Source organism: Hippopotamus amphibius, chromosome 6, assembly GCF_030028045.1.
Source record: "Hippopotamus amphibius kiboko isolate mHipAmp2 chromosome 6, mHipAmp2.hap2, whole genome shotgun sequence".
NCBI classification, from domain to species: Eukaryota; Metazoa; Chordata; class Mammalia; order Artiodactyla; family Hippopotamidae; genus Hippopotamus; species Hippopotamus amphibius.
The window spans coordinates 46,024,123-46,312,480 of NC_080191.1; positions in this window are offsets into that span (position 1 = coordinate 46,024,123).

A 288,358-nucleotide genomic window follows, 5' to 3' on the forward strand; every position below is an offset into this window, starting at 1 on the left:
TGACTGTCTACCCACGTTATCCTTTCCATATCAGGAATGTTGCAGCGATCTCTATGCAAAGATCTGATTGGGTAGATATGGAGAGATAGAAGGGATGATCCTGTATTTTGATAACCTCCTTTCCAGTGTAAAGACAAGATGACTTTTTATTCTTTCTCAATCATCCACAAAATGTTATAATGCAATCAACTATGAATTAGAATAGAAACTTGAATTATTTGTTTTTGGGGGTTTTTTGGTTTTGTTTTGTTTTGTTGCAAAGTTAGAATAAATGACTTGGGACTTCCCTGGTTGTCTAGTGGTTAAAACTCTGTGCTTCCACTGCAAGGAGCATGAGTTCAAACCCTGGTTGGGCCACAGGGTGCGGCCAAAAAGAAAAATATATATAACTAAAATCAATTTCACATAAAAAAAAGACTGTTTAATTCTAACTTTTTAGTATTAATCTGTAGCTAGTATGAACACTATAATAATCAGTCATTAAATTTAGCTTTTTCTGAATATCAAACTCTGAGCAACTAAATATATTTGAAGATAAAAATTAAAAATGTGGTGGTTATGAAGGGCTGAGGGGAGGGGGAAATGGGGAGTTACAAATCAACGGGCATAAAGTTTCAGTTAAGATGAGGAAGTTGGTAAGGTCTGCTGTACCACGTTATATCTAAGTTGACCATAACACAGGGTACACTTAAAAATTTAAGAGGGTTGATTTCATGTTAATTGTTCTTACCACAATAAAGTAAAATTTAAAAACAAGGCTAGGTTTACTTTTTTCTTATTGTATACTTATCACCTAAAGCTTAAACATTATTTATCAAATATCAGATTTTGTTTCTGTCATGAGGAAAATGTTTCCTTAGCCTCTAAAGATACTAGACACACAGACTCGTTTGATTTTTTTTCTTATGGAAAATAAACACACATATATATTTGTTGTCCATCAACAGATGGATGGAAGATGTGGTACATATATACAATGGAATATTACTCAGCTGTGAAAAGCAATGGAACTGGGACATTTGTAGAGACATGGATGGACCTAGAAACTGTCATACAGAGTGAAGTGAGTCAGAAAGAGAAAAACAAATATCGTATATTAACACATATATGTGGACTATAGAAAAATGGTACAAATCAACTGGTTTGCAGGGGAGAAATAGAGACACAGATGTAGAGAACAAACGTGAACACCAAGTGGGGAAAGCGGGGAGGGTTGGGGGGGAATGAATTGGGATACTGGGATACCAAATTGTACACTCTAAATATATGCAGTTTATTGTATGTTAACTGTATCTCAATAAAATTTCTTTAAAAAGAACAAAAAAAAGAAAATATATATATATATATTTGCTGTTGATTTCCTTGATAACAATCAAGGAAAATATCAGTAATTTAGAGACACTGAGAGTAAGTCAGTCTGAATTAGAGAGAGAGAATACCAATTATTTGTAAGCCTAGTCAGAACCGCCATAAATGAGTAGACATGGGTCTGGAATCCTTAAAAATGAGTACATTATATTTTTCAGGTTAACTATCTTTTTGACTCTGTAAGGTGTTGTTGATTAGCTTAGTAACCTTTCTTTTCTTCTTAGATCATAGAAAGGTGAACATTCTAGCACAGGTTAAATAAATAATCACAAATTCTGAATTTTTAAAATTTCATGTTAGTTCTCAATCAAATATACTTTGTAGTGTTCACCTTTGTTTGGCTAGCATTGAATTGGGATTCCTTAGTTCAAATTTTAACACATGTCTATAAACTGCTTCAGCACAGTAGGAGGGAAATTGTGTTTTATTATATCCCTCTTGACTTCATGTCTTAGATGCCTCTCCTCCTCTCAATAAATATTAGTTGATGGTAATTCCACCGTTAAAGACCTCTCAAATGGAAACACTCTTTATCCGGTAGTATTAATGGGGCACATCAGAACTATGACACATAACTCAGACTTTTTATTTCAGCAATTTTCTATTCTATTTACTTTAACTGGCACCCCTAGAGTTACAGTGCTTTATTGGCTTAGTTTAAATGTGCTATTGTTACTTATGGGTTAAGCAGGTAGGCTGATTGCATTAATAAAAATTGATAAGTAGGCAGGTTATCCTTCCTAATTTATTTCCATGGCAACAGACAAGCAACTGTGCCTTGTTTCTCAGGAGCAGAATGCTAATAACCAAATGTGCTTTACCCAGATGAATATATAACACAGTTTACTAATATAAATGTCTTAACATTGGGTATATTACTGAAGAGAAATACACATTAATTCTGCATCTAAGTTACATGATAGATGTGCTCAGGAGAATAAAAACCTGAGAAAGTTCCTCTGAAACATCAAAATTGTTCATTAAAGTAATGTATTTTAAATAGCATGTACATTGAACAATTTAATTCTCTGACACTCCTACTGTTTATTTTGGGAGGTGCTTATATAACAGAAAAATGTAGTAATGCATAGTTATTTTGACATCTCAGAAAATAATGGGTCCTGCACAAGAGTTCAATTAAGTAATAATCCCTGGGAAAAATGGTCATTACTAACAGTTAATGATTGGTTTGTTAGTTAATGGCCCAAGGCAAAGCTGAGGGCGGTTAAGACTCTAACAAACGAGTTGTGAATTGTAGCAATGGCTTGTGAATTGTAGCAGTGAGGAATTTTAAAGGATTTTTCCCCCTGGTTATAAACCACCTTTAATGGTTTATGATAGCAATAATGTGCTTTTTAAAACTGATTATAACATAGGACAGTCTCTGAAACAACTGATATTTCTAGTAAATTGACAATTGATTTTCTTCTGATACTTCCTGAAACTATAAATGTGCAGATGTGATATTTTGGGTTTGGAATATTGACAACTATATTATACACATATATTGTTCATTTGTTCAAAATAGATGCAATGCTCGCCAAGCTGTAAATAGCATTCTCCTTTCCTGGTTTTCTTGGTTAAAAATATTGTGTGGATTCTTGTTAGTGATAATTATGTATTTTTCTTAGGTGTCTTGCCTGGCAAGTTTTGACCTGTGATATTAGTTTAGCTTTATCTTGAAATGAGATCACCCACAGAGTTTTTACAGAAAAGGCTGTCTAAGGCTATAGAATAGGCTCTTGAATCCCTATACCTCACAGCTCCCATTGGAGGAAAATGCCACTGGCTCCTACTGCCCACAACCACGTCCTCATGTATTCACAAGTAATTTATATATGAATAAATGTGCTTTATTGAGAATTTCTTTACCTAACATAAGCGATATCTTACTGCTTCTTTTTTTTTAAGTCCATAGAAAATTAGACTTCATTAGCCCGAGTACTTGCCTCACAAAACTACTTATAATGAAACTATAATAGCTTCTGGGATACAGGAAGTCTTCAACTGCTCTTAGAAATAAGACTTTGACTTACAGGGCTATGTTAGGGTGGGTGGGAGGGAGACGTAGGAAGGAGGGCATATGTGGATATATGTATAAATACAGCTTATTCACTTTGGTGTACAGAAAAAAACTGGCACAACAGTGTAAAGCAATTATATTCCAATAAAGAGCTTAAAAAAAAACCTGTCATCTGTTTTCGTAAATAAAGGTTTATTGGAACACACACGCAAAAAAGATATAAGACTCTGTACTCAGCTTCAATTAAGCCTGGGTCTGCATAACTGACAACCACAACTGATCAACTGGTGAAATGATGTGGGATATCAGTGAAATCAATAATTTGGCTCTCAAGATATATTTTTGAAAAATAATAATTGATTTATTTTTTTTAATTTTATTTATTTATTTATTATTTTTTTGGGGGTACACAAAGTTCAATCATCTCTTTTTATACACATATTCCCGTATTCCCTCCCTCCCTGGACTCCCCCCCCCACCCTCCCTCGAGTTCCCCCCAACCTCCCCATCCCAGTCTTCTAAGGCATCTTCCATCCTTGAGTTGAACTCCCTTTGTTATACAACAACTTCCCACTGGCTATCTATTTTACAGTTGGTAGTATATATATATGTTTGTGCTACTCTCTCGCTTTGTCTCAGTTTCCCCTTCACCCCCCACCCCTCCAAACCTCGAGTTCTCCAATCCATTCTCTGCATCTGCATCCTTTTTCTTTTCTTCTCACTGAGTTCATCAGTACCATTTTTAGATTCCGTATATGTGAGTTAGCATACAATATTTGTCTTTCTCTTTCTGACTTACTTCACTCTGTATGACAGACTCTAGGTCTATCCACCTCATTACATATAGCTCCATCTCATCCCTTTTTATAGCTGAGTAATATTCCATTGTATATATATGCCACATCTTCTGTATCCATTCATTTGTTGATGGGCATTTCGGTTGCTTCCATGTCCTGGCTATTGTAAATAGTGCTGTAATAAACATGATGGTACATGTTTCTTTTGGGATTATGGTTTTCTTTGGGTATATGCCCAGGAGTGGGATTACTGGATCTTATGGTAGTTCTATTTGTAGTTTTTTAAGGAACCTCCAAATTGTTTTCCATAGTGGCTGTACCAACTTACATTCCCACCAACAGTGCAGGAGAGTTCCCTTTTCTCCACACCCTCTCCAACATTTGTTGTTTCCAGATTTTGTGATGATGGCCATTCTGATCGGTGTGAGGTGATACCTCATTGTGGCTTTGACTTGCATTTCTCTGATGATGAGTGATGTTGAGCATCTTTTCATGTATTTGTTGGCCATCTGTATGTCTTCTTTGGAGAAATGTCTATTTAGGTCTTCCACCCATTTGTGGATTGGGTTATTTGCTTTTTGGTATTAAGATGCATGAACTGCTTGTATATTTTGGAGGTTAATCCTTTGTCCGTTGTTTCATAGGTAACTATTTTTTCCCATTCTGAGGGTTGCCTTCTAGTCTTGTTTATGGTTTCTTTCACTGTGCAAAAGCTTTTAAGTTTCATGAGGTCCCATTTGTTTATTCTTGATTTGATTTCCATGATTCTAGGAGGTGGGTCCAAAAGGATCTTGCTTTGATGTATTTCATAGAGTGTTCTGCCTATGTTTTTCTCTAGGAGTTTTAGTGTGTGGCCTTACATGTAGGTCTTTAATCCATTTTGAGTTTATTTTTGTGTATGGTGTTAGGAAGTGTTCTAATTTCATTCTTTTACATGTTGCTGTCCAATTTTCCCAGCACCATGTATTGAAGAGGCTGTCTGATATGAGTATTGCTACTCCAGCTTTCTTTTGACTTCCAATTGCATGGAATATCTTTTTCCATCCCTTTACTTTCAGTCTATATCCCTTGGTTTGAAGTGGGTTTCTTGTAGGCAGCATATAGAAGGGTCTTGTTTTTGTATCCATTCAGCCAGTTTGTGTCTTTTGGTTGCAGCATTTAATCCATTTACATTTAAGGTGATTATTGACATGTGTGTTCCAATTACCATTTTCTTCATTGTTTTGGGTTTGTATTTGTAGATCTTTTCCTTTTCTTGTGTTTCCTACATAGAGAAGTTGCTTTAGCACTTGTTGTAAGGCTGGTTTGGTGGTGCTGAATTCTCTTCACTTTTGCTTGTCTGGAAAGCTTTTGATTTCTCCCTCAAATCTGAATAAGATTCTTGCTGGGTAGAGTATTCTTGGCTGTAGGTTTCTCTCTTTCAGGACTTTCAGTATATCCTGCCATTCCCTTCTGGCCTGCAGAGTTTCTGTAGAAAGGTCAGCTGTTATCCTTATAGGTTTTCCTTTATATCTTATTTTTTGCTTTTCTCTTGCTGCTTTTAATATTTTTTTCTATGTGTTTAATTGTCATTAGTTTGATTAATATGTGCCTTGGTGTATTTCTCCTTGGGTTTATTCTGTATGGGACTCTCTGTGCTTCTTGGACTTGGTTCACTATTTCCTTTCCCATGTTGGGGAAGTTTTCCACTATAACCTCTTCAAATATTTTCTCAGACCCTTTCTTGTTTTCTTCTTCTTCTGGGATGCCTATAATTCGAATGTTGTTATGCTTAATGTTATCACTGAGGTCTCTGAGACTGTCTTCTATTCTTTTTATTCTTTTTTCTTTTTCCTGCTCTGTGGCAGTTATTTTCCCCATTCTATCTTCCAACTCACTTATTCATTCTTCTGCCTCAGTCATTCTGCTGGTTATAGCATCTAGAGTATTTTTAATTTCAGTTATTTTGTTATCCATTGCTGTTTGTTTTTCTGAGTTCTCATGAACTGTTTCTTGTACTTTATTTCGTTATTGACATTTTGTATCATTTTTACTATCATTACTCTGAATTCTTTTTCAGGCATTTTTCCTATTTCCTCCTCATTTATTTGGTCTTGTGTGTTTTTTTCCTGCTCCTTTGCCTGCATGGTGTTTCTTTCTTTCCTCATGGTTGTCCAAACTTTTGGGGTTGCTTGTCCTGGTGATAGATGTGTTTATAGAAGACTGTCCAAGCCTCAGACTAATGTCCAAGTGTTGGCTTAAACAAATATTAAGTCTAGGAAACACATACACGTATAAGACACACAATTACTGAATCCAGTAGGACATAAGGCTCTGGAAAGACCTGACAGAACCCCAGTGTGCTATCAGATATTCAAAGAGAAAGCCACCAGAAATTGACAACTGAAACAGAACAAATCAGAGAGAAAAGCAAAAGCAAACGAACAAACAAATAACACCTTACACATACAAACACTAATCCAGGGAGATTTTGTAAGCTAGGATCAAATATAAAAAAGAGCTAGAGTACCACCAGACAGAATGGAGATTCTCAGAATGTAATTAGACAATTGTACTAAGAACTAAGATAAAGACAAAAACCTAATATTAAACACCAAGGCAGTGCATCATCTGGAGAATAGAGCAAGGAGTCTGAGCAGATCGATAGTGTTGTTTAAGATAAACTAAAAATGGATGGAAGAAAGGGGAACAGAAGAGCATAGTGTGATTGGAAATATGCAAATAAAAAGGAATAGAAATGTATAAAAGGGATGAAAGGAAAGTATGAGAGATGTATTGTCCATACTACCAAAAACTTAGCTAGAAATAGAAGTATATAAAAAGGCAAAAAAAAAAAAAGAATAAAAAATAGCATTAAAAATTATGTTATAAAACTTGTAGATCCCTTAGGACTAAGATCATAATTAATAAAGGAAAAAAAAAATCCAGAAGTGATCCCAGAAAGGACCAGTTCAATAGGATTGATACTAATATTTCTGTTTCCTTAGAGTCTCAGCTGTAAGTTTCCTTCTACTTGCCTTGGGCTTTTTTGCCTTATTCTGTGGCCAGCAGAGCTTCCTTTATTGTCTGTAAGCGTTGGTGTGTGGGGAGGGAGAGGGTACAATAGTGGCTCCTTCCCCTGGGAGTGAGTGAGCAGTGGCACACTGTTGTTTCAGTTGGGCTTGGAGGTGCCTGTTGCAGAGGGATGCTGGTGGCTCAGTTGTAAACAGAAAGTCTCAGAGTTGGGCCTCTCTCATTTTTTTTTTTTTTCTCGGCAGTCTCCTTGCTGCTGGAGTTCCAAGGGGTTTTAATCTAGCCCCATCTGAGGGCCTGAGGGTACTTGTTATCCCTGAGCACCTTAGGTGGCCCACGGGACGTCTCTCCACTACTTGTTGCAGAGGCACCGAAAGAGAGAGAGAGGCTATGTGCGCGGCTCCTCCCCTACCCCGCCCGTGAGCCCGCAGCCTCCAGCCGCCATCATGGCCGGGCAGCTCTCAGGGGCTGGCACTCTTCGCCGTGGACCTCTTCCCTCCTGGCCTCTCGGTCCTTCCCCTTACTGGCAACAATTTTTCTCACCATGAACCAGCTCTCCGCTTCCCACGCTCCTGCTCCCAGACCCTCTGTTCAGCTGTGGATCGACCTCTCAGTACGGGAACACTGAGCTGCGGTTCCGACCCTCCATATGTTTCTCACTCCCTCCCATCTGCCATGGCTCCGCCGCTTCACCCTCTTTGAACCATCGTAGATGTCTCCCTACCGGTTATGTCAGGCTCCTTGCAGTCCTTTCTGGTGTCCGAGGTCGTCTGCTGGTGTTCAGTTTGTTCTCTGTGGGATTTATTTCGTCTTTTTGTGCATTCCCAATGCATCTGTGGAGAGGGATGCATTCCACGTCCCTCTACTTCACCGCCATCTTTTTCTCTCCATAATTGATTTATTTTAAAATGAGCTTTGCAATTCATTGAATTAACATTTTGTAGGTATCAGCTAGAATTTAGAGTTGACTTCAATCAGAGAAGTCATGAGGAAGAGGGATTGGTCTAATTCTATGTACATATTACCAAAATTAAATTATTTGATTAAAATTGTCCTATCGAACCACTGTATGTTATTAAATTGTTCTGCAACTTACATATGGGGATTTGCTTTTGTCCAGGGAACACCCCATGGATACATTTATTGTGATCTAAAAAACAAAAAATGGAACAATAACATTTCTCTCTTTCTCTCTGTCTCTCTCATTCAACTAACACTTGAAGAGCGAGAGAGAGATTAACTTTACACATGAGTAAAATGAGAATCGCACATGATAAATGAGCTATGCAATGTCACACAGGTATAATTAGCAGGTCTGAGATTCAAGACAATTAGGTCTGGGTGTTGTGAATTCAAATCATATGTTTATTTGTTTGTAGGACATAAAATATCAGAAGAAAAAAGTATATAGCATACATGATCCTAAACACAATAAAAAATCTTGTTAAAATATTATAAGTTTGAAGCAAACCTTTTTAAAATTCAGAATAAATGATAATATGGCTAAAAGAATATCACCATTCTGAAATGTCAGTATTAAAGCTTTTTAACCCTTGAGAATAATTTTATTTTATGAATATTCTAAACACAGTAAGAATATCTACATGCTCCATGGTACATTTTAACTTCAGTACCAAACAGAGAGCAATTAAAATAAAATAAATTTTGGTTTTATTTTAGGTCAGAGTGAGCTCCAGAGGATCATCCAGTTCGTATGTAGTGTTGACATTCAATTCATAGAAACATACAGGTGTGAAACTTTGGGTATTTGAGAATGCATCAATTTATGCTATATGTTCAAATCTTATTCCTATTTACTAAACCAATCGATTATTCATTGGTATTTTTGTTTCTTAAGAATGGATATTTGTGTTCAGAAGAAACAAAATACTTGACATTAGATAAAGAAATTATGATACGTAAATAATGACTATTAGCCCAATAAAGACATGATGTCAGCAGAATATCTTCTATCTCTTTCCAACTTAATTGGGAATGCAGTGCAGTGTGTACATTATGTTGCTCCAATTAATTCAAATCATTCCTAATTGGGATCTCTTAAATAACTCCCTCCTGGGTCTAGAGAGGAAATTGAATCAAGCATTAAATCAGGAAGTAATCTCTATCTTTAAATACATTGTTATTCATAATCAAATATGCTTATGTTGATATTACTAAAGATTAAGAAAATATTCTTTACTTGTGCTTTATAAGTAAGGTCGTACCAGTTAGTTAAAATTAGGGTTAACTAATACTGGTAAAAACTAATGAAATATTAAATTCATATTCATTTCTGTGGACAACTAGAATTACTTACTTGAAGTACTTGTGATAGAGAATCAGTGATTCAAATACAAACCTAGAGAGAGCAGAAGCTGATTTAACTATGTGAGTTAGAAAAGAACTCATTACTGTGAATGATGGTGCAGAGATAGTGTTTAGAAGGAGACAATTTTAGTGGCAAAATATATAATGGGAAAGGAGGTTTAATGTTGAAATAGTAATAATAATCACAGAAACAAAAAGAGCAATAGTTTTTCATGGGCAACCAAAATGGAAGAAAAAGAAATAAAGGAGCTTGTACAACCCAGGATGGGGAGCATTGTTAATCTATTGTTCAGAGCAAGCTGGGGAAATTAAATTACCTTCTAAATACCATATTTCCAGAAGGTATTAAGGAAAGTGCTTCTCCTATCGTAATCTATATTTTACGCTAAGCCTGGGGTACTGAGAGCTTGTCCTGTTAGAATGGAAGTTTTGAAAAGTCTTGAGCCAGCTTGGAGAATTTTAACCTGAGACAATACAGAATGACTATTATTCCAGCATAACTGTTGAAGTCTAGTCAGAGGCTGAGATTACCCCATTATCCTTAGGTGAGGAGGGAGGGGGCTAAACCAAGGCAGAGTATATAACCCTTCAACTAATTACAGTTTTGAACACAGTCAAGGAACTTCCACTTCTGTTAGTTAAACTTTGATTTTTGCTAGTCACTTCACCTCTTTAGGCTCCATTTCTTCAGTATTTATGTCATGTCTATTTGAATTGGCTTGCGGGTATCAGATGAGATATTGGTAAAAAGACTGAAGCTGACAGACTAAACATGTGACTTTACATTTACACACCTGAAGGTGAACAGAACTTGCTAGGTCTTCATCAGAATTGTATTCTATTCCAACTATGCACAGGAATAATCTCTATTTCCCAGAATCCCTTGAAGCTAGATCTGATATGTAACTGAGTTCTAGTCAACAGAAAGGCAGCAAAAGTGATGTATGCCAGGTTACTAAGCCAGGACCATGGATTCTTAGCATGTAACCACCTTTGCTTTTTTTTACACTCTGGATGGATATAATAGAAAAATGATTCCTAGGAAAATTTGGAAACCAAGTATCAAAAATGGTTGAGAATCAAGATGAAAGGAGTCATTTTGAGAACAGCTTGTTTATGATCAATGCCAACTTATAAATTTATGTGAGCAAGAATTGAAGTTTTAATTTATTGTCATTGATATTTCAGGGTTTATTATTACTATAGCTAATGTTATTCTAAGTAATATGGAGATCAGAAAGAATGTGGTATTGCTAATTCAAATCTAAATTATAATATTGACCTAATTGTTGGGATGCAGATTACACAGGACTTGGAAGATGGAAAGATTAAGATTCACATTACATGGTGGCAAAATATTTGTTAAATGTGTGTCCTTTGATAACTTTTACATCAGACCATATGCAGGTTGAACCTTTAGGTCTTAGCACTAAATTCAGAGTTAGGAAGAGTCAGGCTGAAATGTGCATGCTCCTCAATTTGATAGAATTTCTACCATATTAAAAGTTAATAACCTTTAGAACATAGATAAAAGTAAAATGCAGTAAAATGATTAGTATGAGACAAGTTTGATTATTAATTACCCTTGTTTTTAATATACTAGTTTATTTAATTGTAAGTGTATAATTTATTATTTAATAGTGGCTGATTAAAAATTGGTTCATACAATTTCTGACAATTTACTGGTTGACACTTGTGATCTGCTATGAACCAATACTAAATACATAACTATCAATTTTGGACTTCTTAAGAAAAATAAATGTTTCATGTGTTTTAAACTATTGACATTTGGGGCTTTATCTGTGACCACAAATAGCACTGACCTAACTAATGTGCAGGGCTACTTTCTTTCTTTAGAAATGACATATGCCTTCAACTTATTCACTGCTCCACTGGGTGATAAGGAGCTCCTTTATAATGCTTATACATGTGAGATCCAAGGATCTTGTCTGGTGGGTCGTGTTTCCCTGGGCTCCAGTAGGAACTTTATCACCTAAGGCAATAGGCTATGTGTTTTGAAGGTAGAAGTGTGATTGTCAAAATACAACTCTAGTAGTAAAACCAACAATCAGAAGTGCAGAGTTATAAGGTTTTTATTATTTCAAGGCAACAAGACCATAGTGCTTACATTATTTGAATACTAGGCACCTACATAAATCAAGGGCAGCTAGAATAACCTCAGAGCAACTAGAAAGCAGACAAGACTGCTAGTATGTACACCGTATATATGTCCCTTAATTATTCATGTTATAAATAGATGTACTATTAAATTGAACAATTCACTTTGATGTAATCATTGAAAATTTCAGTAATATTAAATTTTGAGTCTAGGATCAAAGAATTTTCAGTTGAAAATTGTCCTTCTGGCCCTGGACCTTAAAATCCTGACAAGTAATCCACTTATCTGTGAAACACAGCAAGACAGATCATAAAACCAAGTAAACACATAGGAGCAGACATTCTAGATTGTTTTCCTTGTCCAGTTAATTTTCTTCTGGTTTCTGTCTCCCTTTGCTTTAAAAATCCTCATCTTCCTCACTTTACCCAAAATAGATGAATAGAATCCATTTTCTTTGTCTATCCCTCCTCATGTAACTATCTGTTGGAGAAGGGCAGCCTAAGAATGGAGATCTCACCTTCTGCCCACCCTCCCATAAGATTGGTTCCCAGGACTATTATCATTGGAAGCCCACACTTCTCCCATTGCATTAAGCAAGGGACAACTCTTGCTGACATTTTCCCCAGAAGGGGGATAGAAGGGAGGTGGGAATCTAATATGCTGGTCTTGGTGATAGTCCCCTTCTCTCTTCTACTTGAAGTTTCAATGTTCCTGTAATAGGGAAGAACAAATCTGATTCAATATTGGATCTGTTTGTTTTACTTTAACCTTTGTATTCTATTGCTTTTGCTACAAGTTAATCACTAAAAAGAAGTTGCCTATAAGATTAAATTATGCACAATGGCCCATCTTTGAGAACCCTGCCTCCCACATGAGCATAACCCTGCCTCCCTACCTTTCTTCAGCTCACACAAAATATCATGACCAAACCCACCTGTGAATAGCAGCAGGAAGGAAGAAATTAACACATCCCTTTCAGAGTCTGACCAGAACCAGGACTTTACCCTCTCTCCTTTCAGTATAAAAAATCCTGAATTATAACTCAGAGAAGATGATTCTTTGGGACACTATTCCACTGTCTTCTCAGTCTGCTGGCTTTTCAAATAAAGTTGCTATTCTTTGCCCCAACAACTCGTCTCTCAATTTATTGGCCTGTCATGCTGCCAGCAGTACGAGCTTGGACACAGTAATATTTCCAGCACCAACATGCACATCCTGAATGTTTCTTCTGCTTTCTGGTGGATGTTCAGTCATTTAATATGCAAATCTATGTTACCAAATGTTTGCCCAATTGCTTTTAAGCACATAGCCACCCACTGAGACATTAATACGAGCCTTGCATAACCTCACGGGCAGTATTTTCAATGTTCTCCTTAAACTCTTTCATGGAGATGGACCATTCTTAAAAGAATCCTATAATTTTGTTCAATCCCATGTTCAAGTCCTTAGAGGGGCATCTAAACTTTTGAAAATATTTGTAGTTTTTTTTTAAGCTCTTTATTGGAATATAATTGCTTTACACTCTGTACCAGCTTATGAGGGACACCAAAGTCAATCAGCTGTATTTATACACATATCCCCATATCCCCTCTCTTCCACGACTCCCCCCACCCTCCCTGTCCTGGCCCTCTAAGGCATCACCCATCTTCGAGTTGATATCCCTTTGTTATACAGCAACTTCCCACTGGTTATCAATTTCACAGTTGGTAGTATATATATGTTTATGCTACTCTCTAACTTCATCCCAGCTTCCTCTTTGCCCCCCGTCCCCCCAACCCCGTGTCCTCCAGTCCATTCTCTGCATCTGTATCCTTATTCTTGTCTTATCGCTGGGTTCATCAGTACCAATTTTGTTTGTTTGTTTGTTTGTTTGTTTTAGATTCCGTATATATGCGTTAGTATACAATATTTGTTTTTCTCTTTCTGGCTTACTTCACTCTGTATGACAGACTCTAGGTCTATCCACCTCATTACATATAGCTCCATCTCATTCCTTTTTATAGCTGAGTAATATTCCATTGTATATATATGCCACATCTTCTTTATCCATTCATTCGTTTATGGGCATTTCGGTTGCTTCCATGTCCTGGCTATTGTAAGTAGTGCTGCAATGAACACTATGGTACATGTTTTTTTTTTTTTTTGGATTATGGTTTTCTTTGGGTATATGCCCAGTATTGGGATTACTGGATCATATAGTAGTTCTATTGTTAGTTTTTTAAGGAACCTCCAAACTGTTTTCCATAATGGCTGTACCAACTTACATTCCCACCAAGAGAGCAAGAGAGTTCCCTTTTCTCCACACCCTCCCCAACAGTTGTAGTTTTTGATATACATCGTATCTAGCATGAGCTTTAGAAGTTACACAATTGTCTCTCACAAAGAATTTATTGCTACTTTTGGCATTTCATGTAGAGATCTGGGCAGCTGGATAAAACATTTTAACTACCCAATCAAGCCTGCCATAAATGCCTCATCAAGTTTGAGAAAGACCTCTCCAGCCCCAAGGTTTTTGTTTCTTTGTTCTTGTGAATTTTACTTATTTATTTACTTATTTTTAAGCTGGTTTCTGTAAGTAGGTACTAACACAATCTTTAATACCAAAGAACATTTCCCAAAGAAATTATTACAATTTATCCAGTTGTAGACAGATTATATAAAATTGTGTGTCTCAATTCCTGCATGCTATATAGAATACATATCCCCTCCAGAATCTCTAAGCCACTAGGAATATATTTTTTGATAAATTTTGCCTGACTTTATCTCACATTTCTCAATTCAGCTGGCAAATTAGCTGTCATAGGCATGGTCCTCTTTTGGAGTGGAGAGAACTGAGCCATGGGAAGACCATCCTAATAAGCATGAATGTTTACAATTATAGACTGTAAAGGTCCTCTCCTCTGCTCCGCCTAAATAATTATGTAGCCTTCATATACAACCATAATAGCAGATAATGGAAAAACTCATTATTTCCTGGAGATAACAACTCATATATTCTTAGGTCTGGATTCACTGGGGTTGTACCACTGCTTCTGAGTATACACAGTCAAACAAAACTGCTACAAAGATTTAGGCATTAAGTCCTTCCTGGAGCATCTTGAGAGCTATTCATGTCCTGAAAAATTATGCTTCCTTATCAGCATCAGAGCTCTTTTTGTTAATAATAGAGCCTCTCTGGAGCTGGGCCCATGCCAGGATCTCTGAGTCAAGGTACTGCTCTACTGGACTGCTAAGGTGATGACTCTGTACAAGGCTACCTTCCACAGCCTTCCTCATTTTTACTTCTGTTCCTCAGATGTGGACATCAGAGAAGGATTTCCCTAGTAACCATTCTCTCCACCCCTTCTATCTCCCAGAGGCCAATCCTCTTCATCACTCTAACATTTTCTAATCAGCTACTTCCATCCAGATTCCCCAAAACAGATTCAACTTATGTCTTGTGTTCCCTAATGAAACTTGAAATACGAAAGAAAGAACTGAAATCGTCAGTGGGTCAAGCTGAAGAATTCAATTCTTTTTAATTGGATTCTGATGTTTTTTTGAGGTAGCTGTAACTCAGTGATTGAAAACCAAGCTTTATTTTGAATATGCCTTTTGTTTAAAGCTACAGAATTGCATTTTCAATGACGGCGAGAGGTTTATAGTGAAAAGAACCATGTCTAATGGGTATTGAAATGCAATTTTACAGACATTCTTGGAACAGTTCCTCTAATAATATTACTTTGCACTTAACTAATTTATTTGCTTAATGTGAAGTTAGCAAGAAAACCAAAATCAGAGAAATAAAAAATACCATGGCCGTTTTCTTATGTAAAACATCAACAAAAAATAAACGCACACAGACACACGAAAACTGTCTTGCATCTTTTGACCGAAATAGATTTTATCCACATGATTGCCATACAAAGAAAATCAGGGCTGTTATTTGATAGATTATTTTTGAAAGGTGGGTCAGCATCACAACGTTTCCTGTAAGGACTTGTTTCATTATGTCAGTGATTGCAAGAGAGACTAAACCGTAAGAGACCACTTCCAACTATAAATAGGTCACATATTCATATACATAACCTTTTTCTCACAATTGGGAACTTAAGCAAATAATTTGGCATATTTTTATCACAAGGAAAATATTCAAGCAGAAGCAGAGGGAAATAAATATCTTCTAGAATTCCAAACCTAAAATGGAAAAACAACCCCAAACTTTCCTATGAGTATTTAAGTGAAATCTTCTCAATATTGCCCACTAGGTGCTTGGGGTGATTATATTACTTTGAGTCAGGGAAAATACTGGGATGATATCTAGACCTGAAGAATAATAGAACCTTCCTTTTTTTCTTCTCTAATGATCCCAGTTAACTACACTGGAACAGTAAAAGAATAATATTATTGAAAAATAAATTAGAGAAGTAAAGTTATTCTCACTTCAGCTAAATGTGTTCCACAAAACGTGTAGAGGGGAGTTGAAAAATCAGGCCACTTATTACTATGAGTTCAACGAGTGTGTTGTGTTCTAACTCAGCCATGTCCCCTCATGGCCTGGGTACTATATAAAAAAATGAATGTTCTGCACTACACAATATGCATATGAAGGGCAATTTTATTTTTATTATCTCAGATTCTGTAAGTATTGATCTTCAGATCCAACTTGCATAGAATCAGATTTGGAAGAATTTCATTGGTCTTCTAGTCCATCTTTTTGTTTACTTAACTTTTTTCCTCAGCCATTGCTAATGGTGTTATAACATTTCACCTTGAATCTTATGATCAACTACTTCAGGAGGTAATGTATTTCATTAAATGAAAATGTAAATAAGTAAAAAGTTTGGCATGGTGTTGAGCTAAATTCCATCACTATTTCTGTATTTTTTGTAACACTTACCACCTACTGCTCCAGTTCTTTTAAGTTCCTCTGTATGTCACAGACACTTAAAGGTAAACATTCTTTAGAAATTGTCTATTTAGCTCAGAGAAAAAGGGCTCTATTGGTTACATTAACCCAGATATTATACTCGCAAGTGCACCTTAAGCCAGTGTTTGCTCTTTTTAAACTTGCCACACTGTTAATGAGTATTGAACTTGTCTACTAAAATCTCTAGCCCTTTTTCATATCAGCTTCTGTGATCTAGGTGTTCCTTATTCCACACTTAGAAATTTATCATTGATTACTCATGATACTTTTCAATTATAGTTTTGATAGAGTTCACATAGAATCTTATTTCTAATATGTTTTAGGTTAATCATCTGTCAAAGTTTTTTCTTTGCTACTTTTATAAATATTTTTGTATGTCTTCCTCCAAAAAACAGAACAAATATCAATCATTTAATCTAGAAGTTTTGATCAACTGTTCAAGAATCAACTAAATTGTATTATAATGCAAGCTGAATTTCAGTCTGCAAAGAGACCCAGTGTTTATTAAAGGGAGAAGACAGCTAGAGACCATTTAAGCAAACATCATCTCCTTTTAAGTTTATCTCAGACAATGAAATGGCTATCTTTATATGGCTAAGCATTTGTTAAAAGCATGCTATATCTTTTTATTTGTAGTACCCTATTTCAGGGGAAAATTCCCATATTTTTATATCAGATTTATCTCAAATTATGATTACTTATTAAATTATATTAACTTACCTAGATTATAAACAATAGAGCTAATAAGAATTCTATTGCTTTCATAGTCTCTTTGAAAGAAGAAATGAGTGATACAAACACCTTATTTTTCCCCTCCTAATTACCATAATGTTTCTTGATGGAAAAATGCATCATCTCCTGATATCCAGTGTTAGGAGAGAGTGCAAAAATATCAATTATAATATTTTTCTCACTTAGTACTTGTAAATAAATACATGGACTCTGGGGTCCATGTATTTCAGAACAATTTCAGAACATTCTAACCTCAGAAACAGCTTTATCACAGTATTGGCTGCTAACTTAGTTGTTGGAATAATTGTTTAGTTAAAGTTGAGAGAAGAAGCAAAGAAAAGTTCATGATTTATTGATCTGTTTTTCTGGCTGGCTTGAAATAAGTGAACTGGTATCAATTCTCTATGCATATATTGAGTATTATATAAAAGGACCTGTAAGAGGGCAGTTGAATACTGTTGAAAGTGGCTAAAAATGTTTCCTGATATACCTTATGAGAGTTCCATGGGGTAAATTTTATTTGAGCACTACATTTTTGTTTCTGTTATTCTCAAATAAAAGAGAAAGCTAATTTAAGTCAGGTATAACTCTTTTTACTTGTGAATCCAAAGGGATCAATGATTCTAATGGTTTGACAGCAAAGCTGTAAATTGAACACTACATTGGCCAATTCAAGTTTCATAACTAGTATCTAATTCTCATAAATCCTTAAAGTTCATTTATTGAATTTTTAATGAATGTTGTTCCACTAAGAAAAATTGGAACCTCCATGCTGATGTTTCCTTCATCTGAATCTTTCTTCCCACTGCTTTAAAAGCAAGTCTTGCAAGCACTTCCAGTACACACATGTGGGTAACTAGAATGATCTTTATCTAATATTATATATGCCTAAAACATAGTAGGCATTTTCAGAAACCACTTTTAGGAAACATTCCTGACAAGTACAATAGAAACAAATGGAATTCACATTTTCATTTCCACTTCAAATTTTTTAAAAACCTTGATTGATTTACAGGCAAACCTGATTTTATAGTGCTCTTGTTTTATTTATTTATTTATTCACAAATATTGCATATTTTATGTATTGAAGGTTTGTGACAACCCTGCCTTGTTAGAAGACAGCATTTTTTTAGCAATAATTTTAATTAAACTCCATACATTATTTCTTTAAGACATAATGCTGTTTCACATTTGAGAGACTGCAATATAGTGTAGGCATAACTTTTATATGCACTGGGAAACCAAAAAATTTGTATGACATTATTGTGATATTCATATTATTGCTGTTGTGGTCTAGAACCAAATCTGCACTATCTGTGAGGTATGCCGGTACAAATTTTAAAAGCATAGAAATATATGAAGTATAATGGAGTGGTCAGAAGATCACACTGATACAAAAAATGAATGTGAATCTGCCAATGACAAATACAGTCTAGTACATCCTCAACTATGAGAGGTGCTATGACTATGCTATTGTTGTCTATAATATGATTTTTGGGCGGTAAACTTTCAAACAACAAAGTACAATTTTCCTTAAATTTACCTAACAGTTTTTTTCAGACAATTTAGTGTATATTAAGACAGTGCAGACACTATTTTTATTTACATATAAAATATAGTTGGTTCCAGATTCAAATAATGTAGTCTCCTCACACCATCTTGCATGAATAATTGGCAAGAATAAAAGGTCTTGTGGGAGCGGGAATTTTTTCCTTCATTTTGCAGGAAAGTCCTATGCATTGTGGATATCTTTTATTGCAGGAACTCTCCAATGAAATGCCTGTGATATCACCCCAAACATTTTCACAACCAAAGATATCCACATACACTTCTAAAGTACTCACTTGGTATGATTCTACTCTTCATGAAAACTATTGCTTATGTTTTATGCTATATATTAGATACTGTATATTATATAAGAGTAAGTGTATGTAGTCACTGCTGTAGTATCAATACGAACAGAACTAAGAACTGAGACCTTGGAACAAAACACACAAAGAGGAAGCTTTTAGCTTAAGATAGACTGAGCACTTCCAGAATGTAATATGCTCCTGGGTAAGTGACAAGTTCAGCAAAAATGAATTACCCAATAGCAATTTGGCAAAAAGTAATTCTTCTGATGATTAATTAATTGAATGGTCAAATTTCTAAGACAATTAGCAGAATAGCATTTTCTGAATTTAGTGGGTTTTTTCAGTTACTAATGTACAAAATATTATTTCTATAGTAATTTATATTTTTCTGATATTGCTCAATTGTCATTTTATTTCAACAAAGAAAATTTCTTGTGAATTTTGAATTCTGGGTGTTGTTCATCACAAGGTCAAAGATTTTATAAATGATTGGGTGTGTTTTATTTCCATAATATTTTCATTCTCACCTACATTTATTTTCTTGCATTGATTTGCAAATATCTAAGCACATGTTCAATGATCATCTGTCTAGTCTATTTTAGATGGAACTTTTGCATTTACCTGTAAACTGACTACAAGACCAATAATATTTCAACTAAATTTATCTTGTATTATGGGTTCTTCCTTTTAGTGTTTTTTGTAATTATTTATAAGCATTTGCTTGTCTTATCCTTTTGAATGATGACTGAGAAGCATGGCCATGTTTAATTCATTGAATATTTATATTTTCTAAAATTTTTAGTTCCTTGTCACAGCACACTATAAGTGCTCAAAAAATAGCTCTTGTTTTACTCACTAACATCTGAAACTTCAGCCTGAAACAGATTTGACAGACTATGTCTGTGTCTACCTGTTGGGAAAATAACCAGCTGGTCTGGTCATTCAGGTCAGGGAGTGACAAACTAAACTTCAAGTTCAATGATCACCATCAAATATATATATATATATATATACACATATATATATATATATATATACACATACACACACACACAAAATAAGCAGCCAGTTTCTTTTTTTCTTTAATTTTCCCACTAGTTGTATGATTGCCATGTCAATGGACTACTCAGTGGATCATTTTTAATGAATTGGTGAATTTGAGAAAATATCTGATTCAAAGTCTTTTTTAAAAAAATTTTTTTCACACAGAATCTAATGCTTGCTGGAACTCATCACATCATCAGATAAATTTATGCTGAACTTGACAACCTGTGTTTCTCATGTCAGACCACTGAGATAAGAAAGGTGAATTAGAAGAATCATGATCCCTGATAGAGTGGTCACTGGTACCTTTCTGTTTTTCTTTGCTAATTCCTCCTTTTTTTTCTATGTTTTTTCTATATTCAGGAGATTGAGAGACAAATCTCTTTAATTCTATATTCATAGAATATGGGGAAAATAAGGTGCATTATTGTGAACTATTCTCATTGCTGCTGCATCAGATACACAACATGAGGACAAGCAAGTATCAGAAGAATATAGTGACTGTGTGTAAGGGTGACCATTTGCCTATACATAAAGCACCTCAGCTATACTTAAGAAGAAACTGAAGTATTCCCTCTAAGATCAGGAACAAGACAAGGAGAAAAAAAGAATCCAAATTGGAAAAGAAGTAAAACTATCACTCTTCGCAGATGACATGATACCATACATAGAAAATCGTAAAGATGCCACCAGAAAACTACTTGAGCTAATCAATGAATTTGGTAAAGTTGCAGGTTACAAAATTAACACACAGAAATCTCTTGCATTTCTATACACTAACAATGAAAGATGAGAAAGAAAAATTAAGGAAACAATCCCGTTTACCATTGTAACAAAAAGAACAAAATATCTAGGAATAAACCTAACTAAGGAGGTAAAAGACCTGTAGTCAGAAAACTATAAGACACTAATGAAAGAAATCAAAGTTGACACAAACAGATGGGGAGATATACCATGTTCTTCGATTGGAAGAATCACATTGTGAAAATGACTATACTACCCAAAGCAATCTACAGATTCAATGAAATCCCTATCAAATTACCAGTGGCAGTTTTCACAGAGCTAGAACAAAAAATCCTAAAATTTGTATGGAGACACAAAAGACCTCAAATAGCCAAAGCAATCTTGAGGGAAAAAACAGAGCTGAAGGAATCAGACTCCCTAACTTCAGACTATACTACAAAGCTACAGTAATCAAGACAATATGGTCCTGGCACAAAAACAGAAATACAGATCAATGGAACAGGATACAAAGCCCAGAGATAAACTATGGTCAACTAATCTATGATGAAGGAGTCAAGGATATACAATGGAGAAAAGACAGCCTCTTCATTAAGTAGTGCTGGGAAAATTGGACAGCTACATATAAAAGAATGAAGTTAGAACACTCTCTAACACTATACACACACAAAAAAAAACTCAAAATGGATTAAAGACATGAATATAAGGGCAGATACTATTAAACTCTTAGAGGAAAACAGGAAGAACACTCTTGGACATAAATCACAGCAAGATCTTTTTGAACCACCTCCTAGAATAATGGAAATAAAAACAAAAATAAATAAGTGGGACATAAGGAAACTTAAAAGCTTGTGCACAGTAAAGGAAACTATAAGCAAGATGAAAAGACAACCCTGAGAATGGGAGAAAATATTTGCAAATGAATCGACAGATAAAGGATTAATCTCCAACATATATAAACAGTTCATGCAGCTCAATATCAAAAACAAACAAACAAACAAACAACCCTATCAAAAAATGGGCAGAAAACCTAAATAGGCATTTCTCCAAAGAAGACATATGGATGGCCAACAGGGGTATGAAATCTGCTCAACATCACTAATGATTAGAGAAATGCAAATGAAAACTACAATGAGGTATCACCTCACACCGGTTAGAATGGGCATCATCAGAAAATCTACAAACAGTAAATGCTGGAGAGGGTGTGGAGAAAAGGGAACCCTCTGGCACTGTTGGTGGGAATGTAAACTGATACAGCCACTATGGAGAACAGAATGGACGCTCTCCTTGCAAAATTAAAAATAGAGTTACCACATGACCCAGCAATTCCACTACTGGGCATATACCCAGAGAACACCATGATTCAAAAAGACACATGCACCCCAATGTTCATTGCAACACTATTTACAATAGCCAGGACATAGAAGCAACCTAAATGTCCATCAACAGATGAATTGATAAAAAAGAGGTGGTACATATATACAATGGAATATTACTCAGCCATAAAAAGGAATGAAATTGGGACATTTGTAGAGACATGGGTAGACCTAGAGACTGTCATACAGAGTGAAGTAAGTCAGAAAGAGAAAAACAAATGTTGTATATTAACGTATATATGCGGAATCTAAAAAATGGTACAGATCAACCAGTTTGCAACACAGAAATAGAGACATAGATGTAGAGAACAATCATATGGACACCAAGTAGGAAAAGCAGGGGGAGGGGTAGTTGGGGTGGGATGAATTGGGAGATTGGGATTGCCATATATACATTATTAATAAGAAAAAAATCAAATTGTACAATTTAAATACATGCAGTTTATTGTATGTCAATTATATTTCAATAAAAGTTCTTTTAAAAAAATGAAGAAACTGAAATATTTTATTTAGTAACATTGGAAAAAATCCCTTTTTCATCTTCATAAGATTCCATCATTTGAGGAAGTAAACTATTGAGCTATTAAGATTTATTGAGCTTTTTAGATTAAAATTATTCTCCTCCTCAAAAAACATTAAAGAAGGGGAAAAAAGTACTGTATTAAGATTGGAAGGAGCCCACGGAGGGCAATGAAAACACTTTTTTTTTTATGTTTGCTTTTTTTTGGTCAGTTAAGATGTCCAAATAAAGCAATTTTAGTGTCTTTCCTGATGTGGAAATAATGATCAAGCCATTTTACTTTAGCCACTTGCGTCTCTTGCCTATGATTCCTGGAATTTTATACATTCTAAATATAAGTAAAAAATTGAAGTACTTATTGAAAAAATGTGCCTTCAAGATGTAGTTCATCTACACAGTATGTTAGAACACATATATTTGCAAAACAATGATAAATTGACAAATTTTTATAATTTCATTTTTAATAATAAACAAAAAAGCAATCTTTGAAAAACAGAGCAATATAATTTTAATTCATATTGCCTTAATGGCTGAAGACCAGAGTCAAGATAAACCAAACATGATGAGAAAATAGTATATATGGGTAATGTGACTTGGAAGATATTACTAAGGAACTTTTGACTTTAATAACTTTAATATGATTCAATTTTCAATTTTAACACTATAATGACTCACATTACTAATTATCACGTTTTTCTGCATATCACATTCCTTATTCTTGGAATTGTTGCTAGTACTATTTCTTGGTTAACACATTTATTTTATTTTTGTCTCAAAAACATTCACATTTCAGTGTAATAATTTTCCAGCTGCATTTTGCATTATTCCCTTAAAAAATTGTTTTTAGAAAGAATGTTAAAACTCCCAGACATTTCATAACTTAAAAATGCTTAGAGAACTGTATTTCCTAACTTTTATTCATATGCATTTACAATTTAATTTAAATGGGCAACAAAAATCAAGATTATTAAACATATTAAAGAATCTTTCTCTCCTAGTTTGTTTTTCTCAAATTTCTACATTGTATGTACAGAAATACAAACTTTGATTTATCTGTGCCATATGAAGTAATCATATGGAATATTTGAAGCCAGAAATAATTGTGTAATCTGTTTTAAAAATTATCTCTGAAGTATATTAAATAATGCTTCTGCTTCTCATTTTCCTTCTTAAAAAATCCTTAAGGCAGATGTGTTAAAACATTTTTATTTAAGTGACAGAAATATCTATTATATCAAAATCTTACACAAGACTCCATTTATGAAAAAGATCAAAGTATAATTCCTTTGGATGAATCAGAATGCTATATCCTACTATATAATTTCTACTTTTCTCTGTAGCAGCTTGTAAATCCAAAATTAACCCAAGGTTACACAAAATACTGTTGGAAAATCAGAGTCTCTTGTCAAGCTTAAAAAGAAAATTGGATTCCTAGCTTATAAATCAAGAAAAGAAGCATTGTTTTCCACTCTTGCCCCTCATCTGCTTCCCAATTCATTTGATCCATCCTAGGCTTTGACAAGACTTTGTACTTAACCATTCACTACTCTCTCATTATATTTCAGATTTTATTATTTATGATTCTTTCCAGCCAGTTTGGCTTCTTCATAAATTTGGAGGTAGTAGCCATCAAGGTTTTTAAACCCCCATTTGCTAACACCATGCTGGACACACACTAAAGTACTCAAGAAATATTTGCTAAATGAATGAAATGATGAATCATAATTGATAAACACATAAAGAATAAAATATATATTGATCAATAGAATAATTGGTGTAAGAGAATGTTCAGTAATACTAATTTGCTACTAATAATCCATTTGTATACAATCAAACCTACCAACATTCTAGCTTCTGTGTCTGTAACCTCAATAAAAAGTCTTCTTTCCACATGTGTAAACAAATCCCTTCCCCTATAATTTGGATTTGCCATCTTTCTATGCAATAACTTGTTTGTTATAGAATATTATAGCTTTCTCTATTTTTAACCTTTCCTCCCCTAATCATTTCCCTTCATAAAATAAATACACTCAAGTTTGTCTAAAGTAAATGCATAAACACACATGAGCACGTACACACACACACACACACAGAAACACATTCCTCCAATCCATTACCACTTCCTTTCATCCATTCACAGTCAAGCATGTAACAGCATCGTCCATTCTATTTCCACCAACCCACTTTTCATATATTTAACCCACTGCCTGTGTCTTACCCATTATCACTACAATGCATCTTTTGGGAGGTGGAGATATTGAAAAATATCCTCCAAGCTAAGAAGGAACTGTAAGACTAAAAACCAAAGCAGGCAACTCCACACAGTACAATTCTGAAGTTTATTTTGAGTAACTTACATACAGGCAGGATCAGTGGGACAATGGTGATACAGAAGCATTCTCAGCTGCGCTCCACACACTCATAGGACTTTTGTACAAAATGAAGAAAAAACTCCTGCCTCTATAAGACCTTTCATCTTGCCAATCTTTCTTGCAAGACAGGATGAGGAGACTATTATTTGAGTTCTGCTAGTATGGAACTCTTTTTATGCTAATGAAGGAATACTACTCCCCAGCTACATAATGCCAGTTCCATTGAGTTGGAAGATGAGACTTCCATCTTGCCATTTTGTGTTTCTTATGAAACCAAGCCAACATATTAAAAAAAGGGGGGGGGTTTACTCTTCTGGCTTGGCTGATTGGTCAAGATTATGAAATAGATTTGCAGTTTTATGATGGGGGTAAAGAGGAATACATATGGGACCTATGGGAATATCTGAAGTATTTCTTAGTACTTTTAGATTTAATAGTAAAGATTAATGATAGGATAAGCAAAAAAAAAAAAAGTAGTCCTTTTGATGACATTTCTTTCAGAATGACCATTTAGTAACCGTACCTACTAAAGTCTTTACCAGCTGATATTTATTTTTTCCAGAGAGCAAGGGAATTGGGAAAACATGTAGAAGAAATAAGTCAAAAATATTAACAATGGACATGACCATTTACTGAAATATGAACTATGGTTATTTTATAAAGTTTCCCTTTGCATATTATACATATGGTTATTAGTACATATTATATTTTCTCTTTCCTTTTCTTTTAATTCTATACACAATATGCCAGTGGTTAATTTTAAAATGTAGTCTTCAGATAACAGAATATTCGGTGGAACTGACTGAATTTGATTAGTGATTAATACATCCAGTAATGGCTCTTGGGACTGTGAGTCTTATCATTTCAGTGAGAGGAAAGGACTTCACACTATATAAAGGATAACTTTCTTTATTAGATGGAATCATAGAGTTGTTTGTTTTATGGAATTTCACAGTATATGAAGAGTGTGTTTCAAAACTGAAGAGTCAAAAGTGTTGACTGTGCCCATTAACAAAAATGCCTCTCATCTCATAATTCATCCTTCTTCTTTGTGGTACTAGAGCTAGACCTCATAGATATTTCACCTTTGTCCATTTTCTTTAAGAGAGGGTCCTTGAAAGACACTGAAAATCAGAGAAGTGGAAAGGCACTTCCTTTCTGTATCTGATGTGCTGTTTTTCAACCTGACAGCCAATATAGTGGCATCTGGGAAGCCTGGTAGCACTCACTTCAGCTGTTTACAAGGAAAAGTTGTGGCCAACATCTAGGATACTTCTTTTTCATCACCAAACAGGAGACTTCTGCAGAACAACTCTGGCCATGCCCTCCTGAAAGATTTTCCACTACCTTTGGCTTTCCTTATGACCTCCAGTACATTTCTTTACTTTTCTTTTCTTTTCTTTTCTTTTCTTTTCTTTTATTTATTTATTTATTTTTGGGGGGGTACACCAAGTTCAATCATCTGTCTTTATACACATATCCCCGTATTCCCTCCCTTCCTTGACTCCCCTCCCCTCGAGTCCCCCCCACCCTCCCCACCCCAGTCCTCTAAGGCATCTTCCATCCTCGAGTTGGACTCCCTTTGTTATACAACAACTTCCCACTGACTATCTATTTTACAGTTGGTAGTATATATATGTCTGTGTTACTCTCTTGCTTCATCTCAGCTTCCCCTTCACCCCCCACCCCCTCCCAAACCTCGAGTTCTCCAGTCCATTCTCTGAATCTGCATCCTTGTTCTTGTCACTGAGTTCATCAGTACCATTTTTAGATTCCGTATATGTGAGTTAGCATACAATATTTGTCTTTCTCTTTCTGACTTACTTCACTCTGTATGACAGACTGTAGTTCTATGCACCTCATTACATATAGCAACCTAAATGCCCATCAACAAATGAATGGATAAAGAAGATGTGGCATATATATACATACAATGGAATATTACTCAGCTATAAAAAAGGATGAGATGGAGCTATATCCAGTACATTTCTTTACCACTGCCATCTGCATGTTCTTCTGGAAGCTATGCCCTTGCCAAAAATACCTGAATCTCTGCATTAGCAAGGGACTTCATCTAAGTTCTTAGTTCTTTTCTTGTTCACTCTGCCTCTCAGCCCTAGAGGTAATAGCTGCTTTCTGCATTTGGTGCTTCAGAACTACTTAATATTCTTCTTTTCTTAACCTCTTTTAGTAATTAACAAATATTTATATTAAATTATTCCTGCTTTACTAGTATGCTTTCTATTTCCTAAGTACAGCCTGACAGATACTAAAGGATTTCCTCAGACAGAAATAAATAGTTGCATAAGGAAGCACAGGAACCAAGAAAGGAAGGAGAATCAATGAGAAGAGTAAATATAATTGCATACTGACTGACTGAACTGCAATGTCTTGTGAAGTTTCCAATATATGATGCAATACAATACATAGCAATAATAGCACAAAAGGTGGAAAGAGGATTAATGCAGTTAAGTGATTTTTTAATGTTGGCATTTTCCAGGAAGAAAGTACTGTTTTTTGCTTTGTTTTGTTTTGTTTCATTTTTAAAAAAATTTTTAAGCTCTTTATTGGAATATAATTGCTTTACACTCTTGTACTAGCTTTTGAGGTATACCAAAGTGAGTCAGCTGTATTTATACATATACCCCCATATCCCCTCCCTCCCATGACTCCCTCCCACTCTCCCTGTCCTGGCCTCTGTAAGGCATCACCCATCATCAAGTTGATCTCCCTTTGTTATACAGCAACTTCCCACTAGCTATCTATTTTACAGTTGGTAGTGTATATATGTCTATACTACTCTCTCACTTCATCCCAGCTTCCCCTTTGTCCCCCACCCCCCCAACCCCATGTCCTCCAGTCCATTCTCTGCATCTGCATCCTTATTCTTGCCCTGTCACTGGGTTCATCAGTATCATTTATTTTTTAGATTCCATATATATGAGTTAGCATACGGTATTTGTTTTTCTCTTTCTGGCTTACTTCACTCTGTATGACAGTGTCTAGGTCTATCCACATCATTCCATATAGCTCCATTTCACTCCTTTTTATGGCTGAGTAATATTCCATTGTATATATGTGCCACATCTTCTTTATCCATGAAAGTACTGTTTTATATAAGATTTTAATAAGAAGGTGCATGTTGTATTACAAAAGAGAAACCCTGAAACAATAGTACAACTGTATAAATGACACTATTACAGAAGAAACACTGAGTGATGATGATAATAATAATAATACCAATAATACTTGGTTATTACAGAAAAAGCTGATCAAGCAGAGAAATAGACAGAAAGAAAAAATTGAGAGGATGTTAGATATAAGCTCAGATAGAAATATTAAAGTAAAATTGCAGTAAAAAAAATAACATTCTATCTCCACTATAAAAAGTACAACAAAGTTTAGTGGATGTTGAAACTTTAATTAAAAGACAAATATCAAATATTATCATACTGGAATAAAGGAAAATCAAACCCCAACTCTATACTGACTCCTTTAAAAATCAGGATAGAGAATTACACAGAAAGTTAAAAAAAAGAAAAGAAAAGAAAAAAGTAAATGAACAACAATGCCATCCAAAGTAAAGCTGAAATATTCAGTCAATAAATGAGACATTTCAAAATAATAAAAAATTTCATCTTCAGATTTAAAATATTACAGATCTATTTACATTCCACTAAAATATATAAAGTAAAATTGATGGAACTGTGAAAGAACTAGGCAAACCCCCTCTCACACTGGAAGAATTTAAAATATCACTTTCAGCATCTGACAGAAAAAAAAAGGCAGAAAAAATATCTACAAGAATAATGCTTGCTGTGTTTTACAGAAATATTTTACTAGTTTAAAGAAGTTCTATCATTAATTATCTAAGAAAATTTTCCTTTTTTAAAATTATAATACATATTTAATTTTACCAAATAAATTTTCTGCATATTTTGACTTGATAATATTATTTTTTCCTTTAGTTTTCTTAATATAGTAAATTCACCTACTGACTTTTCATTAATGTTAATGCAACCTGGAATTCCCCATATGAACCCAACTTGACTATTATAATGCATTACTATTTAACGTACTGATGAATTACTTTGTTAATTTTTATGATTTTGCATCTACATTCATAAGTGGGATTGGCCAATATTTTTCTTTTACTGTCTTTGTCTAATATTAATACCAATAGTCTGTTTCTCCAATAAAATGAGTTTAAAAGTGATTCTTCTCTTTTATTCCTTGGAAGAATTTGGGTGAAATTATGATTGATTCCTTCAGTGTTTGAAACAAGTCCCCTAAAATGCACTCTGGGAGTGATGTTCATTTCCAGAGAAATTTTTAATAACTGATTGAGTTGTTTAAAAGATTATTGAGTGATCCAGTTATTTTTTTTCTTCTTGAATAAATTTTGGTAAATTGTATTTTTCCTGAGGATTTAATTAGTTCTGTTTACTCTTAAAATTAATTGGTACAATGTATTGTAACATCCTATTACATTTACTCTTTGCTGCTTTTAAAATCTATACATCCTTATGAATAGAGAGAATAGCACTGACATATATACACTACCATGTGGAAAATAGATGGATAGTGGGAAGCTGCTGTATAGCATAGGGTGATCAGTTTGGTGCTTTGTGATGACCTAGAGGAGTGGGATGGGGAGGATGGTAGGGAGGTTCAAGAGGGAGGGGACATATGTATGCATATAGTTGATTCACTTTCTTATACAGCAGAAACTAACACAACATTGTAAAGCAATTATAATCCAATAAAGATATAAAAATTATATAAATAAAAATAAAATCTATACAACCTTTTATACTCCTGGTAATATCTTTTGATCTTATTAATTTTGCTAGAGTTTTGAATATATCTTTTTTTATTAAAGAATGAAGATAATATTGCTTTTCTTAATCATTTTTATATGCTTTTCATTCCATTATGTTACTCTTTGCTCTTATCTTTAGTGTCCTACTTAGTTTGAATTACTCTAAAACCTTAATGTTGTTGTTAACTCACTAATTCTGAGCTTTCCTTCATTCTATACGTTTTTACCTAGTATTTTTATTTTGCTAAACTCTCAATATTTTCCAATTTCTTATTATGACTTCTTCTTTGGTCCATGAGCTTATTTTTATTACAGAATGATATTTCTGAAGTGCTCAAGTCTTAAATGGGTGGATATTTACAAATTTAAATGTCCATTTGACTACCACTTAGGTTAATATGTAAACCATCTGCAGTCCCCCAGCATACCCAGATACCTCTCTCCAGTTGCTCAGCTCCAAACCTGTACCCACTGTAACATCTAATTTTTTTGATCTGACCTTATTTGCTTATCATTGCATCAGTTCAATTCATCCAAGTTGTGTGTAACAGTAGTTCACTCTTGTAGCTGTATAGTATCTCATTGTAAGAAGGTGCCATAATTTATTGATCAATTTTATCATTGATAAATATTTGGATTATTTCTAGTTTTTTTGATTCTTAGGTATAAAGCTTTTATGAACATCCTTGTATATGTCTTTGATAAACATGCATTCTTTTTTTCTTGGAAATATAACTCTAATTAGGAAAGAAATTTTGTAATTTTTAACACATATAATGGGAGTGTATATATATTGTGCTCAGAATACACATTCTATATGTTGGCAAAATCACTTGGTATTGTTGATGCTAGCTTTCTAAACTGTTACTTTATCTGGTATCCAGTGTTCCTTGGGTGCTCTTTAATTTTGTACACTCTCTAATTGGTGAATGCTATTAGGTCAGTCTTGATAATTATGCCATTGAAGTCTCCTATATCATTTCTGATTATTTTCATCAATTTCACCAATCATTTTCTAGGATATGTATTTAAAAGTACCCACTAAATTAGTAGATTTAGTGTAATTTCCTTGAATTTCTATCAAATAGTGCTTTAAATATTATCAAGTTATATCATTAGCTGCATCCACATTTAGAACTGTCACACTCACTTGTGAATTAAAACTTTAACCATTACAGAGTGATCCTTTTAATCTTTAGTCATCACAGTTTTACTTGTGTGATTTTTAATCTGATATTGATTTATTTACAGCAGCATCTTTTACTTAGTTTTTGTTTGATATACATCTTTCTAACTTTTGAAATTACATTTTTTTACCCTTTAAGGGTTGTCTTTTGAAATAAAAGTTACATTTAGAGCACATTCAGAGATTACATATTTATATGACTCTGAACTTCTTCATTTTTTAAAAATTTTTACCGGGGTAGAGTTGATTTACAATGTTGTGTTAGTTTTAGGTGTGCATAAGTGAATCTGTAATACAAATACATATATCCACTCTTTTTTAGATTCTCTTCCTATATAGGCCATTACAGAGTATTGAGTAGAATTCCCTGTGCTGCACAGTAGGTCCTTATTAGTTACCTATTTTATATACAGTAGTGTATATGTGTCAATCCCAGTCTTCTAATTTATCCCTTCCTGCCTTACTCCCCAGTAACCAGAAGTTTATTTTCTACATCTGTAACTCTATTTTGGTTTTATAGATAAGTTCATTTGTAGCCGTTTTTAGATTCTACATATAATTGATATTATATGATGTTTGTCTTTCTCTGACTTTCTTCACTCAATATGAGAATCTCTAGGTCCATCCATGTTCCTGCAAATGGCATTATTTTTGAACTTCCTCATTTTTGAAAAATTTATTTCATTTTCATTTATTTGATTACAGATATGTTTGCATTTACATCTATTTTAGCAGCCATTCCCAATCTTTTCAACTAGGAGAGAAACTTGAAAAAGTTTACATGTCCCAAGGGATTCCTGCATAAAAACTATTATATCTGCACATATTATGTAGCATGATTAATAAATTATAGGTATAATAATCCAATAATTTTGCTGTCAATTCTTTTCAAATAGAGAGTCATTTTTTTTTCCTGTAGCTCTGTTTCTTATCATACTATTTTTGTATGTTTTTTGCTCCCTACTACTAAAGAAAATAATGTAGATAGTAGATACTCCAGTTTTTCTTCCTTTTTTAAAAAATTAACTTCTTACTTATTTTTTTAACCCAATCTAAGTTGGCCTAAAAGATTTGCCATAAATTTCTACTATTTAGAATTCTAATAAGGTTATGTACTCGAAGATATGTACAAGAGTTTTCCTTCTTAAAGCTAAAATGACTTTTCAACCAAACTTTGTTGAAAACAAAAAAAGGAAGAGAGAATTAAGCTTAGTATACCTTTTTTGACATTAATTTATTTCCTTTTCAAATATTTTATAACTCACAAAACAAATATTTAAATAACTATTTTAATCTGATATTATTTAATATTACTACAATATGAAATGGGTTGATATAATTGAATGATAAAACTACTAAAATCATAAACCAAAGCCATATGATTTTCCTCATGATGAGAACTCTTAGGATTACTCTCTTTAATGATGTTCTTCTATAACATATGGCAGTGTTTTCTTTTTCTTTAATTTTGTATCTATATGAGATCCTCGATATTCACTAAAATTACTGTGGTCATCATTCCATGATGTAAGTCAAATCATTATGCCATACGTGTTAAATGTATACAGTGCTGCATGTCAATATAATTCAAAAAAACTTGAAGGAAAAAATACATCAAAATGTTCATTGCTTTCTTCTTACATGAAGGATCTTCAGCTTTCACACATATATAGAATCTGTCTAGAGGCAGATTAATAACTCTAATCTTGAGTGTCTGATCAGACTGCAGCTCACAAAATACTTCCTCTTCTTCAAAGTCAAGTTCTCAGGCTGAACAGAAGTGACGGTGAAAGGGTCTGTTGCTCTGTCATATATTTGAGTTAAGAGGAAGAAAAAATCCTGCTCAGTGTTGCTCTGTAGTTCTCCAGATATTTTTCAATAAGCTTTTGGCCTGACTCCTATTCTTTTTCACTCCAAATCCAAGCAGCAGTGGAAATATTTCAAAATTTCCTTTTGTAACATTATTTTGTAAGTATAAGATTTTTCTAAATATATGTTTTCCAATTTTAAATGCAAAATTTTATCATTTGAAGTAAAAGGATTTGTTCCAGAAATTGTTAAACTGGATCATGTGGTGAAAAATGTCTGGCAATTAGGCTCATTTATGCATCCATTTTTCATCTTCAAAGGACTCAGCAAAGTCTGGCCTACAATTTTCTTGAAAGTGCTCCTATAATTTCCCTTTCAGCTCAGACATCCTGTTGGGAACTCCGTCTCCATTAAACCACAAAATTCATTTGTGTAACAGGAGGTGTATGTGTATGCTTTTTGCCAAGGTTTTTTTGTTTTGTTTTGTTTTTTTTTTGTTTTATAAAGTTTTTTTAATGATTTTTGAGTGAGTTGTTCTTGGTTTAATAAGACTGGTTGTTTTTTGGTGGCATCATTCTACTTATTATTTCATTTTCATGAGTTTTCCTTTTTTAAGCCTCAGAATGTTTCTGTGAACAAGCATTGTTTTTTGACAATTCTGAGACTCTGGTTTTATTAGGGAGATGAAATCTTCCAGCAACCAGTCATCGACGGGGTACCTCAGTGCATAATGCCAATGCAATTCCTCCAAGACCGAACTTCTGTTCAAGGTGTGAAGATCAAACATCAAGTACACATAGCCCTTGGCTTGTTTCAGACCATGCTTTGCACAGGGAAAGTTGCTATAAAATTCATCACCATTTACAAACATTACAAATGCTACAGAATGCCATTTATTGATGAAATCTGTTGACTCACCAACCTGAATAGTGAAGCTCTTGTTTTCTAGTTTATTATAGAAAACCTTTTTCAATGTCCTGTGACATATTATCAATATGTTGATGATCACAGTCCTTGAGAATAGATTCTTTTCAAATTTTCATTCAGCATCTTGTCTTAGTTTCCTCACTATAATTTTATATGCTCTCATTATTGGGTTTTTGCATTCTGGACAATATTCTCTGATACTAAATAACTTGGTTCCTTTTTACAGGATGAACTTTTTAACCAAAATGTTATTTTCAGACCCTAAACACCATATATAGTTGACCCTTGAACAACACGGGTTTGAAATGTGTGGGTCCACTTATATGCGGATTTTTTTTTCAATAAGTATAGTACCTATATTTTCATTTTACAGATGAAAATGTAAAACCCACTGATACAAAGCTTTCATGGTAAGACAGATGTTATATGTCCCTTTCCACACTGGTGTATGATTCTGAAGTTTGTAATTCCTTATTGCTAACCTTATCAGAATTGTCCACTGGTCCAGGCCTTGAATCCTCCTCTCCACTTCATATCTCATCTTCACAGATCACCACATTGGATCATCAGACACATTTGTAAAACAAAAGAGCTAATAAAAACAACATAAAATAGCATGATACATGGCTAAAGAAATGAAAACACTGGGAGAAAATAAAGCACAATATAATTTACTTCTAACTTATAAGTGATGTTTTGTAATAGCCTTCAGGAGAGGATTTGCATTTGTTTCAACCAATTGAATATCTTATTTATCTGAGACCACTTGAATTTAAATTGTCCCTTCAAAGATTTTTTGACACATAGGTGGTGTTCCAGTTAATTCTGTTATTTGTGGCATACTATACTTTCTAAAGATGGTCACAACTTCATAATGCACTTTCTTGTGATAACTAGCTGATAATTATGATTATGTGGTTTGTTCCCTTTACCCAATGCCAACAATGAGAAAGGTAAATTTCCTTGCTGTTACTTCTGAAAAGTAGGGGTTTGTTTTCTATTCCATCATTGCTCTTTGAGGCCTAATCTTTGTGAAGATGTCTCTTCTCTTATGCTTCTCATCAATCTGTCATATGCTATGTTGTATGCAGTCTGCAAAGAGGAAGAATTTGATCTCCAACTTTCCATAAAAACAGCTGAAGACAAAAAATGTTCTTCTCTTCATTTTTGAAGTTTTAAAATAGTTTTGATATTTATGGATTTCTTGCTTTCTCATTACCTCAGTGATGCATTAAAAGCTTGTTTTAGTTTGTTTTGTTTTTTCAACATTTCTGTTATTTTAGACCAGAGTAATCTCCATCTTGCTTCTAGAAATGTTAATTCAAAATCGTCCTTCTACAGAGCAAAACCTTCGTGTCACTTCCATGCTCAAAACTGTTCTGTTGATTACACTGCTCTTAAATTACAAACTCTGTTACATGCATCACAATATCTGCTATGATCTGGTGCCTGCTCATCTCTCTTGTCTCAGTATTTCCTCCCCCATCTCCCTTCACCACCACTTATTCTGCTTCAGCTTTTTAGACATTTTTTAAAGTGTGGCTTTCACTACCTTATTTCTCTTTTCCTTAGTCCTTAATTGACTCACTTCTACATAAACTCCAAGTGCTTGCGGCACATAATTTTGATTAGAAACCCTTGTCTAGTAGCTCGCCTTCATCCTTCCTTACCCCTTTCTGTCCACTTGTCCTCCTATAAACTTTCCCTCTTAGAGAAAACAGCCAAACTGCATCATGTCTGCCTTGTTATTTAACTGTCTCCCCAAGCAGAAAATACACCCCTTGTGGATGAAGTCATTGCATATTTATTCAGTATTTCCCCCTAGATTCCAGCACAAGGCCATAAATATAGAAGGAACTGTGGGTATGTGGCATAAAGTATGTTAATAGTTTATTACTCATTATGGTCCAAAGAATAGGCATGTGTGTGTATGTGGATGTGTGTGTGGGTGTGTTTGTATCTATGTGTGTGATGTTTCAGCTAAAATTGTTGCTCATGTAAAATAATTTAAAAAACATTTCCCTGTTATTATGATTCATATTTAAATTCTTTAAATTCTTTTTTTCTGACATGTCATTTAAATGCTTTATTTGTTTGCTGATATAAGCATATAATTATCATTACTTGTAATCTACTTGCTCTATATCAGACTTTTATCAGATATAAACTTTCACTTATTATAATTGTATCAGATATAAACTTAGCATTATCATTACTTATAATCTGCTTGCTCTATACCAGATTTTTACAGTAATCCAATTACTGTTATTAATTTAGCTTATATATGTTTTTATGTATCTTATTCCATGTTGTAGGCCTGTTACTTTTAATCTTTAGGTCCAACAATTGTAGTGTGTCCATGTTCATATTATACAGCCATAATTGTCACATTGAACAAACATAACTCATTCAGATACAATCATCAAATTGTTTTTCTCACTATTGCCTGGAAATCTAGTATGTCACTTCTCTCTCCTCTGGGAGAAATTTTAGACAGTCTTTGTAACATTTTCTGATTGTTCTGAGACAAGTCTTACAAACTTCTTCTCTTTAGGCAAATTCTCATTTTGGTAATTAAACTGCCTTTTACTTGTTGTGTATTCTCCCCTCCCTGGACAGGGACTTTGCCAAGCTAGAAACTTAGTGAGAAAAAGAGATGCTGTCAGTTTCCTCTCCTTTTCCTAATCTTGTGCTAATATTGCTGTTGCTACTGCTGCACTTCTTTGTCCTCAGTCCCCAGCACCCATACCAACCACCAACGTTGCCCAGGGTCCTCCAAGAGACAAGAGACAGAACAGGGGTGGGGGAAGACAAGTCTGAGATGCCATAGTAAATGTGCTTTGAACATCAAGAACATTAAATCTCTATGTCCATTAGGATATGTGGTGGTGTAGAGAGTAAGAACAGTGTAGAGATATGGGAAAGAGATTTTCTTGTGGAAAACTGTATTTACATCTGTTGTATCTTTTGCCTAATATTGGCAGAAAAAGGTTTTCATTAAAAATCACTCTCCTTTAATTTCATTAAAAATCTCTATCCTTCTCTTATCTCTGCTTTGCTGTGACTATTGGCTTCATTGTCAGAAAAGGTGTTCCCCTGTGCAACTCCTATATTTCACAACAAAAATATTTACCATCAAAGATAGAATCAGACATGCTCTACTTGGTCTCAAGTCCAAAACTTATAGCCTAGTTGCATTTGTATTGTACTAGATATAAATTCCAGGAGCAATAAGCCATAAAGAGGGAAATATATTTGAACTGTTGCTTCCATTTCAACCACATATTTGGAGAGAACTGTTTCTGCACAAGAGAATTGGATGGGTGTGTCAGGAGTTTTTGGCAAACAAGTTAATATCTAACCACTACATGGAGATGGAAGTGAAAAGAAAAAGATTTCTCTTGGAAAAAACTACCACATTTTTGGGTAGAAGTTTGTTGTTTTTATTTGCTTCAGATGAACCTTATAGAAAAAAATACAATATGCAATGCCTCTCAGAGGACTAAATCTTTACAAAGCATGATTATATTGAAAGAAGTAACAGATCTTAGTCACTGGAAAGGAACATTTTGATTTTAAAAAGTACTAAGATGAGTTTGACTGAAACCTTCATAAATCCCTAAGTAGTGCCTAAACAATAGGCTATTTGTATTTGTTTAGAGTTTGTGCAGCTTCCAGCATCAGTGGACTTAGTGGCTTAATATTTCATTAAGGGCAGGTTTTCCCCTCTGCTTGCTCCAGCCTTGACATTGGCTCTTTCTCAAGGTGGTGACAATTCAGATGCAGCCATTCAAGTTATTTCATAAAATGCAGCAGTGATTTGGAGGAAGCTAAGGGATTATTTTTACTATGGTTTCCACATAGATATGAGAAATAATTTTCAGGAAAATCTCTTACATGCCTTTGGCCAGAATTTGTTTCTATGCCTATTTCTGATCATGCAGTAGCAAAAGGGATACTATTGCCATGTTGCCCAAACCCTTACTGTTTAAGGTTAAAGGGCATTGATGAATCAAATTTAAGATACAATATTAAAATTAGATCTTTGGACTTCAGGCTATGAATCTTATTTTTTAAGTTCTTGTTTGAAAGAGAAAAAAATAATTGATTAAATGCATAATAGAATGACATTTCTAAAAAGTCTTCTCATTATTGTTCTCACTGATTTCATTATGAGATTTTACTTCTGTTAGGAAATAATAGAGTTGCCTGTAATGCTGCTGTAACAATAATTAACTACCCTTCCCAAAATTTTACAAACTTGATGTTGCTTTATGGGGTTTAGTTACTCTTAAAGATCTTTCTTGTAACAAGCATAGTAAATATTCCAAAAACTATCAAAAATAAATTAGGCATCTACATAAAGTTAAATTCATAAAATTCATAAAATCATAAAAAGCCAGAGGCAATTCTGAAATTAAAATGTAAATCATCTAAAATTCTAATTGAGTATTTAATCTATGAACCCCTTACAAATATCCAAAATTATAAAATGTTTCCTCTTTACCATTAAAAAGATTTCACCTATAATTCACAGGCAAATTTATGTCTAAATAAACTAAAATGAAAATACCACACGTTTCATGGGTGGGCTATCTAAACTGCTTTGCTGTCCATAGGATATTTGTGAGAAGGAAAAAAGCTGGTATTTGTTGATTCACACTTGAACATTTTATATGGAAACTTGGTTATCATTATAAAGCTGAATGATTAACAAACATGAGTTTTTACCATATCACAACCATGTAAGTAAATAGTGGAAACTGTGTCTATTATCCTGGTGATTTGCTTTTGTTAATTCAAAATTTATAATTTCAAGTGAATAAACATATTGGCTATTTTAGTTCTTCTGCCCACCTTTATATTCACCTTAAGCTGATAACAGACACATCCAAATGAAACAAATTAAACTCAAGAAGCCCCTCAAGGATTAAACTGTAAAAAGCACTTACATTTAACAGTAAATAAGAAAACAATTCAAAAACACATCGCTTATATAGAGTCCTATAATACATTCTGCTTCTTACTATTTTATATTACCTAATGGAGACAAATAATCCACAGGTATAAAAATAGCCAGGAGACGGTCATTGGCCTGCATCTAAAATTCAGGAAGGTGAAAATGTGTCTTGAGCTTAGATGTTTTTGCAGAATCTACTTTTCTACCAATCTGTTTCCTTAACATTTTTAGCTTTAAATTTTCCAATATAGTTGAAGCATATTTGAATAGAGTAGACTGCATCTGTTCCATGTGCCTCAAGGATCAGCATTAGAATATGTTCCTCTTTATCAAATAATAGAAATGTGTTTGGATGCTTTTGGAGTGAAAGATTTTTTGAACATGAAACTTGTCCTGAATTATACAATCACCAGAGGAAAAAGAAAACAGGATTTGAACAAGCCATTAAGGATTGTCCTGGAAGCAACTGAAACTCAGACATTAACTCAATCTTTTTTTTTTTTTTTCTAACTCAATCTTAAAATGAGTTGGGAAGTACAAGATTAAGTCAACAGCAAACAAAACACTATTAAAGCAACATTAGATGGAGATGTTATTTTTGCAAGGTGGTAGGGAACTGAGAATGTGACACCATATACAGTTGATTCTTATTATTCAAGGCACTTTTGTTCTATAAAGTCATAAACAATGAATTAGTGAATAATGAACCATTGCTCAAGGGAAAATACAAGGTTAGTTTCCTGGAACCTCTGGTCACAACACTTTCATCAACCAATAAGTACATGATTTTGTTTCATGAATGTTTCTGTTTAAAGACACCCTACTGGATTAGTCTTCAAAATTTACAAACAGCTCATGAAGCTTAATATCATCAAAACAATCAACCCAATAAAAAAATGGGCAGAAGACCTAAACAGACATTTCTCCAAAAGAAGACATACAGATGGCCAAGACGTATATGAAAAGATGCCCAACATTACTAATTATTAGAGAAATGCATATCAAAACTATGAGATATCACCTCACACCAGTCAAAATGGCTTTCAACAAAAAATCCACAAAAAACAAATGCTGGAGAGGGTGTGGAGGAAAAGGAACCCTCCCGCACTGTTAGTGGGAATGTAAATTGGTACAGCCACTATGGAGAACAGTATGGAGATTTCTTAGAGAACAAAAAAAAAAAAAGCTACCATATGATCTTGCAATCCCACTCCTGGGCAGATATCCAGAGAAAAACATGGTCCAAAAGAATACATGCACCCCAGTGTTCATTGCAGCACTGTCTACAATAACCAAGACATGGAAGCAACCTAAATTTCCATCAACAGAAGAATGTATAAATAAAATGTGGTACATGTATACAATGGAATATTACTCAGCCATTAAAAAGAATGAAATAATGCCATTTGCAGCAACATGGATGGACCTAGAGACTGTCATACTAAGTGAAGTAAGTCAGACAGAGGAGAAATATTGTATGATATCACTTATGTGTGGAATCTAAAAATAAATGATACAAATGAACTCATTTACAAAACACAAACAGATTCACAGACTTACAGAATGAATTTATTTATGGTTACTGGGGCAAGGGTGGGAGGAAGGGATAGCTGGAGAGTTTGGGATTGCATATACACACTACTAAATATAAAATAGATAGCTATAAATAAAGACCACTGTACAGCACAGGGAACTCTGCTCAATATTATGTAACAACCTAAATGGGAAAAGAATTTGAAAAAGAATAGATACATGTATATGTGTAACTGAATCACCTTGCTGTACACCTGAAACTATCACAACATTGTTAATGAACCCTACTCCAATATAAAATAAAAAGTTAAAAAAAAGACACCCTACTTAATGTATATTGCTGATTCATTAGCATTGAACTCACAGTCAACATTACTAAAAGTCATACGTGAATGAAGCTTACTGAACACACATATTTTCTCCATAAGTCATATTCTTTCTTGCCTTCCTTTGCTTAGGAACAAAATACAGCACTTTAGCACTATGATTAGGGACCATTTAAGCAGGAAAATCACCAAAAAAAAAAAACCCCAAATGCAAAAAAAAAAACAAAAAAAAAAACAAAAAACACATCACCAAATAGACTGTGAAAGTACACTTGTTTATAGTATGAAAGCTACAAGAAGAAGAGAAGGCAGAATACATGGGATTTATGTTGTTGGAAGGTGGTCTTATTTTACACCTGATTCATGGTGGTGCCAAGAAAAATTCCTAAAAGGAAAAGGAAAGGAAATTGCAAAGTGGCTTAACAGTGGGAAATCAAAGCTAAAGAAAAAACAAAATTAATATGCCCATGGACTCAAGAGATGTTATTCTTAAACACAATGACATTTCTAATCCTAAATATCCTAACACCATGTTCTCACCTTTATTTTTTTTTTAGGTAGTGGGGAGAGTGGATGGAACTGAAGGAGCAGTTCTCAAAATCAAGTAAACAAAAGGGTACAAAATTTATTAATTATATTGTCTAATTTTAGCTTGGAAAAATCAATAGGTTATTTAAAAATATTCCTACAAAGAACCCATAAGAGAAGATAATATCTATACTGAAATTTTAAGGGAACAAGAAAATGGTATAAGTAACACCTCTTCTTGTGGTATGAGTCATTGCCAGCTATATAATTAGATAAAAATGATGATTTTCTAGTAAGATTCTGTCTATGAAGCAAAATCAAGTTTTCAGCTTATCAATAAAAGCATTTGATAATATGGCTACAAATCTAATATGAACAGACAAAATTGTTCTACAGGTATTTTGTCCTTTGAGCTTTGCAACCATCACAACTAGCAAGATATTTTAAAATTAAGCTTTAAGAACATACAGATTTTTAAAAACTAATACTTAAAAGCTAATGGTGAGATAAGATCAAGATGGCAGAGTAGGAGGACGTGCGCTCATTCCCTCTTGCAAGAGCACCGGAATTACAACTAAATGCTGAACAATCATCAAAAGAAGGACACTGGAATTCACCAAAAAAGTCACCCCACATCCAGGGACAAAGGAGAATCCGCAATGAGATGGTAGGAGGGGCACAATCACGTTAAAACCAAATCCCATAAATGCTGGGTGGGTGACTCACAAGCTGGAGAACAGTTATACTGCAGAAGTACACCCACTAAAGTGAGGGTTCTGAGCCCTACATCAGGCTTCCCAACCCGGGAGTCCAGCAACGGGAGAAGGAATCCCCAGAGGATCAGACTTTGAAAGCCAGCAGAATTTGATTGCAGGACCTCCACAGGACTGGGGGAAACAGAAACTCCACTCTTGGAGGGCACACAAAAAAGTGTGCTTACCAGAACCAAGGGGGAAGGAGTAGTGACCCCATAAGAGAACCTGACCTACCTGCTGGTGCTGAAGGGTTGCTGCAGAGGTGGGGGGCAGCTGTGGCTCACTGAGAAGACAGCGGCACTGGCAGCAGGGGTTCTGGGAAGTACGCATTGGTGTGAGCCCTCCCAGAGTCCACCATTAGCCCCACCAAAGAGCCTGTAAGCTCCAGTGCTAACTAGCCTCAGACCAAACAACCAACAAGGTGAGAACATAGCCCCACCCATTGGCAGACAAGCAGATTAAAGTGTCACTGAGTCCCATACACCAAATCAGATTAAAGTCTTACTGAGCTCTGCCCACCCAGCCCTACCCACCATCAGTCCCTCCCATCAGGAAGCACACAAGAGCTTCCTAGATAGCTTCCTCCACAAGAGGGCATACAGCAGTATCAAGCAGTATCAGCAGTATTTCATCTTGTGGAACTGAAAACCACAGCCACAGAAAGATAGAGAAAATGAAAAAGCAGAGGACTTTGTACCAGATGAAGGGACAGAATAAAACCCCAGAAAAACAACTAAAGGAAGAGGAGATAGGCACGCTTCCAGAAAAAGAATTCAGAAAAATGATGGTGAAGATGACCCAGGACTTTGAAAAAAGACTGGATGCAAAGATCAAATAGTTTACCAAAGACCTAGAAGAAGTAAAGAGCAAACAAACAGAGATATGCAACACAATCACTGAAATGAAAAATACACTAGAAGGAACCAATAGCAGATTAACTGAGGCAGAAGGGCAAATAAGTGAGCTGGAAGAGAGAATGGTGATAATCACTGAGGCAGAAAAGAATAAAGAAAAAAGAATGAAAAGAACTGAAGACAGCCTAAGAGAACTCTGGGACAACATTAAACGCACCAACATTCACATTATAGGGGTCCCAGAAGGAGGAGAGAGAGAAGGACCCGAGAAAATATTGGAAGAGATTATAGTTGAAAACTTCCACAACATGGGAAAGGAAAGAGCTACTCAAGTCCAGGAAGTGCAGAGAGTTCCAGGCAGGATAAACCCAAGGAGAAACACACCAAGACATACAGTAGTCAAATGGACAAAAATTAAAGACAGAGGAAAGGTATTAAAAGCAACAAGGGAAAAATGACAAATAACATACAAGGGAACTCCCATCAGGTTAACAGCTGATTTCTCAGCAGAAACTCTGCAAGCCAGAAGGGAGTGGCACAATATATTTAAAGTGATGACAGGGAAGAACCTACAACCAAGAATACTCTACCCAGCAAGGATCTCATTTAGATTTGATGGAGAAATCAAAAGCTTTACAGACAAGCAAGAGCTAAGAGAATTCAGCACCACCAAACCAGCCCTACAACAAATGCTAAAGGAACTTCTCTAAGCGGGAAACATAAGAGAAGAAAAGGACCTACAGAAACAACCACAAAACAATTAAGAAAATGGTAATAGGAACATACATATCGATAATTACCTTGAATGTAAATGGACTAAATGCACCAACCAAAAGACACAGACTGGCTGAATGGATACAAAAACAAGACCCATATATATGCTGTCTACAAGAGACCCACTTCAGACCTAGGGACACATACAGACTGAAAGTGAGGGGATGGAAAAAGCTATTCCATGCAAATGGAAATCAAAAGAAAGCTGGAGTAGCAGTACTCATATCAGATAAAATAGACTTTAAAATAAAAATTGTTGCAGGATACAAGAAATGACATTACGTAAAGATCAAGGGATCTATCCAAGAAGAGGAGATAACACTTATAAATATCTATGCACCCAATATAGGAGCACCTCAATACATAAGGCAAATCCTAACAACTATGAAAGAGGAAATGCAAGGCAGAAATAGAGACACAGATGTAGAGAACAAACACATGGACACCAAGTGGGGAAAGCAGGGAGGGTTGGGGGGGAATGAATTGGGAAACTGGGATACCAAATTGTGCACTCTAAATATATGCTGTTTATTGTCTGTTAACTGTATCTCAATAAAAGTTCTCAAAAAAAAAAAAAAAAAAAGCTAATGGTAAAAAAAAAAAAACTGACTAAAAAATGGCAAAGGATTTTAATAGATATTTCTCCAAACAAGACATATAAATGGCCAATAAGCCCATGAAAACACGCTCAACATTACTAATCATTGGGGAAATGCAAATCAAATCAAATCCACAATGAAATATCACCTCACTACCATTAGGAGAGCAGGTATTAAACAAACAAACATACAGAAAAACAGAATATAACAAGTATGGACAAAACGATGGAAATATGGAATTCTTGTGTTCTATTGGGAATGTAAATAGTGCAGCCACTATGGAAAACAGTACAATTGTTCCTCAAATAATTAAAAATAGAATTACCATATTCCATTTCTGGTTATATATGCAAGAGAATCGAAGGCAGGATATCAAAGAGATGCTTACACACCATGTTAATAGTAGCATTATTTGCAATAGCCAAAAAGTGCAAGCAATCCAAATGTCCACTGATGGATGAATGGATAAACAAAATTGGTAATATATATGCAATGGAATATTATTCAGCCTTAAAGAAAAAAAAGGACATTCTGAAACATGCTATAACAGCCAATCACAAATAGACAAATACTGCATGAGACTATTTACATAATGTACCTAGAATAGTCAAATTCTTGAGACAGAAAGCAGAATAGTGGTTGGCAGGAGCTGGGAAGCAGAGGAAATGGGAAGTTATTGTTTTGAGTATAGGATTTCAGTATTTCAAGATGAAAAAAAGTCTGAAGATTGGTTGCACAGCAATATAAATGTACTTAAAACTACTGAATTATACACTTAAAAATTAAGTTGATAATTTTATGTTGTGTGTGTATTTTACAATTAAAAAGAAATAAAAATCTAATGGTAATGCAGTATTTGCAGGATGTCACTAAATATAATGATGTGTTTAAAGGTCTCTTTTGTGGATTTTTTTTCTGAAATAGTGATAGGCAAAAAGACATATACCATTCAAGAAACACTTGCTCCTCTTTCCCGATAAAAATGGCTGCTACAATACAGAGCAAACAATTTGGTCACAGATGGAAATTAACTCTCATGCTAGCATAGATTATTGAAATTCACATGAAAAGCAATGCTGACGATTGGAAAAAAAAGATACAGTATGATTAAAGTATAGATTTTTAAATATTTCAGTTTGATATAAAATACCTTTTCCTTCAATTATGAAACATACAAGCATAGCTTTTCTTTGTTGACCAATTAAGTAAAGATGTACCAAAGAAAATATATTCTCAACATATTCTCAATGTATGCTGTCTATATATTAGAGTAAAAAATGTGTATGTGTAACCCTTGATGGAATGTGTATTTGACTTTATTTTTTTATTTGAGATACGATTAGCCACATAGCACCATATATAAAATTTTTTCATAGTGTATTTTATAAGGAAGCATTGGCAATAAAAACTCGAAGCCAGAAGTTTACAAAGTGCTACTTGATTTTATCAAGGTAGTAAATTCTTTAAAAAATAGATCCTCAACATATAATTGAATCATTATACTTTATGATGAAATGGAGAGACATCAAGAAACTCTTTTAAAGAGATTCTCTGTTTATCCTGTCAAAGCACTTAAAAGAGTTGTCAAACTTAAAGATTTTCTAAATTTTTTTGCGTGTTTCAAATAGACTAAAATTTTTGGAATTGACAAGTGACCAAATGTTTATTGTAACCCATAATCATTGTAATCATTTGGCCATCACTGTCACTGTCCTAGAGTCTTGAGTTTGTTTCCAACAACAAATTCTGGGAATTGAGGAACAGATAAATATATACCCAAAGGGAAATGGAGATCTCAAGGTGTGGTTTCGATTAGCTGATTCTGGTGAATTTTCTTGAGCTGTTTTCCCATCAGACCAGGCTGAAGTATTTCATACAAGCCTTCTATTAGAGTTAAGAACATAGAATCTGAAAGATCATGCATTTAGGTACCACCTCTGACACATATATGATGTATTTCAGGCAAGTTAAATTACATGCTTGTATCTCAGTTTCTTCACCTGCAAATTGTGGGTAATAAATTTTACTGTTTAATGATTAGAAGCATGCTTGGTGCAGAATAACATTCAATAGCTAATGGAAGCTTTATTTTACATTGTCACAAATTGATGAATATTTCCTTTTTCCTGATTTTCAAATATTTCAACTTTAGATAAAAACCAATCTCTATTTACAAAATAATGGTGTGGATGATTGCCATTAAAGAGGGAGGAAAAATCCATTCATGCCATATATTTTTGCTTCAATTGCACCTTTGGATTTTCTCTGTGAGACTAGGGAAGTTGCTTTTCTTGATAACACTGTCATAGAAATCATTTATTGTGCTACTAGGAATCTGGAATTACAAGTCACCATAGCTACAATGGAGTACCTGCAAAACCCTTTGTCTGTTTAACTATCGGGGTTCTCTCTATCCATCAACTGCAATAAAATATAGATCATTTCATAATTATGTGAATAAAAATAAAGCTTTTGTTATCATCAGAGCCAATTTGACAAGGATAGTTTTGTCTATGGCAGGTTTTTGCATCCAATCTTAACCCACCATACAAGAATGCTGCCGTTCTGATGGAAGTTAATACCTTGCCTCCTATCTCCAACTTCAAGTGGTGCTTTGGTAACAAATTCACTCAAGAATATGTGTATAACAATACTTGACATGAAAATACTGCAAAACAAGGAAAAGGGAATATAATGTAGAAGATTTAGAAGAAGATAAATGGTTTCCTAGGTGATTTTTATAAGAATCTTTAAAAATATGATAAACTGACATCATAAATAAATTGTGTAATTATACAAAGACTATGAAACAGAAGGAGCAATCCATACATAATCAAATTTAGGTGAAAAGGCAACTAGTTAAGTTTAAATGAGAATGTAAAAACATGGAAAGATTGAAAGGAACTTGAAATGCAATATCTCATTTAAAATGCATATGGGGTTTTGGTGGTGCTAATGGCAGACTCTGGGAGGGCTCACACCAATGAGCACATCCCAGAACTCATGTTGCCAGTGCCCCTGTCTCCTGGGTGAGCCACAGCTGCCCCCCACCTCTGCACGCAACCCTCCAACACCAGCAGTTCTACATAAAGACAAAACACTATAACAAGAAAAAAAATTCAACAAGTTGAGCACTTCTGAATTCAGTGGCAGATTTCATTTCTGAAGAGAAAAATTTAATTCAAATCACAAAGTCTAATAAGTGCTGATGGTGAATTCAGAAGTGGGGAATTAACCTGTGAGGCCTGTTTTCAATAGCAAAATAATGTTAACACTTTGGGTTTTCAGATGTTCCAAGCTATCTTCAAAGTATTCTGACTGTTACTCCCAGGACATCTGCTAGAGAACATCCAGGCACAGGGATCTCACCATGTTATAAACCTGATTGCTTCTCAGCCAATAAGAAAAGTTAAAAACTCTGCCTTAAGTATTAAAACAATATATATATTCTTTTACAACTATTGATTCTGGTTCTTCACATTGTTGATAGATACATTAAATTTAATTCATCCTACTTTTTCATTTAAAAGCAACCTAAATAAATCTAAGAGACAGGTCTAAAAAATAAAAAATAAAATAAAATAAAATGCATGTGGGAAGCAAAAAATAAAATAACACATTGCCAAAAATCTTATTAGTAATGTAAGGCAGAGAAAATAGATACATATTAAAATAATAAAATTATTAAAAGATAATTATGGACAACAGAGCACAGAGATGTACACTAAAGCAATACAGGTATCCCTGAGGGGGAAAATTATTTGAAAAAAGAAACATCTTAAAATCTCTAATAAGTAGCCAATTATAAATATTTGTTTGAAATTGTTTTGTATTATCTCTAGTTTAGATATATTGTGTCAAAAGTTTGAATTATGTATTTCTATGTTATTTTACTTTCAAGGTTCAATTTTCATCCTAAAATATGAGCAATTTATGGAAATTTTACAAGAAGTGAAAAGACGGTAGTAGCCAACCTTTACGCAGTACTTGCCATGTGCTAGACGTTGTTCGACATGCTTTACATGTATTGACATATTTAATTTCAAAACAGCCTTAATCCTCAAAATAACCTACATTTCAGATGAGGAAATTAAAGAAAAGAGATGATGAACCTGAATAAGGTCTACCTAGCTAATAAGTGCAGGAAGCTTGGGCTTGCTTCTGGCCTCTTTGTCATCAACATCCATCTTCCTAAATAGAATACACACATGAAGCCACGAGGGCATGAATTTTTCTGTTCTGTCTCCCACATACGAAAAGTGTCTGATACATGGTAAACATTCAATAAGTTTTTAAATGCATAGATATTTTTACTTCAGCCTCATTAATCATATTTTAAACAATACTTATTTGCTTAATCAGTTATGAACATTAAAACATTTCAAAATTGTACCTGTGACACATTCTCTATAACTTTGAACAGATTTTATTTTGTATATCTGGCACTCTGTTGACAAAGGCTAAAAATCTATGACTGTGAATTGTTCCACAAATTACTTTTTTCACCAAAGAGATTGCTGTCTAAAATTTTAATTTTAGAAATATAAATTGGCCCTTGGCTTTTCATTTATCTATATCCTAATTTATCTTAGTTTATGTTTTCATTGTCAACTCTTTTTTCTCATTTGCTTGCACATTTCTTGTAAGAAATACATCTTTGGACTTCGATTTTTAAGCTCAATCGTGTAGCCTTAGATTTCACCATCAGTCCTAACAAATGTGCATTTGTTGTCATGTTGGTATATTTCAAAACACTTACTCATGTTTATCTTTTTCAAGATATTGTTTTCACTATTTGCTGTTTCCTTTTTTACTTTTTGCCATTTCCTTTTTTTACTTTTGACATGAGTTTTAATTTTAATAATAATTATCTTAAAAAATACAAATAAAGACATTTCTGTAATTACTATAGTTAAAAAACAAAAGTATAGTTACTTTCTTTTTCCCAAAAGGAATTTAATATAAATGAACTATTTCTCATTATCTAACTCAAATCTATGTTAAAGTACTTAGGTTATATCTTGAAAGATTAATATTATGTTTGCTTTCAGCCCATAAATTCATAATTCATAAGGCTTTTCTTTTAGGCTTATATATTGCTCTAGAGGTATGTATCTACTATAGCAGGGTTTCAAAAAGGAAGTCAATATTGACACACACACACACATTTCTAAACTGGGTCATGACACTGAATTTCTGAGTCCATCAAAAAAGAAACCTACCACAAGTCAAAAGAGTCACCACGAAAGCAACAGGATTATGTTAAATTAAAAGTTAGGAAAAAAGAAACATAAGGAGAAGTATGGTTCCTTGCCTCTGCTCAGTGAAGACCAGATGAAGGTTAGTTACTTTGCAAGCAAGAAGACTACTGCCACATGACTTTGAAGAAAGATAAATGTTAAAGACTCAAGCGCCAATCTGTAGAAGTCTGAAACAGGAAAATAATTTTTTTATTTTTTTAAGGAATTTCCCTCTAGTTTATAAATATGACTATTTTCCTGTTTGCCTACCTTTTAACTCTTCTATAATTATGTTGTTTTTTTACACAGTATCCTTACTTTCTCCCTCATTTTCAACTTCCTTTATTCCTTTTGCAGTTTTCAATTTAAAAAAAGTTTGTCTCTCAAGTTGTCATTTCAGAAATGAAACAAGCAGTAGCAAATTGAATAAAATCTAGAAGTGAAAAAAGTATTTGCAAGCTGTGTTCAAATAGAAAGTATTGGGTTGGCCAAAACGTTTGTTCAGATTTTTCCAAAAAACCCGAATGAATGTTTTAGCCAACCCAATATCATCCACCCAGATCAAGCATTAAAAGATAAAAGCAATTATAAAACAGTTGGTTAAAAAATAATAGTTGGTTAAGGTTAAAACTTGAAATATGTCCATGGAATGCTGGACACTGGATTTTGAAAGTCAGTGAAAGGCTTGAGATGATAGTCCAACATGAACATAGCAGACAAAGCTAAAATTTAAGAAGCAGTTCAATGTGTTCAGTAGGGTCATGAACAGAATATTTCTGCAAGTATCTAGCATCTGGCTTCCAATTTGTAGACAGAAATTTCATCTGATTCATGCACAGTTTTTGGTATATAGAAAGATATATATTAAAGCCTATAATAAATAGCATATAATAAGACATAGCACACATACATGTATATGTCCATTCCATAGTATTAATTATATTCAATTATATTTAGCAACAGATTGTGTAATTATTAATAAATGCAAGTTTTTATATTTTAAACATCTCTAATATTTTTAAAAAGATCATGTGCATTAAATTTTATGTCCTAGCATGTATACTTTTTTCCACTTTAAATTCATAATAAAGTTTAGACAAGAGGTTTTAATTTGAAGTATATAAGAGAATATGATTTAATTTTAAACACTTTTACACTAATTAAGAAAATTTACTACATGTATACACTTTTAGTAAATATATGTGACTATTCTGTTTGTGAGAATTGTATATGTTGCCATGTCAGAATGTTAACTGCTTGAAATAATCAAATACATTGAATTTACAATTATAGTTAACAAGAGTTTGTCATTTATCACTTCACTTTTGCTTGCTCACAAATATCATTAAAATAATTCTCTTATTTCTCACAGTTTATTTTTTAAAATTTTCCTCTTTTTTTCCCCCATCCTAAAATATTCTCTTCCTCCTCATTGTAAAGCTTTCCTTATTTGGTTTCTAGGTATGGTACTTGCTTGTTTTTTCTCCTAGACTTGTAACCTTTAAACTTTGGTATACTCCAGTACAGAATTCTCCTTTTTTCTATTTATGCTTACTCCTTGATAATCTCTGTGTGGTTCAAGGACAGGTTTGTAACTTTTTTGTGTCTTTGTTTCCCATCTGTAAGTTGAGATAATAATACCAACCTTATAGAATTATGTGGACTAAGGGAATTAATGCATATTTAGAAATAATACCTAGAATATATTCTAAAAATACTTAGAATAGGTTTGCTAACTATCAGACATATATGCTATGTTATTATTAGTAATGACTCATTAGTCACCCACCCAGTCTCATGGCTTTAAATAACTTTTATAGACCAATCACTCCCAGACTTGTGTTTCCAACTCAGACATTCCCCTAAATCCAGACTAATATTTGTAACTTCATTGTCAATATTTCCATTTGGGTATCCTCTTAGTCTGTTCAGGCTGCTATAACAAAATGCCACAAACTGGGTAATTTACGAACGACAGAAATTTATTTCTCACAGTTATGGAGGCTGATAATCTATCGAGACTTACCATGTATTAATACTATATTTTTATAGTATTAATATTAAGTGTTATCATTTGTTGTAGGAATGACTTTTGTGATTGACACACTGTAATATTTTTGTTTGATTAGCTTCTTTTAATCTGGAATAGCTTCCTCCATTCCCCTGCCCCTCTTCACCACACAGAACTTTTGTAAAACAGTAACTTGATTACCATAAAAAGTCAAAATTAAAGGGAAAATGTGATATATCACCCCTGAAATTCTGGATAAAGAGATCCAAATTGGAGGTTATCTTGCTATGAGAGTCTGGGATTCTATTTTTTAATTCTTAATGTTTTCTACATTAGTAAAATGGGATGACCTTAATATAAATGTGTTGTGTCCAATCGCAATGATAAATCTGTAGAAATGCCTTTTCAAATGTGTATAGGCTGTTAAACTCTTTGATTGTATCCCATTGCTTTAAATCTTATATATTACTACAAATTCTTCTGCTTAATGCATTTTCTTCACACCTTTACATCTTAGAAGTAGTGTAATTCTCCACTGCTTTTATGAAAACCCACATAAATATGAGAAGTCACGTAGATGACAGATAAGAGGTGTTCACATCTAGGAACAGACAATTTATGCATCCAAAAGTTCTTCAACCATTCTTTCAAATTTTATTCTAAAATTATTATAAATGTAGTACATAACAGGCAAATACTCATTTATCATTTTAAAGGTAGATGGACTTCAGAACATTAGTTCATCCTCCTTATTTTAGTCATGCTGTATTGAAAACATGTAAAATATTCCCAGAAAATCAGTTTTATTCTATACTTGGTATTACTCTTCATTTTTATTGATTATGACATATGCATTTTAAAAGATCTATCAATATGAACATGATGGTTTATTTTTTTCCCTCATAGAAAAAAATGTATAGAGTACCTGAAGCATTTTGCCTTGTGCATATCCCTACAGATACAGATGAAGTTGAGAAGAATATAAATGAAAAAGAGAGAAACAAAGAAATACATTTTTCTGAATTAAACTAGGGAAATACAACAAATGTCTCTATATCATATAAACCTTTACATGTTTTTGAATAACTCATGTCCCAAAATAATCCTGCAGATATTCAAGAAATTTGTTTACCCATTTGGTCACTCACATATTTTTAAAGAGGAATATAATCCCAGTGTTTTTAGATCACTTACATTTAGAATTTCTCATCATTTCCACATGCCTTCTGAATGAGAAACTTTTAATTCCAAAGACTGTTGACAGAACTGACTCAAGAACATTGGCTCATGCATGAAATGTTGTCCCTTCTTTGGAACTGTACATATTGTTTTTCTTCCTCTTGTGGATGTTTATTTGAAGGATGAATAGGTCACTCTTAGCAGGAGAGCTGTTCACGTGACTGCCGGATACTGAAGACATATGAGTCAGTTCCACACAGACTACAAATTATGCATGCTGGATAAATCTATATTCATATTTGCACTTGACCTAAGCTTCAACTTTAAAAATAGATTTAAGAGAAATTATATGGAAATTCAAAAATTGTTTGGCTAGGAAGCAAACAAGTTATGCAACACAATTTTATAAAGGAATGTTCTCTCTACTAGAAAGAGATCACATTAGCAATGAAATACTATATGTCAGACTGAGCTTCAGCCCAAATTCAAGAACATATTGTACACAAAACTTCTGAAATCTATTTATCTGCTGTGTGATTGATAGCTACTGCTGCAGTTTGGAGACCTCAGGACGGCACTGCCTTTCCATCGTTTGTCATTATAGAATATTATTTGAATGGAAAGCAATAGCCCTTTCAGGGCCAGTGGAAAATAGCCCAGGTTTCTGGGTGCTAGTTAGATTATAAGAACGTGGACTCAATAGGCAAGGGGCTGCTTTCAAGTCCTAGCTCAGCTACTGACTTGATCACATGTAGAAATTATAACAACTACCTTAGTTTACTCATTTGTTAAACATGGATAATCATGACACCTACTTCACCAGCAGAGTTCAGGTGTGCCTTATGTGACACAATCTTTTAAAAGACTGTCTGGTATATACCTACTTAAGGCATCCTTGCTGTGTTTTTAATTATGTTTCTTTAATGTACTATTGCACAATAAGACTATAGTGTACAGATTGTGATTTGTGCAAAATGTTATCATGCATTCCAAGACCTCAGAAATATTTGTCTTGCCTTTTTCCCCAGTATACACCATTTAAAAAAATTAACCTTCTTTTAACAAGGAGCTGCATCAAATTAAAAAAAAAAAAAAACTAAATCTGCAGCAAACACAGATACAATGCTGAATTCCACATCAGATCTGAGTTCCTTCTTCCTTGTTGGAGCAATGGGAGTTGCTAGAGTAGGCAGAGAAAATGTCTCAGTTTGGAATTGCCACTTTGTGCTTTTTTAACTAGCAGTATGCATTAGTTTCTTCTGAAATCTTAGATTTCAGAGGATAGGCTAATTTGAGCTTCAGAAAGAACAGAAGATCTATAGAAGTGCTGACTTCGGAGAGAATACATACATTTCTTAAGAGTTATTAATAGTAACCAGTATTTTAAAGAATTGTATATATTAATTCTCACAGTAGTTTTGTGAATTAAGTATTATAGTTTAGTTTCACAAATTAAAAAAAAAAAAAAAACCCTGATACGCAATAGTTCAATGATTTCTTCAGGATTTCATAGCTTGTAGGTGAAACATTCAGAATTAAAACCCAGATGTGACCAACTAACCAACTGACCAAACAATATTGTTTCATGGCAGAAAAAAAAATGTTTTAATCAAAATGCAGAGCCTGACTTTTCTCTATGGGGTTCTATAGGCACTTCTGAGCAGGCACTAAGGCTGTTTACTCGTTCCCTCTTTTCTGCGATGCTATTAAATAAGCAGAAAACTTACCCAAATGTGTTCATATTCCAGTAAAGATGTCTGGCTTAACATATGTCATTCACACATTATCTTCTGAACTGTCCCCTAGAGATATGGAGGCCAGTACCCTTGAAGAGACAGGCCTTTCTGATGTCAATGCTCAGGAAAGACCAAAAACAAACAAAAAACCTACTTCACAGATCATCATTCCCAGAACTTTCTGTTCCTGAATGTCGACAGTGAGGATACTCATAGGTAGTAGAGGGGAGTTGGGGATGGCTACGCAGGGAGGGACTTTATAAGAGACATCAAACTGTTCTAGAACAAAATAAATATTTTTAATCAGATTATCTTGTTATATGCTATTTCTGTCTGTTATCTAGTAGAAGTGCTGTCTAACCCTTCATGTTGCTTTCTGTTACCTGTTATAAGTTCTGTCATTTAAATACCAGAAACCAGATTCAGCTGGGCTATAGAAAGACATTTTTTATATGTCATTATTTCATGCTTAGGTTCATAAAAGTGGCAAATAATTCCTTGCATAATGAAAAGTGGAAAATCTGAAGTTGACTTTCAAAATAAATGACAAATTACTTCAATTGTGCCAGAAGGCATATAGAATCAAATAATCCACACCATGTAACCACTCCTCAGCTTATGAAACAAGACATTATGAATGGCTATGAAAACCTCAGTGTCTGCCATTCCATCACCCCATTTCCCTATTACAAGGATACCATTACACTGAATTTGATATTTATTATTTTTATGCAAATATTTTTTAATCTTACTACAGGTACTTATTTTTTTAAACAGATATAATCCTTTTCTGCTAGATTGCATAATTTTAAACTTTATAGAAATAATATTATTCCCTTCATATCCTACTTTTTTTGCTCAAATTTATGTTTTTGAGATTTATCCATGTTGATACATGTAGCTCTAGTTCATTCATTGTCTGTTATATAACACTGTAAGGATACAAAATATATTTCTCCTTCTTCAATGAGCATTTAGATATTTTCCAATTTCTTGCTTTACAAATGTTGCTGCTTTGAACATTTTACGCATCTCAGTATGTAGAAGATCTGGAGTATATTCAAGTGGGATAGAAGGGGTATTACTATCTTCAAGTGCTCTAGGTATTCCTTAAATTTGTCTTTCCAAATGATTACAGCATTTAACATTCTCATTAATAGAAAAGTTTTCAGTAAAACTAGACTTAATTTCATGAGTATGAAAAGTACCTCATTGTTATTGTGGTTTGTATTTTCCTGATTATTACTGAAATTTCATTTCATATTTTTATTGGTTTTTGAGGTTTCATTTGCTATGAATTATCCTTTAATATGATTTGCTTACCTTGCTATTTATAGACTGAATAATTGGCTTAATGATTTTAAAGTGTCTCTGATATAATCTATACTTAAGTGTCTTAAGAGTTACGTACATTGCAAGTATCCTAGCCACCTGTAACTCACAGTTTATTTTTCTTTTGTTGTATAAGCATTTTAAATTTTAATACAGTCCAGCATCATTTTATATTGTCCACAAAAATCTTTATCTATCAATGGCCATAACAAGATTTTCTTATACTCGCACATTGATCTTTATGTGTTGGGTAAATTGGGCGTTCAAATTTATTTTATTTCTCAGAGAGAATCATTTGTTTGGGTTTTTTTGTTTATCATTTCCTCATCTCTCTCTTATGTCATTTTTTTCATAGACAATAAGCCTGTGTCTAGGCTTATTTAGTTCCACTGGTCTCTTTATCTATCTAAGAGCCAACCAGACAATGTCTTGCTTCTATTGTCTGTGTTAGAAATACTCTGAAATTTTTTTTTTTAATTTTTGGTGAAACATTATCTACAAAACTATCTGGGGCAATTTTTTTTTGGCCTCCTCTCTCTCTCTCCCTCTTTCTGTAGATTCATGTACTGATTTAATTCCCTCAATATACTTGTAGATATATGGATGTTAATTCTCCTTAAGCCAGGTTTACTCACTTATATTTTACTAAGAAACAGTCTATTTTGTCATATTTCCATATTTTCCTAAAGTAAGTTAATATATTCACTTTTTTAGTTTCTTAGTCTCTAATTATAGTTCTGTCTCCATCCTAATTTCTAATATTTTTGTTATTTCTACATCGTTTCTCATTTTCTTGAATCGTCTCACCAGGGTTTTATAAATTTTAAGACCCTTTTCAATTCAAACAGTGACTTTTTTAAACTCCTCTGTAGCATCTTTGTTTGTCTTATCTAATTAATTTCTGCTCTACACTATTACCTGTTGTCATATTTTTGTGGATTATTCTATAATCTCTTTTTTCAAACTTTTAAATAAGGTATAGTAAATTTTTTTGTTCTTACATTTAAACATTCAATGCCATAATGTCACTCAATTTATTTCTTCTAAATCCTGTTGGTTGAGCTCTGCACCATTTTCATTAATATTTATATCTGAGTATTTTCTAATTTCCATCATGATTCCTTCTTTGATCCATGATTTATTCAAGGGGCTATCTTTACTATATTTTCATTAATTAAGTTATTTTTATTTTTCATATCTTAATTACACCATTGTCAGATAAAACACTTCTCACAATAATTATTCTTTAAAGTTTGAAACATGGCTTTTGGGCTAGCATATGTTAAATTATTTTAAAATTCCATGTGCTCTTGAGAAGCATGTGGATTTCTAAATTACTAGATTCAGGATCCTATACATAGCCTTTAAGTCAAGCTTATTACTATTGTTATTTAAGGCATCTGTATCCTCAAGAGGCATGATCAACCTGTTACTTGCAGAGGGGTGTTAAAATCTCCCACAATATTGGTGAATTTTAAAACTCTCAGTAATTATATTCATTTTTGTTTTATATGTGTTTAAGGCTATGTTATTTTGTAATGACAAATTTAAAATTGTTGTTTCTTCCCAATGAATTATATTTTGTAATATATATATAGTAACCTTTATATTTAGTAATAGTTTTGCCACCTAGTCTATTTTTCCTGATCTTTCTTTTATTTAATATTATTTGTCATTTATTACTATTGTTGTTTTATTGTGATATAGAATATATATCCTATATGTATTATTTTCTCAGAATTTCTGTAAATAACAGATTTTAAAAATTTGTGTCTACAATTTTTCTTTAACAGGCAAATTAAGTACACTTGCATTTCCTATAATTATTGATATATTTGGATTTTTGCTATTATCTTTTTTGGTTCTTGCTTTTTACTCTGCATTTCTATATTCTTTCCCATATCTCATTGCATTTCTTCCTCATTTAGGGCTTATCATTCTTCTCCCTCTAGTGCTTTGGACAACATATTTTATATTTCAATTATTTTAACTGTTAGCAATTACTAAATATACATATTATTTTAGCAAAGTTTACAGCTAATATATTTTTATTATTCTTTTGAATAATTCTAGAGCATTAGATTCTTAACATCAGTTAATCTCATCTGACTTGCATACTAATATAAGCCAATATTTTAGTTCTACCTTATTTTTACTTACCAAAGTGACCATTTTGATTTTTGTTTTATTCAGTCAAATTTTGTTTAGTTTTACTCATATGTTTACAATTTTGTTGTTGTTGTTAACTGATCATGTTACATCTTAGTCCTTCCTCTGGCTTTCATTTCCTCCATCCAAAGTACACACTTTGGAAATTCCTACATAGGGTCTTTTAGTAATAAATCTGTTTTTGTTTGCCTAAAAAACTTTTTGTTTTGACTACATTCTTAAATTATTTTGTACATGATTATGAAATACAATGTTGACAGATATTTCTGTGTCATCACTTTCAGTATATTATTTTACACTCTGCCTATTACTTACTGTTATTTTAAAAATAATGTTGTATTTTTAAAATGCTTGAAACTCTTCAATTTTTCCTATGTTTACTGAGTAACTTATTTAATTATCTATCATAAGCACATTTGGACATGCAGGTTTTGAATGAAAAGCACACAATTTCAAAACATTTTTGTCACTGAAATCATATTTTTGTCATTTTCATGGTTCATTTTTTAAAGAATAAAGGAGACACTGAAATTTTCAGGTCTTAGTCATAAGTTATGAGACTGGGCAAACACTAGCATGAAGAATATTTTAGAATATTAAGAGTAATGTCCATTCTTATAATGAGGTCAAAGTTTTTAATTTTCTGCAAAGAAATTTATATACATATAATTAAAATCTCAGATCAATGATAATTATATTATCATATTATATAAGATAATATATATCCTATTACACTAGTACAGAATTTAGTAACCTGGAGAGATGGTGACATTTTTTGAGTTTCTACAAAGTCTCCCACAAATGACTGAACAACTCAGATAATGAAACCAAAATATCCATTGACAATAACAATAACAAAATGAGTAGCAAAGTATATAAGAATGGGAAAAAACCTAGGAAGATCACCAAGACCTTTGTGGTATCAACTACTTTATAGGACAAAGTGGAATGTAGAAAAAGAAGTTTCTAGTGACTTGAGAGCTACAAGATCCACACATCATTCAAAGGTACTCACTGGGTGATTTAGTAACCCAATCTCAGAAGAAGGTTAAATGGGATTTTCCAGGTTCAATTTGCAGTTGAGTGCAAGAAAGAAGTGCAAATGAGTGCACGTCAAGTTTATATGTTGTCCATAATTTTAGGTTCTATGAACTCACACAACTGACCAAATAAAGTTTCCTTCCAGGCAAAGATATACGGTGAAGAATCACTTAAAGTAGAAACCATATTGACAAGACTAGAAACAACCCAAATGTCCACCTATAGGCACTAGTTGAATAAAGTATGTTTTGTTCACATAATGAGAATTATGCAGCTATACAGGGAATAAGGAATAGTTATATAGACTACTACCAAATCTTCAGGGTCAAATTATGTGAAAACTCAAGAAAGAGACAATGTATACAGTTTGGTAATTCTCATCTAAGAAAGTTATAGATAGAATTAAACATGTTTGTATTCTCTTTTTTTTTTTTTTAAACATACAATGAATGATACTGTTCTTTATGTGGGAGAGGAGAGTGTAGGATGAGTCAGGGACAATATCTAGACTTTTCTGCTAGATCTGGTTTTTTAGATTTTATGCAGGAATCATGTAAATTTTTTACATGACTACAAAAAAAATTTAAATTAACCATGAAAAGATATAAAAGCAAATGAATGTAAATTTGCATTGAGTTGATAGCTTAGATAAGCAGAAAGAAATTACGCCAAGAGACCTAAACACATAGTAAATACCTAATAGGAAATGTAAATTAAGGACAAAAAAAGAACTGCAAAAAAATTCTAGAACTATGTTCAGGAAAAACATATTTGGGGTCATAGTTTTGGTATTGTTATTCATAAACTATTATATGTATATAATATATAAACTAAGGTATCACTTAAAGTCTTTAAGAACCAGTATCTTTAACCAAGGAGAAAAGAAAAATAAATATAAAATAAAAAAAGCTGGGTAAAATACTAAAATATTATATTTGAATCAAAAATATCAGTATGAGTCAGTGAGGCAACTTCTGTTAAAGAAACATTATCGCACTCCAACCACTGAGAAGGCCAAAAAATAGGGAACAATTCAGTAATTGTCAGGAACCCGGAACAAAGGCTGTGTCTCTATTCTCTACATACCACAGGAACTCATGCTTTTTGGAGATTTGGCTGATTTCAGTTCTGCAACAGGAAGTAGAAAATATGAGCCTGGACTTCATGTTATATCTTAAAACTAGGAATTCACCTTTAAAAGCTACTCCAGTCTTGTCAAAAATGCTCAATAACAACCTGAAGAGACTTGCATTGATAATACAGAGGACAGACTGAACTCTAATAAGATTATAAGAGTAATGGATTGAAGAGCATTAAATATGTTATAATTTTTTATTTCAAAAATGATAGTACTAGAGAATACAAACAAAATATTTGGAAGATGTTACAGAGCTTCCATTGTTCTGAAAACTGGTAAATACAGGGAAAGAATCAAGCATCTCCCTGCCTTCCCTTTAGGAACTGTACCTCATGTTAACCAAGTAGGCAATGAGGAGAATTCCCTACTACAGAAGGAACCCAGCTAATAAAAAGAGAAATGATTGAACAAGAATATCACCATTTTACAAACATCTGTTTTTTATAAAAAGATATTGGCAAGTTTCCTCAGTAGCCACTATAATCTCACAAAAATAGGAACGACCAGATCTCCTGTGACTCTTGATGACAGTATGCACCACCACTTACAACGAATCTTTACAAAAACCCTTCCCTGAATCAGATCAAACCTCCAGAGCTATCTACTAGTGTTCAGGAAATACAGACAGAGAAATGTTTCTGAGTTTGCTTTTGTTTTCCTTTAAGAGCCAGAAAAACTCAATCAACAAAAAAGCAGAACGTGAGAAATTATAAAACCACTATAGAACCCACTGTAGTTTCTTCAAAACAATACTTTGAAAGAAAACAAATAAGAGAGAAGGATAAATTACATATTAAAGACTTTTTTTAAAGAAGACATTTAAGAACACATTTACTAAACACAATATTTGAATCTTAATCCGTTGGATAAAAAATGAAATAGGAAAAATTTGAATATTGTCTATTGGAGACTTTTAAGGTAGGTATTGTGGGTTGTTAGGGATTATGAATTAATCATGGATATCTGTGCTTCAAAGTGTACTTATCTTTTGCAGAAGCTTATTGAAATAGTTATGAATTAAATGATATTATGTTTGGCATTTGTTTTCCATAGGGTAACAGTGAACATGAGTAGAAACATAGATGTATGAAAAAAAGTGATGTTGAATATTATAGCTGGGTAATGGCTTCTGAGGATTCATTTTACCATTTACCGTATGTTTTAAATTTTCCACTGAAAAAGCTAATGCATATGTTTGCATATGTTTGAAATTTTCCACAGGAAAAGCTAAACTGAAACCTTAGAAATCCTCATCCCATTCCATAGCACATCATAATAATCTCACTCCATTTTACTAACCTTCACATTTCTTTTCACTGCATTATTTCCCTAAGCCTAAAGATAGTCCAAAAGAAGTCATCAAGTTGATTGGTGATATGAACTGATCAAATTTAGGAACCAAAATCAGAACTTAATCTTTACTGTCATGTCTGTCTGTTGTTCCGCTTAGAATGAGAACTTGACAAGGATAAAACCACATCTTATTTTTTATGATAACATCAAGGCTTACTATAGTATCTGGAAATTTTAGCTATTCAATCAGTGTTTTAACTAAACAAGAAAATGTATTAAGATATATGCACAATTGTTTTCAAAAATATGTTTTGTTTAGTTTAACACACTTTTATTATGATTAAACTAGAGACCCCAAATTTGACCAGTCACTCTAAACACTTTTACATATTTTGGAAGATTCAAATCACAAATTAACTGAACTCACAATTTGTTTTTGTTGTTTTAATAACATCAGATTTGTTTTGAGAGAAACTATTTAACAACCTTGGCAACATATGTTGGTTGCCATAAGACTCACTTAGTCTTCTCTGGAAAAATTGAAGAGTCCTCAGGCAATGTCTTATTTCCTTCTGACCAGTAAAATAATAAAATCTTTAACTATTTGATGATTGGATAATGATAAGAAATTCAAGAGCTTATTTATAAACTTGTGGCTGAGACACTTAGGGGGCATTCATGACCAGTAAAGGTGAATACATTATGATCTCAAACAGAGTTGGGTTGTAATTATAACTGAGAAAACTGAACTCTAATAAAATGGAGGGTATTATGTTTGATGGAAACATATTAACCAATCATAGGCAGTAAGCTGTATTCAATCATAAAAACAGGTATGGGTCAGTGTCTATAGCACTGAGCAGATGAGACCCCTAAAGAATAAAAGTGCTTACTTGACAGGTATATCCCCAGAATAAAAATCTGGGTTTCATAATTCAGTGACAGTGATCAATATCAGCCAACAAAATAAGTGAGAGCAAAAGAGAGAGAGAAAGACAAGAGAGAGATTTGCTGATCTGCTGATGTAAGAATTCAGGTTCCCTCCACAGTTATTTTTTATTGTGATTAATAAATTGATAGTCTTCTTAAATGAATATGCTTCCTTGTGTGTTTGATGAGTATGTCAGGACCTAAGGAATGAATAATTTCTGTGTAGCACACTGACAATAGTCACATTTCTAAAACTGCCTTAGTAACCTCATCAAAACTCTGAGAGAGAGGTTTTCAATGTTTTCTAACACGATCTCTTAAATCACAGTATGTGTTACAGGGGTTAGTAAAAAGAGCAAAGAATCCTCATTTTATATTTTGACAAATAATTATTCTAATGTTAAACAATTATAGCTTATAATTATGACTACTATGCCTTATTCTGTTTCTATTAACATGTGTCTACATTATATTCATTCTTATTCCTGATATTAAAACACCTGAATACAGTGAAGTCATGCTAGAATGGCCTGTTTAATGTTTCAGATAACCAATCATAATCATTTAATGTGTAAACCCTGGAGGCATATTCCCTGGGTTCTAATTCTACCTCTATGACTTACTAGCTGTGTGGTTTTGTTTGATAACCCCTGTCTTATTTTGACCATTTATAAACTGGACTTATTAATAAAACTTACTTCATGAATTGTCCTTCATTACACTATTATTTTTCCTTTTACAGCTGTAACACCCATCACTTATCACCACTCATGATGCACTGAAGCCAACACACACACACACACACATGCAAACTTTTAAGATTTTTCCTACATATATTTTCTTATATATATCATTATCAATCATAATTGCAAAAAGAATATGCATATTTTAAATATCTTTTTTCCAAAAAGATTTTTAAAGTTTGTAAAGACCAAAGTATGGGTAAAAATGTCTTGGGAAATTAGCTTTCAAAATGCTGCCATCTAAAGAAAAATATTTTAAGGGAATTTTAAGGAAAATATATTTTAAGGAAAATTTAATTTCATAAAGTTTGTTATTATTTCATGCTTATTGTACAAATCAGTCAGAAACTTTTTAGGGTAGATACCATCATTATTACCCTTGTTTTGCAAATAAAAAACAGACTTTGAGAATGACTGGCCTAAGGTAGTTTAATTAGTAGATCAGTTAGTGGCAGCTGGGACTTGGGGCAGGTTTGATATGTCCACTAAAATTGGCACTTGCCATTGGCATGCCATCTACCTCTACAAAGATTAAATCACGTGTTGCTGCAGCTGCTGACTTACAACACCCCCTGAAAGGTGTCCAGGGTGGAGGGCTGAAATGAGGCACTCTGTGCTCTGGAAAAACTGGCAGAACACATCTTTAGATAGTTAGATATTTTCAGAAGCCAACTTTATGAGCCCAATTCTTGTATCTCCTCATATCTAGAAAAACACTAAAATCCTTCATGGTGATGTCTGCTCCTCGTGACTAGCTGTAACCTTCAGAAGTCTAGCAGAAATATTCTGTAAAAAATATGTGCTTGATTGCATGTTTTTCCCTTTCACCAAAATCACTTATATACTGATCTTCCCTCCTACCTCTTTGGAACAGTTTCTCAGAGCTATCTGGGATGCTGTCTCCTCAGCTGCAGTCCTCATTTTGCCCCAAATAAAACTTAACTTGTAAATCTCACATTGTGCATTTTTTAAGTAGACAGATACTTGGTGGTGGTCAGAGCTCTGTCCACCAAGTTGTCCACGATGTATCACAAAGCAATTCCAGAAGAAAAAGTACAGTTATTAAAATGTACAGCCATTCACATGTTGAAGCCCTAAGCCCCAATATGACTGTATTTGTAAACAGTGCCTTTAGGATATAATTAAGATTAAATGAGGTCATAAATATGGGCCTTGATCTGGTAGGATTAGTGTCTTCTTAAGAAGAGACACAAGTGTTCACTTGTTCCACCCACCCAGCAACCACCTTGTGGGACACAGCAAGAAGAAACCCACTGCAAGCCATGAAGAGAAGCCTCACCAGGATCTGCTGCTGCCAGAGCTGGAGCTGGGGCTTCTAGCCTACAGAACTGTGAGAAAGTAAGTTTCTGTTGTTTAAGCCACCCAGTCTGGTATTTTGTTATGGCAGCCTGAGCTGATTAATTCTGAGCTTTGCTCTGATTCTCAGAAGTATCAACTGTATTTGTATAAAATATGATGAAAACCATGCAAATTTCACACTTCAACTTTCTGTCCTATACCAGTACTTTCTTTAATCTTGAATCTCTTGTCTTACATTCCCTGGGCCATGAATTATTAGTTTCTGGGTACAATTTAACACAGGCTATTCCACAGGTCTAGGATAGTTCATTTTTCCAACCTTACATTTCCTAGTGACTATGGCTATGCTCACCTTAAGTTTCAGTTTTTTGGAAAAGCCTTCTGTTTTTATCATTTGGACATAGTGCTTGGTGATAATAGACAGGCTATGATTTTTTGTCTTTCCTCTCGACTAGAATTCAAATGACGGATGTGCTAAACACAGCTGTTGCTGTGTATAATGACATTCAGTATGTGGATGCGGCATCCAGATTCCCTTTTAGGGCAGCCATCTGTCCGTTAGCTGGCAAAATAATGGAAGATTTATACCTTAATAAAACCACATGCATAAGTTCAACCTACACTCCTTCATGTGCCCTCCAAGCAGCTTCACGTTCGCTAGTGACTTTTCTTTAAGCTTTTTACTAACTTTAAGGCTATATGGTAGTGAGATTTTAGACTTGTTAGGACTGAATACGGAGATTTTAGCATAATATATTTCTCACTCGGTAGGGTTTTCAGTAAATCTTCATAGATTGACATGAAATTTAAAAGATTAAGAAATAGTCTCTATTTTTCCAGGCCTATATAAACTAATATTTGTTTAGCACTGCAGAGCTTATAAACCCTTTTCCCTTCTTTTTAAATTTAATATCCAGAGCAACCTGTGGGGTTGCTCAAGGTCACACAATCCATTAGCAAAGAAACCAAGACTCAAAAGAAAATATTCTTTCTCCAAATACTGTGCCCTTTTCCTCACCCCTCATAGTTACCTATTTATCTATGCACTGAATTATCATACATTATTTTAGTTAATTGTAGCAATCAATAATAATGATAATTTATTGAACTCATCATACACTAGGAACTTCACTTATTGCTCTAAGTAAATAGTTCCATTTGATGGTTACTATATACTGATGATGTAGACACTTCTTAAAAATATAGCATGTAAGAACTTACAAAAAGCAATTGTCTACATACATACAGAAACATACACACATTCTCCCTAAAGTATAAATAAATATATATTGTGTGTGTTGGGGGGGGGTAGAGTCTAATACTTCTTCACCCCTAAATTCTTTACCTTCTTTTTCCTGGCTGAATTTAGTTAGATTTGTTCATATTTTAAAAATGTTATAATCTCAGAGGTCCTGTTTATTTATTAGTTGTTTTTTACACATTGTTAAAAGTCTGTCCTATTCTTTCAGCCTCCTATTAATTCTAATATATATTTGATTTTATTTGTTTTCCTTCATTTTGAAGCACAAAGATGTACATTCCTGTCTTTCACATGATAATCCACTTCAATCAATTAACCACTTCTCAAAACATTATTATAGAATGTCTACCATGTGCTAAGCACTGTTATGAGCATCAGAATCACAGTGGAAACAAGACAGACAAAAACCCCTTCCCTCATGGAGTGTATACCCTGGTGTAGGGGTCTACTCTATTTATACATTTCTATTATCTTGTCTTTGTATAAAAAGCTTGGATATCTTTCTGTCCATGTTCTGGAGGCTGATTTGGGGTATTTATACACGTATATGCTGCAGCAATGCTCAAACTGTGGCCGGAGCACCACCAGCGTTGCCACAGTTTGGGTAAAGATGACAAGCTGCTGGCCCACAACAGGTCTGCTGAATAGATCCCAAGGTCATTTGCATTCACATTGAAATTTAAGAAGCACTGCTTTATATGTATTCAGCAGAAACCATATTCACCTGAGATACCTCTTCCTCTAGGTGGTCTTCCCCTTCTTTGTGCTTAAAAAGCAAGAACATTTCCCTATAGATGAAGGTTCCATTGTGTTTTCAACTTGAGTGCAATGTATGTGAAGTCAGAATCTCTTGGCAAATGCAAAAAGCTAGCAATTGACAAATGTTTTATTGAATGAATAAATGAATGATACTTTAAAATGTATATTTTTGAGAAAATAACTTCAATTTAACATTTCTCTATTACATAATATATTGAAATAGGGAACAATATAGTCTGTGTCTATAAAAATCTTTATCTATATACCAGTGGAGCCTAAAATATAATGTATTGGTAAAACTGAAAAAGCTAAGTATTTTCCTAGACTTTAAAAAAATATATATATGTATAAAATATGCATGTACCTGTCTACATGTATTTTTTGACATTGTTAAATAAAGGACAGACTTTTTCCAAACTAATATATTATTACTTTGCAGAAATTGACACAATCAAGAGAAATATATTCACAATTTGCCTTAGTTTTCACACTCCACATACCAAGCAAACAAAAATTGCACATATTTGCACTAATGGCTTTGCATCTATCTATTTTTAGGACAGACGGCTACATCATTCTCTCCGCACTGCAGGGAAACTAAACATTTGTGGGAAAGTGCAGTTCATTAATCCTGCTCAGTACTAAAGGATCCACACATAATTGTTGTTGTATATTAAGATGGCAGGCAGGAAAATTTTTCTTCTTCAAAACACAGTGAATTACTTAGCTTAATTGTATATTTCTAACATACTACTGCAAGATCTCCTTCAAAAATGAAATTGTAAAAATGACCAATTTTTGAATTTCACTTTCTTTCCTTATCACATTTTCCCTCTGTGCATAAACTGCTTATTGTAATCAACATCCATAAGTTGAAAAAACTTGCAACAAAATAGATGAGCAATATATACTCTGATTCTGCATCCACTTCCAATAAACACTTGATTTTATACATTAAATAGGTACGTCTATGGCAATGATTCTCTGATGATATAGTTTATGTTTTCTAAGGTATTATTCTGCAATTCTTCTTTTAAGTGTAAAATCTGCTTTTAATTTTTTTTATTTTGATACAAATTTAGACTTAGAGAAGATAGCAAAGAGAGTAAAGATAGTCCTACACATCCTTCACCTAGTCGCACATTAGCTACCCCTACTACTAATACCTTGCATAACCATAATATAATAGTCCAAACTAAGAAATTAACAGTGATACAATACTGTTAATCAAACTAAAGATATTTATTTAGATTTTCCCAGTTTTTCCATTTCTCTGTTTTCTATTTTAACGTTTCAGGATCAAATCTGGAATATCACATTGTATATAGTTGTTATGTATTCCCGTCTCCTGGAATCTGTGACATTTCCTTTATTTTTCTTTGTTTTTCATGACCTGACTTTTTTGTAAAGTACTCAAGTTTTAAAATAAAATGCCTTCAATTTGACTTTGTATGATATTTTCTCATGGGTACACTGAGTATATGGATTTGGGGGAAGCACAGCATGGAGATGATGTGTCCCTTTCACAGCTTTGCATCAGAGAATACAAGAATCTGGTCAAAACATTTTGAGTTACTTAAGGCAGCTCTTTTATTTCCCACTTGTTTCACTGTGGTTATGTCACATATTAGTAATATTGTTAGCTATATTAGCCACAGTCTGGATTTCATATTGGGTGTCCCCCTCTTTTTGTCAATCTGGTTGATTTTTTTTTCAAAAGTCTGCATAGAGTAAAATTCACTCTTCGTGGTGTACAGTTCTGTGGGTTTGACAAATGCATTGAGCCATGCATCTATCACCACAGATACCACAGAGAATAATTCCATCACTCCCCAAACTTCCTTCTGTGGCTGCTCTGTAGGGAGCTCTCCCCTTCACACCCATTCCTGGCAATTACTGATGTATTTTCTGTCTCTATAGTTTGCCTTTTCCAGAATATCATATAATTGAAATTACACAACACGTTGCCATTGGTTCTTGTTCCTTACCCCAAATAAAGTGCTATGAAAATTTTCCATATGTTTGTAAATCCATAGTTACTCTTTTAGCTGAGTAACAGTTCACTTTCTGGATGCATCTAAATGTGTTTACCATTCACCCATTGAAGGGCATTTGGGTTGTTTCCAGTTTTTTTCAGTTATGAATAAAACTGCTATAAACATTTGTATGCAGATCTAGGGGTGAATATTAGTTTTAAATTCACTTTAATAAATACCTAGTAGTGGAATTACTAAATCTAATGGTAAGTGTAAGTTTAACTTTATTTGAAAAACAAAAAACAAAAACTGCCAAACTATATTTCAAGGTGGCTGTATCATTCTTGCCTTTCTCCCAGCAATGCATGAGTTCCAATTTTGCAACATCTTCAAGAGCTCTTGTTATTTCCAAGTTTGTTTTTGTTTCATTTTGTTTTTAGCTATTATAATGTATGTGCAGTTGTATCTCATTTTTGTTTTAATTCACATTTTCATAAAATTAATGTCATTAAGCATCCTTTCATGTGCTTGTTTGCTACTCATATATATTGTTTTGTGAAGTGTCTGTTCAGATCTTGACATATATAATTTTGGTGGGAATTGTTTGTTTTAGGATAGTGAGTTTTAATAATTCTTTACATATTCTAGATAGAATTCCTTTATAACATGTAAGGGTTGCAAAAACTTCATTCCAGACTTTGGCTTGTCTTTTCATTCTTTTACCCTTTGGTAACCATAAGTTTGTTTTCTATGTCTGTGAGTCTGTTTCTATTTTGTGGATAAGTTCATTTGTATATCATTTTTTTAAGATATTCCATGTATAAGTGATACACAATATTTGTCTTTCTCTCTCTGATTTACTTCACTTAGTATGATAATCTCTAGGTCCACCCATGTTGCTGCAAATGGCATTTGGGATTAACAGATTCACATTAGTATTTATAAAATAGATAAACAATAGGACCTATTGTATAGCACAAGGAACTATATTCAATATCTTGCAATAACTGATAATGGAAAAGAATATATACATTCTTTTGCAGAATCATTTTGCTGATTCTGACAGTAACTACACCTGCCACTAACACAACATTGTAAATCAGGTATACTTCAATTAAAAAACATGTATCTTTCTATCAGCTTATATGGTGTTCAAAGATTTCTGTTCAAAATAAAATCCTAGAATCCTTGTTTTCTTTGCAGTCAAGTACCTGTTCTTACCCAGGTTTTGTGCTATTTGATTACCTTTAATGATTAGTTTTCTGATGAGTCCAAAAAAGTAATTACTTTGAAGTTTCTTCTGCTCTTTCTTTGATATAAGGATGGAACTTCTTACAGCTCTCTACATTTCAAAGTTGAGACAAGAAGTCTGCCATATATATATTTTTAGCAATATTATCCACTAGTGGAATTCTTGAGATTAAATTCCTCTATTTTTTTATAAACAGAAAATATAGATAATTTAGGAAACCACATAACTTCACTTCAATTCCAGTTACATATAATAATGTGTTTTATTCCAAAATGAATCAAATATATATGCAAACCTCTTATTTTTCTTTTATAAAAGATGTAAGAAAAATATCTATGTCAGTTTATAAAATGTGTTTCTGAGTGATATATTTTGTACTATTGGGTATGTTTATGAAGTAGTTATGGAATTTTGTACTTATCCTTAAGATATCTGAAACAATCAGATTAAACAATGCACTTTGGTAAAACAGAGTACCAAAAGTTTCACTGTTCTGTTATACTTTATTATAGTAGGTCATCTGGCTGCTTCCAATCCATGTCCTAAAAAAAAAAAAAATAAGTACAAAAAATATTCTAAAATATATGTCTGTAATACACAAAACATCCTTTAATTCACTTAAAATAAGTAATATTTTATTTTATTTTGCTGTCCTAGATAATAGCCTATGTCTGTTATATGCTTTTAAAAAAATACTGTTTTCTTTAAAATATATATTTTACCCTTTGGAGAACACAATATCTCACTTGTATCTTTAGATATAAAAACTTATCTTTATTTAATAACTATTATTGAATGTTTCCTAGGAGTGTTGTTACACAGTAAGGAGAATTAAAAACAAATAATCCTTTGGGGCAGAATATTCAGCGAAATAACAGCATACTTTATATTTTAATTTTTCCTGTTAAATGTTGGTGATTAGTGCCACTGAATCTGAATCTAGGTCACAGTCTAAAAGATTTTAGGATATAATAGACAAAGTGGAAAATAATTGAACTAACACTTATTTAGATGTCCCAGACACTCAGTTTCTGTATATAATAAATGTATTATCCAAAATGGAGCGATTAAAGATGTAAAGAGAATAAAACCTGGTTTACATTCTCCTTTATCACCAAGAATTTCCACCACAAACTCACTATGCCCTATATTTTGAATTGCCTTTTTTAAAAAAGGCTTAATATTACTACATTATGTTTTCACACTAACTATCTAGTTTTGGCTGATTGGCAGGTATGGTAATGCAAATGAAAATATTCTGCACAATCCATAGAACGTTTCTCTACAAAGTGCTCTAACTACTTTTTGAAGCAACAGATCTAGGCTAAATTTTTCCAAGTTAAAGTTTGTTTTCAATTCTTTTACTCTCCTGGTTGCACTTAAATAATAAAATACTTATAATAATAATACTCAATTTTAATAATCCTCAGATTGAAAACAATTCCCCAGATAACCTTCACTGATGGAACTGCATATACCTCACCAGGCAAGAATATCTGAAGGAGGAATCTCTACAGAGCCTAATACCACAGATGATGGATCTATTTCTAGTCAGTGTCACTGGAACTGTAGTAACATTGTAGTGCTATTGAACACCTGTGAAATCACTTCAAATTAGCTTAAAACACAGAAGTTGAGGCCATCAAAACAATCCCTGTTTTAATACTATGTAGATATCTGCATACACACAAAACCATTTATTTAAACACAAACATATGTGTTGACAGTCATACTATTGACAAAATAAATCAAAATAAATATTTTGGCCAAAGCTTTTGGCTTAGGGTAAATGTTTGATATAAATTGCAGCTCAAAATGTTTACTATCAATAATGAATTTTAAAAGACTGAGAAAACTAGGCATATTTGAGTTTTATTTAATTTTATTGAATGACACAAATGAGGGTCTTAGCTCCACTGAAGTAAGAATGAAGTAAGAATGCAAAATAAGATACAATTGCAAATAATTCAGCTTTGGTTTCTATCATAAGTAGTTGCTATACATGTACAGTTTGAGTCATAACAGATGAAAACCATAGTATAGAAGTAAGTCCCTTGGTTACATTTTAGGGTTTTAAAAAACCAGTATCAGAATGATAACTTTTTTGAGAAGGCAATTTTTTTCAGCAAAAATGAATACTAATTATAATTAACGTGTCATATTTGTCAAAATTGCAGGTAAGATTGAGCTGATCTATGAATAAAAAAACCAGCAGACAAACAAACATACAAACACACAAAAAACTGGACTTCATAGATAAATAATACACAGAAAAGAATGATGGTGCTAATACTGTAGGGCACACCATTGTAAATCCACAGGATACATGTCCTTCTGAATGCGGAGATCAGAACAGTGCCATGGTCAACCAAACACATGAAGAAAATACCATTTATCAAAAATAACAGTTCTTGTGTGTGCAAATGTAAGTGGTATTATTTTTTTAATATTCAGATTTCACTTGTTTATTGTTGGAATATGAAACACAGATTGACTTTTGTATATTAATCTGGTATTCTATAACCTTGCTATAATCTCTTATTAGTTCCAGTTCCAGGAGAGTTTGTTTTTTTGTTGTTGTTGTTTGTTTGTTTTTGTTTTTTGATTGTTTTGGATTATCTACATAGATGATCATGTCACCTGCAAAGACAGTTTTATTTCTCCTTTCCCAATCTGTACACCTTTCATTTCCTTGTCTTGTCTTATTGCATTAGCTGGAACTTTCAGTATAATGTTGAAAAGGAGTGTTGAAGGGGTTACATCCTTACTTTGAACCTGATCTTAGTAAAATAGCTTTGAGTTTCTCACTAGTTTTTCTCAAATTAATTGTAGGTATTTTGTAGGTATTCTTTATTAAGTTGAGGAAGTTCCTCTGGTTTACCAAGAGTTTTCATCATGAATTTGTGCTGGGTTTTGTCAAATACTTTTTCTGCCTCTATTGATCTATCTATACAATCTAGATAATCATATGCTTCTTTTTTTAGCCAGTTGTTATGATGGGTTATATTGATTGATATTTTGAAAGTTGAACCAGGCTTGCATATCTGGGGTAAATCCCACTTATTTGTGGTTTTTAATTCTTTTAATATATTGCTTGATTAGATTAATATTTTCTTGAGAATTTTTGCATCTATGTTCATGAAAGATATTGGTCTGTAGTTTTCTTATATTGTCTTTGTCTGGTTTTGATAATAGCATAATGCTGGCCTTACAGAGTGAGTTAGGAAGTATTTCTTGTTTCTATCTGAAAGAGGTTGTCGAGAATAGATATGATTTCTTCCTTAAATGTATGGTATTGATATGTATTTCTATTATTTGGAATCATTACAAGAGGCACAAGTATGTCACAAGGTAGAAAATAAAGGCATTTTTGTACTAGCATAATCCTATAAGAATGGTAATGTCAAAAAATGTTGCTTATGTCAACAAAAATGTTAATTGTATTCAATTGTTTTTAATAGTAGACCTTTTTAAATTCAACTTTCCAGTTGGTAATTCTCTTTATGTGACATTAACTGACTTTAATTAACATCTGAATTACATACTATACATACCTAACAATGAAATGTGAATTGGCTCTTTTTGAGGTGAAATGTTCTGTATAAAATTCACAACATAAAAATCAGCAGAAAGACTAAATTAAGATGTTGCTTTTAACAGTTTAAGCTTTTTTTTCCTTATTAGCAAATTATTTGGGAAGGAATGAAAGTATTTCAATTATTTCCTAAAGGGAAGATTTTGCTTCATGGTGTCTAAAAATATGTGAGTTTAGAAGACTGACTCACAGGCAATTAGAAGAATCTTTATTTTAATAATATGTAATTTCTAATTATGAGGAAATTGCATTAAATTACCACATTATATTATGCAAGTTTATTATGTATATATATATAAAGTGACTACAATGACCACTTTCAATATAATAAGTACTCTATTTCTGACCTTATTTCTCATCAGAGACTGAGGATTCTCTACAGGAAACTCAGCAGATCAATTAGTTGCATGTGTGCTCTGGAATATTAATGAGGCTTTAAGGTCTGTTGAAAGTGAAACTGATATAGTAGAAGGAACAGAGGAAAGGGGGCAGCATTTTTCTATATTATAGAAGTAAATTAAGTTTAATGTTAAGTATATGCCTCTTTTTCTCACTTCTAGAAAACATGCAGCATTTAAAGTTAACTATTGGTATATTTCAATTAAAAACAGAAATCTGAATACATTATTATTATTGCTGTTGTTTTTGTTACTATTATAGTAGTGGGAGAAATAAATTTATGCAGAGTATTTTGTCTCACAAGAAATTAAACTTTTCTTAAAAACTATACTCTTGCTTAATAACAAAAACAATAACCTTAAAAAAGAAATTTAGGGCTTCCCTGGTGGCGCAGTGGTTAAGAATCTGCCTGCCAATGCAGGGGACATGGGTTTGAACCCTGGTCCAGGAAGATCCCACATGCTGTGGAGCAACTAAGCCCATGTCCCACAACTACTGAGCCTGCACTCTAGACCCTGCACTCTAGACTGCAAGCCACAACTACTGAGCCCACCTGCCTCAACTACTGAAGCCTGCATGCCTAGAGCCCATGCTCCACAACAAGAGAAGCCACCACAATGTGAAGCCCAAGCAGCACAATGAAAAGTAACACCCAATTTCCACAACTAAAGTCTGAGTGCAGCAATGAAGACCTAAGGCAGCCAATAAAATAAGTAAATAAATAATTTTAAAAAATAATAAAAAAATAAAAAAGAGATTTAAAATTTCTGCATGCATTGCTCTCTGAAGCAAGAACACATGTTCAAGCACATTTACAAAATGATCCATGGTGTTACCATCTCCCTGCATTCACCTCTACCACTGCTAGAACGCCTGCAACATTTCTGAATCTTTTCATGCTGAGTCCTTGGTTTTTCAGGCCTACCTGTACTTATCAGCTAATAAATTTAAATATTAATTATTTTTCTTGCCAAAACAGTAATGATTTTCTTCTTCAAACTACTAAATTGAAATATAAGCAAACTACCATTAAAAAAAAAAATGAGGGATAGGGAAAAGATGTTAGTCTTCCCCCAAATCCAGTCAGGCTTCTTTGGACAGAATAAACAGAAATATCTGCAGGATATAATTCATTAACTGACAGGGAACATATAAACTGTTATTTCTCGCCTACATCAGTGAATAGATGGTATTTAAATGGCGTTTTCCATTGAAATGATAGTAGAATTTTCAGAAGAAACTATGTGGGTGAAGATATCATGGCTGGCGTTTGGGAGCTTGAGAAAATAAAGAGAATTTTTAAAATCTTTCTCTGGATAATAAAAAATTTAGACAGTTAAGTCTGAAAGAGAGAGAGGATTTTTCTTATTAGCTATGTGAAGTAATACAAAGAAAATTTTAGTTCTTTAAAAAATTCTCAACCCAATAGTGAACATAAATCTTTCATTTACACAGATTTCCAATAGTAAACAAATGCATGATGTGCCTTAGGTGTACATGTCTGTGACAAACAGCCGCTATGTTCCTTCCCCAAATGTCTTGTTAGCCTAAAATTTGTCGTACTGTGGAGGAAGCCTCTGAGGAATGTGAAGCAGCCACATGCTCTGACTTTGGGTCATGGTCCTTTCCCTGTACTTCTAGGATGGGAAGGACTGATTCCTACTCACTGTCCAGCTTATCAGAGTCAGTGATTATGTTACAGTTTGGGTCAGCTCTGTTTGTCTGTGGATGGATAGCTAGTCACCCTGACCAGTAAAGATTGGGAGTTGAAGAAATTCAGCACAGCCACTAATATGTTTATTATTGTTTTTACTATAAAATGAAACAAGGGAAATTTGCTTAAAAATATCAAGAGAAAATATTATCCATTTTTAATAGGATTGAAGTTCCCTCTATGCAGTCAATAGGCAACCAATTAACCAGGTTTTAAAGATAAATATTAATAGTAACCTGTAACTCTTGTGAATACAGATATTTGGGAAACCTGCAGATATTTGGGAAATACAGATATTTGAAAACATCATTTAAATGGAAAATGAATCAACAATACGAAAAACTTGCTTATCTTTCAGAGTGCAGGGAATAAATGATATCAATGCCATTTTTAAAGCCCTTCTGCTTTTTGGCATATGACTGAAATTTATCTTAAATACTGTCATGGCTAAATCTAGTTAGATAATACATAATGACATGAAGAAAGAAAAAGAAAGAACTTTTGGGATTCTGTTACTTAACTGGTAGGTTAAAATAAGAGAAGAAAGAAAATGTAAGGAGAACAATTTAAATAATTTCATTCAAAATATAAGTGGGATAGAAAGTAGTATACATCCCCAGTGGCCTTGATAGAAGTGTGGAATAAATCCTGCAGGAAAACAAGGGACTACAAAATACAGAATTGAGTTTCTGTTTCTTTCTTTGATCCTTTCCTTGTTAATATTGTATGCTGTGCATTTTAAGGAAATGACAGAAAGTCAGATTATATTTTCTACATGTAACATAGAATAAATTTCATTGTAATAGACTTCACAATAGTGACCGCATAATTTAATGGCATTTAGATGTTTTCCTTTTTCCCTCCCTCCTTTTCTTTCTGTCATTTATCTAATATTTAACACCAACCAATTCAAATATTGTGTTGAGTCAAAAAATATGGATAGGTTACCATGCTCATTCTTTTTTATTTATAATAAGCATGAATTTTTACACACTTTCAAATCCAAGAGTCAGCTTCCTCTAAGGTATTTTGGAAAGGGGAAGTTTTAGTATGTGTTTTCTTGAGTTATCAACATCACAGTTTCTCTTTATTTTGGATCCCAACTCATCCAGGGGAGGAGTAAACAACATCACTTCCCCACCTGTAACTCTTCGGGAACAATAGACCTTGTGTAATAGGTTTATCCCTGTGTTATTCAGCTTAAAATAGTAACACAGCATAATCCAAGGTGTGCTCTGTTACTCCAGGTCCTGTCTCCTTCCAGTGATCCCTGGCAGCTTGGAGAGAGAAATCTATTAATTACTGTCGGTTGGCTAATAAGTAACATTTGCATGAAACGTAAGAGCAAGAACAAGTACACACACACACACAAACACACACACACACATACACATACGCATCCCAAGGACAATGGCAAGTTAGATAACAAAGTCTAAACCTACATTGTAGATGAAAATTGGGATCTAACTGCATCAAAATCAGCACTGATGTACTGGCTGGGGAGGGCATGACATCACCATGCACAGCAGCAGCTATTCATGAGTGACCTTTTACTTTTTTAATTAATTTTTATTGGAATATAGTTGATTTACAATGTTGTATTAGTTTCTGCTCTACAGCAGCGGATCAGTTATACATATATATTTATCCACTCTTTTTAAAATTCTTTTCCCATATATATCATTACAGAGTATTGAGTAGAGTTCCCTGTGCTATACAGTAAGTTCTCATTTGTTATCTATTTTATATACAGTAATGTGTATGTGTCAATCCCTAACTCCCAATTTATCCCTCCCCCGCTTTTCCCCTTGGTAATTATAAGTTTGTTCTCTACATCTGTGGCTCTATTTCTGTTTTGTAAATAAGTTCATTGGTACCATATTTTTAGATTCCACATACAAGTGATATCATATGATATTTGTCTTTCTCTGTCTGACTGACTTCACTCAGTATGACAATCCCTAGGTCCACCCATGTTGCTACAAATGGCATTATTTCATTCTTTGACATGGCTGAGTCATGGGTGATCTTTTATGCTTTCACATTCTGTTTTTGGTCCTATTATGGACCCACAGAAAGCCCCACAATACCTGGATGGTTACTTTATAACTTAGAGGCAAGAGAAGATTTAAAATTAAAGCTTATCTTTATTTTTCATGCCAGATATTTCATATATCCTAATCATGTATATATATATATATATATATATAAATTCATATATACTAATTATATATGCAGTGCTATAAAAGCAGAGAACAGCGTCCTTTCCTTCAAAGAGGAGAGAATAATGAATTCTGCCTAAGACAGACTTTTCAGAGATCACACATAAGCCTTGAAAGAATGGTAGAATTGAAATGCCAATAAAATGGGAGAGAAGAGCATATCACAGTGAAGAGAACGAATGAAGACAGAGATGTGAGATAGCCTCTGTGGGGATAAGCATAGAGTCTGGAGTGGCTGGGATTTAAATGTAGGGCCGGGGAGTAGTAACAGCACTAAGGAGAGATGAAGTTGGAAAGATAGAGACTGACCTCTTCCAACTGATGAGTTTTCTCTTTCAATTATTAGAATTATCATTGCTCAAAATAAATACTTTATCAGCTATAGCTTTCAAATGTTAGTTATAGAGAGTTTGATGTTTTTGCAAATGATGATGTAAAGGTATAACTACATTTTTCTGACACTAAAAATGACTCATTAGCAAGTTTCACCTTTTTTTTTTCTTTTTACTTCTTATACCTTCATGTGCCTTCACTTTTTAAAAATTCTCATTTCCAAAGAAATAAACAATTTACTCAGCTGAAGTTAAATTCCATAACAGGCTACCTCAAAGGAATTTCTCTTATTACACAAAATTGCTTTGGGTAAAGTGGTGCAAAGGTCTCATTCTTTTCAATGAGATTTTGCTTATTAAAAATAATAAGCATTTATAATATGAGTGTTTGGCTTTTTAACATGGGAACACTTTTTAACTTTAAAATTTTCCAAAAATCATAACTCTTACTTGCAAATTACATTCGCTATTCTTAAACAATCTTAGCTTCTCTTTAACGTCAAATGTTACTGAGAATTGTTGACTATATTTGCTCCAGTGATAAGGTGTAATGAAGAGGGTTGATAAACTACCTGTATATTATGTCACAGTTCTTTCGGAAACAGATTGTCCAGATCAGTGCCAAATCAGGAGTGTATGAGCAGGACCAAGGGAGTAGTTTCATCTTATCTGTAGGCAATAAAGGGGTGCATTTTAGAAAGAAAAATTTCAAATGGTAATAGAACTTATTAAAAGTCAGTCTGCTTTATATTAACACACTGTACTGCCAACTAAATACTATCACTGATAGAAATACTACTCCTTAAAAAAAAAAACTCTTATTGTTCTAAGTTAATATATTTTTTATGATCACTGCAAGTTTTAATAAAATACATATGTATGTATATGTGAATTTCAAAAAGAATTGGAAGATAGGAAACACTTGAAGAAATAATTGAAAATTTCTGAAAATTGGAAAAATATACCCATCCTTAGGTTGTATGTAAGATTCTACATAGAAAAGATTGGTGAGGGATTAACAGATTTATATAGCATAGTGAAATTTAAGAACATCAAAGGCAAAGAGAACTTTCTAAGTCTCTAAAGAGGTAGAAGCAGAACACCTTCAAAAATAAATACCTGATCGAACAAAATCAGAGTTCCCAATTGCAACAATAAGGCATAAAAATTACATATTTTATATCGCATGGAATAGATTATAAATTCTATATCAAGAAAAGGTATGCTTAAAAATAATGATGCAGAAATATTTTAAAAAAAGGATAGAAAAAGTTATACAATGCATGTGCACACTAACAAGTGCTAGGCCAGCAAACATAACATCAGAGAAAATGATTTTAAAATAAAAATAAATCAATAAAAACTAGGTTGCATATCACCAATGAAACAATAGATAGACTCATTATAATAGTTATAATAGCCATCATAGAGACTTGAAATTGGCAAAGAAAGAAGAAGTGAAAAAAGGAAGAATGGATAAATCAATAACTGAAGTCATAAATTTTAATATATCATTCTTAAAAACTAATAATGAAAATTTACAGGAAAGTCTGAGTTGTGAATAAAGTGATTAATAAACTTGCTATAATATATACGACTTTCCATATCACCGAAAACACTCTTTTTAAGCATACATGTGAAATTTATTTAAAAATCACATCATATCCTAGCTCCCAAGAGAATCATCAATACATTTCAAAGAATTAATTTCTTAGAGACTATGTTCTCTGACCAAATAATTGAACTCAGAAATAACCAAAATAATACTAAGATCCTTATCCATCCCCCAACTTCAAAACATACCAGTGAATACATGAGAACTGGGTAGATGGAAGGGTTTTAGCCCATGGATGAGAGCTATGAGGTAGAATCCACCTCTGGAGAATCAGATTGGCAAAATATAAGCAGAATATCAGCCCCAACTAATTGGACTGGTGTGTAGGATGAAAACACTGTCCTGGGTGAAGGAAAGTAAGGGAACTGGTCAGGTCTAGGGATCTAGGCATTGGATCAACTCTGCACACTGCATCAGCACATTGGGAGATGGGTGCTGGGGCCACAGTCATGTGGCAATCTCAGCAGTATAGAGCCTTCTCAAGAGGCTCTGTATCCTGGGACTCATTAGCTGCAAAATCACTTGTGAAGACATGCCAGAGAACAGGAATCAGTCAACAGGTCTCGGATTTTGAAGAGTCAAAATCTGTCCCTCCCTGAAATGATCTGGGAATTAGAGTATCCTCTGATATCAGAGTATCCCAGAACTGCTGCAGCCTACACGCACAGACTCTCTTCTTCTTACATTCGGCACTTTTCAGACAAAAGGACTCTCTTTTTCACTTTCAATCAATCTTTTTCACTTTTTGTTCAAGTGTCTAAGAGTAGAAGAAACTACTACCCTTACTAAGAAGCGTCTTAGTAAGGGTGTTTGCATGGTTAAGCACCATGTCAGATGGAGAATAATGTAGAGGAAATGTAGAGATTTCAAACCATAAGAATTATCCATTACTAATGTGAAAATGTCCAATAGCCAAAGCTTGCATTTGCTTTTACTGCATAATTTTTATACATTTAAAAATAGACATAAAACCAAGAGAAACTATTTAATTAAAACATTCAAAGAACACCAGAAAAAAATCTCATACGAAAGTTTGATGTTTCCCTATTTAAAAAATAAAATTTAAACATTGCTAGAAAATTAATCATGTAATTATCTGCTATGTGGACCCAGCTTTAAATAAACTTCAACTTTTACTTATATGATCAACATACCACCAGCTGGGGAAAAACATAGCTAGCCAATGCTTAAAAACAACTTTTTCTATGAAAATGTCTAAAATTGTAGTAGTAATTATGGAAAGTTTTTACATCTGTAGTCAGTGAAAAAACAATAGAAGAAAAGATTATATTTTCAATTAAAATTCTATATGAGTTACTTTTAAAATGTGACATTTAGGATGTCATTGGTTAAATAATTGAGAGTAAATATGAAAAGTCTGCAGCCACTTAGAGTTGAATGGGGCATCTCCCACCCCATGTGTTGCAAAAGAAAGTAACATGCCCTTCAACTTTGTTCCTCCCTCTATTCTTAAAAAACAATAAGAAAAAACACCTTGTGATTGTTTCTCAGTGAAAAATTCTACATTAGTCATTGTTTATAAACTGTGTAAGAAAAAAATTATTTACAGATTCATACAATTGGATTGTATTTGCTGCACAGACTCATCTATTTATTAAATGCTTTATGAACACAGAGCTTTCTTTTCATTCATAATTGATTAAATTTGTTATTTGGAGACAGATTATTTTGAAGTTATTACTGGCAGTTTATGAAGCTCCAAAGGAGCATTCACATTTCTTTAAAAAAAAATCTATACTTCATGCGAGGTCAACCTTTAAAGGGAAACATAAAGGATTCAAGGGTTATTTTTTCTTGCTTATTTGTCTGAAGACTCTGAATCATATATGAAAATGAATGGGGTCATAAAGCATATCTTTTCCTTACTTCTAACCACCCCTCCAATATCTAACATGCTTTGCAGTGGAAGATGCTGCTTCTGTAAACAGAATATGGGATTCATTTGTGAGTAGTGTTTTTGCTCTGTGTAGTACTAGTGACAGAAACATTTGGTCTGAAGCCAAAAGATACTATTTTCGGCTTAGTATAATTTTCCAGCTGTTGTTAGGGAAAGCATGTTACACTTCCTCACCGATTACACTGACATACTCGTCGTCTATACATCTATATTTTGCTGCTTTTTCAAATCAGTGATGCAGCTGCCACAATATGCCTCCTCCTTCTAGCAGGTGGTAAATTATTCTCTGCATAAAATGACATCATTCCCTATCTTGCAGAAAACATGCCCTCTGAGCTGAGGAAAGGGCAGAACCACTGTGGAAAACAAAATTTAGAGGAATTTACCACATTGTACTTAGTGAAACTATCTCATGTATTTTAGAGAATTAACAACTAAAGCAACAAAATCAGGTTATTAATAACATTTTAAACAGAACCAGTAGAATATAAAATATAAATATTTTAATAATTCAAATGGCAGTAATAATTTGCTTTCTTTGGAATGAATGCTAGAGTACACATAACTTGTTTGTATGGCCCTACTCTTATCCTACTTCCCCAAAGGGAAAAAAATAACCATTTGTATTATACATAAGATAATTCCTCAGATCGTGAAGATATATTTAATTATTTGATGATATATTTTACAAAGTGAAACTACAATAAAAATTTCCATTATAGTTAGACTGGCTCAAAATTTTTTCCTCTCAAACAGAAACCTTTTTTAATAGTAAATAAAAATGGCTTTTGGCTGACATTCAATTTTGAAATGAATAAGAAGCTGTTTTGTGTTGTTTTTTTAAACTGAGATAGAGTAGGAAATGATGTCAGAAAATCAGAAATAATTGGACTATCCAGTAACTTACTATAGAGATGTGAGGCTATAAATAAGCATATGATACCGTAATTCTTAACATGAATTAATAATTCCTTTGATAGATATTTTAAAATATCTGAGGGATGAATCAGCATATTTATACATTTTATTATACATATTTTATACACAAATACCCACAAGTAAATTCATGTTGATGTATACTTACCAGTATTTTCTTTTGTAAACATGTTCATCTCTTAGATATCTTTAAATGTCATTTAAAAAAGTAGAGTAAGAGATCAATAATTCTAGCCTCCACTTTTAGAAAGGATACCTCACAACACTTATGTGGGTTTTAGAAGAAGCTGGACTTTCATAGGGTAATAAACGCCTGTATGCATTACTTAATGTACAATAAAATTATATCTGTGATAGGAAGAAATTTAATTTTTTCGGAGGTAAAAGAGATAAGTTTCAAATTCACACTAGTGTTAGGAGAAACCAAACGTCCCTGGTAATAAACAGCATTGGAAATGATTGGCAAGCCCACTAAAGCTATGAAATACATTTATGTTGAAGGTCTACTGATTACCAGAGTAGAAGGAGAAGAGTTGATGGTATGGTTTTACTGGAAAGCTGTTGACTTATTTATTATATCCTTTCTAGAAGATAATATAACATGTCATGAGGAAAATGTTGCTAATGTCTAATAGTTTTCTGTTCTAACAAGATGGGCCCAAGAAGATGAAAGATAATAGATGGCAGTTATCTAGTACAGGGAAAACCTGTCTCTAATTAGTCTTAGCACAAAGTGGTCCCAGTGAATCTTTGCTGAATGGCTGCAAGAATGAAGAAGCTATGCACCATATTTTTAGAAAAAGTTAAAAAGTCATGCCTCTTTCTGCTAAGCCAATAATTAGCATGTGAAGCCAATGTTGTCAATGCTTTAAAATTTCCAGAAATTCTGTGTAAAGTCTAAGATCAGAATTACATCATATTAGGTAGCAAATCAATAACATATTAGGAGTGATGTTCATATTGTATATAGAAAAAAATTAATGCAATTAGCATTAAAAACAATATATGTATATTCTAATCAGCAATTTTAAAATATTCACATAAATAAAAATAGGAAAATAAGACCTTTCCCTGAGTCCACCAATCAGATGTAAGCATCATTAGCACAGCAGTGTATATTCTTCCAGCCATTTAGATATATGTAATTGGAATCTACAATTACTGGAGTCATATCATTAAATGGTGTTATTTTTCCTAAGAGTTGCAATAATCATTTAAACCAACCCTCACCCTCTCCCCTACTTACACATAACTCACATATGTCTTTCTTTTTTGGGTAGCACCTTCATCACTGGCATCTTGCTCTGATTCCAAAACTTTTAGGTACTTTTAGCTACTAGAATAGATTGTTGGGAAATTATTATACAAAAATTGATCCAAAGCTTTGGTCCTTGTCTTTCAACGTAGTCAGATCAATGACTCTGCTTCCTTGGAGTGGAAGAGAAAGGTCACAGTCTTGCCCTGAAATGCGTCTTAATTTTCCCTATTCTATTTGTTCCTGAGGCTTTATCACCTCTGAGTGATAAAGGTGTCAGATTTCAACTGTTGTCAGTTCATTGTTGGCTATGTGAATTTAGAATGCACGGAGCAACTGTTTGAACTCAGCTTTGCACCTTCTGGCACAATTCTGGGACAATAGATACAGTTTCATTTAGGCGCGGGCGCCGGCGCACGCGGGCGCGTGTGCGCGCGCACACACACACACACACACACACACACACACACACACTGCATCCCTATTTTTTTTTTTAAATGGGAATTACTACACAGATTGCTTTGTGACCTGTTTTTAAAATGTATGATAAACATTGTTTCATATTAATCTTTATCTTTTTCTCATTACAGGCATAATAGATGCTTCGTTCTACTAGTCAATGTACTACAAAATGTATAAAGGCAAAGTTAATTATTGTTATCTTTCTTTGCTTCTCTTTAACATCATTGAGATAGCCAATATTAATGGCCTCACATTTATACTTTCATTCCTTTTCTCTTGCCCATAAATATTTTTATAAGCATATATTCACATATAGGATACACAGTATTTTCTTTGTTGTTAAGGTAGGATTATGTGATATACATAATACTCAGTAACGTTCTTATTCTCTAAAAATAGATTCCCCATAAACTGCAAGATAAATATTTAACAGCTTTTCTAAACAATGTACTATAAAAACAACACACATTGGCAAATATCATTTTGCATAAATTGATTTTATTCGTGGGCACACCATTTTCTATCCCTCTTTTCCCCAGGCAGTTTGTGCTAAAAACCTAGAATATTCTGTTCTTTTTTTTTTGGTAATCTGTACGTTTCTTCACACACACATATACACTCATGCTTGCATGTATATATAAAATAAAGCAATTGATAGCTTCAAACATTCTTTACTATATAAAATCTTTTTAAAAAAATCAACAGTAAGGCCTAAAATGATGGTTGAAAAGTTTTGATTCAAATATATAGCTCCTTTTCAGATTCTGGAGTGCATACCAAGGCTTAGGATACTAATGGTAACTGTATAAATCTTTCCCTCAAGTCCATTAACCCATAGATCTCTGAAGAGCTTGAGTCACCTCCAGGACTTGCAACATTCACACTCTTACTCCTGAACTGTCCCATTGTCCCTCAAGCTTCCAGACTACCTAGATGCTAGAACCAATATTTCTAAAGCAGTGATTCAAAATCATTTGGTTTGGAATCCCTTTATATTCTTAAGTTATTTAAGTTATTTGTTTCTGTGGGTTATATCTCTGAATTTTTATATTAGATATTAAAACTGAGAAATTTGAAAAACATTTATATTTAAAATAAGAATAAATGCATTACATGTGAACATATTTTTCTAAAAGTTACTATAATGTTGAAAAAATATTAAGATATTAATGCACAATAAAACTAAATGTAATATATAGGTGCTGACATTAATTATGGAAAGTTTTATAAAAATCACATGTATGAATAAAATTATCTTCCTATAGTCATAAGCCTATACTATTTTTTTTAATTTGATAATTTAAAGATAGATTCTGTATTTGCAAGTGTTCCCAATCAGAAAATGCTGGTCTTGGCTGTTATGGAAAGAAATAGAAATGACTAAGACCCAGATATTTGATAAGCTACCTACTGTCACCAAAACTTCCTGAGAGAAATATAAAGTTGACCCATCACAAGAAAACCCACACTATGCATTACTATAGAACCTTAATGCCAAACCTTTATGGAGTTTCTCAGACATGCGATCAGAATAAAATAGCTTGTTGTGTCTCCCTCAACTTTTGTTGCACATACGAAACTTGGCATTTCTCGTTCAAGAGAAGAGATACCTAAAGACACTGGAAGCAAGAATCCCAATTCATACCCATCTCTACTCTGTCATTGGGAGCTCCTGCTCATTGTAAAATAGATGGTGTGTTTCCTTACCTTTGACTCACATTAGTTCTGTGACTGTGAGTGGAGTCTGGAGAGTGAGAGAGTAAGTGAGTGAACGAGTAAGTGAATGAATGAACTTGTGTGTTTTGTAGGGAGATTGCTCACAGTGAGCTGCTCTACAGCTTATAGATTGCATCTCCTAATCTATGAAGTTAAAATCGTTTAGATACTAAATACAACATCTGCTTTATGTATGCTCTATTTGTATACAAACAATGTGTATATAGAAAATACTGTCTTCAAAAGTCGTCTCCTCAAACTTCAGGGTCTGTCATAAAGTCAGAGCAGGTTAGAGCCAGGGGAAAATAAAAGTCATCTTGATCAATAATATCATTTTAAAAACAAGAAAAATAATACTGATTATGGAAGACATGGATTTGCAATTTACTGGCTGTCAGAATAAAAAAATGTGGACATATATCTCACAAGCATGATGTTCTGTCTTTGCATTTTTTTTTTTTTTTTTTGGCACACAGGCTTAGTTGTTCCGCGGCATGTGGGATCTTCCTGGAGCTGGGATCAAACTCGTGACCTCTGCATTGGCAGGCGAATTCTTAACCACTGTGCCACCTAGGAAGCCCCTGTCTTTGCATTTTTAGTGTTCATATGTTTTTGAATCAAAGTGCTTTAATTTTTGTATAGTTTTTAGATAAATGTTTTTAGATTTAAGGAATTGTTACAAAGATATTACAGAGAATTCCAGTATATCCCACACCCAGTTTCCCCTATTGTTGACATCTTACATTAACATGGTATATTTTTTACAGTTAATGAACCATTATTTATATATTATTATTAACAAAGTCCATACTTTATTCAAATTTCCTCAGTTTTCCTTAATGTCCTGTCTCTGTCTCAGGATCCCATTCAGGATATCACATGACATTGTTATCCTGTCTGCTTAGTTTACTCTTGTGACAATTTCTCACACTTTCCTTGTTTTTGATGATCTTGACAGTTTTCAGGGTTACTGCTTAGGTATTTTGTAGAATGTCCCATAGTAGTGATTTGTTTGAAGTTTCTCTCATAATTAGAATAGGGTATTGTGTTTTGGGTAGTGTTTTGTTTGGCCTTAATAAAGTAATCACATTAGAATTTGTTGCTTATAGCCAAGTTTCCTAAGAGATGGACTTTAGGGAGAATAACCCATAGCAAAACGTGACCAAGCATGTTTGATGTTTGTAAGTACTCAATGGTGCTTCGACCTTTATTTTCAGGAAGTTTTTATACTCACATAAATATCATATTAGTTCATATTAGGCTATTCAATACTGCATATATGAAAGGACAGTTATCATGAATGTTAACTCACTTACTAACAAATATGATTATAGGGTAAACGTTCATCTCAATTTGGCAAGGACATTGCCAGTTTCTAGCTGTTGTCCCATTTTCACACTCAATAGCCCTTCCTCTTCCTCTTAAAAATGCTGCAGATTGTATGATGAATCATTTGGTCACAGATCCATTTCCCATTGTTACTGTAACAAATTACCACAAACTGAGTAGCTTAAGACAACACAAATGTATTATTCTACAGTTCAGGAGGTTGAAAGTCCAAAATCAGGTTCACTGGGCTACTGGCTTATGTCACCCTTCCAGCAATGACATCATTTTGACCTCTGCTCTGTCATCACTTTCCTTGTCTAACTGTAACCCTCTCACCTTCCTTTTACAGAAACCTCTGTGAATACACTGGGCCCATCTGGATAATCGAGGATAATCCGCTGGTTTCAAGACACTTAATCACATCTTCAAAGTCTCTTTACCGTATAAGGTAATATATTCACAGGTTTCAGAAATCAGGGTATGAACAGCTTTAAGAGGTCATTATTCCGCCTATGATATAAACTAGTTATGAAGAATAAGTAAAAAGTTTTAAAAAAAATCAGTTTAAGCTGGAAAAGTGAAGGTGTTAGATGCAAGGCTTAAGTCTGAGAATGAATTTCAATGTAAACCCCTCACCTATCCATGCATTTCTACCATGTATTTGCTGTTAAGATATAGAAACAGGAATCATGGAATTTATGATACTATTTGGTGGTAATCTGGGATAAGAGAAGAATAGAACATGAATTTATAATTACATTTTGTTTACTAGACTAGACTCCTCTCCTAAATTGGAATGTGGACCTAAGCAAAGCATAGAGTAGGTGAGTTTAGGTGGCAAAATAATAAACTTCCTGAACTAAATTTTTTTGAGAGTTCTCGGGTCTCATATCACTTTATCAGTTTTCACCTTTACTAAACTTGTGACATACTAATAAAGTAAGAAATATATATTCCCAAAGCTAGATGCTTTCAGTGAGACACACCTTGGAGAAAGCTTAGTGGATTTCCTTGGACTAAATTAAGCAGAGTAAGAGTTGCCTAAGGAGCCATTTTTTAAAAACTTAGGACTTTTAAAATTTCTTTAACCTTTGCTTTAAAGAGTATATTACATAGTTAAACTAAGGAGAAAAAATTTTGAATTTCTTTTATTTTCAAAGTATTAGAGGACACAAAAATAACCACATGCCAGTCACTTTTCTAAACACTTGCATTATAATAGTGAACAAAAAGAAACAAAGACCCTGCTCTTATTAAACATAAATTTTGGTGATAAGAAACAATATATACACATAAACAAACAAATAAATACATGATATGTCAGGCTGGGCTGTCTTTTATGGTAGCTACTGGTCACACGTGGCTATTTAAATTTAAATTTGATTAAAATAAAAAAGAATAAAAAGTTCAATTCCCCAGTCATACTAGCCACACTTCAAGTGCTCAATAGCCTTAAGTGGCTAGTGTCTACCCCATTGCACAACAGACTAGAGAACCTTTCCATCTTCCCAGAAGTTCTATTGGCTGGAATAAAAAATTAATGCAATGTAAGGGTAGTTATGATAATTTGAAAACTGAGAGGAGTAAAAACCTTCCTTAGCGTCTTTTTTTAGAACTTATATGGATCTCTTTATTAAGTGCCTCCCAAAGGCCAGAACACTCAAGACCAGATTAATTTATCTTAGAATTGAAAGAAGAAGGTGGATTTGTTTTTCTGCAGCATTCATTAAAAGCACAGTTTAGAATTTTGTTAGTTTTCTATTTAAAAATCCCTCTATAATAAACAAAAGAGTATATTAATAATGGTCTTCCTTCTTCTGTGGTATGACTTATACACAGTTATTAAAGATGCTATTAAAAAAAAGTTCTTTTGCATGTTTATGGCTGATTTTTTAAAAGTTGAGAATATTATAGTAAAAAGTAATGTAATATTGAATCCTAACTCTTAGTCATAATTTGATTCAAATTTGAATTTCTAAGGAAAAACATAACTCATAAAATATTTCAAGAAGCTAGAATTTTAATTCAGTCAAATATTATTGAATAAGATGAATCAAACTTATCCCTTTGGCTAATTTTATTTTTATTGGTTTTCAGTTATCATCTTCTATCCTTGTTTCATCAAGAAGATCTATATCTGCACTCAAATTTTTGTGAGATCATTATTACTTGCATATAAATATTTCTAAATTATGACCATGATATATTACTACTTTAAATGTATTTTAGGTGAAATGTTAATGAGGTGCAAAGGCTTACCACTGTGCCACTGAATTAAAAAACCAAAACATGAAATGCTACATTAGGAATTAGGAAGAACAAAAACATCATTCATAAAATTTGGGAACTATTTGGGTTAGAAACTCATACCAAAGCTGGAATAAAAAGAAGCTTCTTTTACCTGCAGAAAACTCTCAGTAAATTATATGATGTTAAATCAGAAAGAATATAGCAATAAATATTCAGCCTTATGACATTTATTCTACATATTATAAGAGATCTTAACTTCTATATTTACACAAAGAAAAAAAGAGCTCTAATAATTAGAGAGAAAAAAAACTAGCAACATTAATGAATAATGTGATTATCGTCACAGAAAATTAAAAAAATAGCCATCTACTGCTGTATGCAATGACAAAAACAATTTTGGAGATCTTATCTATAATAGAAACAATATTATAAATTGCTTATGAGTAAATGTTTTAAAAAAGATGCCTGAAAGTTTTATGTAAAAAAGATATTAAGAAAGTTCTAAGTACATGAAAGGAAATACCACTCTCAGGGATAAAAACTCATAAAGATTTCTATTCTTTCAAATTAACCTATAGATTCAATAGAATTCCAACTAAAATACCAAAAAGTACAAATGGACAAGAAGATTTTAAAATGGAAATGAGCCAAGAATAGTTGAGAAGAAAGACATGATTGAGGTGGGGAATATCTTCTATGTGGAAACTTATTACAACATAACAATAATTAAGAGGATCTGTTTGGGTTCAGGGATAAATCTATAGAGCAATAAAAAGAATGGTGAGAGGATAAATCTACCCAAATGGGTGTTTGATAAATAACCAATATGCTACTGATTAATAGTAAGAATATTTTGAATGTCTCAACAAATGGTGCTATGAATTTTTGTAATTCACATTCTTTAAAGGGAAATTTTATATGCGTAATGCCTAAAATCAAGCCAGAGTAATTTTAGAATAAAATATAGAGGAATATATGTCTTCCTTCTCTCAGATAGAAATTTCTCAAATGAGATACAAAAAGTAAGTTTTAAAGAAGTTTTATAAATTTGTCAACTAAAATGAAATTAAGACATTTATCTAAAGAACTGATTAAAACATAAGCTAAACAGTAACAGAAGATATTTGTAACATATAGTATGAGAAAGAGATAAATATTTTGTATAAACCAATAAGAAAAAAATACAACCATATAGATAAAAAGGACAAATAGGTAAATAGCAAGAGGAAACATGCAGATCTGTTTTATTTTAGTTCTTCCCTTCTAAGCTCATAATGAGATATCAGATTAAAGAACTAGATTGGCAAAAATTAAAATAGACTGATGATATAAAAATGTTGTCATGGAAACAAAGAAGCAGAAACTCTAATAAGCTGCTGGTGGGTTTGTAAATTATTATAAATATTCTGGAAAACCATTTGGCAATATCTAATAAAAGTAAAAACAGGTATATTTTAAGGAAAAATAATTTTATTCTTTAGAATGTACTATAGATAAAACCTTTCAAATATAGTACAGAATCCATCTATCTTGATAGAACACCTTTTTGGTAATAGTTAAAAACTGGGAGGAATATGAATATCTATTAATAATATAACAAACAGATATATGTTGATATATTTATCAATAAAATATTATAGTGAAAATAAACTATAGTTGTACATATCAAAATAGATGCTTTCCCACAAAATAAAGGGTTAAAAATAATGTCCAGAAGAGTATGCACAGCATGATTTCATCTGTGTAATTTTAAGAAAAAAAGTTGACCAATATATTATTGTGATAACATAGGTAAAATGCATACTTTTTATTTAAGGAAAAAAATGTAGAATTAAGATAAATTTCATATCTGTCAACTGCTTGCTTAGTAACTGATACAAATCTTTCTGGTAATTATAAAACCTATACATTATATTAAAAAATAATTTCCTTAAAAAAATCTAGGAAGTACCAAAATAGCGAAGTTTCTTTGGGCTAAGATATAGAATAGAAAGGGAATCCAGAGAGCTGGGCTGTTATTTGGAGGCATGATTTTTTTTTTCAACTGAAAAAGTTTGCCATTTTCCAGAGAGGTTAATGAGTGCTCTCACTAGCTTTTTGGGGTTAAGGATCCACCAGGGATGAAGATGTTACCTAGTCCAAGCTTGTTCTGCTTGCCACACGACAGGCCAGTGAAGCAGAGATGAGGTGTTGAGGCAAGGAATACGACTTTATTTGGAAAGCTGGCAAACCGTGAAGATGGCAGACTAGTGTCTTTAAAAAAACATTTTATTAGTGTCTGCATGCCAGTTTGTTTTATAGAATCAGAGGGAGACGCTGCAAGGAAGTAAAGTTAAAGGGCCATCAGTCTTGCAAAAGATCTCTGGGAATAACCAGCCTGGGTGAGGTGATATGTTAATTTCAGCCATTGACACAGGTGGACAGGGCAGATTGTCTGCCTGTGTGAGGGGAACGGAGGCACTTTAGTTCAACATTCAGGCAGAGGAGCAGTGTTCCCTGAGGCAGGTCATCATGTATGATTACATAACAAAAGCAACAAAAAGCAAAGGTTAAAGTCAAAGAAATAGATCTAACATGGAGTCCAATTTAGCTCTACATGGTAACAGAGACTCCGGTAATCATCTTCTGCTTTGGGTTGGGAATCCTACAGTGCTGCTGTCAAGTAGGGTAAACAAGAATATAATGTCTCTGCAAGTACTACAGTTTAACTTTGCATTATCTGGGTGCCATAGCACCTAAAGCATTATGTGTCCCAAACCACTATGACCCAAGAACTAGGAGAGACGAATGAAAATTCTCTCTAGTAGGGGAAAACATCATCCTATGTCTGACATTATTGAAACAATTTTGCAAATACAATGAGTAGTACACAATCAAAGATGGCATGCAGTAGGAGACAACTAAGAACCGGTTTGCAAAACAAAAAGACTAGAGAAACATCATAGGAGCACTTGAAAATAACTATACTTACTATGTTTAAGCATATAAAAGCCAAACACAAAATTTGTATAAAGAAATTGACATTACACATTTGAAAAAAAAAGGCATTCTATTCTAGAATTGAAAAACATAATACAATTAGGAACCCAATGGACATGTTTAACAGTAGATTGAGCAAAATTGAACAAAAAATTGATATCTGGAAAATAGGACAGAAAGAATTATCCAAAATGAAGCATTAAGGGAAAAAAAGATGAAAATACAGAAGAAAGTATAAAATGTTTTAAAGATATAGTGAGGAGGACTGACCTACAATTTAACACACATCACAGGGGTAAAGAGAGAGAAAATAGCAAAAGTGATATTTGAAGGAAAAGTAGCTGAGATTGTTCTAAAAGTACTGAAGGACATTAGATTCAAGAAAGCCACCAAATCCAAAGTTGGGCAAAAAATATTATACATTGTCACACTGCATAGTAAAAACCCAAAGAGAAAATCTTAAAGTAGCTATTGTGAAAGTTAAACTTGCTTTAAGAAGACCTAGCTAGGCCAATAGCTGACTTCTTAACATTGGAACAATGGAAACCAGGAAAAGTGGGAAAGCAGGAAATAATGTTTTCACTTGTGGTAGAAAATAATCACAAAACATACTGAGATACCGTTACAAACTTATTAAACAACTAAATTTTAGAAAGCGAAGATATAGAGAAATTGGAACTTTCATACACTGCTCATGGGGATATAAAATGGTATAACCACTTTGGAAAACAATTAGGCAGTTTCTTATAAAGTTAAACATACATCTAATTTCTCAGAATTAAACCTGGATTTCTCCCTTTTCCTGAAAAGAGCCCTAGCTTCATTCATAGAAAAATACATGATATAAAGTTAGATTGTTTACTTTTACCTCTCCTAGAAACATTTTCAAGTACTGTAAGGATTAGATCTGTAACCATTTGTTTTCTCAATGACAGAACTAATATATCTGATTCAAAAAATGACAAAAACTTCTCTTATCTCCCCCAGTCAATGGCTGCATCCAGGGACAGGCCTCTAGGTTAACTGTTGGCAAGCCAGGTGCCCTGAATGTTATCTTCCTACTTATTTACATTTCTAGGAGAAATTTGGCTTCTGACCTTGAAGACATCTAGTTCTTACAATTTGAGGCTATCTGGCTCTAGAAGAGATCCTATTTACACACCAAGGAAATGGAGTAATGAGAAGACCTTTTCAGAAGCCTTAAGGATCACTGCCTCTTTCTCTTCTATAAGTAGAGACAAATCACTTTTTTCTCTCCTGTACCTAGGGAGTGTCTGGCTATTTGTATAGGAAATATTTCCATGGGTTCTCATCACATTGCCTCAGGGATAAGACTAGAATAAGGAAGGGAGGGGCAACACACTTACTAATCACTATGTGAAATTAATAAGAAATCTTTGTCTGATTCAGAACACTTCATATATCCAATGAGGATAAAATGAATAAAAATGAATATTAAAAATTCAATACCCATACAACTCAAGAACTCTACATATAAATATTTTCTCAAAATAAATGAAAACATACATCCTACAAGGATTTCTGAATAATTATTTATAGCAGTTTTATTCATAATAGTCAAAAACTTTTAACAAACCAAATGTCCATCAGCCAGTGAATGGATAAACAAATTATAGTATATCTTTATGATGGAAAACTCAGCAATAAAAAGGAATAAACTGGTGATATGAACAATAATATGGACAGATATCATGGACATTAAAACTGAGCATAAAAAGCCTAACACAATAGAGTGCATTTTGTATAGTTCCTTTTATAAAATATTTTTTAAAAATCTAATATATATATTATATATTTATATATATATTTATAAACCTATAATTACCCAGAGCCACGAGTATGAGGATTCACTGGGAAGGTGTATAGGAAAATTTATGGGGTGATGAAAATGATTTATATCTTGATTGTGATGGTGGTTATGTGGATATACATACTGGGTAAAATCCATTCAACTTTATATTTAAAATGTATACATTTATAGTATGTAAGTTTTACTCAATAGAGTTGATTTAAAAATTCTGTAGGGGTTGTCATAGGGGAGAATTGTGCTGAGATCCTTACTATTCTGGAAGGAGGGTACTGCTTAATAGTAGGTTTTTTATGTTCATTACTGGACTTTATTTTTCTGAGCAGTTTTAGGGTTTCAAAAACACTGAGCACTAAGTGTAGAGAGTACCTTTCATCCTCCTCCCCACAGTTTCCTCTATTATTAATATCTTGCATTAGTGTGGTACATTTGTTACAATGGTGAACCAATATTGATCAATTATTATTAATTAAAGCCCATAGCTCACATTAGGGTTATTCTTTGCATTGTACAGCTCCACTGGTTTTGACAAATGTATAATGTCATGTATCTACTATTACATTAACATAGATACTTTCACTGCCCTATAATTCCCTGTGCTTTACCTATTGATGTCTCCCTCCTATCCCCCAAGCCTGTGGCAACCTCTGATCATCTTGTCTCTAAAGCTTAGCCTTTTCCAAAATGGTATATAGCTGGAACCATATGATATGTTGACATTTCAGACTGACTTTCTTCACTCGGCAATATGCATTTAGGTTTCTTCTATGTCTTTTCATGTCTGTATGGGTCATTAGCTCATTTCTTTTTAGTGCTGAATAATATTCCATATCTGAATGCATCACTTTTGTTCTTCCATTCACCTATTAAAGGAAATCTTTTTTTTCCAAAGTTTTGGCAATTATAGATAAAATTGCTATAAAATTTCATGTGCAGGTTTTTGTGTGGAAGCAAGTTCTCACCTTGTTTAGGTAAATACCAAGGAGCACTACTGCTGAATCATATGGTAGGAGTGTGTTCAGTTTTATAAGAAAGCACCAAATCATCTCCCAAAGTGGCTGTACCATTTTGTACTCCTACCCAGGAAAAGGGAAATATTACTTGAATTCTTGCCAGCATTTGGTTTTGTCAGTATTTTGGATTTTGGCCATTCTAATAAGTATGTAGTAATATCTTTTGGTTGTTTTAATTTGCAATTTTCTAATGGCATACGGTGTTGAATGTCTTTTCATATGTTTATTTATCCTGTGTACATTTTTTAGTATGGTGTCTGAATATCAGATTTTGATCATTCAAGGTTGGAGTTACAATTTCAAGTTTAACTGATAAAGTAACTAAAAAAGAATGTAAAACTGATAGAAAAAAAAAAAAGGAATGATTAAACAATACTCACTTATTCCAAAATAAGGCTACAAAAGATAGTGAAAGGAAAAAAAGATTACTGAATCAAATAGAAGATTAGCTTATTATGATTAAACCTAAAGATATCAGTAAATACAATAAATGTAAAGGTATTAATTACTCCACCTAAAAGAAAAAAATAAAACACAACAAAAGCCAATGATATCCTTTTAGTAAGAGGCACTATAAAATATAAGATTAATGGTAACATAAAGTAGATGATGGAGAAATAACAACCTAAATAAATATGTTTTAGCTATGTTAGTATCAAAAAAGTATACTGAAATTAAAAACCCCTTTACTGGGAAGACATATAGATGTATGTATTCTCAGTAACATAATTTCAGACTATATAGAGGAAATGCTGAAAGAACTAAAAAGAAAACAAATTTGTAACCATGATGGGAAAAATAAGAAAAATATCACAGGAATTATAAAAAATAGACAAAAATCAGTAAGGTTATGTAATGTTAAACAAACAAGAAACACACTACTAACTTGTCCCAATGGACAATTCTTGAAAGTGAAAACAAAACAAAAATGCCTGTTATGATTCTATGGTATTGTATTGAGAGTACTAGTCACTAAAATAAATCAACAAATATAAATATAAGGAATAAGAAAGGAGATTTAAATAAGTGCAGGATACACATTCATGTATGTATTGAAAGATCCAAATTTGTATGTTTGAGTGTGTGTATGTGTGCATGTATGTATGCCAATTTCTCTCTAAATTATTTGTATAATAGATTCAATATAAACTCAACTAAATTTTCAACGGGTGTGTGCATGTGTGTGTTGTCATTTTTAAGTTGATTTGAGAGTTTAAAGATGTGTAACCCTCCAAGAATTACCAATAGACTCAAAGCAGGAGAATATTATTGGAAAACTTACTCTATTGGATGCCAATATTATTAAATTAAGACAGTTTGAATAGATGCAGAAATAAACCAATACAATCAACGGAACTGAAAAAGGAGAGAGAAGAACAAAAAGATGTCAATGCATACTAGGGGAGTAGGAAAGTATTTTCAATAAATGCTGTTAGGATAAAATGGTTGTCCATATGGGGGAAAAAATAAGCCTAGTCCTCAACTTCAAACCACAAACAAAATTTCCTTACAGATAGAATATAGATTTAAATGTGAAAGGGAAAGCAATCAATGATGTAGACCTTAAAATAGGTGACATTCTTAATGAATACATGGTAGGGAGAATTTTCTTAAACAGTACACAAAAAATCATAAATGAAAAAAGTTAAAATATTTGACAAATTAAATACCATCTGTTCATTAAAAAACACTATTAATTGAAAACACTAGATACAAGAAAAAAGATGAATATGTGTAATACATAAACAAAGGGCTCATATTCAGAGCATGTGTGTATATTTGTGTGTGTGTGTGTGTGTGTGTGTGTATTCCACTCTATAACCCAGTAGGTACACACACAGAAAAAAATAACTCATACATCTGTATAAGGGAGACATTTATAATATTTTTAACAGCATCTTTGTTTGAAAGAGTCAAAAGTGAATACAACAGAAGAGATGAAAAATTTATGGCATATTCAAACACTAGATTATCATACAGCAATCAAAATGAAAGAACAATAGTTAGAGGCAACACATCTGACAAATTGTTAAATGATAATATTGTGTGAAAGAAGCCAGTCAACACAAAGCATGAATATTTTTTGAAGGATAATTATGTAATAAAACTACACAGAAATGCAAGAAGTTACACAAGACGTTCAAAGTTATATTTCTTAAGCTTGATGGTGGGTCCACTGATGGTTAATTTATTATTTTATTAGTATTATTAAAACTCTGCATGAGTATTATATACTTCTATACGTCAGAAATATTTTAGAATACAATTTTGTCTTTAAGAATCAATCAAGTTGTTTTGTTCCAAAGCATAAACAGCTTGTAAAGAAGTAACCAGAGATTTAAATTTATGAGAATAAAACTGAAGTTACAATTTGGATCCCAAGTATAAATTTTGTTACTTTACATTTTTCATATACTATAATTGAAACCATACTTGAAAAGGTTTATACCATTCTGGTTATCACTGCTAATGAAATAAATATGCTTATTATGTTCATCTATCACTGCCACAAAGAAAGGGACAGCTAGCCCCCGCTAGTTCTATGAGTGTGAGACAGGAATACTCATTCTCAAAGATAGATTTATAATTTGATACTGAGCAAAGCTAAGTCTGACACTGAGAACCCTCATCTCCCATTAGAGATCTTTAAAAAGTGAGTAACATAATTAGAGTCAGATGAAGGAAAATTCTTGTTCAATATCTTCTGTTTTGCTTTGTGTTATGGAAGAATCAGGCCAGGCCACTGGGATTTGTTCCCTTATCATAACATTTATTTCTGTATTTTCTGTACTACATTTCTATGTGTTTTGGTAAATCTTTCTTTCAAATTATTATTTCTATTTTAGTACAGGAATAATCTAATCTTACAAAACTTATAATTGGGGTTCAAATTATGGATATAGTTCCATTCCTATAAATTTAAATTCTGTGAAGCTTCTTTATTAGTTCTCATATTTGAACATGTGAGCGCTTTCTAGACTAGGTCTTAGTCTAGGAACTTATTTTAGAAAAAATGGATGATTTCTCAATTCCTTTTAGAAGAAGGTAGTATATAAATAATAAATACATAATAAAGTAGTTGAAAGTTACCTTATATAGCCTTGATTTAAAGAACCAAATCAAAAGACTGTATCAGGATAACATCCTATGCTATTAATTTGTGTTTGTGTTCTATTTTCTTAATATTTTTCCTTCCCCTATTAAGTTGGCTGACAGTAGTTGCCAGAGGACAATCTTCCTTCTGGTTTTCATATTAGAAACTTGGGATTTATGGAGCAGAGTTTTCTGGGGAAAAGAGAAAAAAGTAGGTTATTGAGGTTTTTGAAGTTGAGATAACAGTAGAGATTTGCACAAGGCCAGCAGGGAAGTTTAGTTTGGAGTTAGAAGAGTGACTGTGATCTATACTCCACCTCCTGAATCCTGGAGTTAGAGTTAAGATTTCAAAGGAGAATGATTATATTGTTAAATAGGAAGACAGACCCTTGGGTACCAGGGCTTCTAGTCTTGGGAAAGGACACAAAGCCTAACCACTGAATGGATGCCTCAGCTTTTCCTGCCTTCATGGGGCCACAGGGTTAGTATAACATGCGTAGCTGTGGTTACCCACCTGGGTGGAAGACCAAGCCTCCCTGAATGCCCTGCTTTGAGTTGGAGCCTTTCCACTCTGTACCCCAAACTCAGAACCTTGTTCAAATCCTGGTGTGTGTGAAAAAAAATCACAGTAATGGTAAAATTGACTTTCCTTCCAAACTAATGGGGAAACAGGATTTCAAATACAAATTTATATTTGAAAAATAATGAATTATTTCTTGTACAACTGAATTTGAGCATGTGTACCTGGCATTATATTTGTGTGTTTAGAATGATGTTTATTTTACTAAATCACAGTCCTCTATTTGCAATCTATAAATATTTTAATATTTTTTCAAATAATTTGTATTTATTTTCCTTCTCCTGTGTTCACTTAAATGAAGCAAGGTCTACTTGATATTCATATAACATTAAAAAAATAAACAAAAACTGCTAGAAACAGTAATTTGGCATTGTGGGAATAATTGTTGGACTAACTTCAACTTTTTTCCCCTGTTTTACTAAATTCAGTGATTTCAGTCTGTTTCAGACACTGCTTGCAGCTTTTTGGAAAGAAGATACATGTTCTCATATGTTTTATATAATTTTCATTCAGCAAAGATTAAGAAAGTAATTAAGTACAGGTTTATAAAAAAGTTTATGTAAAAAAAGAGTAGTCAGGGAAAGTGGCTCCCTGCTAGTAATTTAGAGAAAAAATCATGTGAATTATGCTTTTAGAACCAAATTTAATGAAACTGTGCTCGGATGTGTTTTATCTGAAGTATTCTGCATAATTTTAAGCCCATGAATACATAAACACAATTATGATTCCAAGTTAAAATGTTCTAGTGTCAAACTTGGTGCTACTGCCAAAATATTAACGAAAAACAGAATATTTGGCACAGAGAACCTATCAGTATTTTTGAATAATGCTAAAAATTATGGGAAATAGACAATATTTTTCATCATGTAGTAATGTTGATATTCAGTTGTTGAAATAACAGAGAACTATAAAATGAAAATGAGTTATAAGCTTTCTTTGCAGGAATTTTAGTGAAAATAACAGAAAGAATTCCGCATATTAAAAATACTCCCAAAGCCTCAGCTCTTTAACACTCTGATTAAGTCAGAACTGAAATGGCTGGTGCAAACAAAGACTTTGACTTTTAGAAGACTTCTTCATTTCTTTTATGGATTCTACTGACTCACATTTAAAACATTAAGCTCACACATTTTACTTTTTGTTTATTCAAAACCAAGCTGATAATTATGGTAGAAGCAGCAGCTTAGAAGGTAGAGTTGGCAGACTTTTTGCTATAAATGTGGACTCTAAATTCAGACTGCAATGAGGAAAGATAAATGACTAACAGCTATGGAGGAAAAAGATCAATAGGAAAACACTGGTATAGAATTACAAATGCTTAATAACAATTGTGATTTAAAGTTAAAAGAGGGAATTTTGCACATTAACACCGTACCTTATAGTAGAGAAAAATACTCTCCATAACCCTAATTTATGTCATATAGAAAATTTTAGGAAAAGTTGACATTTCCAAGGAAAATAACATATGAACCTCCAAAATGACAATTAAAGAACATATGTACTCTTTTAAATCCTGAGAATTATATATTTTTCAGAGTCAAATGTGTTCTATTTACTTATACTACTATGAAAGTGTTTGTAACTTGCATTTATTTCTCATACATCTCATGATAGGGACTTTACAAAATGTTCAGTGTTTTTGGTTTTGTTTTTAAAGGTCATAAACAACAAAGCTTGATAGAGAAGCTGATGCTGGAGAAGAGTCTAGGCTCATTCATATATATATATATGAGTACATATATATACACATATGTTATGGGATATTGCTTAGAAATCAGGAATATATGGAAACTCACTAAACTTTGAAGGATATTAAACAAAAGCCATCTGGTAGGCAGAATGTCCTCCCAATAATGTCCACACTAAATGTTTCAGAATCAGTGAATATATTAGATTATACGGCAAAAGGGATTTGCAGAAATATTGAAATAATGCTTGAATATAATCATCTTTGTTTTTTTTCCAGCTTTCAATTATATAAAACCTCTTAGTCATCATGAAGAAATATTTGTAAGGAAGGAGCTAATAAGTTATTTAATTTTGTAGTTTGTTAATTGATATAAAAATTTAAATATTTAGACATATAGTATGTGGACCTCGATTTTTCCCCCTGTACTGTGCCTATATAGGTCTGAGGTTGAACTGCCAGAGGAATTAAATCACTATTGATGCCAAGGTACCAGAGAGAGTGAGCTGGAAATCTGGGAATTTCAGAAGCATGCTAAGAGATTATTCATACACTGCAGTTTTGGGTGACATTCTGGGGTATGACTATAAACTGTATGTTTGAGGTAGGGTGAAAGGAAAAGCTCACTCAGAAGAATAATTCCAGAATATGATGGACTGATTTCTTGAGAATATCATTTACCAGAATACTGAAATTACCAAGGATTTAAGGCAGGAATATTGAGGAAGAGGATTATATTGAGCTAGAGCAAAAGAAAAGTACATGAAGGGAAAAAAAATAAAGGGACTTGATTTGAGGATCAGTAGACCATACCAAAAATGTAGGATACTCTGTGATATACACTTATAGTAGATTTAAACTTAGATGGCATTACTACAGGACTCAAGACTTACACTCAATATTAGCACTACTTTCCATCATATTTTAACATGATTTCTCACATAATTTAAACAAAGGGTGTGACAGATAAATAGGTAGAAAATTTTTCAATTCAATTCTCCAAAATACATTAACTTTGCTGTTTTAACCAGCTAAATCATTAGGAGAGGCATTTCTTTTCAGTTGGAGGATAAATTTAGTAAATAGTAATTATAATGTTGGAAAGAATAGGAAAAGTGTTTTGGTGAAAAGTGAATTTCTTGAGTCCAAAGTAATAAACAGAAAGAGATGTTACCTGTTATCTTATCTGAATGTTGAAAGAAATATAAGATTTCAGAGTGTTGAGATGAGAAAAGGCAACACAGTAAGGAATACAGTAAGTAAAAGATCAGGAGTAGGAAAGCACAATGTGTTTGTGGAATATTTACAATCTAGCTGAAGCATTTGTTGGAAAGGGATAGGAAATAAAATTAGAATTGTAGGTTGGGATCATACTGTGGAGGGACTTGAATGTCAAGGTGATTCATTGTATAATGTTCTTCCAAGTACCAATGGGCAAAGTAAATATACTTGGAACTCATTAATCAAAATTTATATTTGCTTAAATGTTCATGGAAAAGAAATGCTAATCTCTGCTATTCATGCCAGTGTATAGATACATTATTTTATTGTATAACATGCTCTAATATGTTATATTCCAGATTTACCTTATTTCTAGGTTCAGAAAGATTTATTTTTTAAATAGACTATTTTATCTCCTGATTTGTTGAGATAGCATTTTGATCACAAGCTTCTTTTTTCTTTTTTTTTCCCCCTATATCATGGATTTTACTCATTAAGCCTTTTTCCCCAAAGGAAGGAAGGTAGTAAACAGGGTAAAATAAATTACAACTCAATCCAGCTCTTGAAACTTTCTACAATACTTGTACACCATGAAAATCATGACACTTGAGACTTCTTCTCTTTGAAGTATATATATTAACTTTAGCTGTTCTGCTGCTATCTTACAATATCACTTTCACCCACTACAGTCCTCCTGAAGAGTAAGATCTGAAATACTGTAGGCTTACTTCTTCAAACTAAGGAAAACGTTTTTTCTTTAAATCCACAGAGCCCTCTATTGAATTCTATATTCTTTTTTCTTTTGGTGCATAACTCCAAAATAAAGCAAGAAAATATGTGTCCTATGCTTTCTACAAGAGAATGATTCAGAATCAAAACTGTCTTCTAAGTTATATTTTTTCAAAAATACTGTAAAAATCTTATCTGCTGGAAAATTTTAAGACAATAATTTTAACATAAAGAAAATTGCTAATTTTCTGTAAAAATTTTACATGCAAAATCAAACGTGCTGGAATAGAATAATAAAATAACATCTCTGAAAATAGTTGGTAATCAGAATGACTACTTCTTAACTCTCTATGCCTCAAATATTCTAAGACAGATAGATTTTTCAGATTAGTTACCAGTGTTTAAGAAGTAGACCATCTGGATTGTATACAAGGTGCTTCAGAGAACAGAAAAAGAGAGAAATCTCTCCATATAATTTTTAACAGCTTTATTAAAGTATCAGTGACATAAAATTAACTATACATATTTAAAGCACATGGTATAATATGTTTCAAATTTGTTTATAACCATGAAACAGTCACCATAATCAAGATAACAAACAAATTCATCAGTCCTAAAGCATATTCTGCCATTTTGTAATTCCTATTTGCAACCACTTCCTATCTGTTCTCTAGGCAACCATTGATCTGCTTTCTGACAATGTGGATTAGATTTTGTTTTATAGAGTTTTAAGTAAATGGAATCATGTCTGACTTCTGAAACTCTGGATAATCATTTTTAGATTCATCTATGTCATAGACACTGACAATAGTTGTTGGGTTATTTGTTTTCTGATATGGAGATCTATGAGCTATTTATATATTTTGGATATTAAATTCTTGTCAGTCATATCATTTGCAAACATTTTCTCCCATTCCATAGATTGCCTTTTAGTTTTGTGATGTTTTGTTTGATGTACAAAAGCTTTTAAGTTTAATTAGGTCCCAATTGTTTATTTTTGACTTTATGTTATTGATTTCTAAAATATTTCCCATTGTATTCAGAGAACATATTTTGCATGATTTTATCTTTCCAAGTTTTTTAAGACTTGTTTTATGGCCTAGGATTTGTTCTACCTTAACAAACATTTTCTGTACATATGAAAATAATGTGCATTCTAATGTGTGAAATATTCCATAAATGCCAATTATGTGACATTGGTTAATATTGTTCAAATCTGTATCATTTCTGATTTTTTGCTACTTATTTTATTAATTATTGACAGGGTATATTGAAATGTCCTAATATAATTGTGAGCTGGTCTATTTGTCCTTGAAGTTCTACCAATCTTACTTCCTGTGATTTGAATCTCTGCCTATTGCACCTAAATATTCAGGATCGTTATGTCCTATTCATGAACTGACTCCTTTACCATTGTGAAACAAAATTCTTTATTCTTGGCAATTTTTTCTCTAAAATCTACTTTTGTTATTAATATAGTCACTCAAGTATTATTTTAATTAATGTTGGCATATTATATCTTTTTATATTATTTTATTATAATTTTGTGTTTTCATATTTAAAGTGTGTTTCTTATAGGGCAGCATATAGTTGGTTCTTAGTTTTTAATCCAGTCCAATATTGATTTTTTTCCTTTTGTTATTATCAGTTATATTTCTCTGCTTCTTTGCAAGGCTGATAACTTTGTACTGAATGCCAGATATTTTTAATCTTAACTTGTTGAATGCTGGAAATTTGCTTATTTGTACAATTTTCTTGAGCTTTTGTTCTGTGGTATAGTTTATTCACTTGGAAACAGACACCTTCTGATTCTGCTTTTAAGATTTTTTAAGGGGCCTGAAACAATCTCTGCTTTGGACTAAATATTAACCCACTAAAAGCATTTGTTGTTATGGACTGACTTGTGTTTCCCCCAAATTCAAATGCCTAATCCCTAATCCCCAATTGGATTGTATTTAGAGATAGGACCTTTAAAGAGGTAATAAAAGTTACATGAGGCCATAAGGGTGGATTCCTAATCTAACAGAGCTAGTTTCTGTATAAAAAGAGGAAGAGACATGAGGATTCAGTGCACAGAGAAAAGTCTATGTAAGCACAGGACAAGAAGGTGGCCATCTGCAAGCCAGGCAGAGATATCTCACCAGATACCAATGCTGCTGGCACCTTGATCTTGGACCTATAGCCTTCAGAACTATGAGAAAAATAAATTTATGTTAGTTAAGCCACTTAGTCTGTAGTAGTGTCATGACAGCCCAAGCAGACTAATACCTTGATGGTCTGTAGATATGAGGTTTTCCAGTCTGAGTAGTGGGAATAGGTAATATTATCAACCCCGAGTAAGCCCCAAGTACTGTTACCTCTAACACTTCCAGACGTTTTGTTTTTGTTTTTGTTTGTCCCCCCAGAGATGGGTATTTTCCTTATGTGCATGAACTAAGCTGTACTCAACTGAATACTCATGGAGAACTTCTGCAACTCTCTGGAATTCTCCACTCAACTGTCAATTTTCAGGAATTCTGTTATCCTGTGAACTCTGGCTGCTTTGGTCTCCTGGACCTCAACTCCTTCTCAACTCAAGCAGTACATGTGGCTATACCCTTTCCCTCTCCTTGCACCACAGTGTGGGGACTCTCAAGGCAAGAAGCTGAGTGTGCAATACAGATGTCCTTGTTTGTCTCTTATTTCATTGCCTGATATCCGGTGATTTCAAAAACATTTTTACATAGTTTGTCTATTTTTCAGCTGTGCTAGCCTGGAGCATAATTCTATTCCTTAAAAAGGAATATTTATCACATAAAAGAGTAGGTAACAATCTTTTGAGAGATGTGTTTAAACAAATAACAATAATACTGTAAAAGAAAAGACAAGGAAAATTGATTGAAACTATTTTAAGATTCTTGTATTATCTGGAATTTTTACATTATTTGATATATATTGCAATTATTAATATCATATTGCAATATCAAAGATAATCTTATAATGAGTAACACAAGAAGTTAAAACTAAAAAGCTAAACCAAGAGAAAAAAGCAAAAAAAGAATGGTATTGACTAAGCAAATGAAGCAGAATGGTGGTCTAAGAAACTCTTTAGACCATCTCTCCCCAAAATAACCACTTAACTTATGAAAATTATCTTAAAACACAATCATTTAAAGTCTCCTGAAAGAGCATACATTATATGGAGAAACATATCCAAACACAAATAAATGCTTGTCACCTATTGCCATATACAAGAATGTCCACAGAAGATTTATTTGTGAAATTACATAATCACAGTCAAAATTAGAATGAAAATATATTGCTGTACATTCATATGATGGAACAATATACAACAATAAAAATAAATTACTGTTATATATAATAATGTGGCTGGATCTCACAGAACTGATGTTGAATGAAAGAAATTAGACACAAAAGGATGCATACTGTATGAATTCATTTATATTTAGTTCAAAAACTGGCAAAATCAATCAGACTAGGGAAATTGTTGACCAGAAATGGGAATGAAGGAGTCTTCTGGAATGCAGAACATGTCCTATATGCTGACCTGGATTGTAGCTTGAGATTTACACTTAAGATGTAAGAACTTTACTGTGTGTAAGGTTTTGTATATCTCCCTCTATTCCCTACAGAGATTGTTGGACTTATGTGTTTGAATTTCACATGAGAGTATGGGCTAAAAATTCACACACACACACACACACATGCAAACACACATATATGTATGTATATATAGTGAAAGATTACGAAAAACTGTCAAGAACCAAATTCAGAGAGAGGAGCTTATATACATAGAGGGAAAGGAATCACAAAGGGTGTTGACAGAGAATAGCCAGAAAGGTAAGAGAGAATCCAGGGGTATTTGGTATCACAGAAATCAAAGATGGAGAGGATGGTCTACTGAGAAATTTTTTTAATGAATTTAACTACATGAAGGGCACATAAATCTTTATCAAGAACTGTTTTAGTGCTGTTGTGGGGCAAGATAGATTTGGGGTTGAATGCTTAATTAGAAGTGAAACAATGATGATAAAAAATGTTGAGTAAAACTCTTTTCAGAAATTTTTCTGTGACATGCAGGAGAGAGATAAATAGATAACTTAAGAAAAGTAAACTGTTATTGTTATTATTATTGTTGTAGTTTTATAGAGAGTAGGAGTCTACAACAGATAAAAATATCGGGTAATGAGAGCATAGTTGATTACAGAAGGGTAATATAATTGACAGTGTTAGTGTTCTTAAAATGTGAGAGGACATAATAGCCAAAGGAGTTAGAAAATGTGGTCATTGATAAGCAGGGTGAAACTTCCTGTTTCATAATATGAGAAAAGAAGAAAAGGGTAGTTATGTGAGCAAATAAATTTATGGAATTAGAAAGAATTCTTACCTTGGGAAATATTTCTGCTTTCTCTGTGAATAAAGATTTAAGGTTAGTCCTTGAGTTGCTTGAGCATATTCAGCTGAGGTGAATAATCAGTTTCAGTGAGATTTTTGAGATAGACAATGTACGGAAATATAATACAGAGCTTAAGACCAAATCCTAAGGAAACTCAATATTTAGGGGAAGAATAGTCACCTAATATCAAATGTCTCAGAGATCTGGTAAAGCAAGGGCAGGTGTGTCTTCATCAGATTTGGCAACATGAAAGTCATCACTAAGAGGACTTTTGTGGGCTGGGCGAAACCATACCAGAGTGAGTGGAATGGTGATGTTTTTTAATGTGGTACACTTCTAGGTATACTTTATTTACATATATATTTTATAGTCTATTAGAATAAAATTAAAAATTTCAATACGCTCCTACTTTTAAAAGCATATCTTTAAGAATATTAGCCATTTGAAATATTTAACGGAAATTTACTAAAGATTATGAACTTTACACATATTATTTTTACCCTGTGATGGATCTTTTTGGTATCTATATCTTACAGGTGAGGAATTAAGTCTCAGATATGTAACCCAAAGCCATTCAATTAATAAGTTAGCAAGAAGTGATTCAAACTCCCTCTGTCTAAGAAACACCCTTTAATATCCATATTCATTAAGCCAGTAAAAAGGAACTATCTAACATATCTTATAACTTGAAAAGTTTAGTCAGTTCATGATTCTGCTAGGAGTGCAAGGACAGCATTTGAACCATGGTTACTCTTGACTTCTGAGGGAGCTGAAATTGTCACAGCTTTCAGGCTTCCAGTTATTAAATATAGCACCAAAAATATGTCAGTATTATAGTTTAAACCAAATTTTACAGTGCAAGAAACTGCACCAAATAGTATGTCATGAAGTTCCATCATTTAGCCTCACAAACAATGGTATATTCAGAGAAAATTAAACAAAAATGACAAAGAGAAGTTTACACTGTCAACATGTAGGAATAGATGAATAAGGCAACAGACACTATTAGAAGGAACTACACATTTTGTATGTTATGTATAAAAATTTCCAATGATTTCAGGCTGCAGCTTTTAATGTGACCATAATAGATGTGTTTTGCATATATATTTCTCATAGCAATATGTTTCCTATTTAGGGATGTGAAATATTATGTAATTATTGGAAGAATAACAAAAGTGTGAATATAGACATTGAGTTTTTACCACTTTTTGTTTTACAATTTACTCTGTTCTCAAGTGTTTGGTTATATTCTGTTTACAGATAGTTTTTTCCCCCTGAGAAAGCATACAAAAATAGAGAGACAGCTCTTTATCTGGGATAATGTATTTGACTTTCAGAACAATAGCTTTAGTCACATTGGAAAAAAATAAGGCAAGCCTGTTCAGAAAAGCCATGAAGCAAACCTTATAGAGCTCTAAAAATTAGTCACAATTAACATGCTCATATAAATTTAAAAAATCTAAAGAAAGGTACAAAACAGAATTTTTTCCCTGGGATTAAAGTCTTGGTAGAATCAAATAAGTAAGGTAAACAAGTGTTTCCAACCGAGGTTCAGACTTTCTCTCTTAAAATGTGAGGGGATTAACAAACTGTGGGAGTTGAAGTGGGAGAATAGATAATGTTGGAAAAGTCTGACAGCAGGGATTAGAAATTAGACTTCAGGTAGAAAAAGGTGTTTGGAGTTTGGGGATAAAGTCAAAATTTGACACTGAGAAAAGAAAAAAGATTGTAGGAAAAGAGGTCAAGAAACTGGAAAAGTGCCATAAGACACACTAATTCCATTTCAGTGTATCCAAGCTATGAGGCACAAACTCAGTTCCAAGCATTTTGGGGATGAGGCAACTATCCAAGAACTGGAGACTCCAGATCAGACCAGGACTAGCAGTAAACTGATAACATCAAGAGAATAAGTGACCCTGACTTGTATTTTGTTTGGCTAAAAAGAGAGACAATCCTTCAGGTTCAAGTCAGCACTGATTTCTAGGAAAAAAATAATTGGGACGACTGCAAAATATAAACACTGCAAAGACAAGCCCGATCTGTCCATTATATGCATAGTCCTATCTAGAATAAAAGAGGTTTTAGATATCTCTGGTATCCTCATGCTCAATTATTCACAGATTCAAATTGAAATAATGCAACTATATTGAGATGTTCACCCTGACTCTGGTCTTGCATAAAATCATCTTCATCAACCTAGACACTCAGAAGTTCAATATTTGAAATTATATTGGCATGTCACATCTCTAAGGATCACATTGCTCACACAAATAGAAATCTCCATGAGAGATGTCTGCATTTTATAAGATAACTAAATAATGAAAAGAAATAGATGAGAACCTAGGCTAGGAAATTTCCATTTTAGGTAATAAAATCACATCTGAAAGTCTTGCAGGATTTTTTTTTTCTCATATAGAATACTCAAGGAAGAGAAAAATGGATACAGAGGCCAATGTTTACTGCATGCTTTTTTATGAATCATGTAGTTCAGTATGAAGTTATCTCATTTGTTTCTCACAAAACCCACAGGAAATTTACCACCATTTTACATAGGAGTACACTGACAACAATCTTAAGTATCTCATTACTTAGGTAATGAAGGATACAGTTCGATTTTAAACTATATCTGTATCTTTCCAAAGTTTGGCATCTTTAAAATATATCAGCCATCTTGCCTAATTATAAAATTGAATATAATGGGATCATTTAGCCACTTATATCATTTAAATAACAGGACATAGAATAATGACTTTATATCTCTGAATAATCAGATGGAGCATGTGGTTCTATATTTAGTTAATATGTTTATGCATCTTTAATTTAGTGCTAAAAGTTTCCTTACTACTCAATTCTTTGCTTGGTTTCTTATTAGAGGTTTTAAATACCCTCTAATTTTCTTTGATTAAATATTAAGCTCTTTTATAGTAAGACTGTAGGCAATTTATTAATAGTTTACACAGCACAGGAAATATATTTTCAATTATATTCTACTGAACACATTCCAGTTTCCCTTTTTCAGTATTGTTTCAGCTCTTTTCTGATTTGTGTTATGGAGTAGTATTTCCCTTAATTAATCTTTTTAGATAGACTGGATAATTGGATTTTTCTTGGGTTGACAATGACTTTTATGAATAAGAAATATAATTAAGAAATATAATCAAAACTACAATGAGGTATCACTTTACACCAGTTAGAATGGGCATCATCAGAAAATCAACAAACAGTAAACGCTGGAGAGGGTGTAGAGGAAAGGGAACGCTCTTGCACTGTTGGTGGGAATGTAAATTGATATGGCCACTATGGACAACAGTATGGAGGTTCCTTAAAAAACTAAAAATAGAGTTACCACATGACCCAGCAATTCCACTGTTGGGCCTATACCCAGAGAACACCATAATTCAAAAAGACACATGCACTCCAATGTTCATTGCACCACTATTTACAATAGCCAGGACATGGAAGCAACCTAAATGTCCATCAACAGATGATCGGATAAAAAGATGTGGTACATACATACAATGGAACATTACTCAGCTGTAAAAAGCAATGAAAGTGGGACATTTGTAGAGACATGGATGGACCTGGAGACTGTCATACAGAGTGAAGTGAGTCAGAAAGAGAAAAGCAAATATCGTATATTAACACATATATGTGGAATATAGAAAAATGGTACAAATCAACTGGTTTGCAAGGCAGAAATAGAGACATAGATGTAGAGAACAAATGTACAGTCACCAAGTGGGGAAAGCGGGGAGGGTTGGGGTAGAATGAATTGGGATTGCCATATATATATTACTAATAAGAAAAAAAAAACCCACCAAACTGTACATTCTAAAAAAAAAGTAGAAAAGAAAAGAAAAGAATTAACATTAGCTCTGTATTTCTATATCTTCTGACAACCTTTAATTCATTATTCCATTTATATTTATAGCCACAAACTTAATGTCACACATTCTCATTGACAACAAAAATGACAAAACTCCTGACTATGTCAAGCAGTTTCATTTTATCCAAAAGATTCATTGTTTTTTCAAACATGTTTTTTTGGACAATTTGCATCAGAAACCTAAAGGGCATGTTAAAAATGTACATTCCTAGCTTCTACTCCCAACTTACTAAATTAGAATAACTGGGAGTAGATTACACATCTGAATTTTTAATAGGATATGGAGAAATTCTTATGCATACAAAAGTTTGGAGCAAATGATCAGGTGAAAGTCCCTACAGGGTTAGAGACCTTCCCTGAAGTTAGAAGCTCTAGGTTGCTGGCTTTAAAGAAGAATGCTACTATGAGGTAAGTGGCCATGTTGGAGAAGCCAGCACAGCAAGGAACTACATGTGGATGTTAGTTTCTGAGGACAGAAACCTTCACTTCTGCAGTCACAAATTCTGCCAACAACCTGATGGAGTTTGGAAGTGAATCTTTCCCCAGTCAAGCCTCTGACACCTGGATTGCCCCCTGCTGAGATCCTGAAACACAGAACCTAGGTAAACCATGCTCAACTGCTGACTTACAGAAACTGAAAGATAATAATTGTGTGTTGTTTTAGGCCACTATGGTAAGTTGTTATTCAATGATAGAATACTAATAGAAACATATAGCTAGCTGTATAGTTTATCCTATTAAATATGACTTCTATGAGGTATATAGATGAATATCTCAAGTTTACTATGGAGGAAACAAGAATTAGAAAACTAAATATATTCATGGTCTCATAGCCAATAAGTAGCAGAAGTGGTATTTGATTCAGAAGTGCCTGAGTCCAGAACCCATTCTCTTATAGAAACCCTTAGGGGCTAAATTGACTAAAAGATCAGTATCATCTAAAACACTGATGGGTGAAGACTTCCCACAATTATCATTTTAATACTCTTCATAACAATTTTAATGCTTTTACATTCAAAGACCAAGGACCTTGTGGATTTAGTAGATTTAAGTTAGGAAAAATACAGATGTAACAGTAAGAATTTAACATCTGTGACTGGCATCCACCAGCAGGGTAGTCAAAAGCCACAAATGATATAATCTATGATGGTCTAGGCTGCATGGAAGTAATCTAAGGCTCTTGTAAGATGCAGAGTATCCACTGTACAACATGTAAGACAGAAGTTGCTACTGAGAAGTACTTGTTTTCTAAACCAGCATCTTAGTTCCAAGATAATGTACATGTCTGGATAAAGCAGAAACTCAGAGTATGGATTGAGGTCATAGAGGTAGAATGTATTGACGTCTAACATCCTACCAAGCAACCCATGTTTGCAAGTGGAGACTAGAAGCCATATAGGCTAAGTACCCATTTTGGAAATTGCTGCATGAGACTAAGAACTTACAGGCTATAGACTTGTAGGGCCCATGGGGCTCAAGAATTCCCTCCCCCATACTGAGGCACTAGGCATACTAGCTACTTTAGAATAGGTGTTGACAAACTATGATCCCTGGACCAAATCTGACCCACTTGTTTTTTTTTTGTACAACTCATGAGCTAAGAGTGTTATATATATTTATATTCATACATAAGTGTAAAAATCATTTTTAATATCAAAGAGATGACTATTTTGTGTCATGGTAATTTTATAAAATTCAAATTTCAGTGTCCACAAATAAAGTTTTATTGGAACACATCCACACTTTTTTCTTTATCCATTGTTTATAACTGTTTTCCTGCTACAGTTGCAATGTTGAGTAGTTAAGAGAGACCTGGTCAGAGATCATGGCCACAACATATTTCTAGGCTTAATTTACACTGGTTTAGGAAATGGAAATGGGTTGGTCTAGAAGCTAAAACTTTTTACTTCTAGTTCTGAAGAGTTAGGGTAGAAGGGAAACACACTAATTATGACTTACATGTTGAACAAAATACACAGTTTAAAGTTTTCAGGAAGCTCTCCCTCTTTTATAAACACACACATATTAAGGATTGACCAACTATAAAGTATACTAATTTTGAGTTAAATTCTGAGTAGCAGAAGCCTTTGAATATGAATTTTTGGTGAACTAATGTGAACATTAAATTAACATTACTCTATTTTTCATATTTTTACAGAGCATGCCCTAAACTGAGGAAATTATTTCTGATACATATTTAGACTTGTCTTTGAGACAAAGGCTTTAAATACTTTGCAATAATATTTTCTTCTTCCTTCCTTAGGTTTGGAGAATGTAAATTTCTCAACTTTGGGGGAAGAAATATGTTCATACTTATGTTTGAACATCTATATATTTACATTAGCAACATTTAAAACAGTCACTTGTGTCTATATATTACTAGTGGTAGTTTTTGCAAACTAATGAGAGCTTGCTCGTGAAAATCATAAATATTGTAAATGTGTGGACATGTGTTTTGCCATCTAAAACTATACCAAAATACAACCAAAATTAGTATTTTCAAAGGACACCAAGTAGTTCCTATATACAAAAAACAGCATTCTTTGCATAGTTCTCCAATTATTTATAACTTTCTAAAGTGGCATATAGTTGTTTTTTGTTTTGTTTTTATTTGATTCTTGGTCTCATCTCAGTCCAATTTAAAGCAAAATCTATTGTATGCATGTTTCTGAATCATAAAATTATTATTGAAGTTGTTTTGTCAACCCCTCAAACACTCAAAAATATATCTAAATTCCTCTCTGCCTATAAAGAAGTTGATACCAAAGTCTAAAATGTATACCTTAAAAATGATTATTCTCATTGACAGGCAACATTAAAATGCACTTGGAGTGAGAATTGTTGAATGTATTTTGATATTTCAAAAATATTTTTGGTGAAAAACAGAAATGGAGGTTGAGTTCCTATGTTGATATTCCAGGTAGAGTAAATGTCATGTAACCCCACAAACAGGAATAACTCACTTTATATCTCACACACATCCCCCTATGATACAACAGTTCCTGAAAGACTTAGCATTTAGTCACTTTGCAGAAAATAACTAGTATTGAAGAATTAGCTTGTCTAGATTAGCTTTTGGGTTTTGGTGAAGCTAATTCTATGTAAATGGTAATGAGTGTAGATACGGTGTTTGCTGAAAACAGTGAGAATACAGAGAAAATTCAGGAAGGTTGCAGCATCATCAAAGTTCTGTGGATGCATGGCTTGAACTGCCAACTATTTTATTTAAAGGCCAAGCCAAACTGTGCATATTAAACTCTGCAACACATTCTTTACTGATCTCTGGGGAAATGGTTGAAACTTGCCTCATTTTTTGGATGGCTACTCTTTGCCAGAGAGATGTTCTCCAGGAAAAGGTATATTCTACTAGAAGACAACAATTCACATTAAATCCTTACAAATCAGCAGAAGAGGATCAGATTCAATTCTGAAGTTATAGATATTTTGCTGGAAAAATAATTTAATCTTCTGAAGTTTACCTTGGACATAGAAAATGAAAACAACAACCAACTAGTTGGGTGAACAAAGTTCCTGTGCCTTAAATCCAGAAAGTTTGTGTTCTCAATATGCAAAATCTATTTTCTTTCTTGAGGATTTGAGTAAAGTTATTTGTCATGTATCTCTGTGCATACATGATCCCCGAAAAAGTGAGGCACTGCTCACATCATCTTTTTTTTCTCACTATTACAGTTATTGTTTTAAGCTTCAGTTCATTTTGTCAAACACATTTCTTCACTTACTCAGGTGGATATTACAATCCCAATGCCATCTTTATTTTTCAAATACACACTTGGCACTATGAGAAATGCTTTTAAATAATTTTCTAGATTGATCGATAATTTTATTCTGATGATCCAATCTGTTCTATATAGTTTGCAATGCAGTAGAGTATGGTCTTTGAATTCAATACTGTTTTCCAAGGAAAGTAAGAAAATCTGCTTTGCATTTAAGACTATGATGTAATGTCTCACATTTGCAGATTACTTAAAATGAAAAACAGGTTTTCACCACTTGGAAGCCTATATTTTCATTGGTGTTCATGACAGGCAGAGTATATTTAAGGCAAAAAAAAAAAAATCGTTTTCAAGTGGTGGGCCTGATCAGAGCAGGTGACATTAAATAATTAACAGGTTCTCTTTCCAAACCACACTCCATGCTTTAATTAATATCGTTCCTTAAAATAAGAAGTTGTTTACCAATGCTGCCTTTGCACGCTGATTGCTGCTCACACACACAAAAAATCCTCTGAGACATGACTATGCCCAAGGGATTGCTTTCACTTCATTGTTTATAATAACTACAAACAAAGAGCTGCAAAAGCTCATCTCACCATGAGACATCCTGACAATCTGCCTGTTTAGTCACCAATAATAATGAGACTGGCACCAGCAATCAGCTCAATGCTAATCTAATGAGGGCCTGTTTCATTTGCCCATTGATATTACAGCAGCTGCTAAGCACCCGATGTTTAGGACATACAAACAAGAGGTGTGTCTCCAACCAGTTGAAAGATAATTACCCCCACAATATAGCCTTGATAGCACACAGAAGCAGCAGCATTTTATTTTGCCATGAGATTTCCTAGAGATAGAATATCTTGTCAAGATTACAAAATTAATGAGGTCATCTGCCTATGATGCTAAGCCTGGAAAAGGCTCAATTAGTAGTTATTGTTGCTGGTGGGGTTTAGTGGTTGTTGTTTTGCTCCCTCCCCCACTCCCCCAAATCATCCATGCAGATAAGCATATACATGTGATTTACGGACTTGTGTATATAAGGACCATGTGATGTCACTTCCTTCACTTAGTTCCTAGGGTGAATGCAATTATGAACAGATGGGCAAATGACATGATTCCACTGCTAATGAACTTCCCTACTGAGGAAGAGGACAGTGCATTACCCTTTTGTACTTCAGAATCTTAATTATCACTTTTTTTCCCAGTGTGATTATTACACATGCAAACATCTTTGAATTTAAGTCATGTTGATGGAGCATTATGGACATCATTAACTGCCTCTGTTCTGGCTGGGAAGCAGCACATGCTTATGAATGCTGTAGAATAAGACATCTACCAGAGGCAGAACTGTCACACTGGATTCTAAATTAAACATCTACAAGGGAGGGGAGATCTTAGTAAACATGTCATTTGTTTGTTAGGGAACGAACGCCTGAAAGGCCCTTTTGTTTTCTTTTTTCCTTTTTTGTTTTTTTACAGGAGAAGGAAGGAGGAAACATATAATGAAAAATAATCTGTTCAAAGTAGGAAAATTTTGCGCATGCTTGAAACCATATGTTAGAAGCTAACATACTTTAATTTAACCAGAGGTATAATCTAGCACTGTTATGATTAGAAATAATCCTTAATGTACTGAACATTCCCTTTATCAAGCATAAAACCTTCTCATTTCAAGATATCATAATTACCCTGTCAGTAGGTCTAGAGAAGTTGGTTATTTCCATAGCAATCTGAGATGGGTGTTACAAAAGGACCACATCCTCATCCTAAAAATCCAATGGATCAAGGGAGGGTTGTAAAGCATAAATCTATTCATGAACATTTTTCATATATCTGAGAAAATCAGACTTTGCATCCATTTTAGACAATCTAGACATGAAAGCCATTTGAGGACTGGCCTGGATTGCCTATATTAAAGTAAAATCAACCTCAGATCTAAAGCTTTGAGTATCTAAAGCACTGGGAAGAAATTCTGTAGCCCTACATCTTAGTGACATGCCAAACCTAAGTTTCCCCAGAATTACAGTTGCCATTTATAAATATAATAGAGGACACTCTGTTGAATTTTCATTTCAGATAAGAAACAAACAAATTTTAGTATAAAAATTTCGATAGTAAAATGAAATAGCTTGATTCTATGTGTACATTTTATTTCGTCTAAGATAGTATTTTTTTTAATTATAGTCAATTCACCCAAAAGATATTTCTCCCCGTTTATCCATCAAGATCACAGAAAAAAAAAAACCTAAGAGGGTTTTTTTCAATTGCTTTAATCAGTCAAGTGTTCTTGTGAGCTTTTATTTTCCCAGTATGTGCTGTGGACAATAAGTCATTGATTAGTTTTCCATTGTTTTTGTAACAAAGTACCACAAATTTAGTGGCTTAAGACAACACATATTTATTATCTTATACTTCTAGAAGTCAGAAGTTCAAAATGACTTTTACTAGGCTAAAATCATAGTATCTGAAGGGCTGGGTTCCTTCTGGAGGCTCTAGGGAAAAATCTGTTTCCTTGCCTTTTCCAGTTCCTAGAGGCCACCTGCATTCCTTGTCTTGTGGCTTCATCTTCAAATCTCTCTCATTCTGACACTCCTGCCTCTTCTTCTCTGGACCCTTGTGTTTACATTGGGCTTATCTGGATAATCCAGAATAAATATTCCTATTTGAAAACTTTTAACTTAATCATCTACAAAGTCCCTTTTGCCATATAAGATAATACATTAACAGGTTTCAGAAATCAGAATGTAGTAATCTTGGCAGGCCATTATTCTACCTATCACGAGCTTTATTCACAAATTCAGTCAATCTATCAACTATTTATTTAATTTTAATTATTAAAAACAAGTTGTTTTTTTTCCCCCAAATCATACACTTGATCCCTAAGAGACACAGATAAAACATGGAATCTGTTTCCTCAAGAATCTCAGCAGAAGAGACTGACAAAGAAGCTGACCATTAAATTATAGACAATAAGGGCTAGTTGTCATGTGACAACATTTAAGAGCGCCTAATTCAACCTAAAAAATGGAGTATTTAAGGAAATAATGTCAGAAATATCATCAGAGGAGTATCTGAGATAAGGCATGAAGGATACCTAAGTGGGCTTGGTGAGAAAAGTATGGCAGGTTGATTCCCTAAGAGAGAGAGAAGAATGTGCAAAGGCAAGGAGACGAGGTTTCTTAAGGATAATAGTACGTGATTTGATACTGACTTGTACACTGAGAGGGGTTAGACAGCTGAAGCTAAAGATGAACTGAAGCCTAGACTGTGGAGACTTTGTATTACAAACTACGGAGAAAGTACTATCAGCATTAAGGTATTTTAAAGTGAAGAATTACATGATCAAATATGCATTTAAGGAAGTGATTATTGGTGCAATTATGAATGTTGTATGAGAATGTCAGCCTGATCTACTAGGATACTAGTGATTTAAATATTCTGTAGATCACATAAGAGATTGTCATTAATTTAGGCCATTGTAATGAGTATGGAGAAAAGGTAGGTTTCACTGAGACAGAATAAATCATATTTCAGGAGCAATTGAATGTGAATATTAAAAGTTTTGACTAATAGTTTCCACATTGTTTGCTTAGGTGAAAACAGTTGCCATTCACTGAAATATAAAATACAGAAGGAATGGACTGTGGCACAAGGATGACAGGTTTAGTTTTTGACAAAATTAGGGTGGTACTAGAATTATAAGTCATACTGTTGAATATATGATGTCTAAGGTTCATTGTAGAAGTCAGAATTAGAGATATAGATTTAAAAATTATATAAATACTGGTGATAGAAACCACAACAATAGATATTCCAGGAAACATATCTAGAATAAGAAGTCAAGAAGGTTAAGTAGAGAAATATGCTGAAAACTAGTTATTTAGAAGGACAGACAGAGGGAGAGCCTATAAAGCAGACTGAATAAGACTGGCCAGAGGAGTAGAGGGAAAGCAAATAGAATTCCTGTCATGAAGGCTACAGTAGGAAAGGGTTTCAAAGACTAGATAGTGGTCAAAATTATGTATGATAATAGCTAATAAAGATTTAATTTGATTTAGAATCTAGAGAACATTACTGACCTTATCAAAAATTAGACTTATTTACAATGAGCACATAACATAGTTAAGAAAATGACATAAAACTAGGAGATATTATATACAGGCACGCACACACATACACATAAAATATGTAATCATGGGAATCTGGATCAGCCTATAAATGAAATAGCTGCTTATTTCTTCCTTTTCTGATACCTTTGCCTGATCCTTCCAATTTGAGGTTTCATTTATCAAGTGGCTCAATGCACACAGATTTAACTGAACTGTTTCTTCTCTTCCTCTATCACTTCAGGATATGGTTAATTATTCCCTCATTTCTGGAAATCAATGGTGTATCTTCTACTTGGAAGAACATGAAAAATATGATGCTTTTGCTATTTCAAAAATATTCATTTTGGTTGAAAGCAGTTAGACTGAGGCTAGACATGATGCTTCAGTCAAAATTTTATCACTCTCTTCTGACAGAAGCAATCTCTAAACCTAACACCATTCTAGCATTCTACTCTTTTTTCAGAATAAAAATTTGAAAAGTAAGAAGGAAGGATTTATTTTTGAAGAAGCAGTATGTTTAGGTGTTCCTCAACTGAATCTAGATCTATTTTCTTTAGATGCAGAAAAGTTATAATGTTACAACTTTCCCTAACATATCTGTTCTGTGTGAGCACCACCTTACAAACATCAGTCAGAATTCTCTCACTGTATGGGACAAAACATTTACACCAAATTCTAAAGTAAACTTAGGAGCTCTTAAAAGCCTAATGTCCATTCAAATGACCTATAAAATGTACTGTGTTTTTCTGAGGAACCCTAGGTCTCATTTCATCATAGCTAAAGTTTTCCTGTGTTTTTAGAACTCTATTCTTTCTTTGGGACATTCTGCTAAGAAATTTTTTGTCCTCACAGAATTATTTTTACATTGGGTTTGTTACTTTAATCATTGATAACAGTTCTTTTAAGACATTGTGTTCTGTTAAAAAAAAATTAAAAAAAATAAAACAGTCCATTTGAGCTTCTCAAATCATCATCACACAGTGTTATGATGAGCTAGTGTCTTAGCAGGCAAAAAACTCCCTGCTGATGCAAGAACATGCAGCCAGAATGGACAGTTCTCTTCATGAAGTATGTAGATTTGCCACAGTTCCACTAGAACCTCTGATATTCTGTCAGTATATATATTAGCTGCCTAATGAGTGGATGGACACCATTAGCTCTACTAAGCTGAAGAAGAAAAAGCACTTTAATAGTCCACTCTACGCAATCCTTATTCTTAGTTTCTTCCTGCTTTAGTTTAATCAACACAATAATAATTGAATGGGCTCCCTTTATCTCTCTCTATAATAAAACATATTGTCTTTACTGTGTTATTTAAAGTAGAAAGAGCAGTAGTATGCCTGATAAAAATCTGATTCAGATACATCTATATTTATATCCATCCATATATAGTATAAATGTGCAACACTACATATTCATATAAAGTAAGTTAATTCATGAAAAGGAGTTAGAAGAGTGCTCAGCACATACTAAGATTAAAACTATGTTAGATATTATTGTAATTATTACTATTTATATTTTAAAAGGCTTTGAATTGCCTTATTCTTTGTCTTAGGACATAGGCACTTTGAGGTCTTGGAATATTCCTATGCATATTCACGTCCAGCAAACTGGCCATTATACAAATAGTAGCAGGTAAATATATCTTGAAAAAGGTAAAAATACCCAGGAAAGAATTTATGTAGAAATAGACATATGGATGTAAAGCCAGCATAATTAAGCTCAAGTTAATGTTTTATCGTTTAGCTCTTTATGTCAGGAATCTAATTTTTGACATAGCTTCCATAACTATTTTCTGGTTCTTAGTATGGTAAAATGAGCATTTAAAAAACCCTGAAAATTTACAACAATGCACATGTTGTATAATAGAATACTTTCCCTACTGCTTTCTAAATATCTCAAAGAAAATATTCTAATGAAAAAATACAGATTTCTACAAATCTGTTCTTTTTTAAATATTAGAGTTTGAAATGATTAACAGTGTTTTATGGCAGACACTATGTTTTATTAAATTTAGTATTACTTGCCCCTATTACAGTAAACAGTTATAGAATATGAACTCTATAAAGATTTGCTGAAATGAAAAGAAAATGAAGGATATAAAATAAAATGACTCTTCAATACTCATCAGTAAGTTTTTATTGTGCCATGTGGATTCAACACCTTGCTAAGGATAATGAGGGCTTAAGATTAATTATGTTTAAGAAGACAAATCCTTCTCCCTCAAGGAGATATATGACTAAATAAAAAAAAAATCAGTCACTCCATTTATACAATAAGTATTTACTGAACAACCATGCTGAGAGATGTTTCTATTCTAGTTTTGGGAAATATAGGACAAAGTGCCTTCCCTCTGAGAAATTATATTCTAGGGAGGGAAGACAGAAAATGAAGAAACAAATATATAAATATATAAAATGAGGGCAGAGAGTGGGGATGGATATATTTTATATAACTCAGTCTGGGAATAATAATCTTCTTTTCATTGATAATTTTATATATGAGCAGAGACTTTGGTAACTACAATAACTTGTAGTAAGTGTATGTACAAGCACATATATGTTTGAAAGTTTTCCAAGAAGAGAGAACATCACGTGCACAGCTTTGGGGCAAGAGTGCATGGGTGTGTCAATAGACTGCAAAGAAGGATAATAGGCCTGGAGCACAAAATGGAAGATACATAATTTTAGAAAGATTGCCAGATACCAATATCTATAAAATTTTATATAGCATCAAAAAATACTATAACATTTTATCTAGTGTACGATGCAAAGTCATTGAAAGCTTTGGAGAGGAAGAATTTAACCTATGGACTCCGCAGTAAATTCAACACACCATTTAATTTTCTTTTGGTTCATGTCAAAACATGAACTGTGTGCTATCCTACTAAGGTTTATTATTATACTTTTAAGAGACAAGAAATAATTATAATAATATTTAAATATCACAGTATTTTCCAAATATCATATTTGGAGTTAGAGTGGCTAAATATCTTTATATCATCAATTCTTTACTTGAAAGGTTTCCAAAATCAGTTGATTAATGATGATTGCCATAAATGCATCATTTACTTTATTTTTCAGTGTAAATAAGCTTTAACTTTATATAGCACATAGTTAGCTATATAGCTATCTAGCTGCCTATTTGATTAATTATCATTTACTAAAATTAATATTAAATGACATTTTAAAATACTGGCAATGTTTTCAATAAAGCAGATTTAATTCTGGGTAACTCTGATAATGGGGGCTACTTAAATTAAAATAGTCCAATATTTTCTCTCCCAAAATAGACAAAGCAACAAGAAGAACAAATAAATCCACATGAATCTCATACCTTCAGCCTAACCAAAAACAGTGAATGTTTCAAATTTCAATTACCTGTTAGTAGTAAAATAAAGACCAATTTTAATAAAGCTATTCAATTAAGCTCTACCACAAACCTTTACAAAGAACCAAGAGATTGTCTTTAAGAAAACACCTACAAGCAAGAGGGGAATTAGAGAATGCAATACTGAAGTAGAGTCACCCTGAAAAAGTCCACCTATTAAAAATACTGAGAGTTATATTAGATCTGAGCACATAGTACAGGAAAAGAACTTCAAAAAGAATATAGGATTACCTGAGACAGCCTTGAAAAGGCAATGCTTCTTGGAAAAGCATATTTTTAAAAAAGAGAGAAGCTTTTTGGAAATTAAACAAGAAAGGGAAAATTTTAAAGGACAAGAAGTTAAGATCATACAAGAAAAAAAGAATATATTAAAAATCAAAATTCAAAGGACTAGGTGACCAAGAAAGAACAGATCCCAGTAAATGCTTAAAGGGTATATTAAAGAAAAGTAGAAAAACAATTACATGAATGAAAATGAGAGAAAGAAGGTAAAGTGTCTGAGACAAAAATCATTTAAAAAAGAAAAACAGGCAAAAAAGATCCAATATATGTAAGGTTGAATGCCATGAGGAAGAAAATCTAAACAATGAAAGAATAAGTATTTAATATTATAACCAAGAAAAATTTCCCAAAGCAAAAGACCTGAATTTACATATTAAAAATGTCCACCAGGCACTTGAGAAGATTGTCCCAGAATGGTCAACTCCAGGGCATAACCTAATAAATTATTAGAATTTTAAAACAAAGAAACAATTCTCAGAGGCTCCATGCAAAAAGATTAAGTAACTTACAAGAATATTAGCCTGGTATCAGATTTCTAAGAAGAATCAAAAAGATCAAAGTAACAATGGAGCAGAATTTTCAGAGAATTCAAGGCTCAACATAGCCAATAAATATTATTTGTCTCAGAGAGACATTAAAGAGAATTAGCCATTCTATCTTGTATATAATAAGCGCATCTAAAACAGATCTGAGTAAGGTAGAAACACAGGTTTAAATTTTAATACCAGACAAAGCAAAGTTCAATTCAAAAGGCATTAATGGCTGCTGTTTAATACAAAAATCACATTTCAACATGATGATAAAAGTTGTAAATATCGACACATAAAGCAACAAAGAAATTGCTTTTATCAAGCAAGCAGAAATTACAGAAATTGGAAGGGAAAAGAGAAACACATTAAATATAGAAGATGTTAACATAACACTCATTATAAGACTGATCAAGTAAAAAAAAGATTTAAATAAACAACAGCTTATTTAATGAACTAATCTTACACCCTAATAACAGAGAAAACACCTTTATATCTAGCTCTAATTTCATGGAACAGCAATAATATTGATTAGATTACAAAGAAAGCATGATTAAATGTAATAAAGTAGAAACATTACAAAATTCTCCTTATCACAACAAAATAAAACAAAATTAATGATAAAGTCATGAAAAACCCTTCCATATGGAAATTTAACAACATTCTATTCAATATGCTTATAAAAGTTGAAATAAAATCAAAACTACAAATTTTTAAAATACAATGATAAAAAATTAAAGTGCACTGGATATATTAAAGCTACATCAGAGAAAAATCTACATCTTAAATTTTTTAATCAGTTAAGAAAGGAATGAAAATAAACTCACAATTAACGAACTAGAAAACTCCAAAATAAGCCTCCTAAAGCACAATAGAGTGAATAAGAAAAGTATGACAGAATGAGGTTAACAATTCAAACTACCATATTTTGAAAAAAAAAGTCAAAGTAGACTAGCCACTAGCTACCCTGATTGAGAAAATGTAAACAAAGTATAAAATAATAAATGAGTAGGCAGAAATAATCATAGAGAAAAAATAAATTTTTTAAAATAAAAATTTTCAGATCTTTATGTATATAAATTTTAAAACTTACATGAAAAAGATGTGTTTTAGCAAAAACATTTTACTATAATTTACTCCAGTGAACACTAAAAACAATATTTCAAAGACTAATTTCCCTAGAATAAAGAAACCTATTAAGGAAATAATCTATAAACAAAAGTACCACATCTGGATGATTTCTAGTGGAATTTTATCAAATACTAATGTTAGCCAAAAGCTACATAAATTGTTCTAGAGCATAAGCATTTTGAATAATTTGTGTGGAGTGAGTGTATTATTGTATCTAAACCTGACAAAAATAGCACAAAAAAGAAAACAGACTAAAGTATGATGTTTCAGCATCATAAAATACCAGTTTTCCCTAAGCGGAGTAGTTTGCAAAACCACAAAACCACTATTTCTTTATGGAAATAGGCAAACTGATCATAAAGATTCTATTTAAAGACAGGCATACAAGAAAAACTTAAAAAAGAAAAGCTAAGAGAAGCACTAGCTCTACCACATATTAAAAAATATGTTTATAAAGCCTTTATGATTATATTTGTGTGGTAATGACATGTGAAGAGACAGACCAGTGGAATAGAATAGAAATATAATAAATAGATCCAAGTATATGTGACATAATACTATATGAAAAAGAAGGCATCTCATATCACTTGGGTAAAATAAACTTTTTAATAAATGCTGCTGGAGAAACTGAGTAGATATTGAAAATAGATAAAATTAGATTCATACCTCAGTCTATAAACATTAACTCTAAATGGATCCGAGATCTTAAGTGTAAAAATAATAATAAAGCCATACAGATATAGATTAATGGGCTATGGGGGAAATTTTCCTAAATTTTACTCACAATCTAGATTCAATGAAAGAAAAATTTCATGAGTTTGAAGATATTACAAAAAACTTTTACAGGACCAAAAAAATAGCACATAGGCAAATTTAAAAGACAAATGACAATCAAGGAAAAATATTACAGATAAAGATCTAATACTTGTAGAAATTTAGGTTGAAAAGTCCAAATACTCAATAGAAAAAAATAAACAGACAATTCATAAGCAAAGTGATAAACAAATTACTCTTAAATACAAGAAGAAACGTTCAACTTTACTCATATAAGAGAGTCACAAAGTAAAACAACTCTGGATACCATCGAATTGGCAAAAATTAAAGTTTGACACAGTATTCTTAGACAGGCTATGGGAAAACAGGCCTTCTCCTAATTAGCTAATGGAAACACAAGTAGGCACAGCTCTTGTGGAATGGAAATTGGCAACATCTTACAAAAATTTATGTTTATCTTTGACTCAGCAATTGTGATGCTAAAAATTTACTCTGAAAATACAACCTGAGTTTATGAAAATACTCCAAAATTTTATAATTGCAAAATAGTGCAAACAACATAAATGCATATACATAGGACAATAGGTCAGTTAGGTGTGGTAAATACACAGTGGAGTACTATGTAGCTGTAAGAGAATAAAAAAAGATCTCTCCACATAGGAAATGATTTCTCCACATAGGAAATGATTTCTTCCTATATTTTTTCAGTGGATAAAAAGCTACCTATAAAGAATACTGATAGTATGCTAATTTTATATAAGAAAAAAGATAAATAAAAACATAGAAAATCAATCTATATCTTTTGCAAGAAAAAACCATAGCAAGGATAAGCCATAAATTAATGAAACTGAGAGTGGGAATAGGCTAGAAGGAATGAGGGGAGCAATGATAATCCTCTGAATATACCTTTTTAGACATGTTTACTTTGGAACCATGTTAATATTTGACAGTCTCAAAAAAGAATAATAAATCTGTGGCAAAAAAGGCCTTCAATATTTTCATATAAATAAATATGTTAAATAAACAATTAAATATTTGTGTGTCAGGGAGTAAAGAAATTTTGGAATGATGGCGCATGAGCAAAAGACACAGGAGCTTGCCTGAAGGAGCATTCACTGGCCATGTCTTGGAGAATTTGACCATTAAAATTGATTAGGATATTAATGGATTATAACACATTGAATAAAAGTGGAAGCTATGGGTTCTTAACGATGTAAATTTCTAAGACATATGCAAGCGTAAGGAACAGGAGGAAAACGTATTATGTATAGTAGAATGCCAATTAGCAAATACAAAAGAAATGATAGAATTTGGAAATCACTATTCAAAAACATCATAGTAATAATTGATAGGGATAGGTAGGGATAATCAATGGGTACCAACTGCTGAGTGAAAATTTAATAAGGGACAGGATATTTGCTTACTTTCAAAGTATCTCCCCACAAAATATTTATTAATTAAAAAGGGAAAAATATCAACTTTATTATGGAGAAATCTGGCAGACCTCACTTTAATCAAGTGATCAGAGTTTTTACCAGTAATGGAGCAAAGCAAGATCACTTACATAACAACCTCTATTCAATAAAAAGGAAACATCAGCACAAATTGGGAGAAATTACACAAAATAACTGGCCTGTAATCCTCATTTATCAAGGTCATGGTAGAGAAATAATTACTAAGGAACAGTACTAGATTTTTTTTTAAAAACTAAATAGATATTAAAGCTAAATGTAACACGTAATTTTGAATTGAATTGTGGACTACTTTTTTTTTTGGTAAAGGACATTATTGAGAAAACTGTCATTTAGTTCTGTAAATTAAAGATTGCATCAATTATACAATACTGTACAATTAAGCAATTATACAAATATAATAATTATGTATGGGCATGTTTTTGCTAGTAGGGAATATACACAGGCATCATGTTACAATTTATACTCGAATGGTTCAGAAAGATAGATAGAAATAATATAGATAGAAAATTATAAAGGAAAGTAGGGTAAATGTAAACTTGAGGAATCTGAGTTTAAAGTACACAGTAGACTTACATATTATTTTTGCAACTTTTCTTTACCTGAAATTATTTTAATACAGAAAGTTTTATTTTAAAATAGAAATATTTAACTTTTGACAGCCAACATAAAGGATAGACATCACAGCTTAAAGTTTATAAGCCAAATTGCTCTAGAGTTATAATTCCACTTCTGTCATGTATTAGTTGTAATATCTCTTGCATGTTACTTTACTAGTTTTGTGTCAGTTTCTGTGTATTAAAAATAGAAGTATTTCATATGAGGCTATTATGAAGATTAATTGAATTTCTACATACATGAAGCATTCAGGCAGAGGTTGGCACAAAATGGATGTTTTATAAATCCTTGTTAAATAAAATAAAATTTATTTATTTTACCTTCTACACTAAATTAAGGCAAAAATTCTTCCTTAGACAATATCTGTGATCAATGTGTACAATATAGGAAACATGGTATATGTTGTTGAGAAATGAATTCTTATTGAAGACAGGGCATAATGCATTAATTTTAAAATCAAGAACAAAACTAATGAGAACTAAGACAAATTAAGCAATAGAAACTCAGAGCCAGACCATCTGGTCCAAGCCAGACCCAACATTAGTGTAATTCAAATTAAAAATCTGCATCTTTTAGTTTTCTGATTAAAAAAAAATCTATGTACCAATCTCAATTAGGACCACAGATCTGACACTAGGTAAGGAATGGAGTTCTAAGATAGATTAAAGCAGACAGATGCAATTTTGTCAGGGTAACAGATAAACATAAAACCATCATTCTTATTGAAAATGTCATATAAAAGCTGAAAAAAAGAGGTTCTGGAAAATAAGCATGAAATCTTTGTATTGTGTTGTTTGCTATGTATGTTTTGGACTTGGAATGCATAGTTTAGTCTGGATGTAATTTGTTTATGGATGTTTAGAAACTACTCTGTCTAGCTGTATGTATTAAGAAGCAATACATATATAGGTATATATATATATATATTTATGTATAGGTACTATTTCTGTCTTGGTTTTGTATGGAATCAACAAAATAGACAAATAGAGACCAGACATTACAAAGAGGAAAAGGAAACATTAGCTACAGTAGGGGAAAGTTTAAGCAAAGATGAAAGGAATGCTTTTGAAACTCCATCACTTGAAAGGAAACGAAGAAATAGAAAAGGTATGGAGTGGTTAGAAGGATTCTGGGGAAAGCGCCCAAAAAGTGAATGCTGGAATCTGATCTCAGAGAGCCAGTGGACTAGGGCAGGAGGCAGGCATGTAAATTGCAGTACATCTGCATTCAATCAGTGCTTTTTTTCATGAATGCTCTGTTTCTCTTCCCTTTCTCTGAAATCACCCTTCCAAGAGCCCTGAGGCCCTTGGAACACGTGTGCTTCCTCTTTACAAACTTCTCTTGGCATCAGGAGACCTGTCTCTGTTAATTTAACACAAACCTTAAAGTATGCATAGAAGGTGCTTTCCTCAACTTAGTTCAAGGACTTAATAATATTATCTGAAAGTCTTGTCCTAAATTGCTGGATTTCAAATCTGTCCCAGTCACTAGACTGTTTACCTTCAACTAGTGGAAACGGTAAAACCACAGTAAAATCTATCTGATCTCATTCATGGTTGATGAAACCTCTCTTACACCTTATGCTTCCTGTATTTTTTTCCCACCCATTTTTATGTGGAATCACTAAACTTTCCAACATCAGATTACGTTTAGCTTTTTCATCTTTTATCTCCTACATTTCTGCATTCCTGTCTTTCAAATGTGGGCATGGCATTAATGATAGTGAAGTAATAAATGTTTCATTTTAAATGAAATGTTTAATTTTCTCTTCTATTCCTTCTAGGACTGTGTGTGATACCCCATATCTCATCAGAAATAGCTATTTTCATTAATGTCATAAGTCCTAAAAATAATCATAATTCTTTATTTTTATCATGTCTGATCCCCGTGTTTCTATAGATAAAATTAATATTTTTTCTTATCTATTTTATTTTGGATTTGATTATCACACTTCTGCTTCTCCTACTATCCTTTAAACTGTTCAGCTGGTTTGATATGCATAATTTTTCCCATGATAATATTTCTGTGATATCTTATCACTAGATCTAACTTAACAAGATGATTTCTAACTGATTCATCTCTGTCTTATTTTCTTCTGTATTTGTTGGAAAGTTCCAAAAAAGAAGCAGCCATTTATAACTTTTATATGAATATTTTGTTTCTTATTTATGACCAAATTCTATTCAGGCAACAAATATTCTTTAACATTACCCCCTCATATCTATATTTCAGATAGTGATAGGAGTTTGTGATACAAAAAGGAAAAATACGTCCTAGGATTGCTCTCAAACAGAAAGAAAAATATAAATTAAAATAGTGAAAAATTAAATGAGTGTTATAAGTTTGTGTAAGAAATCCATGTGCCAGAAAAGAAAGAATAATCTACTATGTCTTTGAGCATAAAATTAGTAATCTCTTCACAGACAATACCAAAAAAATAGAGGTAGAAGAGCATTATAGGAAATGAGGATATACAATGGACCAAGTTGTAGATGTGTGAAGTATTACACAAAAGGGACAAACACACCCAAACAGGTATTTTCAGTGTTGCTAGTGTATAGCATGAAAATGGAGAAGATGAGAAGAAATGAGAAACAAAAGATAAAGAGGTTCCCAAATACCCTTGAAAGGGATCTCCACTTTGTCTTGGGGAATTGCAGAGAGACTTTAAGCAAAGAAGTGGCACAATCATTTTCATATTTCAGGAAGATTGCTACAAATTCAATAAAGAAAATTGAACAGAAATAAAATCAAATAATAGGAGGTCAATGTTGAGACCATTGAACTATTAAGACAGACTCGATAAAAACATGAAGAGGTGAGAAGGGGGCAAATGTGAAGTCTAATAAGAAGACAGACAACAGAATTGTGTTGTCAATTGAATACAGATGACAAAATGTAAAATATGATTTCCAAGTCTTTGTATTTGGCAACTAGGTCAATAATTGTTTGAGTAAAGACAAAACAGGGAGAGAAGCAGATAGGTTCTGGGGATTAACAGTTCAAATGTGAGTTTGCATTACTTTTGAGCCTATGGAGTTGTCAAAAAGGCAGCAACTATTGGCAAGGGTCTGAATTAGAGTTAAAGTCTGGGCATTTCTAGCACACCTAAAATAAGTAACGTTCTGGTTATGAATGAGATTGTCCAGGTTAAAAGGCTCATATAGAAAGAACCACTATGAAGTGAGGTGGTGATCTGTGAAACAGGAAGAAGCTCATGAGAGCAGGATGCTGAAGAGCTTCCCGAGAGATGACAGGAGAACAGAATCAAATGAACCAGTGAAGTCAAGAAATACAAGGAATAAAATACGTTTAATGAATCTGGCAAATGAGGTGCTCCTTCATGAGCTCATCAGGGTGATCTTTAGTGGAGTGGAATGGAGGGAGCATAAACCTGATTACAGGGGCATAGGAAGTAGTGAAATGGAGGTAGAGATCTCCATCCAAGAAGCTGAGATTTGAAAGAATAAAGATATTGGGAGTGTGATACAACAAATAAAAGATCAACAGAGAGAAACTGTTAATATTAGAAATACTTGAGGGCCTCCTAGATGGTGCAGTGGTTACAAATCTGCCTGCCAATGCAAGGGACACAGGTTTGAGCCCTGCTCCAGGAAGATCCCACATGCTGAGGAGCAACTAAGCTGTGTGCCACAACTATTGAGCCTGCACTTTAGAGCCCATGAGCCACAACTACTGAGCCAGTGAGCCACAACTATTAAGCCTATTTGACACAACTACTGAAATCCACGTGCCTACAGTCCATGCTCTTCAACAAGAGAAGCCATGGCAATGAGGAGCCTGTGCACCACAATGAAGAGTAGCCTCCACTGGCTGCAACTACAGAAAGCCTGTGTGCAGGAAGAAAGACCCAACTGGCCAAGAAAGAAAGAAAGAAAGAGAGGAAGAGAGGAAGAAAGGAAGAGAGAAGGAAAGAAAGAAAGAAAGAAAGAAAGAAAGAAAGAAAGAAAGAAAGAAAGAAAGAAAGAGAGAGAGAAAGAAAGAAAGAAAGAAAAAGAATAAAAGAAAGAGAGACAGGGAGGGAGGGAGGGAGGAAGGAATATTTGAAGGTTTATTGGTGGAAGGGAATTTACCAGAAGTGAGCAAGAGAATTCAAACATTACTACTCTTGCAAGAGCACCAGAATTACAACTAGCTGCTGAACAATCATTGACAGAAAGATACTGGAACTCACAAAAAGAGACACCCCACATCCAGAGACAAAGGAGAAGCCACAATGAGACAGTAGGAGGGGCACAATCATGTTAAAATCAAATCCTATAACTGCTGGGTGGGTGACTTACAAGCTGGATAACAGTTATACTGCAGAAGTCCACCCACTAAAGTAAGGGTTTTGAGCCCCACGCCAGGCTTCCCAACCTGTGAGTCCAGCAATGGGAGGAAGAAGCCCCAGAGAATCAGACTTTGAAAGCCAGTGGGATTTGATTTCAGGAACTCCACAGCACTGGGGGAAACAGAGACTTCACTCTTGGAGGGCACACAGAAAAGTGTGCTCACCAGGACCCAGGGGGAAGGAGCAGTGATGCCATGGGAGACAGAACCAGACCTACCTGCTGGTGTTAGAGGGTTGCCTGCAGAGGCGGGGGGCAGCTGTAGCTCAAGGAGACAGGGGCACTGGCAACAGGGGTTCTGGGAAGTGTTCATTAGTGTGAGCCCTCCCAGAGTCCACCATTAGCCCCACCAAAGAGCCTATAAGCTCCAGTGCTAGGTAGCCTCAGGCCAAACAACCAACAAGGTGTGAACACAGCCCCACCCACTGGCAGACAAGCAGATTAAAGTTTCACTGAGCTCTGCCCACCAAACTGGATTAAAGTCTTACTGAGCTCCACCCACCCCACCCAGTCCTGCCCACCATCAGTCCCTCCCATCAGGAAGCACGCATGAGCCTCCCAAATAACTTCCTCCACAAGAGGGCAGACAGCAGTATCAAGCAGTATCAGCAGCATTTTGTCTTGTGGAATTGAAAACCACAGCCACAGAAAGATAGAGAAAATGAAAAGGCAAAAGATTTTGCACCAGATGAAGGAACAAGCTAAAATCCCAGAAAAACAACTAAAGGAAGAGGAGATAGGCACCCTTCCAGAAAAAGAATTCAGAATAATGATGGTGAGGATGATCCAGGACTTTGAAAAAAGACTGGAGGCAAAGATCAAAAAGTTGCAAGAAAAGTTTACCAAAGACCTAGAAGAATTAAAGAGCAAACAAACAGAGATATGCAACACAATAACTGAAATGAAAAATACACTAGAAGGAACCAATAGCAGATTAACTAAGGCAGAAGGGCAAATAAGTGACCTGGAAGACAGAATAGTGATAATTACTGATGCAGAAAAGAATAAAGAAAAAAGAATGAAAAGAACTGAAGATAGAAAAAAACTGAACTAAGAGACCTCTAGGACAATGTTAAAAGCACCAACATCTGCATTATAGGGGTCCCAGAAGGAGAAGAGAGAGAGGAAGGACCTGAGAAAATACTGGAAGAGATTATAGTTGAAAACTTCCACAACATGGGAAAGGAAATAGCTACCCAAGTCCAGGAAGTGCAGAGGGTCCCAGGCAGGATAAACCCAAGGAGAAACATGCCAAGACATAGAGCAGTCAAATTGACAACAACTAAGACAGAGAAAAGTTATTAAAAGCAACTAGGGAAAAACGACAAATAACTCCCATAAGTTTAACAGCTGATTTTTCAGCAGCAACTCTGCAAGCCAGAAGGGAGTGGCACAATATATTTCAAGTGATGAAAGGGAAGAACCTACAACCGAGAATACTCTAACCAGCAAGGATCTCATTCAGATTCGATGGAGAAATCAAAAGCTTTACAGACAAGCAACAGCTAAAAGAATTCAGCACCACCAAACCAGCCCTACAACAAATGCTAAAGGAACTTCTCTAAGTGGGAAACATAAGAGATGAAAAGGACCTACAAAAACATAAACAAAACAATTAAGAAAATGGTAATAGGAACATACATATCAACAATGACCTTGAATGTAAATGGACTAAATGCACCAACCAGAAGACACAGACTGGCTGAATGGATACAAAAACAAGACCCATATATATGCTGTCTCCAAGAGACCCACTTCAGACCTAGGGACACATACAGACTGAAAGTGAGGGGATGGAAAAAGATATTTCATGCAAATGCAAATCAAAAGAAAGCTGGAGTAGCAATACTCATATCAGATAAAATAGACTTAAAAAAAAAGTTACAAGAGACAAGAAAGGACACTACATAAAGATCAAGGGATCCATCCAAGAAGAGGAGATAACAATTATAAATATATATGCACCCAATATAGGAGCACCTCAATACATAAGGCAAATGCTAACAACTATGAAAGAGGAAATCGACAGTAACACAGTCATAGTGGGGGACTTTCACACCCCACTTACACCAATGGACAGATCATCCACACAGAAAATTAATAAGGAAACACAAGTTTTAAATGACACAATAAATTAGCTTGATTTAATAGATATCTATAGGACATTACATCCAAAAACAGCAGATTACACTTTCTTCTCAAGTGCACATGGGACATTCTCCAGGAAAGATCACATTTCGGGTCATAAATCAAGCCTTGGTAAATTCAAGAAAATTGAAATTGTATCAAGCATCTTTTCTGACCACAACACTATGAGATTAGAAATCAATTACAGGGAAAAAGCTGTAAAAAACACAAATATATGGAGGCTAAACAATATGCTACAGATCACTGAAGAAGTCAAAGAGGAAATCAAAAAATAGCTCGAGAGAAATGACAATGAAAACACAAGGATCCAAAACCTAAGAGGGAAGTATATAGCAATACAATCCTACCTTAAGAAACAAGAAAAATCCCAAATAAACAATCTATCCTTACACCTAAAGAAACTAGAGAAAGAAGAGCAAACAAAACCCAAAGTTAATAGATGGAGAGAAATCATAAAGATCAGAGCAGAAATAAATGAAATAGAAACAAAGAAAATAATAGCAAAAATCAATAAAACTAAAAGCTGGTTCTTTAAGGAGATAAATAAAATCGATAAACCTCTAGCAAGACTCATCAAGAAAAAGAGGGAGAGGACTCAAATCAATAAAATTAGAAATGAGACAGAAGTTATAACAGACACCACAGAGATAAAAAGCACCATAAGAGACTACTACAAGCAACTATATGCCAATAAAATGGACAACCTGGATGAAATGGACAGATTCTTCAAAAGGTATAATCTTCCAAGACTGAATCAGGAAGACATAGAAAATATGAACAGACCAATCATAAATAATGAAATTGAAACTGTGATTAAAAATCTCCCAACAAACAAAAGTCCAGGACTAGATGGATTCACAGGTGAATTTTATCAAACATTTAGAGAAGAGCTAACACCCATTCTTCTCAAGCTCTTCCAAAAAATTGCAGAGGAAGGAACACTCCCAAACTGATTTTATGAAGCCACCATCACCCTGATACCAAAACCAGACAAAGATACTACAAAAAAAGAAAATTACAGACCAATATCATGGGTGAATTTAGATGCAAAAATCCTCAACAAAATACTAGCCAACAGAATCCAACAACACATTAAAAGGATCATACACCATGATCAAGTGAGGTTTATCTCTGGAATGCAAGGATTCTTCAGTATACACAAATCAATCAATGTGATACACCATATTAACAAATTGAAGGATAAAAACCACATGATCATCTCAATAGATATAGAAAAAGCTTTTGACAAAATTCAACACCCATTTATGATAAAAACTCTCCAGAAGGTGGGCATAGAGGGAACCTACCTCAACATAATAAAGGCCATATCTGACAAACCCTCAGCAAACATCATTCTCAGTGGTGAAAAGCTGAAAGCATTCCCTCTAAGATCAGGAACAAGACAAGGATGTCCATTCTCGCCACTACTATTCAACACAGTTTTGGAAGTTGTAGCCACAGCAATCAGAGAAGAAAAAGAAATAATAGGAATCCAAATTGGAAAAGAAGTAAAACTATCACTCTTCACAGATGACATGATATTATACATAGAAAATCCTAAAGATGCCACCAGAAAACTAGTTTAGGTAATCAATGAATTTGGTATTGTTACAGGATACAAAATTAACACACAGAAATCTCTTGCATATCCATACAGTAACAATGAAAGATCAGAAAGAGAAATTAAGGAAAAAATCCCATTCACCATTGCAATAAAAAGAATAAAATACCTAGGAATAAACCTAACCAAGGAAGTAAAAGACCTGTACTCAGAAAACTATAAGACACTGATGAAAGAAATCAAAGACAACACAGACAGATGGAGGGACATACCATGTTCTTGGATTGGAAGAATCAACATTGTGAAAATGACTATACTACACAAAGCAATATACAGATTCAATGTAATTCATTTCAAATTACCAATGGCATTTTTCAAAGAACTAGAACAAGAAATATTATGATTTGTATGGAAATGCAAAAGACCCCAAATAGCTAAAACAATCTTGAGAAGGAAAGACGGAATTGGTGGAATCAGGCTTCCTGATTTCAGGCTATACTACAAGGCTACAGTGATCAAGGCAGTGTGGCACAAAACAGAAATATAGATCAATGGAACAGGATAGAAACCCAGAGATAAACTATGGTCAACTAATCTATGACAAAGGAGGCAAGGATATACAATGGAGAAAAGGCAGCCTCTTCAATAAGTGGTGCTGGGAAAATTGGTCAGCTACAGTAAAAGAATGAAATTAGAACACTCCTTAACATCATACACAAAAATAAACTCAAGACGGATTAAAGACCTAAATGTAAGGCCAGACACTGTAAAACTCCTAGAGGAAAACATAGGAAGAACACTCTTCGACATGAATAACAGCAAGATCTTTTTTGATCCACCCCCTAGAGTCATGGAAATAAAAACAAAAATAAATAAGTGGGACATAAGGAAACTTCAGAGCTTCTGCACAGCAAAGGAAACTATAAGCAAGATGAAAAAAACAACCCTCAGAATGGGAGAAAATATTTGCAAATGAATCAACAGACAAAGGATTAATCTCCTATATATAAACAGTTCAGGCAGCTCAATATCAAAAAAAAAAACAACCCAATCAAAAAATGGGCAGAAGACCTAAATAGGCATTTCTCCAAAGAAGACATATGGATGGCCAAGAGGCACTTGAAAAGTTGCTCAACATCACTAATGATTAGAGAAATGCAAATCAAAACGACAATGAGGTATCACCTCACACTTGTTAGAATGGGCATCATCAGAAAATCAACAAACAGCAAATGCTGGAGTGGGTGTGGAGAAAAGGGAATGCTCTTGCACTGTTGGTGGGAATGTAAATTGATACAGCCACTATGGAGAACAGTATGGAGGTTCCTTAAAAAACTAAAAATAGAGTTACTATATTGCCCAGCAATCCCCCTGCTGGGCATATACCCAAAGAACACCAGAATTCAAAAAGACATATGCACTCCAATGTTCATTGCAGCACTATTTACAATAGCCAGGGCATGGAAGCAACCTAAATGTCCATCAACAAATGAATGGATAAAAAAGATGTGGTACATAATACAATGGAATATTACTCAGCTGTAAAAAGGAATGAAACTGGGACATTTGTAGAGACATGGATGGACCTGGAGACTGTCATACAGAGTTAAGTGAGTCAGAAAGAGAAAAATAAATATCGTATACTAACACATATATATGGAATATAGAAAAATGGTACAAATCAACTGGTTTGCAAGGCAGAAATAGAGACACAGATGTAGAGAACAAACCCATGGACACCGAGTGGGGAAATCAGGGAGGGTTGGGGGGAATGAACTGGGAGATTGGGATACCAAATTGTACACTCTAGATATATGCAGTTTATTGTTTGTTAACTGTATCTCAATAAAAGTTCTTAAAAATAAAAAAAAATAAAAAAAACATTTCTACTACTGCTGCTACCACTCCTATCAGTAGTAGCAGTTAGAATAGAATTAGCAATTTCCTTGTAGGGGACACCAAGCTTAGAGGTGGGCTGGGGTAGCAGCACTGACTTTGATTTAAGTAAATTAGCACATGCTAAAAAATTGTACATGTGCATGTTTACAGGGAACTTCTGGAGCAATGTCTAAACCAAAATAATAACTGATGGTAAAACATTCAGATGTCATAACTGACAAAAGAAGGAGACTGTTGGCAAGCAAGGTCTACTGATAGTATCAATTATTTTTTATTCAAATAATTCTAAGACACTGATACTTTGTCACAGGAATCAGCATCGTCCTAAGCCTACATTACTTTAACCATCTAACCTCCACTGAATAACTCTCTAAAAGCAAGTCACTTTATTTTTTCTAACTACTTTTTTCTGCATTCCTACATCATTTTTGTTTCTACATCCTTGTACTTTTATCATTATTTCCCATCCTCTTCCTTCTCTGTTCTTTGGAATTTCTTTCCTCTTTTGTCAGTAAGTTCTGCAATTTTACTAAACAAACTCAATTCTATTCCAAATAATTCTGTTTTAAATAATTAGGAAATATTTCTTATAGAATGATTGTATTGTGAATAACTGAGAATGTGTTGTATAGTCATTATTCCTAATTATCTTTTGTAGTCTTTTCAAAATACTGATAGAAGTTTATATTTCCTTTTGAACAACAAGAGGGTCTTAAGTTTCTTTCAGCTAACACTGTATAATATATAACTGAATGTTAGGGATTTAGGAGTCACATAATTAGGTGGTTATTTATTAAAAATGTAATATTTACATTATGCAAATGTTCACATACTTTTCCTACTAATAAAGTCAGGCATTCCTTGTTTATTCCATATCTGTATGGTTCATTCCCTGACCTACATCAACTCTTGGCTCAAATGATACCTTCTTAGTAACATCTCCTTGACCATCCCATGTGTAATCACACCTTCCATGTACATGCTGCCACACTCTTATTCCCTTCTCAACTTTTTTCCTATGATAGAATATACATTTTGCTTACCAGTTTATACCTTGAATTAAAATATTAATTACATGAAGGCCAATATTTTCACCTGTTTTATTCAGTGATGTGTCTTTAAATACCTAGAATGAAGTCCAGCATGTAATAGGAATTCAATAAATATAATTTTTAAAAACTATAAATCTATAATTAAGCTAATTATCTATATTTCTTTCCTCCTTTACAAGTTCTACATTCTTTGTCTCTTTTCATCCCCTATACTCTACATTTTTACAAGTGCTCAAACCACTACCTCAACTTAATGTATATATATAAAATGCTATCATTCTTAAGTATTTTATTAATGCTTTAAAAAATATTTATGAAGTTCACGTAATTTAAACAAATAGTATAAGTCAAATTTAAAACAGAAGTAACCTGAGAAAACATTTCTGGAAACTCTTCTCTTAATGAGCCTTGAAATAAGTTAGGAAACAGTTTTAATTCTTTTGAGCCACTCTGGTTCCATTCAGTGTATTACACTTTCAGTGGTTAAATAGCTCCTTAGTTGAAGGAAGCTGAAACAACTCTATTAGACTAATGACAGGGTGATTGTTTTTTTCCTTTAGAGCTGAGAACAAATTAGGTCATAGTGATGGATTAGATCCAAACATAGTATCTTAGCTTGGCACAGAAGAAAGGTTCTGATCCAGAATTACACAGCATCTATACTTGTAAAGTTAAACTTGTGACTATGTAGATTGAAAGTGATGAAACCTGTGGAAAATTAAAAATGAAAAGCAATTTAAAATGAGCCCCAGAAAAGCTAATCAGAGGAAATATTTTTTCTAGTATTTTCTAGAATAAGTTAGGAATTCTTTGATACCAAAAAGTCACACTTTCTGCAGTCACTGAGCAAGCTGTGACTGAACATGGGCGCATGCCTTATCTAGAGCTTGTACAGGTAAGCACAAAGCTTGTCATACAGAGAAGTATCTGGCTTTCATTAAGCTCCATGGAACCTGACTGGTTGTCCCAGCAAACTGATAGTGTAGCATTCTGAACTGATCGCTAAAATGGATGCTGGCGAACTGCCCTGAGGAGCTGTGTCTTTCGCTTGACTAGTTTCAGACAGACTTCCATAGGTCATGTGTTGTAGAGGGATAGACACAGCAAGGCATGAGGCCTGGTTCTGCCAAGGAACAGGAAACCAGGGAGCTCGTGGGAAGCTGACCTTGAATTTTCTCACTTGAGCAATGAACTCTCAGGAAAACACTGGAGTTGTTTGGAATCAGTTATTTCACCTGGTGAGCAGGCAGGCATGTAGCCAGCATTTCAGAAAAGCTAGCATAATAAAAAAAGGCCAGGACAGTATGAAAAATCCCCAATACTGGCAAACAGTGTTTCTCACACCTGGTAGACACTTATTCTATGAGGGCATTATTTGCAGCTGTGTATCTCCTTGAAGACTTTGGAAATTTGGTAATTTTCCACTACTGATTGAGAGTACACTGTAATGTTTTTTTAGTTCTTGTAGCTGTCTCTAAAACAAAGGTTTCAATATCCTCTGCCATTAAGTGAAATTTAAATTATTTCACTGACAGTTGACATCTTTCTGTTAGATCCTCCTCCAGTGTTTCATGCTCATACACCCAAGAACATACAACATATTAAAAGTGATGTCAAGTATATTATTGAAATTTAGTTTTTTATTAAACTCCAAAATATTTCTTATCCTTCATTATACACTTCTATTCCTGTCTTCTCCAAATCTCAAAACAAACAACAACAAAAAACTTTAAAGTTTAAATATTTTGTAGCTTCAAAGGGGAGCTAACAATTTTACATTTGTTGGACATGTCATTTGGAGACATGAATACCAGCTATGGTAAATAACTGAAGGTCCATAAAGATCTATGTGATCTTAGCAGGATGCAACCTTCCTCAATCAAGCCTGGGATTGTTCATGGCAAGATTGAAACAGAGATATACACAGATCTTTTGGACTCCTACTGAACATTACAGAATGTTTTTTTTGAAAATGAAATTAAATTTGGTTGATAAAAGTAAATAGAAAAGTCATAAATATTTGAAAATTTAGTAATAAATTTTCATAATAGATCTCAAAGTTCACATATCATAAAATCTATCTTTTAAAATATGTATAACAACTTAAATTTAAATAACCTATACATGTAAGAAGAAATCACAAAGGTTACTAAAGTATATTTCAAACTTAATAGCAATGAAAACACAACATATAAAAACTAGAGAAGTACAGCTAAAGAAATGTTCAGAGGAAAATTTATAATTTAGAAGTCTTAAATTGCAAAGAAATTTTTTAGCATTGGTAATCAAGTTTTCATGTTAAGAAGCTAAGAAAACCTAGCAAATTAAACTTACATAAACATAAAAGCACAAATAATCAATATTAGAGAATAAATGGCATAGAAGGTACAAATAATAATGTAATTAAAGCTAAAAGTTGTTTCACTGAAGATATTAATAAAATAGGAGAATGACTAGAGACAGTAATTTGGGGGGGGGGGGAGGGAAGCAGAGAGGATACAAATAACCAGTATCTTAAGTAAGATATTTCTTACTAAACATCCTATGGGTGTTAATGATTATAAGGTATAATTTTAAACAACTTATGTCAATAAAGTAACAATTGTGATGTTGTTAGACCAATCTGCTAAAAAACACAACTTGCCAGAACTGACACAGGAAGAAATTTTTTAAATTCTGTATAATCCTCTACCAGTTAGAGAGATTGGATTATTCATTATAAGATCTTCTGCAAAGGAAACTCTATATTCATATTTTTTAATTGCTGAATTCTATCAAACATTAGGGAAAAACTAACATCATTTATACACAAACACTTTCAGAAAATAAAAGATAGGAAAGACTTTGCAATTTATCCTATGAGTCTAGCATTATTCTGATATAAAACCAGAGATGGTCATTACGAGGAAAGTACAGTGCAATATTATGCATGAACACTGATGCACAAACCCTTTTTTTTAATAGAGTAGAAGCTAGTTGAATTCATCAATATATAAAAAGAAGATAAAACAACACAATCAAGTAGGATTTATCTCAAGAATGCAAAATTGTTTTAACTTTCAAAAATCAATCAGTATAATTCATCCTATGTATAGAAGGAAGGGAAAAACACATATGACCTTAAGAATAGATGCATAAAAGTCAATGACAATTCAAAATGAAAACTATTAGTGAACTAGGAATAGAAGCATACTCCCTGAATTTGATAAAGGCCATCTATAAAAAAATCTAATGCTAACATCATACTTAATGGTAAAGTATTGATTGATTTCCTTCAGAGACTGAAACTCAAGGATATCCACTCTATTTTTATTCACAGGGTACTAGAAGATCTACCCTCTACCATAAAGCAAGGAAAAAAATTAAATATGTAGAAATTTAAGGCAAAATAATATTGTCTTTATTCATAGTTGGTATGACATTATACATAGAAAAATTATATGGAATCTACATAAAAATTATTAGAATAAAGGAATTAGTCAAAGTAACTGGACAAAAGTTAATTATATCAACATCAGTTCTATTTCTAGATGCAAGCAATAAATAATTGGAAAATAAATTATGAAGGTAATTCCATTTGCAGTGGCATTATCAGTTTAATAAATAGAAGTTTAAGTCCTCTACATTAAAAAAATACATTTCTGGGAGGAATTAAATATTTAAATAGTGAGATATAACAAGTGTATTGCCTAGAAACTCCATATTGTTAAAAAGTCAACTTTTACCAAGTTAATTACAGATTTAATGTAATCTCAATCAAAGTCCTAATAGATGTGTGTTGAAATCAATAAGATGAATCTAAAATTATATGGAATCTAAAAGGCCTATAAGCAAAAAATCTTGATGAAAACTGGAGGACTTACTCTACTGACACTGAGGCTCACTATAGAGCTATATTGATCCATAGTGTAATACTGTTATAAGGATAGAGATGTGAAACAGAATATGGGCTGACATATACACTATCAATTGATTTTTGACAAAAGCGCAATGGGGAAAAGAAAGCCTTTTAAACAAATGGTGTAGGGAAAACAAAATAAGTGTATGAGAGGAAAAAAACAAAAAAACTTTGGACTGCTTCTTTACATTATCAACAACTTTTAATTTAATACAGATGATAAATTTAAACAAACAAGCATTTAAGTGGTGAGATATAACAAGTTTCTAGATTCTGAAGCTTCTAGAATACCCTTGTGATCTTAGATTAAGGTATTTAATAAAATATAATGACAAATTGAACTTCATCAAAATTGACAACCTCTGATTATCAAATGTTATCATTAAGAAAATCTAGTGACAAACCACAGACAGGGAAAACATATTCATATATCATATTTATCATGGACTGCTATGAAACATATATAATTACTCCCACAAAGCAACAATCAAAAGACAACCAACCAGTAGTGAAAGGTCAAAAGTTTAAAATAGTTATTTCACAAAAGAGTATATATGTATGTCCTTATGTATATCACAAGTAAACACATCAAAAGATACTCAACACAATTATTAGGGAAACATGTAGTAGAATGATTAACATAAAAAAAGACATTATATTTTGGCTTAGTTATGCAACTCTTACCCATCGATATAGGAATGTAAGATTTCATACCCACTCTGGAAACAGTTTGGCAGTATCTTAAAAAGCTAAGCATCCACCTACCATAAGACTTAGCAATTTTACTCATAATATTTAGCAAAAAGAAATCAAGCATGTATCCACAAAGCAAGATTTAGAAAATCATGCTTATAGGGATGTTCTAAATAATAGCTCTCAACTGGCAACAACTCAGTTGTTCATTAACAGGAGAACTAATATTTAAAATATATATATCTATGTTTATAGTATTAAAAATACTTAGAAAAAAAGAAACTACTGACTCACACAATAATATGTATGGCTCTCAGAAACATTTTGATTCTTCTTGGAAAAGATAAACAAAACTGACAAAACTTTAGCTAGACTCACCAAAAAAAAAAAAAAAAAAAAAAAAAAAAAAGAGAGAGAGCAAGAGGCCTCAAATAAATTAGAAATGAAATAGGAGACATTACAACTGGTACTACAGGATCATAAGAGACTACTATGAACAATAGTATGCCAACAAATTGGATAACAGAAAAAATGGATAATTTTTGAATTGACTGATTACTAGTAAGGAGATTGAATCAGTAATCAAAAAACTCCTAACAAACAAAATTCTAGGACCAGACAGCTTCACTGGTGAATTCCAGTAAACATTCAAGTAAGAATTAATAATTCTTCTAACATCTTTCAAAAAATAGAAAAAGAGGTAACACTTTCAAACTCATTTTATGAGGCCAGCATTTCCCTGATACCAAAACCAAAGAAGCTACAAGCAAATTGTAGATTTTAATAATCATGATGAACATAAATGCAAGATCCTCAACTAAATATTAGCAAACCAAATTCAACAATACCCTAAAAGCCTCATACCCAATGATCAAGTAGCCCTTCATTCTAGGGAGGCAGGGATTGTTCAATATCCACAACTCAATCAATGCAATATACTACATTAATAAAATGAAGAATAAAAATCATATGAGCTTCTCAATAGATGCAGAAAAAAGCTTTTGACAAAATTTAACATCAATTTATGATAAAAACTCTCAATAAAGTGCATTTAAAAGGAACATATCTCAACATAATAAAGGACATATATGAAAAGGCCACAGATTACCTCATACTCAATAGTGGAAAACTCAAAGCTTTTCCTGTAAGATCAGGAATAAGATAAGGTTGCCCCCCTCTCACCACTTTTATTCAACATAGTATTGGCAGTCCTAGACATAGCAATTAGGTAAGAAAAAGAAATAAAAGGCATCCAAATTGAAAAGGAAAAGTAAAACTGTCATCATTTGCAGATAACATGATATTACATAGAGAAAACCCTAAAGACTACATCAAAAAAACTGTTAGAACTAATGAGCAAATTCAGATGAGTTGCAGACCCAAAATAGTCAATGAATGGACATTTTTATAATCTAGTGACTATACAAAGTGTTGATGATGTAAAGTTGAATAAGACATAGACTGTATTAGGAATAAACTTAGAAACACAAAAGTAAAATAGGCAAATAACAAAATTTGTAGAATATATACAATGTACAAATATAACCTATATGAATTGTGTTCAATGTATAATATTAAGCTATAATACAGTATATTATATTTCACTAAAAATGTATTAGGGATAATGGTACTAAGTCTTCCATAATGTATTGAATTTTCTGCCTAGTGAAATAAAAAAGAACATGACATGTAAATCACAGTTCATAATATATTTTAAAGCTTGATTTTTCAGCCAAAAAAACTAACCTGGTTTTTCAGCATTCTTAGCCACATTCACTTTCCTTATGCTTTCCTTTGTATTACCCTTTGGATAAACTCCCTTTCTGAAGCATCAAACAACTCATTTCCAATGGGACTGAGTTCACTTGAGTCATTGAGTTCACTGCTGCCAGAGGTAGACATGTGACAAAACCCTGGAAAGTCAGTCATTTCTACTTCACTGTGCTCAGTAATTACCTCCAGGAAGTTATATGACTGAAGCCAAGCCAATGCATGTTATTGTTGGAATTTCACCATGAATATTGAGACTGAGGCACTCTATTTTTATTAAGAACAGGGTATTAGAGTGTTGTAAGCCTATAATTCTTGGTAGTCATTTTTGTCACCATGTGGGAGAACATTCCTGAGAATTAAGCCAAAAAGAGGAGACGGCTAATAGGGGTATTGAAAACACACTTACCTGATGACATCATTTGAATCCTTAACTCAGCCCTGGCTGGAATCTATTTCATTCCTTGAGCTTCCAAGTTCCTATTTATTTCTGAAATTTTGGTAACTGGAAAAAGTAAAAAACAAACAAAAAATGAGCTTTTTAGAAAACTGCAAGAAGTATCTTCTGAGGACTCCAAGTGTACAACTGGGTATTTGGAGAGCTAATTTGGCATTTCCTGTGAGAGGCCCACTTTGGTGAAATGGCTAGTCAACTCATTGAAATGAAAATATCTGAAACAGAGTGGGTTTTTACTGATAACATGAATAACTCAAGAAGAATACTTCTCTAGGGAGTAATTATTATTTTGAATAATAATAATATTATGTTATTAGTATTATATTACTAGTATCATACTGGAGAGAGGCCAATTCTTTGAGCAATCTAGATACTGGTGTTCTCTGATACTAGGCAAAGGAGGAGATGAGAGAAGCTCATGAAAAGAATAAAGAATACATACATATATGAATAACAGATTCATAGAATTAGTAACAAATTAATCTGAGTATTTCCTTTAAATTCTTTAAAATTTTTTGAATAGAGTCATTTCTCTAAGAAATTAGAGAAACTATATAAATAGTAATTAGAAATTGCATTAATAAATACACATTTTTATCTGAAATTTATTTTTAAATATGTATTTTCCCACCACTGGTGCCTAGCTGGAAAGCATAATCAAAATTGGCTTGAATGCTTAGAAAATATGACACATTGTGTACTAAGTATGTTATCTTTCTCGTTTTAAAAATTAGGGCATGATTTTAATGCATCTTTTACATTTCAATTAAAGGTATTCAACTAATTGTTTTTGTTTCCTTAATCTATTGAACCAGACTTTTCCTCTTCTTTGAGATAACACAAAAGCATGTTTTCTCATTACCAGTAATATTTTTTCTTATTGTTATTTTCTGGAGACTGTATTATTTTTGACTTTTTATTATTCTGAAAATGATACATAAGTAGAATCATACAGTATGTGACCTTTTGAAATTGGCTCTTTACATTCAGTATAAAAGCCTTGATCCATCCAAGTTGTTTTAGGTATCAATAGTTTTTTTCCTTCTCATTACTGAGCAGTATTCCATGGCATAGATGTACAGTTTGTTTATCCATTCAGTTATTGAGGGACATTTTGGTTGGTTCAAGTTCTTGGTGAGGATGCAAAGAAACTAGATTTCTTGCACATTATAGGTAGGAATGTAAAATGGTATAGTCAGTCACTCTTGAAGGAAGTTAGGCAGTTTCTTAAAAAACTAAACATGCACCTACCATATGATGCAGCAAGTACACTTCTGGGCATTCATCCTAGGTAAATGAAAACCTATGTCCATGCAAAAACCTAAATAGGACTATTTATAATAGCTTTATTTATGTCTAACTTTTTTGTTGTTTCCTATTGTTAGAGTGACAGTTATTGCAATAAATATGTGCTCAATATCTATTCCACACCCATTTTGCAATTTCACAAGGCACTTGTCTCCATCAAATATGTGAACTTTGTACATGTGCCTCATTCCTCCAGCATGAATTCAAAGCCACGCACTGCATTTGACCAGGCCACACCCACACCTCCATGCACTGCCTGACCAAGCATGTGTCTCTTTTCTATGAAAACTATCCAGACCTCATTCCTATATGTCAGACTGGACTCCTCCCTCAGGAGTACCATATACTCTCATGGCTTTTGTGAATATTCAGTGAACTTATATTTCCACATGCATCTTTCTATTAGCTGTTTGAAGAGAGGGTCTATTTTTTATTAGTCTTTGCTTTTCTAGTACTTGGCATATAATTCCTCCCTCAGAGTAGGCACTAAATGCTTAGTAAAACAACAAATAGATAAGTTAATCTTTCAATATATTGTGCCTGATGTTTTTATATTTAATTCTAACAACTACACTTTGAGTCAATGTTATTAATTACCTCCATTTTATAAAGAGGTTGGCAAGGATGAAAAAAATATTTTTTAACTAAAACTTTACAGCTCAGCCTGGAGTTGATGGAATGTAAATATCCTGATCTAAAATCAATCTTCTTTCTATTATAAACAGCTGCCTAAATCAATAGATTGCCCTATTTTTAAAAATTTGTTCATATTGTTTTTCAATTATGAAGTAAGTTTTCTTCAAAAATGGAAGATAAAATAAAGAGCAGGGGGCTCAGGAACACAGAGGTAACGTCTCTGTCTGCTGACCCAGCTTTGTTTCAGGCGAGGCTACTGGCCCTTCCCTATGAGGCATGATGTCTACAGAGGTTTTCCTATCCTCCACTTGTCTGAGGAACATTCCTTGAGAAATTTCACTGCAAACATTTGTTTAAATTAGTCCTCTAAAATCCTTATAGTTCATTGTTTTTAATACAATTTTAACAAGACCTCTAAACTTCATACTATCTTTTTGCCAACTTTATTATTTTATTACAAAAATATGAAGAGCTCCCTTTTCTAACTTAAATATTTATTTTCATTAAAGGCAGCAGGATCATCAGCTTGCCAAACACTGATTCCTTTCCATTCTGTGCTTCCCTCTTCCCCTTTATTCAAAAAAAGAGTGAGATAAATCATGCCTTGGAACTACCTCAGACAGCTTTTCTACATAATCACTCAAATATTCTGTTTTGCCTTAGACTATCTTAGCCCATGTCTCTGAATACTTGCTAATTAGTTATGTTTATAGATCTATCTAGATATTTGTTAATAAGGAATATTTTAGAAAATTACAATATGATTCTACTAAATTGCCTCTTTTTAAGTCACCTATCTGTACTGCTTGCATAAAAATAGCATTTCACAAAAATAATATTTCAGCTTAGACCTTTTGCCTTCAGCATCACAGCTCCCCATAAATTACTGTCTAATTTCAGATAATTAAGCCACACATTCAATATTATACACCTTCAGCTAAATAGAAATCACTAGTATCTAATAATTAGTGACCAAAGGGCTTCAACCTCAACATTGATTATTTTCTTAATATTTCCCTTAGCATGTGGAAGCATTCAATTTTCTTGTTTCTGAATTTTATTTTCTGATAAAAATAAAAAAAATAACAGATCCTTCCATGTATGAAACTTGATCCTGTCTAGTTCTGCAGGTTGCTTGGATTATGCCCAAATGAGACAGAAACTTCACTCAAGGCAAAGCCTTTTATCTAAACTTTCACTGTTTTTCCTTATCATAGTAACTGACATTGGTCTAGTGTACTTATGTTGTTTTCCCAGTATTGCTGCAATATAAAATTATCAGCTGGACAGCGAGAAGGCTTTACAACTATACACATTTAGGATCTTAGCACAGTGATGGTATTGAAGGTGTTTGAAAACATTCCAAATGAATAATGCTTAGCAATGAGAACAGAGAACTAACAACAGAGACAGACAAGATTCACTCACTTGGTATGGAATCGCATAAGTTGCCTGATAGGACCAGAGAAGATTTCTGCTCTAAGTTTCACTTGCTTTCACTTGTTTCCATTTTGAGAAAGAATCAAATCCATTCCAAATATCATAGCTAGTTTTTATCCTTTTTATGACTAGACTTCCCGGTTTTGCTCCTTATGTTCCCATTTTTCCAAATTTTTACTTTAGTGTTTTTGTCAATTAATGTAAAGAAAACATTAAAAAGACGAGTGAAGGAGTAGGATTACAAAAAGAGAAGTAAATATATTCAGTATTTCATTAAATGGGCAGCAAAAATCAGTGTAGTGATACATATAGTCAAGGAGAAACAAAGGCAAAAATTATAGTTTGAAGGCACTTAAGGCGAGGAATGGTGGGGAGACAAAATATGCAGATGATGAGAGAAGGTAGCAGACTTTGTCTCTGGACGTAGATATATTTTAATTTGAGGGATGCACAAATATATACATAGACTCAGAAGGATCTGAGAGAGGGAGTAAGGTACATTGAAAGATGAAGAGTTGACTTAGTGAGAGAATGAGAGAGTAAATAAATGTGACAGAAAAATAACAGTTCTAGTTTACAAGATAAATTGTTGTGTTCCTTCTCTTGGGAAACAGCAGCTGCTTCCTCCTCTTTTAAATTTGGTTTATATAGTGCTATGTGGAGCAAATTTAATTTATGACATTACTAACATTAAATTACTGGGATGAGCTCTAATACCCTCTAACTAATGGGCTGTTTTCTTGATAAGATTTAACATTTGTTTATCTATCTAACATAAAGATTGTTGTCCATTTAAAGTAAGTATAAGTTGGTGCATGGACTTTAGCTAATAAACAAAGTCATCACCACCAGCCCCACTCTCCTTCAAAAGCTTAATATACCCAGTTTCTAGCTCAGTGCTAACAATGAAAATTCTGAGTTGAATATTGGTATAAAATGTGGATCATGTGTGCTATTTAAAAACAGCTTATCCTTTGTGCTAAAGAGAATTTTTGGTAATACGTTCAGGAATAGAAGTTTTGTGCTCTCTGGTTGTATGTTGAAGGATCTGGTGCTTTTTTAAAATCAATGTTCAAAGGCAGAGTTTATCCTTTCCTCAGAAAGGATGAACAACTATCTTCTTCCAGAAACTCTTAATTTTGCCAACATTAATCACAGCACTACCAACTCTCAATAATGTAAAAAATACATGATGTAAAATCTAATCTTTGTCTTCTTATTTGTAAGATTGCTTACAAATGTTCAAACATGATATTTTCATTCCAGATTATGCCAGAATTATATCTATAATCATAAATGCATAGGTATAATAATTTCCACCAAAAATTACTTCCAACATGAATGAGTGAATAATTTCATTGTCATTCTCTGTGTACACCTGGACCTCCTCCATCAACTTAATACTCTCTATCCTTCTGTTGACTGTCTCACTTTTCAGACTTATCACACTACTGTGTACCCCCAGGTTACCTGGCTAATCACTTATATGTATAGGTATATCCAAGAGACATGCATATCTATCCTTTTCTACATCTTGCCTGGTCACTAAAAGTGTTCCACACTCTCAGTCTAAATACTACATTATTTTTAAAGGATGGTAAAGGCTTGCAATGCTAATATTATATTTGTTGGATAAATAATACTTATAATTTACCAACTGTCTCCAGAGTTTGAACACAATGCCATAAATACAATAATCCTTTGTCAAGGTCCAATGTGCTATATTGCTAGCATTATCCTTTTCTCAGATTAATTTTAGCTCTTCCAGAATCTTGATCATGGTAGTGGGAACTGCTTAAGTTCTAAACACTTATAAATGCCTATTCTTTAGGGAAGAATCAGAGTCAGCTATGTGAGTAAAATTTTTACTTACTCAGGAAAGGCCAGTTGTTATTCAGGAATGTTTGATAACTGCCCATAATAAGTGCAGATAATTTGGTTAGAGAGATGAATGGAATATCATGGCTACAGAGATTAAATAAAGGATAAATTAAAAAAAAACAAGCAAGTTTGTCAAATCAGATGATATATATCAGGGAAAAAGGAAAATACTATTTGAATTTGGAAGACAAAGGAGGAAATGAGGCATTTGATTAAGTCCTGAAAACCCATACCATGGAATTTTCCTCTTTACTCATTAGAGGCAATTTATGTATTTGTAATGAACTATTTATAAATTTTCTAACCACCCTTTGATGGATGCTGATAGAAAGATTTAGTGGCAAGGAAAGGAGAAATGCATAGCTATTTTAAAATCAGTATTTCTATTTTGAAAATTTGGTTGACCTCTTTTCCTGCTCTGAATGCTTACATAATTTTATGTAACCATTGTATTTATAGCTAAGTGGGGTGATAAAACATAGGGTATGATTTGTTATAATAAAAACAGAGCAGCAAGTCCCACTGTTTATGTAGGACAAGTGCAGTGGCAGTGACATTGCCTGCTGTGGCAGTGACATTGGAAGAAAGCATTGCAATGGAAACACACACACACACACACACACACACACACAACTATTCAGAGCCTCTACAGCCTTTCCTAATGAGATGCTGTTGCATAAACAAGGAAATAAGGAGGCAGTAGAGGTTCTCTTGTATTCCATTATAAATATTGATGATGGTTTGTCATGAGTGGTAGTGCATATGGAAAAAGATAAAATGTGAAATGAAATCAGCTTTAATTTCAACAGGCCAAACCTCTGGAATTAAATATCAAAAGATAAGGTTCTGTTTTGGTGAATTATTTTTTCTTTAATAAAGGAAGAAAGGCCTTTTACATTTTAAGACAAACAGTTTAATTTTCCCAACTTATTTCTCCCTTTATATTTGAGTATAAAATACTTGAGTTCAATTACCCTATAAATATGAGCATTATAGAGTTATGCAAAATTATCTCTGTAAAATTTTACTGTTGCTTCAGAAACTATTGTTTTGAAGTTTCAAAACATTTTTTGTTAGTAATGATCTAAATTGAGTAAGCACACAAGCTAAATTGTAACACCCTGCACTACTTAACGTGTCAGGTGTGCTTTTATATATATTATTTCACTAGCATGATTCTTATCACTGTCTAGTTGAGGAAATTTGGCTTAATTGTAGTAATGCATTAATTATCACAAAGCAAATACGTAGAACACTGAGGCTGATGTACCCCTTCAACATTACCATACAACTGAAAACAAATTTATGGTAAGAACCCAGACTAGATTCTACTAAATTCAAAAATGTAAAAGGGCAGTTGGAAGAAGGAAGGTGTATATAAGAATAGCTGTTGACTTTAGAGATACTAGAGAAAAAATACCATTGTGTTTTTGGTATAGTCGATTAAAGGTTGTCATGTTAGTACTTTAAACAAAAATATATTAAGCCCATTAAGCTTGTATGTGAGTTAGTTTCAACACTATAATTACTGAGCTGCTGTTCTTGATACCAATGGCTCAGTTACACTCAGAAAGCATAACATGTGGAAAGATTGACACATGGTAACAGTAACAGTCAATCAAATGAGAAGCTGTCAAATAAAGAAGGAATTATTTCTAACATCAGAAGATTTAAAAGACAAGACTCTCAAAGGGAGGAGGTTACTGACCCTGGCAACACCCACACAAATATTTTATTGCATTTGTTTTCCAATTACATAAGATTTTAATGAGCTGTGGAAAAACAGGAGGTGTAGATTACACTATATTAGGCTTATCTTCATCAGCTGTCTCTGGCCTTGAATGACATTTTATTTCGCAACAAAATTTTTCAAAGCATATGAACACATGCATGAATCTGCTGATTTTGAAAACCCCAGTCAAAAGTACCATATTTGTCACTGTTCTAATGCCTATGAAATGTATTGACCTAAGTAGTACAAGGAAAATAACTTTTTTTGAGGCCATCAAAAGCCTTCTTTGTGAGAAAAATAAAAAAGTGTTCAAAAGCAGTAGATAATATCTGGGATGCTAAAGGATTTTTATGGCAATATGTTTTCTCACACTAATTAAATAAGCAAATAATACTAATAAAAGCATTGTGTTTTCTTTCTTCTTTATTTTATCTGACAAAGACATGAGAAATGTTTTTAGAATTAAAAAATTCATAAAATAAAATATGTCTATTTTTGGAAACAGCCAATGACATTCCTTGTTAAAAGCACATTTTATTTGCATGCATCTAACTATACGTCCTCCGGAACAGTTCTAAAATAACCACTGTCATGCTTATATTTCTATTCTGCTAAAGAATATTGTTTTCATTCATGCTTTGGAAAGGCAGAATATTAAAGTTTTAAGTTAATTCCATTAGTCTACATTAGGAAAATAAAAGGACTATTATGGAATATAATATTTATATCCATATTTAGAAACACAGTATAATAACTTCTATAACTTAAGGGAGATATATGCCTAATTAGAAAATTAGATCAAGCTATTTGTGTTGTATTATAATATGAATCTTTCCAGAATCATAAAGGTTCTAAATGAATTTTTGAAGATTAGATAATGAAAAACATTTGAAAGAATATTCCTTAAAGATCTTTCTAAATTATTTGAATTATAAAGGTCAGTTAATTTTGAGGAAAACTAAGGAGGCTTGATTCTTATGGAAAAAAAGCACCATAAATATATTATGGAAACTAACCATCTTTATACATGTAGACTTGTACCTTGAGGGACAGTAAGGATACTAAATAATTATGATTTTATGCCAGAAATACTATTTTTTTCACAAAATTACTTAAAAGTCTTATTTCTCCTTATGTTTTTCACAAATGAGGCAAATATGTTGCAGAAAGTGTTTTATTAAAAAAGCAGAGATCTACAGAAGTTAAAATGAACTATTGTTTTAACAGTAACAAAAAAACTATTTTTCTCTTATTAAGAAGGGGATTTTTTTTTTAAATCCCATTTTCAATACCATCAAAAAGAATAAAATACCTAGGAATAAACCTATCTAAGGAGGTAAAAAACTGGTACTTGTAAAACTAAGACACTGATGAAAGAATTTAAAGACAACACAACCAGATGGAAAGATATATCCTCTTCTTGGATTGGATGAGTTAATATTGTTAAAATGACCATACTACCCAAGGCAATTTACAGATTCAGTGAAATCCCTATCAAAATATCAATGGCATTTTCAACAGAAGTAAAACAAATAATTTTAAAATTTGTATGGAAACAAAAAAGGTCCCAAATACCCAAAACAATCTTGAGAAAGTAAATAGTTGGAGGAATCATGCCTCCTGACTTCAGACTATATTACAAAGCTACAGTAATCAAAACAGTATAGCACAAAAACAGACACACAGATCAATGGAACAGAAGAGAGAGCCCAGAAATAAACCCACACACTTATGGACAAATAATCTACTACAAAGGAGACAAAAATATACAACAGAGAAAAGACAGTCAAAAAAGTAACTTTTAAAAAGAAAAAAACTTTTTCCACCTCAAGAAACTAAATAAATAAATAGAAATTAAACCCAAATAAACAGAAGGAGGAATATAGTAAAGTTAAGAACAGAAATAATGAAACTTTAAATAAAACAAAAACTAAACCAATAGAGAATATAAATTAATTTAAGTCTGGGTCTTTGAGAAGATCAATAAAATTAATAAAACTCTAGTCCAACTCACCATGATAAAAGGCAGAAGATGAAATTTACCAATACTGGGAATGAAAGAGGGACTTTCAGTTCAGAGTTTATAAACATTAAAAGACCAAAGGAATGATACAAACTTTATGTCACTAAATTACAGAATTTAAAAGAAATTGACAAATTCCTTGAAAGATACATATTATAAAAAGTATGAGATGAAATAGAAAAATCAAAACTCTATATGTATTAAGGAAATGAAATGTGTAGATATAAACCTTCTCACAGGGAAAACATGGGGCCTAGGTAGCTTTATTTTAGAAATTTATCAAAATATTTAAGAAGGAAATAATATCATTTCTAAATAATCTATTCTAATAAATACAAGAAAAGGGAAACTTTCCAATTTATTTTGTGAAGCCAGCAATGCACTGATACAACAACTAGACAAAAACTTTACAGGAAAAAAATAATACAAACTGATATCCCTCACTGAATATAGATACAAAATAACAAAATACAATATTAGCAAATTTATGTATCCATTGATACATAAAAAGAATGATATATCATGAAGTGGCATTTATTCCAGAAATACAAGATTAGCTTAATATTTTGAAAATAATCAATTCACCATATCCAGAAGATAAAAATAAAAGTTTATAAGTCTACAAGAAACCAAAGAATCCAATCAAGAAGTGGGCAAATTATTTGAAGAAAATATTTTACCAAAGATGATCTGCAAATGACCAATAAGCTCATAAAAGATGCATAATATCATTAATCATTAGGGAGATGCAAATTGAAGCCATATAATGATATACTGTTACACTCTTGAATGATGAAAATTAGAAAAATTGACCACAGTGTTAGAAAATAGAGCAACTGGGATTCTCATATACTGTCAATGAGAATGCAAAATCGTACAAACACTTTGTAAAATAGTTTAGAATTTCTTATAAAGTTAAGTATATATTTCCAATGACCAACAATGCCACTTCTAGGTAATTACTAAAAATAAATAAAAACTTAAATACAAAGGCATGTTATTCATGTTTGCTTTATCTATAATCCCCAACTGAAAAGAACCCAAATGTCCATGTATATCTAAATTGTGATATACAATGGAATACTACCCATCATTAAAAAGAATCACCTACTGATACGTACAGCCACATGGATTAATAACAAAAGCAATACACTAAAGCAAAGAAGCCATGGAGAAAAGATTACATACTTTAGGCATACATTTACATGAATTCTAGGAAATGCAAAACTATAGTCACAGAAGGCAGATCAGCAGCTGCCAGGGTCCAGAGGATGGAGGAAAAGGAACTGACCGCAGTGGGACATGGGGTTAGCTTTTAGAATGTTAAGGGTGTTTTATGTCATTATTTTAATGATTATATACAAATTATCACAACTCTTCAAACCTTACCCTTAAAATTTAGATGAATTTTATCGTACATATATAATAATTTAATAAAGGTGATTTAATACAAAAGTATCTTATCCGAAGTTACTTACTTTGTAAAAGGTAGACTAGTTCTCACATCCAGATATCCTGAGTCTGAGTATAATACATGTTTCTGAAAGTTAGTGCTACTATCACATACGAAGAAATAAACTAAGATGTGTTCTCCCAGCTGTGAAGAAAAGTTATTTTAGAGTGCTCTGCCTTTTTCGTGATTTTCATTTTCATTAATAATATGCTGTAAGACACGTCCATTGCTACCACACAGAGATGATATGATTTATATGAATGGGGACTGTTGGTTGTGTCTCTCCAAAATTAAAATATTAAAGTCCTAAGTCCCAGTACCTCAGAAAGTGACAATTTGGAAGCAGAGTAGTCCCAGATGTAATTAGTTAAGATGAGGTCATACTGGAATAGGGTGAACCCCAAATCCAAAATGACCACTGTCCTTATGAAAAGGGGGCATTTTGAGGTAGAATTGCACACACCAACACGATGTGAAGATGGAGGCAGAAATTGGGGTGATGGACAGAAGCCAAGTGATACCAAAGACAGCCAGCCTCCACCAGAAGAGGAGAAAGACATGCAACAGCCCTCTGAAGGAACCAACCCTGCTACACTATAACCCTGGACTTCTAGCCTTCAGAATTGTGAGAAAATAAATTTGTTGTTTAAGCCACCCAGTTCATGGAATTTTGTTACAGTAGTCCTAGGGAACTAATACAAGGACTCAGGAAGTTGTGCAGGGCACAATGTGCAATAACCTGAGAGGTCTTCCAGGAGCTCCAAGGATCAGGCCTTGGGCATGTACAGAAAACTTGCTAAACCAAGTACGTATAAGGCCTTTTAACAAAGACAAATTTTATAATAAAAATAAAAATCAATATGGAAATTTAGATATTGAATAATATATAAAATAGGCAACTAATAAGGGCCTACTGAATAGCTCATGAAACTGTACTCAATACTCTGTAATGGCCTAAATGGGAAAAGAATCTAAAAAAAAGGTGGATATATGCATAACTGATTCACTTTGCTGTACATCTGAAACGAACACATTATAAATCAACTATACTCCAAATTTTTTTTTTTAAAAAATGTCTTGAATTGTAGGTCATTTTTAAAGAATGCTTTCCATTTCCAAGATGGAATTTTCTTGTCCCCCTCACTGCCATCTTTAGAATTAATGTGTCTGTAGAAAAATAACTAACTGTGAAGTCATTTGGCATAATTTCCCTATAGTATCAATTTCCCAAGTTTCAATGTACTTACTACAAAGTTTGGTGATGACTTCACAAGCACATGGTTCATATAATAATTTCATCAATATTTGAGTTACTGGAAGAACTCCAGATGCTGCTATCCATTTTTCTAATTCACATTTTTTTGCATATACCTCTAAGATACAAAATTAACTCTTCAATAGTACTTTATTATAATTGTTATTGCTTACTCTTAACTACACACTTAGATGCTTAGTTACTTCAATTTGTTTATTTAGCTAAACAATTTCACTACATACAAATCTGATCTTCTTTAGCTTATTTACATAGAATATGTTCATTTGCATGTAGGTATGAAGCAGCTTTGCTAGTTTTGATTTTGAATATCTCCATGTGCACCTGTGTAAATCAGGAGATGAATTGGGTGTTTGTCTGAATACCATTTAAGGTTGTTAGGGGCAGGATAGAGGATGAGTAATGATCAAAGTGACTAATGAAAGCTCTGGATGACTAGAAGGACTAGTGGATATAATGGTCCAGCAAAAGTCACTGGAGATGAGTAATTACAGTTCCCCAGATAATCTCTGGTTTGGGTAAGACAGAGAAGCATGAAAGGAGACCTAAATTGTAGTTCAGGGGTGACACATTAAATGAATGTAGACAATGTCATTTTTGCTAATTATTCTTATTTGTTAGTAATGACTTGATTGTACAAATAATATTGTAACACTACTAGAATATTTGTCCTTAAAGAGATTAGAATATAAAATGGAAGATAGCCGCAGATATGGAAAAGTGCTTACAAATACTTTTGTTTACACATGAAAATGACACTACTCCATCTCAGCCCAAATTAAGTTTGGGAGAAATATACAGATGCCACCTCATAACTACACCCTAAGTCATTTTTTGCTGCTGTTGTCCATTGAAATGATAAATCAATTTAGCTCACAGATAACATAGCATATATGTTTGAAATAAAAATATTCAAAAGCTCTGTCACTATTAAACCTTGGTTTCATTAGTGCCACACAAATGAACTAAACTACAGAATGGGAAAGATACTAGATAATGACCGAAAACTTAATAAGTAGTATGTCTTTCTAGTGAGAATTGTCTTACAGATAATTGTTGATGCTATTCCCTTTAATACCCTGAAAGGACTATAGGAAAATCTTTAAATTGTCACATCTTTAGGCTGAGACTAGAATTGTCCAGTTATATTTTAATACATATTTCAAGTCCACCCTTTCCCAACATTCCTTATCTGTCTATGTTAGATTCCAGGGGTGTCTTCATTTTATCTAGATAAATAATAAATTTATAACACTTGACCTTTAATCATATACTTCCCAGCTGAAACATTTTTATGTTTCTATACACATTAGGCTCTTCTCCTTATCTGGCCTGTAAAGATGTACTATGCTTCTTTCGTCCTCTCTGCCAGTTTCAGTTCATTGCTGGGCATATAGTCAAAGTGCTACAATAGCAAACATAGAGAAATCAGCACATATTATTATTATACACCTTGATCAACTTTCACAAGTTGAACTTAGCCATGTAACATGTTCCCAGAACATTTCCATCACCCTCAGAAGCTTCTTCATACCTCTTATTCAAGCTGAGATCTCATCCTCAAGGAAAACCAATATTCTGACATCAAATCATGTTGTTTCTGTTTCTGTTTTAAATATGGAATCATATTTATATATATATTCTTTTGGTCTGGTTTCTCCTTCTCATTTTGCTTGCAAAATTTACCCATATTATTTTGTGTAGTTTTAAGTTGTTCACTCTAATTGATGTATAATATTCCACATTTTAACTATCCATTCTGTTGTTGATGGGAGTTAGACAGATTTCCAGCTGAGGACAATTTTGCCAAATATGGAGCTAAAATATACTGATTTGTTAATTGGTATAGGATTTGATTATTCTAAGGTCATCCATTTTTAAGATTTGAAAAGAATATATCAACAATAAATTATTCACATTGCATATGTCAATATTTATTACATTATAAATATTCACTGTTTGATCTTAGGAAAGTATATCTTGAAAAGGTTAAGATGAAGTGTTTGGGTTGCTCCTTCAAAAAGCCACTTTCACAAAGCATTGAACTGATCTCCCTGTGTTCCTTTGTGAAGACCTAAAGGGGTGAGATAGGGAGGGGGAGGGGGAGGCTCAAGAGGGAGGCAATAGGGGAAAGATGTATACATATAGTTGATTCACTTTTGGGACAGCAGAAACTAACAATACTGTAAAGGAAAAATACTCCAATAAAGATGAAAAAAAAATCTTTACTGGTGGAAAAAAAACACTTTCACTTAGCTCTAGTTTTCAAGTTGTCTATTAAAGTCTATTCTTTCATCTTAGAGCAAAGAAGTTACTACTTTTGGTAGGAAGCATTTGAGGATTGGTGTAGGTATCCGCAGTTGACTAAATTCAGAAACCAAACAAACCAATGAAAAAAATAAATCAACAAGTGTCTTCACCACATGCCACCCAGTCTACTCCCCCCAAAATATCTTAACATGATGACTGTGAAATGTGTATATGTACATATACACATATACACATAGGCACACATAAATACATGTCTGTCTGTTTTTAACAAAGACTTTTTTGAGAGCAATTTCAGGTTCACAGCAAAATGCAGCGTAAATTACAAAGAGTTTCCATGTAACCACTGGCCCCCATACCCAGAGCCTCACCCATTATCAACATCCTATACTCAAGTGGTACATTGTTGCAATCAATGAACCTACACTGACACATCATAATCAACTAGTACATAGTTTACTGTGTTAGGGTTCACTTTTGGTATTGTACATTCTATGGATATTGATAAACCTATAATGACATGTATTCACCAATATAGTTTTATATAGAACAGTGTCACAGCTCAAAAAACTCATCTGTGCTCTGCCTATTTATCCCTCCTTCCTCTATAACCCCTGGCAACAAGTGATCTTCTTACTGTCTCCACGGTTTTGCTTTTCCAGAATGTCACATAGTTGAAATCAGACACACACTTGCATTTGAGTTCTTTCACTAAGTTAATACGCATTTAAGTTTCACTTATGTCTTTTCATGGCTTAATAGCATATATTTTTAGTGCTGGATAATATTCCATTATTTGGATGTGTAATACCACAGCAGATTCATTTACATGCCGAAGGGCATCTTGGTTATTTGGTACATGATATTGCTACCATTCTTACTGCCCTCTTCTATACGAATCTTGTTAAAATCATCAACTGAAAAATGTGTTTTTGCTAATAAAATGATCCAAGTTCTAATTTTTATTGTCTCAATTCAGAGATAATTTTCTTCGAATTTTACTGTGTTGTTTCAGCATATTATTTTGACAGCTTTTTGACAATTTCAGTGATGAGTATAGATGGCTAGTAGAGCTCTCTGCTTAGGCAGTGTGACTCCTGAAAAGAAGTAGTGGATAAACTAAAAACATCTAGTTTGTTAATTGCCTGTAAATAGAAATTTTAGCCTTTAAAAAATATACTTGCTATTTTTACTTTAACAGAGGATAATCCCTAACTTTGCTTTATTTTCACACACCTTGTTAGTGTTCATACTAATTTTTGTTTACACATTTTTCACATGAAATATCCCATTAGAAAATTGAGGCATGGTCTTCCTCTTAAAAATAGGATTGTGTAAATGGCAATAACATTTAGAAATTTTAAAATCCCTTCAGGTATACATTTTTTATGTGAATTTATCCTATTTTGTAATTCACTGAGTGATAAAAATCCAAAACTTCTTGAAAATTTAATACATTCAGTAGTTTAAATTTATTTTATTGGAGACATGTGTATTTGCACAAATAAGTAAATCAATTTTGGTTCTGTTAAATAAAGGGAAGAAATACCAATAGTGAATAACTCATGATGATAGATCTTTGTTGCAACTTCTACTCTATCTTTATTCCTAAGGAAAGGAAGCTCAACAGTCTTGTCATAACAGAAATTGATAACTATACTTTTCATGTATAGCACATGATAAAGGAAAACTCAAAGAAGATATAGCTAAATGAATATAGAGGACTGATACTCATTCACTTAGGCTTGCTCTTGGTATATTATTCTATTTTGCCAAGATTCATCTATCTGTAAAATCATTTAAGTACCCATTTATTTAATAAAAGGCAGTATAATTTGTGAAATTCCACTTATATTTTCTCTTGTTATATCCTTATGAAAGTCAATATGTTAAACACTATGTGTGCATAATCATATATTCAACACTTTGATGGAAGCTATACATTATGAAAAAAATCAACATTTTTGCTTTGAGAAGTTGATAAAATTTAGGTAGCAAAATCTATCGAATACTTATGCTGGATGAGGTTTTGATAATCAATTAGTCCCTTCTATTCTCCAGTTTTTTTGCCTCCCTCAAGAGTTATATCTTAGGTCCCCTTGACCGACACACAATATGGAAGAATTAAGTGAAATGAAACAAGCCCTTCCAACGTCTAAATTATGTCCTCTTAAATAAATGTAAGCTTATCAGAATACCACTAATGACTGTTATGATAATTTTGCATCATTAAACCACATATGTTATCAACTAGAATTCTAGAAAAAAAATACACAATGGTATTTTACTCAACTTTAGCATGTTTTTATTTCTAAATATTTTTCAAGTCTGTCACAAAATAAAATGTGTGAACTTGTTTTAACACCTTTTAGACCAATTTAAACAGACTGATTCTCCAGGTCTAGTTAACAAAGCATTACAAATCTTATGAAAATACATTTACTTTATAACACAAAGGGCTCAAATTCTCAAAAGAATTTCCTATGTCATCTCTCCTCAGTCTTTATTTTGTTGCAAACATGAAGCAGGATAAATCAATGTAATGGGCTTAGCTTCAAACTTGGTTCTTTCTCTTCTTCGCTGTAATCTTGATACATTTTTCAAAAACTTTCAATCCTAATTTCCTAACAAAAAGGAGCGTTCAGCTTTATTTTTCTGAAGAAAATCTAGTTCTAAAATTATGTTAGTAGGCTTCATTTTCATAAGATATAACACCTTTTACATATTTCTTGTAAGTATTTTCCCAAATATTTAATCATTGTATCAATAGGCATTTTTATTTTAAGGTGTATTTATGCAATGCTATTTGATACTTTATTTCAGGTGTGTTATAGCCAGAGAGAGCACAGACATGTGCATGAGAACAAAGAGAAAATCATTACTCTTAAACTATAGATTTGCTTGTCATTTCTTTTACAACTTTTTCTTTCCCTTTTTATAGATAAAAAGAGAGCTCTGATTCCAAGAAAGCATGGTATGTAGAGGGCAGACAGCAGTATCAAGCAGTATCAGCAGTATTTTGTCTTGTGGAACTGAAAACCACAGCCACAGAAAGACAGAGAAAATGAAAAAGCAGAGGACTTTGTACCAGATGAAGGGACAGGATAAAACCCTAGAAAAATAACTAAATGAAGAGGAGATGGGCACCCTTACAGAAAAGGAATTCAGAATAATGATAATGAAGATGATCCGGGACTTTAAAAAAAGACTGGATGCAAAGATCAAAAAGTTTACCAAAGACCTAGAAGAATTAAAGAGCAAACAGAGATATGCAACACAATAACTGAAATGAAAAATACGCTAGAAGGAACCAATAGCAGATTAACTAAGGCAGAAGGGTGAATAAGTGACCTGGAAGACAGAATGGTGATAATCACTGATGCAGAAAAGAATAAAGAAAAAAGAATGAAAAGAACTGAAGACAGCCTATGATACCTCTGGGACAATGTTAAACACACCAACATCTGCATTATGGGGGTCCCAGAAGGAGAAGAGAGAGAGAGAGGACCTGAGAAAATATTGGAAGAGATTCTAGTTGAAAACTTCCACAACATGGGAAAGGAAATAGCTACCCAAGTCCAGGAAGTGCAGAGGGTCCCAGGCAGGATAAACTCAAGGAGAAACACACCAAGACATACAGTAGTCAAATTGAGAAAAATTAAAGACAGAGAAAAGTTACTAAAAGCAACTAGGGAAAAGTGACAAATAACTCCCATAAGGTTAACAGCTGATTTTTCAGCAGAAACTCTGCAAGCCAGAAGGGAGTGGCATGATATATTTCAAGTGATGAAAGGGAAGAACCTACAACCAAGAATACTCGAACCAGGAAGGATCTCATTCAGATTTGATGGAGAAATCAAAAGCTTTACAGACAAGCAACAGCTAAGAGAATTCAGCACCACCAAACCAACCCTACAACAAATACTAAAGGAACTTCTCTAAGCGGGAAACATAAGAGAAGAAAAAGACCTACAAAAACAACAACAAAACAATTAAGAAAATGGTAATAGGAACATACCTATCGACAATGACCTTGAATGTAAATGGACTAAATGCACCAAGCAAGAACACAGACTGGCTGAATGGATACAAAAACAAGACCCATATATATGCTGTCTACAGGAGACCCACTTCAGACCTAGGGACACATACAGACTGAAAGTGAGGGGATGGAAAAAGCTATTCCATGCAAATGAAAACCAAAAGAAAGCTGGAGTAGCAATACTCATATCAGATAAAATAGACATTAAAATAAAAAAAGTTACAAGAGACAAGAAAGGACATTACATAAAGGTCAAGGAATCAATCCAAGAAGAGGAGATAAGAATTATAAATACATATGCACCCAATATAGCAGCACCTTAATACATAAGGCAAATGCTAACAACTATGAAAGAGGAAATGCAAGGCAGAAATAGAGACACAGATGTAGAGAACAAACACATGGACACCAAGTGGGGAAAGCAGGTAGGGTTGGGGGGAATGAACTGGGAGACTGGGATACCAAATTGTACACTGTAAATATATGCTGTTTATTGTCTGTTAATTGTATCTCAATAAATTTCTTAAAAAAAAAAGAATAATACAAACTAATGTCTGCCTGAATAAGGGTAGAAGTAATTTTCAGACTCCTAACCCCACCATCACAAACCTGCGTATAGAAGGTCGAGTGTGGGGTGAGACACAATAGATTCAAAAAAAAAAGAAAAAAGAAAAGAAAGAAACAAAGCATGGTATCATAATCCTATCCAAAGAATTAACAATTTCATCTGTATTTCCTCATCTGCTAAGGTAAACAGCATATGTTTCTCTCTACTTCCTAGGTGGTTGATTAAAATATTTAACAGTATTTGACCTACCCTAAGTAGCGTTACATTCATTTGGTATCTCTTAATGTGATTTTTATAATTACTGTTCATTTCAGTAATTCATTGTCTTTTTCATAGAATTGACTTCCGTTTACTCTTATAACTCATCTGACTTTTATAGTGAAACTGAAGGAACTCCGTTTAATAAAAGTTATAGATAATTTGCAAAATATACAAACAGCTGATCAACTCAATAACAAAAAAATAAACAATCCAATAAAAAAATGGGCAGAGACCTAACTAGTTCTTCAAAGAAGACATACAGGTGGTCAATAGTCACATGGAATGTGCTCAGCATCACTAATTATTAGAGAAATGCAAATCAAAACCACAATGAGGTACCACCTCACTTTAGAATGGCCATTATCAAAAAGTCTAAACATAAAAAATGCTGGAGAGGGTGTGGAGAAAAGAGAACCCTCCTACACTGTTGGTGGGAATGTAAATTGGTGCAGCCACTGTGGAAAACAGTATGGAATTTCCTTAAAAAACTAAAAATACTGTTACCATATGATTCAATAATCCCACTCCTGGGCATATATAGGGAAAAAATAAAAGCTCTAATTTGAAAAGTTACATGCACCTGAGTGTTCATAGAAGCATTATTTACAATCATCAAGACATGGAAGCATCCTAAGTGTCCATCAACAGATGAATGGATAAAAAGCTGTGTGATATTACTCAGTCACAAAAAATAATGAAAAATTCTGTTTGCAGCAATGCAGATGGACCGAGAGACTGTTATACTCAGTGAAGTAAGTCAGACAAAGACACATATGTGACATCACTAATTGTGGAATCTTAAAAAAAAAAAAGTAGAACAAATGAACTCATTTAAAGAAATAGAAACAGACTCACAGACATAGAAACAAACTTATGGTTACCAAAGGGGAAAGGGTGTATAGGGATAAATTGGGAGTATGGGATTAACAGAAGTGCACTACCATATATAAGATAGATAAACCACAAGGATTTACTGTATAGCACAGGGAACTATATTCAGTATCTTGCAATAGCCTAGAATGAAAAAGAATAAAAAAAAAGAATATAGATAGGTGTATATATATGTATATACATATATATATACATAATGGAATCACTTTGCTGTGTACCTGAAACACAATATTGTAAATCAAGAATACTTCAATTAAAAAAAACCTTACAGACATGAAAATCCATATTCTTTAACACGAAAAGATATTCTCTTATGATATCTAAAGTTATTTTCCAACACCTCACATACTCTTAAAAGAAACAAATTCCATAGTATTCAAGATAACTTTAGTAATAAATGAAATATACCACATTTTAAATTTATAGCAGGGATATAGAAGATATCAGAGGGGAAGTAAGATGAAACATTTAGTTCTCAACATAGGCAGAATTTAAATGCTTTTTATTATTATAAAGGAGGAACCCACCATTTCTAAAGGGCCTGTGTAAGGGCCTGGAGGTAAAAAGGGGAGAAATGTACAGGTGAGAAATTTCTAGTCATGTACTTGAGTGAATGCTTATGAAAGCAGTGAGCTAGGGGTCAGCTACAGGATGTAATATGGAATTCCCACTTTCATAGTGAGGAGTCTATGAGAGCCATAAGTAAAACTTGGAAAAAGCAGGTTTCAACATTTTTGAGAAACAGGAGTTTCTCTTTTTAATCTGTCAATCCCACACCTGGTGTTTTAAAGGCTTAAAATTTGTATTATTTCTAGAGTCAGAGGACTTACAGGAACTTATCCCTAGAACTTTCCCATCCTCACCTTCTGCTCTACACATGATATATTTGCCATCTCTGTGTTCTTTGTACCATTTTATATATACATTATTTCAAGTCTTCAGAAAGCTACAGGAGGGGTTCGGAAGCATACAGAATATAGCGCTTCTTCCATGCTTCTTTCCATAAAAGTATGGCAAATTTATAAAAACTGGATGTGTGCTGTTTCTGAAATGTTGCAAAACTGTTTCCAATTGATGAGACTTTGGTCCAACAGAAGCTGCAAACACTTGACATTTTTTTCTGCCACATAAATAAAATAACTTTTTTCCTGAGAATTAAAGTATCTCAGCAGGAGGAATTGATTAGTATTCATAAATATTTTCATAGGCCTTGCTAGCAAACATAGCTGACATAGTTTCAATGATGCCATTTGTGATAATAATTGAATAAAGGGCTTTTTTCTTTAATATAGACATAAGAATAAATGTCAAACAAGTAACATGTTCCTTTGGCTTGGAAAAATGATCACTATTCTTCTCTTACTGATTCCATCACTGAATATAACAATTTTTCAGTAAAAACATTCTTGTTAGGTAAGGATGGAATTCCAGTTATGATGTGAGAAAGTCATCATGTTCCACAGTTAATTGGAAAAAAATATTATTTACAGGTAAAAGAGTAAAATGCCTTGACAGTTAAGAAAAAATGTTAGGAGAAAAATGTTTCTGTCTTATTTACAAAACCTTTACTCTTTTTTTTTTAAACTCCCAATTTTTAGAGGTATTTATTGACACAGAACATTCAGTGTACTCTCAGGTGGAGAAAGAAAGAAATGTATACAAAAAAATGTGGCAGAGTCCCATGCCTTTCTTCTAGCATATCCCTTTGTGTGTGATTTGGCCCACTTCTGTCCATTTCATTGCCATAAACACAACTGTTTTACTGGCATCCTCACTGCCACCAATCAAGCGGCTACAATGGTGAATGACAGGAGGCTCATTACCATGGGTGGTCCAGGCAGTCATTTCTGCACACCCCAGACCTTTGTCAGATTTGACGATGAGAGGTAGGCATGCAATTCGACCTGGTGCAAAGAAAGCCCCTCCCTGGAATTATTAGACTTGGGACTCCAAACACTGAACTCCTCCCTTTATTAAGTTATGTTTTCAAAAGTCTGGAGTCGTCCAGAATTCTTACCAGGTGGATCAGAAAGAGAAAAGGAATACTTACTAATACAATGAGTTGCAAATGTAGCTAATAGGAAGAAAGAGGCAAGGAAAGCAAATCCAAAGATAGCATTCCAAGTTTTCAATAGTTTGTTAAGACTCATTTAAGTACCGTACATAGGATTTATATTTGTATTGCATTCCTCTTATTATTTTCCTCAAACTTGGTCAATTTGTATTTGTCACTTGCAATTAAATTAGTACTGACAAATACAAATTGCGATATTGCTGATAAATTTCTCAGGTTATTAAAAGCTTTTCTAGGGAATTCCTTAGTGGTCCAGTGGTAAGGACTGTGTGTTTTTCACTGCTGAGGGCCCAGGTTCAATCCTTCATCGGGGAACTAAGACTCCACAAGCCATGTGGTACAGCCAAAAAAATAAATAAATAAATAAAGAAGAAAACAAAACAAACAAACAAAACTTTGCTGGAGTTAATTTTAAGGGTTTTCCTAAAAGTTTAACTTGCTATTCTTAGGATTCATTACTTGACACTCACACATACAAGAATGTTTCATCTCCTAGTTCCTTTCTGGTTTTGATAGATTTGATGTAAGAGATAGGTGGAACAAAAATTGGACTAGCTCAATTCTTAACTTTTTGAACTGTTATTGAGAAAAAAATATATTCCTAAAAATACAGTAAAGCTAAGATAAAGTAAGACTCAAATATAACTCCACAGAATGTGACAGTTATAAAATATCTGGAATATTTTTAAGTCAAAATCATTTACTCAACATCAATCTGCAAATATTTATCGAGCATCTATTATGTGTTAAGTATTCTTCTATGTGCTTTGGGTACAGTAGTAAACAATTTAAATGTTCCTGTTATTTCAGAGCTTTTATTTTAGCATAATCTAAGCTTAAATAGACCCTAAACCATTTTTAATATTTTAAGGCTTGAATGCAATAAGGTTTGAATGAAAGAGAAAATACAGTTAACACATGGTTTGAAATTTTATTTCTGTCCATCAGTACTTTTATGAGTAGATTAACTTATCACGTGTTTTTGAAAACCAGCAAATATATTTAAATCTGGTGAAATTCAAAAATGAAATTTCCAGTATTCTGAGGTCCTTGAGATAAGTAGACAGAGCTGAGATTCTAGGAAGACTAAGGTAGCTAGAGTTCACAGAGAACCAGAGAATAGAGAGCTACATGTGGAGAGCATTCCAGAGATCTTTAGAAGTTTCCATTCTAGTATTCAGGTCAGCATATACATATGAAGAAACTACCTAAGTCAAAGGAAAAAACTACCCAAAAGAATCAAAGAGGAAAAGAATACCCAAAGCTCACACAATGCCTGTTCTCACAGCCAGGGTAGATTTCCTAATTCAGGGGTCACTGAGTAAGGTAGTAGAAGAGTTTTGCCTCAGATTAACCCTAGGCTTAATAATGCTCTGCTATTGCATAAGAAAGACTAAAAGCAATATCCAAAACAATAAGACTGAGTTAGCACATACAACAAAGATCAAGGATCTTTCTAGAAATACAAAAGTTATCCAGCACCCAACAAGGTGTAATTCGCAATACCTAACATCTTGTAAAAAATTAGCAGTCATGCAATAGACAAGGAAAATGTGATGCATAATAAGAAGAAAGTTAAATCAGTTAAATTATCCCCCAAATGGCAGATATGATAGAATTAATAGACAAGAACATTAAAGCAGTTATCATAACTGCATTCAATACATTCAAGAATTTAGAGGAAAGATAGAAGATAGTTAGAAACATGAGAGATATTTTTAAAAGACCCAAATCAAATCTGTAGAGATAAAAACAATACCTGAGATGAAAAGTGTACTAATGGAATTAACAACAAATTAATCCTTGTAGAATAAAGAGTAGTAAACTTGAAGACAGAGGAATAAAAGCTATGCAAAATTAAACACAGGAAAAATTTAGTGAAAAAAAGTTTAACCTGGAAACAATGAACTGGGGTACAACTTCACAAGTAATCTGTTAACACCCATAATTGGAGTCAACAAAGGAGGAGGACTAAATAAATATTTGAAAACTAATGGACAAAAATGTTTCAAAATTGATGAAAATATAAATCCACCCACCTAAGAAATTCAATGAATGCCAATCTCAAGAAATAAAAAATACACAAAGCCTATCAAACTATAGACTTAAAAAGTGTGAGATTTATTATATGTCAATTTTATCGGAATAAAGCAGTTTAAAAAATGACTTGGAAAACCCATAACTTAAAAATCAACACACTAATTAAGAAAATATTTTCCAAACTCTCTTTTGCCTCTTCCTTCTTATATGACTCTTAACCCATCAGTGTAACAAAACCTGGGACTTTAAGATAATTCTTAGCACAGTTTTACAATCTGATCAATTTTCCCTAACCTGCCTTTCAGCTATAAAGGACCTGCTGCCCTGGAAATTTACCTTCCTCAGTCCTTTCTTCCCTTAGGGATATTCTCATGAATAGGAAGATTAGATTTGATTCATAGAAGGTATTATCCTTATATATCTCACAGGAAGCTTTGGATTTTAAATGAAACTTTGTACTTTTTTAAAACAAGTACTTTGTGCTTTTAGAATTATTTCACTGTAAATCTTTATGGTATGCTTTCATAATTCATTCTTGACTAGGTTTAATGATTGCTCTCTCTCTAAAACTGTCTCTGTGGAGGCCACCTATCTTTTGAAACCTTTGTTTATACAGTCTCAAATGTGAGTTAGCAAAAACGGATTGCCAACCAAAAAATTTTGTTCACATTTTACTCAAAAATATAGAAAAACCACATGTTAAAATAACTTCTACTTTTAAGCATTTAATTTTATATTGACCAGCAGTTTTTAATTTTCTACTTAAGATTCCAAAACTTACTAGAAATGAACTAGTTAATACTATCAATTTAAGATTATCACACAATACATCAGCTTCATTAAAATAAAAAATCACATTAAATTTCTTTTGACAACATCTTAAAAAGGTGATTATGTAATATCATATCTATTGTGTAATGTGTATCCATGCCTAGCTATGTTTTCCTTTTTCAAATATTGTATTTTATGTTATTTTTTCATAGCCTCTCTTTCAAATCATTTTCTAGTTTACCTATAAATGACAATGAAATACAATATTTTTTTACTTGTGCTTTGGAAAAACTATCCTTTGCTTCTAAAACTTTCCATGTAACAGAAAAACCCATTAGTACAGTGACTCTGATTATGATAAATATTTAAAATATTAATTGAGATGTTGAACAGAGTCTCTGTCCATGAGCCCAGAGTATTTAAAAAGATTACTTAGGCAACTTCCCTCTCCAGTACACTCCTCTTCTAAAATCCTTGTTAAAGATGCTTTTCTTGTGTTTTGAGTTCAGATGGGGCTTTTACACTACTTTTTTACATTACCTTTTACATTACTCAAAGAAAGTTGGATATATCCAATATATCCAACACTATCTGTCTATCTATCTAGACATATCAGTAGATTATCATAATATTCATGTAATCACTAGATAGGATTGTTTTTAAAAATCCAGTACCTCTAGAAGCCCCTTGTCTGTGGCTTCCATTTTACACTTTTAATAGTATTCTTTGTTGAACAGGAGTTCTTGACTTTAATGTAGTCCAATGAATATCTTTCCTTAGGATTGTGAGTTTTGTATCCTAAAAGAAATATTTTCCTACTCCCAAATCATAGATATATTCTCCTATCTTTACAATATTTCACAGTTCAGTATAATATTTACTATCAGTTTTTCATAGATACATTTTATCAGATTAAATATGTTTACCATTCCTAATATTCTAATTAGATTTTATTTTAATTGCCTACTTACAAGTTCATGTTGAATTTTATCACCCTTTCTTGACATTGAGATAATCATGACTTTTCAAATCTTTTCAAGTTGATAAATTACATGTTGATTTTATAATGTTAAAGTAAACTTGCAATCCTGAAATAAATCCAAATTGGTCATTATGTGTTATATTTTTATATATTACTGAATTTAATTAGCTATTATTTAGTTTAAAATATTTGTATAAATATGAGTGATGTTCTGTAATTTTTTTTCATATCATCCTTGTTAGATTTCTAAGATATGAAATGCTCATCAAATAACTAAACTCAGATGATTTCTATTCTGAAAATAGAGAAGAATGGGTTATCATGAGAGTAAAGGAATTAAATGAAGGTCACATTTTGATGGGACAGGTATTACTAAAATAATGCTGTCCAAATATGGGCTATTTTATTATTTAAAAAATTCTTATATTTATAAAAAACCTTCAGATGATAATGGTTATAATTTATTGAAATCTTACTATCTGTAAGCCTCTATTCTTGTTGTATAAAATGTATTTTAACACATTTAATCATTATAAAAAACCTATAAGGAAATACTATTTCTATACCTATTTTGCAAATGAAGAAAATGAGGCATGGAGACATTTGAAAGCAAGTAAAATATCTCCCAGCTGGAGATAGTAAATAAATAACCAAAACTCAGCAGCATCTAAGTATAAGAAACTGTGGTATCCCCACTTCCCAACCACTCCTCCCACACATCTCAGAAATTATCTATAATGTTAGTTTGATGCATCAGTCAGAATCCAATCAGGAAGTGGAAACTATATTAATTATTTTACAGAAAGAATTTAATATTAAAATATTAAGTATAAAACATTATTATATAACAGAAAAGGCAAGGACACACCAAGTTATCACAGAGGTAGCTAATGAAGGACACAGTTGGGGAAACAAATGTAAGAGATTAAAATGAATGAAAGGAACACATGGAGGAGAGGACCTTCAGAGCTGAGCTGTAGACATCTGAGAAGGAGTACTATTCAGCTGGTTCAGGGCCTCTAGGCTTGTAGAAAGTTCTCTGGTAATCTGTGACCCAAGCCTCCTAAGTGTATGTTAGTAGGGGAATGATGTGGGAGAGCAACCAGCTGAAGCTGCAAAATCTGTTCACAGGAGTGATACATCCCTTCTTCCTCCTCTAGCCATGCAATCTTCCATTAGAACCACAACATGTTAAACTTCAGAAACTGCCAATTATGTTTCATAATATCTGTACCATTTGACAACCCATCAGCAGTCATTGAGAGTCCCAGTTTCTCCATATCCTCTCTAACACTTGATATAGTCTGTCTTTTTTATTTGCATTTTTCTAAGTACTATGATTTGAGCTTTTTATGAGTATATTAGCCATTTATATATCTTTGATGAAGAATCTATTGAAAATATTTTCTTATTTTTAATTGGTTTGTCTTCTTATTGAGTTTTAGGAATTCTTTATATACTTTGGATACAAGTCCTTTATAATAGATTTGCCAATATTTTCTCCCATTCTGTGGCTTGTCTTTTCCTGGATGTACAAATATTTTTAATTTTGATGAAATCTAAGTTATCAACTTTTCCTTTCAAGGATTATGTTTTCTGGTATTCCAACTAAGAAATATTTGCCAAACTCAAGGGAAAAGATTTTCTCCTGTTCTTTTAATAAATTTTTCAGTTTTAACTCTTTTAGGTCTATAATTAATTTTGAGTAAATTTTTCTATATGGTGCAAGTTAGGGGTCTAAATTCCTCCTTTTGCAAGTGATTATCCAACTCTTCTAATATCATTTCTTAAAAAGACTAACATCTCTGTTGAAAATCCATGTCTGGACTCTCAATTGTGTTTCATTAATCTATATGCCTATCTTTATGCACATACCAAGCTTTCTTAATTACTGCAGCCTAATAGCAAGATTTGAAACTTTGAAGTAAAAGTCATCCAACTTTGTTCTTGATTTTTAAGACTGTTTCAGTTATTCAGGTTCATTTGCATTTCCAAAGCCTGCTAAAATTAGAGATTGTGTTGAATCTATAGATAAATTTTGGAGGAAAAATATTATTTTGCTACTTAAAAAGTAATTGCACCTATTAATTTATGGTTCCTGGTGAATTGCTAGGACATGAGATAGAATGACTCATGCCTGTACAGGTCAGACTTACTTGGAAACTGAACTCCAAAAGCAGCTGCTTCTTCCCAGAGAGAAGCATATTGTTTGTCTTATAGAATTCATCAGTTTCCTAATTTACTGAGTTTTTCATGATCATCTTAAGGGCTGAGGTTGCATAAGCTCCTTCACATATCCAAAGATAGATAGCTTGATACTGCTCACTATATCAAATGGTTTTCAAGTCCTCATCAAAGTGTAAGGTTAATGTTAAGCTTCATATATCTCTGGCAACCCTTCTTCACAAATTTTGTCATACACATTGAGACATCCCAACTTAACATCACAAAATTGTAATTTTACAGTCTGCTCATTTTCCTTTTTTTTGTTTGTTTGTTTGTTTGTTTTTTGTCTAGGAGATAGTAGTGAGCATCTTTTCTTGGATCAGGTTTGTTGACAAATAAGGATTTTAACCATATATGTTTTCAAAGTCTGTAATCTAAAGATGTTGTTCCTGAACTGGAGGCTGAAGTGATGGTCCAACCCAGGAGGCTGCTTCATGTGCCACGTCTTGCTATGGTGCCTTGACTTCCACTGCCAGAAGATGTTTGGTAAGATGTAAGACATCATAGCATGTTTGTGTACTGATGAGAAGAATCACATTAGCACAAAGATGGATAACATAAAATAACAAATAAATTGCTGAAGATATGTCATTGATTAGGCAAGAAAAGAGATTCCTTGCACAGACGGAGGGAGAAATTTTAAATAAGGGAATAGTACATCTATGGAAATATAATGGAGGGTGGACATTTGTGTGTGAAAGCAGGTACTTGTATATGGAGTGGCCAAAATTCTCATTTAGCTATTTCAATTTTCTCAGTGAGTTAAAAGCTCTTGCATTGGCTGAAGATTAAAAATGAGAACAGAGGTGCGAAATAGTTATCTTGATTGAGAGAATAATTGAACCAGGGAAATATGTCATGATTACTCAGACTCATTACCAACCTGCTTGGGATTCCTGGTCATCAACTTAAGGTGAGGCCAGTCAGTATGGCTGTGTAGGTGTATGTTTGTATGTGTGTGTATGTATCTGTGTGTTCCAGTTACACCCATCTGAATTCATGGAGAAGCTGGAAAATTAGATTAAAAAGGGTTTGTCTTTTGCCATGAAAGTATAAAAATGGGAAAGTAAGGTAGTTTGGTGTGTACTGATATCACAAAGTCTCAGAGATAGAAGTTTAAGTTTTAAAAAGAGAACTGTACAGTGTAATCCAATTTGTGTGGATGTAAAGTAAATATTAAAAAATTGAAATCACAGCTTTAGACAGCTGAGATGTTGCCAGAGTTTGCTATTGCTTTGGTAATGCCATCGTGGTAGATCACCCACTGCAAATGAGCTCTGAATCAAAGCAAATCTCCCCCACATTCTGAGAATAGAGATTTTCTAGAGATCTGCAAGTTCAAAGTATTTACTATGCTATGGAGACAATGCTTTTAACAGAGTTCTGAAAAATATTCACTAATTCCTTTATGTGCAATGCTGCAAGCTTTTAGATGCTACATTACTGAACCAGAGAGGGAGGGTTGATAGAGTAGTTTCATGTCAGAAAGCCCGTCATCTTATTCATGTTCAGTAGTTTCTCTTGGACAGTTAATGTTTTAGTTTACTCCATGGCTTTGCTGAATTGCCAGAGTTCTGAAATGGTTGATTTTAAGTGTGTTCTTTATATTTCCATTATTTTAGGAAAAGAGTAAGTTCACCAGGTTCTCATTCTGCCATTTCAGAAGTCAATCAGGAGATGATTGGATTTTTAGTGAAACATATTGGTCATGTGGGTAGAATAATGAACTTGGAAAATTTTAATCCACTATGTGCTACTACTTACTTAAATTCTCTGGACTGTGTTCCTCAACTTCATCAGGCCCTTGTTTCCTCATATCCATTTCCATTATTTTGATGCTGAGGTATCATCTGTAATCTTAATATTACATAAGGGTTTTTAGTTATTATTTAAAATTCTGTCAGGTTTCCTGGAAGTTGAAAGGATTTTATTTCCATTTTCTTCTTTGTTTTCTAACTATTTAAGAATCATATTTAAGCAACCAGTTTTCCTACTGTGATTCTGCTTCTCTAGTTTAATATCTCATCCCTCAGCAATGACTTTTTTCCACAAGTAAAAAATCTGTTTACATGTTCAGTGAAATCTCTCCCACCTCCATATAACTTGTATGTTCAATACAGAAAAGAATGAACTCCAATCATTTAAAATGAGTTTTTACAGAATCAAACATTAGGATAGAAATAAAAGATATTCATTTCATCTTCTTGTTTGTAGACTAAAACAATGTAGACAGGTAAGGACTCCCTTTCATTTTAAAAGGCTTCCAGAAAAGATAATATAATTATTTTGTTAAAAGAGAACAAAAAATATTTTATCTTGAGAAATAATGTGGATCTTTTGGTTTTATTTCTACACTGCAAAATATTTGCTAATTTTATTTAAAAGCTGACATTTTGGTCAGAACCAAGACTTTCTTCCAAAAAATTAGCCAGAGTCAAATTAAAAAAAAAAAAAAAAAAAAAGCAAGCAATCAATCTGTTCCAAGTCCAAAAAGGCTTTTACTGGACAGTCAAGTAGAGCAATTTTCTAACAATTACATTTTGCCAACCATGTGGATAGAATAAAAAGGGAGATGCTATTTCAATTTCTCCACCTCCTTTGGAAGTGATTTTTGAGTTAAAAGGAGTGCAGATATTTACTAGCTATTGAACTTATTTTCTTTCCTGAGGAATGTCAGACATTCCTCTGTATACCTCTGTGATTTCTCACAAATTGAAATTGAAAGTTAATCAAGAAACCCAATGCAATGTTGGGTGTCAAATTATTCTAGAAATTTCTCTGTTTTAGTTACTCTACTTGAGAAGTAATTTAGTGAAGTTTATTCCAATCACCAAAATTTTAAAAATTCATCCAAAAAGTCCTAATTTTTACAGATGCTTAATAGTGAAAAATATAATTCAGACTGTTTCCTAAGCTAATATAGGTAATAGTAGCAATAACAAATGATAATTTTTATAATTACACATAGGAGAGTTATATATTTATATACATTGGATGGTTGTTTTTTATAAATAGGCAAATGCATGAAAGTGTTATCTGTTCATGTTCTGAACTGATTTCTCTATCATCAGTTGTCCAAATATTTTGGCTTTAGAACATCATGATACACCATCTGAAACACCCATATTTATCACAGACCCAAATGACAGGCAATACAAGGCTTACTTAGATGCTGCATTTTATCTATCACATTTCCATTGCATTGGAACATCCAACTGTGAATGACCTGAAGTGCGTATTCCAGGAAGGAATAATCTCAGAGATACTATTTATACATTTTTCAGCAATATTTCTAAGAATAGACTCCTGTAAGTATGTTGGTATAATTTGGCTCTTGAGACTTAAGCAGCCTTCTTTTCTTCTATATTTCATTTGTAAGAGCACATACAACTTACTACACTACTTGAAAAAGCTATACTAAAACAAAACAGAAAACACTCATCAATTTAGGCTTCTTTTCACAATAGAGCAAAAGCTATAAATTGGAAAATAAGCTCTCTTTTCCCCCTTGGGAGAACTAGGTCCTTGGCAAAAATAAATAACAAAATTCTCACATTTAAAATGTTCTAATACCTGTTTGACAGTATTGAGACACAAGTAGGAATAGGTGTGAAGAAAAGTTAGAACTTCTGCTCTATGTCGTAATAAGCAATATTGACTCCTTTTCTGGACCAGGATTCTTGCCAAATTAGGTAGAAATTTAAACCAACATGAAAATAAAATTGTGTTTTTAGACAATGTATAATCTTACAGTTAATACTCACAGTTGGAGAATCCACAATGGGAGAATGTACAATCTTGCCTGAGACTCAGAACAGTGTGGAGATAATGAAGAGAACTTAGAACCACATTTCATGATTCTAGGAACAAACCCCTGCTTTTCTGTCATTGAAATTGCTGAAGTTTAGCAGTCATCGGATTAAAGTCATCCTAGGGCATTATAGCTCCAGGTAAAATTATTTAGATTTAGAGAGAGATACTGTTGGTAGACATGAATAGGGAGAGTTTAAGCTTTGTACATAAAGTTGGTGTTTCTCAGAGGTGATAGACACTGAAAGATGAGGGTAGTTGGGAAGAAAAGAATCAAGGGAAAAGGAAGTTGGTTAAGATTGGGGATATTTACACAAAGTAAACCTATTATAAAGCTTTCAACTTTCTAAAGATATTCCCTTTGGACCTAGAAAATGTAAAATTTTACAGCTGGATTTAAGTTTCTCACTATTTTTGTCCAACAGTACAGTGAAGAGCACTGTATATGCCAGTATTGTCTTCTACATTGGCCTTTGTGACATTTTAAATAATTGGGATAAATGACCCGGCCCATTTCTTCCTCTGCTGGCATCTTTGAAAAGGAAGTAGCTTCCTTTCAGGTGATTTATCCAGAATTTCTAACTGGTGACCAGAGCAAAGTAAGTGGTGATCCACAGCAGAACTAGCAGAAAAGGTAATAAAGTAGTCGCTACCTTTTATATTCTTTTATATCACTTCTAAGGATGAGTTTGGAGTGTGAATGGAAAGATTAAAGCATGCAAGTCTCTTATGAAATGTTTAAAATTCCAAAATGTCCACCAATGGATTAATGGATATGGAAAATGTCATACATACATACACACACAATGGAATTCTATTCAGCCTTTAAAAAGAAGAAAATCTTGCCATTTGTAACAATAAGGATGAGCCTCGAGGGCATTATGCTAAGTGAAATAAGTTGGAGAGAGAAAGAAATACCACATGATCTCACTTATATGTGAAATCTAAAACAAAACAAAATACAAAAAAATCAAGCCTATAGATACAGAAAACAAACTGTTGGTTGCCAGGAAAGGAGAAGGGGAGATGGGGAATGGGTAAAATAGATGAAGAGGGTCAAAAGGTACAAACTTCCAGTTATAAAATGTTATAGAGATGTAATGTACAGTATGGTGACTAGAGTTAATATCATTTTGCATATTAGAAAGTTGCTAGGAGAGTAGATCTTAAAAGTTCTTATCACATGGGAAAAAAAAATATATGTGATGGATGTTAACTAAACTTACTGTGGTAATCATTTCACAATGCATACAAATATCAAATCAGTATCTTGGAAATCTGAATTGAATATGTTATATGTCAATTATCCCTAAATAAATAAAAAAGCATCACTTCTCATGCTTGAGAAAAAATATAATAATGTTTAAAAATCCTATAGTTTACTTCAATTTTATTTCTAAATAAAATTAATATCACCAAATTTACAAGAGTGACAAAACATAACTTTATAAAAGTTGAGGACTCAAAACTCCATTGAATATTAACTTCTTCTGAAAACTTTATTTTAATAATGTAATACTATTCTTTTGTCTTTGAGGATTTCATTTAATTTACTTTATACATTTTGGTTTAGTTTGGTAAATGCCACATAAAAGTAAAATTTGGAGTATTTTAAACTAGTATTTTACTGTGGTAGCAATGTTTATCATGAGCTCTATCCTGTTAACATATCTTTGAGTTAATAATACAAAATTTTATCTATAGGCCCAGCTCTCTAGAAACTTATTAATCTTGCATAATTGAAACTTTATGCCCATTGATTAGCAACATCCCCCATTTTTCCCACCCCTGGCCAGTTCCTGGTAACTACCATTCTACTGTGATTCTTTGAGTCTGACTATTTCAAATACCACTACACATAAGTGGACTCATTCAGCATTTATCCTTCTCTAATTGGCTTATTTTGCTTATCATAATATCTTCAAGATCCATCCAATGTTGTCTCATATAATTTCCTTCCTTTTCTAAGACTGAATGATATTCCATTATGTGTGTGTGTGTGTGTGTGTGTGTGTGTGTGTGCGCCACATTTTCTTTATCCATGTATCAACCAATGGACATTTAGGTTAGGTTATTTCCACATTTTGGCTATTATAAATAGTGCTACAATGAACATAGAAATGTTAATATCTCTTTGAGATTCTGATTTCAATTTTTTAGGGACTGCTGGATTATGGTAACTATTTTTAATTTTTTGAGGCACCACTGTATTCTTTTCCATAGTGACCACACCATTTTGCATTCCTCCTAACAGTGTACAAGAACTCCAATGTCCCCATATTTTGCCAACACTTTTTTTCCTTTTGTTCTTTGATAACAGGCATCCTAACAGGTGTGAGGTGATATTTAATTTTGGCTTTCTTGGCTTTCCTTGATGATTAATGACACTGAGCTTCACACATATAGAGTCAACTGATCTTCAAGAGTGCTGAGAATACACAATAGAAAAGGATAATCTCTTCAACAAATGATGCTAGGAAAACTGGATATCCACAGGCAAAAGAATGAAATTGGACCCATATCTTATACTGAAAACAAACATCAACTTAAAATAGATTAAGAAAGAATAGGGAAAGGCTTCATGACATTGGTCTTGGCAATGATTTCATAGATATGACAGCAAAAACACACTGAGACAAAAAAAGCAAAATAGACAAGTAGGACTGCACCAAACTAAAAAGTGTCTATAAAGCAAAGGAAACAATCAACAGAGTGAAATGCACCCTATGGAATGGGAGAAAATATTTGTGAATCATAAGGGGTTAATTTCCAAAATGTATAAGGAACTCTTACAACTCAATAGCAAAAAACTAATAACCCAATTAAATGGGCTAAAGGCTTGAATAGACATTTCTCCAAAGATGACATACAATAGATACAGTATTTTTAAATTTAAGTAAACATAAATTGTAGTTAAGCAGGATCTAAACAGAAGGATATTGTACTGCTGTATCTGAGGATAAAATTTCAGTCATCATGGTGGACACAGAGATATGCTAACCAGATATTCTCCACAGACGTGTTGTCTCAGTTAATGGGAGTGCTGTCAGCATTTGGCTGTTAGTCCCTTGAAGTACTATCTCAGCTTCACAGAGGAACCCTGCCCATACCTATGTTCTTCTGCAGCCAGCTCACTTCCAATGACTGATTTGGGTGAAGGCTTAAAGGCCAAGTCATTTTGGTTTAACATGGGAAAACTCTAAGGGCCATTTTAAATACTCTACTCCCCCCGGATTTGACAGAGGGTTTCAAGCCACATTATAGAACAGCTTCTCTTTCTTCTCAATCCTGCTTCTGCCTCCTCCATTCCAAACGTATTGATCATAAGGTTATCTCTCAAAAACATCCTGAACATTAAACTCTGTCTCGAGGCTGCTTCCTGTGGAATCCAAGCTGGGAAAGTTGCTGATTGGAATAATCCCAGAAAGCAGATGTTAGGATGTTGTTTTGGACCTGGGTCACCTGGCACAGTCTAGCAATGAGGACCCCATAATGATGGTAGGGAGAAAACACATACACTTGGCATAGGTGATGGTATGATTGTTAAGGTTCTTATGATGAATTGGGATAATGAACTCATAGAGGAGAATGTATTAGCTTATGAGATGAATCAGATATTTGAAAAATAAGGAGGAAATAGAAGTAATAAGAAAGAATTGAGTGGCTTTCTAAAATATGGTGAAGATCTAGAAAAGATAACATGCTGAGAGAAATCATGGGCAGTTGATAGAAGGAAATAAATTTCCTTTGCTTGAAGACAGTAGGATTCTCTTCAAGCCTATTATGAATCTCTTGGGATTTGGTTCCTCTTTGTCTCTTAGCCTCTTCTATGCTTATAACTGGGGCTGAATAGCAACAAAACTCACAGCCTGGGCCTGTGAAGAGAGGAATGAAAATACACTTCAAAGGAGTTGCTATTCTAAAAGCATGTCCTAGTGGTAGTTGAGGAAAAGTACATGGGAATAACTTCTAAAAGTTCTTGATAAAGGAGCCCACACATAAATTTTGATAAGAGCATGATTAATGATTTAGATTCATTTCCTTGAGATTTAGGATTCAACACCTAAAAAGAATCGCAGGATATGCTATAAACTCATTATTAGTATGGCTGCTAAATATGAAAAAAAAAAAGATGACATGTTCAGTGAGGTCATAATTCTGGAAGTGCCATGTTAAATAGTGGGCAAAGGGATTAAAAGTATCGTATAAGTCATTTTGGAAGAGGAATATATAAACAAGGCTAGAAAACCCAGAAGATATTTTGTGTGAAAGCCTAACAGTGCATCACATACTGAGATTGTATAAATAGCACTGGTGAGAGACACCATCATTCCTAAGAGTGTCAGTGGTGGGTCCCTTCTGCAGGCCAGTGCTGTTGGTAGGAGACACTGTTACAGACCTAACTTCAGTGATTGCAATGGAAATGACAAGCTCACAAAACAGGAGGGGCAAAGTGATAGCACTTAACTGTTAGAATCTAGATGGAAGAAAAGTTGGAGTGGCTTGCCAAAGGAGACTGACCCATAGATATTTATGGAGATACTTGATAAAATACATGATCACTTTGGGTAAATTAGGTCAGCACTCAATGAGTGTACTACTCAAAATATACCAGTAGAAAAGAACATGATTGGATAAACAGAGGTCAAAGGCAGTTGTCTCAGTAAAAAGTCCCAGATCTCTTGCCCTATGTCTAGGTGTTAGCCAGTTTTTGGACATGGAACCCATCAACTTCATGAGAGGTCAGGTCCCCAGAAAGAAGGACACTCCAACATCCTGGCATGTGTACATGGTAATAATAAGTCCAGTCTTTCCCCAAAGGCATCTATGAATATTTACTCAGATAACTGTATGTAGGAAAATGGGAAGTACCCAAACATTGCAAGGATGGTTAGATACAGAGTCCAAGTTGACACGGATACTCAGAAACGTGGAGCATCATTATGTTCCCTCTGTTAGGTAAGAGGCATTTTGGGGCCAGGCAATAAATGGAGTCCTGGCTAAGGTCTAGATAATAGTGGGTTCACTGTATCCACAGAGTCAGCCAGTAATTATTTCCCTGATCCCAGAATTTATAATCAGGATAGACACACCTGGTAGTCTGTGTGACTCTCACATTGTCTCTATGACCTGTGAAGTGAAGGCTATTAAAGGACAATTTGAAGTCTCTGAAAGTGCCCCCCCCGCCCCCTGCACATAACCAAGTTGGTAAATGAAAAACAGTATCATACCCACTTTCATATCCAGAAGCTGTAATATTCAGAAAGATTTGAAGACATAAAGTGTCAACTTGTAGCAAATACTTTACAATATTGGGTGTAAGACTCAGTATACACCTTTACTAAAAGATATTTAAATGTTTTTTTTTTTTATGAACTTTTATTGAGATAGAGTTAACAGACAATAAACAGCATATATTTAGAGTGTACAACTTGGTCTCCCAATCTCCCAATTCATTCCCCCCCCCCAACCCTCCCCACTTTCCCCACTTGGTGTCTATGTGTTTGTTCTCTACACCTGTGTCTCTATTTCTGCCTTGCATTTCCTCTTTCATAGTTGTTAGCATTTGCCTTATGTATTGAGGTGCTCCTATATTGGGTGCATATATATTTATAAGTGTTATCTCCTCTTCTTGGATTGATCCCTTGTTCTTTATGTAATGTCCTTTCTTGTCTCTTGTAACATTTTTTTAAAGTCTATTTTATCTGATATGAGTATTGCTACTCCAGCTTTCTTTTGATTTCCATTTGCATAGAATATCTTTTTCCATCCCCTCACTTTCAGTCTGTATGTGTCCCTAGGTCTGAGGTGGGTCTCTTGTAGACAGCATATATATGGGTCTTGTTTTTGAATCCATTCAGCCAGTCTGTGTCTTCTGGTTGGTGCATTTAGTCCATTTACATTCAAGGTAATTGTCGATAGGTATGTTCCTATTACCATTTTCTTAATTGTTTTGTTGTTGTTTTTGTAGGTCCTTTTCTTCTCTTATGTTTCCCACTTAGAGAAGTTCCTTTAGCATTTGTTGTAGGGCTGGTTTGGTGGTGCTGAATTCTCTTAGCTCTTGCTTGTCTGTAAAGCTTTTGATTTCTCCATCGAATCTGAATGAGATCCTTGCTGGGTAGAGTATTCTTGGTTGTAGGTTCTTCCCTTTCATCACTTGAAATATATCATGCCACTCCCTTCTGGCTTGCAGAGTTTCTGCTGAGAAATCAGCTGTTAACCTGATGGGAGTTCCCTTGTATGTTATTTGTTGTTTTTCCCTTGTTGCTTTTAATAACATTTCTTTGTCTTTAATTTTTGTCAACTTGACTACTATATGTCTTGGTGTGTTTCTCCTTGGATTTATCCTGCCTGGGGCTCTCTGCGCATCCTGGACTTGGGTAGCTATTTCCTTTCCCATGTTAGGGAAGTTTTCAACTAGAATCTCTTCCAATATTTTCTCAGGTCCTTTCTCTCTCTAGTCTCCTTCTGAGACCCCTATAATATGAATGTTGGTGTGTTTAACATTGTCCCAGAGGTATCATAGGCTGTCTTCAGTTCTTTTCATTCTTTTTTCTTTATTCTTTTCTGCATCAGTGATTATCACCATTCTGTCTTCCAGGTCACTTATTCACCCTTCTGCCTCAGTTCCTCTGCTATTGGTTCCTTCTAGTGTATTTTTCATTTCCATTATTGTGTTGCATATCTCTGTTTGTTTGCTCTTTAATTCTTCTAGGTCTTTGGTAAACTTTCGATCTTCGCATCCAATCTTTTTTCAAAGTCCTGGGTCATCTTCACTATCATTATTCTGAATTCTTTTTCTGTGAGGGTGTCTATGTCCTCTTCATTTAGTTGTTTTTCTGGGGCTTTATCCTGTCCCTTCATCTGGTACAAAGTCCTCTGCTTTTTCATTTTCTCTTTCTGTGGCTGTGGTTTTCAATTCCACAAGATGAAATACTGCTGATACTGCTTGACTCTGCTGTCTGCCCTCTTGTGAAGGAAGCTATCTAGGAGCCTCCTCTACATGTTTTTTTTTTTTTTTTTTTTTTTTTTTTTTTTCCTCCTAAGAAGAATACATAAGTCTTGAGACAGGATTGGAAGTAAAAGTGGCCTATTATAATCACTTCAAATGACCTCAATATTTTCTCCCTGCTTCCACAATTCTATATTCTGCATGGTTAGAGCTTCTGGTCCCCAGTGGGGAAATACTTCCACAAGGAAATATAAAAAGGTCCCATTACATTTGACACATTGGCTATCACCTGGGCATTTTGGATTTCTCATGCCAGGGGACTAACATGCAAATTGAGGAATAACTATCTTGGCAGTGGAAATTGATTCGGATCATAACAACATAGGGGTACTGTTACATAATGGGGGAAGGTAGGGATAGGTCTGGTACATAGGTGATCCACTTGAGTGCCTCTTGTTAATTCCTTGCTTAATTGTGATGAGATTTTACTGACCCAGGCTTATTGACCATGAATAAAGATATAGGTCACAATACAGCATAAGCCGCTATGACCAGTAGAAGTGTTAGCCAGGCATATAGAAACTCTAGAATGGATAATATAGAAGATAAATAAGTATTAGCTGTTATACCAAGATCAGCTGTAACAGGAAGGGCTATAATTTGTCCCTTTCACCCTTCTCTTCTATGTTTCCCCCAGAATGAGAGGTCCTTTTAAATTGCAAGAGGAGCTGCCCAACAAGTATATATGAAAATCTGAATCTGAGTGGTGCAAGGAATGGACTATATAAATGAACCAACTCTTCCAGCAAGCACTTATGGTCCCATTTCTTGGGAGGGCTGTCAGTAGATGTTTTTCAGCTCTGAGAGCTTCAGGGATTTCTTCAGTTGCAGAGATCTGCCTTGCCTAAGATCATAACTTTCTAAGGGCAGCCCATATCTAATACCTGTTTAGGTAAGGCTTAGTCAAAGGTTTGATTATTTGGGCTCAGAGGGGGACCAGTCTGAAGGCCCATTTGAACTTCAGAATTTCCCATGAATTTGGCTGAGACAAGCCTGTACTATAGCTCAACTTTATTCCTCTGTCCAATCATGCCCCTCCCTTTCTTTCCACAAGTTTGATGCCAAGGCTATTTCTTAATGATCAGCCTGATCATTGCACTGTGTCTCAGGGTTTGCTTCCTGGAAAACCAAGTCTGTGAGTATCATTTAAAGAATTATTTTCCCCAGTTACATCAAAAAAATTTAATAGTAAAAGTAATTAGCCTTCCAGAGTATATGAACGTTGTTCACTGAACAGATATTTTACATGCCCACTATGTGCCCTGAATTGGTACAAGGGACACAGCAGTGAAGATGACAGACAAGATCTTTACCCTTACTAAGCCTAGAATCTAATGGAAGGTACAGAAACTTTTAAAATAATCACACAAATAGTTATAATTGTGGTAAGAGGGAGTAGTATAGAATATGTGTCAGTTCAACATGAGTTGAGGTTAGATTTTTGAAAGAGTAACAGCATTAAAAAGAATAATGAGAAGGACAAAAAGTAACTCAGGGGCAGAGTCAGCAAATACGTAACATTGGTACTATCTGGTAGCAACAACCATTAACAGCAGCAACAACAAGTACATGATATCACCAAAGGAGAAACTAATCTTTCAAATGTTGTCTTCCATCTTTTCCTGTCATAAAGTAAAACCCAGCTCAAGAGAAATCTAAGACTACAATTCAGCTTACTTTTGAAATTTTACTCAGACAATGTTGATTTGTCATGCTGTAGACATAAAAGTATACGTTTTTTTGTAATACCTCTTTCTTTATTCACTTCTGACAGCATTTTGTTCTTCTGCACATTCTGAAGTTTCTGTATGTGTGGTTTTATGTTAAATCCTTGATTAATCACTTCAAGGCAATACCTTTATATGTGAGTGAAAATATCAAACATTATTTGTGGAGCTTTGCATGGATTATCTCAGGAAAGTGAAAGGAGAATTTACCAGAGAGAATAAAATGCTCTAAATAAAGCAGATCTGTCAAAATTAAACATTTATATAAAAAGCCTTAATTTTATCTGTGACATTAAAAATATGGCCATGTATGAACAAAGGATATGAAAGTGAGAAGATGGAAACCCACAACAGTGTTTTCTCCAAACTCAGTTGACTAATTTTCTAATGGTTAATTAAAAAGGGATATTGATTTTTGGTATGATTTTTCATGACCACTCACTGTGTTTCCCTTGTGGACAAAAAACAAAAAAACAAACAAACAAACAAACAAAAAAAAACAAAGCAGTTACATCTTAAAAATAAGTAGCAAAAGACAAAATATATTTTTATTTTAAATATAATAAAAGCATTTTATACTACTTTTCTATTGAATGAAACTAGACTTTAAAAATTTTCAATTTGGGGAAGGATTTAAAATACCAAAATAAGGTCTTTGTACTTAGAGTCAAATAATATCAACATTTCTAACAAATCAAAATTTCATTTGGGTACCATTTAAAACTACTTCTAATATGCCAAAAAATGAGTGTTTCCACTGTAAAGAAAATTCAAAGGGCTTAATGTATTCTAGGGAAAGCTTAGAATTTTAGATTGGCACTCTTGACAATTTAATGACTCGGTTTTTTGTTTTTTGTTTTTTCATTGTCTCTGGCAATGTAATTATCTTACTAGCATTGTTGAGTCCAAGTCTCTTGTCAAAACTACCCCTATAAAATGCCTACTGACAATTCTGAGTCAACTTGCTTTCTGTCCAGCCCAGTTTGTTTTATTATTTTTACCCAGCAATTGACTTAAATGCTAGCCAATTGTAATAAACTGTTCTCTTTCTTTGATGATTGCTACAAGCTATTCTTATTTACAGCATCCATCGTTGAAATCTACTCAATGGTTTTTGGATCCTGCTTTTATTTTAACAGGACTCTATTTCTGTTGCTCATTTTTGTGTTTTTGGTTCTAAATTGCTCCAGGATTCAAACTGAGTTATCCCTTTAATTTCAAAGATCAGTTTGATATTTTAAAAAAATTCTGAGGTTAAGGGCAAAAAAAGGTTTTTATTCAAGAGTTATTTGGGAGAAGGGACAGAAATTATTCCCTTATGTATTTTATGATAAATACAAACATTTTTATTATATTAGTATCTATAGAAGTTATAGCAAGAAATTTAGGGTAGAAATTCTAGACAAATTGAGATTAGCTTTTATTCTTTTTCGAAGTTATAAAGAACTGAATAATTTATATAAATAACTACATAATTATCTCTTAGTAGTTACTTCATAGTTTTTATGAGATGAAAATTACTAGAATAAAAATTTATTTTTCAAAGTAACACCTGTTTGTAAAATTCAATTATAAATATTTAATTGCTTTCCTGAAAGCCTTGGAAGAATGTATATTCTCTTAAATTGGAAAATTGTTCAATCTGATGTAATGGAATCTCATTTGGAAAATAAAATCAAGTAAGCTTTTTCAAGACCATTTTTTTTTCAGAATGAAAATATGTGGAAAGTGCACAAAGAATAGGTAATAATGAAAGGTAATTAGAGTATATATCACTAAGGCCAATATTTATGAAATTATGTTATAGAAATTATAAATTCTAATAACATTAATCTCAGTAATATTGTGGATATAAGGAATATACATCAGAAAGTTATATAAAATTCAAGCAGAAGTTAAATCAAAATTAAAGAAAAAATTCTTCTTTGGAAGAAACATGATATTTTATTATTGGATAAAACTTCTCTGCCCTTTTTCTCTTCCCTCAAATCAGAACAATACTGTCAAATCTAGAGAAATGGTTCCTACAATAGTAAAGTAGATCTATGTGTCATATAACACACACACACACAAATCACACTGCAAATCTTATACAAACAGAAATAGACTTTATTAGGTGGGAAAAATCTCATGTAGATTTTAGAGCTGGCTACCAGAGCTTCTGATATTTGTAAGTAAAGGCAATTAATATGTATGAAACAGTCATATCAGCTATCAAATATATACTATGTATCAAAGCTGGAAATCATCACTCCTCAATTCTATAACTTACACTAATTTTTTATACCATTCAGTTCACATTTTTCCTGTGACTTGTTTTTTTAACTATACACATAAACATATTTTATATTCCTAGCTAAACTGAGGCAAGAGATAATCTTGTCTACATTATACTTGTCTTAGTTACTATCTCTATATCCATTATACACATATAATTTCTTTCACTAATTTATCATCCCTGCTTGGTTTACATGAAGAAGCCTGGAGAATATGGGATTTTACTTAGTTTTCAAACCAGTGGAAAGATAAGATAAATTGAAAGATTTAATATCAAGAAACATTCTCTAACAATGACGGATTAGGGAATGGAGAATAAAAAACAAAAGAAAAGAAAAATGAAGAGAAAACCTAATAAATTGGGTATCAAAGGGAATTCTGATTCAGAAATACTGGAGCCTGATTTTTGCCTCAAGTACTCTGGGTCTTTGGTGATGACAAACCAACAAATAAATAAGAGAAGTCAGCAAGCAAAAATATCTTTATGAAGTGTTATTCTTTTATTCCTGGTGTTAAACTTTAAGGTTTTCCTTTGGATCTTTTCTGTTTCTAGCATGCCTCATTTGTGTATTTGGTAATTTCATGGACAACATTGTACTTTGAAATCAAGACCACTTTTGAATGGTCTTTTCTGCATGAAATAGAGTAAAAGTTATTATAGATAAATAGATAGATGATAGATAGATAGATGATAGATAAGAGGGCAGAAAGAAGTAATTGCTGGAGATCATAGAGTCAAAAACATTCAAGGTTACCTGTGTTCAGCTTATTGCTGTCCTTATATGTCTATTATAATGGCTAATGTTAATTGAGTACTTACTTCATACCAGGCAATGTTACACTGTTATTAAATGTATCAACCCACTTATTAACCTTTTTGTAACTTAGATAGTGTTAATAATGCTCATTTTATAAATGAAGAGTCTTGAAGAAAGGTCAAGTATCTTGCCCAAGATGGGGCTAGGACATGATTCCATGCTAACTAGATCATTGCAAACTGTTTCAAATTGTTGTTTGAAATACAAAAAGCAATTCAAATAAATGAGCTCATATTTATCACACCAAAAGTAGGTTTTGTATTGTGAACCAATGATGTATTTGAAACAGCTTTCAGATCAAGAAAATGCCAAGAACTCAGCATATTAATACTCAATGTCCCCACTTCCTCTGAAAGTGAACATTAGAAATGTGAAACATATGGACCAGTGTATTTCTACTGTGCCAATGTTCAGGGAGAGCAGAAAATACTGTCACTGAATTTTATGAATCTGAACTCATGAATGCTTAAATTAGTGCCATTTTAATATAAATTAAAATAAAAACATTCATATGAGTAGACCAAAGACAATGATAATAGGGCCTCGTAGCAGATTGTGTAAGATCCCCATGAATCTTAATTATTACTGCAAACATACCTGTGGTAAAAAAAATTTTTCAACCAGACAAAAAGTCTTACCTATAGAACAAAACAAAAATATATTGATTGTCTTGGGCTATTATGTTTAAATTCCTACAATTGCAGCATTTGTGGATTTTGCATGATTGAGGGGTTCAAAAGTTATCACACATAGTAGTAAGGTTCAAGACTGTAAAAGATACTCTTTTAACAAATTCTAGAACTCTACAAAGGAAAAGTAAGTGGGGAGAAGAGGAAAGAAAGTTTTTCCTATAAACTGAAAACTCATTGTAATGATGATGAAATTATTCCCAGTGCTCCAAAGTCCCTGGCAACAACAACTATTGTTCACCTCCTATCATCATATGAAACAAAAATCTGATGTTTTTATACAATCACAAAGACGAGTGTTCTACAAAGAACCTGTTTACTCATACTTATTTTTATACAAAATAAGAAAACATTTTTAGCAATATTTATGAGGATTATAGGTGACAATTTTAATAAATTCTGGTAGATGCATACACTAAATTTCACCATTCTAAGACTTTAGAAATGAAGTTACATGATTTATTTTCATTCCTTTTTGCCTGAACCTTGAAGCTATAAAAAGTGACTGACATTTTGTGTTCACGTGAACATTATAAATATACAAATTTGTTCCTCTATTGCTATAATTAGTTATGACATAAATTCAAGTCAATAATTTTAATTTGTATTGGATTATGTTGCTTAACAGATTTATATGTTACAAAATGCAATTAAAATATAGCATGGAGTCATTGCAACTAATAAACAAATTTGTAACATAGATAAAAGAGAGAACAATACTTAACTGTTAGTGTTTTGAAAATTTATTTTCAAAATATGTATGGAAAGTCTAGTGTACGTCTCCAAATTAGAATGCACTGATTTGTGTCATAAACTACTGTATCAGGAACATGATAGGTTCCTGAATAAGTGCTACATTTACCTACACTTTAAAAAGAAGTATGAATAAGCTACTTTTATAGAAGACCTAATTATTATCTTACAATTTATATTTTAAAGTGTGATGTAGAAATATGGAATGGTACATACCCTGATTTTAAATTTTGAAAGGGCTTGATGTAATGGCAGTAGCTTAAAATACAAGATGGCAGTGCACTTCTTTAAACATTTCCTTGTTTGTTATTTCAAAAATTTAATTATACATGTGGTCAGGCACTTACCTAACTCAATTTGATAATTAGAAAAAATGTTCAATTAACCTTATGGTTCTCATTAAATATGTCAGTCATGAAATTATATAAAACTTAAATTTTAATATATTAGGAACATAATTTAAGCTGTGTTTAACTGTGTTACTTGTAGATGAGTTTAATTGAAGACGTATCTTTTTCTAAAAGGTGAATTTCTCAGAGCTATGCATAATTTTATTTTAGGGCATTATTTCCCTCATCTTGTCCCTTCTTTAATGGTGGAAACATTCATGTCTTTCATGATGAAATATGAGCCATTCATAACCAAATGGAATAAATTTCAATACATTGCCATAATGATAAAGGAGAAATATAAGGAGTGTCAAAAAGCAGATCCTAAAGCAAAGCACTATCAGTTAAAGGAATGCTGTAAGCAGTCATATTGTCAGTCAGTGAGTCACAGACTAATATATGCTTCAAATGGGTATATGGCAGCAAGGACAAGCTATCTCAGCCTTGCTTACATCAGTATGAGATTAAAAAATCTTGAATTATTTCTGTTTTTTTTTTTTTTTCCTGAAGTCTCTACTACAGGAATCAGATAAAATTATAAAACCATTTGATAAATTTCAGGACATTACATTTCACAATCAGTGATGTCTACAATTGCTGTTAAAACAATGATAAAAGAGAAAAGAAGCAAACAAAACAAAGTAGCATACAAGGTCACGGATATTAACAGAGATACCAGAGATCAACACAAATGAAAACAAAGTCATCACAGCATTTAGAGGATATTCTGTTTTTTTCTTGGTAGGTCAGAACATTGTTCTTGAAAGAAAAACACATTTGATTTCTACATAAATATACAATAATGACCTTTCTGAAAAGAAATCAAAGTTCAGTTAAAAAGAAATAATAGTACTGTCAAAAGAAAAAGAGAAAACCCTGCCATTATAATAGTTAAATCCCATGCTTAGCACATTGAATATTACTTTGTATGGTTCTATTTTCAGATTTTCTAAACTCCGTGAGTTAATACCCTAATATCTTGAAACAACATAATGATTTACTACACTATATAATGCTTCTGGCAAAGATCCATTGCCAAGGCGCTGACTTTTATTTTCCTTTTGCCATGGTAACGTCTCACTGTCTCACTCCATTCAGAACAAAGGGGAAAAACTTGGAGTATGGACTTCCAAACACAGTCGAAGAATAAGCAGCAGCCAGGGAAGGTCCAGACAGGTTTTTTAGGACTATATGGTGTATCCTCATGATTAGATCAGATTAAAGTTTTGGAGTGACTCATACAATTGTAATCTACATGTTTATCACATCTTTTCATAGGCTGCACTGATGTCAATTATGGAAATATTAAGTTTGACCATTTGGTCAAAGTAGTGTCACCAGATTTATCCATTACAATGGACCTGTCCTCCAGATGATTAACAATGGTTTTGTAGTTTGATGTGAAGTTCTATGAATATCCATTCCAAATTTTCATTGATTATTTTAGCATCCATTGACAATTCTTGCCTTAATGAGTTATAATTAGAGTGGCAGCAAATAGTGACTTTATAATTATCTTATTTATTTTACATTTATTACTGGTATTTGCCTGTAAATAAGAGTTTTCACTACCACTCTACCTACACACTCTATTTTTATGCTTTTTATTGTCAGTTTGGATTCACATTTTTATATTGTTATAATGTATTCACTGTACTGCTCAAAGCACCCCTGTAAAAGAACCTTCAACCAGATTCTATGATCTTTTAACAAAATCACATAAGCGTGTAAGCAATTCTTTTCTTCCTGGAATAAAAAATATTCTAGACTCTCCTGGAATTTTCTGTCCTCATCATGGAATCAGCCATTTCTCCATTGAGCCCGCGTTCCTTTGAGTCATTAATGGGCACTTGTACTCTTCAGTCCCATTCTAAGAGCACAGTTACTGACTTTCTTTAATGATTTAATTTTGATACCTCAAATTTCAACCCAATAAGGTAGTTTCTCTCTTTCCACATTTCCATATATTTATCTTCCTTCTACCAGAATGAAATTTGTGGTTTCCAAAAATCTCTCAATATACTTGGTCATTTAAACTTACAGGATGCACAAAACAGATTTACAATTACAGCCTCAAAGGCTCTGCCAAAAAATAAATTTAGCAGGTAAAGTTAAAAATCATTTTGTGTATTTTTTTGGTCCTCTTTATGTTTATAATTGAATTGTTCAAAACTTTCTTGGGCTTTTTTTCTTCTAAGATTTTATACAATCAACTTGACATATCTTTCAGTTTTATTGAGAAATAATTAATATACAGCACTGTATAAATTTGATGTACATATACTGGTTTAAGTTACATATATTATGAAATGATTACTGCCATAGGTTTATTTACCATCCATTATCTCAAAAAGATACAATAAAAAGAAAAACAGTTTTCCCATGATGAGAACTCTTAGGATCTACTCTTTTAACAACTTTCCTATATATCATACATCAGTGTTAACTATAGTTATCATGTTGTACATTTCATTTTGCTTTAACTTTAAGAATTTTTCTCCCTACTTTTTAAGTTAGTTTTAAAAATCAAAGGTGTTGTGGTACACATTTCACTACCAACAAAATGCAACACTTTAAGGATACAGTTTGATGAGTTTTGACAAATGCATACATTCGTGTATCATCAATGTAATCAGAATATACCATACTTATGTCCAACCAAAAAGTCTCTCTTCCCCTGTTACTCTGTGTACCTCTTAATAATTGGCACCAGGTTTTATCTGATTTGCTTTCTGTCTCTATAGATTAGTTTTTCTTGTTCTAAAATTTCACATAAATTCATTCAGTACATATACACTGGAACTGGCTGTTTTCTCACCTGTTTTTCAGGCTTATTCATGTCGTTGCATTGACAAATAGTTTTTATTGCTACTTAGTATTCCAATATAGAGGCATATCATAATTTCTTATTTGAGTATGGGGCTATTTTGAATAAAGCTACTATAAACATTTATAAACAATTTACTTTATGAACATATATTTTCATTTCTCTTTGGTAAGTAACTAGGATTAGAAAAGCTGCATCATATGGTAAGTATATGTTTAACTTTATGAGAAACTCCCAACTTGTGTACCAAAATGATTTTCAGGACCAACTATGTAATTCATGGGGACTAGTACAAAATGTATTTGAGAATCTCCTGTTCAAAAATTAAGAATTTCAAGATGATGACAGCAGAGTTCTAAGTCAAGCAGAAGACCCTTTTGAGTTGGAACTCCGTCTTATGCAACTTCATAGGTCACATGCCCAGGAAGCAGGCCCTGGTGTAGGTACCACAGTACACTACAGCCCCAAAGCATGAAAGTCCCAGTTGCTCAATGCATTTGTCAGCATTTGGTAATGTTGATCTCCTTAATTTTGACCATTGCAGGGGTGGGGTAGTAGTGTTTAATTTTGGTAATTATTTTTATCTTCCTGATGAATACATTTGTCAATAATAATTTATCAGTCATTTGCATATGCACTCTGACAAAGTAACTGCTCTGACCTCTCTGATATATTTTTGAGATTTGTCTCTTTGTTATTGTTTTAATAGTTATATTATCTGGATACAAATCTTGTGAGATTTATTGAAAATACTCTTAGTACATGTGGCTTTTCATTTTTTTATGATTTCATTCTAAAAAACAAAACTTGTTTGCTTTGCCTGCCTCAAAATCATGGACATCATCTTTTATATTTTTTCTAGAATATTTATAAATATTAATATAGAAATTTTTAAAAATCGAATTCATTTTTGGTATGGTCTGATGTAAGGGTAAAATTCATATTTTCTATGTTTTATATACATAACACATTTTTTGCAGAAACATATTGAAAAACTTATTCTTACATCCATGAATTATCCGGGCACCAATTTTCAAAACAATTGACTATATATGTGTAGGTCTATTTTTAAACTCTTGTCTTCCTTTTTTGTATGTTTATTCTTATAGGAATATCACTGTTAATATTACACTTTAAGAGTCAGCTAGGAAATTAAAGATTTAATTAAGTTAAAATATTTAACTTTTTTCCTTATCAAAACTGTATTGTCAGTTGTAGGTCATTTCTTTTTGCAAATAATTTTAGAATCAGTTTGCCAATTTCTATAAAAAGCCTGACAAAATTTTGAATGGGATTTATTGTTGAATCAGTAGCCTGTAAATCATTGAGTTTTTCAATCCATGTTTTCCATCCAATCAGTGTACAAGTCTTATACATATTTTATTATATCTCTATTTCATGTTTGTGGAAACTAATACAATTCTGTCATTGCTGTTGCCTGTATGTAAAAATGTAATTGAAGAACTGACCTTGTATATTCTGCAATCACGTGAAATTCACTTAATTTTACTACATTTTTAAAATAAATTTAGGATTTTCTATGAACATAATCTATGAATATTGAAAGTCTTGCTTTTCAATTTATATGCCTTTAAATAATTTTCTTATCTTATTGCACTGACTGGGACTTAAAGTTGAACTAAAATGATGAGATTGAATATTAATACTGTGTTGACAATGATTCACATGAAAGTATGAGGATATTGGTAGGATTTTATTTTGTTTTGTTTTTGCAGATAACATCTTTAGCCTAATAAAGTTTCCTATTTCTAGTCGGCTGAGAGTTTTTATTATGAATGGCTGTTGAAAGTGTTCAGTGGTGGTGAACTGCAATGTGAGACTAGAGAAAGTAATTCAAAAGCTTGTGTAATATAACTGAGTAATATACAAGTAATTTCAATTATATTGTCAATGGAATTGGCTGACTATAGCTTGGATAAATGATGCTGTAGACCGGAAGTCTGCATTTTCTGTAAAGGGCCGGATAGTAAATATTTTAGTCTTTGAGGGTCACATAGAGTCTCTGTAGCAATTTTCTTTCATTCCATTTTACTGGTTGTTTGCCTGTTGGTTTTTGTTCTTTGTACTACTTAAAAACTATAAAACCATTGTTGACTTTCAGGCCTAATCAAAAAAAAAAAAAAAAAAAAAAAAACCCAAGCCAGAATTTTTGCTGGGGCCTTAGTTTGCTGAACCCTACACTGGAGAAAGATAATGAAAATCTCCACAGAGCCACTAATCATCAATTAAATGCTAAATGTGAAAGCCAGAGGGCCTCCTTGGCAACATATGTTCCAGTTACTGTTGCAATAGTACAGATCTCCCACAACCTTAATAGTTTGGATCAACTACTTGATTATGCTCATAGATTCTGTGGTCTGGAGTTCAGAAAGGGCATGTAAAAGATGACTTTTTCTCCTCCACAGTATCTGGAAAGATGGAACAGCTAGAAGTAATACAATGACTGAGTTATAGAATTATCTATGGGTGTCTTTACTAATATGTCTAGTACCTCAGCAGGGTTGACATAAAAGTTTGGCTCAGCTTAGAAACTGACTATGCAAGTGGACATGGCTTATCCCTGTGAACTGGGTTTCCTCACAGCATGTTGGCCTTAGGTTAATCACACTTATTACATCGTGGCTTAGAGTGCCCAAAGTTAGCATCTCTGTATGAGGCAGAAGCTGCAATTCATTGTATGTATAGCCTAGCCTAAGAAGTGAGTCACTTCTGTTGCGCTATTTTGGCTCAAGCAGACACGAGCCCTGCCAGACTCAAGGGAATGTAATGTAGATCTCACTTCCTAGTGAAGGACTGTCAAAGAATTTTTAGTCATTTTTTAAAACTTCCACAATCAACCCCCTTGCAACAAATTACAGTTAACCCTTGAACAACAGGGGGTTAGGGGTGCTAACCCTCCACTAAGTCAAAAATACAGATATCATTTATATGTGGTGCTTCGGTACCCACAGGTCCTTGGTATCCAGTTCCACATCTGCAGATTCAGCCCACCTTGGATTGTGTGGTACTGTAGTATTTACAATCAAAAAAAAATCTGTATATAAGTGGACCCGTGCAGTTCAAAAACCTGTGTTTTTCAAGGGTCAACTGTATTTTGATTCCTTCCGTATGTAAAATATACTCACCCCTTTCTAAAAGTCTTCCAAATTCTCATTTTATTTTGGCCTCAGGCTTAGGCTGAAGGTCCTGAATATTGTCAATTCATCAGGTCTATGTGTAGATGAGGCTCCTACAGTGCAGTGTTTAGGGTGCAGATCTTTATCTAAAAATTTATGCACAGAAGAGACAAGTTGCCTGCCCCCTACACCCCAATATACTATGGCAGGACAGGAAAAGAACAGCTGCAGGTGAGTAACCTATTCAAATGGGGGAAGGAAGGGAAGCACACAGCAGTCACTACTCCATAGCAATTTTGAATTTAGACAGGGCACTGTGGTCAGTTCCATAGTTAGGGATCATTCCTGTTTTCTAGGACTCATTCCTCAGGGCTCTTTGTTTGGCCCTTCCACATTTTAGTCATCCTTCCATTTCTATACAGTTGCCTATAGTTCCATGGAATTTTGGGATCTAAAGGCCTATATTCATTTTGTATGGTCTCTATTCCTTTTAGCCCAAATAGGTATAGTTCTTTTAAAATCTTTCTGGGTTTCTAATAATTTATAATTCATTCTATTAGACAAAAGCCACAGAAATTAGTTTCTTTAAGGTGAGCGCTTGTCTATTTTGGGCTCACTAAAGATGCTGAGTGGCAATGTTAACATTCTCAGGAGCTCTTTTTTTTCAGTGGGTGCTAAATAGGCATGCCATTTATATTGTTTGCAGTCCTTTTTTAATAACTAGCATAAAGTTTGAGATACTTAGATTGTTCTGTGGTTCTTACAGTTTCATCCTATGTATTTTACTCATATCCATTTCTTAATTTGACATTCTTTTGCTGACTGCAGGGGCTGGGAATTTATTATTCCTTCTTAATGTTGTTTACAAACTGGACAGTTCTTTTTTAGTTTATGTTATTCTATCTGTATCTTATCATCTGAAACTAAAGGAATTTGTTGGCACTATCAACATTTTGTCTGGAAATCCCCTCAACCAAATTCATGTGTTTATTATTACATTTTCTATTTTCCACATGAACGCAGGCAAGAGTTTTGCTAAACTTTCTGCCATGACAAAACAAGAGCTTCCTTTCCTGCAGCTTTTACTAGTATTTTCTTCATTTTAAGTCCTCATTAACACTTTCTTCCAGGCGATTACCTCTTGACGTGTCCAGCTCCTGTGCTTATTTAGTCCCCAAAATAATGCCATATATTTCAGCTACCAAATTCTATTCAGTAACTATTCCTGAATAATTATACCAAACCTTAGTTCCATAAAGCCATTATTTTTAAAATTTATTTTTTTATTTATTTACCTACTTACTTGTGCTGCACAGCATGTGGAATCTTAGTTCCGTGACCAGGGATAGAACCTGAACTCCCTGCATTGGAAGCATGGAGTCTTAACCACTGGACCACCAGGGAAGTCCCAAAACCATTATTTAATACACTGGCTCATAGATTCTGTTGGCCAGGAATTGTCTCAGATAGAGAAGGGACATCTTGTTGATGTTATCTTTGTCTGAAGATTTGGATGAGTGACTCAAGGGCTAGATACTATAATCATTTGGAGGCATCTTCATCTACATATCTAATCCTATGTAGGGATGACTCAAAAATTTGCCTCAGGTGGAACTGAAAACTGTAGTTCTTACATATAGTCACTCCATGTGGCCTGGGCTCTCACAGCATGGTGAACTCAGATAGTCAGACTTCTTAAACGATGTCCCAATGTTCCAAAATGAGTATCCCAGAAGATAAGACAGAAGTCACATAGCATCAATTCTGCTGACTACGGATAAAGTAATCACAAGCCCACCCAGATTCAAAGGGAGGGACATAGTCCCCACCTTCAATAGGAAGGACATCCAACTACTGTAGGTTTATTTAGCCCCACAACATATAAAAAAGACTCTCATCTCTTTTACATGAGAGAAAAATGCTGGAAACAAAGGCCAAGACTTACTTATTAAAGTATATGTGCTACAGAGGATAAATTCTCAAGTTAGGCAGATCAGTTCTGCCAAGTCAGGACCCTTAATAGGAAAGAACGGAACTCTAAGATGTGGGATGAAGATCCAAGCATAATGGCTTGATTCACTCAAAAATATTGAATAATTCAAATCTGAATTTTCTCAAACTACTGCAGTGGTCCAATCCACCTGTTAAAGAATAGTGCTCATTATTTCTCACCTACAAGACAATGCATGCCTACCCTCCCAGGATCTACCCCCATCTTCTTCCAAGGTTCTGAGGCCAATAACAAAGTCAAAACATAACCTGGCCAGAGAAATACTGAACTTTTTAAGGAAATAAAGACATTATTCATTGAAGAAACTCGTTATCATTGGACTCGCAGAAGATGGGAAATTAAACATAGGGCTAGATTCTAGGAGTGCTGAATCAAGGGAAACCGAATATAAAGCTAGAGAAGGAAACATTGATTGACATGGGAGCAATCACCCAGGATATACCATTTAACAACCTGACAAAGACACTGGGAGACACAGCAAACATTCTTCAAGAACAGTTCTTAGAAGATAAAGAAAGTTAAAGCACATTCTATGTGAACTTAAAAATGTCAGAACTTCTGCGGCAGAGAATAAAAGGGGAGATTCTAAGGCTGAGGGAAATGGTCATGATATTGTGGATATGTTATGTAAGTCCAGAAAACACAACAGACGAATTCACTTCATAGGTAGCCCCTCTTTTTAAAATTATACTCTTTTTAAAATTAATATATACTGTTTTTAAAATTAATAATGAATACACCAATGAGAAGGGCACCAGCTTGATGAAGAAGTTCAGCAACACTCCTCTTCTATAGGTTAAGGACTGATACCAGGCAATTATAGAACTTGACTCTTTGATACTAATAAATATGACAGGATCCTAAAATAAGACAGGGTTGGGGAGAGGTTGAAGAGAGCATTTTTCCATTAAAATCAAGGCACACAAAAATCACTGTATTTCTCACAGTTTTGGAGGCTGAGATCAGGGTGCAACCATGGTTAGGCAAGGGCCCTCTTCCAAGTTACAGACTTCTAATTGTATCCTCACATGTATTCCACATAGCAGAGGGTGTATAGAGATCTGTGGAATCACTTTTATACGGGCACTAATCCCATTCATGAATGCTCCACACCCTCATGACCTAATCACTTCCCAAAGGCACCACCTACTAATGCCATCACCTTTGGTGTTAGAATTTCAACATATGAATTTGGGGAGAAAACAAACATTCATACCAAAGTAAAAGTCTTGAGCAGATGATATGCAGTTACTGATCTTCCAAATGAATTGGGATCAAAATGAGTTGGACTTCACTTGAAATGAACAAGAGTATACATTAGAGTCCTGCACCAGGGATATGTTAACTTTCTCACCCCCTGTCATAATTTGGTCCTCAGAGGTCTGGACATCCTGCAAAATATAACTCTACTGCACTCTATCAACAAATACTTATGCAAAGGACTGGTTAGGCAAGAAGTGAAAGATACATTGGAGGCATTGGTAGTACATATGCACTCGAGAGAGTGGGAAATAAAGCCCCAAAACATACAGGAGCCTAAAAGTATTCAGTAAGTATTAAGGTGTCCAATCACCTGGCCCAGACTCAGATATTCTCTCCACTGTAACGAGGAAAGGAGCTCTGATGCTTGGACCATATGATCTGGCAAGCCTAATATTATTAGATGTATAGCTGGGAACAAAACATGCTTTGTGGAGTTCCCAGCAAGGCCCAATGGAAGACTAACAAGGTAGAGCTCTAGGTCCTGAGCAAGACTGACATGTGCAGTGGAGAATTTTGAAAAACACAGATGGCATGTATATACATGATATACCCTTAAGGTTATGTTCATTTTGATATTATGAAAAATTATCAGTTCCTATTGGAATTTGATAGTGATGGACTCATTGCTCTGAAAATATAGGAAAAATGTAAAGTATTTATCTTGACTTTTCTAATCAAATTTGACTGCAAAAAAAGTCAAATAGCTAAGTTTTATTTTTAACATAAGAATTCTAGCTAATAAATGGAGAAGGAATAATAAAAATAGAAACATATCATTTGGCAGCTCCTAATCAAATAATGAAAATAAAGGATATAGGAAAAAAGTACCAACAAATGCTAAAACCATTACATCAAACATTGATGGAGAAATTTATGATGATGATAGCTGTTTAACAACAGCTTATTAAAAGTATAGGACAGATTTTATGATTCATGTGATTTGATGGAGATCTGATAAGGAATATATAGCATCACCTATAAAACATCATCGACCCCCAAGGTTAAACGAGATCCTGAATCAAATCATACATCTAGTTGATAGCAAACATAGGGCTGGAGGAATAAGTTAACATACCATGCCAAAGCAAGCAGGCAAATCCAGAATGTGGGATATTCTACAGTATAAATGACATGCTTTCTAAAATTACATGTACATGTAAGTATACAAACATACACACAGCCTGCTCTAGAATACAAAAGAGACACACTTTGAAATAATAACAAATGCAGTGTAGCAATGTAGAATTTGTATGATGTGTGCTATCTGAGCAACTATAAAATTCATCTTTGGGACAGGACATTTTTAATATGGACTAGATATTTGATAATTATTGCCCATTTATTTTGGTATGATAATGGTAAGTTTTTGTTTAGAAATGGTCATTATAATTAGGGGATATATATGAAGGATTATGAATTATATAACTTGACTTGTTTTGACAATACTTCCAACAAAAATGTACATCTGATAAAGTGTGAAGAAGGTGAAGAACTGCTGAATCTGTGAGAATGGCATATGGGCCTTCAGCACACTTTCCTCTTTCTCATGTACATGTCTAACAATTTCTCAAATAAAGAAAAATAAAGCCTGTGTTGATTTTAAAGACCAACATGTAAAGAAAAAAATTTATAAAGGCAAAACATTTAAATATGTAATAGGCATGGCTTCCCTAACACTTACAGGAGATTAAAAATCCATTAACAATAGGAACCAATGACATCAGCATCCAACTCACAGATAAGGGAGGAACACACAGACTTAGTAGCTTGAAAAATGTGTGTTTTCTTATAGTGTGACCTCTACAGGCAACGAATCTACATGGTTAAATGTAAAACCCTCTAATATGGACCAGTCAGAAACTTATCAGTTTTGAAACTGCATGAGCCTTCATATCTTCTATCTTCCACAACCCTAGTTCAATGTTTCCTTTCATGTTAAAGTTTGGGTTTTCACTGAAATTAACTAGATAGTGTATCTGCCTTGTTATCCACTCTTCTCACTCCCACCCATGAGTTTTCACATCCTCATGTCTCCTTATCTACCATCAGCAAATCCAGTAAATAAGTGTCAGCAGAAACTGCAGGAGTGATTTCTCAACATCTCTGCTGATTAGGCAGAAATCAGCCTGATTCTTAAATGGTCCTTATCAAAATGAGAAAGGTCATGCAAAACACACTCTGCTTGAAAGTCTTGAGTCAGAAACTGGAAATGTAGGCCATGCTCTCGGAAATGTGTAAAGTGGTTTCCAAATAGCTGTGTAGATTTAAATCATGTTGAATCTAAATGCAACAAACTGCTTAATGGTATTTTTTAAAATTCTCTTTACCTCCTGAATGGCCCTGGTCATAGGGCTCCTGATTGCCAGAAGGCTAAGAGTACACCTTCAAACAGACATCCTTTTCAGCCTTTGAAATGGGCACACAGGAGACCAACTATCCAAGTTTCCCTCTCTGCTTCTGTTCAGCCAATGAATTTAAAGGGATCTGAACCCAGCACTCCTTCATCAAGATGTCTTCAGCTATACTATGCCTGCTAGTTCTCTGCCTAATCAAATGCATTCCCTTTCACCCAGAAACTGAATTGTAATAAATATGCTACAGGTTTGAGCCTACAACTGGCCCCATTATCATTTCAATGCCTTTGTCACCTGAATATCCCTCACAAGCATAGAAAAATGCACACATCTAGACTAATGCATAAATAGAGCAGTACTGATCATTTTGTTTAGGGTGTGGTAACTATTTTAATACATGACTATTTTGTAGTCTTTGGGTTAACATGGCTGCCTTAAATTCTGGTGCAAAGTGTGGTTTGAAGTGGATCTTTTCATGGCTATAGAGTGCTCAAAAAAAAGCAAAATGTATGTAGGGGCTTCAGTTACTGAAAATAGATCTACAAAATGTTCGTAGTAAATTAATTTGTGAGGAGCAGCAGTTCTTTATCTTATTCTAGTCTTTAAATTTCAATAAGCTGAGACAAGAAGGCAGCAGCGAGAAAGCACATAACCACATTGCCAGGAGGACAGAACATATTTTAGATCTTTCTGAGTGCTACTGTGTGTATCTCCCATGTGTTCAAGTATCATCATTTCTCTTTGTAATGCCAAGCTGATTCTCTTTAAGAGAATCCCAACTTGGAACCATATAATTAAATCAGAAAAGAACAACTGCCAGTTAACAATGAATATTATGTGATGACACAGACAGCAAACTGCTAAAGTTAAATTTATAATCCTTCAAAATTCCTATAGGTTAAATGGCAAATAGATAGTCATGGGTGGTACATGGCATCATATAAATACAGATATAATTGTGGTGACATAAGAACAATAACTGGAGAGAAGAGAAAAGTGCTAAAATGCCCCAGTAATTTATTAATTTATTAACATATGAGGGAGAATTTGTCAGAGCTATTAAGTGCCAAAAGCAGTAAATTCCAAGGACAGTGAATCTTCAATTAATTTTCCTCATAAAGCCTTTGAAGGGCCTCCAGGCTTATTCAGATCATTAGAATTGCTTTACAGACCCTAAATAAGAACCGTATTTGCTTTTAATCAAAGACAAAGTTTGCAGCTGGGAGCCTATAATGACTACATTCCCATAAAGATTCAGAGGAATTATTTTTTCCTTCAAATTAGTAAATGTCTCAAAATCTTAAACATTAAAGAAAACATGGTAGATATTTGAGTATTTTCCTTCAAACAAGTCAACAAAATGCACATGTTTTTTGTTTTTGTTTACTTTTCACTCAGCAGGGTGGCCTGGAATAAGTCATAAATGATTACAGCAGATTATTTTTTTAAAGACAACTGTTCATAATTTTTCAAAAAGTTGGTATCCAAGCTTCCACAAAATAATATTGAATGGACCTCCCCTCACATTCCTTCTCTATCCCACAGTGATGCTATATGCCTCCTCCTTTCTCTTTTTGTCTCTGAAGTGAAGCTCCCTTTCCAAGGACTCAAGTCCCCTCCTGAACTTTTATTCTCAATGTGCCTCCTTCTGTTTTTTGCTGTTTTTTCTTTTGAGATATTATCAGTTTCATCTTAGTTTGAAAACATTTCTCTGTACTGAATATCTCCAGTCCTCCTAAAAATATTATTAGGTCTCACCTCCAAAAAGCACCCTTCCTTTATCTTTACAAAGCTCTTGATCTATTCATTCTACTCCCATCCTTCCCTTGTCAAAGCCACTGACCAAGAGCACTAGACTTGTCACCCATAACTCAATACCGTGTATATACTTATCCCACTACACTTTGAAATCTGGTTCATATAAACCATCCTAGTTCATCTTCCTTCATATAAACGATCACTACTGAAGTATTCATAAACTACTGAAGTATTCATACACATTTCTCTTGAGGTTATGTCAAGTCATTGATTAAATAAAAATGGTAAATTGTGTTAGAGCATTAAACTTACATAAAGGTGTTTTTCTGGAGAAATATTATTTTAATTAAGTAGTTGTAGTGGGTTTAATAAATGTCCCCCCAAAATTCATATCTACCTTATTTGGGATTTATGTGTTTGTAGGTAAAATTAGGTTAAGATGACATAAGACTAGATTAGGGTAGACTGTAAATATACAACAACCAAATACCCAGGGAGACACAGATAAGAAGGCAATATGAAGATGGAAACAGATTGGAGTGACACATCTATAAGCCACAGACTGCCAGCAACCACCAGAAGCTGGGAGAGAGGCATAGGATGGTTTCTCTCCCAGAGCCTTCAGAAGGAACCAACCCTGCCAACGCCTTGACTTCCAAACGCTTACCACCAGAAATGTGAAAGAACATATTTCTGTTAAGTTAACCAGTTTGTGGTAATTTGTTATGGATATCTTAGGAAATGAACATAATAGGTAAAAATATTATTTTCATATAAAACAAAATATATATTTTCAAATGAAAAATTGTGAAATTTTTACAAAATTAATAAAAGAATAAGATGGAGTATATCATAACATCACCACTTTTCCACTCCTACCTCCACACCCAAATAGCTTTGTTTTCCTTTGTTATTGGGGTATTTTGGTGAGAAAATTGAGAAACACTATTCTTTGAAAATGCATAATCATTGATAACTGTTACATTCAAAATCCTCTTGGTCTTTGATATTCTCAAAATTTTAGCAACATTCAAAACCATAGACCGATCTATTTAAAAAATAACCACAACTTTCCTTTGTCTTCTGACATGAAACCACCTACCCTCACTTCCCTCACTTCCCACTCTGTCTGCACATTGGGCTCTTAATTTCCCTCTAACCATTCCAAACATGGCATTGCTTTCTAAGTTCATCTTGGTTCCTTTTACTATGCACAGCTTCTCATCTACTATTACTTTGAGTTAATCCAAAATATAAATTTCAGCAAATCACTTCTCCAGTCTGTATTTCCAACAGCCTATCAGAACTTTTCAGCTATATGTCATGTCAACTCCTTGTCTATTAAATTTTTCATCATGTCCCACACTGAACTCATTATCCAAACTTTCTTATATTTCTGACGAGAGCTAGGTACTGAACTTACTATGGTTATGGCACCAGAATTCTAAAGCAAGCCAGGATTAACCCTTATATCCTTTCTTATTCTTCTCAATCCTTCTCTCCCTCATATAACAAATAAAACAAATATAACATTTATTGATTGCTTTTTTTGTGTGGTAGAAACTTAGCTAGGCACTATTCAATTAGTCATGGTCCCAGCAGGAAGCACAGGGTACACTCAAAAAGAGTAATTAAAATGAATATAACAGAGGGACATAACAGGGTTAAAGAATCAACAAGGAGCATCCTGGATATAGGAATATGTATCTGGTTTTTATCACCCCAAGGACTGAGGGGGCAAGGGAAAAGGGTGTTCCCAGAACCTGAAAGGAGAATACGTACTATAATTGTGAGAGAGGGGTTATAAAACAGGAATGTGACCTTTTATAAAAGGTTCTGCAGGAGAAAACTCAAAGAAGAAATACCTCAACTTTACTTTCCTTACATCCACTTCAATTCTTATCTCTACAGTACCTCCCATTGGCTGCAATCAACCAGGAACAAAAATGCAAAGAGACTTCTTGAAGCATCCCAAAGAAGTCAGCTCCTTGGCACTCAGATAGAATAACATAGAGTATCAATCTTAGGACATTTTATTGTCAAATAACTAACATGTTTTTTTTAAGATATGTTCATAGTTTTTACTGCCTTAAAATAGATGTATCACATACGCTAGTCTCTTTCTTAGCTATCCCTTTTCCTTTCCACTGTAATCAGTCTTGAACAGCCCCTCTCTAGGTTTTCTCTTTTTTGTTTTCTTGCTTTGCTACTTCTCTCCATTTCAGTCCATTTTTAGATGGTGGTTAGATTAATAATTGTAAATAATAGCAATGACAAAATCTTTCCCTCAATCGAAAATAGAGGATTTTGACTGCAACTGTAAAGAACTTGGTAGTCATCACCCTTGCAACAAGAAAAAAGCTGAAGAAACTGAAAATAAATAACTTGCTTGGACCTATTGATGAGCTTAGTTTACAGGGCACACCACCACCATCTATCTGGACAGACATGTATTAGTTATAAGTATTTCGGTGGCATTCACATACTTAAATTTCTTCAAAATATTCATTTTGATATTTAAATAGACAATTCCTTACATACCTACATCCATAATAAACTCAAATATAAATGTGGTGCCCCATCTGCTTTGCTAATGTTTCCCATGGGAATGGAGTGAAAGGCAGTTTCTAAAATCCTATTACTTTAAACTAAATCCAAATATTTCTTCAAAGTTAAGATTTACTGTGAGCTAATCATTGTTTTGAAAGAAAAGGCTACTTAATTTACAATGTGATTTTAGCTGCTGTTATTTAAGATAACATACTTGTACAATAAATATTAAGAGGATACAAAAATAAAGAGTTCTGAAGTAAATGAAAAAGTCTCCATTAAGTGGCCACACTGTGCCAAAGTCTTAAATATTATCACTGGTATGTCTTAGCAATATAAAGGAAGATCAATATTAATTTGATATGGCTATTTATATTTAAGATTATACACCTGCATTTTCTGTTGTGTCACAAATATCAATGGGGAAGCACCATATCCAATTAAAAATCATAATTATGATTGGAAGGCATGTTGACATCTCATAATTATATCTCTTAAGTCAAGCCAATAATTTGTTAAATACTGACTATATATATATAGATTTTAGATGATGCAGGAGAAATGTAAAAAAGATAGAAAAATAAACTGTTAGATAACTCACTTGGAGAAAAGATATAGTTAAAGAACACATGGGGACAATGATTACTTTGTAATGCAAAAGCAATTCTTGTATTTCCTGCATTTGTAAAACTTGTAATATAGAGAGAAGATAGTGTTAAAAAATATTTAAAATGCTTAAATCTAGAAGACTTGGTTATAAATTGAAAACTGGGTCAAGGAAGAGGAAGATAAGAGATGATTCTCAAGTTTAAGACTTGGACAACTGGAAAGATGCTGTTTTTTTTCCTCTGAGTTGGGGAATACTAAAAGAGCAATGAGTGAAGGGAGGGATGCTTGATTAAGAGACTGATCTTGAACATGTTAACTGTGAGATGTCTGTAAAGCATTCATGTGGGGATGTCAACAAGATAGTTCATTTACATAAGGAACGCAGGCTAGTCCCAAGATCTGGTAATTAAAGATGAGAAAGCTCCAGAGTGGTACTTTCTAATTTCATTGAGAAGAGAAGAATCTGCCTGTGGTGTGTAAGACATAGGATGAAGGGGGAATTGGAGGGGAGAAGAGCGCTGAACTATTTTGAAGCTTACACTTTTCCACAGAGTGAGAAATAAAGTTTATGAGGAAACAAAAAGATCGACAGATTTGTGGCTTTGAGGTTAGAGATCATGAATTCATAGTGATCTAGATCTGCCATTATGCATGGTTTCTCCAGCCATGCTTGGCAGTTCAAAGGCAAGAGCCCAGGAAACAGATAGTAGGGTTCTTGCCAGTGGGTGTATAAAGGGAAAATAAAGTATTAATGAGTGTTATTGATGTCTTGAATAATGAAATAACAGCTGTATAAAGAAGGGAATGAATACATTAGAAGGGTAACAAAGCAGATGGGTCATTAGAGAGGATAGTTTTTTCTAAATTGAAGAGCATCCCTGGTGCAGTGGTTGAACAAGGGGATTAGAAGAAAAGGAGATTGTGGTAAGAGGTTCCTATACTTGAATTAGTAATTTTGGAGACAAACAAGAGAGAATCAGGAAATTCTCCAGGGGAGGAGAGATCTGCTATGTGCACAGGAATGTGAAGTGCTGTTCTAATTGAGGAGGGTAAGAACCTGTTAGAACGGTGGTAGGGAAAGTTGGGTAAGTAGAAGCCACAGAGTTTATTTATGATCCAAGAGACAAATAGGCTTTTTAGCTTCTTAAGCATACCTATGGCTCAAACTCCTTTTAAAATATTGGCTTGTAAAAACAAAGTTAAAAATCTAACAGTATTGCAACATATCATGCTACTCAAAATTAAAGAGAGCAATGCATGTGGTCATTCAAAATAAACAGCACAACATAAGAATGCCTAGCATCAAAGAATGAAAAAATTAGAATCACTTCCCATACATGTTTATATGAAATAAAATAGGACTGTAAATGTTAAAACTGTGAAATTGTTGACATAATTTGAAAAGAACAGCTGTAAGAATTAACCTGAATACCTGTGATATAATGCAAATATGTTAGCTTATGAAAGTTTTGCTGTACTCCCTCCTCGGTAGGCTAATAACTTATATCCATACCTAAGTTTAACAAACTTACAAAAGAAAAAATATTCTTGGGCACATGGAGGATTTTCTGCAAGGGGAGAATAAGATTATAGCAATTTGGGCTAAATGAAAGAGAGTCTAAAAGTTAAAAGAAATAAAATGCAAAGGAAACGAAACCAAATAATTGGGATGAAAAGATGTCATGAATTGTAAATGAGATTTGCTCTGAGGAGCTGACTCACACATGCAAAGCTTTCTATGAAAGGTTGGAGTAAAATAGACCATAATTTTACTTAAGAAGAAAAAGTCTTATTTTTTTCTAATGCCATTTGGATACTTATGAAAAAGACAGAGTAATTTCTACAACTTCTTTGAATGGTAAGACTTTGATATTAGAACAAGAATTTGGTTTTGGAAACAATCATGCATTTTAATTTTTCCCTCTTTTATAGTAAAGGTAAAGGCAATGGATTAAGAAGAATATCAAATAGAAGTTGATTTATAATCTACATGTATATAGAGAAGCAACCTCTCATTTTTATCAAATAAAGATATTTCATGCCTAGGAGTTTTATTCTTTATTCTAGAAAGAAAAGATATACCAAATTTAATAGATTCTCCAGACACCAGAAAGAATCCCTCATCATAGAAAGTAGAAACATTCTTCCTCTCACATCACCCCAATCTAATTCCCCCACTACTGTATATACACACCTATTCATGCCTGTGTTGGCCATATATACATAGGTAAATGCACATGCACAGACTCACGAGAGACAGGATCAGAAAAAGCAACTAGGAAAAATAATAAGACTCCTAATTCAAAGTGTAGGTTAAATACCAACCTTGCTCTTAGATGAACATGCTATGACTAATGAAATCCCTGGCTAGGTGACTTGCTACCTCTTCAAATATTCGCCCTCAAGTATATAAAATGTCCACACATTCATTTACCACCATTTACCCGTCACCCTATTTAGAAAATACATTCTTTTCCTGATGAAATTTCAACTATTTTTCCACTTGGTGTGTTTGCTATAGGAATAATGTGCTGTCTTTGTACTCTCTTGAATGACTTATTGGGATTTATGAAGAAAGATATTACTTGAATAGAGACATTGGTGAAATTCCAAATAAGAAACAAAATATGCCAGATATACTACAGTTCTTGATGTTCCTGAAGGAGCTAATATTTTATAAAATAGTTTTTAAATAAACACTTTAACAAAGTCCTATCATTGAATTGTTGATTTCTACTCAAATTTGCTTAAATCCTCAGAATCTTTCCTATGTCTACCTTCTTTTCATTCTTTTTGAATATAAGAACATACAATTTAAAACTGCCTGCTAAAATCGAAGTATTTTATTAAAAGCATCAGTATTTATTCTTTGTTTTCATCCGGATGGTCTTTATAAAGTCCATGCCAAGTGGTTTTCTTGTGTTTGCTTGATTTCTTTCCTATTAATGATCTTTCTGAAACAGCTCTAATAATTAGAAACCAAAATATCACTTTTACCAAGGTAAGGTCCCTGACCCATGACCTGCCCTACAGTTCTTCCCACACCTTGCTCTATCTTCAAAGCAGGAGAGGCCCAAAGGGCATGGGTGTGGACACCCCAACCCACACATCCAAGCTCTATTTCCTCAGCCCCATCTCCTAAATCAGCCAGCCTTTAGCTATCCTCAGCCACCAATGAGGTCTATGGGTGTACATACCAGAAGCATAGTCCACTTTCTAGAACACGGATCAGCAAAAGGCCCCATAAGGTGAAGCAGCATGATAAGAATCATGTGGAAAGGGAATTCTAAACTCCACAGTACCAGGAGTATGGTCTAGAAAGGGTGAAGCCTCCAGAGTCGCACATTCCTTTGCCCAGGCAACTTACTCATTGCTCCATGGAGCATGGTGTGCCAGAGGATGGGAGAAGGCCTCTAAAATGTGAGGCTTAAAGTAAAAGCCTATTGTGTAAACTGGGTGACTTTCTCACGGCAAGCCTAAAACTGTCAAGGGCATAGCATAGGTAGGTATAATAAGCTCTTATTAAAAGTTACCTATTATTATTTGTATTCAATTATTAGCCTATTTTATAGATGTTGATAAAGAAAAATGGAAAATATTTTTTATTATATTGCTTTAACTTTGTCTTCCTAATTTCCATTATTCTCACCATTTCCCCCCTCCCCAGGATCAATGGCATGATATTTCTCTCACAATACCACCATGATGCTAAATTTAGATTTTGCACTAAAATGCGACAATTGAGAAAATTATAAGAAAAGGAACAGTTTAAGGGCACACTTCCTCAAACCTCACCCTTTTGTTAATTCCACCTCTATTTTCAAAATGAGTCAATGCCCTCATCTTTCCTCCCTGTGTAGAACTTTAACTTCCTGAATGCTAGAAAACAAAAAAACGGGGTGTCCTGGAGCTACCATATGTAAAATCACCAGTGTCAGATGAGTCATAATCACTGTTCAGCTTTTTTTTTTTTCATTTAGAGTCAAATCCCTATGCTGTGTCTGCAGTACCAACTCCACAATTTCCATAACCCTTCTTCCAAGGCTGTGCCCAGAACCACTCTCCATTCTCAAATACCCTTTCACCCAGGGGTTTCCCAATGCATTTCCCAGTCCTGTGTCTATAAACTGATCTGAATCTACCTCTAATTTTTTCTTCTTTCCAAATCATTTTTGCATCCCTTAGAAAAAGAACTCTCTCCATCAATGTTCTCGATCCTGTACTGTTAGGCCTCCTCCAAGATACCATTATCATTAAATCCTTGCACTGTCATTTTCTTCCTTTAATTAAGCCATCTCTTCTCTCATGAACAAAAAGTTCCCTTGATCTTTTAGCTATAATTTTACTTTCTTCTTTTAAATCCAAATATCTTGAAATTTAATCTATGGACACTGCCTCCATATCCATTCTTCTTATTTCTTATTAACTTGATCTTATCTGGTTTCTGTTCCTTCTCAAACTAACGTGCTCTTGATCACATCAGAGAATTTATCACTGTTCTAATAATTCTTCCATTTCATTATTTTATTGACCTCTTTACAGCATTTTACATATTCAATGTTTACTTATATTTTTAACTCTCCCTCCTTTGGATTTTTGTGTCATGACTTGATCCTAGCCTTTTTTTTTACCCTTATCATTTCTTCTTTATATCCCTCCCACCATCTGTACCTTAAGTACTATAATTTTGATGATTTATTTTCTCTCAAAAAATGTCTTCCTGAGTCATCTTTTATACCCCATGGCTTCCAAAATGAATATAGTTAGCTCTTATCTTTGACTGAATTTCAAAATTCCAATATTCAACTGATTTTTGACTGTGTTAGTCCAAAAGTAAGAAATGTATCTCAAACATTGCATGTCAAAAACTAAATCACTACTATTCCCACTAAACTGCGTCTCCTTTAATAGTGTTATAGACAATATATCAGCCACTCAGAATTAACTAGTAAATACAAATTTCTTCCTGAGTTTTGCTAAGCAGACACTTCTTGGATATAACACCAAAACATAACACAAAAATAGTGAACCTCTAAATTGGAATTCATTAAAAAAAAAATGAGAACTGTTTTCTAAAGACACTGTTAAGGGAGAGAAAAAAATACCCACAAATTGGATTATAATATTTGTCAATCATACATCTTATGGTAGACTTCTATCCAGAATATGTAGTGAATATTTAAAAAAAAATGTAGGTGAATAAATCAACCCAAATGCCACATGGCCAAAGAACTTAGACACTGAAAATATCCAGATCAGTAGTTGTTTTATAAATTCCTTAGGATTTTCTTAATCATGACACCTTGGCAACAAGCTAATTTTACCGCTTTCCAATCCTTGTGACTTATACTGTTTTATTGATTTACTGCAATGGTTAGAATCATCAGTAAAATTTTAAATAGAAGTGGTGCAATTCTAATTCTTTATCTTAATCTTTTGGCAGAAGAGCATATTACTTTAACCTTTGTAGTCTGTGAGCAATTTGTGAGGAGATACTTTGAGACTATTTCTCAAATTTTAAATCCCTCTTTACACTCCAATGATGATTTTCTAACTCTGATTTCTCCCATTATTTATTAATTGACATTCTACTGTAAAAATATATTTATATTAGTATGGACTCAGACTTTATTTTACAGTAAATACAAATGGTATACTTTGGTAGAAATCAAATTCTGATTTGTCTACTCTTATGTATTTTTTTGAGGACCCATCTCACTCTCATCGTTTTTGTATCTCTGTTTCTGTCTCTATTTTGTTCTGTCTACATATAAAAATAATATATGCATATACATACATTTTACACTTTACAAATATATATATTTTATATGTAAAATCTACTTTAAGCATAATAAGCATTTGCAATATCTAACTATTTAAAACTTTCATCATTAGATTCACATTTTTTTTGATATGTTGGCCCTGAAACAAAATCATGTATTATTTTTAGATGCTTAGATATTTGACACCATTTCATAAGTTTTATACATACACATTTATAATTCTCTTAAATACTTATTTGGCATAATTTTGCAAAATCAACTCATGAGAATTACTTAATAATTCTTGCAATAGGGAGTAGATTATAAAGTATTATAAATTTTATGAACTATGAATTTTCATTCTGAAATTTCTAGCAAAATAAGTTATAGGACACAAATTTTAATATTTGTAAAGAACTTGACCAGATTAGCTAAGTGTACCAATATATCAAAAGGTTTCAGGAAAAAAACTTTATGTCCTTCCAAATTACTAGACCAAATAAAGCAAAGAAACTGCCATTTTTCCTATCTGTTTCACATAGCAAAATTTTACAAGTGAACATTACTCTTAATTATAATTTTATATTTTATATTCACTTATGACTCTAGGGAATAACTTCATACACAAAACTGCCTATAACAAAATTGGCATGAATTGTTGGCTGCTGCTTTCAATTCAGAATGGTTGAGATTTTCCAGCAGAATATTATAAAATGAAAATTAGTTTACGATATAAATTCAACATAAAGAGACCTAAAAAGTGCTTTTTTTTCCCCCTTTGGAAATATAACATTTCAAGTTAGTAAGATGAAGTTAAATATATTTAACTGTGGCATTTTTTTTCCTTCTAAATGCTGAAATTCTAATAAATATGTTGTGTCAGAAGTCATCAAAAGCTTATTACTTGTCAAGAGTTACAAGACGATGCTTAACACAGTTAATTGAAAACAAAATTGGTTTATAATCTAGTCACATTTGTTTAGTTATATTGTTTATATGCTTGCTACTTTGTTTAGTAAGAAGACTTTCTAGTCCTAAAAGTTGTGAAAAAATCATTAAAAGTTTTTGAAATATGCATCTATTTTACCATGATGATTATTTGCAATATTTTTTTCTATCATAGTTAATGACAATATGTTTTTTTGTCATATTTGGGACAATATGTTAGCATTACAGCAATACATTTACCATGCAATTACATTTCATAAAGTCCTTGAGTTCTATACCTTGAGTTTGATTTCTCATCTTTCCTAATTCTAAGCATTCACTGGTTTATGTGGTATTTATGTTTCTTTAATTTGAAATTTAGTAAAATAGACACTAAAATAGGAACAGAAAATGTAACTTGTACTTTCTTTGAAAGCAGAAAATAATGTATTCTACTGAACAGCTGGGTAACTTTCATGCTTTATGCAAATTAGCTCAAAAGTAACAAAAGTAGAGAAAATGTGAGTAGACTATTTCAAAGTGCAAATGAATGCAAATTTTCTACACATTAAAAAATGAGTGCATACACATATTTTAAAAACCCATTACACAATCTTTAACAGAAAACAGGATTTTTATATTTTTGCTGCATAACTATAGGAAATCCAACTATGATATAAAATACTTTCACCTGAAAACAGAATAAAATGAACTAGATCATTTTGAACATGCAAAATAAAGAGCAATATGGGATCAGAGCAGAAACAAAAATCAGATTTGAGAATTCCACATAGTGTTTTAATATTGCAGAAAATATAAATAGCATTTTATTTTCCATTTTAATATCTGATCTTTTCTCCAAGCATCTCTTACTCCAAAAGGAAATAATCTTGAAGAGTTCCATTAATCACTATAACTTTACCTTGTGAAATATTGTTTTAAATTCCTTATATCCTTCATTACATCTTATGTATCATCTTTCTCTTATTCTATAAATGTGAAAACAATGCAATCATGATGCATTTCAAATGACTTTTAAACTGAGATCTCCAATTGATATTCAACAATAACATTCTAAATTATCCACATTTTAAAATTATGCAATGCATATGTATCACAACTAGACAAATTGTATACATTAGTCTATATTCTCCTAATCTTAATATTCACTTTTTATTGATTTAGATCTTAAAGTTTCCTATATTGAGTTTTCTTGTGGTCAGTTTTCATAAAAAGATAGGATATTGCCTTGAAAACGTCAAGAAAATTTTAATTTAGCACAATATATAGCATTTTTACCATCACATATTGAAATTCATGGTAAATAGTGTAGAATCAGATAAGCAAAGCAGAGAGTAGGTAAAAATCAATTTTGTATACATTTGATACCTCAATAACAGACACTACCATTCCATATACACATTTTTAAGTCTTACTTAATTTGAAATAAAAAATGTTAATAAAAGAAAAAATGGTGAGGAGGTAAGGAAACAGTTTTGCTCTTTCCAAGCATTCTTTGCTATTCCTAAACAGTGTAGAGTCCAGTAGTTATATTTTGATTGTTCAACTATTTCAAACATGCTTAAAACATATTTAGGAAGTAGGATACATAAACCCACATCAGCAAAACAATAATTATGTACACATCAAAACATCAAATCACATCATCATGGAATATTCATATCTTCATGTTCCTCATCTGTGGTAACTTGATACAAGTAAAATGGTAGCTCATCAACTAAATATACATGTTCCAGGTAAAATGTCATTTTGTCTGTGATGCTTTTCCTAGGTCAAGTTTGCCAGTCCATCCTTTGCTTCTAAGTACTTTAATATTTTGTGTTGTAATTTGTCTGTGTTACTAGACAGTGAGCTCTTCCAGCACTGGGGCCAGAGATAAGTTACTGGAAACCAGGATCATGTATAATTTACCTTTATAAATTAAATATTCCCTGTCAAAATGATCTTTCCAAAACAGAAATCTAATTATTTCATCCTTCTGCTTCAAATACATTCAGTGATTTCCCATGTATCTAGAGAGTTTAGTACAGATACCTTCACTATCTGGCTTTAACCTGGCCCCCACACCTTAAACTCTCATGGCTCTTTCACACTTTGACACAGGATGCCTAAGATCAGATCTTTGAAAGGCCTTCAAACTTTACCTGATACAAGAGGCTCTTCACTACACAAGGTCCAGTCAATGTGGCAGAAGCACAAGGATCTCTTTTCACACCTACCTTTTAATCTTTCTTCTTTTCTCAGAGCTAATTGCTGTCAAGAGTTTGATATCTTATGTATTTTATATACTTTAAAAACATATATTTAAACCTATGGGAATTATTTTTATGTTCTTCTTATGAAACTTTACCTGTTAAATATAAGGCAAATATTGCTCATCAATTCATTTTTGTATTTAACTTTTCATAAATGTGTAATTTGCAGTATAAGAGTTTTTTTTCCCCCTAAAGCTGAATTATAGAAATCCTTTCTTTACTGCTACTAAGAATAGCCTAATTAGACAGGCCCTGTCTATCTCACAATTTTATTTAGTAGTTTGCCATATACTTATCTACTACCTTCATAGTTTATTTTTTTACATTCACAATTTTAGCCTCTTGAAGTTTTGTTGTGAAGAAGGAATTTTTACATTTTTAATAGATACCTAATTTTATGTAACCCATTTAAAATAATTTAATCTTCCCTCTTTCAGTATGAAATGTAAACCTTTCTCATAAATTATAAAGTCAAATTACATTTATCTTTTTCTGTACATACAATTTCATTTGGAAATTTACTATAGCATAAAATATGGTTTTTTTTCCTGGCTGTTAGAATGTGTTTCTCCTAAGAGAGCAGAAGAGTTGCAGATGTGCTAGAATTGTCATCTAGCAAATGGAGAGGTAGTCTCCACTGATATATTTTAAAGAAATGATAGAAGAAAGAGAAGGTTCTGTATGATCATTTTTCAAAAGTTGTGAGCTCAATGTACTGGCTCCTTGAAAGTGTACTGAAATCTTTAATCTCTTTGAGAAAGATTATCAAAACAGACACACACACAAATGGAACAGAATCAAGTGCCCAGAAATAAACCCATGCATATACAGTCAACGTCAACTAGTATTTGACAAGGGAGTCAAGAATACTCAATGGAGAACATGTTTATTCAATAAATGGTTCTGGGAAACTTGAATACAAACATGCAAAAGAATGAAACTGGACCGCTCTCTTACACCACTCAAAAAAACTAAATTGAAATTGATTAAAGATTTAAATGTAAGGTTTAAATGTATGGTTTATTGTTGAACCAAATTGGGTAGGTTGACGTAAATTATCTGCTGTTTTATGTATGTATATAAGAAATAACTGGGAAAAAAGAGAAAGATAAAGAACTTGAGGATATAAATTGTCATTAAACAACTATTGGAACCCTTAAAAAAAAAGAATGTTTCTCCTGTTTTTTCATTTAAATTTTTTTCTTGGTTACTAATGATTCGTTCCATAAGAACTTTAGAATCAGTGTGTCAAGTTTTGTTAAAATTTTATAATTTTTACTAGGATTGCATAAATTAACTTGGTAACAATTGTTATTTTTATAATACTAGATTTCCTCTCAAGGAACATGATGTAAGTGCTTCTTAAGATTTTTTAAGTAAGACAGAGTGTTAAGTTGCAATAAAAAGATTGATAAATTTGATTAATAGAAATAAACAGTACAGAAGTGAAATTTACTTCCTTCTCAATAAGAACTATATAATTGGGTAGATATAGATGATATATGCATATATGGGAATATCTGTAAATTTTGAATATAATTTATACTTATACACATATGTATTTTAAGTTATAGTGATTCTATATAAAATACGAGAAATATTCTCTATTCTCCAAAATATTTTGTACAAGATTGTAATGAGTTATCCTTTGAAAGTTTGTTGGTATTTCTCCCAAAAAACTATTTAGGGCTGATGTCTTCTTTATACCAAGATTTTAACTACTACTTCAATTTCTTAAATATCCAATCATTCAGGATTTACATTTCTTTTTGAGTCAGTTTCAACTCAAAAAGAAATGTAAATGTAAACTTAGTCCTCTGTGTGCAAGCATTGAACTCAATGACAAAATACTTCTTTAAAGTTTGTAGTTACAGTCAAATTTTCACTTATATTTGCTCTTTTGTAATTTGGCCAATCTTGCAGTTTATGTTTTGTAAGTTTTTAAAACTTGTGTTTGGCTTTATTTCCATTCTAGTTTTGTTTTCTCTATCATTAATACCTGCTGTAATTTTTATTATATTCTTCTTCTAACTTCATTTTGTTTATTATTTCATTTAATTCATTGTTATTTCACGTTTCTTTATCTAACTCCTTAAAATGTTCATCAAGATGTTAGTTTCTATTTTTAATAGTTATAGATTTAGATTGCACTTGAAACACTTGCTTTTACAGTGTTGCCAAATTTTGATATGTATGACATCATTCTGTTCTAATATTTTTATATTCCTATTATGATTTCTTTCTTGACCCATGAATATTTAGATTTTTTAATTTCCAAAAATATGGCATTTTATAATTTGATTGTTTAACAAAAACTCAGATTGTTGCCAGATAATTTGTTCTATGTGATATCTATTATTTGATATTTGTATAACTATGTAATTTGGCATGCTATTGATTTCTGTGAATATTTCTTAAATGAATGGGAATAATGTAGGATGTAGACATCTATGCATGGCCCTCTAGCAAAGCTTGAAAAGTTTCTTGTCAAGCCTTTCATAATTTTCCTGGTGTTTTATCTCCCACATTGGTCAATAAATGAGAAAGATGTGTTTACTTCTTGTAGTTCTACAAATTTTTCCTTCTACTTTTTATGGGGACATATCCTATCGTATAAATCATTTGCCAAGTCTTTCTTGATGGATGTTTGGTATATTTCTAATAATTTGTAATTGCATACAAAGGTGTAATAAGCTTGGACATTTATCATTTTTAATTCTAATGAGTAAGTCTATGATACCTTTGGAGAAGTGCAATCTCTGTCAAGGGCTACGTTCATTTTTAATTATGCATGGTATTAGAAAGTCTAGCTAAGCAATTTAGGTAATTTAGGTTTTCATACAATTAAATCATATTGAAATAAAAATTACTAAAGTGACACTAAACCCAATGTAATATAAACTCTGCAAAGGTATAGGCATTGGGATTTTTTGCTATCTATCATTAGAACCTAATAAAGTACCTGGTACATAAGTGCCTAACAAATATTTTTGAATTAATACATGGTACAATATACATTTGTTATTTGGACCACTTTGCACTAATTTTCCTTTCTATTGTGACTAACAATACCATCCTGATTTTGCGTTGAAGAAATTACCCTTTCTTCAGTCTTAGTCAATGGACTTAGGGTTGCTTCCAAACCCAGATCCTGAGTGATAATGAAAACTTGTCATTACAATGGGCCCAGTGATTAATTCAATGATAGATATTTGACCCAATCCCATACAGTGAGAGATGGTGAGACTTTCTTGGACAAATTTCTTGGCAAATTTAATAGGATTTAAACATGGGATGATGCAAGGCTTATATTGCTACTCACTTTGGCACTGCAAAGAAAGAACCTCTCTAGGAATGAAATATTCAAAAGACATATGCAGCTGAGAGACTGAGAAACAACAGGCACTAAAAACATGTTAGTCCTATGAACCTAAAATGCTTGAAATGAACTCAGTTTTAGTACTTTTCAATAATATGTGATGATAGAGACTTTTCTTAAGCTAGTGTGGGTCAAATTTCCTGTCATTTCTAATCAAAACCCCTTTAACTGATTCATATATTCTTTTAATGTAATATTTATCTCTTAGTTAAATCCTCCTATACATCACTAATACATTTTCTTTTCTCTTTTTCGTTATTAATTAACAATGCATGGTTTATCAGAGTATTAGCCTTTTCAAAGTACTTTTATCTTTATTAATTCTTTCTACTTCCTTCCTTAGAATAACTTCATTACAGTGTTTAGTTTCTTGATACGAATAATTAGTTCAAAAAAGTAAATGAATAGATTAATTTGAAATTTGAATGCTTACCTGAGAAACTTTCAAATCCCTCCCATTAATTTTGATAAAAAGTTATATAATGGCCATCATTTCCTTAAAAACCCTTCTTTTTTTATTCATTAATGATTCTGGAATACATGCAATAAAATATTGTACATATGTTATTGCACAGAGGTCAGTGTATATAGCCGATACATTGTTTTTAATAATTAGTTTTCTTTGTATGTGAGAAAGTTACTATTTTGGATGTGATAAAGTTTATTATTGTTTCATGCCCAGTTAAAAAAAACAATATTTACTTATAAGTCATAACATTTGTGTTTTCAAACAGTATAATTTTCATTACATTTCATTAATATCATAGAAACTCACCATTGTGCTTAGTATTCCATGTACTTTTACTATACAAATATGGTATAAGCAAATATAAGGTTATTAGAAAAAAGCTTCATTGTATCAATGGTAAACAATTTTTCTTGGCTTTAAATTTCTAAACTCTAAGTTCTCCTTGAATTACTGGTTTTCATAAACCTTACTGATTTACATAAACCTTACATCAGCAGTTTATAATTAAATATAAATCAGATTAAAATTTCATAGAGAAACAGTTTCCAGAAAATACATGGAGCATATTATTGATTTATTTTACAAAGTTTGATGTGTAAACAACATTTTAAAGAATAAATTTCTCTCTAATTAAAATTTTTAAGTATTTCCCACTTCAATCTTGTTTAGCTAATATAGAAAAGTTATCATTTAAATCCTATACTTTAAAGTAGGATTACAATTTATCTGTCCATAAATCATTTCCAAGACCTGTTTTCCATTGCAAAAATTACTTAAAAGTTTTACATATGGAAATTTATATGTGTCAAATATCACAAACACAGGTATTGCAAGACCATAATTTTAAAGACTGCCTCATTCTTTGTGGCTTATGTAGACTAGACTTCATATTTGTCAATACCAAGAGGTGACAAAGGCAAAGAAAATGGAGCAAATAATATGACTTAAATGGATGCACAAAGATAGTATTGAGAAAGGAAAATGAGATTTTTCAAACAATTACACTAGACAACACAACAGTCATAATTAAATGAATACCATACTGTAAACGAAAAGCAGCTATGGCCTATTTCAGTTTTGATTCTGTGAAGAATGAGTAATAATGTTCCCAGGAGTTAATAGGGTATTCACTGACTCATGAAAGTTTAGAGAGTAGAAATGAACCACTCATTTAGCATCTAAACCACTCTGAAGTGGTACTTCTGGATAAATAAAGCCATTCATCCCTGGGGCTCAAATAAGATTTAATATTGACTTTAGTATACACTATCAAAAACCATCCAGGTGAATCATGGCCTGATACTTCTTATAAGAAGGAAAACTTGAGAAATCTTAACAGAAGGAGCTGGCAAAGCAAACAACTGAATTGTATCTGCCACATTTGAAGATACTAAATAATTTATCCTATTCTTCACTTTTGAAAAAATATAACCAAGTATCTGGACTTTTGCCTGGGAAGGTGAGCTTATTGAAATTCAGCCAATCTTCCACATTTTTTGTGAAATAGATATTCATTGTCTTCCTTCTTCCATCATGCATTTTTAAAATATGTAACTATATGGTTATAAAATATGCTTATAAAAAGTAATTTAATAAGGAGAAAATGAGAGAAAAAGTTTTAAAGTCACTTGAATTCCATCTAAGGATAACCATTAAGTTTTGCTTCATTTTGTTGGCATCTATACACACACACTTTATGATCATGTTCCTTACATATTTTTTAAGTCATGAATTCAACCCACTGCATTAATCTTCCTTGGATGTGCTTTTAGTAACAGCAAATTTATCACTACATTGTGAAATCTCCATTTTCAAAGACATGAGCTTTTCAAGAAATGATAAAGAGTTGGTTTTTACATGGCTAACAACTATGTAAACTGAGCCTCAATTACTAAATGAACTTTCCTAAATCTTCAGTAATTCTGCTTAGCAAGTGTTTCAGCTTTAAAAACACAAGTCACCCAGAAGAGATTTTTATTTTGCCACAGATGAGAATAGCACCCTGTATGCATACACATGTGTGTATATGCATTTATACCTCAGCACAGGTTTTTTTTCCATCAGTATTTCCTCACTAAGAAAAATGATCAAAGTCCAGAGTTAATTTCTCCCAGCAGCTGAATTGGTATGGCTTGTTCTGAAAGGAGGCCCACTCACTCTTCTTGTAAAGCTTTCAGGTTCACTGCAAAATTCCAGGCCTCAATCTACATAAGAATGCTACCTTGGCTGCAGGCCTGAAATATTAGTGGAATAAAGCTCTGATATCAGCTACTCTCCCTACTCAGAGTGTAATTATGTGTTAGAAAAACCATGCCTCCTGCCGGGGGCTGGCTCCTCAGAGTCCATGGACAGCACTTCACCAGCCAAGGACCATCTTTGAATGTCTTTGCTGGTCACCCGCTCCACCAAAACCTACAAATCCCAGGATTCCATTTATCAAATAGCTCTATCCTGGCTAGAGTCTGCTTCAATTTTTTCCCCTGCTCCTCCATAATTGAATTGTTACCCAAACCACAAACCTTAAAAGCACTGTTCATAACTCCTGCTATATCCAATAATTCTAGTTCCAAAATGCTTCTTTAATTTCATTCTTTGTCTCCCTCATGTCTTTAAGCACAAATAGTAGATAATAATGATCACCTAGTATGTGCTTAGTTCTTATACACAAAGTAGTTGAAAACATGACTATCCTTATAACAAATTTTATTTCATAGACAACTCCAGTGAGTTCTTCCCCATCTTATACAGTTGATCTGAAGTAAAATCTATGATAGTTACTGAGGGAATTGGAGAAGAGAAATAATTAACTTTATGATATATTTGGAGAGACAAAATGAAAATATAAGCAAGCAACACAGTTTCACTTTACAATAGTATATAGATATGATCCTCTTTGCCACAGAGCATATGTGGATAAACATGGACTGGAGAAGTCAGAAAAACTTTAGGATAGCGTAGAACTTTTCTGAGCTATGAGAAATAAGTTAAGTCAGGTTCCTGGTACACCATAATACATCAAGTGAAGATGACAATTTGAATATATGTAGTCATATACAGATACAAGTCCACTAAGAGAAGCCTTTCAAAACAAGCCCTTTACAGTATAAAATAAGGACTGATGAGTTTTTCGACAAGAACATGATTTCAGTAAGTAGAATTTCAGGAGTATAGAGAAATATCTGGATTCTAGGAAATGAGATGTGTGTGGGTCTCTATTGAAAGTATACCATTTTAAGATGTTGTACATCTGGATAAAGTGATAGAATGTGGAGATGAAAGAGCTAAAGGTAAATTTATGGTTTACAGTACTGTCATTGAAATAATATGACATTAAAAACAAAATAAAGACATTGGATTAGGTTAGTTTTTGAGGAAAGGCACTAGGGAAAAATGTACTTATTTGCTTATTTTTTCTATTTTTAGGTCACAAAAGGGAAAAAGAATACAGAACCATCTACCTAATCAACAGAAAGTAGACTAGTATGAAGTAGAACCATTGATCCAAAATTTGTCTTGGGTCCATTTCATTAAAAATGGTTGTTAAAGTTACTCTGAATTCTCATTTTAAAGCAATAACAGATGCAAAAATTGAGTGCTTACTATGGGCCAGGCATTATGGTAGACAAAATATACTCAATTTATCAAGGCAAGCCAATAAAATAGGGTCATAATTTATTACAATGTAACAAATGAGAAAATGGAAATAAAAGGCAGTTTAAAATCCTTTTAAAGGTCATAGAATTTGGGAGACTCAGAGCTGGAGTTTAAACCTGGTCAATATTTAGTGTAAGTTTGCAACACTCTATTATACTGCCTCTTGCTCAAATATAAGGCCCTATCTATAAATTTTACATTCAAAACAGCCAATTAATGTGGACTCTAATGATCCAATTTTAATGGCTATAAAAATAAAATTTACTTTTTGAATCAAAATGGACAAAAGGAGAGTTGACCCATATTATACGTCTATTTTCTATTTTTAATTAAATCCTTCTGGCCCAAATTTTAAGATGATCTTAAAAAAATTGAGCCTGACACATTAGATAATGTTATTTATTATTAGGCCCAGAACATAAGATGACTTATAAAGTTTTGTTGACATTACCTGTGATTTCATTGATTTTTCTGTAAAGAAATCCATTTGACCAGGATAATGTACAATGTGGCATAGTTTTTCATCTACAATGACCAATACAATTTGTTTGACTTTCATTAAACTAGACTTACAAGTAAGAATATTCAAACTTAGAAATTTGGTAAATAGACTGCATAAGTGGAATATTCATCATAATATATACAAATATAAATGACAAAGTAGCCAGCAAAGCATTTGTTATTACATTGCAAATTGACCCAGGAGATTAGTAATAATTTTATGCTAAGATTTCATTTAACCAAGTGTTTGAAAGAGGGGAAGAGATTAATTATAAGCTTAAGGCATAAAGATTCTCCTTTATGGATATAATTTTTTTGTCTCTTTGGTACTCTTTCATACTTGGCTATGGTCCTACAAAAAATCATGTATTTTTAAATAACCTCCTTCAACTGAAGTTACTTCCACAAATACCCCAAAATAAATGTTTCCCAATTCTTTCTTTGGACATCCTTTTCATTTTCTCTATATTACTTTGCAAATATCACTGATAATCATTTAAGCCTCAATTCCAAATTTACTTTTTGTGCTCCAGACCCCACTTTTCTACTTCATGTCATTCTGCATCAACATCTCTTCAAAATCTGTTTCCTAACTATCCTTCTGCCTCCCTCCCTGCCTTCCTTTCAATAATTTCAGCTTCCTCATTATTGCCTTGCTATTATCAGTAGACCAATTTCATATACCTATACCAGGTTCTGCAAATCCAGGCTCCACAAATTTTACTGTATTTCCAAATGCACTATTCTTATCTGTTAGTCACCTTGCTCCCAGAATATAGCCCCCAACTGATTTTCCAGTCTCTTCCTTCATATTGCTTCAAAATCATAAACTGAACCATAGCTCTAATCTTTATTTCTTTATCCAGCCTACTCCCACTAAAAAATTAACAAATGGTTCTAAATTTCTCTCAAAATAGAACTCAATCAAGAAATCAAGCTCTCACATAACCTGATTTCTATACACCATTCCAATCTTAGTCTTCATTAAATCTTTCATACATATTATATTTACCCAAACTGGAATCCTATTTCTTCCAAATAGGTCTTTCTTCATATGATTCTTTTCTTGTGTTAGTCTCAAAGTCAAGAAGGTCTTACCCTATGTGTAGGAATTTCCAGATAGCAGCAATCTCTTAACTCTTGAGATCCAGCTCATATTATATCATCAGTAAAAAGGGGTTTTCTCCAGCTTCCTAAACTGAAATAATTACTTTCCTCCAGCACATTTTAATCTATATTCTCTCTGACACTAAGGACGTTTTGCCTTATATTGTTGTTTTTATTAATTATTGTAAAACAACTTATCCCAAAATCCAATGGCTTAAAGCAATAATAATTAGCATCTCATGGTTTCTGTGGGGCAGGAATTCAAGAGTGCTTAGTTGCCTTGTTTTGGCTCAGGTTTGTCATGAGGTTGTAAACAAGATGGTGTCTTGAGCTATCATCATCTGAAGGTTTGAATGGGGCTGGAAGATTCACTTCCAAATTATGCACTTACATGTTGTGAGGAGGCCACAGTTCCTTGCCATGTAAGATTCCACATAAGGATGCTCAAGTCTCATGACATGACATGTCAGGGTCCCTGAGAGCAAGTGACCCAAGAGGAAGAGGAGGAAGAAGGAGGCATCCACAAGGTCTCTCATATTCTATCTCATATACTGTCACTTCTTTATTTGTTAGAAATGACTAAGTCCAACACACCCTTAAGAATTATGCTCATTGTATTGAATGGAATAACAAAGAATTCATGAATATATATTTAGATCACTACCCATATTTTTAATGTGTATTTTTCTACACTATTTACTTAAAAGCAAGCACCCTGCTTGTTTTCTTCATATCCCCCCAAAAGCTCTGTGCTATGTATGTTCTTTTTATCTACATGTGCTCATACTCCTATATATTTTGCATATGTTAAATGCATCTACATATCTTGTGTTCAGAACTCTAAAAAGGTCAATTAAGTGGGTTTAGCACCAAAAATATTTGAAAGTTTATTTAGCTTTTTCTTAGAACACTCAATCTTCTAATGCAAGTCTACCAAATGCAAGAGCTTATGATCAGTAGTATGTTAGCTAAGAGTCTTATCTTTGATAGATTAAAAACACATATTGTGTCATTTCTGTTCCCACACTAAGGAGACTGATGGCACAGAAAAGCTGGCAGTGAAGATATGTCACTTCTAGACTTTCATTTTTGATGGACTGTCTAGGTTATATCTGATGGTTGTTTTTCTCTTGGTGTTTTATAAAATAGTGTTTTTGTTAAATCTTTTTAAGTGTGCCTTTTGAAGGACAAAGTTACAGTTCAAGAGATTTAAAAGTATGATTCTATAAGCCATGCCTTTTAAACAGTTTTCAAATGACAAATCATTGAGGTTAAAATATATGTCTAAACAACTATTCTTATACTTCCCAAAGAGTTAATTTTGGATTTATCACTTTAAATATAAAATATAGTTTTATTCATAAATGTGTTACTTTTCCTATACAATAAATGATACTTTGAGTAATTAACTGATCATATATAAATGTTTGAATATAGAATAAGCTTTATATATTCTCATAGTAAAAGTTACTTTTTGCAATGAAAGAACCTAATCTTTTAAAATAAATGGCTATAAAAACCCTATTCTTGCAGTTAATTTTGAATTCTTCTAACTATAAAACTATTTAAGATAAAATTCTATTTCCCAAAACAAAGACTTTCATCTCTTTAATATAAACTTTGAGTATTAGGTAATAATGTGTAATTTCTAAACTCCAATTGAGACATTTTTAAAGATATAATCAGAAAATATTCACAACATTTTCCCAATGCCTTATGTTATAAGCTGAGTTTATCATACATTCTAGGTTATGTGGTCATCTAAAAGTGACATATAGTCATAAAGTTGTTTAAATTTTAATTATCTGCAAAGAGTCTGGCTCAAACACCCCTATATATTTCTCTTCATTTTGGAGCTTTGGATACAACAAAATTCATAGCAAAATTAACCCAAGTATACAATAAACATTTTCTTTCATTTCTGAAGAATGTATAAGGGAAAGCGGTCAGACAAAACCACAGTAAACCATAAGAAAATGAAAGATCCAGAATTCAGTGCATCAACAAGCAGATGTTTCTCTGGCACAGGTATAAACCTGGATGAAATAGCGCAATGGGGTCATTGAAGAAATAAATCCAGGAACCTGAATCTGCTTGAGAAAATTTGTAGGTCATGGAAGACAGATAAATGTAGCATAAATCAAGGGAGCTGGTGTTTTAGTAGTCTGAAATTTTGCCTGATTAAGGAAAATAGTGAAGTAGAAAGTTGAACAGTATTTCCTAACTTCTTTTATCCTGGTCATTATTTCTCACTTTCTTAATATTTTTAATCAAAGTAGAGATACTAAAAGCCTAAGTTTGCAACATTCATGGGTGATAAAGCTGAACCATAATATTTTCCCCCATTTCTCCTCAAATCTAATCATATTTAAAAATTTGTTTTCTGCTTAGCATTAAAAAAATCCTTCTGTGAATGGTTTCTAAAAGGTGAAAAAAATAGAAGAGATACATTATTTTTCTCATTTTTAAAGAAAATTTTCCATCTTTTGTTTTATATATGCATATATATAAAACATAAGTTTATAGCATACAATGTAAAGATTTGATATACATATATATTGCAAAATGGTTACCTCATTTATTTTTATATTTGTGTTAGAATCTACAGGGGCAAGATATTTGCTTTTGAAGTATTTATTTGAGACATTTTTCATACATTGCTAATCTTCATAGAATTATGCTTTGGGGCATGCCCCATTAAAATGGCTAATTTCCAACCCTTATTTCACCTTCATTTACAGGAAAAATTTGTCTCCCTGAAGTTATAGAACAATTGTCCTTTTCTGCCAAGTAATGTGTATATTTTCCAGAGGGAAGAGAAAAACTGACTCAGCCTATTCATGTCTAAACATTGCTGCCATGCATGCATGCAAAACACAGTCTGCAGCAGGCCCAGAGCATCTGGCTGTGCAACTCAGTCATGAGAATTTCCTCTGACTCCTAAGGATTTCTCACAACTCTAAGTCTGTTCATATTTAAGGAGCTATGTGGAGAAAATGAATGAATATCAATGTTATTTTTCTAAAATTAACCTTCACTTGTAAATCTATTTGACGAAATATATTGAATGCCTATATAACAACAATTTAATAGATATTTCTCAATGGGATAAGGAATCACTGGGGCAATCTGCCTATGTTGTGTGTGTCTATAGTTCAACAATGGAGTCATTTCTATAGCAAGCAACAATGCTGCTATGCTTATATGGTAAAAATACTGTGGACAAAGGGGTCATGTTGTAATAAACTAAGCAATAAAATTACTATTTTTTACAATATAAGTAATAATAAAAACTTCTGAGAAAAATGCAGGACAAGCTGTTTAAATACAAGATTATATCACGTAGACAAAGTATTTTTATAGTAAATATGTAATTAAATTGATTTTCTAACAATTTTATTTGTAGGATAAGAAAATGGATGCATTGACAGATATACACTACCAAATGTAAAATAAATGTCTAGTGGGAAGCAACTGCATAACACAGGGAGATCAACTCGATGATTAGTGATAACCTAGAGGGGTGGGATAAGGATGGTGGGAGGGAGGCTCAAGAGGGAGGGATATGGGAATATATGTATAAATACAGCTGATTCACTTTATTGTACAGCAGAAACTAGCACAACAGTGTAAAGCAATTATACTCCAATAAAGATCTGGGATAAAAAAATAGGAATGTCAAAAAAAAGGAAAAAATGGGTCAATATTTTCTCCAAAAGGGATTAGTTTCCCAGGTATTTCATTTTTTTCTATTTACTAGTTGATCTTCAAATTTCAAGGCTATGGAGAATTCATTTTCCTTCAAATAAATGTAACAATTGGAACTTTATATCTTTGAAATAGCAAGTTCATTGCCAATAAAAATAAAGGCAACAACAACCCATAGAAAACAGAAGTATGAAAAGACAGGAAATTTGATAAGGCTGATCTGGGAAATTCCAATCCTCATTAGAATAGTGCCCCAAATACTCCCATGTCAGATAACTATACAGTTACTATTTAAAGAAATATCTTCAAGTGAAAACAAAATGAAATAATAATCCTTAGTATTTTGGGGGGAGGGATAACAATTTTGTCAATATATTGCTTTTTCACCACATTTACGTGGTAGGCTTCATTTTAAATGGCTTTTTTTATCATTCTTTTATTATGAATTATAAAATTCAAACTTTTTCAGGCCAACAAAAGCAAAACTTTCTCATAAGGACTACCATTCCTCTTGTTCCTTCCTTTTATTTTCCTGTCTTGTTGGAATTTAATGAAATTGATCCAAATGCTACAAACTGCTTGTCAATTTCCTCTATTTATTTCCTTGCTATGTCTCTAGATTTCTTCTAAGGCCACATATAAGGCTGAATTAGTCTCTATAAATAATGAAATTAAGAAAATTGGAAAGCATCTTAAAACTCATGTCACTAGAATCCTACATGACGACTTCTTTTTAAAGCATGTGTGATACTTGGTTATAATTTACTCATCTACTTCTAGTTTTGAATCATCTTTTGAATTCAGCTAATTCCATCCTTAAGTTTTCCTATGTTAGTATAAATCTGATGTTTTATAACTTCATCCATTTATAAATAGCTATCACTCTTTTCCTTATTTCTTTCAGGAGTCAGTCATTCCTCTAATTCTGGGAAGTCCCAGGAAATTTTGGTTCTAATAAAGATATTTCATTTCTATCACTTCATATACTCCTCCCCAGTAATACATTCTACTTTAGTCAGTGGAAAAGAAAAAAGAAAAAGAAGCAGCCATAAAGACCTCAGGCTTTAGGCCAAAATTTTTCTTTTTGTAATGATAAAGCCCCATTGAATTAAGGACTACGGTACTCCAGGATGACCTCATCTTAGTTATATCTGCAAAGACTTTGCTTAAAAACCAAACCAAACCAAAAAAAAAGGAGTCACATTCTGAGGTAATGGGGTTAGGTCTTCAACATGAATTTGTGGGGAATCCAAATCAATGCATAACACTTTCTGCTGTCTCATTTCTTTCTTAAAATGTGCAGTTGTTAACACTTCTCAATATACCCATTAAACTTCCATTTTCCCATATTGTTGCTAAATAAAAGTCTATCATTTCAAATCCCCATTTTAAAAAAGTCATAAGGTTGTTTTTCTCCTCCTCCTCCTTTTTCTGCTGTGGATTTTTTTTCCAAATTTTATTTTAATGTATTTTTAAAAATACATTTGTTAGGTTTTCGAGGGGCACAATTTTGTCAATTGTCTTCAGATCTACCATTTTTGCTCCCAATGCCCAATTTTAATAATACCACTTTAGGGCTTCCTAGGTGGTGCAATGGTTAAGAATCTGCCTGCCAATGCAGAGGTCATGGGTTTGATCCCAGCTCCAGGAAGATCCCACATGCTGTGGAGCAACTAAGCCTGTGTGCCAAAAATAATAATAATAATAATACCATTTTAAAATGTTTTGAATGCTTTGTTAATGCTCACTAGTGAAAAGGAATAGAAATTGCTGAAGTGAAATCAGTACTTTTGTCCACTGGTATCTGCAGGTGATTGATTTCAGGACCCCAGGGAATACCAAAACCACAGATGTTCAAGTCCCTTCTATAAAATATACTTTCATATATCCTAGGCACATCCTCCAAATCATCTCTAGATTAAATCATCTCTAGATTACTTATTATACTTAGTACAAAGTAGTGCTATGTAAATAGTTGTAAATACAATGTAATTACTATGTAAATAGTTGTCAGTTCACGTCAAGTTCAACTTTTGCTTTTTGGAAGTTTCTGGAATTTTTCAAATATTTTTGATCCGTGGTTGATTGAATATGGCAATGGGAGGCCCACAGATATAGAGGGCTGACAAAATTGCTTGCTAAACAATTACCTCAGTTTTAAAAGATTTTCGAATCAAATTTGTTGACTTGTTTCTAAGTAGACATTGTATGTTTGATAAACATTATGTTAAGAAAATGTCTCTAAAGATTTTTAATCTTTGAAAGTATTTGACCAATATTGGAGAAGCTAATTAAAATGTTACTGTTTCCTGAATAGAATTCATCTTCCAAAAAAATGGAAGATAATGGAGATAGGTTTCACCTCATTTTTTAACTTTTCATATTTTACAACTTACCGTAAATGTAATTATTTGTTTTGTAGACTTTTTCTAACATCTTAAAAGGAACTATTTATGTTTTGAGCTATACTTTTAATATATGAGTTAAATGATATAGCTACAATATGAGTGAGTGTGTGTTTTGAAAAAAGGTAACTGATGATATGTCCAAGTCTGCATTTCTTTTACAAAACAGACCAAAGATAAAAAGCTTTTGGTGAGCTCAAATTATGTGAAAAGGTACTGAATAATATCACACTTTATAAATGCAATATACAATAATTATGATTGCATAGCATTATTTGGTTAAGAGTATCTCATCTATGAACACTCAGTTTTCATGTAAATGTAATATGCATAACAACTTAAAAAACAACTTTGATGGTTTGTATGTATGCACACAAACACATGAATGCCCTTGAGTAACATAAGAATGACCCCTAAAGCTTTGTCCTCAATTTACTTTAATATCCCTTCAGAAGTTAGTCAAATTCTTAGTAAGATTTATTTTTCAGAAACCCACAGTGGCATTACTTAGTCTCTAACATACACAAAATCTTGACTCTTGAAATGATTTCAGGTTTTATCCTGAGGATTGTAGTCAGACTTTCTTTCTCCAGCTCTCTGCTTCCCATCTATTAACCTCTCCCAGTAATCAGCAAACACATAGAAAAGCTTCAATAACTTCCCATTGGCATTTGTCTTACACTCTATAATTGTGAGCCTTCCAAATGTTTTAATCAATATTTAGATTTCTTTGAAATGTTAGCCATGAGTATTATTACTGAGGAAATTAATCAGAGTCCGTCCACTAGCACCCCAGATCTAAAGGTATGTGAAGAAATGGAGTGAGACTGAAGACAGCCACTGAAGTAGATCCAGCTCATTAAAATTAAATATCATTAGGGACAAGGACGGGCATGAAGTAAAAAAGATGATAGATTTACTCAGCTTGTGTAACCAAAATATGTTCTTTTGAATATTAAATATCTTATAATGGGTTTTATACCAGTGTTAACACATAGAAATTAATTTGTTTTAGTATTCTGGCATTTATAAATAGTGTTACAGTACTTTGAACAAGTAAGCTAAAATGGTTTATATGCTTTTGACATGCATTTGACTTTGCTTTTATTTGCCCACTTTGTCTTGTTCTGTTCAAAGAGGACAACATTTTTCATTATCAGGTAAATGGTAAAGATCAGAATATATCATGAAACCTATATACTGAAAGAAATGTTAGGAGACAGAATATTCATGTGGACCTAAGGGAATTATACTTTGAAAAAAAAAAAACACTCAGTGGTAGCAGTCAACAGTAATTAAGACCAACTCTCCCAGTAAGAACAACTAGAAAAGCTACACAAAATATCAAATTTTGCATAAAGACATCAAAGAGATATTAAGGCAGTTAAGTTAGAATTAAGGAATGCCTATTTGTCAAAAAAGGGAAAAAAGAGTGAAAAATCTCAAGAAGTTGAAGATAATCACAGTTTTAAAAGTCAACCTGTAGCCAAAGAACACCAAGGAGTCCTACAAATCAATTAATAGAATATAATCAAATTTAAAAGAGCCACAGACTTAACCAGACCCTTCAAAAATGGCAAAAGTTGTTCAATCTCCTTAGTCTCAAAGTAATATAAGCTAACACCAAAAGTAGGTACCACTACAGTCAACAAACATGGCTACAACTCAAAAGTCTTAATACAAAATGTTGCTAAGGATATGAAAAACCTGATATGGGTAACCTGGTACTTTCATAGACTGTTACAGTATAAACTCATACTGTCAGTTTGGAGGGCTGTTTGGTGTTTTCCACTAAATTTGAATGAATACATACTTCATGACCCAGAAATTTCATATATATTATGCATGCACATGTATAGCAAGAGATAATGTATATTTTTCAAAGAACCTTCTGCAAAACGTGAAACAAGCTAAAAATCTATCAACATTGGAATAATTGCAAATTGATAAACAAATTTCAGTATATTCACAACACAGAACACTAAAAACTGAAACAATGATATATAGCTATTTTTAATACCATGGATAACTCTTATAAGTAACACTGAGGGAAAGATGCTAGATACAGAAGAATATATACAATATAACAGATCTTACATAAAGATTTAAAACCTGCTAAAGTTAATTATAGTGCTAGCAATCAGGATTACCTCTAGGGAGGAGTAGGTAGGAATAGTTTAATGGTCATAAGGGTTTCTGCTATACTAGTAAAATTATTTTTCTTGACTCATGTGGTAGATATATGGGTGGATTCACTTTGTGATATTGTTTTCATTGTACATTTATGATGTATTTTTCTATCCTATGTTACTCAATTAAAATTTTTACATTTTCCCACAATGTTGTCTCAGGAAATTTTTTACTTTTCTAATAATTTCACTTAACTGTCCAAGAGTCAACTAAAGAACTTTCCATTAAATTTTAACATTTATAAAAATATTTCAAAGGAATATTTGTAATTTTAAAGCAAGTGGTTTAAATATGATAAATTGAATACAACTTTGGATAACTGGGAAATTTCCTCAATACTACTTTTATGCTCATAACAGTTTCTCAATTAGGTAAGGAAGTACTAAGATAGTACATTACAATGGACCCATGAAACGACATGTGCTTGGTGTTACATAACTATGAATTTTCAGTAGAAAATTAGCACCAAGACCAAAGTTAACCAAGCCATCTGTGTTAACAGATATACATTTTTAGTAAAAGTGTCAACCAGCTAAACATAAGTACATATAACTTTGCATATAAACATTCATAAATCATACCAAGTAGTGCATCATTTCATGAAAGTTATCCTAATTTATATGGTTAGTTTTAATAGAAATATAAATCCTGAAAATAAAAACAAGTAACTTATAATTTACAAAGTTTGGGAAGTACACAAACCAAGCAATATAATTATCTTCCACATCTAAATGTGATCATAGATTAAAAAAACAAAAAGTTCTTTTCCTTTCCATAGTTTTGCTCTTCAGATGTATTGTGTATTCACCACAGTTGGAACATATTTACTCTGCTCTTTTCTGCTTGTAATTGTCTAGCAAAACTTTTACCATGTCATTAAAAAAGGATTGCAAACAAACTTTGAAGGCAGTCTATGTCACAGCCTAAATAAAACACTTAAAGCCATTCTACCATTGTAAGGCACTTAAAGTTTTGCTCATTTTGAATAGTATTTTTAAATGCTGTTATGAAAATAGTTGAATGTAATATTTTGTTAGAATATCTAATTTAAAGTGGAAATACTGTGCTAAATTATATAGCTTATAGGATTTGATAGATTAACTCACTTTGTTTTTACACAACACATTTTGAAGATCCTAAAAATTATATTACCAGGAATGACTATTTTAAGCTTGCTAAATGTGCTACTACAGGTGTGAAAAATGGAATATAAGTGTCTATTTGCTATTTGATAATTTTAAAATGTTTATACATTTTTATGAAAAATTAAATATTTCAAATAGTACTTAAGAGGCTACAGTAAGTTAATCTCCCTTCTATATCCTCTATTACACATGGTCAGTTGAAAAATGATAGTCATTCATGTTTCCATTTTTGAGAGAACTACCCTCTGTAAGCATTTAGGTCAGTACTATTTAAAATTAACTCTAACAATATTTTCAGTTTCTTTCAAGGTAATTATTGTTTAAAGAATCTCTTCTTGAGGAGAAGAAAGATGGCCGCAAAGTAGAAGGATGTGGAATGCATCCCTCTCCACAGATGCATCAGGAATACATCAAAAGATGAAATAATTCCCACAGAGAACCAGCTGAACACTGGCAGACAACCTCGGACATCAGAAAGGACTGCAAAGATCCTGATATAACTGGGTAGGACAGAGGGGAAAAAAAGAGAAAGAGGAGGAGAAGGAAGGGAAGGGATGGGTCCCCCACCCTGAGACAGGGGAATCTGAAACAGAGGGGAGATTGCTGAATTCAGAGAAACGTCCCTTATCTGACAGGGAAATCCCTTCTCCAATGGGGAATTTCCCTGGGTCAGAAGGGAGACATTTGGGACTGTTCAAAGAGAGTGAAGTGGCTGAGCTGTGGCAGATGGGAAAGAGTGAGAAACACATGGAGGGTCTGCACCACAGCTCGGCGTTTCTGGACTAAGACATCGATTCACAGTGGAACAGGGGGTCTGGGAGCTGGAACATGGAAACTGGAGAACTGGTTCAGGGTGAGAAACATTGTTGGCAGTGGGGAGATGGACTGAGAGGACAGGAAGGAAGAAATCCACAGAGGAGAATGCCTACTGCGGAAAACTGGGTGGCCATGGCAGTGGCTCGATACTGCTGAGTTGCAAGCGGGGGGAGGAGCCGCAGGTGTAGCCTCTATCTCGGCACTTGTGACGGACAAAGGAAGGACCCCTCTGGGCCTGGCTAATGCATTCAGGGATGACAAAGGCCCCCAAGTGGGGCTGGCCTAGAGTACTTGCAGCCGAGAACCAAAAGACCGCAGGGTGGCCCAGCTCTGGAGACATTCTCTTTACACCTGAGCCACCGGCATCCCTCTGCAACAGGCACCACCCAAGCCACCTGAGCCACTGTGACTCAGGCAGGGCACTACTTCTCACTCACTCCCAGGGGAAGGAGCCACTATTGTACCCTCTCTCTGCCCACACACTGGCACTTACAGACAAACAATAAAGGAAAATCTGCTGGTCACAGAGTAACACAAAAAAGCTCAAGGTGGGTAGAAGGACACATACAGCTGAGACTCCAAGGAAACAGAAATATTATTATTAATTCTATTGATCTGTTCCATTCCTGGGTCAGTTCTAGCTTTTCTCTTCTTTTTTTTTTTAAATAATTACGATCTTAGTCCTAAGGGATCTACATGTTTTATAACACATTCTTTTTTATTCTATTTTTATTTTTAGCCTTTTTATATATTTCTATTTTTAGCTAAGTTTTTTGTAGTGCTGACTATCTCTCCTACCTTCTTTTCATCTCTATCTTTTATACATTTCTATTTTTTTTCTTTTTCTTTTCATATTTCCAGTCACACTACACTCTTCTATTGCCCTGTTTTCTATTCTTTTTTAGTTTGTTTTATCTTGATATACTTATAATGAGTATTATTGCTTGGCTCTGTTTCCTTGCTTTATTCTCCAGATAACACACTGCTTTGGTTTTCATTATTAGGTTTGATCTTTATCTTAGTTATGACTATAATTGTCTGATTTTGTTTTGGGAAACGTCTGTCTGGTTGTACTCTCGCACTTTATTATATTTGATCCTAGCTTTCAAAGTTTCCCTGGATATGTGACTGTGTGTGTGGTCTTACTTTTTTAATTAATTACAATCTTAGTCCTAAGGGATCTACATGTATTATAACATTTTTTTTATTCTTTTATTCTATTTTTTCTTCTATTTTTATATTTAGACTTTTTACATATTTCTATTTCTAGCTAAGGTTTTTGTATTGCTAACTATCTCTCCTAACTTCTTTCCTTCTCTTTTATACATTCCTATTTTTTCTCTTTTCTTCTTCTTTTCATATTTCCAGTCACACTCTGCTCTTCTGTTGCCCTGTCTTCTATCCTTTTTTAGTTTATTTTATTGTAATATACTTATAAGCAATATTATTGGTCTGCTCTGTTTCCTTGCTTTATTCTCCAGATGACACACTGCTTTGGTTTTTATTAATAGGTTTTGTCTTTATCTTAGTTCTAAGTATAATTGTCTGATTTTGTTCTGAGAATCTTCAGTCTGTCTAGTGTTACTCTTGCTCTTTATTATATTTGATCTTAGCTTTCAAAATCTCCCTGGATTTGTGTTTGTGTGTGTGTGCTGTTTTTTGTTTGTTTGTTTTTGTTTTGTTTTGTTTTGAATTTCTGTTGGTTTTATCTTTGATTGTCTGATTGCATACTGGGGTTCTTCTGTCAGGTCTTTCTAGTGCCTTATATCTTACTGGATTCAGTATTTGTGTATCTTATACATGTATGTGTTTCCTTGGTTTAGTATTTGTTTGACTCAACAGTCTGCCACTAGTCTGGGGCTTGGACAGTCTTCTTTAAACCCCTTTATTGCCAGGAGAAGCAACCTCTGAAGTCTGGACTACTCCTTCAAAAGTGAAGTAGGAGGCTTTGGGGAGGGAGCACTGAAGCCAGGATGCAGGACTACTAGGGAGTCCTCAGACACAGAGAAGATTAACTGCAGAGAACTCTCATGGAGCCCTGTATCAGAGTCTAAGACCTGGCTTCATCTGACTGTCTGCAACTGCCAGTGCTGGACACCTCACAGCAAACTACAAACAAGACAGGAACACAAACCCACCCATCAGCACACAGACTACCTAAAGACATATTAACCTCACAGATACCCTAAAACACACCACCTGACATGGCCCTGCTCATCAGAGAGAAAAGACACAGAGCCACACACCAGAAAGCAGACACCAGACCCCCCCACGAGGAAGCCTACTTAAGACACTGGATAAACCCCACCACAGGGGGCAGAGGGCAGAAACAAGAGTAACAACTACTAGGTAGCATAGGGAAAGGAGAAAGAAAATCCTATAAATTAGACAAAATGAGAAAACAAAGAAACACCATGCAGGTAAAGGAGCAGGAAAACCCCCCACAAGACCAAATAAAAGAAGAGGAAATAGGACAATTGCCTGAAAAAGAATTCAGAGTAATGATAGTAAAGGATGATCCAGAATCTTGACAACAAAATAGAGAAAATACAAGAAACAGTTAACAAGGACTCAGAGGAACTAAAGAGCAAACAAACAGTAATGGACAGCCAAATAACCGAAATTAAAAATACTCTAGATGGTATAAACAGCAGAATAACTGAGGCAGAAGAACGAATAAGTGAGTTGGAAGATAGAATGGGGGAAATAACTGCCACAGAGCAGGAAAGAGAAAAAAGAATAAAAAGAATGGAAGACAGTCTCAGAGACCTTGGTGACAACATTAAGCACACCAACATTCCAATCATAGGCATCCCAGAAGAAGAAGAAAAAAAGAAAGGGCCTGAGAAAATATTTGAAGAGGTTATAGTGGAAAACTTCCCCAACATGGGAAAGGAAATAATTAATCAAGTCCAAGAAGCACAGAGAATCCCATACAGAATAAACCCAAGGAGAAATACACTGAGGCACGTATTAATCAAACTAGTGAAAATTAAACACAAAGAACAAATATTAAAAGCAGCAAGAGAAAAGCAACAAATAACATATAAGGCAAAACCCATAAGGATAACGGCTGATCTTTCAGCAGAAACTCTGCAGGCCAGAAGGGAATGGCAGGATATACTGAAAGTGCTGAAAGAGAAAAACCTACAGCCAAGAATACTCTACTCAGCAAGAATCTCAATCAGATTTGACAGAGAAATCAAAAGTTTTACCGACAAGAATCTCTTCTTTTTAGGGGTCATTTTGGTAATTCATATTTTCCTAACAAATGTTTTAATTAAAGGTTATTTTGCATAAACAGGTTCTTCTCTTTATTTTGATATCATACTTTTGATGTTTTCCCAAATTTAATTTTGTGGACAATATTATGCTTTTGTTCTTTTTCCTTGATAAAGTGATATATTAGTAAACTCCTGTCTCATTTTTTTATTTTTTGGAGGACCAATTTTAACTAATTTTTCACCTAATGTATATATTTTAGTCTTCATCTAACTTTGTTTCTTTTGATATTTTTATTATTTTCCTTATTAATCTGTTTTTTATTTTCTCAATATTTTGAAAAATATTAGTTGTTAAAATAAGTTTCACTGTTTTGCTGCAATATCACTAAAGGAAAATGTACATTGTTATTGATTTGCTACTGTTTTGAATGATGGCAAGGAAACTGCTTGATGGATGGACTAGGAAATACATACTTATGAAATAATTAATTTGCCATCTCCTCTCTAGATCTTTCTTTAGTACTTATCCCACATGAGACTCACAGATATACTAATAGGACAGATGATTTTATGAGCAAGAAATTTTAATCCAAAATGAACCTAATTGTGGTTTTACTAATTTTCAGCAATAAAGATTTTTTATTTGCATTTTATTTCTGTAACCTGAAGACCTATAAGGATCTAATACACAGTAGAAATCACTTAGGAAGACATTCCCAATAAAAATGACTTGTTAAAATTATTATTTGCAATTGTGTCTAAGATAACTTTAAATATTTAAATATAATTAGTGTAGATATTTAGAAACAAGCCTGTCAGATAACTATTAGATGCACGAATGTGTTTTGATTTCTATAATAAAATGCTCTAGGTAAAGAAAGAAATAAATTTTTAAAAATTAAATAAAATGTATTTATTTACATTTTTTCTATCTGCTGGCCTGCTGTTTTTATTTACCCAAGTACCAACACACATCTTAAGCACAAAAACCTTAAAACTCTCATGTTTTCACTGTTTCCTTAGTACATTTTATGTCTGAGTTGTTATCTCTCATTTGCTTCCATACTTTGTTTTGATACTTTTCTTTATTTACTAAAAGTTTTAGGGTTATTATTATATTTTTACCAGACATAAGTTTCAGAAAGATAGAGTATTTTAAATGATAAGGCTTAGGAGAAAATGTAGGACTTTCATCCAGGTGAAAGCTATTGTGCAACACAGGATTTATTCCATATTTGGCAGGATTTCACTGTTCTTTTCTAAATGAGTTGACTTTTATAAAATACTAATTTGGATCTATGCCTTTCATTTCTCTTTTTTATCAAATATTTAGAAATCATATTATTTAACATAATTCTATTTTTCTAAGGTGAGAAAGTATTTTTTGGCATCATGAACAAGCTATAGGAATGAGTTTTTTTAGAAAAGCTGCCAAGAATTTGCAATGTAAGAGATGTATCCAAGTAGGACTGCCAAAGACAGCTAGTGTTTTTTTTGTTTGTTTGATTAGGGAGAGATAAGTTTGTTCATTTTCATTTTTTTTAGGAATTAATAACAATAATTAATATTATTATTAAAATAAGTATTCCACTAATGGGAAATTCAAGTTATGTCTCCAGTTAGAAATTACAATTTGTCAAAGTTACATAATTCAGTGATCGAATGTAAATAAGTTACTATGAAATAGTAATATTTGAATGTATGTTTCATAAAATCACTAGTAAGATGTCTCTCTTGAGTGCAACTTAGGAAATGCTAACATTATCTGCAGAAACTTGATTTGGTTTCTGATTAGGTTTTTAAATATTTTATTTTATGATATAACTACATAATATGCTGTTTGCCTTCATTGTTTCGCATATTAGATTAGAAAAATGTAATAAAGTATAAGATTCTAAATATTTTAAACAGAATTATTGGTTAAATGACATAACATGAAATTTTCTAAGAATTAATGTATAACCAAATATAAATCAATATATTAGTTGTCAATGTAGCCAAATATACTTGATTATTATTAATTATAAATAGGTACTTTCTAACAACCCCAAATGTTGACATCACTATACAAAGTACAATAGATGATAAAAGTAGAGGAAAGTCACTGCCTTCAACATGTTTAAAAACAAGTTGGAATGGATTATAAATACATGTAAGCACACAACTTGTTAAAGTTTAAATGTGGTATATCCATAAGGCAACTGAAACAGTAAGTGTCAGATTTTAAAATAAATGGACATTATTATCAACTATAAAGAGGGAAATGGAACTCATGTATTGACTGCATGCTCTTTGGGATGATTATTCAAAGTTGAAGATGAGGTAAATTATACAGCAAGATGGGGAAAATGCATAATATGAAGCCTCCATGGAAGCATTATGAGCAGAGTCTTGAAGTTTAAAAAGGATGTTAGTAAACAGCAACCAAGTGAAAGGAGGTAGAAAAGTTTACTGTGGGCTCAAAAAATAAATATGCTTAAGGTGAATGGTTTACTGAAGGGACTATCTCAGCCCTGTCATTTATGTCAATTACTACATCTCCAAAAACAATAAGAGCTGCCACTTAATGAAAAGGTACTACATACCAGGTACAATTCAAGGCATACTGCATAGTACATAATTTACTTACCTCTGACAAAAACCTTATTAAATAGGTGTAATTATCATCTACTCTATTACAAATAAAGAAACTGGGGCATAAGGAAATTAAGCCACGAAAATCTATGTGATTAAATACTGTGTACACTGTCTGTCTTGGTTTCTATTTCATTCAACATGAAATGCAGATATTAATAGTCTAAGTTTCCCTGGATTTCTTTGATAAATATGTAATAATCACTCACAAATGTTGACAGTCATATTAAATAATTACTAGATGACTCCTCAAAAGTACTTTGGGTTTTTTGGCTATTGAATGCTAGGATAGAGAGTGTAGACACTGTCCTTCAGTCAATGGGGATATATTGTATAATTTTTAAATGTACATTTGGAGTTTTGGGAGACTCCCATATATGGAGAGACAGGAAGTTATCAAAACAAAAGGTTACTGTACTTTCCCAGTAACAGGATACTAAGGGCTAACAAGAATGCTAACAGGAAAAATAAGAGGTGATGTAAAATACGGGTCTAACTGGCATGAAGGATGAGAAGGTATGGGGGAAAGAAGAGAAACCTTCTTGACACATGCCATATAAATACAGCATTCGTACATACAAAGCAAGCAGTAGTAAAAGTATTGTTTTTTGATGGAGACTGAAGAACACTTTTACTTTAGAGAAGACTGAGTTTAAAATGGACAGACATTTGCTGGGAAATACACGGTAAATAATTTGAGTCAAGTATTTATAAAGGAGGGGATGGTAGAGATAAAAAAGGTAGCTATTCATAAGGGTATTAAGATGTAAGTAATAACATTTAAATAATATATAATTCATGTGTTCTTTTGCGTCAAGCACTATCCAATGACTTTGCATGAATTTTGCTGTTAAATCCTCATGTCCCTACAAAGTAGAGATTGTTTTTAGCTCTGTTTTATAGATAAATAATTTAGACAAAGTTTAAAAAACTTGCACAAGATATCAAGTCCCTAGTTTAGTGACTAGGGAATTGATACTCAGAAAATGGAAATGTAATGTCCAATCATTTATAATAAAATCATTACCAGCAATGTTTTATAATTAGAAAACAGACTATCTGCTGGGAACTGAAAAAATATAATTCACTGTAAAATATATTACATACTAACAAACTGAACAATCTAGATGAATAAATTCCTAAAAACATATGACCTACAAAGACTGACTCTTGACAAAATAGAAAATCTGGTAATCTAGACAAGTAACTAATAAAGAGATTGTGAGACATTTTTGATTACAGATTTGAAAAAAAGTCTAGAACCAGACAGCTTCACCAGTGAATTCTACCAAGCATCCAAAGAATACCAATTCTTCTCAAACTCTTCAAAAGAAAAAAGAAAGAAAGAAAGAAAGAAAGAAAGAAAGAAAGAAAGAAAGAAAAGAAAGAAAGAAAAGAAAGAAAGAAAAGAAAAAGAAAAAAATAGAAGAGGAGGGAACTCTTCTAAACCCATTTCATGAATTACTCTGATATCAAAATCAGACAAGGATGCCACAAGAAAAGAAAATTATAGGCCAATATCCCTGATGAACATAAATGCAACAATCCAACAAAATATTAGCAAGCTGAATTCAATTCTTAGAAAGGTATGTAGACTATGATCGAGGGGAATTTATTTCAGGAATTCAAGGATGGAGCAACATCCACAAGTCAGTCAATGTGACACACAACATTAACAAAGTGAAGAATAAAAAATCATATTATCATTTCAATAGATGTAGAAAAAATTATAAATTTCAACATCCATTTGTGATTAAAAATTCAACAAAGTGGGTATAAAGGGACCATATCTCAACATAATAAAGGTCACATATGACAAGCTCACAGCTAACTTCATACTCAGAACCTGAAAGCTTTTCCCCTAATATCAGAAACAAAATATGTTTTTATTCAAGATAGCATTGGAAGCCCTAAGTAATTAGGCAAGAAAAGTAAAAAGGCACCTAAATTGGAAAGCAAGTAAAACTGTCACTATTTGCAGATGACATGGTATATATATAGAATCACTACAATCCTTAAAGATGCCTTAAAAATAAAGTTAGAACTAAAAAATTCAGTAAAGTTGCAGGCTACAGTATCAACAAACAAAAATCTGTTACATTTCTATATACTAATTATGAATTACAAGAAAGAAAAATTAAGAAAACAATTCTATTTACAATCACATCAAAAAGAATAAAATGGCTAGGAATAAATTTAGCAAAGGAACTAAAAGACTTGTATATTGAAAACTATAAAAAGAAACTGTAGACACAAATAAATGGAAAGATAGTCCATGTTTATGAACTGAACGAATATTATCACAACATCCATACTACCCAAAACAATTTATAGATTTGATACAATCCCTATAAAAATTCCAATGGCATTTTTCAGATAAACATTCGTAAAATTTGTATGGAAACACAAAGGCCCTAAGTAGCAAAAGCAATCTTAAGAATAAATCTAGAGGCATCATACTTCCTATATGTTATTGACACAAAAAAGCACACGTAGATCAGTGTAACAGAGAACCAAACATATGCATATGTGGTCAATTTATGACAAAGCAGCTGAGAATACTCAATGGGATAAAAACACTCTCCAGTAAATGGTGCTGAAAATATTGGTTAGCCACATGGTAGATAATGAAACTGGATCACTATCTTACACCATATAGTAAAAATTAAATCCAAATGGATTAAAGACTTGAACATAAGTCCTGAAACCACAAAACTCCTAGAAGAAAACATAGACAGTAAGCTCCTTCATATAGGTCTTGGTGATAATTTTTTGTTAAATTTGACACTCAAAGCAAAAGCAATAAAAGCAAATACATGGGACTACATCAAACTAAAAAGCTTCTATAGGGAAAGAGAAACCATCAATAAAAAAGCACCCTACTAAATGAGAGAAAAATATTTGTGAATTATATGTCTGATAAGGGGCTAATATCCAAAATATATAAAGAACTCATATAAATCAATAGCCAACAAAAAAAAAATCCAACCAAAACATGGGCAGATGATCTGAATAAACATTTCTCCAAAGAAGGCATATAGATGTCCAGCAGGTAAATGAAAAGATGCTCTACATCATTAATCATCAGGGAAATGAAATCACTACACCTATTAGTATGGCTATTATCCAAGAAACTAAAAACAAGTGTTAGTGAGGATGTGAAGAAAAGAGAATCCTTGTGCACTGTTGGCAGGAATGTAAATTGATGCAGCCACCATAGAAAACATTATGCAGGTTCACCAAAAAAAATAAAAATAGAACTACCATATATGTGATTCAGCAATTCCACTTCTGGGTATTTAACCAAACAAAAACATTAATTCAGAAAGATACATGACCCCTATGTCTATTGCAGCATTGCTTACAGTAGCCAAGATACGGGGACTACCTAAACACTGAGAGATGAATGAGTTAAGAAAACACACAGAGAGAGATACATATGCACAATGGAATATTATTCAGCCATAATAAATGAAATCTTGCCATCTGGGACAACATGGATGAACCTCAAGTATTATGCTAAGTAGAATAAGTTAGAGAAAGTCAAATACTGCATAATCTCCTATATAGTATATAGATCCTAATGATGGCTGATCTTTCTGAAACACTGGGAGCCAAAATAATTTTGAATAATATCAAAATTCATAAAAAAAAAACCTTAAATTCTATAACCATCACAAATACTTTACAAAGATTAAGACAAATAAAGACACATTTTAGATAAAAGTTGAAAGCAGTCATCTTCAGTAAACATATAGCATTAGGATTTTAAAATAATTATTTACACTGAAAGGAAATAAATTGAAAACTAAAATCATGTGGATTTAAAATTATTTTATCACAGACATTATGTATGAATGTGAATAACATTTATCATCAATAGCAAAAGAACAATGTCAGTTCAAATGGGATTTTACCCTTATAAATTTCCCACATTTTAAAATAATTGGCACATTGTTACCCCTAATTAGTTTCAAATAATTTAATATTCAAGAACACTAAAAATGTACAAAATATATAACTATAATGGCAAATGAGGAGGTAAGATGAAATAGTATTCAATAGAAAATATTCAAAAATTCAAAATAAGTGGAAAAAGAGAAATAGTGGGGAAAACAGATGGGAAAACTAGATTACAAGTGGAAAGACTGTACAATTAAATGTAGACATATGAATAATTACATTATATGTAAATAGAGTAAAGACTCCAATTAAAAGACAGAGGTAAGACAGGATTAAAAACAAAAGAAATATATAGCTGTATTCTGCCTACAGGAAATATAGTCTAAATGCTAAGCACAAAGATGTTGAAAGCAAGAAGATAGAATAGTATGTAAACGTTAAGCACGAGGAAGCCACTGTGGCTGTGTAAGTTTCTGACAAAATAGACTTTGAGACTCAGACTATTACCAGAGAGAAATGGAGACATTTTATAATGATGAAAGGGTCAATTTATCAGTAAGACATAACAATATTTTCACACTTGATGGCAGAATGTCAAAACACATGAAGCAAAAACTGGCATAAATAAAAGGGACTTAGACAAATCTATAGACATAGCTGGGTATTTTAACAACCCTTACTTTGTAAATGATAGAGCAACTAGACAAAATTTATTAAAGCTATAGAATATTTGAAAAACAGCAGCATACAAATTCATTTCAAGTTCACATGGGAAATGATCAAGATAGATCATATGCTGGACCACAAAATATAAAAAAATATATTTCCAAAGATAATATTACACATTCTCTCACCAATATGGAATTTAATTAGAATATCCAGATATTTGGAAAGTCAATAATTGATTATTAAATAACTAATGGGTCAAAGAAATATCACAAGAGAAACTAGAAAGTAATTTGAAGAGAATAAATGAAAATAAAACAATTTGTGGAGTGCTGCTAAATGGTGCATATATGGAAATGTATAGCTTAAATACTCATATTAGGAACAAAAGGCTTATTAATGAATGTTACTACCTCAAGACTAGAAAATGAGAAAATTAAGCCCAAAGGAAACAGAAGGAATGAAATAAAAGCCAAAATCAATTAAATAAAACAGAATACACATGGAATAATGTCAGAGTAAAAAGTTGTTTTTATGAAAGGGTTATGTAAATTGAGAAAACCTTAGAAGACTGTTGTAGAGAAAAAGACAAAGCTCAAAAATACAATGTTAGGGGTAAGAGGAAATATTAATGCAAAGTTTATAAACCTTAAAAGAATCAAAGGGACTGTTATGAACAACTTTACACCAATAAATTTAATAACAGATTAAATGGGCAGATTCTTTAGAAAACACAACTTGTCAAAACTGACTGCAGAAAAGGTAGAAAATCCAAATAACTTCATCTTTAAAAGTAAATTCTTAATTAAGAAAATGTGGGGTGTATATATATATACAATGGAATATTACTCAGCCATGAAAAAGAATGAAGTATTATCATTTGCAGCAACATAGATGGACCTAGAGAATATCATACTAAGTGAAGTAAGTCAGCCAGAAAAAGAAAAATACATGATATCATGTATATGTAGAATCTAAAAAATACAAATGAGGGCTGCTGAAGAGAAGGAGAAGGAGGAGGGGGAAGGGAGGGAAATGTTTCTGTCAGTTCTGGCTGTTTGTTTGGGAAGTGGATCCACTGCTGCCAGAGCAGCCTGGAGGGAGCTGCAGATCATTTAAAAAAAATAAAATAAATAAAAAAAAATAAAAATGAAACTAACAAAACAAACAGATTCCTAGACATAGAAAACAAACATGCTTATCAAAGGGGAAAGGGAGGAAGGGATAAATTAGGAATATGGAATTAACAGATACAAACTACTATGCATAAAATAGGTAAGCAATAAGGATTTACTGTATAGCACATGGAACTATACTCAATACCTTGTAATAACCTATAGTGGAAAGTAATCTGAAACACACACAACTGAATCACTTTCTTGTATACCTGAAACTAACAAATTATAAATCAACTATATTCAATAAAAAAGCAGAACTTTCCTGCAAAGATAACACCAAATCATTGTTACACTGAGTTCTATAAAACATTTAATAAATAACACACTGATATTATATATTTACATGCCAATACACACTAGCATGGTAAAGAAGAGAGACAGAAACATCAACCCCAAATGTTGGTGTTGGCAAAAACGCACAGCATGCTGAATTCTCATTAATCTCTGATGAGAATGTAAGATTATGCAACCACCTGGGCAAACAATTTGGCTTTTTAATTCTTATTAAAGTTAAACGTATACTTCATTATGTAGCAATTCTGTCTTTAGCTATTTAATCAAGAGAACTAGAAACATACGTCCAGAGAGATATTTATCATAATGAAAGGCTTTATTCATGATAAATAAAAACAAAAACTGAGGTCCAGCAACAGGAAAGTGAATAAACATAGTGCATTTCTACTATACACTATCACTAAGCAATGAAAGGGAATAAACTACTGATACATGCGACGACATACACGGAAATTAGAGAATTTATGTTGAGTGACAGAAGCCCAAGTCATGTGCACATAAGATGTGATCCCATTTATATGAAGTTAACAGACAGAACTAATCCACCATGGATAAAAAACAGGATAGTGGTTGCCAGTGCTGTGTTGGGAGTAATATAAAGGAAACCGTAAGCAAAGTTTCTGGGGTGATGTGAATATTCTAGCATGGCTGAAATGTGGGGTTACATGAGGCTATATGCATATCAACATTCACTAAATTTTGCACTTAAGGTCTGTATTTCACTGCGTGTAATGTGGGGGCAAGAAGAAAAGGAGCTTATTTCTCTAATATAGTAATACAGTGATTTCAAATTTTAGTTATATGGACAGATAACACCTTAAAGGCAGTGCGGCTAAAATAGACGGCCAATTTTCATTCTGCCGATAATAGACACTTTAAAATATACTCACACGCAAGTTCTGAGAAATCTTTGCTCTTTCTAGGAAAGTTTTTGAAAGGTTATTTCAGCATTTAAACGTATGACAGAAGCAGCCCTGCCACATATTTTAAAAAGTAACATTCTTTAGGTATTATCTGAAAATACTATATTTATGTTCTGCTACTATTTTATGTTTGTTTCCTCCCTAACTTGTCTATAGATATATTTTGTAATTAAAATTTGTGCTACTGCCGATAATTTCAACATCCCTATAGAATCTATAGGGATGAAACATTATGTGCTTCTTTAATTCTGATTTCTGAGGGAAACAGATCATAGTGAAGATGAGAAAAAATTTAGATATGTGCAATTAAATTAAACACAGAAGTGATTTCCAGGCACTACATCCTGATGAAATATCCCATCTTACTGCACTGAAAAAAGAACCCTGTGTACAATAAATCAGCATGGTTATAGTAAAAAATCCCCAAACTAATAAGTTGAAACACTATCACAATACACATCCTACATATCCTTCAAATAAAGTCTGAACTAATCTGAACAGATAAACGCCTTTGTGGTAGGACTCCCATAAACCCCTCTAACCACATCTACCCCTAAAGTACTCAACTCCAGCCCCACTGGTCATTTTAGTCCTTAAATACTTCAAGTGATTTTCTGTTTTCAGAGCCTTTAAACATCATTCCTCTACCAGGAATTCTTTCCACTTTTCCAGCATACTAGCAAATCTCACATCATTCTTGATACTGAAAAGAAATAACTGAACTAATCTACACCACTTTTGGCTCTTAATCCCTTTATCTTTTTCCTTCAACCATAAATATATTCACAAAGAATTTTCATTTAAACAATAAAACCCTTTCTGTGAATTTAAAAGTGAATTTGAAAGAATTTGAGGTCATGATAGCAATTTATTTTTTGTCAAGAAAGGGTTCCCATTTAAAATAAAAAGTTTGGATGTCTATCGCTTAGGTTACTGGGTACTTAAGGGTCTTCCAAAGGATGTCAAAGAAACAAGTTACTTCTTCTTTCAACTAAATACAAAAAAAATCTGCTGAAACTTCCATGGAACCAATGAATCTTCAATATCTGCCTGTATAGGTTCCTTTACTTTTTTTGGAAGTCTATTCACATTGCATTCCACAGACCCAAGAAGTCTATTCTCTGGTTTCTTGCCAAGATCTGCCTTCTCCTCTTGAAGGAGAAGTCCTAACTGGAGACCTAACCAGAGATGTGTCTCTTGGGACTTGGGATGAACCTTCTCTCAAGCCATTTCTAAAATGGTATTCATACAAAGTCATTTTTCATGGAAATTTACTCATATTATGGTTTCTGTATATCCTTGAAGTAGACATATGTTCACAACAGTAAAATACTGGGTATTGATTTAATATCACTTGATTTCAAGGGAAATTATACCTCTATAACATATCAAAAGCATTGCTAACAGGTTAATTTTTCAATTACAAATATATAATCATTGCTACATTTGCAAAATGCAAATAATAGATGCAGTGAATTGCTCATGATTAACTGCATTAAAGAAAACAAATTTTATTGGAATGAATTTTCTGATGAAAGTATTCTGGTTTTTAGTTAAGAATGTAGAGCAAGTTTCAGATCTTTTCTGTGATTAAGGGTTTGATCATCTTTGAAACAAAATGCTGAGAAACAATTTTTGATTTACAGTGAAATAAATAGAGCAGTAACTGACATTTTTCGAGGTTAGAAATTCTCTACTCAACGACATGGCTCCATAAAGACAGAGCCTTATAAATTATTGGGATAATTTCATTCAGAGTTCAGGTTTATTGCACTGAGCCCAACATACTGGATATAATCCTTAGGAAAACAATAGCAATCTGGCCTGTCTTATGACTAGATGGGAAAGCAGGTCAGGAGCAATTTACCAATTCACTCAGCAGTAAAGATAATTACTGTTTTTAATGATAATGTACTACAAGCCGATCTAATTGGTTCATGCCTCATGTTTAAACTGTTCTAGCTTAATAAGTGCAAGAACATTATATTTACTTTGTTTGGTCTAAAAGCACATGATATTAAAAACTGACCTTTAGGTGATCCCCAGTGCAGTTCTGTTCTATTTGTTTTGGATTATTGGAAGTTGAGTATTTTTAGCTAAAGTGTGTACTTGTATTATATATTTTCATAGGTCCTCATTTCCTCTCTGTTGTATCCATTAGGACACACAGAATACATTAAGAAAAGCATGGTTCTGAAAAGCACACACCAGAAAATTAAAAGGAGAGGACTATTTAAATTATGTGAATTAGAGAAACAGGGTCAGAAAGAACTTAAAGCTTTTTCAGTTGGATCTCTTTCTGTAGAACAAATGAATTCCATTTATTTTTTCCTCAGTCATTTCCAATGAGTGCTGTGTGGCATAAACTATTGTATTTATGATGCCAACAGTGTCATACTTGGAACATGTTTATTATCAATTTAAAATAGGTAATCTTTTGAGTTTCTTCATTGTCCCTGCTGAACAAATGATTTTTTTTTACAGCAATAATTTTGTGCTGTTATCTCATTAATACCAGAGTGCCAGAGGGTACTGAGAGCAATGCTAAGGTCCTCCCTTTCTTCTCCCACCAACCTAACTGCTGGACTGACACATTTCCCCAGCTGTCAGGCATCTGTCAAATAACACTTTACATCTCAGCCCCCTTCATAAGAATATCCTCAGCCGAAGGAAGCTGCTTCACGCAAAGTTATGTCACCTTCTCCATGCAGTACATATCCAATGACTGATCAATATGCATATTGAATGAGCAGATTATTTGCCTCAATTCAGGCCAATTGTGCAGGGCCATTTAGCTCCTGGACTCCTTGTATGACACTGAGTTTTGTTGTTGTTTATCAGTGACTCTGGTAGCCACATTTCCCTTCTCAATCTGCTTCTTTCACTTGCCTGACAGTTATTGACAATGAGAACACTATGGGCAAATTAACTTCCTGCATGCACATTTCCTCCATGTAAATAACTCAGAGCTGCTTCCCAGAAAACCTAACCTGTGAAGCTACCTTATTTTTAACCTGTTTTTTAGATCAGCTTTTTAATTTTGTTTGCTTTTTTCTGTTTTTTTATTTTTATTTGGTTGATTCTCCTTAACCAAACTATTGTTTTCAATACATATTTCTTATTTAACAATTTTTTATAGCAGTGGTTTGGACAAAAGATTATGAACAAACTGTCATAACCATTTATGTCAACAGCTGACAAATATTTCAGTAAAATTTGAAATATTAATTTTATAGATTTGAATTTGTATACAACTTTTCTTTCATTTACTTTAATCATACCACTTATAGAATCTTTGGAAAATATCAATTTTAATTATATTCTCAAGTAACTATGATCCACGATTTATTTGCAGTCAGGACTTTTTTTTTTCTGAGAAAAAACTCAATCTCCAAGTGAATACATTAATTTGTGAAGAGCAAAGGATAGAAATCTAAATTTTGAGCTTTGAATATATAATCTTGGTGATTCTTCTAATAGCAATATAGCATGATATTTGTATATGGAAAAACATTTGTTCCCTTAAGTTTACTATATAATCTTACAGTAACCCCCCCCAAAAGAATCTTAACACTTTTCTTAGTTTCAGCCTGTAAATTTTACTTTGAGAAATACTCCTCCCTCATTAACCCCATGTAATTTAGGTAAAATTGTCTCCACCTGCTCCAGAGGTAGAGCCTGTGGTCACAGCTCCCCATAGCTCACTAGAGCACTCCATTCCTCAGCCTCAGTAAGAGTGTAGGGATGGACGTGTGACCCACGCCAACCAAAACCAATCTGAATATTGCTTTCATGATGGGTAGGAGATATTCTCTTTCTTTCCTATCAACTTCAGGGCATTCAGGACTGATTGGCTCCAAGCTACCTTGACACAAAAGTGAAAAATATTCTGAGAATGAAGACAACTCATAAAATACAGCCAATAGCTGAGCCAAGATTTGGGAAAAAGGAATTTGTTATGATATAATTATCTAAATCCCTGTTTCCATCCAAGCCTGAAATTATAATAACCTCTGGACTATTCTATACTTTTTTTCTTTCTTGAAATGGCATAGGTTTCTTCATTTATCTTTTCAGGATAATAATATCCCATCAAAGACATTTCCTGAAAGTTATCTGAAATGATGCATTTTTATTAGTTGAATATTTATCATCTCTATAAGATGTATACTAAATATAGGTTTTCAGGATTACTGTGCTTGAAGTATATGGTACAGTAAGAACTCAGGGAATCATATGTATTATATACATCTGCCTTTAGCATACAAGTTGGTGATATCTTTGAGTTCCTTGTTCCTTCTTCTGTCTGAGTTTGGAACACAGGGGTGGAAGACAGGGTTGGGGTATTAAAAATTAACAACACTTAGGTTGAGAACAGTGAAAAAGGAGGGGAAAAAAAAGAAAACCCAAAGTGTTAATACTATTTTATGTTTTTTTCTCCCAATTTAGCAAATTAAGCATAATTTTGTTTATTAGGCTTTTTATAACATGGCTCACAGCTACGTTTTCCCAACACTGAATTTTATCATAGTTTTCTGGAATGCTATTTGGAATTCCATTGCTGATCAAGAGTAAAAAACTGCTGACTCACCTCTGGTTCCACATATAAGAAGCTTAGAAGCCACCATTCAGTCCTACTAACAATTAAAAAGCTTAACTTTTAAAGCAACAACTCCTAAGAGAGCCTTAAGAGAGGTTAGGTCACCAGGCTAACAGAGACTCCCAAGATTGGAAAGACAAAGAGTCAAATACAAAGGATAAAAACTTAACTGGACAGAGATTCAGGAGCACAAAACATCCATGGGAACCACTGGCGGCTAGGAAAATGAGAACTGTAAGAGAGGAATTGCTGAGGCTCAGCATATAAACCTAAGAGTTATGAAATTCCAGGGGGACCCAGTCATGGGGCACGACCTACCATTTTGTGAGGCTTACATCCAGGAGCTCAACCAGGTCCTCGCAGGGAACATTGGAGAAAAATCCTCTCCTGCTTCCAACAAGAGCTGGGGAAGAGGAATCATTTGAAAAGTGCCCTAGCATTCTGACATTCTTAAGAAGCCTTGCCTTCAGGAGAAACTAATTAAGCAGAGCCTAATTGGCTAGGGTATTATCTGAATCTAACTCACCTGGGGGAAGGAAATACCCAACTCCAGCCAGCTCTAGTCTTCTACTTGGCTGAAGATAAATACTCAAATATAGCCCTAGCCATCCTCTTCCACTTAATGGAGGAGAAAACAAACTCCCAGACAATAACAGTTATGAATTCCACAGTCCAGAAGCATAGACCTACTAAAACACAGAGACCTAATTACAGGACTATGGAACATCCCATTCCCCAAACCTTATCATCACATAACTAAAAGCCTACTTAGGGTGATTCCTTTTCCCCACTATATCATGTCAGGAAAAAATTACAAAGCATACCAAAAAACAACAATTAGAAAACACAGAGTAAATATCAGAACCAGACCTTGCAGTGATGTTGGAATTATCAGACTGGGAATTAAAAACAGCTATGATTAATATGCTAAGGGCTCTTAAAAATAGTGTGTAAGAATGGATGGGCAATGTCAGTAGAGAGATGGACATCCTAAGACAGAACCAAAAAGAAATGCTAGGGATGAAAAAAACACTGTAACAGAAATGCAGAGTGCCTTCTATGGGCTCAGTAGTAGATTAGACACAGCTGAGGAAAGAATCTCTCAGGGTGAGGGTATCTCAATATAAGACTCTAAAACTGAAAAGCAAAGAGAACAGAGATTGAAAAAAACCCAAAAAAGATATTCAAAGACTGTGGGACAACTACAAAATGTGTAATATATGTACAATTGGAATACCAAAAGGAGAAGAAAAAGAAAAAGAAGACCTTTTAAAACAGTGACTAAGATTTTCGCAAATTAATGTCAGACACTACACCACAGATCCAGAAATTTCAGAAAATACCAAGTGGGATAAATGCCAAAAACCTACACCAAGGCATATCATTTTCAAACTACAGAAAACCAAACATAAAAAAATCCTGAAAGAGGCAAAGGGAAAAAACATCTTATTCATAGGAGAACAATTACATCTGACTTATCTTCAGTAACCATGCAAACAAGAAAAGAGTGAGTGAAAACCTTAAAGTGTTGATAGAAAAAACTCACCAACCTCTAATTTTGTACCCCGAAAAATTCTTCTGCAAAAGTGAAGGAGAAATAAAGACTTTCTCAAACAAACAAAAATTGAGGGAAATTGTTGCTAGTAGACCTGCCTTGCAAGATACATTAAAAGAAATTCTTCAGAGAAGAGGAAAAAAAAATAGGTCAGAAACTCAGATCTACATAAAGAAAGGAAGAGCATCAAAGATGCTACCAGAAGGATTAACTGAAGGTAAAATAAAAACTTTTGTTTTTCTTATTATTTCTTTTCTTGAGGTATAGTTAACATATAACATTATACTAGTTTCAGGCGTACAGTGTAATGATTCCATATTTGTGATATTGTGCAATGATCACCACAATAAGTCTAGTTAGTATCCATCACCACACATAGTTAAAAATTATTTTTTCTTGTGATAAGAACATTTAAGATTTACTCTCTAAGCAACTTACAAACATGCAATGCAGTATTATTATTAACTATATCACCACGCTGTACAATACATCCCCATAACTTATTTATTTTACATATGAAATTTTGTACCTTTTGACACCCTTTACCCATTTTATCCACACCCCCGCACTCTACCTTTGACAGTTGCCAACCTATTCTCTGTATCTATGAGCTGACTTGTTTGTTTTGTTTTGTTTTATATTCCTCATATCAGTGAGGTCATATGGTATTTGTCTTTCTCCGGCTGACTTATTTCACCTAACATAGTGCTCTGAAGGGCCATCCATGTTGTCAAAAATGGCAATATTTCCTTTTAGTGGCTGAATATTACATTGTGTGTGTGTGTATATACACAGCACATTTTTTTTATCCATTCACCTGTCAGTGGACACTTAAGTTGTTTCCATTAATAATGCTGCAATGAATATGGGGTGTATATATCTTTTCATCTTTTCATAAAATTTTCCCCCACTTTGGAAAAACATCCAGAAATTGAAATGTTACATCATATAGTAGCTCTATTTTTAATTTTTTGATGAATCTTCTTAATGTTTTTCATAGTGGCAGCATCAAGTTTCATTCCTACCAATAGTGCACAGGGGTTGCCTCTACTCCACAACCTTGCCAATACTTATCTTGTCTTTTCATTTATTTATTTATTTTTGGTGCCTGGACAGGGACATGAACCTGGACCCTCAGATATCCTTTCTTTTTGATAATAGCCACTCTGACAGGTGTGAGGTGATATCTCATTGTGGTTTTGATTTGCATTTCTCTAATGATTAGTGATGTTGAACATCTTTTCAGGTACCTTTTGGCCATCTGTACATATTCTTTCAAAAAAGGGGCCTATTCAAATCCTCTGCCCATTTTTGTAATCAGATTTTTTTTTTTTGCTATTGTAGTGTATGAAATCTTTATATATTTTAGATACTAGCTCTTTGTCAGATATAAAATTGCAAATATTTTCTCCCATTCTGGAGGTTGCCTTTTCATTCTGTTGATGATTTCCTTTACTGTACAGAAGCATTTTAGTTTAATGTATTCCCAATTGTCTATTTTTGCTTCTGCTTATTCTTAACTGATCTAACAGGAAATAGTTTGTTCAAATAATAATAATAACAATGTATTCAATTATATGTGCTTATATATATATATATATGCTGTGTATGCTTATGTATGCTGATATAGAAGTGAAATGAAAGACAGTGATGATAATAGAGATGGGAGGGAGGGATTAGGGTTATTTTATTATTATAAGGTACTAAACAACCTGTGCAGTGTTATAGTGTTATTTGAAACTAAAATTGGATTAGTTGCAAATGTATGTTGCAAACTCTAGAAAAATCACTGAAACTAAGTAAAAAAGAAACATACAACTTTTTGGTTAAAAAATGAGAAAACATGGAATCATATAAAATGCTCAATTAAAATCAGACAAGGCAGGAAAAGGGAAAAGACAAAAATAGGAACAAAGAACAAGAGCAACAAATATGGCAGATATTACCCAACTGTATTAATAATCACTTTGAATGTCAGTGGTTTCAGTGCACTAATTAAACTACAGAGACTGACAGAGTGGATCAAGAAACAACCCCCAACTATATGCTGTCTACAAGAAACCCACTTTAAATATAAAGACACAGATTAAAAGTAAATTGATGGGTGGACTTCCTAGGTGGCACAGTGGTAAAGAATCCACCTGCCAATGTAGGGGACACAGGTTCAAGCCCTGCCATGGGAAGATTCCACGTGTCACGGAGCAACTAAGCCCATGTACCACAACTATTGAGCCTGTGCTCTAGAGATCATGAGTCACAACTATTGAGCCTATGTGCTGCAACTATTGAAGCCCACACACCTAGGGCCCATGCTCCACAAGAGAAGCCACTAAAATGAGGAGCCTGTGCACCACAATGAAGAGTAACCCCCACTCACAGCAACTAGAGAAAGCCCGTGTGCAGCAAAGAAGACCCAACGCAGCCAAAAAATAAAATAAATAAATAAATTTATTTTAAAAAAGTAAATTGATGGGGAAAACAGTTACCATGAGCTAGCTAATCAAAAGTAATCAGTGATAGCTACATTAACTTCAGGCAGAGCAGTCCTCAAAGTAAGAAAAATTTACCAGTGATAAGGAAGAGCATTAAATGATATAGAAGGGTAAATTCTACAAGATATAATAATCCTTAATATCTATGCACCTAACAACAGAGCACCAATGTCAGACAAAATCCAAGTGAACTGCAAGGAGGAAAAGATGCAACCACTATTGTAGCTGGAGACCCTCACTCAGAAACAGACACAACTAGCAGACAGAACATACATCAGTAAGATCATAATTGAACTCAACATCATCCATCAATAACATACCTCTCACCAAAGAAAATGTACAGATGGAAAAATAACATATGAAAAAATGCTCCATACCACATGTTATCAGGGAAATGAAAATTAAATGAGATACTGCAATATATCTATTAGAAAGGCCTAAATGTGGGATTCTAACAACAGTAAAAGCTAGCAAAGATGTATAGCAACAGAAACTCTCATCCATTGCTGGTGGAAATTCAAAATGACACAGTCACTTTGGAGGACAGTTTGGTGGTTTCTCATAAAACTAAACATGCACTTACCATACAATCCAACAATTGTGCTCCCTAGCATTTACCCAAAGATTTGAAAACATGTCCTCAAAAAAGCCTGTCCATGCTTGTTTATAACTGCCATGCTTTATTTATAATCACCAAAACTTGGAAACAACCAAGATGTACTTTAGTAAGTGAATGGATAAGTAAACTCATGTGTGTTTAGACAATTTATAGAAACATTATTCAGCACTAAAAAGAAATGAGCAATAGATGGTTCAAGAGGGTGGAGTAGAAGGACGTGTGCTCACTCCCTCTTGCAAGAGCACCAGAATTACAACTAACTGCTGAAAAATCATTGACAGAAAGACACTGGAACTCACCAAAAAAGACACCCCACATCCAGAGACAAAGGAGAAGTCACAATGAGATGGTAGGAGGGGTGAAATCACAATAAAATCAAATCCCATAACTGCTGGATGTATGACTCAAACTGGAGAATAATTATACCACAGAAGTCCACCCACTGGAGTGAGGGTTCTGAGCCCCACATCAGGCTTCCCAACCTGGGGGTCCAGCAACAGGAGGAGGAATCCCCATGGGGTCAGACTTTGAAGACCAGCAGGACTTGACTGCAAGACCTCCACAGAACTGGGGGAAAAAGAGACTCCACTCTTGGAGGGCACACAAAAAAGTGTGCTCACCAGGACCCAGGGGGAAGGAACAGTGACCCCATAGGAGACTGAACCAAGCCTACATGCTGGTGTTGGAGGATTGCATGCAGAGGTGGGGGAGGGGGGCGGCTGTCACTCAACATGGTGACAGGGACACTGGCTGCAGGGGTTCTGGGAAGTGCTCACTGGTGTGAGCCCTCCCTGAGTCTGCCATTAGCACCACCAAAGTGCCTGAAAGCTCCAGGGCTGGGTTGTCCCAGGCCAAACAACCAACAAGGTGGGAACATAGCCCCACCCACCGGCAGACAAGCAGCTTAAAAGTTTTACTGAGCTCCGCCCACCAAAGTAACACCTAGCCCTACCCACCACTAGTCCCCCCCCCATCAGGAAGCATGCACAGGACTCTTAGACAGGTTCCCCCACAAGAGGGCTGACAGCAGTATCAAGCAGTATCAGCAGTATTTCATTCCATGGAACTGAAGAACACAGCCACAGAAAGATAGAGAAAATGAAAAGGCAAAAGACTTTGTATCAGATGAAGGGACAAGATAAAACCCCAGAAAAACATCTAAATGAATAGGAGAAAGGCACCCTTCCAGAAAAAGAATTCAGAGTAATGATGGCAAAGACGATCCAGGACGGAAAAAAGACTGGATGCAAAGATAGAAAAGTTGCAAGAAAAGTTTACCAAAGACCTAGAAGAATTAAAGAACAAACAAACAGAGATATGCAACACAATAACTGAAATGAAAAATACACTAGAAGGAATCAATAGCAGATTAACTGAGGCAGAAGGGCGAATAAGTGACCTGCAAGACAGAATGGTGAAAATCACTGATGTGGAAAAGGATAAGGAAAAAATGAAAAGAACTGAAGACAGCCTAAGAGACCTCTGGGACAATGTTAAATTCACCAACATACACATTATAGGAGTCCCAGAAGGAGAAGAGAGAGTGAAAGGACCCAAGAAAATATTGGAAGAGATTACAATTGAAAACTTCCACAATATGGGAAAGGAAATAGCCACCCAAGTCCAGGAAGCACAAAGAGTCCCAGGCAGGATAAATTCAAGGAGAAGCATGCCAAGACACATAGTAGTCAAACTGACAAAATTAAAGACAAAGAAAAATTATTAAAAGCAACAAGGGAAAAACAACAAATAACATACAAGAGAACTCCCATAAGGATAACAGCTGATTTCTCAGCAGAAATTCTGCAAGCCACAAGGGAGTGGCATGATATATTTCAAGTGATGAAAGGGAAGAAGCTACAACCAAGAATACTCTACCCAGCAAGGATCTCATTCAGATTTGACAGAGAAATCAAAAGCTTTACAGAAAAGCAACAGCTAAGAGAATTCAGCACCACCAAACTAGCCCTACAACAAATGCTAAAGGAACTTCTCTAAGTGGGAAACATAAGAGAAGAAAAGGACCTTCAAAAACAAAAACAAAACAATTAAGAAAATTGTAATACAAACATACATACCAATAATGACCTTGAATGTAAATAGATTAAGTGCTCCAACCAAAAGACACAGACTGGCTGAATGGATACAAAAACAAGATCCATATATATGCTGTCTACAAGAGACCCACTTCAGACCTAGGGACACATGCAGAAAGTGAAGGGACTGAAAACGATATTCCATGCAAATGAAAATCAAAAGAAAGCTGGAGTACTGATACTCAATCAGATAAAATAGATTTTAAAATAAAAAATGTTGCAAGCGGGACACTGCATAAAGAACAAGGGGTCAATCCAAAAAGAGGAGATAACAATTATAAATATATATGCACCCAATATAGGAGCACCTTAATACATAAGGCAAATCCTAACAACTATAAAAGAATAAATCGACAGCAACAGCAATAGTGGGGGACTTTAACACCTCACTTACACCAATGGACAGATCATCCAGACAAAAAATTGGTAAGGAAATACAAGCTTTAATTGACAGAATAAACCAGCTATATCTAATAGATATCTATGGGACAGTCCATCAAAAAAGAGCAGATTACACATTCTTCTCAAGTGTGCATGGAACATTCTCCAGGATAGATCACATTCTAGGTCACAAATCAAGCCTTGGTAAATTTAAGGAAATTGAATTCATATCAAGCATCTTTTCCGAACACAGCAGTATGAAATTAGCAATCAATTACAAGAAAACAAAACAAAACTAAACTAAAAAACACAAAAACATGGAGGCAAAACAATATGCTACTAAATAACCAAAGGATCACTGAAGAAATCAAAGGAGAAATCAAAAAATACCTAGGGACAAATGACACCAAAAACACAACAATCCAAAATCTATGGGATGCAGCAAAAGCAGTTCTAAGAGGGAAGTTTGTAGAAATACAATCCTACCTTAAGAAACAAGAAAAATCCCAAATAAACAATATAAACTTACACCTAAAGAAACTAGAGAAAGAAGAACAAACAAAACTCAAAGTTAGCAGAAGGAGAGAACTCATAAAGATCAGAGCAGAAATAAATGAAATAGAAACAAAGAAACCAATAGCAGAAATCAATAAAACTAAAAGCTGGTTCTTTGAGAAGATAAACAAAATTTATAAACCTTTAGCACGACTCATCAAGAAAAATAGGGAGAGGACTCAAATCAATAAAATTAGATATGAAACAGGAGAAGTTAAAACAGACACTGCAGAAATAAAAAACACTATAAGAGACTACTACAAATAACTATATGCCAATAAAATGCACAACCTGAAAGAAATGGACAAACTCTTAGAAAGGTATAAACTTCCAAGACTGAATCATGAAGGCATAGAAAATATAAACAGACCAATCACAAGTAATGAAATTGAAACTGTGATTAAAAATCTTCCAACAAACAAAGTCCAGGACCAGAAGGCTTCAAAGGTGAATTCAATCAAACATTTAGAGAAAAGCTAACACACATCCTTCTCAAGCTCTTCCAAAAAATTGCAGAGGAAGGAAGATTCCCAAACTCATTCTATGAGGCAACCATCACCCTGATACCAAAACCAGACAAAGATACTACAAAAAAGAAAATTACAGACCAATATCACTGATGAATTTAGATGCAAAAATCCTCAACAAAATACAAGCAAACAGAATCCAACAAGACATTAAAAGGATCATAAACCATGATCAAGTGGGGTTTATCCTGAGAATGCCAGGATTCTTCAATATATATGCAAATGAATCAATGTGATACACCATAGTAACAAATTGAAGGATAAAAACCACATGATCATCTCAATAGATGCAGAAAAATCTTTTGACAAAATTCAACACCCATTTATGATAAAAACTCTCCAGAAGGTGGGCATAGAGGGAACCTATCTCAACATAATAAAGGCCATATATGACAAAACCACAGCAAACATCATTCTCAATGGTGAAAAACTGAAAGCTTTCCCTTTAAGATCAGAACAAGACAAGGATGTCCACTCTCTCCACTACTATTCAACATAGTTTTGGAAGTCCTTGCCACAGCAATCAGAGAAGAAAAAGAAATAAAAGGAGTCAAAATTGGAAAAGAAGTAAAACTGTCACTGTTTGCAGATGACATGATACTATACATAGAGAATCCTAAAGATGCCACCAGAAAACTACTTGAGCTAATCAATGAATTTGGGAAAGTTGCAGGATACAAAATTAACACACAGAAACCTCTTGTATTTCTATACACTAAAAATGAAATATCAGAAAAAGAAATTAAGGAAACAATCCCATTTACCATTGCAATAAAAACAATAAAATACCTAGGAATAAACCTAAGAGAGTAAAAGAACTGTACTCAGAAAACTATAAGATGCTAATGAAAGAAATCAAAGATGACACAAATAGATGGAGAGATATACCATGTTCCTGGAATGGAAGAGTCAACATTGTGAAAATGACTATACTACCCAAGGCAATCTACAGATTCAATGCAATCCCTATCAAATTACCAATGGCATTTTTTTGCATAACTAGAACAAAAAATCCTAAAATTTGTTTGGAAACGCAAAAGACCCTGAATAGCCAAAGCAACCTTGAGGGAAAAAAAAAAAAAAATGGAGCTGAAGGAATCAGATTCCCTGACTTCAAACTATACTACAAAGCTACAGTAATCAATACAATATGGTACTGGTACAAAAAAAGAAATATAGATCAATGGAAGAGGATAGAAAGCCCAGAGATGAACTATGGTCAACTAATCTATGACAAAGGAGGCAAGGATGTATAATGGAGAAAAGACAGCCTCTTCATTAAGTGGTGCTGGGAAAACTGGACAGCTACATGGAAAAGAATGAAATTAGAACACTCCCTAACACCATACACAAAAATAAACTCAAAAGGGATTAAAGATCTAAATGTAAGGCCAGACACTATAAAACACCTAGAGGAAAATATAGGAAGAACACTCTTTGACATAAATCACATCAAGATTTTTTTTGATCCACCTCCTAGATTAATGAGAATAAAAACAAAAATAAATAAGTGGGACCTAATGAAACTTCAAAGCTTCTGCACAGTAAAGGAAACTATAAGCAAGATGAAAAGACAACCCTCAGAATGGGAGAAAATATTTGCAAATGAGTCAACAAAGGAATAATCTCCTACATATATAAACAGTTCATGCAGCTCAATATCAAACAACAACAACAACAACAACAACAACAACAACCCAATCAGAATATGGGCAGAAGACCTAAATAGGCATTTCTCCAAAGACATACACATGGTGACGAGAAACATGAAAAGCTGCTCAACATCACTAATTATTAGAGAAATGCAAATCAAAACTACAATGAGGTATCACCTCATACCAGTTAGAATGGGTATTATCAGAAAATCTACAAACAGTAAATGCTGAAGAGGGTGTGGAGAAGAGGGAACCCTCTTGCACTGTTGGTAGGAATGTAAATTGATACAGCCACCATGGAGAACAGTATGGAGGCTCCTTGAAAAACTAAAAATAGAGTTACCATATGACTCAGCAATCCCACTACTGGGCATATACCCAGAGAACACCATAATTCAAAAAGACACATGTACCTCAATGTTCATTGCAGCACTATTTACAATAGCCAACACATGGAAACAACCTAAATATCCATCAACAGATGAATGGAACATGTGATACATAATACAATGGAATATTACTCAGCTGTGAAAAAGAACAAAATTGGGGCATTTGTAGAGACATGGACGGACCTAGAGATTGTCATACAGAGTGAAGTGAGTCAGAAAGAGAAAAACAAATATTGTATTTAACACAATGTGGAATATAGGAAAATGGTATGATTCAACCAGTTTGCAAAGCAGAAATAGAGATCCAGATATAGAGAACAAATATATGGATACCAATTGGCGAAAGTGGTTGAGGTGGGGAGGGATGAATTGGCAGATTGGGAGTGCCATATATACATTACTAATAAGAAAAAAGTGTCAAATTGTACACTGCAAATGTATGCAGTTTATTGTATGTCAATTGTATATCAATAAAAGTTCTTAAAAAAAAAAGAAATGAGATATCAAGCCACAAAAAGGCATGGAGGAAATGTAAATGCATATTAGTAGTGAAGGAAGCCAATCTGAAAGAGCTACATGTTATATAATTCCAAATATGTAACAACCTGGAAAAAGCAAAAAAATGAAGATCAATTTATGGAGTAACAGGTGGTTTCTTGGGGTGGGTGGATGAAGAAGCAGAGCACAGAGGATTTTTCTTTTAATTTTATTTAGTTATTTATTATTTTTGGGGGGTACACCAAGTTCAATCAACTGTTTTTATACATATATTCCCGTATTCCCTCCTCCCTCGAGTCCCCCCCCACCCTCCCTCAAGTCCCCCCCATCCTTCCTGTCCCAGTCCTCTAAGGCATCTTCCATCCTCGAGTTGAACTCCCTTTGTTATATAACAACTTCCTGCTGGCTATCTATTTTACAGTTGGTAGTATATATATGTCTGTGCTACTCTCTTGCTTCATCTCAGCTTCCCCTTCACCCCCCCGCCCGCTCCCAAACTTCGAGTGCTCCAGTCCATTCTCTGCATCTGCATACTTATTCTTGTCACTGAGTTCATCAGTACCATTTTTAGATTCGGTATATGTGAGTTAGCATACAATATTTGTCTTTCTCTTTCTGACTTACTTCACTCTGTATGACAGACTCTAGGTCTATCCACCTCATTACATATAGCTCCATCTCATCCCTTTTTATAGCTGAGTAATATTCCATTGTATATATATGCCACATCTTCTTTATCCATTCATTTGTTGATGGGCATTTCGGTTGCTTCCATGTCCTGGCTACTGTAAATAGTGCTGCAATAAACATTACGGTACATGTTTCTTTTGGGATTATGGTTTTCTTTGGGTATATGCCCAGGAGTGGGATTACTGGATTATATGGTAGTTCTATTTGTAGTTTTTTAAGGAACCTCCAAATTGTTTTCCATAGTGGCTGTACCAACTTACATTCCCACCAACAGTGCAGGAGAGTTCCCTTTTCTCCACACCCTCTCCAACATTTGTGGTTTCCAGACTTTGTGATGATGGCCATTCTGACAGGTGTGAGGTGATACCTCATTGTGGCTTTGACTTGCATTTCTCTGATGATGAGTGATGTTGAGCATCTTTTCATGTGTTTGTTGGCCATCTGTATGTCTTCTTTGGAGAAATGTCTATTTAGGTCTTCCGCCCACTTGTGGATTGGGTTATTTGCTTTTTTGGTATGAAGCTGCAGGAGCTGCTTTTATATTTTGGAGGTTAATCCTTTGTCCGTTGTTTCATAGGCAAATATTTTTTCCCATTCTGAGGGTTGCCTTCTAGTCTTGTTTATGGTTTCTTTCGCTGTGCAAAAGCTTTTAAGTTTCATGAGGTCCCATTTGCTTATTCTTGATTTGATTTCCATGATTCTAGGAGGTGGGCCAAAAAGGATGTTGCTTTGATGTATGTCATAGAGTGTTCTGCCTAGGTTTTCCTCTAGGAGTTTGATAGTGTCTGGCCTTATATGTAGGTCTTTAATCCATTTGGAGTTTATTTTTGTGTATGTGTTAGGAAGTGTTCTAATTTCATTCTTTTACATGTTGCTGTCCAATTTTCCCAGCACCACTTATTGAAGAGGCTGTCTTTTTTCCATTGTATACTCGTGCCTCCTTTGTCAAAGATAAGGTGCCCATATGTGTTTGGGCTTACTTCTGAGTTCTCTATTCTATTCCATTGATCTTCCTTTCTATTTTGGTGCCAGTACCATACTGTCTTGATCACTATGGCCTTGTAGTATAGTTTGAAGTCAGGAAGCCTGATTCCACCAACTCCATTTTTCCTTCTCAAGATTGCTTTGGCTATTCGGGGTCTTTTGCATTTCCATACAAATTGTAAGATTTCTTGCTCTAGTTCTGTGAAAAATGCCATTGGTAATCTGATCGGGATTGCATTGAATCTGTAAATTGCTTTGGGTAGTACAGTCATTTTCACGATGTTGATTCTTCCAATCCAGGAACGTGGTATGTCCCTCCAGATGTCTGTGTCATATTTGATTTCTTTCATCAATGTCTTAAAGTTTTCTGCATACAGATCTTTTGCCTCCTTAGGCAGGTTTATTCCTAAGTATTTTATTCTTTTTGTTGCAATGGTGAATGGGAGAGTTTCCTTAATTTCTCTTTCTGCTCTTCCGTTGTTAGTGTATAGGAATGCAAGAGATTTCTGTGCATTCATTTTGTATCCTGCTACTTGACTAAACTCATCAATTAGTGCTAGCAGTTTTCTGGTAGAGTCTTTTGGGTTTTCTATATATAATATCATGTCATCTGCAAAGAGTGACAATTTGACTTCTTCTTTTCCAATTTGGATTCCTTTGATTTCTTTTTCTTCTCTGATTGCTGTGGCGAAAACTTCCAAAACTATGTTGAATAATAATGGTGAGAGTGGACACCCTTGTCTTGTTCCTGTTCTTAGAGGGAATTCTTTCAATTCTTCCCCATTTAGAATGATGTTGGCTTTTGGTTTGTCATATATGGCTTTTATTATGTTGAGGTAATTTCCTTCTATGCCCATTTTCTGGAGAGCTTTTATCATAAATGGATGTTGAACTTTGTCAAAAGCTTTTTCTGCATCTATTGAGAGGATCATATGGTTTTTATCCTTCAATTTGTTGATATGATGTATCACATTGATTGATTTGTGTATATTGAAGAATCCTTGCATCCCAGGGATAAACCCCACTAGATCATGGTGTATGATTTTTTTAATGTGTTGTTGGATTCTGTTAGCTAGTATTTTGTTGAGGATTTTTGCATCTATATTCATCAGTGATATTGGTCTGTAAATTTCTTTTTTTGTGACATCTTTGCCTGGTTTTGGTATCAGGGTGATGGTGGCCTCATAGAATGAGTTTGGGAGTGTTCTGCCTTCTGCAATATTTTGGAAGAGTTTGAGAAGGATAGGTGTTAGCTCTTCTCGAAATGTTTGATAGAATTCACCCGTGAGTCCATCTGGTCCTTGGCTTTTGTGTGTTGGGAGATTTTTAATCACTGCCTCAATTTCCGTACTTGTGATTGTTCTGTTAATGGTTTCTATTTCTTCCTAGTTCAGTCTTGGAAGATTGTATTTTTCTAAGGATTTGTCCATTTCTTCCAGGTTATCCAATTAATTGGCATATAGTTGCTTGTAGTAGTCTCTCATGATCTTTTGTATTTCTGAGGTGTCCATTGTTACTTCTCCTTTTTCATTTCTAATTCTGTTGATTTGCATCTTCTCCCTTTTTTTCTTGATGGGTCTGGCTAACAGTTAATCAATTTTGTTAATCTTCTCAAAGAACCAGCTTTTAGTTTTATTTATTTTTGCTATTGCTTCCTTCCTTTCTTTTTCATTTATTTCTGCTCTGATCTTTATGATTCCTTTCCTTCTCCTCACTTTGGGGTTCCTTTGTTCTTCTTTTTCTAATTGTTTTAGGTGTAAGATTAGGTTGTTTATTTGATAATTTTCTTGTTTGTTAAGGTAGGACTGTATTGCTGTAAACTTCCCTCTTAGAACTGCTTTTGCTGCATTCCAACCCATAGGTTTTGGGTTTTTGTGTTTTCATTGTTGTTTGTTTCTAGATATTTTTTGATTTCCTCTTTAATTTCTTTAGTGATTTCTTGGTTGTTTAATCATGAATTGTTTAGCCTCCATGTGTTTGTATTTTTTGCAGTTTTTTTCCTGTAATTGATATCTAGTCTTGTGGTGTTGTGGTCTGAGAAGATGCTTGATATGATTTCAATTTTTTTGAATTTGCCAAGGTTTGATTTGTGACCCAAGATGTGATCTATGTTGGAAAATGTTCCATGTGCACTTGAGAAGAAAGTGTATTCTGTCGTTTTTGGATAGAATGTCCTATAAATATCAATTAAGTCAAGATGGTCTAATGTGTCATTTAAAGCTTGTGTGTCTTTACTTATTTTCTGTTTGAAAGCACAGAGGATTTTTAAGGCAATGAAAATACTCATGAATATAATAATAAGTACTTATTATGTGTTTGTCTAAACTGGCAGAATGTAAAACACCAATGAACCTTAATGTAAATAATGAACTTTGGGTGATTATGATTTATCAAAGTAAGTTCATTAATTGCAACAAATGTAACAAAGAGAATCAGAACTCTGATGAGTGATGTTGGTAATAGGAAGGCTATGCATTTGTGGGAACAAGAGTTAAATGAGAAATACCTGTACTGTTCTCTCATTTTTGCTGTGAACCTAAAACTACTCTAAAAAAATTCAATATTTTTTAAAAAGCTGATTAGCCTAAGTTATCTTCTCTGCAGCATCATATGCCAAAAAGAATGGACATATTACTACATTTTAAGGAAAATAACCCATGTCTTCCACATATGAAATTGAAGATCATAAAATGTATCACTGATGTAAGCTCCAGAACAAAGAATCGTAAAGATAATATCTAGCTTTGAAAGATGAATCAAAATAGTCTAATTAATGGAATGACAGTGAATTATTTTTAGCACCAAACCCAGTTAAATATAATACTGTCTGAATAATCAGGGTAAAGATTATTGCAATATAGGAAATAAATATGAAGACATCTTAAATTAAAGTGGAGATGTGAATTAATTTAAAAAATTACTTCTAGTAGCCTAGCATGATAATCTGAGAGTATATCATCAAAAACTGGAAAGTGCATGTTAGGGGAAGGTAAAATAAGTGTAAATATGCTAGTTTATTGGGGTTATTTTTAATGAGTTCATCAAAAAGTATAGAAATATATAATAGAATACAAGGAAAACACAACATTTTAAAAAACAGCAATTAAATAAATACATTTATATGTATGTGTTTATGGATATACATATTTATATAAATATATGCATATATATATGTTATAAAAAAGTAATATGGCAGAAGTAAGACTAAGCATATGAGCTAATAAATATATAGAGTAATTTTTAAAAGTGAAAGAAAGATATTTTTTCAAGGATTAAAAAAATGTGAAAGCCAACCATATACTCTTTACAAGTGTTACACTTGAAAATGCCACAGAAATAATGAAAATGAAAGAATATTAAAATATTATGTACATTCAAAAATATAGATGGCTTTATAATATTTATATCCTATAAGAATAATAATTATAATATTTTACTCAAAACATGCACAAAAATATCATGGTTTATCTTTCTATATCTCATCAAAATACATCCATCACAAACCAGTATTTAATAAGGGCCAAATAAAGTATCAGCAAAATATACAAAGCATTACAAAATAAATTATTGAAAAACAAGGAGCATTTAAAAAGAAAACCATAGTAGCAGGAAACTTGAACCTATGTCTTTAAATTGTTCACAGATCAAGTACTGAAATCATGCTTGATACCTGATACATTAAAAAAACTCAGTAAACAATTAATGAAACAAATGAAGTAACAAATAGGTTAATTAATCAATATTAAATTATGCATAAAACAGAATAAAAATCATATAGTTAATAAGGTTTATCTTATTAAACAGATTAACCTGAAAATAATAACTGTAATTAGTTCTTAACAGTGCCTACATGCTCAGTGATTGTTTCTTCAGGTTGAAAACTTATAGTGCATAGTCTGTGCAATTTTTTGAAAATATGTAAATGTGAGAACAATTTATTTAAAAATATGTTCAATATATAGATTTTTATGTCTACCAAACATCCAGAATTTCCACATTCAATGTTAGTCATAATCTATACCTTGTCATATTGATTTCAGTTTATTTTTAAGATGAGTGGAATACATTTTGAATTATCAGTCACTCAGTTACTTATGAAAAATATTTAGTGTCTCATAAAATATTTAAAGCAAGAGTTTTACTATTGAGTTACTATTGGGTTTGAATAAGAGCCAGTGAGAATAACAAAAAACAAAGGAGAATGGAACAAAAGCAGTACAGAAATAGAAAAGTGTATACCTCACTCTTCCATAGTCAACTCGACAAGTTAAAGAAATATAACTCTCTCTGTAGAAATTTGCAACCCATCTGCTACTTTGTAATGATTCTCAAACCAGTGTTAGTTCTGAGTCTAATATGAGACTGCTAGTTCCTAAGAGGTTACCATCACTGCTTTTAACACCCTCCTCCATGCTTTGCACCTAGTAATGGCATGGAAAACTCAGAGGCAGAGGAGAAATAATGAACTCCTATAGTCATGCAGATGACTACCAAAGAGGTATAGTGGATGGGAGCTGGTAATTCCCATGTCTTCAAAGATTTTTCTGTTGCTGGCTATGTTTCCTTAAATGCCAACTTTAAAGATTAATTTGGCTTTAAAGCTTTCAGTCTTCAGAATCCCCAGAATAGCCATAATCAGTCATTTAGCATCCTTTTGATAATTAGTTTATTGAATTATTTTCTTATATGACAGCTGATTACAAGTGAGTAAGACTATGGCTTATAAGATCAAAAATGGGAAAACAGCCATTACATGGAGAAAGTTAGATCTGACTGGAACAATACAGTGAGAATTTAGGACAATCAAAGGTTGACAGAAGTCTACTGAAAACCTGAAGTAAGGAAAATCCAAGAGGAAGAAAATGTGGGCAGAGTAGAGGTTGTACTGTATTAACTCTGTCTCCTAAATGTCCCAACTCCTCCAACTCTCTGAGTTCACTTTTCTTGTCAATATTCAAGAAAATATAATTAAAATCCTTATTCCTGTGATTGCAAGAAAGCTGATGCCTTTCCAGTACATCTAAGAAGCTTCAAAATTATAAAATTTTCCTAACTAGGAAACTTTTCATGTCACTTCTTGTTCATAATTATCACTAAATGCTTTTCCTTTGGTAATCCATAACCAATTTATAGGTCTAATTCATTTCTGTTGATGAATTCTCTGGTCATTTTATCCCAAAACATGAATATAAACTTTTCCCTTCATTTCCCAAGGAAATAGTGACAGATGTTCTGAAGTGTCTGACAAAATTTACTATAGACCTGGTAAATTTACCTACCTTGTAAACTAGTAGAATTGCATGCAAAAGAGAAAAAACATAAACATGTCAGACATCACAGCAGAGACAGTGGCAGAGAGGAGCTATTTGTGAGAATTATATACGAGATTTAAGATCCTCAATCCAGAGGCTAGATCTTGTTCATTGTGAATCCCTAACTAGATTTAGTAATCTTTGCATAATGGGCATATGTTGCTAACAAACAAATAAACATCATTGCTCTTCAATAAATCACGTCCTTTTACTTGGAATCATTCTCCAGCCATCTTCCACCTTAGCTGTGTCTACTTAAGTCTTTCTCCTCTTTTCCATCTTCCCTTTAAGAGTCCTCAGGCCCAAGCACCATTCCATTGTTCTTTATTCCTTCTGCATGTCCATATTTTCATCAAGTATATTTTTCTCATCTGTACTTAGTCTCTGGTCTACCAAAGATGAATTCTCTTGTTTGTTGGTATGGAAGTGTATTTATTTTGTCATTGCTTGTGAAACTATTTTCTTCTGGGTAGAGAATTCTAGATTGCTGGGTAGAGAATTCTAGATTGCTGGGTAGAGAATTCTAGATAGATAATTTTTTTACTGAGTGGAGAATTCTAGTGCTAATTCTTTAGCATTTAAAAAATACAATTCCAATGTCTTCTATTTTTCCTACTCCCTGTTGAAAAGTTAGTTGTCAATTGAAAAGTCAGCTCCTTTGAAACTTTTGTGCTTTTTTTTCTTCCCCTTCCCCTACCCCTCCCTTTCTTTCTCTTTCTATCTTCCTCCTTCTCCTCCTCCTTCTTTCTTTTCCTTTAGCTTATAACAGTTTGTCTGGTGTTTCTAGCTACGGTTTTCCTGTTATTTATTCTGCTTGAGGTGTGTGGTGTCTCAAATCTGTGGTCAGATGCCTTGTCAGTTTTGAGGATTACTCTGATATCATATTATCTCTTCAAATATTTTCCCCCACTCTGTCTCTCCTCCCTCTCTGAAATTCCAATGACAAGTTTTTAGATCTCTCTCATCTATCCCATGCCTAATACATTCTTTCTTTCTTTTTTTTAACCTTTTTGCTCTCCACACTTCAGCCTATATATTTTCTAATGACCTCTGTTTCAGTTTATTAACCTGGTTTTCTGCTGAGTCCTACCTATTGTTAAATCCATTTATTTCCTTTATCATTTCACATATTTATTGGTTATTTTTCACTTGTAAGACCCTAGCTTCTGAAATCTGCAATCCCTCCAGAAACAAAAACTCTCCTTGTGAAAGTAAATTTTATAGTGGTGACAGTATATTCATGTATATTTTATGAAGATTTCTTATTGCAAAAACTTAATAGAACTCTACTTAAATTCTAAATTGATTGAATTTTTTATAAGCAGTATCAATAGAGGTCTATCTCTTCTTCTCTATTTCTGCTGCCCTTATGTATTCCCAAGGTAGCTGCAGATTTTCTGTTACTGGATATGATGTTCCAGCTTCACCCCTATGTGTCGGCTACACTGAATCAGTGTAATTATTGAGCTCTTCCTTTGCCTCTGACCTTGCCTTGTATCTGGGTTGTTGCTTCTTAACCTTTGCTTTGCACTCTTCAGATTACTTCTCTGATATTATTCCTGCCATTCTATATAGTCCCCCTCATTCACTTCATGATCACTTACATAAAGCAGATGGGATTTTCTCTGTCTCCTGCACAAGGATGGCTGGGTTCATGAAAGAAATGTTCACAATAATTGTGCCAGGTTGATTTTCTGATTGCTTAGAATATTCTCTATGATCTTTTCTCCTAAAGCATTCCACACTGATCTAGGAAAAGCACCCTGCATTTTCTTCCATGAACTTTGATAATGGATTCAGCATCACTGGCTATTGATAGAACATTTGATTGATTGAAACATCTTATTCTTCAAGAGTGAGCTGGGAAAAAATAGAGTTTTCTATAATAAGGAATTTTTAGAAATCATTACAATGAACTATGTATAGGAAAGCTATTCTATACCCATTTTCCCCTTCTATTAACATCTTATTGTAGCATGTGATATTTGGTACAAATAATGAACCAATATGGATACATTACTAACAACTAATGCCCATATTTTGTTGAGGTTTCCTTCACATTTATCTAATGTCCTTTTTCTGTTTCACAATCTAATCCATTACATTTAGTTACCTTGTCTCCCTAGGCTTCTCTTGACTGTGGCAGAGTCTCAGACTTTCCTTATTTTTGATGACCTTGACTAGTCCTGGTCAGGTGCTTTGTATAATATCACTCAGTTCGTATTTTCCTGTTGGTTCTCTCTTGATTAGGCTGAGGTTAATTGTTTTAAGAGAAATATTGCATTTTTCAATTCTAGAATATCTCTTATTTAACAGATTTTGTTTTCTGCTGACATTCAGCATCTTGTAGTCTGCTTTCTTGGCTATGTTAATAAAATCTACTTGAAAGTCTATGGATGATATTGTTATTATCTAGAGAATTTATGCTCTCCTCTGGAAGATGTACAGACTGGAGGTAGATAACCTTAATCCAGTCAGGCATTGGGATAACCTCACTTTAACTGCTGCCTTTATAATGTCCAGTCTACCTTTGGTTCATTCTGCATTTGGTATATTCCTTGAAAGATCTCAGTTGAAATCCTTGGGTGATTATAAAGGCCTCACCTCTGACAATTTCTGAACTACAAATTTTTCTTTTTTTGCTCTGCAAGACTGTGGAACGGTTCACTCTGCCCTCCAGCAGCTTTCTCTCTAGTTTTTGTGTTTTTTTTTTAATTGCCCTACCCTTTGCAATTCAAATACTTATTATGCATCTCAAGGGGAAATTGGCAGAGTTTCTTGATCAATTCCCTGTACTTAATCTCATCAGGATATTGGCTCCCTACATTCTTGGCTGCTTCGACATCCCTAAACTCCATTTTTGTCTCCCAACTCAGTGATATTGCCAAAAATTGTGCTGGCTTCTTCCCTATTAGCAGAGGCCCTCATTCTTGGTGTTTGCTAGGATTTGTGCCAAGAATTGGCAAATGCCCCAAAATAGAATTAGCTACAGATTTCCCTCTTTGGGGGATCTTCACCCCTAGAGTCTTGTTTATTTCAGCAGTTTTCTAACCTCTTAAAAAATATATTTTTGGCATTTAATCTATTTCTTTCTTTCACCTGGTTATTATTATAAGGAGCACTGGACTGCTGCAAGATATATCAGAGTTCAGGATTTCCATCTTCTTTCCTGTATTTTACATAAATAAAACATGCTTTTTAAGGGTTATATGATAAATGTGAATTTAGTTAAGTAACAATAAAAACACTTTCAGTTTGAGTTTAAAAGCAAGAAGAAAAAGTCTATAAAATCTTGAGCTCTTTTTGCCCAAAATATATCACACTAAAAAGCAAAATAACACAAATAAGTTGAAAAAATAATGACTAACAAAGGCATACAAGAAACTGAATTATAGGGAATATTATTTTCAGAAGGAATAGAATTAAAGATAAAATTTCATTTGGGAAAAAGGAAGGATATTTTATGTCACTGAATTCATTCTTCATTATTGATCTAAAGACCCCATTTGGTGAAATCAGAATTTAAAAATAAATCTTAAAAGTTAGGTAGAAAAGGATCAGTCCCTCCCACCAGGAAACACCCACGAGCGTCCTAGAGAGCTTCCTCCACAAGAGAGCAGACAGAGGTATCAAGCAGTATCAGCAGCATTTCGTCTTGTGGAACTGAAAACCACAGCCACAGAAAGATAGGGAAAATGCAAAAGCAGAGGACTTTGTACCAGATGAAGGGACAAGCTAAAATCCCAGAAAAACAACTAAAGGAAGAGGAGATAGGCACCCTGCCAGAAAAAGAATTCAGAATAATGATGGTGAAGATGATCCAGGACTTTGAAAAAAGACTGGATGCAAAGATTGAAAAGTTTACCAAAGACCTAGAAGAATTAAAGAGCAAACAAGCAGAGATATGCAACACAACAAGTGAAATGAAAAATACACTAGAAGGAACCAATAGCAGATTAACTGAGGCAGAAGGGCAAATAAGTGACCTGGAAGACAGAATGGTGATAATCACTGAGGCAGAAAAGAATAAAGAAAAAAGAATGAAAAGAACTGAAGACAGCCTACGAGACCTCTGGGACAATGTTAAATGCACCAATATATGCATTATTGGGGTCCCAGAAGGAGAAGAGAGAGAGAAAAGACCCAAGAAAATATTGGAAGAGATTATAGTTGAAAACTTCCCTACCACAGAAAAGGAAATAGTTACCCAAGTCCAGGAAGCACAGAGAGTCCCAGGCAGGATAAACCCAAGGAGAAACACACCAAGACATATAGTAGTCAAATGGATAAAAATGAAAGACAGAGAAAAGTTATTAAAAGCAGCAAGGGAAAAACAACAAATAACATACAAGGGAACTCCCATAAGGTTAACAGCTGATTTCTCAGCAGAAACTCTGCAAGCCAGAAGGGAGTGGCACCATATATTTAAAGTGATGACAGGGAAGAACCTACAACCAAGAATACTCTACTCAGCAAGGATCTCATTCAGATTTGATGGAGAAATCAAAAGCTTTACAGACAAGCAACAGCTAAGAGTATTCAGCACCACCAAACCAACCCTACAACAAATGCTAAAGGAACTTCTCTAAGCAAGAAACATAAGAGAAGAAAAGGACCTACAGAAACAACAACAAAACAATTAAGAAAATGGTAGTAGGAAGATACATATAGGTAATTACCTTGAATGTAAATGGACTAAATGCACCAACCAAAAGACACAGACTGGCTGAATGGATACAAAAACAAGATCCATATATATGCTGTCTCCAAGAGACCCACTTCAGACCTAGGGACACATACAGACAGAAAGTGAGGGAATGGAAAAAGCTATTCCATGCAAATGAAAATCAAAAGAAAGCTGGAGTACCGATACTCATATCAGATAAAATAGACTTTAAAATAAAAAATGTTACAAGAGACAAGAAAGGACACTACATAAAGATCAAGGGATCAATCCAAGAAGAGGAGATAACAATTACAAAAATATATGCACCCAGTATAGGAGCACCTCAATACATAAGGTAAATGCTAACAACTATGAAAGAGGAAATGCAAGGCAGAAATAGAGACACAGATGTAGAGAACAAACATATGGACACCAAGTGGGGAAAGCAGGGAGGGTTGGGAAGGGAATAAAAAAAAAAGTTAGATAGAAAATCGTTTAAACTGTTAATATTTGCAATGTATAGCTCTTTATTCTAGTAAATTCAAGACATTTTCCTGGAACATTGTTTACATGAATGAGCTAATTTAGGAAATGGCCCACATAAATGATTTACATATAAAGTAAACATAGATTTCCAGAATAAAAGCAGTAAAAATCAGAAAATAAAGGGAAAGAAAGAGTAATACCAAAAAACAAATAAAACTAAATGTGTAGTGCAATAATGTTTTTTAATGCACATGAGGAGAAGGCTTGACTACATAAAATGAAGTATCTGTTTCCTGGGTGAGAAAACTTCATATTATAACACATCCATTTTCCCCATTTCAACTACAGATTCAAAGTAACTCCTTTGAACCAGACTTCCCTGCCCTGCCCCCTGTCAAATGTTTTAAATGAAACTGCAACCATAAAAGGAAAAAATAAGTAATGATATATGAAAATGTTTTGAAAAAGTGAGCAAGGATGAGACATGTTCTTCAAGATATCAAAATATTTTATATAACTAAAAAAATAAGCAATTTGGAAAATGTATAAAAATAGAGATAAAACTGATAATGGGAAAAAAAGAGTGGCCAGTGACTTTAAATTGTCAACCATCATTCAGTGGAGAAAGTATAAATTATACAATAAATATTTTTGGAACAATTGACCATAACATTTCACCATAACAGTTGATCATTCATTTGGAAAAAGTAATTAATTAAGTATCTAAATGTAAAATCAAAACAATAAAAGTACTAGAAGAAAATGATTTTATTTTTCTTAAATATTAGTATGAACAAATCTATAAAGAAAAAGATATATAATGCTTAAGGAAAAGATTTTATAAAGCTTAAACCTTTGGTTCAAAAAAAGAAATCAAATTTGAAAAAATACATGTATTTAGAAAGAAAAATAATTAAGGAAAAGACCTTATTAAGTGAACATAGTATACAAATAGACAATTCACAGTAAAAGATTATCAAACATATACTAAAAATTTGTCTGGTTCATAATTTGCTGGCATATGTATTGACTATTTCACCTCATTAGAATGGAAATGCCAAATTAGAGCAGGAAACTGACTTGCATTGTTTATCTCTATGTCCACAGTTCTTAGACTAGTGTTATTTTGGAACATAGTAGATTTTCAATTAAAAATATGTTGAATACTTAAATAAATGATATAGAATATACAAATAAGATAACAAAATATTCTAACTTTAAAAATGATGAATATATTTGTTGTGCCCTTTTATACAATTCTAGGGGTATTGTAAATTTGTAACACACTTCTGAAGGTCATATGAAAACATGTTCAATAATACAGAAATATTTTAATAAAGTATAACCCATTCATGTCATGACATTCTGTGCAGGTGTAATAAGAATAAGAATAAGGTAATAAGAATAAGAATAAAGTAGATATAATGATATGGAAAAATCACCAAAATATATTATTAAGATGAAAATCCAGGGAATTCCCTGGTGATCCAGTGATTAGGACTTGGTGCTTTCACTGTTGGGGCTTGGGTTCGATCCCTGGTTGGGGAACTAACATCCTACAAGCCATGTGGTACAGTCAAAAAAAAAAAAAAAAAAAAAAAAAAAGAAAAGAAAATAGAATAGAATAGAATAGAATAGAATAGAATAGAATAGAATAGAATAGAAAAAATAACTATATGGTATAATCCCATCTATATAAAACAGAGCCTATTGCTATATATATTTGGTCCACCTCAACATGTCTTTCTATTTCTCCTGTGTATTACCTATGTATCTATGTATAGAAGTGCGTATATATTGAATAACCCTTTCCTAGTGAAACATTTATAATGCTAGGAAAAAGTCTGGAATTACACACATTGATTACATGTATTTAGGGTGAGGGAGGAAAATATAAAGGTAGATGACTAGGAAATTTCACTTTTAAACCCATATATGTGTAATTTTTTTGTGACAGACATAGATTTGTATGGTAGTTGTTACTAAAATGAAAAAAGACATAGTTTTAAATTTTTTACTTCTTTGACTAAAGTCATGTAAGTTTCATTTTTTAAAGTCTATTAGCAAATTACATTTTCTTGTCATTTCCTATTTTTGAGATTTTTCTAATTCTTATTTTAAATTGTCTTTTTTAACATTTCTTCTTGTTTAATTATTTATTCTTCAGGTTTGTTTGTTTCCCTCAGTGGAAGAACAGAATATCCTTCAAGCAATCTTGTTAGCTGAAGTTGTACTTGTTCATTTTTAACTTTTTAATGCAATTTTGAAACAATGTCTTTGGAGTTAGTTTTGGGTTTGAAGTTTAGTTCTGTTATTTAATAATTAGAGGTATAAAACATTCCACTTACTTTCACCCAATCTCAGTTTCCAGACAGGAGCATGGGGATAAGTTAAATAGCATATCTAGGGTGTCCCAGCTGGTTTCAGGCATATTGAATACAATAAAATCAGTTTTCATGTTTAATTTTCCTTGTTAATAATGTTTATAGACTTCATAATACATTTAATATAGTATAAAATTATTTTATACATCCATCTAATAAAACTGTAAATGTCTTGAGACCAGATACTGTCTTTCAGTCATTATTTTGTCCCCTAAAGCAGTTGCCATAGATCTTTGGAAATGATAGGCCCTTAACAGCTTATTTGCTGAATTTATTTCAAAGCCTGAAATAATTTAAATGAGTAGATCAGTACTGTTGTGAAGGAATATATTCAGTCATTTAAGAGTAGATAAATAAATATTTTTTAGAGTTATATGACTTATGAATTTATAGAGAGAGCTGCCACTCTTGAAATAATTGTTTGAAAAGGCTCCTTTAAAAGCTATATTCACTGTTGTTCATTTACTAGTATCACCACTTTAGCCTACAAAAGGAAATTTTCAAACTTCAAGAATCATAGATTCCTAATTAAAAAACAAATAAGTAAATTGACTGGCCTCCTACTTGATAATCCTTTCTGAGAGTCCCTTGTTAGTATAAGCCAAATGATAAGATTTCCTAGAAAAGAATTGTACTCCCACTTTTTAATTTTTTTTTTTAATTATAGCACTCTCTTAAATGTCATCAGAGTACTGTTAGTAGAGTAATGGCCTTCATCTTTGACCTATAAAACTATTTTTATTTTGGTACTTTGCAATATTTGCATAGGCAATGCTAAAAATGTGTATGTAGGTGCATGCAGTTAAATGAAGGAGAAAGAATTAAAAGAGAGGAATCCAAAATATAATAGAGTAACACAGTGAATTACTGAGTTTTTTTTAACTTACTATATAAACATACTCTAAATTAAAAATATGAAAATTTGTGTTTTTCTTTTAATTCATTTTCTAACCACTTCATATTTTTGCATAGAAGAAAAACAACAGAATTAATTTTTTGGCAGACATCCTTATATATGGAGAACTTTGAATTTCCTCTACTCTTTGTGGAAGTCACAAAAAGAATCTACTACTAATTGTCCTACATATAGTTGAAATTTCTGAAAATAAGTTGAGACTTCATAAATTATATCCAGAGTCTATTGAAGATTTTAGCTTCTCAGTAATTATCAATAACTAATGAACTATTTAAGCTTACTAAATGAACAGATAAAAAGATAAATGAGAGATAGATGGTGATGATGATAAACATAGATAGATAGATAGATCAATAAATAAACATTGAACATGTCCCTTCCCCCAAATCATTGATAAATTTTAATTGCTTTAAACAAGCCTGAATACTCACAAATATTAGTACCTCCACAGCACTTCATAATACTTTATTATTATTTATAATTTGAAAAGCTGATATACTTGTCATTTGTCTAATCTATGGTTAACTCTCTGACATGAAAGCAAATTGATAGAACTTTAAGTTTCTAATTCATTATTTTAAACATTTAATGTAATGACAAAAGTGAAGAAAAATTTAGCTGAAACTAAATCAACAATCATTTTATTTTTTTTGTCAGTATGTAGAGCATTGACTAATAAATGTAACTCTTTGATATTCTCCCAACTTGATTCAATGCTGTTTACAGCTAGTTATTTATAGTTCTGGTGAACACAATGTTTTCTTTTCTTCCACATGATTGATATTCAACACTTTAGAAGTTCCACATTTATTCTATCTAAACTGTAATCAGTAGTTATCGCTGATGAGTGAAATTGATTCTATTCTGCCAGGACTGTCAGTAATGAATGATAGGATAAGGTAGATGTCCTAACAAGAGAAGAAAAACAAAATTAAAAAAAAAGAAAGGGAGGGAGGGAAGCAGGGAGGGAGGGAGAGAGGCAGGGAGGATGGAAGAAAGGGAGGAAGGGAGGGAGGAAGGAGGGAAGGAAGAAAGAGAGGAAAAAAGAAGAAAAGAAAAAGTTAGAGTTCTGAATTGATTCCATTAGCAATGGTCATGATTGCTTGGTACAAGGGGATAAAAGATTATTATAAAATGGTCTATTAAAATATCAGGAAATTTCTCAGTAGTTTAAATACTCTTAAATTTTTAAATACTATACTAGCTAACAGAGCTCTAGTAGATTAAATTAAGCTTCATTATTGATTCCCCAAGACTTTGTTGGTGTGTTGCCCATTTAAACACATTATCAGATACTTAAAGAGTAATTTATAATGCTTTGAAGAACATTTACTTCATTTAAAATAGCTAATAACATCATTCAAATGAGAGAAGGTATCAGGACTTAATAAATGAACAACCTGGATGCAGACATAATGTCCATTAGAACAGAACCCAAACAGATTTTTATAACGTCTTGAATAAAATATTTCAAATATAAAACTCTTTTAATAATTGAACTGCATTCTAAACTATAATTATGAAGAGTCAATTAAATAATTACAGTTAAGGACATCCATAACATTATGAAGATATACTAGAAAATAGTCTTGGAACTGTAAAATTTCAACTCATCTGTAACTCTAAAATGGCTTTCTGTTTGAATAGACATTTTAATTTGTTTACTGAAATTTTTACATGAATACTAATATTGCATGTAAATTTCCAGCTTTCTGTACAAATGTCTCACTAGCAATCTTTTCTGTTTGATACTTTAAAGAATGCAACACCTAGTCAGAATTTCAATGTAAGTTTTTAAAGAGGAGAAATATTTATTTAAGTTAATATGTATATTAATGTATTACATATTCTGAGCATTAATGTGAGGCACCGGCAAAACTTCCTCAATTCTCTTACTAATAGGATAAATTTATTTTCTGCAAATTAAATAAAAATGGGTAAAACTTATTTAGAAAGTCTTAGTCTGTATTCATATTTCATTGGCCAAGTAGTCTGACTTGATCATTAACATGCCTGACTCAATCAATCTAAACATGTTACCATCTAGCTTCAATCAAAGAATCTAGTATTTAAAGGGAGGAGTGAATTGTAAGTGTTAAACATTATGTTAGTGTTTTACCACTTATTTCCTGAACTAGGTGTTTTTAACATAGGATCCATCCACAGTTCAATCACAACAGATAATTTTCTTGGGGTCAAAGCCAAATATTTCAGATTCCATCATATAGAATGTTTTATTTTATCAATGAAGCACAATGAAGAATTACTGACTTACTTAGGTTAACATTCAAATATACAGAAATGATGTCTATTGTTTCCATAGTAGATTAATGAAAACTTTTCTATTTGTGTTCAGCTGAAACTCAAACATGTTTTCTAATCAGTCCAATATTTCAATTTTAAGGTTATTATAATGAAAAATATAAATCATAGCCTTCTATATGCTAATTACTTTATTTATACCAATTATATTTTAGTTATATAAAATATTCTAAATATTTTTAGTACAACATTGAATATAATGATCCATGTGGAAAGAGCTTCATTTGTACAAATATTTATTGGAAGACACTCTCATCTTTTGCAGTGGTACGAATGAGAACATTACAAGTACACTTTTATACTTACCAGACGTATTATATAGTACTTGTTCTAATCCACTATGGCCAGCTGACATGATTAACTTAGGCTTTATTCTATGTACTGAGCCAGAATTGTACCTCAACCTACCATTTGGAATGTACCTGAGGGTGCAGATAGCTTGAGTGTCTTTATAAGATTTATATTTATTATACATATATACTTATTAAGTAAACAATGTTAGTCATTTGCTGCTATAAACTGAGAAAATAATATACTTGAAGACAGACTTTCCCCAGGTGTGCCATAGAACAGTCCCTTTGTGGGAGGTTGTTAGATGCCATATGAAACAGAGGTTTCCTTTGGAAAACATTTGAGAAATGATGGATTAATTCTATTTTAAAAGATACATTCAGAGCTTTTAATAAATGAGTATCAACTATGCCACCTGTAACATGGAAATATTGAAAACAATGTTGCACAATGCAACTAGTAGTTTTGTTTTTTGCATATACTGGTGATATACCCAAGTCAAACTTTAGCTCTATTCTAGAAATTAGAGCTGTAATATTTTCATCTCGCAGTTCTCAGTAAATTTTAATTTCCAAGTTTATTCTTTTTTTACTTGCTTTGTTAGCTGAATATAAGCTAGTCAACTGCTGTAGATGCTCCCTGTGTTTACAAGAAAAGATATATTCTCTAACTATTGTATACTGTGCTCCATTAAAACCCATAAGGACAGGCATTGAATTAGAAGTCTTCTACCTTCTTGCATTTCTTTTTACCTACTTGAGTTATTTGTTGAAAGCTATTGTTATTTAATAGTTTCATTGGAAGTATCATTTATAATGTCTATATTTCCTTTACTTTGAAGTCTTATCAGGTATGTATATTTTGGAATAATAACACATTTCTAGTGCTGTTACTTTTATTGTTAGATATTAACAGACTTTACCTAAAGTATTTTTTCTTCCTATCCATTTTGTCTGATATTAAATTTCTATTGACTTTCTTACTTTAATAAACTTTTAAAAGTTAAAATTAAATTCACAGAAAAGTTGCAAAAAATAGTAGAGAGTGTTTGTTCCCTTATCCCTCACCCAGTTTCTCCTAATGTTAGCATCTTACATAACCTGGTACATTTGTCAAAACTAAACAAAAAAACACAAAACAACATTGGTACATTGCTATAAACAAAACTCCAGATGTTATTTTGATTTTGAGAGTTTCCCACTAATGTCCTTTCTAGGATACACATGTTTAGTCATCATGTCTCCTTCATCTCCTCTGGTCTGTGACCATTGCTCAGGCTTTTTTTGTTGTTCATAATGTTGGGAATACTGAAGGGTATTGTTCAGATATTTGTAGAATGTCCCTCAATTTGTGTTTGACTAATGTTTTTCTCATGATTAGACTTGAAATTGTATCAGTTTTGGGAAGGAAGGCCGCAGAGGTTAAGTACTATTCTCATCATATCCCATCAGGGAGTGCCTGATGTCAACATAATTTATCAATGATAATATCACCTTGGTCACTTAGTAAATGAAGTTTTTGCCAGTTTTCTGCACTGCAAAGGTAATGATACTTCTTTCCCCCTTTCTGTACTCTATTCCTTGGAGCAAGTCCAGCCCACACTCAGAGGGAGGGGTTAAGCTCTAACTAGAGAGAAGAGTAGTTATATACATTATTTGGAATTCTTCTCTAAGGAAGATTTGTCTCTTCTCCCTTACTTATTTGTTTTTTCAATAATTTATTTATATCATTATGGGCTTATGTATATTTATTTTACATCTTGGATTGTAATTTACCTATTTTAACTTTCATTTGTCAGATAGTGCCTTGCCATGTGTCTTTTGTAAACAACATAGTTGAACATTTAAAAAAAAATTATTCTCTCAATTTGTCTTTTATATTGTGAGATGGCCTGTTTAAAATTACTGAGACACTGACATATTGGTATTTGCTTCAACATATTTTCTTGTTTCCCTTCATCACATTCCAGTATTAGCTTAACTAATAAATAAGTTAAACATTCTGTATTTTTATTCTTTTGTTACATTAAAATAAAAATTGGCATATTTGATGCATTCCACATGTCATTATTATATTGTTTTATTAGTAAGTAATTGCTTACATTTACCCACAGCCTGTAATGTAATTCTATTGGGTATAGATTATAAGATGACTTTTTTTTTCTTCTTCTTTCTATACTTTTAAAATGTCACTCTGTTTTCTTCTGGCTTGCATAGTATTTGATGAGAAAGCTATAATTCAGAACTTTTACCTGGCTCTCTGTCTTCAAGATTTGTCCCCATCTTCAGTTCTCAGCATTTTATAATATGCCCAATTGTGTTTTTATTTGTAGGTACCCTTTTTTAGGTAGTCTTAACTTCTTGGATTTATACTTTATTGTCTTTTGTTAATTTTGGAAAGTTCTTAGGCATTTATTTGAATATTTTTTCTGTCCTTTTTCTTTTTTTACTTCCAGGATTTAAATTATCTGTATGCTAGACCATTTGACATTACTCAACAGCTATTACATGCTCTGTTGTTCCTGTTGTTTGTTTTTAGTTTTTGTTTTTTATCTCTTTTTCTTCACATTTCAGTTTGGATAATTTCTCGTATTCCATCTTCAATGATTCTTTTCTTTGCCATATCAAATCTGCTAGTCTGTCAAAAGAATTCTTCATCTTTAATAATGTCCTTTTATTTCTACCATTTTCATTTTACCTATTAAAAATATATATTTTCTATCTCTATGATGAAATCCCTATCTGTTTATATATTCTGTCCATCTTTTCCACTAGAGCCTTTTATGTATTTACCAGAGTCATTTCACTGTCCCTGTCAGATAGTTCCAACAACTAGATAATCTCTGTGGCTGTTCCGTTGTCTGCTTTACCTTTTGTTAATGAGCATTTTCCTCCCTTGCTTTTTTGTGTGTCTCATCATTTTTGATTCAATGATAGACATTGTATGCAAAAAACAGTTGAGACTGAGGTGAATAATACTCACACCCAGAATGAGCACATCTCATCTTCTGTCACACTGCTACTGTGGGGAATTAAGTCTGTCTAGTAAGGAGTTGAGCTGGTTTGACTTTTAAGGTTGCTATAATTATCTTTTGCACACACTTGCTTCAAATTTTTCCAACTATGTGTGATTGCTGCCATGTGGTTAGTGTGGGATCTAGTTTGCTAAGGTCTATTTTCAGTGTCTATGCTCCATCCTCCACCTGACTGTTCTTGATTATTACTCAGTGTGAGTCTTGTAGGGGATGCAGGGAAGATGCATTTAGTTTCTTTGGACAGCTGTAACAATGTACCACAAAATGGGTTGCTTAAAACAAAAGATACATATTCTTTCACAGTACTGGAGGCTAGAAGTCTGAAATCAGTGTTAGAAGACCTATGCTTCTCTAAAGCTCTCTGGAAGAATCTGTTCCATGCTTTTCTCTTAGCTTCTGGTGTTGCCAGCAATTATTGGCATCCCTCAGCTTGTAGATGCACCACTCTAACCTCTGCCTCCATAATCACATGGCATTCTCCCTGAGTGTCACTGTTTATCACTTCTTCTTACAAAGACATCAGTAATATGGAATCATGGTCTACCCTAATGATCTCCCTTAAACTGATTACATCCTCAAAGACCCTATTTTTAAATAAGGTAATATTCCCATAAATAAAGTAATGAAGAGAAGGGTTTAGGGCTTAAAAATATCTTTTGGGGGGACACAGTGCCACTCGTGACAGAGAGTTTCTCAGTTGCTCTTCACCAGCCTACTTTACACAACTGCAGTGTGCTTGGTTTTTGAGGTGGTTCTTTGTCACCATTATTGCCCACCCTGTATAGTGTCTGAACTCTGCCTTGTATTTCGGGAGGTCTTGAGCAGGAGGGAATTGTGTGCCTCATGCCAGCAGCAGCAGGTATCTTCTTAGTGTTGTTCTAATATTCTGTCTTCAGGCAGGTATTCTCTCCCTCTGCCATAGGCAAAAAGATTTTCTTTTACCCGTCCCTTATCCTTCAAATGTGGTGCCTGGGTTTTGGGGCAGGAGGGGTTTTTACTCCTCACCCTACAGATTCCAGCTCTTGATTAACATATAAAAAGGATATAGGAGGTGGGTAGGGTTTCTTGCATTTGAGTCATTGAGGGGAACCCTTTGAGGTTTTCTGCCCTGACCTCGATTTTTCTCATGAACACTTGGTGGAGGATCATGGAAAACAGCTGGTGAGTGAGTGTGGGCTCTTCTGTCTGAGGGTCACAGAGGTTCTAAACCTTCACAGTATCCCACATTCACCTTTTAGGAATTCATTCAAATTTAATTGTTTCCCTCCTACCAGCTTTTGATGGACACTTACCTCTTCCTCTAATACTCCCCTAACAGTGAAGGTATATGCCCCATCTTTGGAATTTAGTTTACTTGGCTGTCTTGTGACCTTAGCTCTCTGATAGGCTCAAGAAAAGTTAAGGTTCTGTAGATTATCTAGTCTTTTCTCCTTGTTAAGAGTGGGAACAATGTTCCCTTGGCTTTCCATATCTAAATGGAAGCAAAGTCTATTATCCATAGTTTAACATCAGGGTTTTTTGTTTTTTGTTTTTTTTTTTCACATATTCCTGTTTGAATTTCATTTATTATTTCTGTTCAACTTTCTAGTTCCTGGAATTTATCACATGGGAGATATTATTTTTTGAAAACATATTCATAGAAAACTATGTTCTCCTATTGCAGAATCTGGTGTCAGTCTAATTGTTCCTTTGTGAACCGTTTGTTTCTTAGCTAAGGGTAAATTTAGCTCTACATTTATCATTGATATTCTAAATTGTATTAAGAAATGTTTGTCTTTAGTCACTTAGGCTGCTATAAAAAAAAAGTATCACCAACTGAGCGGCTTATAAACAAACATAAATTTATTTCTCACAATTCTGGAGGCTGGGAATTTCAAGGTCAGTGTACCTGCAGATTTGGTGTCTAGTGAGGTTCCACTTCCCAGTTCATTGATATCTGTCTTTTTGCATGTGTCACAAGGCAAAAGGGGGGGGGTGAGGGAGCCTCCAGATTCCCTTTTATAAAGATACCAATCCCACAAACATGTAGTTTATAGCAATGTCTATATCTTGAAATATTTTCTGTTATTCTGTTTGAGAACCATTATGATACCTGTATTTAAGGATTCATGACTTAAATTAATTTTGGAGATTTCTCAGCCTTTTTATTTTTTATTTTTTTTATTGGTTGCATTGGCTCTTTGTTGTTGCACACAGGCTTCTCATTGGGGTGGCTTCTCTTGTTGTGGAGCATGGGCTTTAAGCGGGTGGGCTTCAATAGTTGTGGCCCATGGGCTTAGTTGCTCCGCAGCATGTCAGATCTTCCCAGACCAGGGATTGAACCCATGTCCCCTGCATTGGCTGGTGGATTCTTAACCACTGCACCACCAGGGAAGTCCCACCTCAGCCTTACTTTGAATACTGCCTCCCTGCTAGTGTCTTTCATTGTTATTTCTGGAAAATTTGATGGATATATTTTGTACATTCTAATTCTATCCTCCAGTTTTTAAACTTCTATTATATATATTTTAATTTCTTAACTTTTCATGCCAGTCTTTATTTCTAAACTAAGGTGCTTTTTACATTACTTTGTTAAATTTTTGTGTTTTGATGCATTTTTATGCCTATGATCATTTTAAGTTTATTTATTCATGGTTTCTACCTATAATGTCTTGTTCTAATGTTTATGGTTAATGCTGAGTCTTGTTTGTGATGGATCATTTCTTCATGTGTTTTATAATTTTAAAATGTGATTTCATATTTCTTAAGGCTTTAGCCATGGAAATCCTGTCTGGATGAGAAGGAGAGAGTGGCTGTCTAGATTTATGGTTGCTTATTATCAGGTACCCTAGGGGCATGAGTAACTAGAGATTAATCTTATATTTTTCCTTCAGATATTCTAGAACAGGTATATAATCCAGTTTAAAAAATAAGCCTATAGTTCTTTTATTTCTTTCTGACGTATTTTATGGTAGTTGATTTTTTAAAAAATAGTAATAAAACAGATGTTTTCCTTAAAGAGAATATTACAGACATTATTCATCCAATAACTTTGTATGAAACAATGGTTAACATTCAAATTATTATACTCCAAATATGGTGAATAAAATAATAATATTATAGCATTTGCCCTTAAGCAATTTACCTCTGAGTAGTAAAAAGAATAAAGCAAGTAAGTACTTAATAATTGTAATGTAGACAAATCTAAGGCTTTGAGTAATACAATACTGTAATGAGGGATTCTCAGAAAGAAGAGGGATTTTCATTTCTCTATTTAACTTTCTTTATTCTTTCTAATACTCCAGACCTGAGAATTCCTATGTGCCTAATGTGTTTTTTCTATCACATTTTCCCACTCTTTAGCCTTTAGTCCTGCCTTCTAACATAATTTCACAGCTCATCATATATATACATGACTGTACACAGGTATAAAAGTTCAGAGGAAATAAATTGCATGGAATCTAAAGAACTAAAAGTAAACCAAACATCAATTACCACTGAGTCACAGTGAACTCTGACTTTGGATACACTGCTCTCTCTTTAATAGTCCCTCACATAGTGAAAATCTTTTCTAAACAAGACTGGTTATATGTTATCCTAGTTCACAAGCAAATAATAGTTATATACCTTATATTAGTTGCTGGGGTCAAGACTAATTTTGGCCTCAAGCACTTGGTGACTCTGGCAACCCTTTAGGAAATGGTTATATATGCTTAGTACATAATAGCATAATTTAACATGATGCCTATATGGTATATAAGAAGTAAATATGAGCTGATTCTGAATGGGCAGTTCAGTGTGTGTTCCAACAATAAGTTAAGTCCCCCTGTCAGGGACATACTTAAAAGCTTCTGAGACACCAACTGGTGAATCTGTATCTCGGATACTGCTTCTGTTGAAGGGTTGCTGGGAGCTTATCAAGGCCTCAGTACCCAAGGAATTTTTCTAATGCTGATAGTCTAAGACAGCAGTCTCCAAATAGAAGTCTCTTATAAAAATCTGATAGATTGAATTGTCACAGTAATACATGAGGTTTTGGGTTGTTTGAATTTGCTAGCATGGACCGTTTCTATGACAGTGCATACATACCAAGAGCATGAATTGAAATAAGCTCCAATAGTGTTGTGCAGTTATCATTTCACTTTTCTTTAACCATAAAGATTTTTAAATTGCAAATAAATAGTCTGAACGTTTCTTATCCTGCTTTGCTGCTTATTTTTCTCCATAATACTTTTGACATG